Source organism: Vicugna pacos, chromosome 9 (assembly GCF_048564905.1).
Source record: "Vicugna pacos chromosome 9, VicPac4, whole genome shotgun sequence".
Classification (NCBI taxonomy): domain Eukaryota; kingdom Metazoa; phylum Chordata; class Mammalia; order Artiodactyla; family Camelidae; genus Vicugna; species Vicugna pacos.
In genome coordinates, this window is record NC_132995.1 from 45,725,817 (window position 1) to 46,014,174 (window position 288,358).

Genomic DNA, 288,358 nt, shown 5'->3' on the forward strand with positions numbered 1-288,358 from the left:
ATCAGTCTTCAAGACAAATCTCTCCCTCTACATATATACACGTCCTGCTGGTTCTCTCTCTCTCTCGTCTCTGTTGGTGACTAGCACAGAGGCCCCAGAAAGGGTCACACACCAAGGAAGAGTCAGTGCTGGCATCCATACCCAGGCCAGCTCAGCTCCAAAGTCCTGCTCTTCCCCAACCACCACACCCACCCTTTCAGCTCAGACTCAACATGCTGCCGGGCCCAAGTGTCTAGGGGTCTCTGCTCTACAGCGCCTGTCGTGGGAAGGTTAGCGGGAGGGAAAGGGCACAGCCCTCCTTGGGAGGCTGCACCAAAGCAGCTGCACCTCGGGCCCTCCTGTGCGATAAGGGGCCATGTTGGGTTATCACCTCTCGGGGAGGGAGATTTTATTAGTCTGACTTGGGTTTCTAACTAATCTCCCTGTGAGGGGCTGTGCAACCCAGGAAACCTCAGTTCGTAGGCCACAGTGCCACCTCCTGCTTTATACGACCAAAGAGCATGACTGAATCACTGTGATCTGTGAGGCCACTGCGGCATTAGCCCCATTTCACAGATTGGCAAACAGAGCTTCGTTAAGAACCCGCTCAAGTCCTGTCTCACCCACACAGCGTTACACAACTACCGTTTCTCCTCCAGACTCTTCAATAGTCGGCATCCAGTGGATTCTAGATACAGAGAAGTTCCTGGAAAGCCCTTCAGAGGAACTGATGTGTCCTTCAGCCTTGTTGATTCCAGTTCATTCAGAGGTACGGGTTTAGATTTCCCAGGTGATTCTAAGCACCACCACTGTCTCCGGCACATGACTTAGCACTCACTTGAATAGGTCACTACTTCATGTGTTAAAGACTTGGACGTGAGGTCTGGTTTTATTTTCTGTAACTTGAGAATGTGTTTCTCCAAGGCTCACTGTCCTCATAGGTGAAGCAGGGACACTGTCCTCTGATTTACACAGTTTTGGTGGAGTGTCGTTGTGGTGAGGCAGGTAGGGCACTGCACAGTGCCTGGCACATGAGCCAGTTTTACCATTACCTCACAGGGGCTCAGAAATGGCGCCACTGCAGCCAGCACAGCGCTAAGCCCAGAGCAGGTGTTTTACTGCAACACGACACTGTGATTTGTGGCTGGAAGTTGGTGAAGTGAGAACACTGGCTGCTTCTCTCCCCACAGGTGTGAACGGGAATGCACACACACGGGCTCCCAGCACACGGGGAAACACCACGTGCCACGTTCTTACCGGGAAATCAAGGTAAGGCTGGGTGTCAAGTCCAGTGACAGCGACAGTGACTTCTGGTGGTGGAACGGGGCTTTCTCCCAACAGCCACGCCCCCACTGCGGAGGGAAACGTTTACAAATGCCTGTATCTTCATTTCCTCGGTTCCCAAATTCTCTTTTATACTTTGGTAAAGGCAGGTACAGATGGTTTTATGTACAGTGTTCAGTGCCAGTGATGGCAAATGCATATACCTGGTTACTACAGATGCAGACCATTTCACAAATAGACATGGCAAGAGTAGTTCAAATGTCTGTTTATTTATTCGCAAACTTAGTAACATGAAAAGATTCTCAATTGAAACCTGGCTTGATAGAAATACACTGCACAATGTTAATACCGCATTCACGGAGGGCAGAGATGCTCGGTCACCCTGTGTGCCTATTGTCACCAGGGCTCGGGAGAAAGAACCATTTACTAAAGTGCCTCAAACATCCTCTGAACCACAGGCTGATGCTACACAGGGACAGAAAATGCTGAGTTGAACTGCACATTTACAAATGCAAAGAATGAGTGGTAGCACTTTACAATAATTACACTGGCATTTTCACACATCCCAAGAGTAAACCAGAGAGTAAAGTGATAACCGTGCTGCTAGAAGACCCTTCACTGAAACAAGGTGCAGAGCTTTCTACCCGACACTCCCTAGTTCTGAGGAAGGAGAAGCTATGTGGGTTGGATGGGTCTCCTCAGACAAAATGAAGGTACTTTTGTTTTCATGCTTCCCATCTCCAGCCACCATGTGGCATTCTGGAATGTAAGGCACTAGAACCTGGCTTGGGGGAAAGAGGTGCTCCGAGCTCCAGTTCTTGGTGTGTGAAGCAAATCCTGGCACAGATCTTTTGAAACAGGTGCTAAATGTATCCTCCCCATGTCTTGCAATTCTTGTCCTTAAAGAGTGAAAAATGAGAAGGCAGAAGGTTTGCAAAGCATAAAATTGATGCACCTAATGTTGTGAAAATCATGGCCCATGAAGAAATATGTAATTCTCTAAGGGTTGCAGATACTATGCTCAGAGAAGTCAAGAACCATACAAGAAATAACTCTGGTCTTTAACAGAAAAGGAGAAGCCAAGACAACAAAAACAATCCTCTTGAAAAACACTGCATCGGTGCTTATGAGAGCCTACAAAGTACAAGACTCAATATTGACAATGAAGGGAGCCCCAGGGCTTAGCATTTAAAGCAGAGGCTTAAAAAGGGCATGGGTGAGGGGAGCTTGGAGAAATCTATACAGCTTGTTCACTGCTTACTGCATGAAACCAGAATGTACTGAAACAGGTTAAACAGCACTTTATATTTCAGCCACCATTTCCTATAGACAACTTGGTTTCTGCCAAATTCACATGCCGGGCAATGGCATCAGCAGGATGGCTCATCACAAAAACTTGTGGTTTTTCTCCCCCAGTTGCCACAGTTAGGTATCAGGAAAGGCTCACCCGAGAATATGCCCCAGCTGTGTTAGCCTGTGCCCTCTTCTTTTTTAGGCAGCTGGTGACCCTAAGCTTTAAGCCAAGAGCTAAAATATTAAAGTATGTATCTAGCATGGAGGCCCAGAATGCCCTGAACTTCCATGCATCAGAGTAGCAAACGGCAGTATTGGTTCTCAGGAAACCAGACCTCCTATGGGCTATCTTGTGTGAGTTAACTGGCAAGTGAGGGTGTACAAAGTATGCAGGTTGTGGGCTGGCCCAGTCACACAGGGGTCCCTGGAATTATATGATCACTCCTTCATGGCAGAAGCCCTTTCTTTCCTGCGCACTGCTGAGTCCCATCACCTAGCACGGTGCCCGGCCACAAGAGGCCCTCCATCAAACAACATTGGCTTGTGTGGTGAGATGGGTTTGAATCCAATGGATGGAATTGGCCAGTGTGGTCCAACAAGCAGGGGAGGCTGTACTATTAGTTCGCTCTCCATTCAGAGGATATTTACTGGACGTTGTGCCAAGCACTGTTCTAAATGCTGAGAACATACCCCTGTATGTGATTTAGGTACTGTGGTCAGAGGGCAGAGCTTGCAACCAGTGGGAAAGGCTGTCAACAAGCACTCATCTACTGCAGTGACAAGTTCTCTAAAGGAAAGAACACAGGGCGATGTGATAGTAGGTGAGGTGGGGGAGTGGATGGGCAACTTCTCAGAGGTTGGAGTGAATGATTCCTTCTCCTCTGGTCCAGACAAGCAGGCAAGGTGCAAAGAGTAAGATCCCGCCCACAGCTCAGGTCCTCTAATCCTGCCTCTGAAGTCGGGACAGGCCAGCCGGCCGGATTTCCGATCCTCTCTGCTAGAGATTCGCCCAAGAAGACCCGAGCGATTCCAAAGAAGAAAGTGGCTGTCGGTCGAGAAGTCATTTTTACCCCCTGGACTAGAGTGTCTTTGGGAGGCGGACCCACGTAGGTCCGGATGTGGCAAGACGCCTCGAGGGAAGAGGGAACCTTCTCCCCCGCCGCCAACGCTCCCCACACTCCAGCGGGGCTGCCGCCATCTCCGCCGTCCCGGCTCCTCCTGCAGAAATCGACAGGATCCGAGACAGGGGCTGCAAAGTAGCCCTGAAAGACCAGGCCTCCAGCTGGCCTCCATCTTGGTGGAGTGGAGAGCCCCAGGGGAGTGGCCTCGCGAGACCCAAACAAGCCCACGTGCCAGGGGGCGGGGCCCTAACGTGACGTCACGGCGCGCGCGGGCGCGCTTTATATCACGCGCCGGCGTCCCCTTGCTAGGGACCGTAAAGCGCGGAAGGTCGCGGGCTCAGTTTTCCCCGGAACTTTTTTCCTCCCGCCGCCTCGTTCCCTCCCCATTCCTTGTGCCCCCTTTCCGGCCTCCGCGATCCCCCGCGACTGCTGTGGCGGCTGCTGCTATGCGTCAGCCCGGGTGTTGCTGAGCGCGGAGCCCGTGGGGGCACGTGAGGTAAGGAGAAGCCGCGGGGCCGCTGTGGCCTCCCCGTCCGCGCGGGCCTTAGCCTCCCCGGGACCCCCAGGGCCCCCTCTTTCCGCTGTGGTCTCGCTCAGGAGGGTCCCGGCCGTCCCTCGCTTCCCGGCGGATCTGCCCGGTCCTCCGGAAGGCGGACAGTGGGTCGGCTGAACTCCCTCAGCCTCTGCGGCTGTGGCGTCTCGGGGACCCTTGTCCAGCTGCCCCGGGGTCCGCGCACCGGCTCTGCCAGGCGCCCGCAGCTCAGCCTGGATGCCCACGCTCTTGTAGGCCCGCCTCGGGCAGGCACCCCTTCCCCCACTCCCACCCCGCAGCGCGGCTCAGGCTTGTTCAGCTGGGACAACTCTGCAGGTGGAGTTGTTTTCCCGCGTGGAAACGCGCGGTCCGCTTGTGCTTAAGTAACTGGTAAAACTTGCGGCCGAGTCTGGCAGTGAGGTTACTTGGAAACGTCCAGGCCAGGGCAGTGAGCCCTCTTCTTAAAGACTGACCCTCTCGGGACTGACTTGTATGACACTGATTTGATTCAGACATCTTCAAGTCTGTTTCGCCTCGCATGTCAGCATGTTGTAGGGGGATGCTGGGCGGGGAGGTGGCAGGAACTTTTCCACGGATAGGGGTTCGTATTAATTTCTTAAAGTTGCCGGATCGCCTGGTGTCCCAGGTGGCTCCAATGCTGAGGCAGGTGTGGGAAATGTGTTACTCTTAACTGTTCTCACCCAGTCTTCCTTGTGACCAGCTGCGGGTTTGCACACGATGCTGTGAGCATTCAGAGGAACAGTTGAGAGAGAGTTGGAGCTGTCCTCTTGCTCTTGTTGACGTGTAGGCAGATCTGAGCATAACCAGGCCCAGTATTGAGGGGTTTCTTAGCAGAAATTGTTTTTCTTAGAGAATGTTATACAGTCATTTTCTTTTTAAGAACTATGATTTATTTTCAGTCATGTACATGATTTACTTCTTTGGTTTTTTCCTACTCCTTTGCACTCTTGCTTTGCTTTAGTTCTTCTGCCAAACCTTCTTGAATACTCTGATGCCTTCCTTTCTTCATTGTTTGCGTCCACTGTGAATCCTTTTTATTTATTTATTTATTTTTTGCCCTCACCATGTCACTAACTCTTTTGAAGGTCATGAGCACAAGGTCAAAAATTATTTTTTTGGTTATCACCCTGGCCTTTTAGCATTGTTTATTCAGTGGCTTGAAACTCATCTGTTACTATGTTTCTAACGCCACCTTTGCAGTTCCCTTTATCTGCTAGGGAAAGTGCCGCCTTGTGGTTTTGTTCTCACAGCGATCCTTTTTTACCTCATCTCGTCTTAGTTTAAAGATACTCATCTAATCTTAATTTAAAGGTTGCATGGAGTAATGATTCAATGGCAGACTCTAGGCCAGACTGCTTAGCTTTGAATTCGTGCTCTGCCACTCACCAGTGTTACAGGACCTTGGGTGCCACAGAGAAGTGTCACATCACTTCTGTGTGCCACTGTTTCTTCTGGGGTAGAATAGAAATTATAGTATCTGCCTTACAGAGTTGTGAGGATTAAATTAGTTGTATCTATAAAACAGTGTCTGGCATATTGTAACTGCTTACAAGAATTTTGCCTTTTTAAACTTCTTTCAGGTTATTTAGGTAGTCCCTCAAATCTGGGGGCCTAGCCGTGAGATCTGAGTCATCATTAAGTTTTTTCCCCATCTCGTTTGTTCTCTGTTCTCATCACTCGTCGGCTTGTATTTCCTAGGTGCCCACGCTGAATGCTAGGAAAACCCTGATGCAGTTGTAATCATTCCCTGCTCTCAGAGAACTCCCTCATAACAGTAAGTAAACTACCACTTAGTGAGTGCTGCTTCGGCGCCACTTGCCCTGTTCTTCCTGCACTGTCTGCTTTAGTCTTGGAGCCGCCGGGTGTAGTAGGTGTTCTAGCCCATGTTACAGATAAGGAGCCCAGAGACTGAGGGACTTGCTCCAAGTCATACACCTGAGGTGGGGGACATTTTCAAACCCAGATCTGTCTGCTTCTGAAGTCTGAATTCTCAGCTTGATTGCCGTTTTGCTTCCCTGGCTGGCAAACAGACCATTATGTGGTGTGACTGGCTCTGTGCTGGAGGAAGTAGTGCAGGGTGTTTGGGGGCCAGGGAAGAGTCACCTGACCAAGTGTCAGGGGAGAGAGGGGACAAATGAGATGTCAAACAGGCTGAGAGCTGAGGGGATTATCTTTATTTCGCGGGGAGGGTTGGCAGGAACCACACCAGTTAGCAGGAACGTTCCGCACAGACCTGGAGGTGAATGAAAAACTAAACGTCTGCCGTGTTTGAGGAGTTTCAAGTGATGCAGTCTGACTTGGTTAGAATGTGAAAGGAGAGGAAAGAAATGAGCAGATAGTGAAGGGTCTTACCCTTTGGATCAAGGAATTGGACTTTTTCTGAGGGCATCAGACAGTCGTTGACAGGTTTTAAGCTGGGGCATGAAATAGGATTTTCATTTTAGAAGACTGGCCCAGACCTGTGTGTGAGAGCTGGGGGTGGGGTGAGAATGATGTGCAGCGTAGAGGCTGGAAGCCCCATAGGGGAGCTTCTGCCTAAACTAGGTGAGAGGGGATGGCAGTCTGTGCTCAGGTAAGGGCAGTGGAGATGGAGAGAAGTCCGTCTCTCAGAGGGAAACGTACAGTGTGGAATTGTTAGGCGCTAATGATTGACTGGAGAGCAGAAGTGCACCCAGGAGTGGGATTGCTGGATCATCTGGTAAGTCTGTTTTTAGTTTCTTGGGGAAATCTCCATACTGTTTTCCGTAACGGCTGCATGAAACTACATTCCCACCAACAGTGGAGGAGGGTTCCGTTTTCTCCACACCCTCTCCAGCATTTATCCTTTGTGGACTTTTGCATGATGGCCATTCTGACTGGTGTGAGGTGATAGCTCATTGTAGTTTTGATTTGCATTTCTTTGATAGTTAGCGATGTTGAGCATTTTCCCCTGTGCCTATTGGCCATTTGTATGTCTTCACTGGAGAATTGCTTGCTCAGGTCTTCTGCCCATTTTTGAATTGGGATGTTTGTTTTTTCTTTTTAAGTTGTGTGAGCTGTTTATATGTTCTGGAGATTAAGCCCTTGTCAGTCTCATCTTTTGCAAATATTTTCTCCCATTCCGTAGGTTGTGTTTTTGCTTTCCTGTGGTTTCCTTTGCTGTGCAAAAGCTTATAAGTTTAATGAGGTCCCGTTTGTTTACTTTTGCTTTTATTTCTGTTGCCTGGGTAGACTGCCCCGGGAGAACATTGCTGACATTTATGTCAGGTAATGTTTTGCCTATGTTTTCTCCTAGGAGGTTTATAGCGTCTTGTCTTATGTTAAATTTTGAGTTTATGTTTGTGTCTGGTGTGAGGGCCAGTTCTAACTTCACTGATTTACATGTAGCTGTCCAGTTTTCCCAACACCATTTGCTGAAGAGACTGTGTTTACCTCCATTGTATGTTCTTGCCTCCTGTGTCAAAGATTAACTGACCAAAAGTTAGTGGATTTATTTGTGGGCTCTCTGTTCTGTTCCATTGCTCCGTATGTTTGTTGTTATACCAATACCATGCTGTTTTGATTGCTGTAGCTGTGTAGTATTGTCTGAAGTCTGGGAGGTTTATTCCTCCCTCTTCACTGTTTTTCTTCAGTATTGCTTTTGCAATTCTGGGTCTGTTGTGATTCCATATGTATTTGAGGACTATTTGTTCTAGATCTGTGAAAAATGTCCTGGGTCACTTAATAGGGATGGCATTAAATCTGTAGATTGCTTTGGGTGGTATGGCCATTTTAACGACATTAATTCTTGCAATCCAAGAACATGGGCTATCTTTCCATTTCTTTAAGTCATCTTTAATTTCCTTAGTCAGTGTTTTGTAGTTCTGCTTGTGTAAGTCTTTCACTTCCTGGGTCATATTTATCCCTAACTGTTTTATTTTTTTTAATGGAATTTAAGCAGGACTGTCTCTTTACTTTCCTTTTCTGACATTTCAGTATTAGTGTAAAGAAATGCCACTGATTTCTGTGTTAATCTTGTATCCTGCTACCTTTCCATATTCTTTTTACAGCTCTAGTATTTTTTGTGTGGAGCCTTAAGAATTTTCTATATATGGTATCATGTCATCCACGTGTAATGACAATTTTACCTCTTCTCTTCCAATTTGGATCTTTTTTATTTCTTCTTCTTTTTTTTTCCCCCCGAATTGCTGTGCCTAGGAGTTCCAGTACTATATTTAATGGAAGTGGTGAGAGTGGGCATCCTTGTCTTGGTCCAGATGTTAATGGGAAGGCTTTCAGATTTTCACTGTTGCATAGTATGCTGGCTCTAGGTGGATTTTCATTATAGAAGAGTGGCCCAGAGCCCTGTGTGGGGGCTGGGGGGTGAGAATGGTGTGCAGAGTAGAGGCTGTAGAGGCTGGAAGCCCCGTAGGGGAGCTTCTGCCTAAATTGAGTGAGGGGATGGCAGCTTGTGCTCAGGAAAGGGAAGGGAGATGGAGAGAAGTCCGTCCGTCAGAGGGAAACGTACAGTGTGGAATTGTTAGGTCCTGATGATTGACTGGAGAGCGGAGGGGAGAGAAAGGGAGAATGCAGGCTGACACCCAGGGTTGTAGTATGTGGTGTCCCTGGGGGACACAGGAAGTGGACAGAGTTGGAGACTGAGGAAGGCGGCTTCACCTTCTGTGCTCAGTTTGACCTGTGGGGGTCCAAGTGGCTGTGGCGGTTCTTCAACTAGACGTGCTGGCCTGAGGCTCAGGGTAGCTGTCAGGGGTTAGGCCGTGAGTCATAGGAGAGGGAGTCGCCTGGATGATAATGGACGGGGGAGAGGAGCTGGTCAGGGAGCCCTTTAGGGTCGTCAGCACATAGAGAAGGCAGAGGAGAGAGGCCGGCGAGTCGTGATCCGGGCAGTGGGTGTCACACAAAACAAGGAAAGAGTGTGTGAGCAGGAAGGAGGCGTCCATGGGCGAGTGAGCTGGTGCCAGAAAATGCCCCTGGACTAATAGCAGCATTAGTGTTCCTCTGAGAGTGGTGTCGGTGGCCTGTGGGGTGGGCAGAAGGCCGCCTGCTTTTGGTTCAGGAGAAAGTAGGATGGGGGTAAAGTGGGGGCGGGGGAGTAGAAGTAGGTCTTTCCGTGTATTGTTTATTGAGTGAAAAAGATAGGTTGTGAAGCACATGTTAAGAAATTTTTGCTTAAAAATTCCACTGGCAGACCGTGCCATCACCAAGGTAAAGAAAAGCGGGACTCACGACAAAGGTGGTGGCAAACAAGTGGACATCAGGGCAGTTCACTGCTGCAGAAATAATCTGGGAAGTTATCATGAACACTGGTGTTGGTGAGCTTTGCGTCTTGGGAAATCTTAATTGCCTCGGGTGGAGGTGTTTGAGTTTTTGCAAAGACCATCATTTTATAATTTATAATTTGTAGAATTAAAAATTGCTGACTGAAGAAGGTTATGGAGCTTTGTTTTATTTCTTAAATCTGCTGGGTGGGGGGGTGGGGTACTTGAGCGTACCTAAATGGCAGAGGAGGAGGAGGGAAACCAGAAGGTGTCTGACAGAGGAGGACAGTTGATGGAGCTTGGTTCTTGGGAAGGAAGCAGAAGCGGGATCCAGGCGCCTGTGAGAGAACTAGGTTTTGACCCTGTGCAGGACGGCAGAGGTGGCTGCAGATGATGCAAGGAGGTTTACAGGTGGAGTTTCAGGGGTCAAGATGAGACAGGTTATCTGCTTAGATGAAGGAAGACAGGAGGGTGGGGTCCAAGGTCGGGAGAGGAGCAGCGTTATGGGTTCAGAACCCGGATGTAGACAAGAGGTGTGCCTGGGGCTTTACAGGAGGTAGCCTGGAGCTAGGAACGAGGTGCCTGCCAGCACAGCCACAGTGGAACGGGGTCTTTTTTAAGCATGACCAGGTGGTAATGGTGCAGAAGGATGAGGATGCCGACCCTGACCCTACCTCTCGATGGTGAGGTCAGGGGAACAGGGCTGGCCATGTGCCAGAGGAGACTTGCATTTCTGTTGAGGCACAGGTGGAGAGGACATCAGTGAAGGGATGGGCATATAACTTTGGAAAGGATGTTCTGAGGGGCACAGTGGAGAAGTCTGAAGGAGAGGAAAGCAGAGAGGGATTGGATCTGGAGAGAGAAATTGTTTACGTGGAGATGAGCTTACAGCAAGACTAGCTGTGTGGAGAAGCTTGTGTCTTGAGACAGAGTTTGGCAGGGACACGAGGCATGATGGCACCCCCAGAGTGGCCCAAATAGTTAGTCCCTCGTTGGTTGGGATTTCTCTCGGAATACAATCTGTACCCGCGTTGGTCACGGTTGTGAGAGTCCTGTCTGATGGATGGGCGTGGATACTTTGGCCTTAGATGACTGGGGCTGATGGTGGAGCCCACTGGGTCCCGGGGCTGGTAGTGGAGGTGCCGGTGATACTAGCGGTGTGCTGCCCTGATGTCTGCTGTTGCCACCCCTCTGATCTGAAGTCCTCATCTTCCTGTACTTCAGTGACTGCACAGTCAGCCAGCAGGTCTTTCTTCAGTTTCTTGAAACTTGAACAGTCCTCTCTTTTGCTGTTAGATAAGTTTTTCTAAAACTCTGCCTTTCTCATTTTCAATTTGTGGTACTGGGCCACGTCAGACCAAATATCCACCGTCTTCCCCGGTCTGGCTCCATCTGACTTCAGTTTCTGCTCCCAGGACTCAGAGACACTGAGGCCTCCGAGCCAGATCCCTTCCTGTCCTCCACCAGCCCGCAGGGTCAGACTTGTTCTGCAGCTTGACTGTGTGTGCTTTCTGTCTCTCTTTGTCCCAGTTTTATCCTCCCAGGCTCAGCTTAGGTCTTATTCTCTATATGATCCCTTTCCCGATAGGCATGGCCTGCGTTCTTTTTCTTCTCTAAGCTACGACATTTACTGTCTGGTAGAGACGTTGCAGCCGGTGGCTCGTGTGTGAGTGGTGAGCCTGAGGAGACGAGTCATCCCTCCTTTCTGGAGCAGACATCCAGTACCTTCAACTCTACCGCATTGCCGTGGAAGCGCGAGGCACGCCTCCTTTGCTATGGCTTTGCATCCCGTCTCTCTGTCTTTCTCTGGGACCGCATCCTTTCTTATTCCCTCTCCTTCCTCACCCACCTCTTTCCCTTTTCCTGGCTCATCCTGGCAGCGGTGAAACATTCTTAATAGTCCCCGGTTAAAAAACAGACCTTGCTGTACTCCATGTTTTCCCTTCCCCTTCCGAGCTCAGTGTCACAGTCGCCTGCGCCCCCCCCCCCCCCGCTCACTTACTCTTCAGTTTGCTCTGGCGTGTATTCCATTCCTCCATCCCCTGAAAATGTTCTTTTTTAGGACACCTGGGCCTCTGTGTTGTGAAATTCTGGTGGACACGCGGCCGCCTTGCTCCTTCCTCGGCACCCTCCGTAGTGACTGCTTCTTCACACACGTCCCTCCCTGGGCTTCGGTGACACCTCTGCCTGGTGTTCTTCCGCCTCCCTAGCCACTCCTTCTTCATCTCTTCAGCCGCTTCTCTTTCTCTGGATGCTCTGTGAGTCTGCCCCAGCATTCAGTCCTGCCTCTAGTCCTTCTCTTCCTCGTGTGTATGTGCGGGGAGCCTCAGAAGTCTTGGTGTTCGAAATGCTGGGGCTTCAGGAATTGTATACATGCTGATGACCTCCGAATCACACTCCAAGTTTCAGGCTCGCATGTCTGGGTGCTGCTCGATGTTTCCACATGGATGCCTGACGGGTCCCTCGCACTTGACATCAGGGAGTGGAATATTTCATTGTACACACACGTGCACACCGTCACAGCCTCCTTCCTGCTCGCTATCCTTCCCTGCCTCCCTCCCTATTATTTCTGATCCTTCTCATAGAGTAAGTGGCCCCAGTTGCTTAGCCCAGAAACTTAGCCATCATCCTTATTTCTCCCTTTTCCCCATTTTAACATCTGGCTTGTTGGCACATAAGTACTGTCATTTCTGCTTCCCCAACGATCCAGTCACTTCTCTGAGTCTGCTGCCATCATCCTTTCTGAGCCCCCACGGCACCCTCTTGGACACCTACAGTAGTAGCACCTGACTCACCTCTGTGTTCCCCTCCTCCAATCCACTCTGCACCGTGGAGCCAGCCTGACCTTAGGAAAACACACCCCATCATTTCATTCCCCTGCTGCAGTATTTTCCTTCGCACTTAGAATCAGTCCTGCTGCTCGTGGTGGTGTCTGAGAGCCATGTACGGTTGCTCTCCGCCGCCTCTCCAGCCTTGTCTCAGGTCGTCTCCCCTCGCTCACATGCTGTGGACACGCCGGCCTCCTTTCTGTGCTTGGACTCATCCAGGTCTGTCTCACTTCATGGCCTATGCACGTGCTCGTTCTTCTGTCTGGCACACTTGTAGCTCGTTCTTTTCCATCCATCAGGTCTTCTCAAATGTCACCTTCTTTCTGACATACATACATACATACATACATACATACATACATACATTTATTTATTTATTTATTTATTTATTTATTTATTTGAATTATAGTCAGTTTACAGTGTTGTGTCAATTTCCGGTGTACAGCACAATTTTTCAGTCATACATGAACATACACATATTTATTTTCATGTTCTTTTTCACCGTGAGCTACTACAAGATCTTGAATATATTTCCCTGTGCTATACAGTATAAAGTTGTTTATCTATTCTGCGTATACCTGTCAGTATCTACAAATCTCGAACTCCCAGTCTGTCCCTTCCAACCCCCCTCTCCCCTCCTCCCTGGCAACCACAAGTTTGTATTCTATGTCTGTGAGTCTGTTTCTGTTTTATATTTAAGTTCATTTGTCGTCGTCTTTTTTTTTTTTTTTAGATTCCACATATGAGTGATATCATATGGTATTTTTCTTTCTCTTTCTGGCTTACTTCACTTAGAATGACATTCTCCAGGGACAACCGTGTTGCTGCAAATGGCATTATGTTGTCCTTTTTATAGCTGAATAGTATTCCATTGTATAAATATACCACAACTTCTTTATCCAGTCATCTGTCGATGGACATTTATGTTGTTTCCATGTCTTGGCTATTGTACATAGTGCTGCTGTGAACATCGGGGTGCAGGTGTCTTTTTGAAGCAGGGTTCCTTCTGGATATATGCCCAGGAGTGGGATTGCTGGCTCATCTGGTAAGTCTATTTTTAGTTTCTTGAGGAATCTCCATACTGTTTTCCACAGTGGCTGCGCCATACTGCATTCCCACCAACAGTGTAGGAGGGTTCCCTTTTCTCCACAGCCTCTCCAGCATTTGTCCTTTGTGGACTTTTGCATGATGGCCATTCTGACTGGTGTGAGGTGGTACTTCATTGTAGTTTTGATTTGCATTTCTCTGATAATTAGTGATATTGAGCATTTTTTCATGTGCCTATTCTGACTATCGTATTTTGACTGTGCCCCTAATGACTCCATCATGCTAGCTTTGTTACTTGTTTCATTTGTGTATTGGCTTCTTGTCTCTCTCAAGAACGTAAGTTGTGTAAAGGCAGGGGCCTCGTCTTCCGTGTTCACTGCTGTATCTACAGCTAGCAGTGTGTCTGGAACTCAGTAAGTTCTCAGACTTTTGCTGAATGAACAATTACTACTCTCTGTTTCAGCCCTTTCTTATTAATTCTATGCACTGAATACAGTGGTATGAAATATGTTTGGTTTTTCTCTGTCTAGTTGGAATTCTGGGGATCTCCTTCTTAGCTGAGTGAGAGCACATCTCCCAGTTGCTGGCAGACGTGATGTTTCACCGGTTGCTATCAGTGGTCCGAAGACAAAGAAACGGCCGAGGATGGCAGAAGTGGTCCTCAGTCAGAAGCGGTGCATTCGTCGCCGAAGCGCATTCCGTTGCCCTGCCTGCCGAGGCACACGTGGTCATCTGTGGGGGTGGAATCATGGGCACATCTGTGGCCTATCATCTCTCTAAGATGGGATGGAAGGATATTGTCCTTTTGGAGCAGGGCAGGTAAGGATCAAACTGGACCTGGCTTGGCTTGTGGCTCCCCTTCACTGATTGGATGGGCTTCCCTCATCCCTTTTGGTAACACTGACCCACCGATAGCTAATCTAAGTATTGCGAAGTGGCATTAAGAAGAATCACAGAAAAATGAAATCTCCAGTACATTGTTTTGTGATGCCCAATACTCATGTTTTTTGGTTTTCAGAGAAGTGGCAGGCTCCAGCATAACAAGTAGCTAAGGGATGTATTTCTGTCAGGCTCGCAGCACATCTTACCATCCTGCTCTCTCTGTTGTAGTAAAACAGCAGTGAATCCTGTGACTCGGGTGCTTCGTCTTTGAGCTGCTTTCTGCCTTATTCCTGTTCCTCTTCATTTAATTAACTTATTTTGGAACAGTTTTAGATTTACAGAACAATTGTGAAGCTAGTTCAGAGTCCCCATGTACCTCCCATCCAGTTTCACCTGCTACTAACATCTTACGTTAAGATTCGTGTTTCAGTGAATGAGCCAATATTGAGATATTATTATTAACTGAAGTTTCTATTCACTAAAGAATTTATTCACTTTTTCCCTAGTGTCCTTTTTCTGTTCCAGGCTTTTCATGTTCTATTGCCTATCACAAATTGGACAACTTTTAAGACATTTAAAGTGTGTGTATTTTTGAATAGGCAACACATTCACAGAGTTTGAAATTGAAATTGCATAAAAGAGCATACAGGGAAAAGTCTCCTTCTCCCTGACCTTCAGCTACAGGTTTCCCTCACTGGAAGTGAGCTAAGTTCCTTGCATATCATTTCTAGATACTCTTTTACATGTATAATCAAATATGTATTGGTAGGTATGTATATGGCTATCTGGATATTCATTTTTTACCCCCATCTCATGCAAGTGGTAGCATGACTTAAACTGTGTTCTTCCCCTGGCTTTTTTCTTTAGGGTTGTTCCATTAAGATTGGTGCATAAAAGTATTCTCATTCTTTTTATTTTTAATTTTTTTGGCGGGGGGTGGGTAATTAGGTTTATTTATTTATTTATTTTGATGGAAGTACTGGGGATTGAACCCAGGACCTTGTGCGTGCTAATGAAGCATGTGCCCTACCATTGAGCCCGTACCCTCCCCTCTCATTCATTTTGTATGTAAAGTACTCTGTTGAATAGGTGAACTCCAAAATTTTAAATCATTCTCATGTTGATGGGCATTTTGTTTGTTTCCATCTTTTAGTGTTAGAAACAGTGCTATAATAAGGAACCTTGAATATGTTGTATTCACGGATGTGTGAGTCTACCTAATAGCATTTGCATCCATCCTACAGGCTGGCTGCTGGCTCTACGAGGTTCTGTGCTGGCATCCTAAGCACCGCCAGACACTTGACCATTGAGCAGAAGATGGCAGACTATTCAAACAAACTCTACCATCAATTAGAGCAAGAAACAGGGATCCAAACAGGTAAGCAAGTAATCTAGACTCTTTTACTCAGTACTGTTTTTGGTCTCACACCGAGTCTGCCCAGTGATTTGGTAATTTGGACTTGAGTTCTAGTCCAGGCTCAGCACTAGTCAGGGTGTGACAGGTGGCACAGGGCAAGTCAGGTAGCTTGTCGAGCTGTCTTCAGTTTCCTTCTCTATACGTTGAGGGTCTTCAATCAGTATCCTAGACCCGTTTCAGATTCTGCAATTCTTAGGGAACAAACGTCTTCCTGGGCCATTTCATACATATTTCACTCACTGAAGTATAGTAAGTGGCTCCTAAATGAAGAGGAGGAGAAAGAACTCAGGTTTAGGTGCTCGATAGTTAAATCATTGTTTGATCCCCTGCACTGCAACAGTTGCTGTTAAGGATATTTCTGACTAGAAAGCATAAACATGGATTTCCCACTACCAGTGTAATTGGGGGAGTAAGGACATGGGATTGCAAGCTAAAAAGTACTGGAGTGAGTAGAAATTGTCCCAAGAACAGGAAGATGGATCTGTACTGTGTCCCATATAATAACAAGTTGAAAGAATGTCTAGCAGTTTGTTGTGAGGTGATGGGTCAGCTAGAAGCCTAGAGTCGAGCCTAGTCTCATGGCTGATGAAACTGGTGACCACTCTTATTATCATGAGAGGGTAGTGAGACCCAGTGGTGAAATTCAGGACAGTACACATGTGAGGGATGCTCTTCTGAAGACCTTGCATAATTCAGATGACACATAATTCAAGACTAATAGTGACAAAGGAGGAGGGTAGCTTCTCTTTTTGCCAACTGAAGTGTAACCTTATTTGTAAATTGTAACTGAAGACTGATTTTCTGGTAACTTGGCTATGATAGACATGGAACCTAACTGTATTTCGGATACTTCTGGTTGGATTTAATTTAATGACAACAAGGTACTTGAATCAGATATTAACTAGGGGTTGAGTCAGAAGAGGGTCCACAGAATGGGCTCACAGCTAGAACTGCTGACTCCCAGTCCCTTGGTTCAGTTACTAGTGCTTTGCTGAGCCTTACATCGCTCAGGTGGTCCAATTCCAGAGAAACCAGGGCGACAGACTTCTTCTCTGTAAGGTAAGTTAGCCTAGCTTTTGGTCTCGTTCCCTTTCTGGACCGCCTTATTGATGCCTGTGGGGTAGTGAGGAAGCCAGGCAAGGGAGAGTAAGGGCATCCCCCTCAATCTGTCACCCCCCTTGTAGTTCACCAGTGATGCTGTGAAAGATGCTGTAGGGGCTTCCCTGATGGAGAATTCTGTTACCCAGCAGAGTGTTACACGTGTATACTCCCATAATCACTGTCACCCAGCGGGCTGCTCTGAGACATTAAGACAAATGATGCATGTACAACCTAGATGTAATGATAAGAAATCGTGTGCCAGTTCTCTGAAAATAGTTCATTCTCGGGAGGTGTGCGTTAACAACTTTCTACTCGGAGTTAGTGGATCACTTCAGCAGTCCTCATTATGCAGATACTAGTTTCTGCAGTGCTTCCTTTGCATGAAGTATAATTTTTGTCGAGTGAATGAACATGCTAATCTAAAAGTTTTAATAACTTTTTGAAAGTATTCCGTATATCATTTGATCTTACAAGGAGGAAGGTTCATTCTTTTACAGATAAGAAACCTAGATGCAGGTAGATTAAGCCATTTATCAAATCCATGTCAAATCAATTGAAAAAAAAATGTTTAGTGAGTTATAAGGAACTTTAAAAAAATTTTAAACATATGTAACAAGTTATATACTCATTATAATGAATATGAGCTATATAGGAATATAAAAATAAAAAGTGAAAATCTTTCCTCCCCACTCAGTAACCCCTGAAAGTTACCACTCTGGTTAGTTTGTACCCTTGGACTCCCTTTTATGGTATATGTATACAGGTATAGTTTTTTTTTGTTTTTTTTTTTTAACCAAACTCGGATTGTATTCAGCATATTATTACGTACCTTTTTTTTTTTAAAGACTGTACCTTGTTTTTTGCCCTTAAGAATGTTTTGTACAAAAATATAAGCCCACAAGATTAATTATTGTAATACTATCTAATTGCAAATGTAAGACTGCAAATTTAAATATTATACATAGGACGTTGGTAAAATGAAGTGGAACAACCACATGAAGGACTGCTAGGTGGATGAGAAAAGGAAGAGGATGTCAGTGAACTGCTGTGGAGTGGGTTCTGGGATACACTGTCATATAAGAAAAACAGAGCATTAAAGATGACATAAAATAGGCTACTTTTGTGTAAGAAATAAAATATGCAAGTGCATACTTATTTTGCGAACAAGGAAATAGAGGAAGGATAAACCAGGAAGTACTGAGGTTGGTTACCTTCCCAGGGTAAGACAGAAACAGGGTGGAGGGTGGGGGCGTGGGGGGTAGTGACATTTCTTGATTTTGTGTAGTTTCGACTTTTAGAGTGATGTGAACATTTTGCATACTCAAATATAAAAGAAAACCATCAGGATGGGGGTGAGGGGGGACCTACGATGGAACACTACCAGAAATAACCTAACTACATTTCCAGTGAGTAACAACTTTTCTATAGGGGGAAAGAAGAACTACTAGGAACCTCTGACCACAGTATTTTGACTCTACCTTCAGTCGAAGACAAACAGAAATGTAAACAAACATTGACCAGTAATTAGCGATTTTATTTTTCACAGTGGTAGTGGTATGGACAGGTCTGCTTTCTGTGTACTCTAGGATTGAGCAAAGGAATAAATTTATTGAAGATACGAGTCCTTTCAAAACCAGGCTCTGACACTTCAGTTCCCCAAACTTGGCAACCTTGTCATGTCAGTGAAGGGCATATTTAGCTGATGATTTCAAGAGGAGTAAGAAAATACTTAAATTTACTTTTTAAAATATACCTGATTGATTCGATGTTTTTCTTCGTAAGAATTAAGAGTCACTGCATTCTGGGAAGATTGTCATCGACTCAAGTGTAGTAGCGGTTGTAGCAGGTACTTTGATGGTAAACAACAGGAATTGACCCTGGGTAACTTGGGCAAAAAAGAGTTTAGTTGGAAGGCCACTAAGGGCCTGTAGGGCTGGCTGGAGGCAGGGTGGAGGCCAGGTTGTGGGGACCCCACAGCAGTCAGTCCCTCAGCTGGAACAAGAATAGCCTGGCCAGGACGCTGCTGCTTCTGAGATGAGGCACCTCCTTGATCAAGACTGAGTATTCCAGGAGGGTCAGATGGCTTGCACTTAGGTCACAGGCCTGCTGGCTGTACTGGGGAACAGCGGAGGGGAGGCTGATGTGGTGAGTGGCCTTCACCAAGGGTTACACTCCCACCTAGAATAGGAGGCCAAAGGGTGTAATTACCTAAAGGGGTGAGAATATAGATCGGTCAGAGTTACATCTCCCCCCAAGAAAAGTCTGTGTAGCAATTCACTTCTATTGTAAGAGTGATTTGATGTACATTAGAATCTTCATTTGATCCTCACAAGACTGAGCTGAGACTGGTTGGTTGGTGGGCAGCCCGGACTCATCACAGGTCTGCTGTTGACAGTCTAGTGGGCTTGCCACTCTGCCCCTTCCCCCAAGCCGCACTCTGCCTGGTCTGTCTCAGTTTGGGCTGTTTTCTCTTCCAGGTTACATAAGGACGGGCTCGATCTTCCTGGCACAAACTCAGGACCGGCTGATCTCCCTGAAGCGTGTTAACTCAAGGCTGAAGTACGTATGAGGCTAGAAGCCTGTCCTGACTTTACTGTCACCTGACCTCTGCGGGAGGGCCAGTGAATGTCATTGTCCCCCTGTGTTCTGTGGCAGTGTCATAGGCATCCCTTCCGAGATCATCTCCCCCAGGAAAGTGGCCGAACTTCACCCTCTCCTCAATGTGCACGACCTGGTGGGGGCCATGCATGTTCCCGAGGATGCGGTGGTGTCCTCCGCTGATGTGGCCCTTGCCCTGGCAAGTGCTGCCTCCCAAAATGGTAAGCTGGCTTTGGGTTAGGAAGGAAGAGGTCGTCTAAGAAAGCACCTCACGATAGGCAGGGGCACCAAGCCGCTTCCATGTGGGAACACTGGCTCTTAGGTCTTCGCAGGACTTTTGTGTTTCTATAATAACCTGTTAATAAATATTTTCCCTCAGGGCCACAGTTTTCTTATTAAAGTTCCAAGGAACTGCTTTTAGTTACTGCTTAAAGCACTTCAGATTTAAGGGCATTCCCCCCCGCACCCCGCCACGGGACTTGAGAAGCTCCAAGGTTGAAACACACCTTGGGGATTTAATCCACAGACAGCTTGGATCACATCCTGGTGTTGGAGTGAATAAGGGGGAGAACTAGTCAGTGCCCAGGGTGTTACACACTTTGGATAAACTGATTCGTGATGTAGGTAGATGAGGATTTAAGATGCCCTACTGAACTTTTTCTCCCCTGCCCCGTTATGATTACTGGGATTTGGTTATTTACTAAAGTTGGCTTTTCACTTAGCCTGGCCTTTTCAGTCTTGGGAAAGGCCCATTTCCACAGTCTCAGGATGAGGTTCCAGGAGTTTTTTGGTTTTTAAAATGAAAGCATCGACCTGGCCTTTTCAGTGATCCTTGAGTTGAGAATTTGCTGCAAGTGCCGAGTTCTGACACGGTAGGTGATGACGCAACCAACCCTTTGTTCTGCTTTTCCACAGGTGTTCAGATCTATGACCGGACGAGTATTCTTCATGTTATGGTCAGAAAAGGTCAAGTCACTGGTGTGGAGACAGATAAAGGACAGATCCAGTGCCAGTATTTTGTCAACTGCGCTGGTCAGGTAGGTTAGCAGCAATACTGGGTCACTGATTTTCTTATTTACCTCTTGTCTCCAGGATTTTTTGGCGTAGAGACGGAAGGTTAGTATTGTGACGGAATAAACAGACGCCAGGGACCACACTGTTTCTTGTGTGGATGGGAAAACTCAGAATTCTCGCACTCCAAATCGGAACCCTGTACTTACTCCTCATATAGAAGCACTGGTGACCTTTCCTTCCTCCACCCTGGTGACTGGTGCTGTCCTGGTCCGGAAGGCCAGGAAACAATTGATCTTGACATAAATCAGCCCTTGGCGTTTGGTCTTTCTTTGGTGATTCATTTCATCCTATCACCCAGCAAATAAGTAGTAGGCGGTTTTATTGTGCCAGGAGCATGCATTCAGTTTCCAGAACACTACGCCGCTGTTGGTCTGGGGGCAGACTGGCCCCTTGCCTCCCCCTCCACAGTCTTAAGGGGACCTAGGAATACTCTCTGACCTGTGAAGTTCTTTTGTGATTGGTATCTGGGGTTTGCAGTTGAGGCCAGGCATTCTGTTAAAAGGGCCTTGCTTGCTCCCCACGAGTTCCTTTTACAGCTGGTAAATCGGTCCTCCTTTGAGCTAAGAGTAAATTTTGTGCTTTAAAGGGTATAGTGTTGCTCCCCATCCGATAACTGAACTACAGCAGGCGGGAGCTTGGCTTCCCACAGCTGACATGGTAGCGAGAGTGCCCATTAGCTGCTTGAAATTAAACTCTTCTCAAGCGGCTGAACTTGCTCATTTGTCTCTCTGTTCCTCTTCCACCCACAAATCAATCTGTCCGTTTGTAGTGGGCATACGAGCTGGGTCTGTCCAACGAGGAGCCGGTCAGTATCCCGTTACATGCCTGCGAGCACTTCTACCTTCTGACTCGCCCCCTGGAGACCCCCCTGCAGAGCAACGCACCAAGTGAGGACTCGCACTTTGTTTTTAATCTTGTTTCCTTGCCACCGTTCTGTCCTCTGCAGAGGAAGGCTTTCTGCTAAGGACAGACTGTGCCCAAAGAGTCTTGTCTTTTCTGGAGCATGTTACAGGGAGGGGGACCCAATTCTAACTTTCCTGTAATAACTGACTCCTTATGAAAATGCCCACTCTGGCCATCCCACTTCAGCAATTTTGTTTGTTTTTTGGCAAGTTAACTGTAATTCCAAATTGAGAATGTTTGGAATGTAACCTAAGAGTTTTTGTCTCAATGCTGTACATAGTGGAGATGTCACAGGTGAGCTATTCAGTGACTCCCGGTGCCGTGGGAGGGTTTGATGTCACTTTGAGGTCTTCGTCCCTAGAGTGGGCTCTGCAGCCCCCTTTCTGTTAGGCTTTCACGTGGCACAGTGGCAGTTACGTAGTTTGGTTGGTTGTGAGGACTAGTTAAAGCTTCTAGGTAACTGATCTGGTTAGGCATAGTCTGAGAAAGTCTCCACTGTAAACCTGAGAGGGAGGATCCTCCCCCATGAGCGGGAAAGGTATTTTCAAGCTGATGAGAGCCTGTGTTCACTGGATGCTGTGTGGCTAATAAAGCCTATAATTGGTGTTTTTGTTGTGCTTCTCTTTCTGTCCATCTGGAATGCTGGCTGGGCCCTAAACCCTGTTTCTTCTCTCCTACTCCCCACCCCCTTGTCATTTCTCTTCCTCAGCTATTGTGGACGCTGACGGAAGAATTTATATTCGGAACTGGCAGGGTGGCATCTTGTCTGGGGGCTTTGAGAAGAACCCGAAACCAATTTTCACTGAGGGCAAGAACCAGCTGGAGATTCAGAATCTACAGGAAGACTGGGATCACTTTGGTATGTGAACTAGGTTGTAACACGAATGCCTTACATTTTAAAGCATTTTCAGGAATGCAGGCATACCTCGTTTTATTGTTCTTCGCAGATACTGCGTCTTGAATAAATTGAAGGTTTGTGGCAACTCTGTGTTGAGCAAGCTTGTTGGTGCCATTTTCCATTTACTCCCTTTGTGTCTCTCACATTTTGGTAATTGTGGCTTTTTTATTATTATTATTATATTTGTTATAATCTATGATCGGTGATCTTTGTTGTTACTATTGCAAAAAAAAAAGATTTGCTGAAGGCTCAGATCATGGTTAGCATATTTTAGCAATTTTTTTTTTTTACGTTTTTTTTTAGAAGTTTTAATAATGCACTGAAGTCTGAATGAGTTGACTTTTTAAAAAGTTTTTCTGAGATCTAGTTAAGGTACAATATTGTATAAGTTTCAGGTGTACAACATAATGACTCATAATTTTTAAGTTATAGTCCATTTTCAGTTATTATAAAATATTCTCTGTCCTGTACAATGTAGGTCTGTAGCTTGTTTATCTTGTACATGGTAGTTGTTCCTCTTGATCTCCTGCCTCTCTCCTGCCCCCTCTTCCTTCCCTCTCCCCACTGGTAAGTGCTGGTTCATCCTCTGATTCTGTGAGTCTGCTTCTTTCTTTCTCTCTCTTTTATTTAATTCACTAGTTCATTTTCTTTTTTAGATTCCACATATAAGTGATAACATACAGTATTTGTCTTTCTCTGACTCATTTCACTAAGCAAGCATAATACCGTCCAAGTCCATCCATGTTGCAAATGGCAAAATTTCATTTTTTTCTTACAGCTGAGTCTTCCATTATATATATATATATATATGTACGTATGTATGTGTGTGTGTGTGTGTGTGTGTGTGTATATATATATATATATATATATATATATATATATATATATATATATATATGTAACCACGTTTATTTTACCCATCTGTCTATGGACATTTAGTTGCTTGCACATCTTGGCTATTGTAATAATGCATCTATGAACATTGGGGCATTGGGGTGCATGAATCTTTTCAAATTAGTGTAGCAGTAAAGTATTTAATTTTATTTTAAATTTGTTTTTAAGGTATGTGCATTGCTTTTTTAGGCATAATGCTGTCACACACACATTAAAAAATACACTACAGTAGAGTGTAAACATACTATTTACATATTATAGCCAGTGGGAAACCAGAAAATTCAGTGACTCGCTATATTGCAACATTCGCTTTACTGAGGTGGTCTAGAACTGAACCGAGGTATGCCTCCGTAGTTCCTTATTTGATTTTTGTAACAACACCATTCGGTGGTTACAGAGGGCAGTCTACAGAGTTTGTCTGGTCTGAGGATACAGTTACTGGTGAACAGACTCAGGGAACTAAAAATCTTGGATCTCGGTTAAATGATTTTTGGCTTCTCTTACTTACCTAACATCACTGCTGAAATTTTAGGCTAGGAGGAAACCTTCTTTTGATAGGACTTCGTATAAAATTGAAGAGAATTTTAAAAAGCAGAATTGTTTTGTTAATACGTTCTTCTACTCAATTTTAAAATAATTTTAATTTATTGAATAGGTCATATAGTCACATGGTCCCAAATTCAAAAGCTATGAAAGGGACTAGAATGAAGAGTGTCCCTCCTTCCCTTTAGAACTTAATTTTGGGGACATTTCAGACTTTTAAAAGTGGGGAGAACAGTATAAACCCCAATGTACCCACCAGCCTGCTTCAGCCTGGTGTGTCATCTGTTACCACTGTCCCACTGGCTTATTCCCTGACTGTGGACTTACCTTAAAACAGGCCGAGGCTCTGTCGTTTGCTGCTGTTCCAACTTAGGTGACATTGTCTTTAATTGCAGATCTCCTTGGGGGCCATTTAAGGGCTTTCCCTCGAGTTCTGATCCCTTTGAGATTGTCCTCTGTAGGCACGGGTGGTATCTGCTCTCCCTCAGCCCCTTTCCTCTCTAGAGAGTATCTTTCTTTCCTCTCCATCTGTATTTATGTCGATCACTTTGTAGGTACGCCCCACGATTCCACCACGGTTTCTGCTTCTGATAAATGGCCAAGCTGGCTCTTCTTAGGAAAGCTCTCCAAGAGAATTTTCTAAAAGGAGGGAGGTAGAGAAGCGTAAGGGGTAGAATGTTTGGGGCTTCCCTAAAGCTGGGAACTCTGTTTTGGTTTGCTGTTGTTGCTCAGAGCCCCTGCTGAGTTCCCTCCTGCGTCGGATGCCAGAACTGGAGGCTCTGGAGATCGTGAAGTTGGTGAACTGCCCTGAGACCTTCACCCCGGACATGAGGTGCCTCATGGGAGAGTCTCCTTCAGTGCAGGGCTACTTTGTCCTGGCGGGAATGAACTCTGCTGGCCTTTCGTTTGGCGGGGGAGCCGGAAAGTAAGTCCTTCTCACTCAGACTCAGCTTGCTGGGCTTCTTCCTTTCTGGAGCTACTCCTTGTCAGTACGGCCTGTAATGTACTTAATCCAGTATGCACATGCAATTGACAGTCGTATCCCCTTCAAAGTTCTCACCCTGGGAGGCCCAGAAACGTCACTGTACTAAACGCTGGTGGAAGTCCTCTTTTGGAGTTAGCCTTGGAGCCTGTGGGATGTTCTTCTGTACTACTTCAGTCGTAACAAATGTTGGTCCTTTGTATATCTGATTTTGGAAACAACCAGTTGTGATGAATGAGATAGAAGATGATGCTGATTACAGATGGTTTTATTTTAAAATTTGGCAGTAATAAAAATTAAGACAGTGTTGAAAGGACAAATACTGTGTAACATCCCCTTATATGAATCCTTAGAATAGTCCAATTCATAGAGACTGATGTAGAATGGTTATTGCCAGGGGCTAGGCCAGGGAGGATGGGAGTGACTGCTTAATGAATACAGAATTTTGGTTTTGGAAGGTGAAAAGAATTTTGAAGATGGTTTGTGTTGATGGTTATAGACAATGTGAAAGTACTTTATACCACTGAACTATACATTTGAAAATAATAAAGATGGTAAATTTTTATGCTGCGTATATTTTACCACAATTTTAAAATTTTTGAAATTATAACGAACAAGTATTTTTTTGTAGAATGGTTCTGAAAACAGTTACAGAATAGATGTTACCAAAAACGTCTGGAGCAAAGGAGATACGGCCACATAACTGTGTAACCTCCTGAGGTGACTATAGAAAAAAAGCTCATTGGTTGTGTAAATTAGAGTACTTTTGTATGTACATTTTAGTCTTGTTTCTGCAGAGTTGTGGCTTATCTATTAAATACTTTCTAGGGAATCTTATCATTAGAGCTAAAGTCTCCACGGTGGTCTTGCAAGAGCAATAAATGAGTCCAATTTGTTTCTCCCAGAAGTTGAGGAAATTACCCAGAATTGCTCACCTAGTCTGTGACAAGATCTGGTCTTTCGGTTCTGTTGGTGCTTGATTCCTAGCACAGCACTGAGTGAGTCACAGTGCTGAGAGGCCCAGCAACTCCCCCCATCCACACAGGTACCTCGCTGAATGGATGGTGCATGGCTATCCCTCAGAAAACGTCTGGGAACTGGACTTGAAGCGTTTTGGAGCCCTCCAGAGCAGCCGCACCTTTCTGCGCCACCGGGTCATGGAAGTCATGCGTAAGTGAAGCTTTGTCCCTGCCGCACCTCACTGCAGGCCTATTCTGTCATCCACAGGACCAAATGCTGCCTCGGTTCTTTAGTAATTGCTTTAAGTTGGGCTTCTGATGTTTAGTGGTTTCAGGCCAGTGTTGTGGGCATTATGCCCACATGGTTGATATGGAACATTTCTTTAGTGTATTGTACCTTATTTACCTTGTGGACCAGGAAAGAGGAGCTGGACATACAGGTGGCAGTTACTGCCATGTCCTTGCTGCAGCTTGTATATGCCCACCTTTGCCTCCCATCTGCTGTGCTGTGTCAGAGTGAATGCTCTCACTCCCTACTTGGTGTTTGGGATCATGTTCCTTTCCAAGGAGAACTGGAATTTGCCAAGTTAGTCTCAAAGCTTCAGGATTCTTCAAGTGACTTCCGTCATTGACCCGTCATATGCTAGCAAGATAGGAAACTGCTTCGCATGTAAATACAAATCATCCCTACTCTCTTTCTCCTTGTTTTTGCTTCCCTCTGACTTTGAAGGACTGGATTCCTTTAACTTCTTAGTCTATCTTGTCTTGGCTTTATTTTCTAATGAGCCCTCAAGAATTGAACCAAATGAGATTTTGATTTCATTTTCCTGTACTGAAGAACTATTCTCAGACTTGCCAAAACATATCTAAATATTTTGGGCATATTTATGCTCAGGACAAGTTTCTACATTGGCGGTGACCACCATTCTTGTTTAAGGATGGACTTGGTTTAGTAGCTGGAAGTTCCATTCGCAGTGAGGACTCTGGATGACCTTTCACACCTGTGTGCTCACTTTTGGCCTCTAGCAGAGAATTCACATTCATGGCAGTTAAAGGACCTGGTAGCAATATGTGTAATTGCTATGGTTCCTTATTTTTAGCAAATATTTTGGTTACAGTGTTGAACTATTACAAGTCTAGGTTTCTCCATCTGTAGTTACTTTGGAACCTGTGCAAATAGCAACTGAGCTTGAGCTTCTTCTTGATGATGTGGCACTTTTGGTGGCCTCCTCAGATTCTCAAAATATGGAAGTTGCAGGCATGGTAGAAAATGAGGAAGGGGAGAATAGAACCTGAAGCCTCAGAGTGGGGTGTGACAGTACAAGGACTCCAACATGCCTGCCTTCGTCTCCCGGCCTCGCCCCACACAAACATGCCTCTTGTTTGGCATGGTGTGAAGTCAGGTCTTCTCTCTGGAAAGGACTAGAGATCATAGTCTTTCTGGATATTTTCACTTATTGCTATTGCAGATTGGACAGTAGGAGAAAGGAATTCTGACCCTAGCTTTATGTGAATAATGTCACTGGGACAGTACTGCATAACCTGTCAGATTTCAGAGCCACCACGTCAAGGTAGGCTGTGTGCCCTTTCACTTCAGAAATGGTTAATTAGGAAACATGTGTAACAGGTCTGAGGCTCCAACCACACAGGCACTGGAAGGAATCAAGTGCCATTTTTTCACATTTTGTAACAACCTGTGTCCCACGTAGATATATAACCTTCATCTCTGCTGGGAGCTCAGCAAGGTTTAGAACCATGACATTTCTCCCACTGTTTCTGCCTACTAATTTGGAGCAGTAATTATGAACCAAGACCTAGGGTCGTTAATGACTCACAGCTGTATAACTCTGTGGAGGAGCAATGCCAGCTCTTGCAGTGTGATCCTTTCTTCTAGAACATGCCTACTTTACTTGGTACTGTTTGGCAAATTAGGCCACAGCAGCCTGGAAAGCATGCTGTTTTGAATAGGAGCAGAGTCTTGTGGATATTGGTTGCTCAGCTCTGTGCTTTCAGACTGCTCTTATCTTCTAGCTCTGCTGTATGACCTGAAGGTTCCCCGTTGGGACTTCCAGACCGGGAGGCAGCTACGCACGTCTCCTCTCTATGACCGGCTGGATGCACAAGGAGCCAGGTGGATGGAGAAACATGGATTTGAGAGGCCAAAGTACTTTGTGCCACCAGACAAGGGTAAGAAGGCACATTCTCATTTTTGTTTTGTTTTGGTCCTGAGAATAATAAAACTTGTTCTTAAATGTATATAGGTAGACTGTGTTCCTGGGAGAATAAATAATAAAAACCTACTATATTGTACTATTCAAGGATACACCCCAGTATAAATCCCCTCCTTTTCTGTCTTCGTTTTTTCTGTCCTGCAGACCTCCTGGCGTTGGAGCAGAGCAAGACTTTCTATAAGCCAGACTGGTTTGACATTGTGGAATCTGAAGTCAAGTGTTGTAAGGAGGCCGTGTGTGTCATTGACATGTCCTCTTTCACAAAATTTGAAATAACAGTAAGTATTTGGTTATACTGTATAGCACAGGGAAGATCTTGTGGTAGCTCACAGTGAAAAAAAATGTGACAATGAATATATGTATGTTCATGTATAACTGAAAAATTGTGCTCTACACTGGAATTTGACACAATATTGTAAAATGATGATAACTCAATTAAAAAAAAAGTTAAAAAAAAAGTATTTGGGAACCAAGACAACAGATTTGGAAATTGCGTATTTATTGAATGCCTCTCGTTTTTCATCCATCTCTTCAAAACTGATTCTGTAAGAACTCTTGTATATTTTAGTGTTTCACCTTCATTATAACATTTTTCCAAATTTTTAGCTTTGTTTCTGGGGTTTTTATCTGCTTGCAGAGGCCCATTTATCATTAGAATAGCTAGCTTTCTCTAGAGCTTCTTGAAGCAGAGTAAATCTGCAAATATTATTGTACCAGCTAATCGCATTTTCTCAGCAAATGGCCTTACGCAGTGGTCAGGCTGAGTTACGGAGCCAGAGGTTCTTATATTCGTTCTCCCTGCTTCATTTCCTAACCCTGCAGTCCACTGGGGATCAGGCACTGGAAGTCCTACAGTACCTCTTCTCCAATGACCTGGACGTGCCCGTGGGCCATATCGTGCATACGGGCATGCTCAACCAGGGCGGCGGGTACGAGAACGACTGCAGCATAGCTCGACTGAGCAAGCGCAGGTGAGCCGCACGCGCTGCTCCCTCTACGCAGTGCTCCCTCCGCACTCCACCCTCACAGCTGGGGCAGCGCCAGCACTCTGCGAGTTTCCAGGAAACTAATTACACTGAAGGGAAAAAAAAATGCCATTAACTCATGGCCAGTTCATCAGTAGCCCAGCATACTCAAAATCACGAGAAGAAAAAAAAGAAACCCACCAGATTATGTAAAACTCAGTGTGGAAAAACTAGTTACCCTCCTGGGGGAAGATGCCTTATCTCACATAGATCTGTAGAATTTCTTGGGACTAACAGGAAGCTAGAATCTTCTGTTTTATTATTATGTGATACATCCTCAAAGTATATGCTGTTGACCTTCCCTAAAAGCTAAGAGATCCTTTGCCAGGATTCTACTCATTGCCCTGAAACTAGCTGAGAACTTAGTGCTTCCTGATCATTTTTCTGCTGCCTGGTTTTGATTACTTTTGGGTCTCACTTTCAGTTTCTTCATGATTTCTCCAACTGACCAGCAGGTCCACTGTTGGGCCTGGCTTAAGAAATACATGCCGGAAGACAGCAACCTGATTCTGGAGGACGTCACCTGGAAATATACCGGTAAGGCGGCCCTCTGGGGTCAGCTAGCGAGAAAAGGCCAGCTGGTCCAAGTTGACCCAGATTTATCTTCTCCATTTGCCTTCTTTATATCTGACATTCAAAAATGAGTGTTAGAAGCCTGGGAGAGGCTTCTGGTGATAGAATTGATCTCTGATGCTTCCCCACGTTTTTATAAGTGAGGTGTGGAATGAGTTAGTGCTTCAGTTTGTGGTTTATTCACTGCTGTCCCCTACAGCATGTAGGAGTGCAGATACTTGTTGAATGAATAACTCACTTTTAAAGTATTTTTATATTACCTGCATATTATTTTCTTCAAAATTTCCCCTTAGTTTTTTCTTTAATGAGTAAATAATTTTTAAGGATAACTTTAATTTCCTCATTCTCTCTTCCTAAGCAGTCCTAGCAGGGAGCAGCCCCTCCTCTTCTGCCATCCCATTCCAGGTTTAACCCTCCCTCCTCCCACTAATCAGACTCCTTCCCCTCACCTCCACCAGGCCCTCAGCCTAATTCATCATGGTAGCAAATATAATTACCTTCTTGCTACCAGATTGGAAGACTATAGACACTTATTGAAACAAGGCTTGTTTTTTAGTTCATTTGAGAGTGGTTGATGTGTAATTGGCCCAGCTGCTCTCCCAGATGTGACAATCCAGGCTGGGTAGGCAGCTCTCAGGGCTCTCCTGGTACTGGTTTGGGTTTGGGGCTTTTTCCATCATACAGGCACACTGGGAAGGGAGGGGAACGGGCTTTGTGCAGGAGGTTTACGGCCAGCTCTGGCCTCATGATCCCAACGTAGCTGCATAGGAGGCTGTGGAGTTTTGTCTTCCTGTGTCCCCAGGAAGAGGAAACACACTAGCTAGGCTCTTATGCCAGCAGTCAGTAGCTACATGTAGCCTGTCTGAAGTGTATTTCCCAGAATCAGGGTCCATCCTAGGACTGCCTAAGCAAAGGGACACTTTCATGGTCTTGCCACCCAGACCTGGCCATAGGTGAGCAAGTCCAGAGCAGACCTTTCCCACTGGTTCAGCTGTTCACTTAGAGCAGTCAGACATCTCTTGTTCTTTTCTATTTAGCCCTCAATCTGATTGGTCCGCGAGCTGTGGATGTGCTATCCGAGTTGTCCTATGCACCTATGACTCCAGACCACTTCCCAAGTCTGTTTTGCAAGGTGGGTACTCGTAAAGTTCTAGTGTTTAAATGGGCAGGGAATATTTCTTTTACAGAGATGGCAATTACATGTTCTGACTATAGCATTAACACCCACAAAGCGTGTTCTGACTTTTATTAAGCAAACAAAATGACTGAATAAATCCATTTCTTTATTTTTCAATCTTTATGGTCTCCTTACTTAACAAACATTAAGATATCTTAATGGGAGAGGGTATAGCTCAGTGGTAGAGAGTATGCTTAGAGTACATGAGTTCAAGGGTTCAATCCCCAGTACCTCCATTAAAAATAAATAAACCTGATTACCTCCCCCCAGCAAAAAAAACCTTTTTTTAAAAAAGGTATCTTTGAAGTGGACTTAACTTCTCTGAATATCAATTCTATATTTATTGCTTTCTATAGCAGTGGTTTAAATTTTTAAGTTACAGTATTAGGACACTGATGCCAAAAAATGCCAGTCAAGGTCCAGTCCCTTCTCTCCATGCAGTGTCTCTTCTTTTCCACACAGAGTAACTTCTGAGTATGTGGCATCTTGAGTTTAGAAATGGTTTGGTTGAATCCCTAAACAGTTTACATATTTTTCTTTCTTGTACTTGGCAAGTAAATCTCAGTGAAACAAATTGAAAAGAAGAAATGATAACTGAATACTCTCAAGGAAGTGGCTGATTAGAGAGGTCCAAGCAGACAGATGTTTTGGCAACCTGTAACAAGCAGCTTCGGGATGGTAACCAATGGGAGGCTCTTTGAAGTTCAAGCCGAAGTTGGGATCCACCTCCTAAGCGACTTTACAGCTTTCCTTTTTCTCCATGGCACAGTGAAGGCAACAGAAAACTCTTAGAGCTGACAGCAGACCCTGTCACAGCACTTTCTTTGCTGCTTGAAGAAGTGACCCACACACGTGCCTAGAACAATACCACGCTGTGTCGGCTCCCCATGGAAATAGTTTGCTTAAGGGCCTTCTGGGACTTACCACTTCCCATTATAGGAGCAGTGATTGAGTCAGAGGCCCCTGTTCAATAACTGAGCTGCTGGAAACAAGTTTGAACATTAGAAGCCCAGTCTCTGCCCCTAGGTTAGCAGGTGAACTGTGTTGCGTGACATCAGGCATCATCTTCTGTGGGGCAGGCACCCAGTGACTTGTCTGCCAAGTCCACCAGAGAAGATATTTGCCTGGTCTTCACTGCTTCCAGTGCCCCTGACTAAAAGAAATCTTTAGCAGGACTTTGTAAAAAGAACTATTTTGTGCTTGTGACAGACTTTGCCTCCACTTCCCACCAGCAGCTTGGCTGGCACTCCTGAACTGGGGCTGTTCATAAGAAGAGAAGAGACATTGGAAGGGCTGTGCTCCATTTCTGATGACCCCAACACCCAACATTTCTGATGAAACAGACTGACTTGAAGTTCTTTCATTCACATCTATTTCCTTTAGGGTGAAACAGAGTGCAGAGCTAATGAGAGGGGTTTACCTCAGGCATTCATTCCTCTAACATATGTGGAGGGGCCCACCTCCCCTGAGGAGTTTCCACAATGACCTTCTCCCTTTGTTTCCACAGGAGATGAGCGTGGGCTATGCAAATGGGATCCGGGTGATGAGCATGACTCACACAGGAGAGCCAGGATTTATGCTTTATATCCCCATAGAGGTGAGAACCACGGGAGGAAGGGTCCTGGCAGGGGTACAGCGCCATGTCTGGCTGGGCCTTGGTCATTGAGGTAGGGTGCATTAAAGAGATTGTAACATTTTTAGCTAAGCTTTTGTATAGGTAATACATTTACAAGGTTTAAAAATAAAAATCTATAAGCAAGTATTCAGTGCCACCTGACCAGTTCCCACCAACCACCACCAGTGGTATAATTGTTAGTTTATGTCATGTCAGAGATTTTTGTGCATATGGAAGCAAGTTCATACTCTTAACCCCCTTTTTAGAAACACAAATGGAAGCCTACTGCTGTTCTTCATCTTGACTTTTTTTACTCAGCAGTTTATCTTAGAGATCTTTCCCTGCCCATACCTAAAAAGAAAGAGCTTCCTTTTTCTTTTTTTCTGTATTTTTTAATGAACGTGATATATAGCATTCCATTATATAGTTGAATCATATTTTACCAGTGCAGTACTGGCAGATATGTATGGTGTTTCTAGTTCTTTGCTATTATAAAAAATTCTGCAGGGTACAAGAATGTCTTTCCTTATTGCTGTACAAACTACATAGAGTTGTCAAACTTTGGGCTGATGGGTGCAAAATAGTTGGGCAGTGCAATTTTAATTTCCCTGATGAGTGAGATCAGCTACTCTTCAAAAGTCATCTCACTCCCAGTAAAAGCCCGTCTGCAGGGCCCACACATGTCTGCCCACACCTCACCGTCTTGACAAGATGTTATTTCAAGTTACAGTTCCCCCTTCCCTGTTTTTTCTCCATGGTGCATGTCTCATAAAATACATGTTTTCTTTATTTTGTTTATCAAGATTACCCGTTTAAGTGTAGGTTCCCTGAAGGCAGGGACTTTTGTCTGTTTTAACTTCTGTATCCCCAGTACTTAGAGAAGTACTTGGAACTTAGTAAATGCGTACTAAATGTTGCATGAATGTTCTGGCCATATCCTTTGTCCATTTTTGTACTGAAGTATTGGTATTTTTCCCAATTTCTAGGCATTCTCTAAATCAAAGTCCTTGCTTGTTCTAATTTTTTTCCCCAGTATATCGTTTGTCATGATTTGGTGTGTTTTTTTGCCATGCAAAAGGGTTTTTAAATTTTTACTTTTTATTATGGAAAATGTTTGCAGATTTTATTTTTCAATGTAGGTGAATTGATTAATCTTTTTTTTCTGTGGCTTCTAGAGTTTGATACATAGAAAGGGCTTCCCCACTCCAGGGTTATAAAGTCTTTCCACTTTTCTTCTGATGCTTTTTATAGTTCATGGTATTGCTATTTGTGGGCTTAGTATTTAGTAATGCTTATCTTCCCTTATAGCTTGGAAAACTCCGAAGAACAATTTCTGTTTCCTTATTTTCCCTTGTAAACTTGTATAATCATCTAGTTAAAACAAAAACACCCTAAATTTTTTGGATTGTTACTTTTGTAAATTGGGGAGAATTGACATTCTTACATGTGTTCAATCTTAGCACCAGTCTGCCTTTTTTTATTTGGAGTTTTTTTGGTGACCTTCATGAAGTTTTCTTCATGTAGATGCTACACATTCTTAAATTTATATGAATAATATTTTGGTAGTGCTGCTATTGTGAATGGGAAGGGTATCTTTATTCTGGTATCTTCTAAGTTGATTATGACTTTAAAAAGCTATTTCTTTCTATCTATTAGTGCTTTAATGTATTTCCTTCCTAAACTATCTTTTTGTTTATACTTGTTTTTTGATTCTCTGGAATTTCCAGGGTTCATTCTTATAATATACAAATAGTGATAGTTTGTCATCTTAACAATTCTTAAGGTGATTTTTAGATATATATCTTTTACTTTAATATATATTTATATATAGACAGATCTACCAATTGTAAACTATGGTTTATTTTAAAGGAGAGGTATAAATGGGATGAAATAAATCTTTATACTATACTTAACATTCATGAAGCAGAACATTTTAAAATACTTTTCTTCTTAACAATTTTTATTCCTAGTTTTCTTTCTCTTGTTCAGTTGTGACAAGCAGCAGTGATGTTCAGAATCCTCATCCTGTCCTTAACATTAGTCATATTACTTGTGGTTTTAGGTTCCCTTCTGATTATTCAGTGAAGCATGGGTTTATCATTATCAGCCCATGAAATTTTATCTGCTTTTCCACACTCAAGAGATATTATAGCAGTGTTAAGTTGAAGGAATCATTATTTGAAAAGAGTTAATACACATGTAGCTGATATGTTTTGCCTGTACAGACAAGGGATGGATTGTTTAGTGCCATATGGTCATTCAGGTGTTACCACCCAGTACCGGGGTCATTAATCAGCCAAACCTATGGTGATGGAGAAGCTGTGTTTTCTACCTGGTTTTCCTGGGCTGATCTCATTCTTGTTTTCCATGAGTCCAAGAGGTAATGTGTGTACCTGAGTTCTTTTTAAGCTGGCTTTTGTCCTCAGGAACCTTGTACTTGTTTCTGTGAGATGTCTTCCAAAACATGGCTGACGGCAGATTGTTTTGCTAACTCCCTGGCGTTTAGTAACAAAATGAGTAAATGGTGGGGACCCACTTTTCCCTTTGCTGTTTTTATCTAGCCCAAGACTAGTCAGTCACTGCTTTAAATCTTTCCTCTTTTTTGCTTGTTTTGTTTTTGGAGGGGGAGGTAATTAGGTCTATATTTACTAAGTTATCTTCTGATTTCTTTTTAATGGAGGTACTGGGGATTGAACCCAGGACCTCATGCTTGCTTGGTACACACTACCACTGAACTGTACCCTCCCCCCAAAATCTTTCCTCTTCTGTCTCCCTCTTAACTCAAGAACGGAGTATTCAGCTTGAGACATGGAACCCACCCGAGCTGCTGGTGCTTTCTTACTCTCTTCCCTGTCAGTCTCCATTGGTCTCCACCCACCTTTGCAATTTCCAGTCTTTCCCTCACACACATGCCACAGGCTGTGTCTTATACCCAGCAGCATGGATTCCCTTCTCCACATCTAAAGTCATCTTGACCACCGTGGTCTGGCAAGTTGATGCCTGTTCTGCTGCAGTTTATGGAGCAAAATACATTACCAGGATAAAGAACCGAAACACCAGTGAAGCTGATTTTTGGTTTTGTTTTTTCCCCCCAGTTTTACTGAGATGCAATTTACATACGCCATTGTATATAAGATTAAGGAACAGCATAATGGACTGAAGTACATAGACTGTGAAATGATTACCACAGTAAGTTTAGTTAGCATCCATCATCTCATATACAATAATTTCAGTAGCTTTATTCTTCACCTCTATTTGGGTATTCTTTGTATTTTCCAACTCTCTGCTAAAAACTTTGCTCTGTCCATCTCTGCTCCTCCAGTTCTCTGAATGTCTTTGCCATCATTATTTTAAACTCCTTCTCAGATAAATTGCCTATCTCCTCATCACTTATTTCTTCTTGGGTTGTATCTTGTGCCTTGGCCTGAAAGATACTCCTTTGCTGCCTCCTATTGTCTGTCTATTTGTATTTTTAGGTAGGTTACATAATGTTTCTTGACCTTGAAGCAGTGGCCCTCTGTGGGAGATGTCCTATGCGTCCCAGCAGTGCACGCCTCTCTTGTCACCCAAAGGCCAGCGTCCAGCTGGTCCCAGAGTAGAGTCTGGCCTGTGTTTGTGGATTCCTTCCACAGGCTTTGGGATTGTTGTTTTCTTATTTCTAGTATTTGCCCCTGGTGGATGGGGCTGGACTAGAGGCTTATGCAGGTTTCCTGGCAGGAGGAGCTGGTGCCTGCCCACTGCTGGGTGAAGCTTAGTCTTGGACCTCTGGTGGGTAGGGCTAGGTCTAGAGGCATTTGTGGCTCAGGAAGTCTGCTGATGGGTGGGGCTGTGTTCCCACCCAGTATGTTGTTTGACCTGAGGCTTTCCAGCCCTTAAGCCTACAGGCTGTTGGATGGGGCTAGGTCTTGGTGATAATGATCCAATCCAGATGTCAGTATTCAGGAAAGCTCATGTAGATTAACACTCCTGGAATGTCTGCCATCAGCTTTTATGCCCCCTGGGTGAACCGCAGCAGTCCCCTATGTCCCCAAGAAACCTTCCAAAACGAGCAAGCAGACCTGCCCAGGTTTGTATGAAATCACTGTCTGTGCCCCTGGACCCAGCCCATGTGAGATCCCATGCATGCTTCCCAAGAGAATGAAGCCTTTGTCTCCCCCAGTCCCGTGGGGCTCCTGGAGTTAGCCCCACATGCCTTCAAAACCAGATGTCCTGGGGTCTCCTCCTCCTCCCAATGCCAGAACCTGGGGCTGGGGAGCCTGACTTGGGGCTCAGAACTCTCACTCCTGTGGGAGGGCCTCTGACCCAATTATTCTTCAGCTTGTGGGTCGCCCACCTGGGGGGTATAGGGCCCGATTATATCGCGAACACGCCCCTCCTACCTTCCCGCTGTGGTTCCCAACTTCTGTTTTCGGTTGAAGATGATCTTTTTTACTAGGTTCCAGTCTTTTTTCTTGATGGCTGTTCAGTAGTTGGTTGTCGTTTTTGTCACGAGAGGCGAGCTTGTGAACCTACTACTCTGCCATCTTCTCATATAGATATAATAAAAAGAAAAGAACTCTCAGAACTTTTTTGTATGTATCACACAGCATTGTCAACTGTCGTCGTCATGTTGAATATCACATCCCTAGTACTTACCTTGTAACTGGAAGTTTGACCACCACCTTCCAACCCTCACCCCTTTACCTACTGGTAACCACAAATCTCATCTCTTTCTATGAGTTTGGTTGCTATTTTGGGTTTGTTTGTTTTTTTAAGTGAGATGATATAGTCTGTCTCATTTCTCTGTCTTGTTTTCTTTGTTTTAATTTTTAAAGTAAACAGTGCAGTTTGTTGTTGGGCGTTAGACTATCAGTATGTTTAGAGAGACTGAATATTTGCTTTCAGTTTGGAAAACTTTTTGTTCCTTTAAGTATCTGACACACATTTCAGGAACGAAGAGGCTGGATGTTGTGGGACACGGGCTTGGGCTCTGCTGTGACTTGTTCTAGGTCTCTAGGATATGCCCTAATCCACGTGGAAAGGCAGAGTTGTGGGTGCACATCTTGAGTTCTGGGTAACACAGGTTTCACAGCTGGGGCCAGCGCTAAGGGAAGGACCAGGGTTGGGGAGCTGCGGCAAGAGAACAAAGCCAGTGCAGGGGCTGGTGGGGAGATGGTTATGCGATAGGTAGGTGACTGACTGACTGGTGAGAGAGCTGCTGCGAGTTGCTATTTAGTAACGGCTGTGTCATTAGACCCTAGACATGTTAGAGAAGTGAGAAGATAAGGGTGCTGCTTTCGTGGAGCCTAAGACTGGGCTATAGCACTTTGGTTCCTGAGGAGCATGGACAGCCACTTCCCTTGTCCAGGGGACAGTGTCAGCCATCAGGCCCTGCCAGACACCTGCCATGTTGAGTTCTGAGGGTCTGCTGCTACTGACCTTGTGTCTCTTCCTCTAGTACGCCCTGCACGTGTACAACGAAGTGATGAGTGTTGGGCAGAAATACGGAATCCGGAATGCTGGGTATTACGCTCTTCGTAGTCTCCGAATTGAGAAGTTTTTTGCTTTCTGGGGTCAGGATTTAAACACCCTCACCACACCCCTGGAATGTGGACGAGAGTCTCGGGTGAAGTTAGATAAGGTACGTACCTATGCTCACTCCACTCTGTCCCTCAGCTTTGCAAGCAGGGAGCCCGCGTGAGGACCGGGAGGGCTGGCGTCAAAGGAAGTGTCCAAGTGTTGAGAGCTCAGCGATGATCAGGGTGTCCTTACAGTAAGAAATGTGTCTGTGGGAGTAAAACACTTAATATGGACACATAATAGACAACACTTGTTTGGTGCACTTTGCTTGCTTTTAGACTGAGTGCTTTCTGGGCAGTTTTTCTGAGTTGATTATGGTGATTCATTAAACATGCCAGGAATATATGTACAAATGAGTCACCTTACATTCAACTGCCTAATTTTTTTGTTTCTCTTCAGAGTAACACATGAAAATGATTTTTTTTTTTTAAATATCAGTTTACCGGGAAGTTCAGTGAAAAGCCTGTTTTCCTACCTCTGAACCTACCCAACCCCACTGCCAGTCTGTCCTTGTACAGGCTCCCATGTAGGTAGGGCCAACAGATGGTGTGTCATTTCCCTCACCACTTCCTTAACCTAGATGGGCAAGTACTACACGCTTGGTATACTGCACCTTGCTGTCTTCATTTAACAGAGTATCTTAGCAATCATGTAACTTTTACATCAGAAAAAGTTAAAAAATGCTCAATTTGGGAAACAGGAGAAAATACAAAGAAGAAAATTAATTACTGTTTACTTTATCGTGCTCTTTTTTGTACACGGGCATAAATACATGCATTGAATACAGATATATATGTGAGGACTTTCTGCTCAGATTATATAAAAACATTGTTTCTAGAACAATTTTGGCAAATATTTGAGTATTGACTTTTCTTCCTAAATATTTTCTGTGTGGTCTTGTGATTGAAATGTGTTTATAAAATAGAAGAGAGAATGACATGTACCTGTATTGAGAAAAGTTCTCTGAAGGTGCCCTCCATGTAGTGAATGCAGTTTTCTGCATGGCAGGAACCACTTTCCCAGAGCTTGCAGGGGTATGTGTGGGGGTGTAGTCCCTTGCAGTGACACCGCGTGTAGATGCCATCTCAGCACCACCTCTCTCTCCTAGGGGATGGATTTCATTGGGCGAGACGCCCTGCTGCAACAGAAGCAGAACGGGGTGTATAAACGTCTCACTATGTTCATCCTGGATGACCACGACACAGACCTGGACCTCTGGCCTTGGTGGGGGGAGCCCATTTACCGGAATGGGCAGTACGTGGGCAAGACCACAAGCAGCGCCTACGGCTACACTCTGGAGCGCCATGTGTGCCTGGGCTTTGTGCACAATTTTTCCGAGGACACCGGGGAAGAGCAGGTGGTGACGGCAGATTTCATCAACCGGGGAGAATATGAGATTGACATCGCTGGACATCGGTTCCAGGCCAAAGCTAAACTGTACCCCGTCCCATCCCTCTTCACCCATAAACGCCGGAAGGATGACGTGGAGCTAAGTGACTTGCAGGGGAAGTAATGCAAGGCAGTTTCGTCACCTCCCCATCATCTTAGGCACTTTTCTCCCCCCGATTCCCTCCCTCTTCTTGATTTAACCTTTGCCTCCTTCCTCTTATCTTGATATAATTTTAAGCTTTTAAACTTTTCCTTTGCAACCTCTCCTGTCCTCGCATCTTCTCCTCCTCCCTTTTCCAGTTTTCCCCCGACACTTACTCTGGGGCTGGTTGTCCAGTCCCTCCACCCCAGAGGTTCCTGTGATGACAGGGAGCATGTTTGACAGCAGGACAGGAGCAGACTCCACTCGTGGCTGTGGGTTATGGTGAGTGTGACTTCAGATGCTGTGTCCTGAAGCCAGAAAGGCTGATAGTATGCAGGCCTCAGGGTAAGTCTATCTCCGTGGGGCTAAGCTTTTCCAGAGTGAGCAGTTAATTTGGGGGGAGGGGGGTTTACTGTGTCTGACACAGCCCTGTGGCTCTTTGTCTCATCCCATCGTGCTTGGGTTGGCACCCTGATACCTCCAGCAAGAGGAGGACCATCTACCTCACTGATTAGAGGCATCACGGGGGTGTTTTCTGGGGTTAACCCTCCCAGGCCTCCCTCCCGACCCAGTTATCAAGACTGTTGGGCCAGGGCCACCTACCTATAATTTTCTTCATCTCTGGCTAATCTCTATACTGAGGGGTGTTTTGATTTGGTTAGCTGAGTAAACAAGTAAGACAGTGTTTGAAAGGGAAAGACCATGTTGCCTTTTTCATTACTTTTCATAGCTGAAAGGGTCTGACCTCAAAGTACAGCACTGGGGATGCTAAGTTTCCTATTAAAACAGTGCTGCTTTTCTGTCAGCTACTCAAACGTTCAGTCATCCCATCTTGATCCTTTTCAGTCATCCCATCTTGATCCTTTTTTCCAAGTGCACGTGACGATCAATTCAGCCTCCCGTCCCTTCCACAGGAGGCCCACTGGCTCAGTACATTCTCTTTCCCTTTAGAACAGGGAGGGGGAGGTAGGACAAGCATCCTGGTTGAATAACTAAGCCTTGTGCCCATGCTGAGTTGAAGAGAACTACCGGGACCCCAAGTTTTGCTGCCCCTGACAGATAGATGCACACGAGATGACCCACGCAGGTCCATGGAGTTCCGAGTGCGGACAGTATACATTACCTAAGCCCGAAGTCTGCATTCCATCTTTTCTTTCCAGCCACCTCTTTGGAATAGAAAGTGACTTGGGGTACCAAGAAGCCCTGCAAACTTTAAAGCAGTGTCTGTTTTCTGAGAGTGAAACTTGGATCTCACAGATGGGTATCCATCCCCATACTTAATTTCCCCTTGCAAACTGCTGCTAGAGATTTTAACTAATGTATCTTGGATGCATTACTTCTAATAAGTCAGTAAGTACATTACAGAAGATCCTTTTGTTAGAGCAGCTTAAAATTCTCAGGTGTCTGCCTGCTCTGGCACTTCTCTGGGATTCCTGTTTACCTACTTGATCACTGAGTTTAGTGTCCACCTTCTTAGTAAGTCTTAACTGATTTAACAAAGTAGTGTGTGATTAGAAAGCTGTTGGGGGACTTCACTATTTCGGTGCAAATGTGTGTATAACTAGCTGAAAGATGCTGCTTCTGGGCAAAGAGGAGAGAGGAGAGGTGCTGCCCAGCTGGAGAGCAGAGCAGTGCATGGCAGGCAGGAAACGGGCACCCAGCCAATGCAGGTGTTACCAGCAGGGCGCTGACTGACCCAAGAAGGTGGAGAAATAAAAGTATCATACCCTGCACCACTCCAAAGTCATCTTTGGAAATGAAAATTTGGGATTAAATCCAAAAGAAATTGTAAGTTATATGCATAAATTATATCTTGTCTATAAATAGGGGTCACACTCCTAAGACTATGGCAAGATGTTAATCTTCTGGGGTACCAGTTGTTTATTGAGTGCCCTGAAATATATTTACCTTCTAGTACTTTACCTTGGTCCTAAATTATAGGGGCTAGTTCTTTCCTGCCTCAAGCACAGCTGAGAATCAAAACATCCTCATTTCTGTGTCATTTCCAGCTCCTGGACAGTGGGACTGCACGTGTTTGCCTTCTGTGGCAACTCCCCTCTCCTCAGAGATGCGAGGGATTGTTCAAAGGGTGGCTGGATTTTGATTTTAGGTGGTTGATACTTTCTTCTCTCTGAAATGATCTGTCATCAATGCTTGTGCTGTCTTGTCTTCTATCATTTTGAACCTATAAACACAAAGGGCCTCAAACAGATGGAAGACCCAAGGTTACAAGTCTCCTGTGGGCCTTCTCCTCCCTTGAAATAAGCCCCTGGTTACTCAGGTCTATGTAAATCCCATGGTCATGTGATTGACACTGAAGATTTCCCATCTGTGATGAAAGCGCTAATTCAGAAAGTTTTCAAAGTAAAAAGGGACAACACCTACCTGCTTGGATAGCCCATTTGATGTCCTTTAATTTGTGTTTCTGTCACATAGCACTGCACAGGCAGGACCTGCTCCAGGAGACAGAAGTGAGCAATTCCCGCACTAATCCTAGTGCTCCTCTCAGGAGTCCCTCTACCCCTAAATGCGAGAGATGCCATTTAGCCCCATGATTAAACCCAGTCTCATTTTGGCCCCAAAGTTCCCATTCTTGCAGGAGTAGAGCCCAGTCACTTCCATTTGATTCTCATCAGGAGGTGTGGCTGGATTCTACCTCCTCATACAGACCAAGAGTTTTACCTGTGTCCCTTCTTTACAGGGCTGTTAGTTCCAAGAAAGTAACTAAAACATGTGGAAAATAACTTAAGTTTTCTCCTTTACCCTGCCTATGGATGCACTTGAGATGCTAACCCCTCCCTACTGCCACACTGGCAGGATCGAACCACTAAAAAGTGGTTTTGCTTCACTGAAAAGATGACTCACCACCTTGCTTTCTGGCTCTTTATCCTCTGGCTTTTGGACACATTTGCTGGCATTTCAGTGAGTCTTCATAACATCCCTTGAGAAGCTGGGACATATAAAGAAGGAATCTTCTATGACCTATAGTCCTGATTCTGACCCAAACCTGTGTCCTGGGAGAACAGTTACATTGGTTTGTTTTCAGGCGTTAGTCACAAGGTTCCTTTTCATACCTCGTCGTTGCTTCTGGGCCAGAGTAGCCAGCAAGGATGTCTTTAGTATCTAAGATAGAGGTCTCGTCTACAGTGCTTTAATACTGAAGAATAAACTACCGTTTCGATTTTCTTTCTGCACATCCCATCCCAACACTGCCACATTACTCACAAACTTATAAGCAGCACTGTCAACATGATGTAAAGTTTCTCTCAAGTAACGAGTTTTCATCTTGCACAGGTCATTTACAGGCACACGGACTCAGGAGAAGCACAGCTGAGTGGAAGAAACAGTAGATGAAATAGGGATTAACCACATCCTGCACTGAGTCTTCAGTGAGCTAGGGATCCATGTCCCCACCACTCTGCCCTCCACGTAAAGGTGCTGAGTTGTAAGGCTCCTTCACTGTCATTACGGGGCTGGCACCTGCTGTCCCTTGACACTACAAATACACTATTTTTCAAGAAGACTCAGTATTTTTGTATGTTTTTGTCTTCTATTTGTCCATTAAACACCAGAGTTGTTCCTTGTATAAGATTCTCGACTTCTAAGCAGAACCCTTGGAGAATTAGACATTTCTTCATGGGCCATTATTCTCATGATACTTAGATACACCTATTTTTATCCTTTGCAAAACTTTCTTCTTGCCTTCTCATTTTTCTGTCTGACAAGGACAGAAATTACAAGAAGTGGGGAAGATACTTTTAGCATCCTTTTCAATAGATCTATGCCAGAATTTCCTTTGCACACCAAGAACTGGAGCTTGGAGCACCTCTTTTCTCCAAGCCAGATTCTAGTGCCTTACACTCCAGGACGCCACATGGTGGGTGGAGATGGGAAGGATGAGAGCAAAAGTCCCTTCAACAGCTGGGTGCGGGGGAGAAAGCTCTGCAGCTTGTTTCAGTAAAGGCTTTTCTAGCAGCACAGTTAGTAACACTTCACTCTCTGGTCAACTCTTGGGATGTGTGAAAACACTTGTGATTAGTGTAAAGTGCTACAACCCATTTTTGCATTTGTAAATGTGCAGTTTAACTCAGCCTTGTTCCATCCCTGTATAGTGTCAGCATGTGGTCTTGAGGACACTCGATACACTTTGGTAAAAATGAGATCTTTCCGATGTGCCCTGGTGACAATAGGCACAGAAGGTGACTGAGTGTCTCTGCCCTCTGTGAATATGGTATTAACATTGTGCAGTGTTTCTATCAAGCCAAGTGTCAATTCAGATTTTCTTCTCATATTACTAAGTTTGTAAATGAATAAACAGACATTTTAACTACTCCTGCCATATCTATTTGTGAAATGTTCTACATCTGTAGTAACCAGGTTCATGTATTTACCACCACTGAGACAAAACACTATACATAAAACCATTTGTACCTCTTACCAGAGTGTAAAAGAGAATTTGGAAAAAGGAGGAAAGATATAGCACTTAAAACTGTTACTCTCCAGTCAGGGGGGACGTGGCTGTGAGAAGAAATCCCCTGTTCCTCCTTCTGAAGTTACTATCGCTGGACTTGACATCCTGTCTTACAACTTACAAGAAGCTAGCACTGGACTTAGCGCCCACGTCTGTGTGGAAAGTGAACCATGTGCGCACAACTGCTCACAGTGGTAAAAAAATATAAACAGTCAGTGACTTTTTAGTAACCCGAGTTTCCATCCAGAAATTTAGTCACTGGACTTGACTACCTATTTTCTGAACAACTACATCTGGGAATCCATAGAAAATGGGTCTAAGAATCTCATCAACTTACCTTCTAAACTTAACTTTTTATTTCGTTTCATGAATAACCAACTTTGTTACGACTGAAATAGTACAGAAGAACATCCCACAGGCTCCAAGGCTAACTCCAAAAGAGGACTTCCACCAGCGTTTAGTACAGTGACGTTTCTGGGCCTCCCAGGGTGAGAACTTTGAAGGGGATACGACTGTCAATTGCATGTGCATACTGGATTAAGTACATTACAGGCCGTACTGACAAGGAGTAGCTCCAGAAAGGAAGAAGCCCAGCAAGCTGAGTCTGAGTGAGAAGGACTTACTTTCCGGCTCCCCCGCCAAACGAAAGGCCAGCAGAGTTCATTCCCGCCAGGACAAAGTAGCCCTGCACTGAAGGAGACTCTCCCATGAGGCACCTCATGTCCGGGGTGAAGGTCTCAGGGCAGTTCACCAACTTCACGATCTCCAGAGCCTCCAGTTCTGGCATCCGACGCAGGAGGGAACTCAGCAGGGGCTCTGAGCAACAACAGCAAACCAAAACAGAGTTCCCAGCTTTAGGGAAGCCCCAAACATTCTACCCCTTACGCTTCTCTACCTCCCTCCTTTTAGAAAATTCTCTTGGAGAGCTTTCCTAAGAAGAGCCAGCTTGGCCATTTATCAGAAGCAGAAACCGTGGTGGAATCGTGGGGCGTACCTACAAAGTGATCGACATAAATACAGATGGAGAGGAAAGAAAGATACTCTCTAGAGAGGAAAGGGGCTGAGGGAGAGCAGATACCACCCGTGCCTACAGAGGACAATCTCAAAGGGATCAGAACTCGAGGGAAAGCCCTTAAATGGCCCCCAAGGAGATCTGCAATTAAAGACAATGTCACCTAAGTTGGAACAGCAGCAAACGACAGAGCCTCGGCCTGTTTTAAGGTAAGTCCACAGTCAGGGAATAAGCCAGTGGGACAGTGGTAACAGATGACACACCAGGCTGAAGCAGGCTGGTGGGTACATTGGGGTTTATACTGTTCTCCCCACTTTTAAAAGTCTGAAATGTCCCCAAAATTAAGTTCTAAAGGGAAGGAGGGACACTCTTCATTCTAGTCCCTTTCATAGCTTTTGAATTTGGGACCATGTGACTATATGACCTATTCAATAAATTAAAATTATTTTAAAATTGAGTAGAAGAACGTATTAACAAAACAATTCTGCTTTTTAAAATTCTCTTCAATTTTATACGAAGTCCTATCAAAAGAAGGTTTCCTCCTAGCCTAAAATTTCAGCAGTGATGTTAGGTAAGTAAGAGAAGCCAAAAATCATTTAACCGAGATCCAAGATTTTTAGTTCCCTGAGTCTGTTCACCAGTAACTGTATCCTCAGACCAGACAAACTCTGTAGACTGCCCTCTGTAACCACCGAATGGTGTTGTTACAAAAATCAAATAAGGAACTACGGAGGCATACCTCGGTTCAGTTCTAGACCACCTCAGTAAAGCGAATGTTGCAATATAGCGAGTCACTGAATTTTCTGGTTTCCCACTGGCTATAATATGTAAATAGTATGTTTACACTCTACTGTAGTGTATTTTTTAATGTGTGTGTGACAGCATTATGCCTAAAAAAGCAATGCACATACCTTAAAAACAAATTTAAAATAAAATTAAATACTTTACTGCTACACTAATTTGAAAAGATTCATGCACCCCAATGCCCCAATGTTCATAGATGCATTATTACAATAGCCAAGATGTGCAAGCAACTAAATGTCCATAGACAGATGGGTAAAATAAACGTGGTTACATATATATATATATATATATATATATATATATATATATATATATATATATATATATATACACACACACACACACACACACACACACATACATACGTACATATATATATATATATATAATGGAAGACTCAGCTGTAAGAAAAAAATGAAATTTTGCCATTTGCAACATGGATGGACTTGGACGGTATTATGCTTGCTTAGTGAAATGAGTCAGAGAAAGACAAATACTGTATGTTATCACTTATATGTGGAATCTAAAAAAGAAAATGAACTAGTGAATTAAATAAAAGAGAGAGAAAGAAAGAAGCAGACTCACAGAATCAGAGGATGAACCAGCACTTACCAGTGGGGAGAGGGAAGGAAGAGGGGGCAGGAGAGAGGCAGGAGATCAAGAGGAACAACTACCATGTACAAGATAAACAAGCTACAGACCTACATTGTACAGGACAGAGAATATTTTATAATAACTGAAAATGGACTATAACTTAAAAATTATGAGTCATTATGTTGTACACCTGAAACTTATACAATATTGTACCTTAACTAGATCTCAGAAAAACTTTTTAAAAAGTCAACTCATTCAGACTTCAGTGCATTATTAAAACTTCTAAAAAAAAACGTAAAAAAAAAAAATTGCTAAAATATGCTAACCATGATCTGAGCCTTCAGCAAATCTTTTTTTTTTGCAATAGTAACAACAAAGATCACCGATCATAGATTATAACAAATATAATAATAATAATAAAAAAGCCACAATTACCAAAATGTGAGAGACACAAAGGGAGTAAATGGAAAATGGCACCAACAAGCTTGCTCAACACAGAGTTGCCACAAACCTTCAATTTATTCAAGACGCAGTATCTGCGAAGAACAATAAAACGAGGTATGCCTGCATTCCTGAAAATGCTTTAAAATGTAAGGCATTCGTGTTACAACCTAGTTCACATACCAAAGTGATCCCAGTCTTCCTGTAGATTCTGAATCTCCAGCTGGTTCTTGCCCTCAGTGAAAATTGGTTTCGGGTTCTTCTCAAAGCCCCCAGACAAGATGCCACCCTGCCAGTTCCGAATATAAATTCTTCCGTCAGCGTCCACAATAGCTGAGGAAGAGAAATGACAAGGGGGTGGGGAGTAGGAGAGAAGAAACAGGGTTTAGGGCCCAGCCAGCATTCCAGATGGACAGAAAGAGAAGCACAACAAAAACACCAATTATAGGCTTTATTAGCCACACAGCATCCAGTGAACACAGGCTCTCATCAGCTTGAAAATACCTTTCCCGCTCATGGGGGAGGATCCTCCCTCTCAGGTTTACAGTGGAGACTTTCTCAGACTATGCCTAACCAGATCAGTTACCTAGAAGCTTTAACTAGTCCTCACAACCAACCAAACTACGTAACTGCCACTGTGCCACGTGAAAGCCTAACAGAAAGGGGGCTGCAGAGCCCACTCTAGGGACGAAGACCTCAAAGTGACATCAAACCCTCCCACGGCACCGGGAGTCACTGAATAGCTCACCTGTGACATCTCCACTATGTACAGCATTGAGACAAAAACTCTTAGGTTACATTCCAAACATTCTCAATTTGGAATTACAGTTAACTTGCCAAAAAACAAACAAAATTGCTGAAGTGGGATGGCCAGAGTGGGCATTTTCATAAGGAGTCAGTTATTACAGGAAAGTTAGAATTGGGTCCCCCTCCCTGTAACATGCTCCAGAAAAGACAAGACTCTTTGGGCACAGTCTGTCCTTAGCAGAAAGCCTTCCTCTGCAGAGGACAGAACGGTGGCAAGGAAACAAGATTAAAAACAAAGTGCGAGTCCTCACTTGGTGCGTTGCTCTGCAGGGGGGTCTCCAGGGGGCGAGTCAGAAGGTAGAAGTGCTCGCAGGCATGTAACGGGATACTGACCGGCTCCTCGTTGGACAGACCCAGCTCGTATGCCCACTACAAACGGACAGATTGATTTGTGGGTGGAAGAGGAACAGAGAGACAAATGAGCAAGTTCAGCCGCTTGAGAAGAGTTTAATTTCAAGCAGCTAATGGGCACTCTCGCTACCATGTCAGCTGTGGGAAGCCAAGCTCCCGCCTGCTGTAGTTCAGTTATCGGATGGGGAGCAACACTATACCCTTTAAAGCACAAAATTTACTCTTAGCTCAAAGGAGGACCGATTTACCAGCTGTAAAAGGAACTCGTGGGGAGCAAGCAAGGCCCTTTTAACAGAATGCCTGGCCTCAACTGCAAACCCCAGATACCAATCACAAAAGAACTTCACAGGTCAGAGAGTATTCCTAGGTCCCCTTAAGACTGTGGAGGGGGAGGCAAGGGGCCAGTCTGCCCCCAGACCAACAGCGGCGTAGTGTTCTGGAAACTGAATGCATGCTCCTGGCACAATAAAACCGCCTACTACTTATTTGCTGGGTGATAGGATGAAATGAATCACCAAAGAAAGACCAAACGCCAAGGGCTGATTTATGTCAAGATCAATTGTTTCCTGGCCTTCCGGACCAGGACAGCACCAGTCACCAGGGTGGAGGAAGGAAAGGTCACCAGTGCTTCTATATGAGGAGTAAGTACAGGGTTCCGATTTGGAGTGCGAGAATTCTGAGTTTTCCCATCCACACAAGAAACAGTGTGGTCCCTGGCGTCTGTTTATTCCGTCACAATACTAACCTTCCGTCTCTACGCCAAAAAATCCTGGAGACAAGAGGTAAATAAGAAAATCAGTGACCCAGTATTGCTGCTAACCTACCTGACCAGCGCAGTTGACAAAATACTGGCACTGGATCTGTCCTTTATCTGTCTCCACACCAGTGACTTGACCTTTTCTGACCATAACATGAAGAATACTCGTCCGGTCATAGATCTGAACACCTGTGGAAAAGCAGAACAAAGGGTTGGTTGCGTCATCACCTACCGTGTCAGAACTCGGCACTTGCAGCAAATTCTCAACTCAAGGATCACTGAAAAGGCCAGGTCGATGCTTTCATTTTAAAAACCAAAAAACTCCTGGAACCTCATCCTGAGACTGTGGAAATGGGCCTTTCCCAAGACTGAAAAGGCCAGGCTAAGTGAAAAGCCAACTTTAGTAAATAACCAAATCCCAGTAATCATAACGGGGCAGGGGAGAAAAAGTTCAGTAGGGCATCTTAAATCCTCATCTACCTACATCACGAATCAGTTTATCCAAAGTGTGTAACACCCTGGGCACTGACTAGTTCTCCCCCTTATTCACTCCAACACCAGGATGTGATCCAAGCTGTCTGTGGATTAAATCCCCAAGGTGTGTTTCAACCTTGGAGCTTCTCAAGTCCCGTGGCGGGGTGCGGGGGGGAATGCCCTTAAATCTGAAGTGCTTTAAGCAGTAACTAAAAGCAGTTCCTTGGAACTTTAATAAGAAAACTGTGGCCCTGAGGGAAAATATTTATTAACAGGTTATTATAGAAACACAAAAGTCCTGCGAAGACCTAAGAGCCAGTGTTCCCACATGGAAGCGGCTTGGTGCCCCTGCCTATCGTGAGGTGCTTTCTTAGACGACCTCTTCCTTCCTAACCCAAAGCCAGCTTACCATTTTGGGAGGCAGCACTTGCCAGGGCAAGGGCCACATCAGCGGAGGACACCACCGCATCCTCGGGAACATGCATGGCCCCCACCAGGTCGTGCACATTGAGGAGAGGGTGAAGTTCGGCCACTTTCCTGGGGGAGATGATCTCGGAAGGGATGCCTATGACACTGCCACAGAACACAGGGGGACAATGACATTCACTGGCCCTCCCGCAGAGGTCAGGTGACAGTAAAGTCAGGACAGGCTTCTAGCCTCATACGTACTTCAGCCTTGAGTTAACACGCTTCAGGGAGATCAGCCGGTCCTGAGTTTGTGCCAGGAAGATCGAGCCCGTCCTTATGTAACCTGGAAGAGAAAACAGCCCAAACTGAGACAGACCAGGCAGAGTGCGGCTTGGGGGAAGGGGCAGAGTGGCAAGCCCACTAGACTGTCAACAGCAGACCTGTGATGAGTCCGGGCTGCCCACCAACCAACCAGTCTCAGCTCAGTCTTGTGAGGATCAAATGAAGATTCTAATGTACATCAAATCACTCTTACAATAGAAGTGAATTGCTACACAGACTTTTCTTGGGGGGAGATGTAACTCTGACCGATCTATATTCTCACCCCTTTAGGTAATTACACCCTTTGGCCTCCTATTCTAGGTGGGAGTGTAACCCTTGGTGAAGGCCACTCACCACATCAGCCTCCCCTCCGCTGTTCCCCAGTACAGCCAGCAGGCCTGTGACCTAAGTGCAAGCCATCTGACCCTCCTGGAATACTCAGTCTTGATCAAGGAGGTGCCTCATCTCAGAAGCAGCAGCGTCCTGGCCAGGCTATTCTTGTTCCAGCTGAGGGACTGACTGCTGTGGGGTCCCCACAACCTGGCCTCCACCCTGCCTCCAGCCAGCCCTACAGGCCCTTAGTGGCCTTCCAACTAAACTCTTTTTTGCCCAAGTTACCCAGGGTCAATTCCTGTTGTTTACCATCAAAGTACCTGCTACAACCGCTACTACACTTGAGTCGATGACAATCTTCCCAGAATGCAGTGACTCTTAATTCTTACGAAGAAAAACATCGAATCAATCAGGTATATTTTAAAAAGTAAATTTAAGTATTTTCTTACTCCTCTTGAAATCATCAGCTAAATATGCCCTTCACTGACATGACAAGGTTGCCAAGTTTGGGGAACTGAAGTGTCAGAGCCTGGTTTTGAAAGGACTCGTATCTTCAATAAATTTATTCCTTTGCTCAATCCTAGAGTACACAGAAAGCAGACCTGTCCATACCACTACCACTGTGAAAAATAAAATCGCTAATTACTGGTCAATGTTTGTTTACATTTCTGTTTGTCTTCGACTGAAGGTAGAGTCAAAATACTGTGGTCAGAGGTTCCTAGTAGTTCTTCTTTCCCCCTATAGAAAAGTTGTTACTCACTGGAAATGTAGTTAGGTTATTTCTGGTAGTGTTCCATCGTAGGTCCCCCCTCACCCCCATCCTGATGGTTTTCTTTTATATTTGAGTATGCAAAATGTTCACATCACTCTAAAAGTCGAAACTACACAAAATCAAGAAATGTCACTACCCCCCACGCCCCCACCCTCCACCCTGTTTCTGTCTTACCCTGGGAAGGTAACCAACCTCAGTACTTCCTGGTTTATCCTTCCTCTATTTCCTTGTTCGCAAAATAAGTATGCACTTGCATATTTTATTTCTTACACAAAAGTAGCCTATTTTATGTCATCTTTAATGCTCTGTTTTTCTTATATGACAGTGTATCCCAGAACCCACTCCACAGCAGTTCACTGACATCCTCTTCCTTTTCTCATCCACCTAGCAGTCCTTCATGTGGTTGTTCCACTTCATTTTACCAACGTCCTATGTATAATATTTAAATTTGCAGTCTTACATTTGCAATTAGATAGTATTACAATAATTAATCTTGTGGGCTTATATTTTTGTACAAAACATTCTTAAGGGCAAAAAACAAGGTACAGTCTTTAAAAAAAAAAAGGTACGTAATAATATGCTGAATACAATCCGAGTTTGGTTAAAAAAAAAAAACAAAAAAAAACTATACCTGTATACATATACCATAAAAGGGAGTCCAAGGGTACAAACTAACCAGAGTGGTAACTTTCAGGGGTTACTGAGTGGGGAGGAAAGATTTTCACTTTTTATTTTTATATTCCTATATAGCTCATATTCATTATAATGAGTATATAACTTGTTACATATGTTTAAAATTTTTTTAAAGTTCCTTATAACTCACTAAACATTTTTTTTTCAATTGATTTGACATGGATTTGATAAATGGCTTAATCTACCTGCATCTAGGTTTCTTATCTGTAAAAGAATGAACCTTCCTCCTTGTAAGATCAAATGATATACGGAATACTTTCAAAAAGTTATTAAAACTTTTAGATTAGCATGTTCATTCACTCGACAAAAATTATACTTCATGCAAAGGAAGCACTGCAGAAACTAGTATCTGCATAATGAGGACTGCTGAAGTGATCCACTAACTCCGAGTAGAAAGTTGTTAACGCACACCTCCCGAGAATGAACTATTTTCAGAGAACTGGCACACGATTTCTTATCATTACATCTAGGTTGTACATGCGTCATTTGTCTTAATGTCTCAGAGCAGCCCGCTGGGTGACAGTGATTATGGGAGTATACACGTGTAACACTCTGCTGGGTAACAGAATTCTCCATCAGGGAAGCCCCTACAGCATCTTTCACAGCATCACTGGTGAACTACAAGGGGGGTGACAGATTGAGGGGGATGCCCTTACTCTCCCTTGCCTGGCTTCCTCACTGCCCCACAGGCATCAATAAGGCGGTCCAGAAAGGGAACGAGACCAAAAGCTAGGCTAACTTACCTTACAGAGAAGAAGTCTGTCGCCCTGGTTTCTCTGGAATTGGACCACCTGAGCGATGTAAGGCTCAGCAAAGCACTAGTAACTGAACCAAGGGACTGGGAGTCAGCAGTTCTAGCTGTGAGCCCATTCTGTGGACCCTCTTCTGACTCAACCCCTAGTTAATATCTGATTCAAGTACCTTGTTGTCATTAAATTAAATCCAACCAGAAGTATCCGAAATACAGTTAGGTTCCATGTCTATCATAGCCAAGTTACCAGAAAATCAGTCTTCAGTTACAATTTACAAATAAGGTTACACTTCAGTTGGCAAAAAGAGAAGCTACCCTCCTCCTTTGTCACTATTAGTCTTGAATTATGTGTCATCTGAATTATGCAAGGTCTTCAGAAGAGCATCCCTCACATGTGTACTGTCCTGAATTTCACCACTGGGTCTCACTACCCTCTCATGATAATAAGAGTGGTCACCAGTTTCATCAGCCATGAGACTAGGCTCGACTCTAGGCTTCTAGCTGACCCATCACCTCACAACAAACTGCTAGACATTCTTTCAACTTGTTATTATATGGGACACAGTACAGATCCATCTTCCTGTTCTTGGGACAATTTCTACTCACTCCAGTACTTTTTAGCTTGCAATCCCATGTCCTTACTCCCCCAATTACACTGGTAGTGGGAAATCCATGTTTATGCTTTCTAGTCAGAAATATCCTTAACAGCAACTGTTGCAGTGCAGGGGATCAAACAATGATTTAACTATCGAGCACCTAAACCTGAGTTCTTTCTCCTCCTCTTCATTTAGGAGCCACTTACTATACTTCAGTGAGTGAAATATGTATGAAATGGCCCAGGAAGACGTTTGTTCCCTAAGAATTGCAGAATCTGAAACGGGTCTAGGATACTGATTGAAGACCCTCAACGTATAGAGAAGGAAACTGAAGACAGCTCGACAAGCTACCTGACTTGCCCTGTGCCACCTGTCACACCCTGACTAGTGCTGAGCCTGGACTAGAACTCAAGTCCAAATTACCAAATCACTGGGCAGACTCGGTGTGAGACCAAAAACAGTACTGAGTGAAAGAGTCTAGATTACTTGCTTACCTGTTTGGATCCCTGTTTCTTGCTCTAATTGATGGTAGAGTTTGTTTGAATAGTCTGCCATCTTCTGCTCAATGGTCAAGTGTCTGGCGGTGCTTAGGATGCCAGCACAGAACCTCGTAGAGCCAGCAGCCAGCCTGTAGGATGGATGCAAATGCTATTAGGTAGACTCACACATCCGTGAATACAACATATTCAAGGTTCCTTATTATAGCACTGTTTCTAACACTAAAAGATGGAAACAAACAAAATGCCCATCAACATGAGAATGATTTAAAATTTTGGAGTTCACCTATTCAACAGAGTACTTTACATACAAAATGAATGAGAGGGGAGGGTACGGGCTCAATGGTAGGGCACATGCTTCATTAGCACGCACAAGGTCCTGGGTTCAATCCCCAGTACTTCCATCAAAATAAATAAATAAATAAACCTAATTACCCACCCCCCGCCAAAAAAATTAAAAATAAAAAGAATGAGAATACTTTTATGCACCAATCTTAATGGAACAACCCTAAAGAAAAAAGCCAGGGGAAGAACACAGTTTAAGTCATGCTACCACTTGCATGAGATGGGGGTAAAAAATGAATATCCAGATAGCCATATACATACCTACCAATACATATTTGATTATACATGTAAAAGAGTATCTAGAAATGATATGCAAGGAACTTAGCTCACTTCCAGTGAGGGAAACCTGTAGCTGAAGGTCAGGGAGAAGGAGACTTTTCCCTGTATGCTCTTTTATGCAATTTCAATTTCAAACTCTGTGAATGTGTTGCCTATTCAAAAATACACACACTTTAAATGTCTTAAAAGTTGTCCAATTTGTGATAGGCAATAGAACATGAAAAGCCTGGAACAGAAAAAGGACACTAGGGAAAAAGTGAATAAATTCTTTAGTGAATAGAAACTTCAGTTAATAATAATATCTCAATATTGGCTCATTCACTGAAACACGAATCTTAACGTAAGATGTTAGTAGCAGGTGAAACTGGATGGGAGGTACATGGGGACTCTGAACTAGCTTCACAATTGTTCTGTAAATCTAAAACTGTTCCAAAATAAGTTAATTAAATGAAGAGGAACAGGAATAAGGCAGAAAGCAGCTCAAAGACGAAGCACCCGAGTCACAGGATTCACTGCTGTTTTACTACAACAGAGAGAGCAGGATGGTAAGATGTGCTGCGAGCCTGACAGAAATACATCCCTTAGCTACTTGTTATGCTGGAGCCTGCCACTTCTCTGAAAACCAAAAAACATGAGTATTGGGCATCACAAAACAATGTACTGGAGATTTCATTTTTCTGTGATTCTTCTTAATGCCACTTCGCAATACTTAGATTAGCTATCGGTGGGTCAGTGTTACCAAAAGGGATGAGGGAAGCCCATCCAATCAGTGAAGGGGAGCCACAAGCCAAGCCAGGTCCAGTTTGATCCTTACCTGCCCTGCTCCAAAAGGACAATATCCTTCCATCCCATCTTAGAGAGATGATAGGCCACAGATGTGCCCATGATTCCACCCCCACAGATGACCACGTGTGCCTCGGCAGGCAGGGCAACGGAATGCGCTTCGGCGACGAATGCACCGCTTCTGACTGAGGACCACTTCTGCCATCCTCGGCCGTTTCTTTGTCTTCGGACCACTGATAGCAACCGGTGAAACATCACGTCTGCCAGCAACTGGGAGATGTGCTCTCACTCAGCTAAGAAGGAGATCCCCAGAATTCCAACTAGACAGAGAAAAACCAAACATATTTCATACCACTGTATTCAGTGCATAGAATTAATAAGAAAGGGCTGAAACAGAGAGTAGTAATTGTTCATTCAGCAAAAGTCTGAGAACTTACTGAGTTCCAGACACACTGCTAGCTGTAGATACAGCAGTGAACACGGAAGACGAGGCCCCTGCCTTTACACAACTTACGTTCTTGAGAGAGACAAGAAGCCAATACACAAATGAAACAAGTAACAAAGCTAGCATGATGGAGTCATTAGGGGCACAGTCAAAATACGATAGTCAGAATAGGCACATGAAAAAATGCTCAATATCACTAATTATCAGAGAAATGCAAATCAAAACTACAATGAAGTACCACCTCACACCAGTCAGAATGGCCATCATGCAAAAGTCCACAAAGGACAAATGCTGGAGAGGCTGTGGAGAAAAGGGAACCCTCCTACACTGTTGGTGGGAATGCAGTATGGCGCAGCCACTGTGGAAAACAGTATGGAGATTCCTCAAGAAACTAAAAATAGACTTACCAGATGAGCCAGCAATCCCACTCCTGGGCATATATCCAGAAGGAACCCTGCTTCAAAAAGACACCTGCACCCCGATGTTCACAGCAGCACTATGTACAATAGCCAAGACATGGAAACAACATAAATGTCCATCGACAGATGACTGGATAAAGAAGTTGTGGTATATTTATACAATGGAATACTATTCAGCTATAAAAAGGACAACATAATGCCATTTGCAGCAACACGGTTGTCCCTGGAGAATGTCATTCTAAGTGAAGTAAGCCAGAAAGAGAAAGAAAAATACCATATGATATCACTCATATGTGGAATCTAAAAAAAAAAAAAAAGACGACGACAAATGAACTTAAATATAAAACAGAAACAGACTCACAGACATAGAATACAAACTTGTGGTTGCCAGGGAGGAGGGGAGAGGGGGGTTGGAAGGGACAGACTGGGAGTTCGAGATTTGTAGATACTGACAGGTATACGCAGAATAGATAAACAACTTTATACTGTATAGCACAGGGAAATATATTCAAGATCTTGTAGTAGCTCACGGTGAAAAAGAACATGAAAATAAATATGTGTATGTTCATGTATGACTGAAAAATTGTGCTGTACACCGGAAATTGACACAACACTGTAAACTGACTATAATTCAAATAAATAAATAAATAAATAAATAAATAAATAAATGTATGTATGTATGTATGTATGTATGTATGTATGTATGTCAGAAAGAAGGTGACATTTGAGAAGACCTGATGGATGGAAAAGAACGAGCTACAAGTGTGCCAGACAGAAGAACGAGCACGTGCATAGGCCATGAAGTGAGACAGACCTGGATGAGTCCAAGCACAGAAAGGAGGCCGGCGTGTCCACAGCATGTGAGCGAGGGGAGACGACCTGAGACAAGGCTGGAGAGGCGGCGGAGAGCAACCGTACATGGCTCTCAGACACCACCACGAGCAGCAGGACTGATTCTAAGTGCGAAGGAAAATACTGCAGCAGGGGAATGAAATGATGGGGTGTGTTTTCCTAAGGTCAGGCTGGCTCCACGGTGCAGAGTGGATTGGAGGAGGGGAACACAGAGGTGAGTCAGGTGCTACTACTGTAGGTGTCCAAGAGGGTGCCGTGGGGGCTCAGAAAGGATGATGGCAGCAGACTCAGAGAAGTGACTGGATCGTTGGGGAAGCAGAAATGACAGTACTTATGTGCCAACAAGCCAGATGTTAAAATGGGGAAAAGGGAGAAATAAGGATGATGGCTAAGTTTCTGGGCTAAGCAACTGGGGCCACTTACTCTATGAGAAGGATCAGAAATAATAGGGAGGGAGGCAGGGAAGGATAGCGAGCAGGAAGGAGGCTGTGACGGTGTGCACGTGTGTGTACAATGAAATATTCCACTCCCTGATGTCAAGTGCGAGGGACCCGTCAGGCATCCATGTGGAAACATCGAGCAGCACCCAGACATGCGAGCCTGAAACTTGGAGTGTGATTCGGAGGTCATCAGCATGTATACAATTCCTGAAGCCCCAGCATTTCGAACACCAAGACTTCTGAGGCTCCCCGCACATACACACGAGGAAGAGAAGGACTAGAGGCAGGACTGAATGCTGGGGCAGACTCACAGAGCATCCAGAGAAAGAGAAGCGGCTGAAGAGATGAAGAAGGAGTGGCTAGGGAGGCGGAAGAACACCAGGCAGAGGTGTCACCGAAGCCCAGGGAGGGACGTGTGTGAAGAAGCAGTCACTACGGAGGGTGCCGAGGAAGGAGCAAGGCGGCCGCGTGTCCACCAGAATTTCACAACACAGAGGCCCAGGTGTCCTAAAAAAGAACATTTTCAGGGGATGGAGGAATGGAATACACGCCAGAGCAAACTGAAGAGTAAGTGAGCGGGGGGGGGGGGGCGCAGGCGACTGTGACACTGAGCTCGGAAGGGGAAGGGAAAACATGGAGTACAGCAAGGTCTGTTTTTTAACCGGGGACTATTAAGAATGTTTCACCGCTGCCAGGATGAGCCAGGAAAAGGGAAAGAGGTGGGTGAGGAAGGAGAGGGAATAAGAAAGGATGCGGTCCCAGAGAAAGACAGAGAGACGGGATGCAAAGCCATAGCAAAGGAGGCGTGCCTCGCGCTTCCACGGCAATGCGGTAGAGTTGAAGGTACTGGATGTCTGCTCCAGAAAGGAGGGATGACTCGTCTCCTCAGGCTCACCACTCACACACGAGCCACCGGCTGCAACGTCTCTACCAGACAGTAAATGTCGTAGCTTAGAGAAGAAAAAGAACGCAGGCCATGCCTATCGGGAAAGGGATCATATAGAGAATAAGACCTAAGCTGAGCCTGGGAGGATAAAACTGGGACAAAGAGAGACAGAAAGCACACACAGTCAAGCTGCAGAACAAGTCTGACCCTGCGGGCTGGTGGAGGACAGGAAGGGATCTGGCTCGGAGGCCTCAGTGTCTCTGAGTCCTGGGAGCAGAAACTGAAGTCAGATGGAGCCAGACCGGGGAAGACGGTGGATATTTGGTCTGACGTGGCCCAGTACCACAAATTGAAAATGAGAAAGGCAGAGTTTTAGAAAAACTTATCTAACAGCAAAAGAGAGGACTGTTCAAGTTTCAAGAAACTGAAGAAAGACCTGCTGGCTGACTGTGCAGTCACTGAAGTACAGGAAGATGAGGACTTCAGATCAGAGGGGTGGCAACAGCAGACATCAGGGCAGCACACCGCTAGTATCACCGGCACCTCCACTACCAGCCCCGGGACCCAGTGGGCTCCACCATCAGCCCCAGTCATCTAAGGCCAAAGTATCCACGCCCATCCATCAGACAGGACTCTCACAACCGTGACCAACGCGGGTACAGATTGTATTCCGAGAGAAATCCCAACCAACGAGGGACTAACTATTTGGGCCACTCTGGGGGTGCCATCATGCCTCGTGTCCCTGCCAAACTCTGTCTCAAGACACAAGCTTCTCCACACAGCTAGTCTTGCTGTAAGCTCATCTCCACGTAAACAATTTCTCTCTCCAGATCCAATCCCTCTCTGCTTTCCTCTCCTTCAGACTTCTCCACTGTGCCCCTCAGAACATCCTTTCCAAAGTTATATGCCCATCCCTTCACTGATGTCCTCTCCACCTGTGCCTCAACAGAAATGCAAGTCTCCTCTGGCACATGGCCAGCCCTGTTCCCCTGACCTCACCATCGAGAGGTAGGGTCAGGGTCGGCATCCTCATCCTTCTGCACCATTACCACCTGGTCATGCTTAAAAAAGACCCCGTTCCACTGTGGCTGTGCTGGCAGGCACCCCGTTCCTAGCTCCAGGCTACCTCCTGTAAAGCCCCAGGCACACCTCTTGTCTACATCCGGGTTCTGAACCCATAACGCTGCTCCTCTCCCGACCTTGGACCCCACCCTCCTGTCTTCCTTCATCTAAGCAGATAACCTGTCTCATCTTGACCCCTGAAACTCCACCTGTAAACCTCCTTGCATCATCTGCAGCCACCTCTGCCGTCCTGCACAGGGTCAAAACCTAGTTCTCTCACAGGCGCCTGGATCCCGCTTCTGCTTCCTTCCCAAGAACCAAGCTCCATCAACTGTCCTCCTCTGTCAGACACCTTCTGGTTTCCCTCCTCCTCCTCTGCCATTTAGGTACGCTCAAGTACCCCACCCCCCCACCCAGCAGATTTAAGAAATAAAACAAAGCTCCATAACCTTCTTCAGTCAGCAATTTTTAATTCTACAAATTATAAATTATAAAATGATGGTCTTTGCAAAAACTCAAACACCTCCACCCGAGGCAATTAAGATTTCCCAAGACGCAAAGCTCACCAACACCAGTGTTCATGATAACTTCCCAGATTATTTCTGCAGCAGTGAACTGCCCTGATGTCCACTTGTTTGCCACCACCTTTGTCGTGAGTCCCGCTTTTCTTTACCTTGGTGATGGCACGGTCTGCCAGTGGAATTTTTAAGCAAAAATTTCTTAACATGTGCTTCACAACCTATCTTTTTCACTCAATAAACAATACACGGAAAGACCTACTTCTACTCCCCCGCCCCCACTTTACCCCCATCCTACTTTCTCCTGAACCAAAAGCAGGCGGCCTTCTGCCCACCCCACAGGCCACCGACACCACTCTCAGAGGAACACTAATGCTGCTATTAGTCCAGGGGCATTTTCTGGCACCAGCTCACTCGCCCATGGACGCCTCCTTCCTGCTCACACACTCTTTCCTTGTTTTGTGTGACACCCACTGCCCGGATCACGACTCGCCGGCCTCTCTCCTCTGCCTTCTCTATGTGCTGACGACCCTAAAGGGCTCCCTGACCAGCTCCTCTCCCCCGTCCATTATCATCCAGGCGACTCCCTCTCCTATGACTCACGGCCTAACCCCTGACAGCTACCCTGAGCCTCAGGCCAGCACGTCTAGTTGAAGAACCGCCACAGCCACTTGGACCCCCACAGGTCAAACTGAGCACAGAAGGTGAAGCCGCCTTCCTCAGTCTCCAACTCTGTCCACTTCCTGTGTCCCCCAGGGACACCACATACTACAACCCTGGGTGTCAGCCTGCATTCTCCCTTTCTCTCCCCTCCGCTCTCCAGTCAATCATCAGGACCTAACAATTCCACACTGTACGTTTCCCTCTGACGGACGGACTTCTCTCCATCTCCCTTCCCTTTCCTGAGCACAAGCTGCCATCCCCTCACTCAATTTAGGCAGAAGCTCCCCTACGGGGCTTCCAGCCTCTACAGCCTCTACTCTGCACACCATTCTCACCCCCCAGCCCCCACACAGGGCTCTGGGCCACTCTTCTATAATGAAAATCCACCTAGAGCCAGCATACTATGCAACAGTGAAAATCTGAAAGCCTTCCCATTAACATCTGGACCAAGACAAGGATGCCCACTCTCACCACTTCCATTAAATATAGTACTGGAACTCCTAGGCACAGCAATTCGGGGGGAAAAAAAAAGAAGAAGAAATAAAAAAGATCCAAATTGGAAGAGAAGAGGTAAAATTGTCATTACACGTGGATGACATGATACCATATATAGAAAATTCTTAAGGCTCCACACAAAAAATACTAGAGCTGTAAAAAGAATATGGAAAGGTAGCAGGATACAAGATTAACACAGAAATCAGTGGCATTTCTTTACACTAATACTGAAATGTCAGAAAAGGAAAGTAAAGAGACAGTCCTGCTTAAATTCCATTAAAAAAAATAAAACAGTTAGGGATAAATATGACCCAGGAAGTGAAAGACTTACACAAGCAGAACTACAAAACACTGACTAAGGAAATTAAAGATGACTTAAAGAAATGGAAAGATAGCCCATGTTCTTGGATTGCAAGAATTAATGTCGTTAAAATGGCCATACCACCCAAAGCAATCTACAGATTTAATGCCATCCCTATTAAGTGACCCAGGACATTTTTCACAGATCTAGAACAAATAGTCCTCAAATACATATGGAATCACAACAGACCCAGAATTGCAAAAGCAATACTGAAGAAAAACAGTGAAGAGGGAGGAATAAACCTCCCAGACTTCAGACAATACTACACAGCTACAGCAATCAAAACAGCATGGTATTGGTATAACAACAAACATACGGAGCAATGGAACAGAACAGAGAGCCCACAAATAAATCCACTAACTTTTGGTCAGTTAATCTTTGACACAGGAGGCAAGAACATACAATGGAGGTAAACACAGTCTCTTCAGCAAATGGTGTTGGGAAAACTGGACAGCTACATGTAAATCAGTGAAGTTAGAACTGGCCCTCACACCAGACACAAACATAAACTCAAAATTTAACATAAGACAAGACGCTATAAACCTCCTAGGAGAAAACATAGGCAAAACATTACCTGACATAAATGTCAGCAATGTTCTCCCGGGGCAGTCTACCCAGGCAACAGAAATAAAAGCAAAAGTAAACAAACGGGACCTCATTAAACTTATAAGCTTTTGCACAGCAAAGGAAACCACAGGAAAGCAAAAACACAACCTACGGAATGGGAGAAAATATTTGCAAAAGATGAGACTGACAAGGGCTTAATCTCCAGAACATATAAACAGCTCACACAACTTAAAAAGAAAAAACAAACATCCCAATTCAAAAATGGGCAGAAGACCTGAGCAAGCAATTCTCCAGTGAAGACATACAAATGGCCAATAGGCACAGGGGAAAATGCTCAACATCGCTAACTATCAAAGAAATGCAAATCAAAACTACAATGAGCTATCACCTCACACCAGTCAGAATGGCCATCATGCAAAAGTCCACAAAGGATAAATGCTGGAGAGGGTGTGGAGAAAACGGAACCCTCCTCCACTGTTGGTGGGAATGTAGTTTCATGCAGCCGTTACGGAAAACAGTATGGAGATTTCCCCAAGAAACTAAAAACAGACTTACCAGATGATCCAGCAATCCCACTCCTGGGTGCACTTCTGCTCTCCAGTCAATCATTAGCGCCTAACAATTCCACACTGTACGTTTCCCTCTGAGAGACGGACTTCTCTCCATCTCCACTGCCCTTACCTGAGCACAGACTGCCATCCCCTCTCACCTAGTTTAGGCAGAAGCTCCCCTATGGGGCTTCCAGCCTCTACGCTGCACATCATTCTCACCCCACCCCCAGCTCTCACACACAGGTCTGGGCCAGTCTTCTAAAATGAAAATCCTATTTCATGCCCCAGCTTAAAACCTGTCAACGACTGTCTGATGCCCTCAGAAAAAGTCCAATTCCTTGATCCAAAGGGTAAGACCCTTCACTATCTGCTCATTTCTTTCCTCTCCTTTCACATTCTAACCAAGTCAGACTGCATCACTTGAAACTCCTCAAACACGGCAGACGTTTAGTTTTTCATTCACCTCCAGGTCTGTGCGGAACGTTCCTGCTAACTGGTGTGGTTCCTGCCAACCCTCCCCGCGAAATAAAGATAATCCCCTCAGCTCTCAGCCTGTTTGACATCTCATTTGTCCCCTCTCTCCCCTGACACTTGGTCAGGTGACTCTTCCCTGGCCCCCAAACACCCTGCACTACTTCCTCCAGCACAGAGCCAGTCACACCACATAATGGTCTGTTTGCCAGCCAGGGAAGCAAAACGGCAATCAAGCTGAGAATTCAGACTTCAGAAGCAGACAGATCTGGGTTTGAAAATGTCCCCCACCTCAGGTGTATGACTTGGAGCAAGTCCCTCAGTCTCTGGGCTCCTTATCTGTAACATGGGCTAGAACACCTACTACACCCGGCGGCTCCAAGACTAAAGCAGACAGTGCAGGAAGAACAGGGCAAGTGGCGCCGAAGCAGCACTCACTAAGTGGTAGTTTACTTACTGTTATGAGGGAGTTCTCTGAGAGCAGGGAATGATTACAACTGCATCAGGGTTTTCCTAGCATTCAGCGTGGGCACCTAGGAAATACAAGCCGACGAGTGATGAGAACAGAGAACAAACGAGATGGGGAAAAAACTTAATGATGACTCAGATCTCACGGCTAGGCCCCCAGATTTGAGGGACTACCTAAATAACCTGAAAGAAGTTTAAAAAGGCAAAATTCTTGTAAGCAGTTACAATATGCCAGACACTGTTTTATAGATACAACTAATTTAATCCTCACAACTCTGTAAGGCAGATACTATAATTTCTATTCTACCCCAGAAGAAACAGTGGCACACAGAAGTGATGTGACACTTCTCTGTGGCACCCAAGGTCCTGTAACACTGGTGAGTGGCAGAGCACGAATTCAAAGCTAAGCAGTCTGGCCTAGAGTCTGCCATTGAATCATTACTCCATGCAACCTTTAAATTAAGATTAGATGAGTATCTTTAAACTAAGACGAGATGAGGTAAAAAAGGATCGCTGTGAGAACAAAACCACAAGGCGGCACTTTCCCTAGCAGATAAAGGGAACTGCAAAGGTGGCGTTAGAAACATAGTAACAGATGAGTTTCAAGCCACTGAATAAACAATGCTAAAAGGCCAGGGTGATAACCAAAAAAATAATTTTTGACCTTGTGCTCATGACCTTCAAAAGAGTTAGTGACATGGTGAGGGCAAAAAATAAATAAATAAATAAAAAGGATTCACAGTGGACGCAAACAATGAAGAAAGGAAGGCATCAGAGTATTCAAGAAGGTTTGGCAGAAGAACTAAAGCAAAGCAAGAGTGCAAAGGAGTAGGAAAAAACCAAAGAAGTAAATCATGTACATGACTGAAAATAAATCATAGTTCTTAAAAAGAAAATGACTGTATAACATTCTCTAAGAAAAACAATTTCTGCTAAGAAACCCCTCAATACTGGGCCTGGTTATGCTCAGATCTGCCTACACGTCAACAAGAGCAAGAGGACAGCTCCAACTCTCTCTCAACTGTTCCTCTGAATGCTCACAGCATCGTGTGCAAACCCGCAGCTGGTCACAAGGAAGACTGGGTGAGAACAGTTAAGAGTAACACATTTCCCACACCTGCCTCAGCATTGGAGCCACCTGGGACACCAGGCGATCCGGCAACTTTAAGAAATTAATACGAACCCCTATCCGTGGAAAAGTTCCTGCCACCTCCCCGCCCAGCATCCCCCTACAACATGCTGGCATGCGAGGCGAAACAGACTTGAAGATGTCTGAATCAAATCAGTGTCATACAAGTCAGTCCCGAGAGGGTCAGTCTTTAAGAAGAGGGCTCACTGCCCTGGCCTGGACGTTTCCAAGTAACCTCACTGCCAGACTCGGCCGCAAGTTTTACCAGTTACTTAAGCACAAGCGGACCGCGCGTTTCCACGCGGGAAAACAACTCCACCTGCAGAGTTGTCCCAGCTGAACAAGCCTGAGCCGCGCTGCGGGGTGGGAGTGGGGGAAGGGGTGCCTGCCCGAGGCGGGCCTACAAGAGCGTGGGCATCCAGGCTGAGCTGCGGGCGCCTGGCAGAGCCGGTGCGCGGACCCCGGGGCAGCTGGACAAGGGTCCCCGAGACGCCACAGCCGCAGAGGCTGAGGGAGTTCAGCCGACCCACTGTCCGCCTTCCGGAGGACCGGGCAGATCCGCCGGGAAGCGAGGGACGGCCGGGACCCTCCTGAGCGAGACCACAGCGGAAAGAGGGGGCCCTGGGGGTCCCGGGGAGGCTAAGGCCCGCGCGGACGGGGAGGCCACAGCGGCCCCGCGGCTTCTCCTTACCTCACGTGCCCCCACGGGCTCCGCGCTCAGCAACACCCGGGCTGACGCATAGCAGCAGCCGCCACAGCAGTCGCGGGGGATCGCGGAGGCCGGAAAGGGGGCACAAGGAATGGGGAGGGAACGAGGCGGCGGGAGGAAAAAAGTTCCGGGGAAAACTGAGCCCGCGACCTTCCGCGCTTTACGGTCCCTAGCAAGGGGACGCCGGCGCGTGATATAAAGCGCGCCCGCGCGCGCCGTGACGTCACGTTAGGGCCCCGCCCCCTGGCACGTGGGCTTGTTTGGGTCTCGCGAGGCCACTCCCCTGGGGCTCTCCACTCCACCAAGATGGAGGCCAGCTGGAGGCCTGGTCTTTCAGGGCTACTTTGCAGCCCCTGTCTCGGATCCTGTCGATTTCTGCAGGAGGAGCCGGGACGGCGGAGATGGCGGCAGCCCCGCTGGAGTGTGGGGAGCGTTGGCGGCGGGGGAGAAGGTTCCCTCTTCCCTCGAGGCGTCTTGCCACATCCGGACCTACGTGGGTCCGCCTCCCAAAGACACTCTAGTCCAGGGGGTAAAAATGACTTCTCGACCGACAGCCACTTTCTTCTTTGGAATCGCTCGGGTCTTCTTGGGCGAATCTCTAGCAGAGAGGATCGGAAATCCGGCCGGCTGGCCTGTCCCGACTTCAGAGGCAGGATTAGAGGACCTGAGCTGTGGGCGGGATCTTACTCTTTGCACCTTGCCTGCTTGTCTGGACCAGAGGAGAAGGAATCATTCACTCCAACCTCTGAGAAGTTGCCCATCCACTCCCCCACCTCACCTACTATCACATCGCCCTGTGTTCTTTCCTTTAGAGAACTTGTCACTGCAGTAGATGAGTGCTTGTTGACAGCCTTTCCCACTGGTTGCAAGCTCTGCCCTCTGACCACAGTACCTAAATCACATACAGGGGTATGTTCTCAGCATTTAGAACAGTGCTTGGCACAACGTCCAGTAAATATCCTCTGAATGGAGAGCGAACTAATAGTACAGCCTCCCCTGCTTGTTGGACCACACTGGCCAATTCCATCCATTGGATTCAAACCCATCTCACCACACAAGCCAATGTTGTTTGATGGAGGGCCTCTTGTGGCCGGGCACCGTGCTAGGTGATGGGACTCAGCAGTGCGCAGGAAAGAAAGGGCTTCTGCCATGAAGGAGTGATCATATAATTCCAGGGACCCCTGTGTGACTGGGCCAGCCCACAACCTGCATACTTTGTACACCCTCACTTGCCAGTTAACTCACACAAGATAGCCCATAGGAGGTCTGGTTTCCTGAGAACCAATACTGCCGTTTGCTACTCTGATGCATGGAAGTTCAGGGCATTCTGGGCCTCCATGCTAGATACATACTTTAATATTTTAGCTCTTGGCTTAAAGCTTAGGGTCACCAGCTGCCTAAAAAAGAAGAGGGCACAGGCTAACACAGCTGGGGCATATTCTCGGGTGAGCCTTTCCTGATACCTAACTGTGGCAACTGGGGGAGAAAAACCACAAGTTTTTGTGATGAGCCATCCTGCTGATGCCATTGCCCGGCATGTGAATTTGGCAGAAACCAAGTTGTCTATAGGAAATGGTGGCTGAAATATAAAGTGCTGTTTAACCTGTTTCAGTACATTCTGGTTTCATGCAGTAAGCAGTGAACAAGCTGTATAGATTTCTCCAAGCTCCCCTCACCCATGCCCTTTTTAAGCCTCTGCTTTAAATGCTAAGCCCTGGGGCTCCCTTCATTGTCAATATTGAGTCTTGTACTTTGTAGGCTCTCATAAGCACCGATGCAGTGTTTTTCAAGAGGATTGTTTTTGTTGTCTTGGCTTCTCCTTTTCTGTTAAAGACCAGAGTTATTTCTTGTATGGTTCTTGACTTCTCTGAGCATAGTATCTGCAACCCTTAGAGAATTACATATTTCTTCATGGGCCATGATTTTCACAACATTAGGTGCATCAATTTTATGCTTTGCAAACCTTCTGCCTTCTCATTTTTCACTCTTTAAGGACAAGAATTGCAAGACATGGGGAGGATACATTTAGCACCTGTTTCAAAAGATCTGTGCCAGGATTTGCTTCACACACCAAGAACTGGAGCTCGGAGCACCTCTTTCCCCCAAGCCAGGTTCTAGTGCCTTACATTCCAGAATGCCACATGGTGGCTGGAGATGGGAAGCATGAAAACAAAAGTACCTTCATTTTGTCTGAGGAGACCCATCCAACCCACATAGCTTCTCCTTCCTCAGAACTAGGGAGTGTCGGGTAGAAAGCTCTGCACCTTGTTTCAGTGAAGGGTCTTCTAGCAGCACGGTTATCACTTTACTCTCTGGTTTACTCTTGGGATGTGTGAAAATGCCAGTGTAATTATTGTAAAGTGCTACCACTCATTCTTTGCATTTGTAAATGTGCAGTTCAACTCAGCATTTTCTGTCCCTGTGTAGCATCAGCCTGTGGTTCAGAGGATGTTTGAGGCACTTTAGTAAATGGTTCTTTCTCCCGAGCCCTGGTGACAATAGGCACACAGGGTGACCGAGCATCTCTGCCCTCCGTGAATGCGGTATTAACATTGTGCAGTGTATTTCTATCAAGCCAGGTTTCAATTGAGAATCTTTTCATGTTACTAAGTTTGCGAATAAATAAACAGACATTTGAACTACTCTTGCCATGTCTATTTGTGAAATGGTCTGCATCTGTAGTAACCAGGTATATGCATTTGCCATCACTGGCACTGAACACTGTACATAAAACCATCTGTACCTGCCTTTACCAAAGTATAAAAGAGAATTTGGGAACCGAGGAAATGAAGATACAGGCATTTGTAAACGTTTCCCTCCGCAGTGGGGGCGTGGCTGTTGGGAGAAAGCCCCGTTCCACCACCAGAAGTCACTGTCGCTGTCACTGGACTTGACACCCAGCCTTACCTTGATTTCCCGGTAAGAACGTGGCACGTGGTGTTTCCCCGTGTGCTGGGAGCCCGTGTGTGTGCATTCCCGTTCACACCTGTGGGGAGAGAAGCAGCCAGTGTTCTCACTTCACCAACTTCCAGCCACAAATCACAGTGTCGTGTTGCAGTAAAACACCTGCTCTGGGCTTAGCGCTGTGCTGGCTGCAGTGGCGCCATTTCTGAGCCCCTGTGAGGTAATGGTAAAACTGGCTCATGTGCCAGGCACTGTGCAGTGCCCTACCTGCCTCACCACAACGACACTCCACCAAAACTGTGTAAATCAGAGGACAGTGTCCCTGCTTCACCTATGAGGACAGTGAGCCTTGGAGAAACACATTCTCAAGTTACAGAAAATAAAACCAGACCTCACGTCCAAGTCTTTAACACATGAAGTAGTGACCTATTCAAGTGAGTGCTAAGTCATGTGCCGGAGACAGTGGTGGTGCTTAGAATCACCTGGGAAATCTAAACCCGTACCTCTGAATGAACTGGAATCAACAAGGCTGAAGGACACATCAGTTCCTCTGAAGGGCTTTCCAGGAACTTCTCTGTATCTAGAATCCACTGGATGCCGACTATTGAAGAGTCTGGAGGAGAAACGGTAGTTGTGTAACGCTGTGTGGGTGAGACAGGACTTGAGCGGGTTCTTAACGAAGCTCTGTTTGCCAATCTGTGAAATGGGGCTAATGCCGCAGTGGCCTCACAGATCACAGTGATTCAGTCATGCTCTTTGGTCGTATAAAGCAGGAGGTGGCACTGTGGCCTACGAACTGAGGTTTCCTGGGTTGCACAGCCCCTCACAGGGAGATTAGTTAGAAACCCAAGTCAGACTAATAAAATCTCCCTCCCCGAGAGGTGATAACCCAACATGGCCCCTTATCGCACAGGAGGGCCCGAGGTGCAGCTGCTTTGGTGCAGCCTCCCAAGGAGGGCTGTGCCCTTTCCCTCCCGCTAACCTTCCCACGACAGGCGCTGTAGAGCAGAGACCCCTAGACACTTGGGCCCGGCAGCATGTTGAGTCTGAGCTGAAAGGGTGGGTGTGGTGGTTGGGGAAGAGCAGGACTTTGGAGCTGAGCTGGCCTGGGTATGGATGCCAGCACTGACTCTTCCTTGGTGTGTGACCCTTTCTGGGGCCTCTGTGCTAGTCACCAACAGAGACGAGAGAGAGAGAGAACCAGCAGGACGTGTATATATGTAGAGGGAGAGATTTGTCTTGAAGACTGATTCACAGGACTATGGGCTGCAGGCCTGAAGTGCGCGAGGCAGGCCGGCAGGCTGGAGACCCAGGGCAGAGCTGATGTGGGGTCTCCAGTTCCCAGGCGGTAGGCGGTCCCACCCATTCCTCCTCCCTCCGCGGGGCCTCTGTCTTCTCTCTTAAGACCTTCAGCTGAATGGATGAGGTCCACTCACATCATGGAGGGTGATCTGCTTTCCTCAAAGTCTACTGATTTAAATGGTATTCGTAGCTAGAAAATACCTCTGCATCAATATCTAGACTCTTGCTTGACAGGTTGGCACATACAATTAATCATCACAACCTCCATTTATTTGCTTGTAACGTGGGCAATGATACTTTTCCTCCCTTTGTTTTTGTTTTTGCAAGACTCAAATAAGGAACATAGAACACTTGGTCCACTGCAAAATTTTTCAGGGCACAACAGCTACTCTTGTTATGATTGTTGCAAAGTGAGCTGCACGGCCGGGCACTGAGGCTCTGGGCTGTGGGATACGGGGAGTTGAGCCAGAATGAATGATGGCGGAGGCTGGAGACACGCAGCTGAGGCGCAGAGCCTGTGCCCAGGCTGTTACCCTGCAGCTTGTGGTGGGAGCTGGGTGGGAGTCCCCAGGTGCCACTGAGGCGGATACTTTGACCTCACTGTGACTTCAGTAAGAACTACCTGGGCTTGGTGGAGGTGCACTCAGGAGGCACCTGGGAATCCTGGGCGCTTGTCTGAGCTCAGGGAGCTCTTTCCAGGCCCAGGGCTGCTGTGTGTGGATGACCTATGAGCAGTGCTATCCCCGGGCCTCAGGTGATTTTGGCTGACTTGCCGTCCGCATTTTCCAGTGCGACAAACATGGTGGGTTTTACGATTGTGATTTTAGTTGTCTGAGGCTGCAGGCTGCTTGCTCCACATTTTGACCTCTCTCCCAAAACGGCCTGCTTTTGTTCAGCCTACAGAAGTTTCAGGTTATTGTTTTCTGTATTTTGTCCAAAGTGTGTAATTGTTGTTTGTGGGAAGATGAACCCCATCCCCCAAACAGTTTAGCTTTTATATCATTAACTAGAGGTCAAGATTTATTTATACTTTCTTGCTGTGATTGTAGACTTTAGTTACAACGAAAAACACAGGTGTACCATTTCCTTTTTCATACAATTTTTTGGGACACAGTGGTGTGTTTGCTTTTTTAATTGATGGAATATTTACTTAAAAATATACTACTTTGAAAAATGGAAACTCTAGCTTTATTCCTCTTACCCCGTGGGGTTTGGGGTTAAGCTCTCTAATGGGAGCCTAGACCAGGCTGTTTCCGGCTTTATCTGCAGATGGATCAGTTGAGAACAGCTCTATTTTGCTGTGGACTTCCCTTCTTACTTGACATTGGTCACTTCCCAGAATCTTCTTTTCCCTTCAAATTGGAACTGAACCTGTTTCACGGCTGCCCCTGCGAACACTTTAGGACATTCGCCCAGTTATGTTGATGGTATAACTGAGCAAAATCTGTTTTGCCTCTGCTTTGAAGATACCTGCCCTGACTTCTTCCTGCTGGCCAATTTCTGCTTAGTGATTTTTTCTGTTAGGCGACTTGATGTGTGTTTTCTTTCCTCTAAGTTGCAACTGGAGCTGAGTAAAACAAACTGAATAAAACAAAGGACTAAATATTCTCTAGGAAGGAGCTGATGAGAGAGGTCCAAATGTTTCTAACACCTTGGTTGTACAATGAGGAGACAGTTACTGATGGAGGCTCTTTGTTGTTCAAATCAACATTGGGATCCACCTTCAAGCTGTTTTTAGTTTTCCTTTCGCTCCACAGCAGAGTGAGAGTAACAGAAAATTCTCCCATTAGGCATCAGCAGCTCCCCTCCCCGCGATCACTTTGCCGATTGGAAGGGACACCTCGAGGATCCCTTCACGTCAGACTTCTTCTGGATGTGGTTTGTTTTGGTGCTGCTGGGATTTACCACTTTCCTTTACAGGGCCAGCGACTGAGGCAGTGGTAACTGAGCTAAGTATGTTCTGAAAATTAGGTGCCAAAAGCTTGTTCATGAATATCCATGGCAGCATTATTCAGAAGAGACAAAAAGTGGAAACAATCGACGCCCATCAACTGATGAGGGGATAAGTAAGGTAAGAGTATGTCTGCACAATGGAGTATCATTCAACAATGAAAAGGAAGGAAGTGTGGGAACAGCTATAACACGGATGAACCCAGAAAACATTAAGCTAAGTGAAAGAAGCCAGAGGTAAAGGCCACATATTTTATGATTCTATTTATAGAAAATGGCCAGAATAGGCAAATCTATAAAGACACAAAGATTAGTGGCTGCAAGAGGTTGGGGAGAAATGCGTGACTGCTGATGGCCATGGGGTTTCTTTTTGGGGGGATGAAATGTTCTAAACTTGATTGTGGTGATGGTTACATGACTCTGTGAATTTACTAAACACCATTGAATTGTATACCTTAAATGGGAGTTATGGGAGTTACGATATGGGAGTTAATTCTCAATGAAGCTGTTTTTAAAAAGTTAGCCGCCAGTCTCTGCCCCCAGGGTAGCAGGTGAATTGTGTTCTGTGGGCATTAGGCGTCATCTTTGGAGGGTCAGGTGCCCAAGATATGTCTGCAGAGACTCCCCACCATGGGACTCTGTGAAAGCTGGAGGACTTTGTGATGGGATAACCTTAGGTTCCCTGATTTTTTTGACATAAATTCAGGGCTCTGACCCTCAATCCATCTACTCTTGAGCAGGGACATTTTTAAGTGCTAGAAAACAATGATTCTGTTTTGTTTGTTGTTTGTCCTCTGACTCCCTGCTGTTAAAAGAAAAAGAATTTAGTTCACTTATTTTTAGTGTAATTACTAATATATTTGGGTTTATATCTACTATATTACTTGTTTCTTCTTTTTTCTCTTATTTCTTTTCTTCTGGATTGTTTAAAAAATATTAGTCCCTCCTCTAATAATTTGTTAATTATATTCTTTTATTATTCTTTCAGTGGTTGTTCCTACAGACTAAACATGGATTTGATTTAACAGTTTAACACAACATTGCTTTGATCACTTATCCAGTAAGGCTACAACTTTAAAGCACTTCAACTTCACCTGCTTCCTCCCAATTTTTGTATTTTTCTTGTAGGACATTTTAAGTCAATATACATTTTAAAGACATTTCTATTGCTTTGTACAAACAATATTTATATATGTTTATAAATGGGCAGAAGCCTTAAACAAGCAATTCTCCAAGGAAGAAATACAAATGATCAATAGGCACATAAAAAAATGCTCAATATCACTAATTATCAGAGAAATGCAAATCAAAACTACGATGAGGTATCACCTCACACCAGCCAGAATGGCCATAATTCAAAAGTCCACAAATGACAAATGCTGGAGAGGCTGTGGAGAAAAGGGAACCCTCCTACACTGCTGGTGGGAATGCAGTTTGGTGCAGCCACTGTGGAAAACAGTATGGAGATTCCTCAAAAGACTAGGAACAGACTTACCATATGACCCAGGAATTCCGCTCATGGGCATATATCCAAAAGGAACCTTACTTCAAAAAGACACCTGTATCCCGACGTTCATAGCAGCACTATTTACAATAGCCAAGACATGGAAACAGCCTCAGTGTCCATCAACAGATGACTGGATAAAGAAGATGTGGTGTATTTATACATTGGGATACTACTCAGAGTTCAAAATTTGTAGATACTGACAGGCACATGCAGAATAGATAAAGAAGATTATACTGTATAGCACAGGGAAATATATACAAGATTTTGTGGTAGCTCACAGCAAAAAAAAATGTGACAATGAATATATGTATGTTCATGTATAACTGAAAAATTGTGTTCTACACTGGAATTTGACACAACATTGTAAAATGACTGTAACTCAATAAAAATATTAAAAAATTAAAATCTATTATTTAATTTTATATTTATTTAAAATCAGTATACACTTTTATTTATTAAAATTTTAACTTAACCACGTATTTACCTTTTCTAGTACTCTTCATTCTTTCATGCATTTCCGTATTTCCATTTAGGATCATTTTTCTTCTGCCTGAAGACTTTCCTTTAGGATTCCTTTTGTGGAAGTCTGATAGTAACAAACTCTCAGCTTTTCTTTATCTGAGAACATCTTTATTTTAAAGGCTATTTTCATTAGGTAAAAAAATTTCATGTTGGCAGTTTTTGTCACTCCTGAACTTTAAATACATCTTTTCACTGTCTTCTGACTTCCATCGTTTTTTCTACATCTGTCTTGGTGTAACAATACAATGGTCAAAAATTTTTTTCTTCACGTTCAAGTCTTCTTTACTGGTTGCCTCAAATTATTACAAAGTAAGAACTGCTAAAGGACCCCTGTTTCTCAGTAGTGGAGAGGCAGACTTAAAAACCTAGAGACCTAGTTCTCCAAAAAGGTTACCTCAGAAAATGTGCTGGGAGTAGGGTAACAAAAAATTTTTTTTTCTGGTCCAGGATCACAGACTCCATTTAGTTATTATGTCTCTTCAGTCTCGCTTAATCTGAAACAGTTCCTTAGTCTTTATCTTTCATGACTGAGTGCAGTACTTTTGTAGAATGTCCCTTGCTTTGGGTTTGTCTGATGTCTCTTTGTGATTGAATCCAGGCTCTGCACCTTTGACAGGAATACCACAGAAGGGATGTTGTGTCCTTGGTGTGTTATATCAGGAGGTACATTTTGTCTTTTTGTCCCACTCCTGTTGATGTTAACATGCATCACGTGGTTTTCTCCACTGTAAATTACTATTTTTATTTCTCTGCAGTTAACAAGTAACTTGAGAAGACACTGCTGTGCTGTGGGTTGTTTTGGGCAAGGGAGGTGGGAACCTAGGACCAAGGTCAGTAGCTCCCAAGGGACGCCTGTAGGGGTCTGTAGACTCTGGGGTCAGGTCAGTGGCCTCCACCCAGAGCTAGATGGGGGCTGGGGTTTTAGTTTGGTCACACAGGTCCCAAAGCCAATCTGGCTAGTCAGAGGAAAAGCATATGGCAGGGGCTGACATGCTCGTTTTGCTGCGAATTAGCTGTGTGTGAAAACAAGTCCCTCTCTCTCTTTGCACTTCACTTTTCCATCCAAGTGGGAGTTAGATGGTCTAAGGTTCTTCACTTTTTGGCTAAAACTTTTGTTCTTAGCCCCTTCTGATAACAGAAGCCAGAAGCCTCTGAGGATTAAAGCTGGCCAAGGATCTTTCACCAGAAAAGTCACACACAAAATATGGGAGTGGGGCAATCCATTCAGACTGCTAAGGTGTCAGCTGGGCAGCATGTAACCCATCACTGTGCAGTATGTAACCCATCACTGTGCAGTGTCCCCTTGGGGGACCAAGGGCAGCTGGGTTAGGGGAGCCACTTCTCCCTTGTAGGGATACAGGCAACGAGAAGCCTGAAGCCACAGCTCATGCCCACACAAAAGCAGGGTGGCCTCTCCAGGACACTCATTCAGGGCTGATGGCTGCTCACAGTCCCCTAGATAGAGAATACTTCTAGTTGGGATTCAAAATGTACCCCAACCCCTCCCTCCTTTCTTCTTCTCCTCCTCCTTCTCCTGGCCTCCACTCTATACCCTGGCCCACCAGCTCTTAAGTGACAGCTGCTGAAAATGGATTTGAAGAATTTTGAAAAGAAACCCTGGGTTCCAGGGTTACCCTTCCTTTCTCACTGAACATCCCATTTCATTCGAATACTGGCATGACCATTACTACTTCAAGAAATCCTTGCTACTGTGCAAATTACTTAAGCTGTTACTTTTTAATGCCCAGATACAAATTAGCTTTGCTGAAAGTAGAGGTGGTAGAAAAAAGATGAGGGAAGGGTGTCACTGACTTCAGGATCGGGCTGTTGGAATGGGGAGGCAAGCACTGACTAAAAGGGGACATGGCAGTGCCCAGAAAATAAATGTGGCCTAATTCTGGGCCTGAATGGGAAGGCGGCCACCAGAGACCAGATGCCATCCATATGTCACATCTATAAAGAGAAGTTCCAGGTATGTGGTTCCCCCAGGAAGGAGCCACATGACAGGGCATAAACACATCAGTAGAATGAATATTTCTCGACATATCAGCCTGAGAGTCAGAAAACCCCAGATCTGACTTCCAGCTCTTCTCTGAAAGACCTATGGTCCTACTCTGCTTGACCTAATTAGCCAAGAACACCACCATTCTAACAGTAAGTTTTGTGAGCATCAGTGGCAAGTTCACAGTTGGTGCTCACAGCTCTGGAGACTTCCACCAGCAGAGCAGGCAGTTGGAGAGTCCTCCCAGTCACCATAGAGAAGATTTAACAAGTAAAAACCTGCAAACTCTTTATTAAATTCTCCCATTTCATCTGTACAGAAAAAAAACGCACATTATGTTCAGAATCTCAGTAACATCTCAAAATTACACAGCATGAACATGTAAAAACAAGGAACTGCCGGGATTTTATACATAGAAAGGAAAACCATTTACAAAAGAGGCTTGTTAATTTTACTTTTCCTTCTTTCTTAAAAAAAAAAAACAGTTAAAGGCCTAAGATCTCACACAGTATCTGTTGTACAGTCTGTTTTCCTGCTTGAATTGACCTGGGAACCTTGTGCTGGGAGAAGTGGCTCAGGAAGCCAGCTCTCCTATGGTCCCTCCATCCAGTGCACTGCAGTCTGACCGGGGGACCTGTTCAAACCATCCTCACATGCATGGTATAGGGCTTGCTGGGCTCTGGGGTCCAGGTGTCAACTCTATGTTGGGGGGAAGGCAAAACAGAATATAGAGGCACTATCTGAATCTTCTCCTTGCTCAGGGACATTCCTCCAATGCATGCTTCCCAATATCCCTACCTGTGAGTCCTGGAGGATCTCGGGAAGGAGGAAGCTGAGGAAACCACTGTCAGGATCCTGTCACCACCAGCCAGAGGAGACCGTCCCACCTTTGTGCTCCAGATGGTCTCCACAGTGATGTCACTATTTGGCTCGGAGAGCCTGTCACTTTGAATAGTCAGTCTGGGTTTGCTGAGGACTTATCTGTTGTCTGAGGTCTGAGCAGGAAGGGGGATTTGGCTTCAAACTCAATTGCCCTGACACGTGACCCTGATCCTAGTGGAGAGGAGGACTAAGAGAAGAGTAGTTGGAGAGATGACCAGCCAAAGACAAGTGAGAGAGAGAGAGGCCAGAACATCAGTTCTGGCTCCAGGCCTTTTGGGAATCAAAGACTAGTGGGGAAGAGGTGATTCAGGAGTGGAGTGTCCCTAAGGACCAGGTTAAACTCAGGGCACTGGAACGCTGCATTTTATAAAACTACTTAAGTGCTGCCCAAATGGTGAGAATAAATAAAAGGAATCTTTGAGGTTTTTCAAATTCTGAAGAATGTGAAATACAAGTAAACATACCAAAATGCACATGATTCAAAAAGCCATATTCTTTTTGTTCTGTGGCCAAAATTTAGTTAGAATGTGTCAGGTTATGTTGGCTGGCTTATAAGGGTCTTTATTCCTGCTTCCTACTCTATATTTGCTTGCTTAAAATAAATTATATACGGAGAAAATTTATTTTTTGGTGAGGGAGGGGAAGAAATGGGAAGCGGAGGCTTTTCTCAGAGGAACTTGAGACCAGCTAAAGAGGCCCAACAAAGCAATTTCCTCCTCCCCAAGTGACTCACGCTAGTAGGGATCTTTGAGAAAGAAGCGGCGCCAATAGCTCAGAGGTGGAGCAGAAGTCACACTCATATACAAGGGTGAATCTTCCCTTGGGAAGGCAGAGGGAAGTCAGCACTCTGATGTACATGGATGCTACAACCTCTTTACCACTGCATTCTCCTATTATGTGACCTCAGAAAATGGGGAGAAACGAAATCTGATGGCAATTTTCTCTCGCATCTTCTAGGAAAGTAGAATCTCTCTCCCTCCCCAGTGACCCAGAGAAGAGTAAGTGCAGGATATGAGGTAGCCACAGGCCTACAATGGATTCAAGTCAACACCTGCTCACTAAATGCGAGAATTCCCCTGGCTTCTAAACATGCATTGGCTCAGAACAAGCTGACAGGAGCCACAGAACTGGGCCTGGTAGTGGTACCAATTTTAGGGAACGCTGAGGAGGGCTTTCCTGCTGGAGTGAACCCATGCCTGTGCTATGGCTCCATCTCGGTGCATCTTGCCAGCAGTCTTCTCTTGGGACAGCAGCGATAGCAGAGGAAGGCCAGGGATGCAGCCGCGTCAAGGTCTCATGCCCAGGGCCACCCTTGTGTGCAAGAAGCTCCGTTTGAGGGAGCAGTCACCCTTGTTCTTGACATTCTACCCAGACTTTGGATTCCTTGCACTGCAGGGCCTCCTGCCCGAAGACTGACCTCCTGGTGCCTCTGGAGTGTCGTAGAGCACACTGAGTATGAGTCCCTGAGACACTGGAATGAGCTGACAAAGCCGGATGGGTTCCCTAGCTACTGTAATCTTTAGCAAGTGCTTGGAGCCTTGGCCTTGGCCAAAAACCCTACCTGCTGCTTATGTTACTGAACGTGGGCTAGACGTCAGGAGAACAGGTAAAGGACGAAGTTCGTCATCAGCTCCTCCACTAGGGCCATGGTTTCTTCTTCCTGACTAGTTCTTGACTAGCTGATTTACCCAAGAGGTACCTATGAAGACAGTAGCCAGAGGTGCCCCAGCACCTGTTTTGTTACACCAAATGAGGTACAGAATGGATAGAGCGTGGCCACTGGTTCAGGTGCTGCTTGGCCCCTTGGATGTCAGAAACTGCTCAAGATACGACCTGGGACTCTCAAGAATCAGTCATATGAAAGCAATCTAAGCAGGAAGGTGATATGCTTTCTAGCAATGAGCAATCCAAGATATGGGCAGACTTATCCTTTATGTCTATTTGGATCATTTCTAAAGGTGACAAATGTTTTGAGAATCAAACTCCTTTTCAAACTTCCAGATCTGCTGCAGAAACTGAGATCATCTCCCAGTTCAGAAAGAACAAAAGTATCAAAACACATTAAACTACAGAGATGTTTTACATATATTGGGAGGGAGACTGCAGAGATGGAGAATAGTACCTTTACACTCTTCAGATGGGGAACATTTATTCTATTCTGTAAACCACATGAGACATGTCAGTGGAGGCCTCTGTTTAGATGACATCCCCAGTTCTCAATCCCAAGCCCCTACCATCCAGGTAGGAACCCCTAGAGGTGGACTATCTAGACTAGCTCAACTCAGTCCAACAGGGGTGGTAGTAGGGGGTTGGTGCTTAAACCCCAAGAATTTCAAGTTTTATGAGACTGAAGAATCCCAGGACAGCTGCTGAGAATCAGGAAGACACTAAGAGCATGACTGAAGGGACCAAGCAGCTTAGAAGCCCCTCTGGTGACCTGCTGTACTCTAGGCAGGGGATATGCAGCTGGCTTCTGGAACCCACTGCCTCCAGGAAGGGCAGCAAAAAGGAAAAAGAAAGAAAAAGGAGAAAAACCACAGTATTCAAATATACGTCAGTCAGATGAGACAAGGAGTTATTTGGATCAACTGACCCACAAACTGACCTACTTTGTACTGAACACATTTCAGGGAAGACAAATGTTGAGTAGGTCCCATAGCACATGTGACAGTGGCAAAGAGGGGCAGGGCAAGGAAGGGCGCATGGTCTATGTGGACAGTTTTAGGCACATGATTTATAATACTCTGTGGACGTCTAACAGGTTAATAAAATATATATTATATAAATATATCTCCTACTGTACACGTTGCCCTCTTGTGCAGCCACTGGACTCCATGCCCCACACTCAAGCCAAGCTGTGCCAGGTTGAACCATGATGCCTGCACTGCTGTCTTTTTATCCTCCAAACCTGTCATCTCTACATTGGAGGGATGAGGGAGGTTGGCCAGGAATACTACTTTCATAAAGCTCAGATTCGGGAAAGACTGATGAATCATCAAAGTACATTTACCCAACGTCTACTACAGTGGGTGCACGCAGCAAATGGATAGAAAGGGAAAAAACGGAGAAAGGCCTCCATCTTTTAATGTAATAACTTTCCATGCCCTCTCCACATAGAGGCATAAAGGAACCTGTCTGGGAAGGTGGCCTTGAGCCTGCAGAAAGCTCAGGTTGGATTGCCAGTCACACCCTGAGACCACGCTAACTCCTTATAAGCCATTGTCTCTGACCTGCCTTGGTGCCTGAAAAATAAAGCAAAGTCAATCAATACCTTGCTCCTCCTTCCTGCCCTGAGCTCCCTCCCACTGTAGTCACGGCCTCCTGGTGAAGCAGAGCACTTCTGGAGGAACTGCCACCCTAGCAGGGTCAATCCGAACTTGACAAGAGTCCTGCACTGGCCTGGAGAAGGAAAGATCACTGTGTTCCTACTGCCTTGGGCCTCAGGGTTCAGGCTCTCAGTGCAGATCAGTGGACTTACCATCTTCACACATTTTTGATCCCCTCCCCAACCCACCTGCCCTTGGCCTAGGGAGCTCATGCTCTACTTCACTGAGGTGAGGAGATGACAGAAATATCCATGGCCTTGGGGTCTTGACCAGCAGTGGCTCTACTAGGGTGGGAACTGGAAAGCATCACTGTTTCAGCAGAAGAAAACAAGACCCCAAAGTGGGCTGGTTAGTGGTTTCCCACTAGGTGGTGAAGTCCATGGCCCTGAAATGGGCCAAAGGTGCTTCTGAGAAATAAGCAAGACATCCCAGTTATAGCATATTGGGTGGTGTGTTTCCCCGCTAACGTCCTGCCTTCATTTTACACCATCACACAGAATAACCCCATTGCTCAAATCAAGCCTGGAGGAGATGTGTTACTATATACATTTTTTTTTAAAAAATTTCTTTTTTTCTTTTTTGGTGTTTTTTTTTTTAAAAAAAAAAATTTGAGTTGCAGGTCAGGTGAGTTGGTTCTGGAAGTACTGGTAGTTCCATCGGTATGAGACTTGTCTATGGGCAGGTAAACCCAAGTTTGCCAACAAAGGCAATACCCAAAGCGGCCAGCTGCTGCAAAAATGGTCGAGGAGGAGGATACCATGGACATGGGCGAGGTCTGAGGTGGGACAATGCAGTGGATACCTGCTGCTGCTCTAACATGGGTGTTGGTGTCACCTCGCAGAAGGACGAGGTGTGTGGGTACACTATACAGGAGGGCTGTACAAACTGGGCACTGGACAGGTCGTTCCTCTGGTTGTCAAGGTGGCTCTACCTGTCCTTGAGCTCTCGTGTCACTCGCTTAGTGATACGTCCACACATCAGGCCAATCAGGAACAGTATGCAGATGCTCCCACTGATCACAGAGAGAATGTAGTTCTTTGACGGGGATGTCATCACTTGCATGGCGAGGTCAGAGAAGCCATCCGCTGGGGCCACCTGTAAAATACACAGCAACATCATCCTCAGAGAGACATGGGCTGGGATGCTGCTCACTCTAACTTGCCCCTCCACTCCTACTTTAACTTGTGTCGTTTCTTTTGGGAAGAGAGGAGGATAAGACACAAGAAAACCAAACACAGAGCTACAACTGTTTTTCCTGATCATAATGCTGTATGTATCTACCACACAAGAGTTGAAAATGCAGACAAATACAAAAAGGTGGAGTCGCATACAATTCATCACAGCGATCGCCACCGCCTGTGTAATACCAGCCCTCATATTGAGGACTTGACATGTTGGGCCCTGGCAAAGGGCTCAACGCATTTCTATCATTCAGTCTTCACACTAAACCTGGTAAGTAGATTCCATTACTCCCAGATTACAGATGAAGACCCATAGGCCCGAGGGGTGGAAGTGGTCAAGTGACTTGTACAAGGGCATAGGTTCTCATGTATTTTGATTTATTTCCTTCGTATGTTGCTGCCTTTTTAAAAACAAAGAGAGAAGTTGAGACACTGTCAGATGCTAATTCTATATTGACTTGTTCTCATTCACTATCAAATCATCAGCACTCCCCCCACCAAAAGCAACACGCAAACATGACCTATGCTGACCAAATACACTTAACCACTCCCTCAGTCGTGGGCACTCTAGTCTAAACAGTTTTCATCCTCAGTTTTCCTCACCGCTTTCTTCACTGGACCTGTGTGGTGGCCTGCCATGGCAGAATCAGGACTGGAAGGTTCCCCAGGTATACACCAACCTGTTCTTTTTAGTTTCAACTTAGTCTGGGTGCCAGAGAAGGGTCCAGCTCAGAGAGGCTGCTTCTATGCCCATCCATGTACTCAGAACACAGCAAGGGGGGGGGGGCTTCAGATTAACGTGATTTGAGCATCAACATTTGCCAACACAAAATAAGCAGTGGAGTCACCCTGAAGCAATGTTTAGCGGCTCAAAAGCAGAAACTGATGCGGTAAGAGACTAATTAGTGTCTCTGTTGCCCCATCTGGAGAAAGTGGCTCCAGGCAATTAGAGCCCAGGAGTCCTACAGGTGCACTGACAGGTTTTTCAAATACACTTACTGCCAGTCTCACAAGGACAAGGAGAAGTGAAGTATCTTGAAGAGACTGGGAAACTGAGAGGGGACGGTCACTTCAGGGAATCCTCGTCATTACCTTCGCTGCGTAACTCCACATTTCAATCCGGTCATTGAGGCGTTTTTTGCACTCAGGTTGTAACCTCACCCGCTTATCCTCCAGAGCCTCCATAAGGCAAGACATTTCTGTGCAAGAAAAGGGATAAGAAGAGTCTGAAACTGTACTGAACAGAAATTTCTGTAAGGTTGGGGAGAAGGATACCTAACCACCAGAGAATTCAGATCTGTAGGCTACACAAAGTTAAATCCAACCTAGAACATGTGACTCAAGATCTAACATGGAGAAGGATATTCAACTTCTAAGGTTGGCTGTCCAAAGGTTGGCTGTCCAGAGTCTCTTAAAACCTCTCTCATTTTCATTGGACACACACGGCTCAGAAACAACTTTACACCTGTCCAGGTTCCACCTCACACAAAACCTGTCTGCTGAGCCCAATGTACTGCTGGGGAAGTTGCTGAAGCTGCTCGAGGTTGGACAAGTCGGGGAAGAGGGCCATGAAGATGGCTAACTTCTGCTTCCCTAATAACTCAACTTCCTCTTTTCTTCAAATCTTTGCCTCTGTCATGGCTAGAGCAATTCAGACCTACAGGATTATTCCTAAATTCATTTTGCCACAAAGGTCTAGTCCCAGCATCAACCAGGTCCCAAGAGGCTGCTGTCTATGCTACAGAACAACTGATGTCTCGAAAGTCTTTGCTCCTTCCAAGACAGTTCAGACAGGGTCAGAGGGAACACAGTGACTTACGACGCCCTCGGCCAGGGGTGATGGCTGCACAGTGGTGTTTAATGTCCAGGGCACAAGCTGTATGAAGAACTGGGTCCACAAAGATGTCTGCTTTGCTTTCCTTCAGCATGTTTAACACTTCCTGAGAAGAACAGATCATTAGAGAGTTTTTATAGAGGAAATATATCAGCTCTGTAGTCTGTAAATACTTTATATATAAACAAAAAGTAAAGGAGGGAAGGCTGGGCAACATGGTGATGATGCAAAGAATGCAGTCTTTTAGCATCCAATTTAACTCAATAAATACAGCTTGGGGACTGAGTGTATGCAAAGCTGTTTGCTAAGCAAAGCTGTTTGCTAAGCAAAGCAGGGAAACCGTAAGATTGGAATTGAATTTGGCATTTTGGTAAACCATATTATTGAATAGTAAGTGTTAGCATTTATATTGATTTAATGCAGTTATTCTGTTACTCTAGGAAGTCTGAAAATGTGAAAACTGAAAAATCAGAGTAATATGCTATATTAAAACTCTCAAAGGGTGTGTGTATTTGCGAAATGTTTCCCTTTACCTCCATCATCCTCAAAAGAAGAAAAAAGAATTGATAGAGCATAACTTCTACTGCAGAAATAATTTTTATTTGAGTTTAAAGATGTTCTGAACAACAGGAATATACACGTGATAGAACTGAAAATCAGCACTGCACTCTGTTTATACATGATGGAATCATAAGAGGTAAAGCCTGAAATGCTTTCTTAAATAAAAATTAGTTTGCTCTCAATAGAAAGACTGTATCACAATAATAAAAACAAATTAAAAAAATTGAAATATTGTTCAAAAAGTCTTCCTTAAAGTTAAATGTGATCATTTGATGAAAAAGTAGTCAAAGGAAAATACCTGGATTTAGCTTTCAGTCAACTCCTACCACTCCTCAGACCATGTGGAATTAGAAACATTTTTAGCAGATGAAAATATTTGCACACAATATTCACATTAACTTTAAGTCATGATTGAAACACTTTTCCAAAAAAAGATAAAGGTTTTTAAAAAAGATCACATATAATATTTCACTTCCAATTTTGTAAGCTAATGTATGCTTAGCCGTTGTATTTTGATAAATTTGTTTTTATGTGAAGTTTCTGAAATGAACTAAATTTTTAGTTTCACTGGTTTTTATGAATGCAGCATACTTACTGATTGATATATTGGAAGTGACATTTTGCTTTGGCACAATACTTAAGCAATGCCCTTAAACAAGGGTCTGGTCATAGGGATGAGACATATTCACAAATAACTTGTACGTGTGAAAAGAATATTTAAGTTACAGGCTATTAATGATCAAAAGCCAAATTAGTTTGGTGGGAGGGAACAGATAGAACTCTAGGAAGGAAAATTCAGATTTTGTCACTAAGTTGTACAGACTACAGCTTTAAAAGAAAGAAGAGAGAAAAGCAAGTGCGGGAAGATGTTGATTGATGGTAGTTACCTTTTTACACACTTCTGTTTTGATTTTGAGCAGGTTGACTTTGAGACACTCCTCTACTTGACCTGTCTGCTCCTGGGCTGCTGCTTCTTCGGCACACAGGCTGGCAATCTGTTCAGGAGACACAAACAACTGTGGGACGTGTTGATGTGGTGATCCTCCCAGGGCTCTTCTCAACGGATTCCTGGTAGATCTCACTCCCCTCCCTCCCATATGGGACGCCAGCCTCCATTCTCCTTCACAGGGACTGGCCCAGAGCGGAAAACCAGTCAATGCACGTATCTTCACGCTGTCAACTCTAAGGCCTGAGTCAGACTGTCCCAGGACTGGTCACAGAGAAGGCTACTTCCCTGTTTCCTCAGGAGGAAGGTCGTGTAGCAAAGTTAAATACTCAAAGCAAATGCTTGATATTTACAGAGGTTCAGGGTCAACCCAGCCTCACAACTTGGAAACATGCACACACACACACACACATACACACACACACACACAAGCACAGAAAAAAGGGTCCTGACACATAGCCTGCAGCACAAATTAAAAATTTAATCTTCTTTGGACAGTTTTACGAGTAAGCTTTTTTGAAATATCTTCAGCTATGATCCCATAAAATTGACATATGTTGAATAAAGTTCTCCATATGGCCTTTTCTAGCTATAAGGTTATAATTTCTAAGGATGGGCACTTCTTTAGAGGTATTATAGGAGCACTTCTATCTTTCTGGCAAGTCTTGAGGGTGTGCTGGGTTGACCATCAGAATAAGGAGAGAGAAGAACAAATTACCCAGAGAGAGGTATAATAAAACTCTTGTTCAATAGAGAAATATGGAATCAAAAGTAAATAGTGACAGGACTCACGCCAACCCAAATTCAGCGTTAACAGAGAACCAGGAACTCAGACAATGGAGAGCCTAGAAGATGGGCCTTCAGTGAACCCTGGATTCAGGGCTGAAGGGAAAGAGAGTAAAGAATTTTTCCCCAATAAAAACTTCTTTGTCCAGCTCTGTTCATAACCAGCTTTGTAACCAAATCCTACCTCATCTGAGCAGTGCAGCTGGAGCTGAGGGTCGAGTCGGTAATCGAGAGCAGACTCCTGGATGATAATCCGGATCTGGTCTTCACAGTCTGAAGAAAGGCGCTGCACGTGACAAAGGAGAGTATGTCGGCCAATTAGAATACGTCAGCTTTTCATTTGGTGTGAAAAAGGTCTTAGGAAAGTAGGAGCAAGCTAACGAATTTCTTTTTTCCAAAGGAAGAACTGCCAGGACTAGCAGAGGCTCCGTAAACACACCTCTGTGCACAGCCCAGGCCGGTTTACCTGATCAGCGTATCTCAGCTTGAGGCAAGAGATGACTTGACCTTCTAGCTCTGCATCATCCTTGGCCTTGGATAGGATACCATGACAGAATTTAGGAATGTCAGCTTTACAGGCTTTCCTTAGCACAGGGTTTAAGCGGTAATCTAGAGCAGAAAGTGATTAAGTACAAGATAAAATATTCCACCTGGATTCACAAATGTTTTGAGATCCATCTACCCAAAGGGGGCATATTACGTCCATAACCATGAATCAACCATTGATTTGTTTAGTCAATAAATGTTTACTGAGCCCTCATTACAGTGTTTAAAATCACCAGTATAATGTGGTGAAAGAGTGGACGTGGAAACCCCCACGCATCCTACTCTGCAGCAGCTCTGCAGGGTCTATTGAGACCAATGTTCTAAGCAGTCCTCACAAAAATCAAGCAGATACCAGCAACCTTCCCCATAATATGTATGTTTTGGAAACTCTGAAAACAGAATATCCCACTCACCTTGCTGCAGAGATAGATAAATTTCTGTTCTAAAACAGATTACCCATACATTCTCCTGCCATATGCATGAAGTTTTATTAAATCTCTAGACTTTTCAAGGAAGTCTAGCCCTAATTCCCTTTGTACACTCTCCAAAGGCAGTTTTCCATGTTTTCAGCCTTTTCTTTCCCACGATTTTCATTTCATTCTTCTGGGTGCTTGTCAAAGAATGAGTTAAGTCATTGTGCTTATTACATCCAGATTCTTTCCTTCACATTCACAAACAACAAAGCACCCACGGTTTAATCAGGCAAGTAGGTCACTCAGTTTCTTTCAAGCTATACCCAGTGGGATCTGGAAAGCCACGCAAGATGTTACCTGTGTTCTGGGTGATCTGGCGCTTGGTTATCATCTGTTTGCATTTGGGATCCATCAATTCACTGTTTTTATTCTGCTTCAAGCATTGCAACATAGTTTTGGAATCTGCTTCTGGACAGAATCTCTGCAAAGAAACAAAGTTTTATAAAAGCAGTTATCCAAATATGGCAATTAACATCAACTTATTAATCACACTCTTAACATCTTTTGGGGGAGCTTATGACAGAAGCAACCTAAAGGTATCAGTTGAGACAAGAGAAACAGGAAGCCTGAGTAAGTACCCAGCCTTAAGTTCCCCTTTCATATCTATATTTCTCACATTTCTTTCTACTACCTGTTGCCTGTTTTGCATAGTTACACGGCTATGCTACATGATGTCTCATGAGCTTACATATTGTTTAAGCATGAACATAACACTGTACCAGGTGATCATGTAGCCCCCAAGACGTATCCATCCAATCTCAATGGGAAATGTAGGAATTATCCACCAACTAATGTGAAAAGGGATGTGGGGAAAGGGCCTGTCTAGTTCATTTTTTAAATACAGGGGCTATAATCCTACTAGATCCTGTGGGGCCAGCCCCTGTACACTTGTTAAGTGTCCTTGAAGCCAGAGATTCATTCTGGACTTGTAAAGAAGCTCCATTTCTATCTGCTAATCCACAGTCTATCTGTTAATTATAGCCTACAGATATCTTAATATGGGGATGTGGATTGCTGACTGATTTTTATAGACATCATCAAAATCTTACAAAGCTCCCTCATATCATAGCCTGACATTTTCAGTTTTACAGAGGACTCAATTCTTCTGTGAAAGTGACTTCTAACTTCCAGTGAAAGTGACTTCTAACTTCCACAATTCTCTTTGAAATTTATTTGATAGGGTGAAAAGTATCATTCCTTTTTAAAGGGAAGCTGAAATAAGGGCTCAGCACTTTAAGTTTAACCTCTTTGTACATGTGGACAGATCCAGGGACTGATATCTGGGATCCCCAGTCAGCCCTGCTGCAGGGAATGTTCACTGGAGAAGTAAAGGAAGCAAAAGAACTTGTAAAATAAAAAAGCCTCTGATGGTGGTAGATGGATGATCAGGACACTCAGTGGTGGCTTTGTGAGTATACCTACCACCAAATGACCTCGAAACCAATCACAAATTTAATGGACCTCTATTTACTTGACTTAGGTCAAAGTGAGATCAGTTATTTTAGCTTAGTGTTCTCAAACTTGAGCTGCATTCGAACCCCTGGGGGCTTGTGAAAACTGAAAGTAACTCTCCCAGAGCTTATGCCTCAGAGATTGGGGTGGGGCCCGAGGCTGTAAGTTCCCTGGTGGTACAAATCGTGCTGGTCTAGGGACCAGACTATGAGAACTCCAGCCTCAGCTGTATAAAACAGGTTGACATTGACAGATTACATGATTTCGCTCTGAAATTTAAAGAAGTCCATGTTGTCATTACTTTGACTTACCCTGTGCTCAGCCCTTTATTTTGGATCCCTTACCTTTATCATCTGCTTGCAGACTCTCATAAGTGTATAGTCTAGCTCTGGGTCCATCATCTCTGTCTCCTGCAGCTTAAAAACTTTCTGGTGGCAACGGGCAGTCAGCTGTTTTTTGTTTTCTTTCAGACATTCAATAATCTAAGGCATAAGAGTTATGGTCAAGTTAAGAGGTGGGTCAGGGATTGATAATCCATGCATTCTGAATAAAGCATTCAGTTCTTAGTGCATCTCTTATTTTTCTATCCAGGTGCTTTCCATTTTTAATACCTAGGTAATAAGAAATCAGGATTTCCTCACAAAGGAGAATTTTATTTGGAGAATTCTATTAATAGATTTACCACCTCAGGGATAATAGCAAATCAAATGTATAAAAATTATGGAAGAAGAACAGAGTGCACTGGAGTCTAAAGGGAAAGAAACCCTCTGAGGATTCCAGGTTTCTTCTGTCTTCTAGGGCTGTTCCTTGTTAAGGTTCATTTTGGAGCATATGTCAGGTTCTCTGCCTTTCCCTAGAGCAATAACCCTGACTAGACAGTAGGCACAAGCCAGGAAGTTCAGTTCAACTCGCCATCTAGCACATAAGAATAGAGCATTAGATGCCAGGTATCAGACCTAATCCTTACCCCTGAAGACTACAGAAGTCTCACAGCACAAAGTTATTGTTTAAACAAATAACTACAATAAAAAAGATAAGTGAGTTAACATGAAAGCATAAAGTACCACAGGAGAGATTTTAAGATAGTGAATTAAGTATATCCTAAAATCTCCCCTTCCCTACAATTAACTTTTGGATACTATAAAAAAAAAAAAGGAAAGCGGATGGGAGGCGGCAGTAGCAGGGGCTGTAGCATGAAGTCAGAGATGTCTATGAAAACCTCAAGGCACAACCAAGAATCACCAAATACAGGTGACCTTTGAACAGCAAGGGTCTGAACTGCATGGATCCACTTAAACAAGAATTTTTTTCAACAGTAAATACTGAAGTATTACACGATCTGTGTTGGTTGAATGGGCAGATGTGGAACTTCAGATAGAGCCTGCGTACATGGAGGATTGACTATAAGTTATACGCAGGGATCTGACTATGTAAAGATTCCGCACTCCTAAGCCCTGCATTGTTTAAGAGCCAACTGTAGTTGAGGAACACTAATACCATAAGAAAGATGATAAATAAAATAAATCAGGGCCTCAGAACTGAGGGGAAAAGGCAACAGAGCAATCAAAAGTATGTTTAATACCCTCAGAGCCATACAGAAGGAAATAGTAAACAAGAATCAATAACAGGTAGTTATGAAAAGAAACAATTAGAGATGCTGGAAATGAAAAATAAAACCCAACTGGTGGTCTCTCTAAAGAGCAGAATAGAAAGAGCTAAAGAATAAATTATGAAACTGGGATACAGAACTGAGGAATTACCTCAAAGTAGTAGAAAGAGATAAAGAAATGAAAGGCATGAAAGAAAAAGTTCAGAGACATGGAGTACCAATTCAGATGCTCTAAATGTTTAACAAGGAGTTCCAGGAGGAAGGCAATACTTCAAAGAACAATATTTGAGAACTTCCTAGGACTGAAGTAAGATATGAATTGAGACTGAAAGAGCCAACCAGGATAAAGAAAACAAAAGCCGTATCTAATTATATTGTAGTGAAATTACAGATCATTAAAGATAAATAGAAAACTCAGAGGTAGATTAATTACACAGAAATGAGAATCAGATTGACATCAGACTCTGCAACACCAACAGCAGATACAAGAAGACAGTGCAACCATTATCTCAGAAGTTAAAGCACCATAGCGATACCCTGAACTAGAGAGGTAGATGAGTCAAAAGGAGAAGACTGAAAAAAAAAATCATTTGACTGCACGTCATTCCTGACGATTCTGGGTAGGGCCCTGTTCCGTGAATTAAAAAAAAAAAAATCCCCAAGGTGGTTCTCCTGTGACCTCTAGTTTAGAATGTCTGTGGAATGGGAACATATGAGGTAGTAATTAATTTTGGAGGTGCAGCTTGGGAAAGCTAGAGAGAGGAGGCATCTGAAAGGTCATTAAGCAGACAAGGTAAGGGAGGACAAGGTAACCTAAAAGGGCAAAGAGACTGAATAGGTGATGAAGAGGAATGAAGGTGAGAGAAAGTAGTCTGTATGAAAAACCACACAACATTGTAAACTGACTATACCTCAATTAAAAAAAAAAAAAAGAAAGAAAGAAAAATCATAGTCTCAAGTAGCTTAAAAGGGGATGGTCAGGCTGGACAGCACGTGATGGGGCTTTTCCCACTAGTGGAGAATTAATTATTAAAAAATTACCTTCACGTTACCTTTACAATTAAAAAATAAAAATAAAAAGTTACCTGAGCATTGCCGTATTGCACGGTGGAACAGTGGTTCTTGATGTCACTCTTGCAGGCTTCATACAGATCTGGTTCCAGACGGATGTCCTCTGTCTGCATGAGAGAGAACCAGCATGAAAAAGTCAGTTTACTCTAAGCTGGAGATGTCAAATCAAATGTTCTACGTAATTATTTGTTGATTGGCTCTTATCTGGTGACCGTAACTTCTACACAGCTAATTGGCAGCAGTGTGCCCACTGCAGTAAAAAGATAAGCAGGATTGAGTTTCAGTTCTGCCACTAACTAGCTACTTGGCCTTAGACGTACTCTGCAAAATGAAACACCACCCTCTACCCTGACCCCTTCATAGGACTACTGTGAGATGAAATAAAATGATATGATGTGGAAACCACTTTCAAAGTTAAAACCATTACTTTCATTATTATTATTATTTTACTGAAAGAGCCAGATTAAAATCTAGGGACTCAAAGTTTCTATTATAAAAGGACGTTTAGGCCAGCTCCACGTAAATGTAATTCTCACTGAATCACTACCACTATATGTGAAAATCTGGTAATGCAACTTATGTCATATTAATGGTTGTGGTGTCCATTACTAGTTCTTGCTTAGACTGAGGTGAAATAAGTGTGATTCATATTTTTAGCTGTCTTAACATGGTCTGGGCTTAACCTCAAAAGTAGAGTGAGATGTGTCCTCTTACAATGCACACTGTGGTTGGCTTCCCAACATCTACCACACCTGGATTATGAGTAAGCTCATCAATAAGTGCATCCCCTGGAGACTGCTGGTCGGGGCGGGATGGCACAGATCTCAAACTGACACAGTCAAATTGAAGGGCAGGATCTTTAGTTTGTGCTGGAGATGAATACTGGAGCAGGTGGCCCAGCTGTTGCAGGCAGCCATTGTGTAGCTATGAGGGAAACCAGCCTTAATGACTGGTGGTACCAAGGACAGCAGAGTGGAGAGGGAGAGACCCTCGATCCTTGATTCCATTATCAAGGCAATGATCACATCACATTCTCACAGCTTGTCTTATATAACTGGACTTCCAAGTATGTGTGGTAAAAAATACTTTATCATTAAAAAGAAAAGTAAAACAGGAAGCGGTTCTATGGTAAAATTTTAGCATGCAGCTCCAAGTCTTAACCATCACGCTTGTGGCTAAAATCTTCCAATTTCCAATTTGCCCTCATTCTTCACCCAACTCTCTAAGCCCTGCTCTGCGGTTTCTGGGACCAGAGGCTGTGCTCAGAGGCATTACCATCTCCAGCTCCTCCACCCGCAGCTGCTTGCGGCACTTCAGGGACACCCTGTGTTCCTTGACTTCCTGGAGAGTGTCATTGCGCACGGTGGTGCTCAGGCAGATCACCACGTCCACCCTGCCAAGGGAAGGAGAGGTCTGAGACGGGCTGGAGCCACCAAGGGCAGATGGCCAAGGGCTGGGCTGGAGCAGGGGCCACACCATCCCCCCAGAACCCATGACACCTCTATCAAGTTTTTCAATGCCTTTCATTAAAGTCTCACTGTGTTTTCAGAGAGCTAAAAGCAGCTATCTAACTGTATACATCATAAAAGTTGGGCCACAGCCCAAATGCTGACAACATTTCTGACTGGTGGGGAGGCCATGGAGGGGATGTGTGCAAGACAGTTCAGCACTTGTTTTGTTAAAAACATGTAACCAGGGAGTAATGCTACTTTTAACTCTATACTATGGCTTTGATATACTGTGAAAATCATTCCTGAAAGGTACAGAAACCTATGCAAAATAGGAATTTAGTTTGTATAAGGGGAAACGTGTTCTAGAAATGTGACTTTGCAAAGAGCGGCATGGAAGAATTTGGGCAGCCATGCTGTAAAAGCTCATCACTCTCCTCATTAAGACCTAATTCTTTATTGAATAAAGTTTTTGTTTCTTTACTACATCTCTAACTCAGTGAAAGGCTCTTTTGCTTCCCTGAGGAGATGACATAATGGAATGATGTCACAAGGAAGTCAGTTCTTATTCACACTGTAACTTGCTCCTCTAAGTACAAAATCTGTATCTGTTTCATCAAGTAGATAGCCTAACCTGGAAAAATTAAAAATGCTCCCTTAGCCCACAGTCTCTCCACATCAGAACTACTACCACCAGGTGTGGCTCTAGACTACTTACAAAGAGGATCTGTCTAGACAATCCAAGTGTTTGGCCAACTACCAGAGGAATGCAGGGGGCCTCCAGAGCTAACCCTGCCAGACAGCAGCAGGCCACCTGACACTTTGGACACTCACTCAGTAGCTAAGAGGGATTTCAGGGAAGCAAATTTAATTGAACAAATCAATTAAAAGCTACATACTTCTTCTTTATGTTGGGGCAAAGTTTCAACACATCTTCCTTGCAGGCCATCTTAAACTTGTAAGAGAACCGAAAATCCTTCATCTGCACCTAAAAAAGATGATTAAAAAAAAAGTCAGAAGCTCTGTGACAACATCTAATTCACAATGCTGGGTGACACTGTGTTCATATACAGTGCGCAGCAGCCAAGTTCCCAGGCCCCACACAAGTCTGTCTAACACTTCATGACCTGTTGAACTCCCCATGGCTCCCTCTGCTCTATGCACACCAGCTTCCAGCACACACACGCTGCCCCCTTGGCCTAAAGGGCTCTTCCCCCAGATCTCCCATGCTTTGCTCCCTCACTTCCTTGATGCTTGTATTCAAATACCTCCTTCTCAAGTCCCTTTTCCCCATCACCCTTTAGGCCTTATGCTGCTTTATTTTTTCACAGGATCACCTGAGATTATGTATTTATTTGTAAATGTGTACAACATTGTAAAATGACTATAACTCAATAAAAAAATGTTAAAAAAAAAAGAGAGAGAAAAAAAGAAGAATACAAATGAGTCAACGAGGGCAGGATGTGTCTGCTTTCCCTGGTCTGACTGTCTGTGCTCGTGAGGTCCTCAACACCATTTGCTGAAGGCAGTCTGGGAGGCTATGTGCCCCCAAGAAGAGGTCAGTTTTATACAGCTGGCTGGATTTCATCCTCCTGGGAAGGAAGTGTTCACTTTACCAGAAACACTTCCTTTAGACATGTAACTACGAAGAGTATGGTTTAAACTTACTAAAATGCCAGACCTAGGTACAAGTGCCCAGCCCTAGCAGATAAAAACCACGCTTACTAGGAACCAACAGAAATAAGACAGATATTTGGAAAAAATAATTTTTCAGAGAAGAGGTGCTCTGATGTTCTGTAAGAAGAAGGGATTCAGTAACCTTGCAAGGAGCCAAGACAAGAAGGATCTGCCAGGTATTACTGACCAGCTGGAAGTGGGTGACTCCAATGGCGCACTTCTCATTCATATCCTTCTGGTGTTTGTTCTGTATCAGACACTCCATCAGGTCCCCAGAGTCTATCTGGTTATCTGCTACATCCTAGGGAAGGGAGTGCACATTTATACTTCATTTGTAATCAATCATTAATTAACAAATCATGCACCCCAGCCCATGAAAGATGTCAATGAGATTGATTCTATAATATTTATAAACAAGACACATCACAAATTATGTCAAAATAAGCCTGAGAAATCACAAAGGATAAACATTTAGAGGAACAAAATTTACACAGCAAATTGCCCTGCATGAAGCTCCGATAAGAACATGCACTATGCAATGCTTTTAACTCCTTTCCTTATACGATGCTGGCAGCTGGCTTTTGGGATAACATCTAACATCACCTCCTAGTTGTCAGATCCTTGTGCTTCCTGGATGTGTTTTACTCCCACAATTTAGGTAGTTCAGTAAGTGACTGAAGTGATAAAGTAACAGAATTCCCTCAACACCAGGTACAAGAAGACAGCTAGAAGGGGAAGTTACCTTCCTGCTAACAAATTCCAGCTGTTTGTATGGAAACAACTCAGTCCTGCTACTGGGGTTTCTCCCTCCTCTCTTTCCTTACAAAGGGCTTCTCAGTTAAGTGATGCTAACCACTAATCTGATCACCTACAAAGGGTTAAACAAATGAGGTTTCCCAGGATAGTGGCCCCCTCCTGATGCTGTTTACATTTTCAACTTTAACTTATCAAAGTTGGCCATCACTCAGGAGCAATGTATGCTGAAGACAGAGATGAGTCCAACACACGTGGGGGCCAGAGCCCCAGTGAAACTGGTTCTGTTTCTAACCTTTGTTCCTCCAGACATTACTTACGTGGCAGAAGTTCTGAATTATGGGTTCGCAGGCTCTCATCAGCAAGGCTTCTATTTGAATATCCTACAGAAGATTAAATATATTATAATTCTGCTTTAGAAAGAGTCAGGGGTGGAGGAGGAGCAATTTTCTTTCTCTGAATGAGTATCATCTGATGGGAAAATAATCCAATATATACATTTGGAAACTATTCTAGTATTTAAGTGAGACGGCTCCAGCACGGACAGAAGAGCAGCTCCATGCTCCTCCTGGGACACACCTTCAATACACTTTGAAAAGCAAGTTTTCTAGAGGCAAATTCCTCTTGTGCTCGAACAAGAGAAAAGGCAGAATTTGGGGGAGAAGAAAACATTTAAAAATAATATTAGAGTATGTAAAGCGTTTGGAGATTTCCCCAAAAGCTAAGCAGTTCAAAATGAAAATAGGAGTAACTGACATCTATCATCCTGTCTTTAAACCAGATGACAAACTACTGGGGAACACACACTAAACACATTCAAGCAGAGTAACTGCTGAGCGGCACTAGCCGCTGAAATAACATTTCCCTTTAAAGAGTCACACACCCTAGAATGCCCTCCTTAGCCAACAAGGACAATGAGAATGAGCGAGGAGATGACAGAAGATAAAAGAAGGCGATACATGTTTGAAAAATACAAAGGAAAAAAAGACCCTGAGAAATGTAATTTTTTGTATTCCCAATTTTGACAACTTAAATAGTTCTAAAAGGCTTATGATTAAAAAAACAGCAATTCTCTGTTTCTCTAATTTTTGCCCCCACAAGACAATTTTAACTGCCCCTGAAATAATCTCCGTATTTTGAAATAATGTGCCTATGCTTATGAGATCTTTTAATCTTTTCTCCTCCCTGTAGGGTTCAGAATGAAACAGGGCTAATCACACATATTTAATCTTCCTTTTTTTTTTAGTAAAAGCAGACTTATTCGGAGAGATGCATACTCCATAGACCAAGCGAAGGCTGTCTCTGGAGATGAGAGAGCAAGAGGCCTAGGAGATACTCATTCCGTAGACAGAATGCAGGCCTTCTCAAAAGGCAGGAGGAAGGCCTTATCTTCCATGTTTACTGCAAGTCCCAGGCTTTCTTTTATTTCAGTGAACACGCAAACATTACCAAATGACCTAACTGAAAGAGCTAAGGATGACAGAATAGGAATGCTTGGACTAGTCTTGAAAGTGATTAAGAGAGCTGAAGTATAGCTGCTATCTTTTCTTAAAGGAGAAAAAAAATTGGTTTTGTCACTGTCATAATTCTAATTTATGAAGAAAACTGAAGGGCTAAGTGCATAGTGTTTTGCTGGAGGTATCAGGAAAGGGGGTTCAGGAAGCATCACAATATTCTTTATAAAGCAAACAGAGAAGCTAACAAGGTTTCTTTTGTTCTACAAAGAATCTGTACACTCAAGAGTACAGAAACAGCAGAACTAAGAAGAAAAGAAAGGCTGCTGACAGGGCACTCTCCTTCCAAGAGTTACCTCGGACTCTAACTCGGTGAGGTTGCCGACTATGTCTCTGCACTCTACAGCCAAGTCATCAAGATGATCCTGGAGGCACTCAAGCTCCTGCAAATAAAAACGCAATCCCTTAGCATTTGTCAGTTATATAAATGATCAAGGGAAGCTGAGATACCACTGTTTACTTCCTTTTCAGTGGTCCTCCTTTTCTTTCTTTCTAAAATGACTTCATTGAACAGAATGCTAAAACTTTTGACTCCCCAAACTAAGATCGTTGAAAAGATAATTACTTGTTGTAACAGGGTGTTAAGAGGGTCAAGGGTGTACAACAGCCATGCAAATCCCCTAGAAGGCCAAACTGGTAAGTCCAGCAAGAATCAATGTTCAGATGTCCTCAGAGTCTAAAAATCTTATCAGGCCTTTTTTCCATTCCATCAACACCCTGCTCATTTGCTTTTTGATAATGATCATAGGACAAAAAATTCACAGTGAAAGACATGAAATAAATTTTTTAAGACTCTTTATGGGCAAAGTAGGTTGGGATCCAGGGTCTGAAACACAATAGAGACTCAATAGCTCCTGCAAGTCAAATCTGGGATTCTAACCTTAGCCCACATAAAAGGATCTTCTGAGGGTAACTGCAAAACAAGTGAGTAGTACATCAGGGTTTGCGTATCTAAAAGCTGTCTTACCTGGGCTTTGGAAACTAAGTTGGAGTTACCTTGTAATGTCAGTCTATTACTACTCCTTTTAGAGAATTAGAGGTTTTACGTTTTATATTAGCCTTCTTTCCCAAAGCACATCAACAGCTATTTCTAAGCTAAGGGCTCTGTTAACGGATCAAGTTTAACTTACTATTCTGCAAGAATCTCTCTTTTTTGGAATCAGAATGGGAAAGAGGAGAAGGATCATAGGAATTAACACAGGAACAAGAAAGAGGGGAAAAAACCCTAAAGGAAAATGTATAAAACTTTTGGGAGTAGATAAATGGCTAAGGGGAAAATTCTACTCATGGACTCCTTTCCTAAGTTCAGCTGCACAGGGATGGGCTGTATGGTAGTGCAGCTTTCTCACTGTTACTTTACAGCAGGTATGAAAGGAAATGTCTCCTGGTATTCTGCATGAGCACATCCCTTGTTTCATTAGACAGAGGCAACAGAAAGCTAGAACTACAGGCATTTTCTAACAATAAACTCAACAGAACTCTAGTAGACCCAGAAATAGACTGCTGTAAAAGCTATTATCAGGCCCAACAGATCTGAGTAGGCAATAATGCTTTTTAAAAATGTCCAATTCCTGCACATGTGACTTTTTATTAGTTTAACCCTAGAGAGTGCTTTGGAGGGTACAAATGGTACTGGGAAACCTGAGTTCGTGCCTTATTCTAGTATTAAAGGGGCTTTAAACAAATAGCTATCCCCCATTGCTTGGTTACCCTGTCTTAAGATAGAAGACAAACTACCTTCTGACTTAATTTGCTAGAATGAAATAACTTACTTTTTTTTTAAAACTAGGCACAAAATCCTAAGAAACCATTCATAGCATGCATATAATTCTTGGGGCTGCTCCTTCTCTACACTTTCCTGGATGGAGAGGTTATAAATAATATAATGGAACAAATGCCTAGCTAGGAGTAGACCTGAATTCTAGGTAAGAAAGTCAATATACTTCACTTCTCTGAGCCTCAATTATATCAATTATTAAGTGGAAAAAATAATTCCATTCCTATATATCTTGTAGGACAGTTGTAGGGCATACATACATTGATGCATGTCAGTATTACGTATCTGTGCATATATTTATACCCTGCCTTCCCTCCAAAGGACTTCATGTGGCTTATAAAAGTGAAAAGAAAAAAAAAAAAAAAGGCCAGATAAAATAAATTAAAAATGAGTAAAAGGGAAATGTGCTAAGGAAAGCGGGATGAAGTCAGTAGTAAGTACACAAAATGCCTACCACAAGGTCTTATATACTTCCTAGAGGTAGGCCATACTTTTGGCTCCAGGTTTTTTAAGAGGCAACACAAAAAGGAAAAGAATCAATTACGAAACACCGTAACTATAACATAAAAACAAACTAACTGCTTTGGAAAAGTACCATTATAGAGATCGAAGAGAATACCTTCCTCAGGATTTCTTATAGAGGAAACATTGAATAATATAACAAATCATGTTCACGAGGTAAACATTTAATGGAGATGGATTTTAACGGTGTTTATAGTCTACATAAAATGTTACTCATAAACATTATTATTACTATAAGATAAGGAGGTAGCTTTGTTGCCTACCTGTCCAGTCTCTGTTTTCTCGCTGCACCACTTCCCCAGATCAATCAGGCACTTATCTTGGAGGGCAGGATCCAGCTTCACATCCATGGCCCGCTGGTGCAGGATCCTCTGGACCTCAGCTCGACACTCCCGGGAGAGCTACATGAGAAATAACAAGCAAAATACTTCAAAGGTACCAAAACCAAAACAAAAAGACACTAGGATAATGCAAATCTACTGTCAGGAAACTAATAAATAACTTTATAGGGATTTGAATCAAACTTTATACCTCGAATCACTTCCAGAATAAAAGTTAAATATTCTAGGAGGCTTCTAAAAACCTTTTATCTCTAGGTATGAGATTACACATTCAGCATTTTCTAATATAGTATATGAAACAATATCCTCTTCTCAGAGTATCCTGATAAAAAGTGAACTAGGATTGAAGTACCTCTGAAACTAATATAATACTGTAAATCAACTATACTTCAATTTTTAAAAAGTGAACTGGAATTTTTCAGATGAGGTAAAGTTTTTTGTTTAGCAAAATTAATTTGCCACTACTCTATAAACATAGAGTAGAATGCTGGGTCCAAGAATAAACACTTGGCTCAGGAGAACTGAGCTCAAATTTACCTAAACTCAGAACAAGTAGGAAACAGTTACTACACGTCAGAACCAGACTTTTTCAGATGAGTTAGTGAGAATTAGCAGACGGTGAAACAGATGAAAACCAGTATTTTTGGAAGAGTTGTAAGAAAGCTGTCACTGACAGGTACAGTCAGTCTCTCCTAAAAGAACCAACACAACTTGAAGGGGTGCGGGGAAGTGGGACTGAGAGGGTAGAGAGCAACCCCTTAATGGACATGGGGGTTTCCTTTTGGAGACAAGGAAATATATTGGAAGTGGGCAGAGGAGGCAGTTGCACAACTTTGTGAATGTACTAAACGCAACCGAATTTTTCTTTCTAAAATGATTAGAAGAAACATTTTTAAACAGAAACATATTTTTAAAAACACCAGATTCCAACCCTTTCTTTACTTACAAGACAAGGAACCTCCTACTATAGTGACTACCAAGGTGCCAGGATTTAGGAGTTCCTCTGATTAATGACAGGCTCATTTAATGAAGAAAAAGTTATAACAAATTCCCATATTTTCTTACATAGCAATATAAAAACTGGGTTAAGACTGCAGTAACTGAAGTATATGACATTTATTTCTGTTTGAGTCTTTTCATTCTGATTCCTAAACAGTCAGACTTTTGCTTTAAGCTCCAAAGGGGTATTTGTAAACATGCATATCAAATAATACCCCTTCTATTTTCTGTAACAAATGCAGGACTGAAATGCAACAGATTATCTCAGAAGGTTTAAAAAGGCCACCCTGGACAGTAAGTAGTACGTCAGTGAGGCACCAGAAGGCAGCAAATGTTGCTTGAGAGCCTAGCACACAGAAATATCCCAACAAGAGGTGGCAACCAGGGCAGACAAATACCAAGAGACTGAGGTGTGGAGGTTTCAGCTCCACCTAGTGTACTGTTGGAGAGGCCCCAATCAATATAGGCACATGGGTTCTGCTGCCAAGGGCAGAGAAAACCATTTATATCTTGGCTAAGAGTTTCTTAAAGGATCTTAAAAGTTACATAAACTTAGGGCAGTAGAATTTAATTGTCTACTTGTGATTTAGATTTTGGTAATTTAAAGAAAAAGTGGAAATGTACCCTGACTCACTTTGTTAAGTGAATGAATGAAGAAATTTCTAGTAGTGCAGCACCCCCTCCCCACCAGATATACTAGCAAAGTTTTCCGAGGATGACAGAAATTACAATTTATAGCAAACTAAACAAATGACAATAAGAAGAAATGAAGTCAATATTGAGTGCATACCCTCCTGCCCTGTTCCTCAGTGCGGTAGGCGTGTCTGTATAAGCAAGAGAACACAGCTCCCGGTGGCATGAGTTCACTGGTTTCATTCCATCCATGGGTGTGGCAAAGACGAGATGCATCTCCCTGGCATTTGCGGTATAAGACAGGGTCTAGCCTATAAGGGTAAGAGTTAAAAAAAATGACCACTCTTACTACACTTTTCCTTCCAACACACACTAAGGGTTTTTGCAAGGTGCTTGTTTGTACTCTCACAGACAGTCACCTCCAGAGTAATGGAAACAGCAGGTAAGCAAAAGTATATACCTGAATTTGTTCTTCACGAACACACAGTAGTCAATCTGTAGAAGTCTGTTAAACCTTAATACAGAAGACTTAAGTTCTATCTCAAAGATGGTATCTCGGCTAGGTAAGGCACACAACATTACAGTAACAGATTTGGTATTAACATGCCCTGGTTGAAATGAGACAATGAGGGTTGTAGCTATCACCAGGCAAGTTACAACTTTTACTCAATATTTTTTTCTAAGTGAGTAAAATTCAATCCTACCTGATAGACTAAATTCTATAAGATCAAGGACAAAATGAATAGAGGAATCTCCTACTCAAGTTCCTTTCTAGTAAAACTGTTCCTCCTCTTCTTCCCATGCAAGGTAAGGCAGTTATGTTTTTAGTTTACCTAAACATGCTTATCAATTTAACTTTGACTGTGGAGACAGTGGATTAGGTGATGAGCCTGCTGCATCTCCAAATCAGACCAATGGATGCTTAATTATGCCCATATTATAATGTCAACTTTGGGGGAGGGCTATTCAATGGGAGGAAAAAGGCTAAAATTTAATAAGTGGCTTTACAGATTGTGAAGCATTTTTTGATCGTGGATGAAGGAATTATAGAAGAGGAAAAAACATTTTTTTTAATGTAGTAAACCCAGTCAACTCATTTATTATTTTGGTTTAGATAGCCTGAATAAACACAGGGAAATTCCTATTCAGCTTTCTGAAGTCCTTTCCAGACTTAATTTGAGGGAACAGAAATAGAAACACACCAAATCTTCAAGTAATCTCTTTCCAGTAACGTATGTGGATAAACATATATTAGTCACCAGAAAAAGTTAAATGACCAAAGTACAGTGGCTTAAAACAATTGAATCAGGAAGCAGCTGAACTTGGGAGGCAGGAGGTACAGCCTGATCCCGAAGTGGGAAGGGAAAGTGAGACATGGAAAGAGGGAGGGAATGCTGCCAATAAACTATAGCCATTCTGATTGTAACAAAGAGACTTCTATTTCATCTGCCTCCCCCTTTTTCTGGCTAACAGGATGAGAAGAGAATCAACTCGTTACTTATTGATAAGAGCCTCTTAAGATAGAATAAATTCAATAACTCTGAATAGTTAAAGAGATAAAGCAAACTCCCCTTCCCAGTGCAAATCAATAAAATAAAAAATGTACTATTATCTTCTTAGAGACATATTTGAAGATGCTTCTGCTGCCCCACAGGTGCCCAAGTTCTCTCCAGACAGATGTTTGTAGTATCAGAAACATTTTACACTAACTTTAAACGTAGCAGTGAAGGGGTACACTTGGGGTCAGACCTGCAGGAGCTGTCTCTGCTTTTAGGTACTGTTCTGAAAGCAAGAAAGGGGGTTTTCTGGGGATTAGAGTGTCAGCTATCCTGGAATGCAACAAAAACAAATTCCTACTGATTATTTTTTAAAAACACAAGGGATTCTTACTATACAGGAGAATAGGCTAAGGCTTATACTTACTCTGACTTCAAAATACTCACTTCCAATCACGAGAGATGAAATACTGCAGCTCTAAGAGACGGTGTTCACAATCTTCCACCATTTTCTCTGTGTATAAATGTTCCATCAGACATGAGAGGATCCTGGGCATGACACAGGGGTGAAATTGTAACCAGATAAAGAATAGTTCAGAACTCTCACACCAGTATTTCTTTGGTCTGTAGAAAAAGCCATTGAGCTATTTTCTGAGGGCAATCAGGGATTTACTTCCCTAAGAATCACTCAAATTAACTCAACTTAACAGTGATCACGTCTTCTTTCAACTTCACAGCACTTCGGCTTGCATAAGATCGCTGTGCAGCTGCTTTATATTTAACTGTTTATTATGAAAATTTCCAATACATCCAAAAGTAGAGAATCATATAATATCCACCTTTCCTTCCAATAGCCTTATCAACTTATGGCCAAATTTGTTTCAATCCTATATGCCCTTGCTGATATTGTGAAGCAAATCCCAGATATCCTAACAGTTCATCTGTGAATACTTCAGCATGTTTCTCTGTAATATGAAAACATTATACTATTATCCACCAAAGAAATTAATTTAAAAATCCTTAACATCATGAAATAACCTGTCAGCTTTCATTTCACCCCCAATTATCTCATGCCTTTTACATGTTTGTTCAAATCAGGACCCAGAAAAGGCCCACACCCTGCATTGTATTTATAGAATCTTAAATCTATTTAACCTGTAGCAGCTCCTTTCCCCTGTCCTCTTTATGGTTGACGCAGTTTCATATTGGCGAATATTCTTAATCAATCTTAAGAGTGTGTCTACCTCTTCCAATCACACAAAGAGCTTTAATGAAGAACACCTTTTTAAAATCTCCTACCACAGCACAAACAGCTGGAGAGTATGCACAGTAGAATGATGAGAAGCATGGACTGCATTTGTTTTATTCAGTTGGGTACTGCTAGATGCAGGCTATAGAGACTTCTGCAGAATGGGAATGTGTCCTTATTCACAACCTAGTTTTAAGAGCTGTTTGCACATCATATGGAATAAAACCAATGCATGAGACTCAAATGCTTTACTATAGCATTTTATAGCTTTCCTTGATAGTGGATGCAACTTCAGAGTTCATTTTGTCCATGACTACCTCCTCCAACCACCACATCTTGTGTTTTATTTCAATTGTAATTAGTTACTTTCTAATAATCAAATAGCCAATATATATGCATCAATATACAAACAGGATGAAAAGCATAGAACCAAAGCTTGTGTAACTGTATCCTGAGCATTTCTTTCTCATTTTTATTTGACTGTTAAGTGGAATTATTCAGTGACCTAATGTCTAGGCCTGTTTATGCTCAGTCACTGTCAACAATGCTGGGTCTAGGTTCTCTACATCACAGAGACGCAGAGATGAAGTCTCAACCCCAATACTAGCTTTAACAAAAGCTAGGAAAAGTGTTCCTATTTAACAAAATTTCAGTTCAGTTGTTAAACCATCTGAAAGTCATTTGAGGAAATGCTCCCTGTGCTGCACTGCCAATACAGTACAATTTGGATAAATACCACAAATAAGATAACCTACATTGGGTCTCCGGATCTTATGTGTTTGCAGGCTGTCTGTATTACAGATTCACAAGCTTCATTCAAAGCTCTATCAATGCGGTAATCTGCACCAGGGTCAGTCTCCTGAATCAGTGTTTGAAGCTGGATTAAAAAAAATTTAAGAAGGAAGAAAGAAAGTCACTTACACATATAGAAAGAGCAAGGTCATCTTTTCAATCAGTTCTCAGTCTGATATATTATAACATACTCTTAACAAGGTACTACAATTATCACTGGCCAAGCTCAACAGCTCTGTCAAACACTTTCCAACTGGTTTCTCTACTTGGATTGCAAGTTTTTCTATTTAAGTCATTGTAGGGATTGCCTGCCTACCTGTCTAAACCATCCCTGGACATTTGCAAAACAAAAGGACTTTAAAATATAAAAGGGGTCTCTTCCCTTACATTTGTTAATCAAATTACTAAATCTGACACCCAGAGCCAAGCCAGAATTGAATGCAGAAGAGTAAACGGAAGACACATTTCCAGTTAGAGGTCTAATTTGGTCTTTAGAATCTAGAATTTAAATTTTGCTGCAAAGACACTGGTATAAAACAAGTGTACTCTGCTTTATTAAAAACAGATGTGAGTTTTCAGTTGCAAAGAAAACATAAATTAGCAAAAACAAGAATATAATACTACTTATAATTTCCTATTTTTCCTCAGCTATCTTTCATATAAACAAGAGATAAACCAGAACTTGTTCACTAAACTATACAGAAAAATACTTGCTATTATGCAGCTGAACATGAAAATATATTCTTTAACGTTTTCTTTTGCTTGGTCCATGGAATAAAGTGAGAGCACCAAAGCCATGCCTCAGATTCTTCCTGTCTTTGAGGAGAAAGCAGTTGGAGCATAGAAGAAAAAGCTCTAAATTAAGGATCAGAAAACCTGAGTTCTATTAAGAGTTCTGGCTCTGCCAGATATTAGCTTTGAGAACATGGGCAAGTTGATTAACCTCTAAGCTCGTTTCTTTAACTGCAGAGGATTAGAAGGAAGAATAATATATAGAAGGTTGTGTAAACTGCAAAGCATTTTACAGATGTGAAAGATCATTATTACTACAGATGGGTAGCAGATGGTGTTTTGGGGTGAGAATCTTAAATAACAGAAAGCAAGTTTGAAAACTATAGTCCTTCTGGTTTGGGTTCCTTTTTTTCCAAGTTAGAGAAGTGGAGCCATTTTGTGCCATGGATTTAGCCTCTGCAAGAGCCTTCTCTGATCCTCATACATTTGACTTACAATCCTACAGGGGCTCATATGAAAGCACTGACCCCAACACATACTTGATCCAAGAACAAAGATCAAAAGGAAATGAAGAAAGAAAACCCCAATTCTGTCTATCCTAAAAGAAGCAAACAATTAAGAGAGGTATGAAAGACTTCCAATATTCTGGGATGAAAGTTACTTACACCAGTTCTTGGTGGCAATTTGGAGAAGCCACAAAATGCTGTGGTTAGTTAGTAGGAAGATTACTACTACTCTCAAACGACTACCATTTTTAGTTATGACGTTTGCTGACAGAGATCAAAGTATTTACATCTTTTTCTGAGGGACTGTAAGCATCATGGGAATCTGAAAGTTTCTGCAATAACTGTATCAGTTAAATATCCACGACTGACAGGCAAACTCTGAGAATTCTCCATGCATGTCAGACTGCAGGTTCTAAAAGAAGATAATGAATGCCTTACAGACTCTTGAGGCTAACGGCTCAAGGGATCACTGCCATTCTGGAATCCAATGACAGCAGTGTGGGAAGTAAACACTAAACATGAACTGCTACATGATCACACATCTTATTCCTGCCCCTGATTGCTTAGGAAAACCTGAGAAGATGCTTGAAATATCAAGAAATGATTGGTCTAGAAAACAGACTGGGCAGTCTCTTTGGTGAAGGAAAGACTGGGCCCAGACTTGTTCAGCCATAAATGAGGGGAACTTAAGATCATGATCAGAGTGTATTTGGAAGAGTATATACTAATTAAGATAATAATTATTCTTGTGCTTCACAGTTTACTGTTAGTTGAGAGATAACTAAATCAAAGCATCACCAAGCAGAGAATAAGGAAAACTAATGGTCAACCACAGACAAGTATAGAAGTCTACTGAATTAAGGAAGAAAACTTTGAAAAATAAATTATTTCAAAACATTCCTCCATTTGACTGGAGAGGGATAATGAAGCAGAAGACTAAGGAAAACTTTCTCCCTTTGGATCATTTATTCCTTCAATTTTTGTAAGCAAAGGCTAAAGACCACAGATTCACAAAAACCCAAAATGAAGTGCTTTTTGCCCACTTGGCTAAACTTACTGTGGGCAAAGCCACATATTTCACTTTTTGAGACTAACCGCTGGGTGTGGAAAGCACTTTTCTTGTGGGCACAAAAGATGAGGTGGGCGGTACTTATTTCTCTCCCTAGTTGAGTCACTAGCTCTTTTAATAAGCTAAATTTCAAAAAGCCCAGGAGGTAAACTAGATGACTTGAAGTAAAGTCAAACCAATTTATTTTCTTTTTTCTGTACACCTTAGAATAACGTGAAGCCTCAGTAAAAATGTAAGTTTATCCCTGACCACTGCTGTCCCCTTTCTATGTTGCATTAAGGATGAACTGTCTTGATTTATTCTTGGTCTGGGGCCCAGGCACACACACTGTCATGGAGGTTGCCCAGGACGATCACCAGCAAGGACCACTCCTGAGGAACTATGTCCAGAAGCCCTCCTTCTAGCTAGTCTTGGTATTCTGGAGAGGAGGATACATTTGTCTATCTTTCCCACTATGGATGTATATGTTACTGTCCCCTCCAGGTCAGGGTGAGTAATAGAAGCTAAGATGAAATTTTATTCCACATTAAAATTCTATGGAAATTTTGTGTTTCAGACTGTAAAATTCTGATTTTACAAAATTAGCAGTAAAATAAAATTCAATATTCAGTTTTTAATAAAAATGCCAACAACAAAAGTAAAAGACTAATGATTTGTGGTTTTCTAAAGTTTCACTTGGGAGAGAGCCTCAACCTTTTAATTTAGGATATAAGGCTAAACTTTATCTTTTGCACTTCCTAAAGGAAAGTATAGGAAACTACAGAATTCATTGCACAGGGTGCTACCACTGTTACATTTGGTACTGTAAATTGTTCAAAGACTCTTGCTTGGTAAAAAGTAATAAACATGGACAATGGTAATGAAACAGATGCAATGTGTCTGTAATATTTTGTTTAATTTATATTATGTACCTGATCTATAGTTAGTTAACTGTTTGTGAACCCTAGATCAAGAATAACTTGATCTTCTACAGCGAAGCATGCTATTTTTTTCCAACTATCTTTGTAGAACTGACTGTAGAGTTTGCGGGTAGAGAAAGAAAGACCTTTTCCATGCATAGGTGTCCTAGTCGAACAAGGAAAGATGGTGGGATTTTGAAAATGACATGCTTTCTTGATTGTTCAGGCCAGGAATTCATGCCATGTTGCACATCAGTAATAAAAAAAGAGACTCAGAAAATTTCAGCTCATTTCAGCTCTCTTTCAGGTTCAACTCAATCAAATCAGGTGAGACAGGCAAATTCTCATTTGATGAAAGACCTTTTGTGATTGACCAGAACCTGGTGTGCCTTGATTCTGAGTTTAGTAAATCCAATCTAGCCAGTTACCTTTTCCTTAAAAACTCCAGCAAACAATGCATTTTATCTATTTCTTTAAGTACACTGTCTAGCTCTTTTTATTGATTATGAGCTCAAATTTCTGCTCTGCAGCAAATACCACATTCTTACTATAATATGCTTGAAGATACACTATTCCATGTCTAGTTCTTAGTACCTAAGATTCACTGTGATGTCACAAATTTTCCAGAAAAATAAGCTGGGACAGTGTTAGGAAAAGGCTCCTCAGATGATAAAATATAACATTAAAAATGGCAGGAGAAAAATCTTTCCTTACCGCTTGCTGGCAGTTCATTCCAAGGTTCCCTTTCTCCCCCCGAACTACTTTCATCAGACAATGAAGGGTTCGGCCTTTTCGATGTAATCCAGAACAATGGTGTTCAATCTCCCCCCGACAGCTCAGGATGATCTCAGGGCTCAAAGAAAAGTCTTCCATCAACATGCGTCGGTAATCTAACATCTCTCCCTGGCACTCACTGCTCACTTGTCGCCCTAAGTCAGGATTTAAGTCATAGCATAATGGATGGTGAGCATCAGGATCAGACAGCATCACATATTAGAAGTACACATTTTTCCTTAGAATATAACATACTACTCACACTATTATCTAGACTGAAAAGCTTAGAATTTAGCAAACGTTTTATCAGCATAAAATGAGTTTAAGACTCCAAAGACCAGGGCTTATCTTGTCAGTGTTCTGCCTTATACAGATTTTATACTACTGAACTAATAACACAAATGTTTCACCAATGGAAGTCTAATCAATAAGATAACTACTGGGGTAGAAATGAAAGCCAGAAAAGTCCCTACTGGTCTGCACACTTTAGTTTGTGGAAAAGACCTCACTTCAAATATTCACTATAGCTTCTTCACTCTTCCTTAAGCTGTAAATGCCAACTGGGAAAACTTATGAAATTTTAAAAACAGCTTTACTAAGGAATAATTGACATATAATAAATTACACTTTTAAAACATACCATTGGATGAGTCTGACAAAATGTACGCATCAGTGAAACCATCACCACAAGTTCAAGATACTGAACAATCCATCAATCCCAAAAGGTTCCTCATGCTCCTTTAGAATCCCTCCCTTCTTTTAGACTCTATCCTACCCACCCACCCCTAGTGAAACACTGATCTGCTTTCTGTGACTACAGATTGGTTTACTAGTTTGCATTTTTCAGAAGTTTAAATAAATGGAATCATATGGTATGAACTCTTTTTCTGACTTCTCTCAGCGTAACTATTTTGAGATTCATTCATGCATCACACAGCACATTCCTTTTCATTGCTAAATAATATTATTTCATCACATGGCTATACTACAATTTGTTTATCCCTTCAACCACTGATGGACATATGGGTTATTTCCAGTTTTGGGCCACTACAAATAAAGCTGTTATGAGCATTCATGCACAAGAGTTTATATGGACATATATTTTCACATATCTTAAATAAAATAAAAATACCTAGGAGTTACATGTCTGGGTCATAAGGTAGATTTATGCTTAACTTTTTAAGAATCTGACAAACTATTTTCCAAAGTGGCTGTATCATTTTAAATTCCCATCAGCAGTATAGTTCCAGTTATTCCACATCCTTGCCAACCTTCAGTATGGTTAAGTCTTTTTAGTTAGCAATCTGTATAACTTTCCTGAACTATCTGTTCATATACTTTGGCCATTTATTTACAAAGTCTTTTTGTGTTTATTAATTTATAGTTTAAGGAGATTAACTCTCTATTTTTAAATATCAAAATTAGATATTACGCATACTGTTTCATAATATGCTTTTACTAGTCAACAATCTCTACCTTTCCACTTCAGGAAAATTTCATGAAACACCCAGGCCATAATCAAAATTCTCCAACTGCCTCTAAAGTGTCTTTTGTTTGGTATTCAACCCAAGACCATGCACTGTCTCTGGTTGCTATTCCACTGCTTTCAGGCTTAGGAGTCTTTCACTATCCAAACATGAAAAAAAAAATTCACCAAAAAGTTCTGAGTTTTAACAACTGATTTTTTCCACTTAATTTTTTAATCACTGGCCAATTGCCCCAGCACTATTTATTCAACAGCTAGGAATTTCATTTTTACAGCCTACAGCGAATATTGAGAAAGACAGCCCTGACCTTCTATACGTCCTTCTCGGTTCCTTTGTCAGAGACTGACTGTTGAACTGAACAGACTATAAGTCTGACCTTATGAAGTAATCCTTTCTTCTTCTACTGTTTAATTTCTTGATATCACCACTGTTAGAATAATAATAGTATCTATCATTTATTGTATGCTAAGTGCCATGTCAAATAACCTCATTCAATCCTCGTAAGAACTCAACATAGGTAATATATTTTTGTCTTATAAATAAGGAAAATGAGGTTTGGAGAGATTAAGAAACATCAACAATGGTCACCCAGCCAGTTAGTCTAGTGACAGAGCCAAAGCTTTGACCCAAAGCTAATGTGCCAAATCATTATGCTGCCCTGACTCTCCTTAACATTTCTGTGCAATGTGCATTTTAAAAATTAAAATTTGGACTTGAGAAATATACTTAAAAAAAAAAAAGCTGAGATGTAAAGAAAAACAAAACTGAGGACTACTGAGCTAAGAGGAAGGGCCTTCAACAAAGCTTAGGGATACCAAGCCTTCATTCTAAAGTTCTGTTTCCAAGGAAAGGCTCCTGAGTCACAAGGTACAGATGTACTCAAAAAAGCCAACAAAGGAGGAAACTATCCAAAAAAAGAATGAAAAGGATAAAAAGAAATTAATTCTTACCTCTATGCACAGCTGACTCCAGACACATCAGAAGGTAGGAGAGTCTGGCTTCCCGAGACCGGGGAAGGTTTTCCACATTGCACCGGTATTTCTTCAAGTCACTCTTACAGGATTTGGCCAATGAATAACTGACTTTATAATCCTGGGCTATCAGTTTTTGGCGGGTTGTTAGTGCTTCTCGACACTGAGGAAAGAGTGCAGAAAGAGAGCTGTAAGACTGCTCAGGTGGCTCAGCCGTTCACAGGTACCTATAAGACAAGCAGAGGCTCATGGCCAAGTACGGTCCAACTGCAGTTGTTACCAAAATGTCTGTCTTTAAGTTTGGTTAAAATTGAGCACAAGTGTGCTAAACTAGTGTGACAGGAAGCACGGGCAAATGGGTGGGAAACTCTGGAATTTTATGGTGAATTGCTAATTGTTACAGCAATAGCAACTCTCCAAAACACATACATATTTGGAAGATCCTAATACATTAACTTGACAAAGTATTCTTTTCCTCTTCAACAATATCCTCAAAGTAAATTTCACCAGAATGAAGGTGGAAACTGACATTTTATACCTTTTAAATATAATTATTGAAAGAAGCTCCATTCTATCTATACTTTTAAAATATAATTATTTAATAGTAAATGATACAAGAAACTAAAATGAAAAATATTTCTTCAACTGCACAGGAAAGTAAAAAACAGGATAGCAAAGCCAAAAATAATTACTTTCAAAAGTCATAAAAGATTCTTGCATTCATCCAGGGATAGAGGACAAACAGTAATAAGAATGCTTACTGTAACAGCTGCTGAAAAATTAAATCACTACCTATGTAGCACATTGGTTTGGTTAGCCTAAACTTTCTGAATGTATAGGGATAGTTTCAGTGTAATTCTGATATAAAACTTTCCAATTTTACTCCCCCAAATGATTCTCAACTGGCTACCCAATGTCCAGATATCATGAAAAGCTGCCCCCTCCCTTTTTTTTGCTTAAGTGAAATATGATTTAGTTTTCTACTAAAAGCCAAGTATCTTATCTCTGAAAAGGATAAGCTTTTTCAGTATTTTATATTTTGGTTTATAAAAATACTGTTTGAGAGGATTTGAGAAAGCTTTTAAGAAAATGAATAAAATCTTGGCTTGTTTCAAAGTAATACTTACTTTTTCACTCATGGATTCTTCAAATTTATGGTTAAAGAGGCACTTATATACTCTACCTTCACCAGCTTGTGTCTGTAAGACAGAACATCATCATCACAAGCTAAGTAGTCATGCTGGGCTTTATCTTATATAGAACTTTCTGTTAAGTTATTAAAATGGTGACTACCTTTGAACAGGTGGCTCAGCCGTTTAGAAAATTTAGTAGCCTTTGAAAGAAAATAGCGACCACAGTAAAGATGAAAATAAATTTCCCATGATGTCTGGCTACTGTCATATGTTCCCAGATAAGCTGTTAATCAGTAAACCAACAGAAGTGTCAGTGAGTCTCCTCTTACAATTTATGCGAGAGTCAATAAAACCTTAGCATTGGCTCTGATCAATGGCTCTGATGGTTAAAGCTGTTAATTCAAAACAGCAGGCAGAGTGGGAGTGTGTGTATACAAGGCCCTCTCAGTCCTTTGTGGTAAAGTTGGAGACTGTTTCTGTCTAAACTGTTAGAAAGTTGTTTTATAGGGTCTGCAGGTAGTAATCAAGGATTTGGTTTTAAAAGCTAGAAACGTACTGTTTCCTTTGTCTTAGCCAAAACTACATAAATATATTTTTATTTTTTTAAATTTAATTTTTATTAGTTTTTTGGGGGGATAATTAGGTTTATTTGTTTGTTTGTTTATTTATAGAGGCAGTGCTGGTGATTGAACCCAGGACCTTGTGCATACTAAGCATGCGCTCTACCACTTGAGCTATACCCTCCCCCTTCAAAACTACATAAATATAAATATGTAATATGGCCAAGTTTTAGCCATGGAATAGATGTGCATGAGATTCCTGGGTAAACTAGGATTCCTATAGATAAAATAGACTTCCAAGAATTGAAATTGGGAAGTGAGATAAAATAGAAAAAACAATGTATGGAGATTGTCTGAAGCCAAGTGTTAACTAAATATTACAACAAAGTTGAGCAGCCAGCATCGTTTTCTGTTATCCTGGGACCAACGCCACCTTTCATTTCAGTGGCTTTTCTAACTGTGAAGGGGTTGTGTTGTTTTCATTTTGGAATCAACTATAAAAAAAAATTTAAGAAGAAAAGGAAGCAAAGAAGAACAGTTTCTGAGCTGACTCACATTTTCACAAAAACGCTCCCGATCATCTCGGCAGGCAAAATATAAATGTCGGTCTAAGTGAAAGTCATCTGAGGACAGTTCAGCCACCCGGAGAATGGCTTTCTTGCAGAGTTCAGAGACTTGAATCTTGGGATCTTTTTCTTCTGCTTCCTTCACCAGGCCTTTCTCCAAGCATGATACCACCTCACCCTGTGAATGTGCGTCCTAAAATAGCAAGGATACTAACATTTTAAAACTCTCACCACAGTAAACTTCAAATGAATATCATTTAGTTAAAAAAAGAAAAGTTAATTCAACATATAATAGCTTATGGATATTCTGTTGAGAAATAGGGTGGGAACCAACCACATTGTAGAAGTTATAGAAAACTCCCTTAATAATCTTCACTTAGAATATAACACTTTCATACTACAAATGGAAATACAGACCCTGGGGAAATTAAGTATAGTTCAGTTTGCACTAGAAACAGGAACTTGACTTTTTAAAGCTTAAAATGCTAGAAAAATTTAAAGAAATTACATCAGCCCAATGCACTGATAATAGTTCATGTCAATACTGAAATAACGCTGCAGAAATCTCTGTGCATTACCTCCAAGGCTAGGTATAGCCCCAATAATAGTGCTTTTAGTCAAGTTAAAAAAACAAATCACAAAATCCACTGAGAAAAGATGTTATAGAGACCCTCTTTCTCTTTCTTTCTACTTTATACGGTCCACAAAGATCCCAATATGTACAATCTGTAGTGTAATATTCACTTTGATGCTCTGGATTTATCTTAATGTGATTTTAAAAGATTACCATCATTTAGACAAACTGCTTCTGAGAGCTTTCTAAAAACCAACTAATTATCTTTACTTGTACATCGCATCAACTCCATAGCAAGAATAAGCATTCATTCAAAATACAAAAAAAAGTTTCCTCTAAATATTTTCTATTCAAGAGTCCTAATCATTTATACTCAGAAGACATGCTTCAATAACTTATAACCATTAATACAGTAAACCAAAGCAGCAGAAAATACAGTGCTATCATTTACTGACACATACATATGCATACAAAATCTTGTTATAGTAAAATACTATGCTTATGCAATCATCTGTATATAATAAAAAAAGATTCCTAACACCAGGTAGGGAAACATCTACTTTAAACAAAATTTCAATTCAACAAAAAAATGCACTTTTTTTTTCCATTTTGTTGTTAAGAGGGTTTGATCCATGGCACATTAACTTCCAAGCATTTCCATGAAAATGTTCATGTTCTCTCCTAATATACCTATGACAACGGGATAAGAGCTGTGATACATTGTACAGATGAGTAAACAGAAGCCTAGAAGAATTTATCAACTCATCCAAGTTGCAGAACCTAAGGCATCTAGCTAACAGTCCACTGTTTATTGTTACAGATCGTGGGGTTCTATGAAACTCCCACAATTTGTATGTGGGTTTTGTATGTTTTTCCTGAGGAGAGTTCAAAGCTTTCATTAAATTTTCAAAAGGCTTGCTGATCCCAAAAGACCAGGAAGCACACTATTCCAGCAGATTCTTGTGCCTTCCTGTCCCCAATCTGTACCTTAACCTTCTCACTAGCTGTATGATTCTAACTAATGCTTAGAGACCTATATGATCAAAAAGGTCTTTTGGAGAGTAATTCAGAACAGATAAAACTCCGAAGGACAAGTGACAAAAAGATAAGGACAAAGAGAAAAGTAGACACAAACCCTAGAAATCCAGAATAAGACTTATATTTCCTTCCTAATTTATCAGTGACACTCAAGCTTGCCTAACTTTAGCACACTTAGGAGAGCCCTACCCATTTCCACTTCCCAAAGGAAAAATAAACTTATGATAACACAGATTTGGACAGAAGTATATAAGTTATTTACTATTTATAGTATATAAGAGGTTATTATAAATATGATTTATAAAATAATGTCCTATATCAAAATTTAGTAGCCCATAACTTACTGAGATGCTCACTAGCATTAGGTCTGAATCATAAAAAAGAGTTTGAAAATAATAGCATGATACTCAACTTTGAAGATTTGGAGATCTGTTCTTTCATTTTAACAATATTTATTTAGAAAAGCCTAAAGGTTTTATTAATATATAGTCTTTGTTCTAAAATTTACATATATTAACATTAAAAAAATCATTATAGTTTTGAAATCATGACATTTATATGTTCATACAGAGGCAGGGTACAAACAGATTAACCATGACCCCTCACCTCTGACCCTTGGAAGTCAGTTCAAAGTCAGTTACAAAGGAGTTTGCAAGCTTCCGGGCAACAAATTTGAGGCTGATGAGCCTGTTCTCTTCTGTGGTCAGAAGCTGATTCATTAATTTCCAGGATTATTTTCTTCTCTAAATAACTGGCTTCAGAGAAGTAAACTATAGTGAGCAAAGGCAAGGAAGGGCTGAGAACAGGCCAGGCTAATTTTTAAACTTAGCTGTGGCACCAGAGTGGATTATATAGAAAGAAACTTGCTTTTTTCAGAAGTGCAGGCATGAGTCCATCTAGGGTGCTAGGGTGGGGGCCTGGTATAAAAAGAAATTTATCTAACTGGCAGGTACAGCAAAAGATAAAAAGGACCAAAATTTGCATTTGAATGGCCTATAAAAACATTTTTGGTTATTTTAACAAAGCTAAAAATACAATTTTTACTGTCAAGTCTCTGGGATTTGGCACTACTATTTTCTGCCATCATTTAATGTATTTAATGCCATCAATCAATGTAGACTTAGTAACTCATACATGTAGCTACAAGCAGAGTTAGTTTTGTTTTGTTTTGTAAGCAGGTTTTATATTGACAATTCAGATTGTTACTGGGAAGGGAATCAAATTCCGTCTTGGTGGGCAATAGGGAAGAACAACTACAAAGAGAGGTGAATTGTAATGGTCTATAGCATGGACCACTGATCACAAATATGAAAAAGTGTCATCACTGATTGCTGAAAAGTAGGTCTAGAACACTTACGTGAAGATTTTAAAGAGATTGAGGTTTAGAATTGGATATAATCTCCAATACCCTAAGTAAAGTCAGAAGAGCTTCCTGAATTATCAGTGTGACTTAAATGCTTTTGTCCCATTTTTCGAGTGTGCTGGGGAAAAAAAGAATCTGCCTTCTTTATTAAAACTGGCCTTTCATTAGCTGCCTGAAAGTTGTATGCCAAGTTCACAAAGCTCTCAAGACTGACTCAGAGGTGCCCTATGAAAGGGCCAGGGCCCTGTGCTGGTATGAAGCAAAGGGCATTTGGTGACAGCCAGACAATAACCAGCACTCAAACCTTCATTTGAACTGGTACGTGCAGTTCCAGCATTCCAACCCCACGTATCCCTGGTCAGTGATGGAAGCCTGCAAACCACTGTGCTCTGATAAAATAGAGGGCAAAGAGACAAATGGATTTTGTTTTCTGTCGTATTTCCTAAAGAGCAGATTAATGAGCAGTGGCAATTAAAAGCCGATGGCATACACAGGTCTCAGACTACCTCTCCCACTGGCATCTGCTTCTTTTCAGCAGTTCTTTCATTTCTGCTGAGCAAACAAATGCGGCATAAACCTGGCTGAACCTCCATTATGACCTTCTGGACAACGGACTAATCAGGACAAAAATAAGATCAGATATAATTAAGGAAGAAGAAACTACGTAGTTATTTTCTTTCCTGTCTTTACTAAAATTAGTTCTCCTGAGATAAAGATAACAATATTATGTAGTACCTTTATTTATGTAGTACATTTATGTAGTAACTTTCTTCTGACAAGCTATAAGTACCTTCATGTATCTTTAAATTTTCTAATATTTAAATACATACCTTCTTTTGTACTGATGTGCTTAAGTAATTTTTTTCTTTAGGGAAACAGTGAGGTATATGCAAAAAAAGGTCAGAGAACTCAAGTCTATTCTAATTCAACTACTCTTTCCACAAGACTACATAATGCTTTTCCAGAGGAACATTATAAATACCCAGCAACTGGTTTTGTATTTTTAAGATAACATTAATCTTAACTGATATTAATTCTTCTACTTCCCTATACACTACTGAAACATTTTCTTAAAAACAGATGAACTGCATTCACAGGTCGACCAGCCTTAGGTCTTAGGGCTGTCTGGACCTCAACTTTAAGTTCACCTCCAGTCCTATATTTTTCTTATGCTGGTTATACAAAAAAGCTTTTCTTTCATGAAGTTCTTAAGACCCCTTTGGTGAAACCAGTGTAGTAGATACCTTTTCTCCAAGCCGAATGCTGCCACATTTCAGAATGTTGATATCATTTTTACAGTCATCCATGAAGCCACAGATTAGACGGTAATCACTGAAAATGATGGCTGTCATCTTGGTGATATACTGGTGACACTGGTACTCAGTGATGTTGCCTCGGTGATCCACCAAGCAGGAAACCAAGTAACCTTTTCCAACTGGTTCATCAGCACACTCTTTGATCTGCTCAAAACAAAGTGGCTGTTTTACACAAGTATTCTATTCTCTTACCAAACAACCTTTAGGGAAGAGAGAATGCCTAATGTTTTCTTGTTGATTTTCCAATTCTACACTTGGAGGGGAAAAAAGGAAAACACTTAGAAATGCTTTGTTTTGCATAAATACAAAACAGAAATAGACTCATAGATATAGAATACAAACTTGTGTTTGCCAAGGGGGCAGAGGGTGGGAAGGGATAGATGGGATTTCAAAATTGTAGAATAGATAAACAAGATTATACTGTAAAGCACAGGGAAATATACACAAGATCTTATGGTAGCTCACATAGAAAACAATGTGACAATGAATATATATATGTTCATGTATAACTGAAAAATTGTGCTCTACACTGGAATTTGACACAACATTGTAAAATGACTATAAATCAATAAAAAATGTTTTAAAAAAAACAAATGCTTTGTTTTGAAGAAAATAGTGTGTCATGCCTGCTCAGATTGTGGTACTTTCTAGGAAATATCTGATTAATGCGTTTTGCAAGAGTATACATGCATATACAAATGCTTAGGTAGAACTCATGTTTAAGTGGAGTATAAAGAGCTTTTTAAAAATTTTAGCTTTAATACAAACTACTATATAAAAAAAACAGATAAACAACAAGGTCCTATGGTATAACACAGGGAACTATACTCAATACCTTGCAATAACCTATAATGAGAAAGAATATGTGTGTGTATATATATGGCTGAATCACTATGCTGTACACCAGAAACTAACACATTATAAATCAACTACTCTTCAATAAAAAAATCTCAGCTTTATTGAGAAAAACTATTAAAATGTATTTATTAAAAAGAGCTTTTAACATCTACAGCTTTAGAATGATTCTACTAAGAAGCCCCTTTATCCATGCAAAGAATGCAATGGATAGTGAGGAGATTAATCTAGGGGAAAAGTCTGGAAAACAGGTGCAGAACTGAAGTCTAGTTGCTTATCCCAAGTCAAGCGACACAGCAAACTATTGTTTGGTAAATCTAATGGCCAAGGGGAGGGAGGAAGGAATGCTTACTATTACTTCTTGACATGATATTAATGTGTTCTGAATTAACTATGGATTTAGACATGTGTTTTTGAACTTAGTAGAATTCCAGCTTCACCTCTGTGGTCTGGAACAGAAACATGTTTAAAATGATGTTCACTGTATTCTGGCAAGAAGTTTGGGAAGGGAAAGGCCCAAATCTGATTTGGATGGTTTAGACATATAATCTAGTGGATCAAGCACAGAGTGACTCCACATGGGTAGTGTTCCTGCAAAGTGCATCCAAAACCACAAGTGCTAATGAAGTTAAGCTAGCCAAAAAAATGCTGAAATTCAGGCATAAAAAAGTGAAATCCACTTATAGGGTTATAAGCTTGAATTACACAACAGAGAACGTTGTTTGGAAAAGCCTACTGCATTTGGAGAAATAAAAAACAAACAAAAATGGCAGTTTTGACAAGAGAAATGAGCCAAATGTAAATGTCTATTTCTAATACAAACAAGAAGGGAACGATTTATTGGTTTTTAAAACCAACAGAGACCATTCTTCACTATCACACCACCTATGGTAAATATGTACACAAGGCAAAACAAATATAATCTTCTTTTCCAAAAGGTGCTGGGTGAAGGACATACCACACAGTAATTGTCCTATATGCCACTGAGTCTCTTCATGTCTAACCCCAGTATCAAATCCAGAGCAAGTCAAAGACAGTTCAAGAGAGAAATCTGTGTTTACTTTTGAAGAAGCAAACTTGGGAAATTAAGTAAATAGTCTCAAACTGGCTTCAAGAGGCAACAGAGATCTTCAACAGTCAATAAACTGAATGCAACTCTTTCAGCTTAACCTTGAGCTTTTTTTTTTTTTTTTTGGTGACGCCTAAAAAGAGGGCTATGAATGCTTTCCAGGAAAAGTTTTTTTTCTTTTCTTTTTTTTAAAGCAAAACAGCATTAAATTTCAAAAGTGAAATAGCTGCTTGAAAAATCTCAGCATTTGTAATTCAACCATTGAAAAAAATCCTGCATTTAAAAAAACAAAAAAGACTAGTGGCAGGCACCTGGTTTTTAAAACTAAATGAAGTAGAAGTATTCATACAGGTGCTAATACTGGGCAATCAACAGTTTAAAAATGTGAGAAAAGACAGAGGGGAGAGTACAGCTCAGTGGTAGGGCACCCGCTTAGCATGTGAAAGGTTCTGGGTTCAATCCCCAGTACCTCCACTTAAAATAAAAAGTGAGGAAAGACAAAGAACACATTTTGAACTGGAGCCTCAACAAGAAATTAAATGTATATTTAGCTTCAATCACCTGAGATTTTACTGAAACACAGAGATGTAGTACCTATTTGTGTTTCAGTTCACCACCAATTACAATTGGATGTAGCATTTGAATTAAAAATTTATGCTTTTCTTCAATCACACTATTGGAGAAAAGTTTAATACAACAAAGAATATCTCTAAGATTAACAGCAAAAAACAGCATTAAATCAACATACTTATGAATGGGAGTAAACTCTGAATGGCTGGAGAGCAGATTCTTAAGGTGCCATTAGAAAAATGCTAAAGCCACTCTATTTTTGACACAAGACAGGAGGAAAGCAGGCAATATTTGACTCAATCATAGAAATTAAAATAAAAGGATTGGTTTGCCATATTTTTATGATGTTGTTTTCCTCCATAGAAGTAGGATTCCAAAATCAAGAAAGAAGGTAAGAGGGAAGATGTAGAATAAAATGCTTTGTTGGCAATTATGTTCTTCTGGATATTTAATTTTCCCGACTCCAGTATAATCTCCCTCTAGGTAGGGAGAAGTGCCCCTGTTGCTTGAATCTTTCATAAAATCATAATACCCCAAAAGGTTATAGAGAGTTATCATTACATATACATTATGAGCAAGTCAGTTTTATTTTAGATATAGATAGATGGACAGACAGACCGACCGACAGACAAAGCCAGCAAAGGGTGAACTTATCCTGATGAATATACATATTCTCTGAGCTAAATTTCCACAGCGGGTATGTATAGCTAGTCACATAGCTAGCTAAGGGAATTTGAGGTACAGAATACTGAAGCTAGAAGCTGAAGATCAATGTTTTAAAATAAGCTCTTCTGTTCTGAAACCCCAACATATATGAAGAAGGGTCACTGCTTTAAAAGAATAAAGCATATCTGATCCAGTAGTAGAAGGTTAGAGGAAGAAAACAGGTTCTACAAGATCCCATAATGATGCTGTGAGGAACATAAGCTGAGGGCTTATCTAGTTGGAATAGGGTCTTCCTCAGGAGCTCAGGAGAAAATGGTCCTGACTTAAGTCATCAATAGGGTAGTATGAGGAAAGATCTATAGGATACAAGATCTGTGATTATTAACATTGAGTTACAGAAATAACAACTATTGTCTTTGTGATTCGTTCAGCATGGAGAAATCTCTGGCTTTGTGGAATTTCTATTACTAATTCTAAAAAACAAATTAAAATAAGAATTTAAAAAAATTCAATGTAACAATTTTCACTAGTATTATTTGATATTTACATTGAGACAAGAGAAATAATTGAAAAATACCCCCAATTAGCACCCACACAATGTTATACATTTTCATTATTTTTGTCAATGTCCATTTATAACAATATATACAATCTTTTTACAAATCTTTTTAATGCTAACTCCTATTATTTGAAGCATATGCTTCTGTGCCTCAAATGGTCCAAATGCATAGACAAAACGCTTAGGAATGTTTATGAGTCTCATGGGGAAACCATTTTGATATGCCTCAGTCATATGCAGATTGTACAATGTGTGAGAGCACTGATTTATGACAGAAGCAATTGTATTCTCTGTTTCGGGACAAAAATAGCCTGATTCCAACTTGTGCGAATCAATAGCATCCTACCGTAAGTGTAGGTGAACGTTAAGAATAAGAAGTCTTATTACACCCCCTTTAGCCTATCTCTCAACCAATACATATGTGAATTCCAAGAAAAATAAAGTAACAATCAGCCATTCCTCCCTTAATGACTGGTCTGGTCAACAGATGTGATTTTCTCCTCTAAGCCATTAAATATCCATAAAATTCTTTCACAACCTACCTCTGATATGGTAGATTTGCAAACCTCTCTGGCCACAGATTCAAATTTGGGATCTGTAGTTAGATTCAGCTTATAATTCCACAACAACTAGGTATAACAGAAAAAAACTCCAGTTAGGACAGTATGAAATGTATCATCAATGGTTACTATAAATGATAAAATTCCATTATACAGAGTCAGATAAAGCATATTTACACTTCAGTTAATGAATAAAAAGTAAGGTCACTATATTTACAGATATAAGGGAAAAATGTGTAGACAAATAAGACACTACCACTCAGGCATACTTTTTTATATTTTTACTTAAGGACAAATTTTTTTAAGTCAAGAAAAAAATTAAAATGAAAACCCCTGATAAGTGTTTAAGAGAAAGTATGAATAGATTGTATAAGTGAAATTCTTCTTAAATCAAAAACTTTAATACAGAAGTTCAGATTTGGTGGGTTTAGTCACAGATTTCACAATCAACAGGGCTTTTCATTGATCAATTTCTTGAAGGAGAGTTGTCGAGACTCTAGTTTCCAGGCATATCTACCTTTATTCCTCTAAAATCCTCAACTTGATACATATACAATATGGCCTATTTTACACAACTATTTTACCATGTCTTAAAGTATGAAATCTCTAAAGCCATTACTACTCACAGGTGAGGTTGAATATTACTTTATCTTTGCAGCTGCAGTTAAAATTTTTTAATACATGATTCAATTTCTGAAAAGTAACAAGAATGAGTCCTTAAACTCTGCTCAGACAGAGAAACAGAGCAGGGGCTTTGTATGATGTAGAAGAGGAAAAGATTTGTGGGGTGGAGGGCAGTTCACAAGACTTTCTCTCAGACTGCTACACTCCAAGACTAAAGAATACAATCATTCACTGATTCATTCAAACATCTGCTTAGCACTTCTTATGATGTACCACACACAGTCTAATCTCAAGGGCTTTACAGGCTACTACAGGAAACAGAAGCGAATGTTAGGAACTGGGGGATAAAACAGGAGGAGAAAGACAAAGACTGCCCAGTGGTGGCTATGGTCAATGGCAGGTAATGTGACTAAGAATTCAGTTAATGGCTCACAAGGCCCCACAGCAAGGAGGAGTACCCCAGACTGCAGCGGGGGGGTTGGTCAGAGAAGGTGCACCAAAGTGCTATCTAAGATGGAATCTAGAAGACTGGCAGTAGTTAGCCATATTAAAAGCAGTGGGGAAAACTGTTTTAAGTAAATAGAACAGTATGTATGGAAGCTCATCAGAATGGGAAGCAAGAAGTGTTTGAGGAACTCAAAGTCAAATGAAAGACTGACTCTGAGGAGGCAGGCCAGGGCCAGATCATAAAGCCTTTGTAAGCCATGTTTGAACTTTAACCCAAGAATAACAGAGAATCATTGAAAGGGGAATAAGGGAGTGACAGGACCAGATCTGCTTTTTAGAAGTAGAACAGAGGCTAATATAAAGTATATTAGGAACAAGTTAGTTCTGCATAGGAGTGCTAAGTAAGATTTTTGTGAAGAAATAAAATATAAAGAATGAGCAGGATTTCTTCTTCTGCCTCAAAAACAAACAAATGCAGTAAAAAGCTCTAATCTTCCAACTATTATCAATAAGTGAGTTTTCAGAAAAAGGAGTAAGAATCTGGCTACCATCTATAACAAAAGCTCTAAGACGATGGGATTTTGCCTTGTTCATCATCATATGCCCAGTGCCTAAAGGAGTACATGGAGCACAGAGACATTGATAGTCATTGAACAGATCAACAAAAGAACAAATCTATACCATGGTAAGTTCAACCAGTAGAACACATGAGGCCAAACAGAATGAATACAGGAGAAGCTTAGTTCTAACTGAAGCAATCTTAGGCCTCCTAGCTCCTCAGAAGTAGAGATGAATCCCATGATTCAAAAGCCAAGGTTAGTCACTGTAAATCACCTACACTTCAATTTAAAAAAAATTTTTTTAATTTAAAAATAAATGATGATGAATGCAAAAAAAAGACAGTTAGAATCTGACCATACTTTTTATTATCTATCAATCTATCTACTATTACTAAGTCAGTACATAGAAATTAATTTTTATATTTTAAGTTAAAGCAACACATTCTAATTCTGTATATATATCAATCAAAGATAGATTTAAAATGTCCTCCTATTGAGTGACTTGCAGCTGACCCAATGCCATATCTCTCATGTAAAAAAAAAAAAAAAAAAGAAAAAAGGAAGGAAGGAAGAGAAAAAGGAAGAAAGACAAAAGCTGTCTGGTACCTAGAAGATTTGGAGTGAACAGCAATAACTGTCAAAAAAATAAATACAAACCACAGAATATTTCCTTATTTTATCCAATGCAAACTCAGATGTCCTATAACTGGGCTAGAAACAAATGTTCTGTCAAAAACCATTCAGATAATCATTTAGATGTTTTGAATGTCTTTACTTTTAATTTGGAACTATATTTGTTCTGACAATAGGTATAAATTTCCTTATGTACAGGACTTCTCCCAGATAACTATGATACCACTGTCTAAGGCCAGTACCACAGAGTCTTGATAGCTGAAGCTTTGTACCAAAGATTTGAAATCAGGAAGTGTGAATCCTCCAACTTTGTTCTTTTTTTCAAAACAGTTTGGCTATTCTGGATCCCCTGCATTTCCATATGAATTTTAGGATCAGAAAATCAATTTCTTTTTTTTTCCTGGGGGGCAGGTAATTAGGCTTATTTATTTTTTAGAAGAGGTACTGGGGATTGAACCCAGGACCTCATGCATGCTAAGCATGCACTTTACCATTTGAGCTACCCACCCCTCTACCAGAATGTCAATTTCTGCAAAGTTGGCAGCAGAAATTTTGACAAGGATTACACTGAATCTCAATCAATTAGGGGAGTACTGCCATTTTATTTTATTTTACTTTATTTTATTTTATTTATTTTTAGTACTGCCATTTTAATGGTATTAGCCTTCTAACCCATGAAAACAGGATGCTTTTCCTTTATTTACACTAAGTCTTTTTCAGTTTTGTTCAAGGATGTTTCTATAGAGTTCAGTGTATAGTCTTACATTTCTTTTGTTAAGTTTATTCGTAAGTATTTTATTCTTTTTGGTGCTACTGTAAATGAAATTGTTTTCTTCATTTCATTTTCAGATTATTCATTTCTGGTCAACAAGAATACAACTGATTTGTGTATAGTAATCTCATATCCTGCAATAATCAGTCTAATAACAATGTTAGAACATTTCACATAATAAAAGCTTTAAAAAAAAATAAGCACAATTTAATCAAAAATTTTTTTAGTGTCTATTGAAAAGATGACAAAATTTTTCTCCTTCATTGTGATTAGTTTCTCAAATGTTAAATTCACCTTACAAGCAAGTATGGAATAAAATCAATTAAGTCTTGATATATTTCTGTTCTTATATTTTGGCTGCACTGAGTTTGCTACCTTTTTTTTTTTTAGTTTGCTACTAATTTGCTTAAGCATTTTTTCATCTATGGTTCACGAGTAACACTGGCCTATATATTTCTTTCCTTGTTATATCTTGTCAACTGATATCAATGTTATATTAGTCTGATAATATTAAAGGGGAAAATGTTTCCACCTTTTTTATTCTCTGAAAGACTAATGTTATTTCTTCCTTAAGTGTCTGTAAAATTTAACCAATAAATCCATCTGGTCCTGGAGTTTTCTTTATGGAAGATTTTTATTTACAGATTCAAATTTTTAAAAATAGGTTATTCCGATTTTCCACTTCTTGTGTTAGTTTTGGTAAGTTTGTTTTTCTAGGAATTTGTCCATTGCATCAACATTTTCAAATTCATTAGCCTAAAAATTGTTCATAACTATCTAATCTCTTGCTTAACAACAGTAATTCCTGGATTCCCTACTAGGTGGAAAGCTACTCAAATTAAAAATTTTGTTCCATTAACTTTAATGGGAAAAATTATAGTGCATTCCACCCCAACCTAAGCGTATTAGTTTAACAGGGCAGCCATAACAAAATACCACAGGCTGGGTGGCTTAAGCAACAAAAATGTACTTGCTCACAAATCTGGAGGGTAGAAGTCTGACATCAAGGTGTTAGCAGTACCAGTTTCTTCTGAAGGCTCTCTTCTTGACTTGTAGATGTCCATCCCTTCTTCTGTGCCTGTATCCTAATCTTCTCTTTTTATAAGAACATCAGTTCTTCCAATTATCCTTCCTATTCTCCAGCCCTTTGCAGATCAGCTTCTTCCTGGACTTCTTTGTCAGATTCAGTCTATTAATAGATTTTGAGGACTTTTTCCTAATCTTTTGCTTAATAAATAAGATGCTATAACAAATACCCTTTTATAGACATATGCATTTTAAGTTGACTGCTTATAAATAAGTTTTTCTTATTTATATTTCTATCCATAGGCTAGAGCAGAGTTTAGCAAATTTTTTCAGAAAGGGCCAGAAAGTAAATATTTTAGGCATTGAGGAACCTATAGTCACTGTTGCAACTACTCAACCTTGTCATTATAACATGGAAAGCAGCTACACACAATATATAATTGAATGGGTATGGCTGTGTTCCAATAAAATTTGATGTATAAAAACAGGCAGCATCCAAGGCTAACCACAAAAGGTCAAAGAGTGGGCGGTGGCCCAATTCCTGGGAATCCCAGTCCCTTTACCAGGGTAGCTGTAATGGTCCTCCCACTGTTGGCATAAGAAGCTACTGAGCCCAAAAGAAAACTAGCAACACCATGCCTCCTGGTCGCATCTCTTGTTCCCTCGTCTTTGGAGATGGTCCGTACTGCCTATGGAGTGTGTCTCTACTTTTACTTTATCCTGAGCACTCAACCCCTACACCTCGTGGCCTTTCTCTTGCCTTCTCAAACAGCCTATGTATCTCTCTAAATAAATCTACCTTTACTAAAAAAACAAACAAGCAAACAAAACAGGCAGCAGTCTAGATTTGGCCAATGGGTAGCAGTTTGCTGACTGGTGGGTTAGGGAATGCTTAAATCCTCATATTCTTATCAATATTGTGTATTTATCACATTTTTAATATTTGCTAATGAGATGGATAAAAACTATATTCATTTTTCTTTTAATTTTCACGCTTTTATTTATGAGAGAATCAACTTTTTTGTTTACTGGACATCTTTTTCTTTTCCTGTGAATAGTTACATCCGTTGCCTGTTTACTAACAGCACTTATTATTAAAGAACGTAGTCCTTTCCATCCATGTTGCAAATTACTTTTTTATAACTTACACAACTCTTCAAAGACAAAAAACCTTCAAATCTCTCTTTTGAGTTTTTTAATGCAATCAGATTTATAAATCTTTTTCTCTTTAAATATTTTTTGAAGTTGTATCACATTTAAAAACCGTTCCCTCCGTTTATGTTTTCTTCTACTACTCCTTTGGTTTTACTTTTATTTTAAATCTGTGACCTACCTTGGTCTTCTTTAGAATAAGTAAGTAGTCAACTTAAGCAGCCAACCTGCTTCTCCGTTCTTGCAGTCTCCCATCCAAACTATCAAACAATGTAGTGACAGAGTAATTTACTCTACCACTGTCAGATACATAGCTACTGCTCTTTTAAGACACAACTCAAGTATCATCTCCACTACTGAGTCTTTCCTGACATCAATCCACCTCGGCAAAATTCATTTTTGTGTCCTGACTGTATTCTTACAGACTTCTGCAGAAACATCCAGTACTTTTTGCACAGATTTGACTTCACGTCAATCTCCTTTTAATGTTATACCTTATATAATATATTTAATATATTGATTATAATTATTTCTAGAGTTCTTTTCTGCTAACTTTAATATATGTCTCTATCTTCGAGGTGTTTACTTACGTGTCTCTAGTTTCTACGATACTGTTTGGCACATAGTAGATGACTGCATGATGACTAAACGAAACAACTTTAAAATATGGAACTCAAATTATAAATTGGATAAACAAACAAAAAAACACAATTATTTTCATAGGAGCTGTAACTGAAGAAAAATTTAAACTTAAATATATAAATGTTATTTGGCAGAGCCTCCTGGTTTCTACAACAGAGGAATATCTGTAGATTTTCCATGGCCCTTAAACAAGGTTAATAATCCTCTTGTTAAGATTAAGTGAATCTAAGAAAACATTATGCTTCCCAGAACAACAGGAAGAGCAACCCGGTATCTATCATCATATATATAAAGCACATATGGTGAAATTATGGAAAAATCCATACTTACATGATTGCAATCTGAAGAAATTTCATTTTCAGGCTAAAAGGAAAAAAAAAAGATGATGTTAAAAAAAATCTCTCAAGTTTTCAGACATCACCAAAATAAACTCAAAACAAGAAATCTAAATATCCAACTGAATATATTTCTTCAATATAAGGAGTAAAATGGGGCTTATGTATCTTTCAGATTGCTGAGGAGAAATATATCAGAAAAGCAGATGAGACATAATGCCTTCCCAATCAATGGTACAATCTGGAAACTGGGTAAACCGAGAAGAATCTACTAAAGAGATAAAACAATAGTGACATTCCGCCTCGGCAGCCATTGGAGAGAAGCAGCTATGGCTCTGAGCTACCCCATGGCCGTGGGCCTCAACAAAGGCCACAAGGTGACCAAGAACGTGAGCAAGCCGAGGCACAGCCGCCGCTGCGGGCGCCTCACCAAGCACACCATATTCGCGCGGGACATGATCCGGGAGGCTTCGCCCCTTATAAGCAGTGGGCCGTGGAGCTTCCCAAGGTCTCCAAGGACAAGTGGGCCCTCAAGTTCATCAAGAAACGGGTGGGGACACACATCCACGCCAAGAGGAAGAGAGGAGCTGAGCAATGTCCTGGCTGCCATGAGGAAAGAGGCCACCAAGAAGGACTAAGCCCCTCCTGTCTGCGCCTAATAAAACCTTTTCAGGGGAAAAAAAAAGTGACATTAAGAATCCTTACACGACACTTCATAATTCTGAAAGCTAAAATGGATCAAGCACAATACTTTCTTTAAAGAAAGTTAGATATCTGAAAAAACAGGCTTATTAAAGAGAGCAAAAAAGGTCCGACAATGATTTAAAAATTAGTCTTATGTCACCATTAGGTGAAGTGAGATGATGGGTACACAGGATCTCTATGCACTATGTTTGTAACTTCCAATGAGTCTATAATCTTACAAGTCTATAATTAAAAGTACAAGGTCAAAAAAACCAAATTATTTATATATTCCCATGAATATACTGCTTGTAAAGTCAGGTACACATACCAGAGATAAAATGAACTTTCAATTCCATGACAAAAAAGGTAGACTGGGTTATGCCTAATACTGCATAGCTTTGCAATACACATTTCCTTTAGTTTCCTTGTTCACATCATTAAAGGAGATACAACTGTCATAAAACACATCACAATAAAGCACCATTTCTTTTGAGTTTCCAGAGCATTTCAACCTGTTCAAACAAAGTGAATTCTGCATCCCTTATATGAAATATTACCCACGTAGGTTGTAAAAGATGTCATTTTCAAAATAAAAAATTCTTCCTATTCAAGGATAGAAATAAGGCAATAAAAGAAAATAGCAAATATTAACAAACTAAAAGCAGTCTTACCACTTCACGAAGGAAAAGATTTCAAGGGAGCTATTCATTCCACTGCAGTATATAGCAGGCATTAATACTAATGTACAAATTCATTTTTGTACTTACTTACAAAATATTACATTAAAACTGATTTTAATTAGACTGCTAGGTAATCATGAGATTGTAACACGCCACCTCTGAACTTTCTCCTTCCTTGTCTAAGTAAGAATAGAAATTTTAATGCTTTACTGAAGTGTCTTTCTAAGTCTCAGAAATCAACCTCCCTATCATTAGTTAATTGCGCTTAACTCTGTTCCTTTCACTTCAATTCGAAGTGCCTAACTTACAACCTTTAACAGTTTCTTAGCAAGAATGCTTTATTTTGTTTAGGTATTTTTACCTTATCTTTTTTAAATCTATCCCTTCATTTTTTCCCCCTAGTCAGTCAGCAATTTTAGCTCTTTCTCAAAGCACAGAAGGCAATTAATCACTATCATATCTACCTGTGTTCATGTCTATTAAATGATAACTCTGGATTAAAGGGGCATTCTTGAAAGAAACTCAGAGCACTGGAGAATTTTTGAAATAACGAAGTCAAATAAGATTTAAATTACCCATGGAAAAAAAGTGTTGCCATGTTTACAGTCCATGGAACTTATATTAGCAAGCTAATGATTGTTTTAATGGCTTGCTTCCCTACAGTGGTAGACTGGATTATTTCCCCCAGTTTTCCACGCCTCTTTAATAGGATTTGACATTCAGGTCCTTTGCCCTTTAATTCTGCACAGCCTCCTGCTGTGGACTGCGTATATACCCTGGTCCACTGATGTTGGGGTAGGCTGCTGACTTGCTTTGGCCAATGGGATTTGAGCAGGCATAATACAAGCATAGGCTTTAAATGTGCTTGGGTGGTTTGGCTTGTACTCTCATACTCCTGCCATTCTCCATGAGAGGAACATGTACAGGTAGCTGCTAGTACAAGGATAAGGAGAGACATGTGGAACAGACCTAAACCTAACCTGCAGCCCAGAGCAGAGCCACCCCAACTGACCTGCACAGCCACGAGCAAGAAAAATAAGTATTTGTCATTATAATCCCTTGAGATTTTGAGGGTGTTTGTAATGATGGAAAAAAATGACTAATATGCCTATCAAGCAAATAAAATAATAAAAATCCCAAAACCTTTAAGTTGTAATTGGTAACTGTTATGATCTAATTTAGTGAATTATATTATTAAGTGCAAAGTACTGCACCTTTCATGAAAGAATGACACAATCCACAGAGACACAAATGAACTGTAAATCTGGAGACCAGTGTTTGATTTTCACCTCTTTCGCTGTCTTGATTTGCAACTGACAATAAACTGGTCTTTTTTCTTCTTTCTTTCTAAATTTAGTTTCTCTAAAGGGAGGATGACAATATAGAAACGCCATCAGAACAAGGCTATGATATCAAGTCACTAAGATTCACAGAACTGAACAGCTATAAAGGATTTTCCAGTGTAATTACAAATAATTATTCTCAGAGATTTAAAAGGGCCTTTAGAATCAAAGGGCATAGTAGTGGCTCAGAGGGACAGAACAGAGATATGCAAAATACAAAATATAAAGGAGTATATCCAAACAGTGGGAACATGAATAATGCCAGCACAAAGTAACTCTGACAAAGTATTTTTTTTAAATGCTATAGGTTAGCACTCAGCTATTTGATAAGAAACTAAAAGAAATCTCAAGGAACAAAAACAGATGTGGGTGATGACACAGGTCTGGTTCTGAGCCTGCACCATTCCCGTGAAGTCCCAATCAAGTCACTTCATCAGACATAGTATATTTCTGCAAAACTATAAACGCAGATATAGGCCTGATGATCTTTCATCTTAGAAGGTAAATAATATGGAGACTACCGTCAGAACTACTCAGGTAAACTAAGGCTGAGAATTTCTTCCTTTTGTTAACAATCATTGAAATAATACCCTGAAATGATCCCAAGGAACTAATCAACAAATAAACATTGAATAATTATGTGGTACTCAAAATTGTGTGAGGCACTGTTGTGGGACAAGGGAAGACAGATAAGACATTATCTCTAACCTCAGGTAGTTTACAATCCAGTTTTAGAAATAAAACTGTGAAATAAATTAAGCAATTAAGAAAGACCAGGGACTTGAGCTGGGCCTGAAAGATTACATTAAAAAAGTGATTTCCAACAAGGATGCAAGTTAGATGCCCCCCGGGGTTCAGGAAGAAAATAATAGAACCTCTCTTTTTTTCAAAAAGGTCATCATTTAACACATATTTTTAATGTTTTTATAATACATCTGTTAGAACAATTCATATTTTATGACCACCTATATATCTACAAGGGTGTGCTTAATAATTTTTTCAAATAGAGGATTAAGATTGAAACCTTTCTTCTAATCAGGAGTCCTACCCTAACCCTCACCCCTTCAAATCAGAGGGAAAGTGCTGGCTCCTAGCTTGCGGAAGCATCAAATTAGAAGCTGAGCTTTGCCACATTATTAGCTGCTCTCTATTACTCCGGAGACGGAAATCTGGACTTCAAAAAGAAAAGTCTCTTCATCAAGTGTTTCCTCACTGGAAATAAAATAACTGTACTCTTAACAATGGAAAGATAGGAGGAGAAAAATTTATAAAAAGCCTCATAAATAGCTTTCTGTTAAATTAATAATCAAACTTTGGAGAAGGAACTGAAGTTACATATATTAGTATAATAAATTATTATGAATAGAGGAAAGAGAAAAAGAAGAAAAGTGACACACACTCCCCCCTCAATCTTAACACAGCAGTGACTGAAACAGAGAAGGAACTCAACACTGAAGAATGATGCGGCAGTAATACTGTAAGAGACAAGCACCGAGTACTTGGAGACACCTGCCTGACTCCAATAAAGAATGTGATGAGTGTAGCAGAAAAATAGTACAAGTTGTCACTTATCTGAGCTAGGTGCTACATTTATTTCTTATAACATGATGGACTGCAAGAAAAATAGTACTGTATCCAACTTACCTATAAAGATACTGAAGTACAGAGAAACTGAGTGATGTGATCAAAGACACATTGCTAGCAGACAGCAAATCTGGAATTACTGCAATAATAATAAATGGTAACTAATGTTTATTGTGATGCTTTCACCTTGACACTCTCCCCAAAAGGGTTGGTAGGTCAGGCTGAACACAACGATGAGGGGCCTTTGGGAGGTGCAAGAAAAAGAAAGTAAATAGGATGAATAAACAGAACTAGTGCTCAAGAGTGGTCTGTTTGACAGCTACTGATGAATTTAGATGCTGGCAGTCAGGGTAAGAAACTAGATCAACTAGAGATCTGAATTATAGCCCTTTGAATAACCATAACAAGTTATAAAAAAACTTTGCTTAGTTCATTTGGCTTTTCTATATCAATGATGTAAATGTTTTGGATATTATTGTACTTTAATCTCCTAACTGAGTAAGCCAAAGGACATAGTTCATTTTAAGGCTTAATACCCCTAGCCCTTCCGTTAAGTTCTATAAATTCAGAATGGGCTTTAGGGGATAGAATCATGGGGAAAACAATAACAGACTAACAGAAGTGTTTTGCTTTAGGAGCTCTGTGATTCTAGGTGTGTTGCTTTACTTCTCTAGGCCCCTGAAGACAGGCTTCAGACTAGAACAGGGATTTCTCCACCAAGGATCCATGACAGACTTTAGAAGTGAGACTGTCTTGAAACTGAATGTAAACTTTTGTGTGCAAGTATATTTTCCTGAGAAGAGAATACACAGCTGTTACCATAGTCTCAAATAAGACAAGAAAAAATGAAGAAACACTGGTCTAAAATACTTGATATTCTTTCCAGCTATCTGAGTCTATATAACTTGAGATAGGAATTTTCAATTACAAGTATTTGTTGTATTCCACATCTTTTAACGCAGATAATTTGCACATTATGATTATGATTTCCTACTACTTCATTTTAATCATTCTCTACTGGCTGAAGTCACAACAAATAGGTTTCAGGACACATTACTGAAAAGCCTGAGTCTGAATGGTCTCAATTAAATCAACCATCACATTCACTTAAAAGGATGATTTTTACAGAAAGTCTTAAGTCTGGAACTCTGATTTCCCCAAGGCAAACAGACTGAGTTAATGAGTCTGGCAGGGGAAATTAAAGGAGTCACAAAACTAACTTGGATGTTGTCCAAGTTTCTGAAACAGAAATGCATGGGAGTAAGATTGCATCGAAAATATGGAACATTCTATAGTTACACTGACTGAAATTGAACTACCCACCAGATCACACCTGGTACTAAATTAAGTGGCAACAGATTCTGTTTATTAATTATCTTGGAGAAAACAAACAAAAAAATGTCAACAGTATCGGTGCTTTGATGGCCTTGCAAAAATCTGAAGGCTAGGCAACAACTTAATGCTTCCTTCTGATTAGAAACATTTTGCTGTAGTAGTACATAAATTCTTCTTCTGGGAGTTTATTCAGTAAGAATCCAGTAAACTCCCAATTATGTAAGCAATTCATTTATTAACTTGGCCCAAACCATCACCCTGCTGCCCATCATAAACAAGCAAACTGAATATAACACAGTTGGTAATTACATAAACTCAGTCTTTCAGTCTCGGCAAACTTTCTGTGAGCAGGTATAAACTAGATCTTAACTCTCAGTCAGATTCATAACTAAATTCCTCTTAGTGCCTTAGTCTGGCTCAATCAGAATTAATTTTACTTGTATCCAGGGAGAGCTGCTAAGTATTGTTTTTCCAAAAGGACAGTGATCAACATAGGTTTGTGCCCTCCGACAATGCTCTGATTTACTGAAGATTTTTTTCTTGTATGATTCTTTGACATTTGCCCATCTTTTCATAAAGGATTTACTGTACAGGTCCAGTGGGAGATAAGAGAAGGTATGAGACAGAGTTACAGATGCTGGCTCTCAAGTAAATCTGTGTGGTAGAGGAGGTAAAACGTGAGGCCATACCTATACATATCATACAAAGTTGAATGTGGAGTTGAGGGGACCAATATTTTAAAGAACTAAAAAAGTACCACGACCCCTCATGAATTAGGATGACAGAAATCAGAGAGAGTCTAATGGAGGAGGGAACATTTAAGTTCAGCCTTAACAGAGCATAATGTGGTGATATGATACTGTGTGTAGGCTGCAGAAGATGAGGTGGAGGCTGTGCAGGGCAGAACACTAAGAAAGGCATAGGAGGAGTCGGAAAGGTATGTTCTGTGCAGATGGCTGAGACCTGAGGAACGCTATGGTGGTCTTTAGGCTTACATATTTGGTATCTCCTAATATGTGGCGGGATAACTACAAATTTTGAATAAAATCCCAACATTGGTTCAGTAACAGTTTGTCATAGTCCAAATTAATATGTTATGTTAAACACAACAGAGAGTGGTGATTTAATTTACTGTTATTTACCTGTGTGTTTCCCCAGTGGGTGGTGGGGCAGCAACTGGTAAATACTGTATAGTTATTCCTTTTTAAAAAATTTTTAAGCATTTTATTAACTTTGAAGATGGAGTAAGAAGAGCTACTTTAGAAACTGGAGACATTCAAGCAGTGATCTATTCATAGAGTTTCTACATAGCTCAAGAAGTTTACATCAAATGGAAGAAAAATAAGACCTATCTACCATATACAGAATGATTCAGAAAAATCCATCTCCAGAAAGCAGGTTGAATGGATTCATAGACCTCACTGAATATAAGAGAATCAATGGGAAGCAACGTAAAGCCTTCTGCTGTGGCATAAAGGTAGGAATCAGTCCATGTAGTCTTTTTCCCTCCTGACCTAAATGTTTACCTCCAGTCTGGGTTCAGAGAAAGGTCCTGATCATTTGAACTGGTTGTCAGTCAAGGTCCCCTTCATGTTGGCTTTCTTGGCTCCTGTTCAGCCAGCTCCCGCAACCGCCTGTTGCTCAGGCCTTTGTGTTCTGGCTGTTTTTCAATCACTTTGGCATTCTGTGCACACATGTCAGCAACTTCCCTAGCTTCAATCTCCTGTTCCTATTCCTCTTCAACAACAGAAGACACAGAGACACAGTAGAACTTGCCTATGTCTTTAGTCTATTTGGTCATCATCACCTTCTTAGGAGGCTCTTGTTTCTGACTATACATACTTGTTTTCCCAAAATCCTGGCCAAACTTGACTACTGCTCCATCCAGAATGAAGCTCATAGGAGCATTCTTCAGCTAGGGGTGGCAGAAGAGTGGCAGTCCACACTTTGCACATTTCTTCCTGAACTGTCTTCAGTCCTCCAAAAGATACACTGTGTCCTCATCTTCTGTTACAAAACTTGTGGGCGTGTTTGGCAGCATCAGTCACACAGACCAATCCTGGGCCCTCATGGGTAATTTCTCTGAGAGTCCGGCACCAAGATCATCTGGCCACACAAGTAGTAGCAGATGTCAAGGGGCTTCTCACTGTTATCATATTCTGCCTGGTTGGAGGTGTTGGAGCAGACTACTGATCTAAACACTACTTTATTTAGGCACAGTTCAGTGAAACAGCCCAAAACTCAATGCCAAGAATAACATATAGTTACTTCTATAGGAACACGATACACTTTAAAGGGATAAAAAATAGACAAGACCTTCACAGTCAAATTAGTGCCCATTTATCCTTGATGCATCGACAGTCTCATATAATCACAGAGCAGTCAGAGAACTATAATGAGGTCAAGACTTACTTGCCTTGCATCTTTAAAATGAAAAATAGTCTCAATGTCCTTTAATTCTAATTATATATGTGTATTATAGTGAGAATTAGCAAATGGTTCTGTTCTAGTTCATAATCATAAATACTGGCAAGACTTTCAGCTTTCTCAAGTACTAATTCATTCATCTTCAACGAGGTTATATCCCTATTTTGTAAATATGAAAACACAATAATCTGGCTAATGACTGGACTTAATAGCTGACCAAAAAAAAAAAAAAAAAAAAGGACTAAGCAACTCTTCACTCACTGACAGAATGATCCATATCCATGAAGATGCTACTCTCCAAAATCTACTTTAAGTCAAATTACATCTTATTTTTGCCTAAGAAAACTCTACAACTAGTTAAAATGACCAAATGGAAATACTCAAAATTAATATAATTTATCATATTCTGTGCCCAGAGCAGGGAATGACAAATAAGGATATAGTAATCTAATTATTGAACAAAAAGCATCACTACATTATGTCAAAAAGGATACATGGTGGATTATGATTTCACAAGTCTTAAAGTTTATTTTAAAATGTAAATTATAAAAACATGTAATTTTCCCTACTGTAAGAAATATTGTGAACTCTTTCCCAAACCCCACTCTCATTTTACTATTATGAATTAGAAACAAAAATACCTATAAACTGTAGGAGACAGTCATCCTCAAAAGAATGTTTAGAGATATTTCTTTTCACATACAGAGCTCATTCAAACTTTTAATCAACTTTCCATTTGAGACTGCCCAATACTGATGAAATGTAGGGACTGTTTGTAATGACAAGCATTTTAAAATCCAATTATGGCCTTGCAAGGGCTCTGTCTCACTTCACCATTGTGAATGAATGAGTTTTTTGGGGGATTAAATCTTCCTCATGAGAGCCATCAGCAAAGAAGGAAAAGTTATCACCTACTAATTCATGTTTTCTCCCTAGGAGACAACTGAGAAATCTAGAATTAATTTTCGTGCTGGGGAGGAGCATTTTTTGCCTAATTTATGCGGGAAGGATATAGAGGCAGGCATTCTATCAAATGCTTGGCCAGATTCCCTTTTAAGCCTCAAGGGAAAGAATCTTGGACAGGTCTATCAACTTGGCTCCCAGACAGAAAGGCACACAGCTGTAAAGGGATAACTGACCTTGTTTTTCATTGCTCAGTTGCCTGGAAAACGTCTGTTTCGGTGCCCATTTCATAAGAGAAGGCACCTAGAGCGTTATCATTGAACCTAAAGTGGTTAACATATATAAACTGTTTCGTAGACAATTCATCAAAAAGGCCACACTTCCTCTGAACTGTGAGGCTGTAACTACTGCTAGTACTATTGTACCACTACTACAAAAATATAGCACCAAAACTCTTCTAAAATTATTTTTCATACCTCATTAAAAATAGTCACAGTATAGTAGATCCCCTCACGTCATCATGTTTGAGAGGCAACCTGGTAGGAAGAATTCTGGACTAGGAGACAAAAGACTTGAGTTCTGATTCCTTGCATATTCACTGCACAAGCCTTGATCAAGTCAAGGCTCCAAATTTCATGTCTACAAAACAGATAAATCCTGTTTTACATACTTCACAGGGCTTTTATGAGTTTCGAGCTACGTAAAAGGTCTTTGAAAATTATAGACAGCCTTGCAAACAGAATACTGGCCTTTCATTCTCTGTATATAATCTAATCATATAAACATTAAAAGAAACATTACTGCTTTCTAGTAGTCCCTCATTCATGCAAGCAAGGAACAGAATTCAAAATACATGACATATATTTTTGACTGTATGTGTATATATCAACTCTAAAAGGACATAAAATATTTATTTTCACTATATGCCCTTTTGCATTTTTGAATGAAATTTGCGATTTTGAATGAATTTTGTACCACATGCAAAAAGAAAAAAGAAAAATCAAAGATAATGTTTAAAACATAAACATAGACAACTTTAAAAATATTTGGGACACATCTTCATGGGGCACCAAAGGAGTTTAATGATGTACTCTTTCCAGTCCATATTTTCCCCTTTTTTTCTCTTCCACTGTCTATTTCAAATCAGGCAGTTGTGGGGAGGAAAAATGGGATACCTACATCCTCTGGGACATGGCAGGAGGAAATCTGGCCCTCTTAAGAGCTCTACATTGGTATTTCTACTCTAAGAAAAGCAAATTAATAATTTTATGTTCCAGTTTTCCCAATGTGATCAACTTTTAAAATGAGATGGGAGTGGGATTTCTAAAATGAGATGTAAAAACAAAATTCTCTGAAGAGGATTATATGAATCAGGAACAGAATGTCACCCCTGTACACTGTTGGTAAAATTGTAAATTAGTGCAATCACTATTGAAAATAGTATGGAGATTCTTCAAAAAATTTAAAATAATCTACAATGTGATTCAGCAATTCCACTTCTGGGTATTTACCCAAAGAAGAAAAAAACACTAATTTGAAAAGATATATACACTCCTATGTTCACTGCAGCATTACTTACAATAGCCAAGATATGGAAGCAACCTAAGTGCCCATCAATAGATGAATGGATAAAGAAGATGTGGCATGCATATATAGGTATATACACACATATGCACACACAATGGAATATTACTCAGCCATAAAAAAGAATGAAATTTTGTCATTTACAACAACATGGATAGACCTACAGGGTATTATGCTAAGTAAAATAAGTCAGACAGAGAAAGATTAACACTATACATCACTTACTTATATGTGGACTCTAAAGACAAAACAAAACAAAACAGAGTTACAGATACAGAGAAAAACAGATGCTTGCCAGAGGAAAGGAGAGTAGGGGGAAGTAAGAAATAAGTGAGGGAGATTAAGAGGTACAAACTTCCAGTTGCAAAATAAATGAGTCATGGGTATGAAATATGCAGTGTGAGGGATATAGTCAGTAACTATGTAGTATCTTTGTATGGTAACTTATGGTGATCATTTGGAATGTGGAGAAACACTGAGTCACCATTATACAGTGTAACAGGAACTAACAGTGTTGTAGGTCAATTATATTTCAAGACCAAATAAACAAACTCATAGAAAAAGAGATGAGATTTGTGGTTACCAGAGAAGGAGTGTGGGGAGAGGAGGAGGGTAGGAGGAACTGGATGAAAGTAGCCAAAAGGTACAAACTTCCAGTTATAAGAAAAATAAGTACTAGGGATGTAAATGTACAACATGAGAAATCTAATTTATAATGATGTGTGTTATATATGAAAGTTATTAAGAGAATATATCCTAAGAGTTTTCATCACAATAAAAATTTGTTTTCCTATCTGTTTGTACCTATATGAGATGATGGATATTCACTAAACTTCTGTGATAATCACTTCATGATGTATGTAAATCAAATTATTATGCTGTATACCTTAAACTTTTTCAGTGCTGTATGCCAATTATATTGCAATAAAACTGAAAGAAAAAAAGGAACAGAATGTCAATTTTAATATGGACCCTTTATTTGCCATCTCAGATGATTTGTAACAGCTGAATATAGGTACAAATCTGTCAAAACAGTGGCTACAAAAGCCAAATGAGAAGTGGGAAATGAGACTAAAATAGAAAATTTCCAGACATCTGACAATACTATTAATGTTCATACCTAGTAAATCTGGAATGATTATGTCAGTGTAGCTCATTACCTCCAATCTAAGAATGTAACATTACTTCTATAATTTTGAAAAAATAAAACAAACAAAAAAATGGATATAAGATTACAGGATACAAAAAAGGTCCTGAAACTAAATGAAGAGAAGTTTTCTTTTTAAACTCCAACTTCAGGAGTAAGTTTGTAGATAAACAGATTCTTAGCCACAGGAAGACAACATCAGTTTAAGTAGTTCAATTACATGAGGATAAACTAGAGTAAAGGAATAAATTAATTTAGGCCACTATGGTAGAAAAATCTTATGCTAATGGAAAGAACAATTCACCAAGTTTGGTGGCAAAAATAACTGAGTGTGGAATTTATCCACCCCTCATCCTAATCTCTCAATCTAATATCCAGATACAAATCCAGATTAGATATAGATTTTGAACTTCATTCAGGTTTTTTGTTTCTAAGTAAACATCAGACATTAAATAGTTTTGATTTTGTTCACTCAAATGTTTAAAGGCTCCAAACAACTTTTGTGTTTAAGTCCAATTGTTCAGATGCAGATATCTTTAAATATGCAAACATACAAGGATATCAGTCATCTAAAATCACTTTTCTTGGGGCGGGAAGGGATAAACTGGGAGTTTGAGATTTGCAGATACTGACTGGTATATACAAAACAGATAAACAAGTTTATATTGTATAGCACAGGGAAATATATTCAGTATCTTGTAGTAGCTCACAGTGAAAAAGAATACGAAAATGAAAATATGTATATTCATATATGACTGAACAACTGTGCTGTACACCAGAAATTGACACAATATTGTAAACTGACTACACCTCAATAAAAAAAAATTAAAAATAAAATAAAATAAAAATCACTTTTCTAAATTTTACTTGGGAAATGTTTCTAGCCCACTGCTGGCAGTCAATGTACTTCTCTCATCACATGAAACTCAGATTGATTCATTTTGTGAAAGTGTTGCTTGTCACCAACTGGTCAACTTTAATAAGCAAGATCAATGATTTTGATACTTCAGTTTAAGTGTCGAGCATCTGCCTGGGTTTGTTACTTTTAATCACTTAACAGCTACCTCTGAACAAGGACTACGAAGCAGTACAAAAGTGGTTCAGGGTTATATCACAGTAATTCTTTCAAATATACACTCAGACCTTACAAGAGTGCCTTTAAAATTCTGATCATCACAATTATTATTCTTCATCAGAGTACTGGAAAATCGAATGTCTAAAATACAAGGCTGTGATTTAGGGTCTCTGAATCTTTATTCTACACCAGAAATACAGAAGATAAGGATCTAAGACTGCAAAAAAGCTCACTATTTCAAAGATAACACTTTAAATTCTGACATGTGACACAAATGAAATGTCTTTTGGACCAAAGAAAGAGGAAAGACCAAGTAACATAAGTGAGCCACAGAAACCATGCAAACATTTTTGCAATTGAAATCTTACTAAATAATCCACATCACAGAACGTGACTGGGGGAAAGGCTCTCTGCATTAAGTAGAGCTTAACCATATTTATTCAGAAGTAAGAGTTGATACCTAATAACCCACAACTCTTTTTTTCTTTTGAAACTGAAACAAAAATTTAAGACTCGGGGGTGGGGTGGGGAGAATAGTAAGAAAGTCAATTTTGGATTGCTCTCTAAAAATCTTGCTTTTGGTGCCAAGGAATTTTTTTAACCTACCTAGACTCTATGATCCTTATTTTCACCTCAGTATGCAAAAAGAAAAGCTTCAAGCATTTCCATGAGACTTCTCTCTGTGATACGTACTAAATGAAATCCACAAAATGCAACATTCTGACTTATTTAAAATAAATACTTCAGTTGTAAGCACTACACACGTTTATGTCCACTCTGAGTCATTTATCTGGTTAAGAATCTTACAACATTATGAATGGTGGTGGCTAGTTAGGCAATTAACATAAAAAATTCAGAAGCATATACATAAGCCAATATATGTAATTCATGACAGCTTTTAAAATAAAAGTTTAAGATACAGTGCACACTAAGAGAGCTTAGAATATTTCATATAATTAAGTAACTTACCTAAAACCTTTGGTCAGAATTTTAATTTTTAAACTTTATCTCAAAATTACCAAATACACATTTTAAAACATAAAATAACATGGGATAGTTTTGGCCTAACAGCAAGTTAATGAAGTTTGAAAAGAGAGATTAGCAAATGCATTAATACTTCCTTTCCCAAACAATGATCTGAACAAATGATCTCAATATTCATGACTTATCAAGTAATTTATTAGACTGGTTACTAAGTTGCCCCTGCTTCCAGAACAAAGATACAGTGCATAAGAATAGGAAATTCATTTCCCTGGTTTAAAACAGTCTTTTATAAGTTCATTTTGGGGCTACTAAAAATTCCTAGGTTTTTCTGGTTTTATTTTATTCCCTTACCCTCTTGGAGGTGGTAGTATCTCAATTAAAAACAAAACAATTCCTAAAAATTTAAGTTACTTCCTCCACCTCTTCCCTGCTTTACCAAAGGCTTATTTAATGTAATTATACATCCTCTCTATAAATCTCAGGGGGAAAAAAACCCAGAAAAAATGAATAGCAGATTCTTACTCCAAAGATGACTAATCACCTTCGCCTTAGAATTTAAGATTAAAGAGATCTAGCTTACATAATTAATTACAACCAAAATAGATGAGACACAACAAATGTGTCTTATATCTGTGTATTGGCTTAAGGCTACAGTTTCCATTTATGACAAAATTAAAAAAATTTTTTTTTCATATTTAGCTTTCTTTCTGTATGATAAGGAAAGTAACTGACTGGGTAAGACTATGAAATTGTTCATTCCTATTCCTATTCTACCAGTTAACTTCTGCTATGATTTGGGAGAAGCCAATCATAATCCCACCCTCCACAATTAGAAAGCTTTACATTTTAACTATGGTGAAAAGAGAAAAACACATTTTTTCAAATCTTTCTCCCATAAAAATTAGAGCCATACCTATCTAAAGCCCTCTGACAAGTCTGACAGTATAATCACCAAGTCACAACAGTTTACATCTGTGAAAAATATCCATTTCCTACTAATTAGAGGGATTATCTAAATTGTCTCTGATACCAAAAGTTATATTCTTATGAAATATATAAAACACTGATTTAACCCACTATTGACAGCTTAAACTTGCATTTCAGAACAGAAAAATAATTTAGAATGAAAATTTCCAAGTTTTAAAGTCAATATTCAGTATCAGTTTCTGAATGAGAACCTGAGCCTTTCAGCAGCTCCTCCATTCTAAAAATATCTGTCGCAGGGTATCTTTATTCAATCTGAAACTGAATAAGAATTTCAAATCTATATTCTAACTCTTACTTGATGCAACTATGATGTCAGACAGCAGGCAATGAAACATAATTTTGCTGGCATAAATTTGGCTCCAAGTTATATATGTCTTGAAATTCTTCCTAAAAACACTAGAATACTAATAAATTAATTCTTGGTTGATCACAAATCCCCACAAGTCTCTGGCAGAATTTTTCTTCTTAAGATAATTTACATTTGAGGAAGTTCTTGAAAGGCAGTAATTACATCCTGGGCTATCACAATACTAGAAACACATTAGCATTCTATACACATTTGTTATTTGGTTGACAGAAATTCTATTTGACCTCTAGGCTTCCAAAGGGGAGTCTATCTGTCACTGGGATCACAATGAAATAAATATCTTCTCACAAACTTTTTCCTCTTCGGTCTATTTTTTAGGACTTTCATTTTAACAATAATTCTCTAACGCAGCCCCCAGTTAAGACCAAAACTATGCAATGACTTCAAGCTGGACAGGACAAGAAATTATTCAATAAAGATGCCAGAAAATTACATTCACTATTTTGGTTTCTTGATAGAACAGCACTAGGATGGGTAAGAAAAGGGTTATCAAGAATTATATTTCTGGAGTTCCTCTACACACCTCTAAAGGAATTCATCGCTATTATTTATTTAAATCCAATTCTCTTGGGAGAAGCTGCTTATCCTTCACATGAAGCTTTTAGAAATGACTAGGAAAAAAATTCCATACAAATAAACATCAACGGATTAGATCTGGGGAGGGAGTGAGAAAAGGAGGGGAGGGGGAGAGAGAGAGAGAAGACAACTTCTGAATAAAGTTACAAGCCTAGTTACCACATGAGGGCAACTTCACCTCTTTAAAATTTCCCACTAAATGCATCCTTTAAAGAATTTCTAAAAATTAAGCTGACATAAACTGGTTAGAACTTATGTATAAGGCCACTTTCTCCTTCAAAAATCAACCAATTTCATGTGCAATATTGGTAAACACTGCTTCTTTTCTTTCTGAGAAGCACCTACTTAGGAAAGTTAGAAGACTGAAGTATCCTGGGTGGTGGGGGTGAAGTGTATGGCAATGACCATGGATGAGCATCAGTCAACCTCATATAAGGGGCAGGAAGAATCTACATTTTCTTAGGCCTGTTGGGAGGGAAGAAATGTTAAGAAAGGACCTCAGCAGTTAGAAAAAACAAAACAGAACCAAACAGCAAAAAAATGATTATGTTCCTAAGACAACAAATAGAAAAATAATTCAAAAAGGAAATAATGAGAAAGCCATCTCCTAGATGAAAAGAAAAACACCTATCCTTAGTCTACCAGTTGCTTAGAAGACATTCTTGCTGGCTTCTACGGAAGTCTAACAATTCATTTCTAATTCTGTTCCCTGTTCCACTCTGTTCCTCACGATCTGAATACTCTGAAATTCTAATTCAACAGAGATTCTGCAAAAACTTAAAATGCTCTTTATCCAACTAAAACTTGATGCTAAATAAAAGAATAAAAAGGAACTTTACTCTTTTGTAAAGTTGTAAAACTTTATTCTTTTGTTTACTTACTAAATAGGAAATTGCCTCTACCTAATTGTGTCAAACCACCATAAACAGATATTCAATTTGTTATGTGAGCAGCAATTTTGTTTTGTGAGAAATGAAATTAAATTATTCTCCTGTTCAATACAAAATAAAAATCTTTACTTAAAACAGTATATGGGAGAGGAAAGATAAAAGCCAAAAGAATCTATGGTTTAGTCCTTATTTTAAAAAATTTCTAAGGGGAAATTCGAATTGCTACATCTGTTAAAAACTTTGTAGAATCCATTGATTCTTTAAATTATGCATAACTTTTGTTAAAAAAAAACTTTTAAAAAAGCAGAAAACTAAAATAAAATTATAATAAAATTAAAGCTGATAAAAATAATTCTGAAACTTGTCAAAGATATCTTGTTACTAAAAATTGCTAAAACTGTGCTGTTTATTTTTGTGAATCTCAAACCTTAAAACTACTGGTAGGATGAGAATTTACAGTATTTCCTATTAAGAGCTGATCTTGCTTAGAATCTCTACAGATTCTTGACTTAAACTGCAAGGCATATTTATACCACCTAAATTCAGGCTGACTACATTCAGTGTTTGTGGTATTTAGAAAGTGATTTCAAAGTTGGTAACTTACTGGATATGATACTGAGGGAAAGAAAAATGAAGGATGATGGCTGCCCTACGTTACAGGCTGAGGGACAAAGTGGATGGTGGCACCTTCACTGAGAAGTAAAACCCAAGCTCAGCGGGCTTATAGTAGCAGGTACTGAGATCAGTGCTAGAGCTGTTGGACTGAGGTGTCCGTGGACATTCCCTGCAGGTATGGTTGGCAGTGTGTCTGGAGCTCTGGAAAGAGGTTTAAGGCTGGTGATAGAGATAGGGAAATCTTCACATTTAGGTGGAAATGAAATTACCTAGGCTGACTGAGAACAGAACCAGGACATTCAAGCCCATAACAAAAGAGGTGACTGAACAACAGTCAGACAGGGAAGCCACGGAGAAATCTTTTAAGGACATTTATATAAAATGTCCCAAACTGCAAATTTAAAGACATAAAGTAGATTTTTTTCCTTTTTATTCATATTATTTTTATTTTTTACTTTTTTATTGAGTAATAGTTATTTTACAATGTTGTGTCAAATTCTAGTGTAGAGCACAATTTTTCAGTCTTACATGAACATATATATATATTCATTGTCACATTTTTTTCGCTATGAGCTACCACAAGATCTTGTATATATTGCCCTGTGCTATACAGTATAATCTTGTTTATCTATTCTGCATTTTAAAATCCCAGACTGTCCCTTCCCACCCTCCACCCTCTTGGTAACCACAAGTTTCTATTCTATGTCTATGAGTCTGTTTCTGTTTTGTATTTATGTTTTGTTTTGTTTTGTTTAGATTCCTCATATAAGCGATCTCATATGGTATTTTTCTTTCTCTTTCTGGCTTACTTCACTTTGAATGACATTCTCCAGGAACATCCATGTTGCTGCAAATGGCATTATGTTGTTGATTTTTATGACTGAATTGTATTCCATTATATAAATATACCACATCTTCTGTCTTCAGTCATCTATTGATGGACATTTAGGCTGCTTCCATGTTTTGGCTATTGTAAATAGTGCTGCTATGAACATTGGGGTGCAGGTATCATTTTGAAGTTGGGTTCCTTCTGGATATATACCCAGGAGAAGGATTCTTGGGTCATATGGTAAGACTATTCCTAGTCTTTAGATGAGTCTCCATACTGTTTTCCACAGTGGTTTTCCTTGCTTTCTTCTCCCACTCTTAATGAGTTAGATGTCTTCTTTTACAATTTCGTGTTTATTCTTTTTGTAATTCATGGTAGTTATCTCCTTTCAAATTATGAATTTCTCATTTTTGTAGCATCCTGCTTCTTTCTTATTTAGAGTAGACCTGTCAAAATTTCTTTTAGCATGGGTTTAGTGTTGCTAAACTCTTCTAGTTTTCACTTGTCTGTGAAGCTCTTTCTCTCTCCTTCTATTCTAAAGGATAGCCTTGCTGGATAGAGTACCCTAGGCTGCATCCTTTTTTCATTCAGGACTTTGAATATATCTTGCCACTCCCTTCTGGCTGAAGTGTTTGTGAGAGCCTTATGAGGGCCAGCTTGTAACTCACTCTTTGTTTTTCTCTTGCTGCGTTTAGGATCATTTCTTTATCCTTGACTCTGGCCATCTTGATTATATATCTTGGTGTGGGTCTGTTTGGGTTCTTCCTGTTTGGGATCCTCTGAGCCGCCTGTACTTGGATATCTGATTCCTTCTTTAGGTTTGGGAAGTTTTCAGTCATGATTTCTGCAAATACCTTTTCAATCCCCTTTGTTCTTTCTTCCCCTTCTGGAACCCCTATTATGCGTAGATTAGCATGCTTTATATTATCCCATAGGTCCCTTATATTGTTTCCATTGTTTTTTATTTATTTTTCTCTCAGCTTTGTGTTGTCCTGTCTTCTAAGTCACTTATTTGTTCCTCTGCATTATTTAGCCTGCTTTGTACAGCCTTTAGATCAGCTCTCATCTCAGCAAATGAGTTTACTAATTCTACTTGGTTCTTCTTTATTAGCTTCTATTTCATTTTTGACATGTTTTATATCTCTAAACACTATTTCTTTTAGTTCCTTCAGTACTTTGATCACTCCTTTTTTGAAATCTTGATCTAGTAGGCCACCGATGTCTATTTCCTTGATCATGCTTTCAAGGGATTTCTCTTGCTCTTTTAATTGGGAGTGGTTCCTCTGCTTCTTCATATTGCTTATATCTCTCTGGCTCTGTGGCTTAAGGAGCATCAGTTATCTAGTTATCCTGGAGACGGTGTGCTCTTAATGATCTTATCGAGAGGTCTTTGTGTCTTCGCCCTGTTTTGCAAACTCAGCTTGCTGTTTCCAGAGGCCTTCTGTTGGCACCCTTGTCTGTGCTGCTCCCAGTGGCTGTCGGCTAGCAGATCGCGCCCCCTCCCAACACTGGGTCAGGAGCTGAGCTCTCACCAGGTAGGTGAGGGGGTCACTCCCCCTCCCAATGCCGCAATCAGATGCTGCGCTCAGGCGAGGCAGGTGGGAGGATCACGCCCCGTCCCAGCACTGTGGTCAGGTGCTGCGTTCCTGCCAGGACGGTGGGTGGCTGCCCACCCTCTCCCGAGCCAGTCGCCCTGCTTGCTCTGTGCAGCTGCCCGCTCCACCTCAGGTCAGCGCTCCGAAGGCGGGCTCAGAAGACTGCGGAATGGCCCCGCCCCTGCTCCCTGCCAAATCTCAGCTCCCTGTTTGTCTTGGCGGCACAAGTTCTCTGAGGTGGAAAGATCCTATCTGCCTCCGGCTATAAACAAGTCTCAGTGCTGCCTAGGAGGTTGCATAGGGAGCCACCGGGTGCGGATTCAGGGCTCGGCCCCGCCCCCGCCCAGGCACTGCACGCAGGAGATGGCGGCTGTGGCTGCGCCCTACCTCTCTTCTCTCGAGAAGCACCAGTAATGGCAGCACAGGTCTGAGGAGACAAAGGCTATGGCGTCCCTCCCCCCAGGGCACACCAGGAATGTTGCCTTGCTTTTTTCACAATTTAACATAAAGTAGATTAGTGCAGTCTAGGTATGGGAACAAATGGGCATTAACTATAAATGGGCATGAGACAGCTTTCTGGAGTAATAAAAATGTTCTAAAACTGACTTATGGTGATGATCACACTATTTGGTAAAGTTACTAAAAATCACTATAAATTTGAAATGAGTGGATTCTACGAAATGTAAAATCATACTTCAATAAAATTGCAAAAAAAAAAGATCAGATTGAGTACTGCATCTTCCACATTGTGATATGGATACTATCTCTGGTGTAAGAAAATGTTTGGTGAGCTTCATAGTAAACAAAATTACTGGTTCCTGCACCAAGCAAGCTCAAAACTCCTCCCATAGATAACTAAGCATGTATTCTAATTTTTTAAAAAAGGGAAAGATGTTTTATTTATTAAAGTTCAGGGCAACCCTCAAAGTTCAGAAAGTATAATTTACTACACATGTACAGAGAGCAAAAGTATTCTTTAGTAAGTATTCTGTAGTAAGAAGATGGTCAATTTCCAACCAGGTACATTTGGAAATGTAAAGGGATATTTTTCTTTATCACATCGACTTGGGAGTGGCGGGCAATACTGGCATTTAGTGGGCAATGTCTGAACTACAATTTACTGCTTTTAAAAATAGTATATCAGAAATACATACTGGTCTTCCCTTATACTTAATAAAAAGCTGCCTCAATGTTATTCAAACAGTTGTCAAACAAGTTGCAAGCAAGCATTCAACTTTTTATATGATACAGAAAATATAAAAAGAGGTTGAGTGTGCTAACTGTTCTTCAATGCAAAGGAGAGCACTGCACAAAGAGGAATGGTCCTTCCAAATGCCAAAAGCATTCCTCCTGAAAACACTGATATAAACCATGTTCCTATCTATTAGCACCTCAAAAGGTAAAGTACCTGTAGATTTTTATTCTAGAATGTTTATTATAAGGCATCTTCATTATTAACAAAATATTTCACCATATTCAAATTAAAAATATAATTTCCAAAATTTTAACTTTGTTTGACAAATCATACATGACCATTAGATATTCAAATTTTAGAAATATAACATAAAGAGATATTCAATTTTTCAGTTGTCACTTACCTTGAACCAGCTTTATAAATGTCTCTCTGAGCTTTAAGTATTTTTTTCCACAGACCAGGCAATAACACTTATAAGCACTTCTTTGTAATGCCAAAGTTTAATATTTTCCTTTGAGTCTTTAGAAATTGTAATTTCAGGAGCTGCCTCAAGATACAACCATAGTATATAGTACATCTTTCTAGTAAAGCATTATACAAGGATTATAACCTGCTTATATGTTCTTGGAGGGTGAAATTTTGTCTAGTCCATCCTTTTATACACAGTACCTAAATCAATTAGCATAGTAAATGCTCAATATTTGTTTCAAGAATAAATAAGGTTATTGAAAACTACAAACATAATCTAGGTGAGGAATGAAACTTAGCTGTGTGCCTTTATTTTCAGAAGAATTAGCTAATTTTATACTGGAAAGCCTTAACGGTAAATTTATAAGGTTGAGAAATGTTTGGATGAAGGTTATAGTGAACTAAGTGGCTGCTATAGCATAAAACAGACAAAGGGCAGAGGGTAGTTCTTTGGAAAACACAATACACCTATTCATCAAAGGACAAAATATACAGAAGTGTGTGTAACAGTAATTATTTCCTTCTTTTTGTCATATTCTAAACTCTTTCCATCACAAAGAATTTCAGCCCATCTTCCGACACTTATACCAACACCTAAGATCAATATTTGCAAACTCTTTTCCTTCTGAATATTTGGTCAGGGGAGGGGAGAGAGTAAGAGAAGAAGAAATTATCAGAGAGGAGACAGTTGTGGAGGGGAACTAGAACTCAAAGGGACACCTTTGATGATTTTTTTTTTTACTGAAGTACAGTTGATTTACAGTGTTGTGTTAGTTTCTAGTATACAGCATAGTGATTCAGTTATACATTTATGTATATTTTCTTTCATGCATTTCATTATAGGTTATTACAAGATATTGAATGTAGTTCCCTGTGCTATACATTAGGGACCTTGTTGTTTATTTTATATATAGTAATTTGTATTTGCTAATCCCATAGTCCTAATTTATTTCTTCCCTCTCCCTTTCCCTTCTGGTAAGTTTGTTTTCTATGTCTGTGAGTCTCTTCCTATTTTGTAAATAAGTTCATTTGTACCAGTTTTTAAAGATTCCACATATAGCTGATGTCATATGATATTTGTCTTTCTCTGTCTGACTTCACTTAGTATGATAATCTCTAGGTCCATCCATGTCACCATAAAAGGCATTATTTCATTCTTTTTATTGGCTGAGTAGTACCTTGATTGTAATTTAGTCACCTTTCTTCCAATAATCATTCAAAAGCTTCTTTCTGAGATTCAGTAGAGATTCCATAAAGTTTTGAGTATGTGTCTTCATAAGGTAGCCGAATGTTAAAGCCAAATGTTAAAGGAAAAAGTTCCGTAAGACTGATAGGATGTCCTGGAATCTTAATATATCTTGGTCAATACTTTGGCTTAAAAAGATAAGCATATGGGGAGCCCTGCTTCATGCCAGGCAATGTCTCCACAGGGTGTGGGTTTCCTAGTGTAACAGCAGTCATACCATATGGTGCTGCTTTTATTGGCCTGGGCAGGACAGAAGCTGCCAAAAACTGAATGTGCTATTTTGGATCACGAAATGTGATAAATCCCAAATTTAAAACATAAGAATTTTTTTTAAATTAAAAAAAGATCTTTAATTTTAAGATTTCAAAAATATTGGACTTTTATAATTCAAGACTCAAGTGGGTAACAGCTCTCAGTCTTTGAAATAAGACAAAGACTCAAACAAAAGACAAGAGATGGGGAATAAGTTTGGCAGTGATTCTTTGAAAAAAAATTTTTAAAGATTTAAACAAAACCTCTCTATAGTTATACTATTAACATAAAGACACAATGTATAGAAACAGCTTTTGGAATACTATGTCTTGACAGCATCAAACAAGGGCAGTAGATGTGAGAAGTTGAAAGATGGTTCATCCACGGGATGGAGTCTATATTTCTCTCTAGTCACTTCTCCAAGTTTTTGCACAGTAACACTCTTCCAAGTGCTCAAATAAGCTGATCTAATGTTTGAAGTTAGAGTAAGCTTGGTAATATTCATGCTGAATCCAACAGACAAACTATTTAACCCTTACAAATTCAGTCCTAGATCTTAGTAACTAGGTCCAAGATTCTAAAAACAATTTTTTTTCTTTTTTTTCCTTTTTCAGTTTTATTAGGTAGAATTACTGCAGTTTGACTGCACATATAAAAACAATTTCAAATGCTATATTGAGGCTAGTAACATTAATTTCAGAAAAGCAATTTTTGAGCTCCCATACTTGTTTCTATGCTAGTCATTCTCCCAAGCCTGCTCTTTTTCCTGAATTAGGTTAATTATAGGTAATAAAAATAGCTTTCAGTTTGCCCTAAGCTGACAAAATGGGTTTTATGAACTGCTTTATATAAGGCAAGGAAATTTTCAGGTAAGGACTAGGTTGAATCTAGAATTACAAGCAAGAATTCCACTTTCCTGCCCACCCAATTCCTTGAACAATAAATACAAATTATCTAGATTAAGGTGCTCTGTAAACTCAAATAATATTCACCTAAAGAGGGCTTGGTCTGGGCAACCCAAATATGTAGAAACATTCCTGCAGACTACTATAGTTCTCAAAGTGCATCAATACCAGTATCTGCAAACTCCTAGACCTACTGGATCTGTGCTCCTACCAGGTTTCCACGTGATCTGATGCATGCTCAAGTTTAAGAACCACTGAAGTGGCATTACTTGGGCTTTTGATATAAGAAAGACAAAATATTCCAAATATAGGTCACTATTGCTGAAAAACAATTTAGCAATTTTGGTTTGTGCTGTCATACCTGCTGTTGTAATTTCTTGAGAATACTAATGCCTAGGAGTCATAATTAATTAGAGGACTGTGACAGGAGGAACTAAAAAAATGTTTTGGAGATTTTTATGGAATTGTATCTTCTCATCCCTTCAAATTCTATATAGATAGATATTTAATAACAAAAAACACACCTTTAAAGTGCCAGCTGATTGATTTGTGTGTGTGTGTGTGTGTGTGTGTGTGTTGGGGGTGTGTAGGAGGCTTGCCTTTAGGTGTAATGCCATTGGTTATAATGTTATATAGCTAATTTCAAATGTATGAAGTAAATTATATACCAGGAGAATTACTGGGGAGGGAAAGGAGAAGGAAGAAGGGGAAGGAATCTTTTTTGAAATATTTTATTCACCTGCAGGTTCCTAAAAATCTCACCTAGTGGTCCAAGCAGACACAACAGAAGCTAGTCCAGAACAGGATGTTAATTGCAACTAAAAGAAAATGGCAAATATCTTCCCAGTTTTTCTTTTCTTACTAGTCCTATAGCTATCCTTCTGAAGAGTTAAGTTCTGAAGTGCATATAGTTTAAGCCACTGCTATAAACTAGTTTGGGGGAGTGGAAAATAGGCTATATAAAACATTTCCTGAGCAATCAAAAGCATATCCAACATTTACTAGAGCCTCAATATTGTCTTTTATGGGATAGATTACTATTTTCTTTCAAGTGTCTTGACTTGGAAGATATGAATTCTGTTAAGTTATAGGTCCTTTTGCTTAAGCTAGTGTTCAACCTATGCTTTGGTTCAAAGTCTTTCAAAAAGCCCAGGTTACTCTGGGGTAGGTGCTAGAGACAGAGAACTGAATGAGACAGGCAAGGGCACTTTCTTATGGAGCTTATATTTGAGAGTGAGAGATAAACACTGAACAAATAGGCAGACAACTAAAATAATGGCAAATTAGGGAATAAAAAGTAACAGTGGAAAATTGCCCTTGAACATGTCTGAGTAACCAATGATTTTATGGGAACAAAGGAATGCAGGAACAGAGGAAAAGCAGTCAAGAAACAACAGTTCAGCAATAAAAGAGTCCTAGTTCTTCCTCAAGGGATATAAATAAAAATCTGATACTATCTTTGAGATGTTCCACAAGAAGTAAGGCTCCACCCAGGTGGAGAATGGTACCTACATGCTAAGAACCCCAGACTGGTCAGAACCTAAGGAATGATGATACTGACCTTTTATAACACTCCTGATTTCAATCAACTAAAGTTTAGACTCTGTCAACCTCTGCCTCAATTCTATGCTGAGTTCTCCTCTATTCAAGCCCCTTCACGAATGTACCCTTAGCTTAAAACTTCCCCAATTTTGCTGTTCAGCGAGACAATGCTTTGGGAAAGATTCCCACTGTTCTCCTTACCTGCTGCAAGTAATAAATCTTTCCTTCTCCCAGTCTTTAGCTTAGTTGTGTCTTTTGGCTCAACGTCCACCAAGAGGTGAATCCAGTTTTCAGGTAACAATCAGACAGATGTATACACGGACCTATTTATCAACTTTCTATTCTGAACCAATGATCTTAGATGGATAAGACAGTATTTTAGGTTTGGGGGTCGTAAATAGTCTCTGTTATACTCAGTTTGCTAATGGTAGATCAAAAGCAGCATTAGGGAATACTTAAACCAATAGGTTTAGCCTTGTTCCAATCAACTTTACTTACAAAACACATAGCCACTGTGTGGATCCCAGATTTATAAGTTTATCTTTCTGACAATATCATACTGTCTTGATTACTTCATAGCAAGTCTTTATAAGTGCTGAAATACAAGTAATGCAAATCATCTAGCTTTATTTTTCTTTTTCAGCTGTTTTAGCTATTCTAATTCACCTGCATTTCCATATAAATTTAAGGCTTAGCTTGTCAGTTTCTATCCCCAACCTCCCAATAAAAGCTTGCTGGGATCTTGATTGGGACTGCACTGAATTGATCTGGAGGTCTTCCAAATCCAGGAATAATATTACTTCTTTCTGCTTAGTTAGATCTTTACTTTTATGGATAAATAATGTCACCTGCCATTCCAGTAAACAAAGAATGCTGCCTAACATTCTAGTAAACAACAAATGTGGCCACCACCAAGCCATCATCCACTACAGCCCCCTTCCCCAGCAGTGTGCCTTAAGAGGAATTCAGGATGGAGAAAGAATAGGGTACCAGCCCTAGATAGTTAAGATGCATATCTAAGGAATAATTTCAGTGAACCCAGACTTTTGCATCTTCCTATACACAGAAAAGCACTAAAATCATTAACTTGAAATGTCTGTTTTTTGTGATTAGACTTTTGATGTTCAACTACATATTTCTTTTTCAGCAAAAACTCATATATATCCTGGTTCCTCCCTTGCCTCTTTGGAGCAGATCCTCAGAGCTATCTGAGAGGCTGTCTCCTGGACTATAGTTCTCAGCAAGGTCCTTGAATAAAACAATTGCAATTTTTAAGTGTGCATTTTTCTTCAGTAGACACTTTGAGCAAATTTATTCTTATGTATTGTTTTTTAATGCAAATTTTAATATCTACTCAATACATAGAAACAAAACTTACTATTTGTGACATCAACTCTCAGATTCACCTACACTAACTGCGTGTCAGTCAATTTAGCTCTGACACTGTGAAATAAAATTCATATTTTATGGCAAGACAAGAAAAATTTAAACATAAAAAATTTTCTCTGCCTTTTGGCCTCCTCTCTTCCCCTACTGTGCATTGTGAACCTGCATTCTGCACCAACCAAACTTCCCTCATCAGCAGAAATACTTGCTTAACCATACAGAGCAACATTCCCCTAGCATCAGTAAGACAACTCCTTAAAAGACAGCATTCCTTCTTGATCTTGTAAGGGGCCACACTTAGATCTGAATTGTGTAAACTGTCAATAATACGTCATTTAATGTACAGCCCTCTGTCTAAAAAACTTATATATAACTGTGTTTGACTTCTAATGGGTATAACAGTTACTGGAGCTTTCTGAGATGCTCTTGCCAGGTTATGATCCTCAAGTTTGGCTTGAATAAAATATTCCATGTCTTTCATAGACTGACTACTAATTAATTTTAGTCGACACACTACCTGAAATTAGCACAGACCCACAAGTTGAGGGCTCAGTTTCACAAGATTCCCTTACTTCAGATGTCAGTTGTGAATTCTGGGTCCCAAGGATACTTCTAATTCTTCTGTCTGACTTGGCTACAAATTTGAGGGTTCCCATAACCCCCTCAAGTTTGATAATTCTCTAGACAAAATAACAGAACTCAGGAAAACACTTTAGTTACATTTACCAGTTTATTACAAAAGCTACAACTCAGTAAGTCAGAGGAATGGGTATGTAGGACAAAGTAGGGGAAGGAGCCATGGAGCTTCCATGCCCCCTCAGGGCATGTCACCCTCCTAGCATCTTGATATGTTCACCAACACAACTGCTCCCCAGGTCTTCCAGTTTGAGTTTCTATAAAACTCAGCCTCCAACCAGCCACCCTACCCCATCCTTGGAGGCTGGCAGGTGGGACTGAAAGTTCCAACTTTTGAATCATTCCTTCTGATGACCAGCTCATCCTGAGGCTACCTAAGGGCCCCATCTTAAGTCACATCATTAGCATAAACTCAAGTGCAATGAAAGGGGCTTGTTATGAAGTAACAAAAGAATTCCTTATGATAAAAACTCTCGCCAAAGTGGGTATAGAGGGAACATATCTCAACATAATAAAAGCTATATATGACAAACCTACAGCCAGCATAGTACTCAACAGTGAAAAACTCAAAAGCTTCCCACTAAAATCTGGGACAAGACAAGGATGCCCACTATCACCACCCCTTTCAACATAGTCCTGGAAGTCCTAGCCACAGCAATCAGGCAAGAGAAAGAAATAAAAGGGGTCCAAATTGGAAAAGAAGAGGTAAAAGTATCACTATATGCTGACGACATGTTACTATATATAGAAAACCCTAAAAGGTCCACACAAAAGCTACTAGAGCTGATTGAAGAACTCAGCAAGGTAGCAGGTTACAAAATTAATGTTCAAAAATCAGTTGCATTTCTTTACACTAACGATAAATCAACAGAAAAAGAAAGTAAAGAAACAATCCCCTTTAAAATAGCACCCAAAGTAATAAAATATCTGGGAATAAATCTAACCAAGGAGATGAAAGAATTATACACAAACTATAAACCACTGATGAAGGAAATTAAAGAAGACTTTAAAAAATGGAAAGATATTCCATGCTCTTGGATTGGAAGAATCAATATTGTTAAAATGGTCACACTGCCCAAGGCAATCTACAAATTCAATGCAATCCCTATCAAATTACCCAGGACATATTTCACAGAACTAGAACAAATCATAATAAAATTTATATGGAACCATTAAAGACCTAGAATTGCCAAAGCATTACTGAAGAAAAAGAAAAAGACTGGCGGAATAACTCTCCCAGACTTCAGACAATACTACAGAGCTACAGTTATCAAGACAGCATGGTATTGGTACAAAAACAGACATATAGACCAATGGAACAGAATAGAGAGCCCAGAAATGAACCCACAAACTTTTGGTCAACAAATCTTTGACAAAGGAGGCAAGAATATACAATGGAATAAAGACAGTCTCTTCAGCAAATGGTGTTGGGAAAACTGGAAAGCAGCATGTAAAACAATGAAGCTAGAACACTCCCTTACACCATATACAAAAATCAACTCAAAATGGATCAAAGACTTAAACATAAGACAAGATACAATAAACCTCCTAGAGGAAAACATAGGCAAAACATTATCTGACATACATTTCAAAAATTTTCTCCTAGAAGAAATAAAAGCAAGAATAAACAAATGGGACCTAATGAAACTTACAAGCTTCTGCACAGCAAAGGAAACCAGAAGTAAAACAAGAAGACAACCTACGGAATGGGAGAAAATTTTTGCAAAAGAAACCGACAAAGGCTTGGTCTCCAGAATATATAAGCAGCTCATAAGACTCAATAAGAAAAAAATAAACAACCCAATCCAAATAAGAAAAAAATAAACAACCCAATCCAAAAATGGGCAGAAGACCTAAACAAGCAATTCTCCAAGGAAGACATAAAAATGATCAAAAGGCACATGAAAAAATGCTCAATATCACTAATTATCAGAGAAATGCAAATCAAAACTACAATGAGGTATCACCTCACACCAGTCAGAATGGCCGTCATTCAAAAATCCACAAATGACAAATGCTGGAGAGGCTGCGGAGAAAGGGGAACCCTCCTACATTGCTGGTGGGAATGCAGATTGGTGCAGCCACTATGGAAAACAGTGTGGAGATTCCTCAAAAGACTAGGAACAGACTTACCATATGACCCAGGAATCCCACTCCTGGGCTTGTATCCAGAAGGAACCCTACTTCAGGATGACACCTGCACCCCAATGTTCAAAGCAGCACTATTTACAATAGCCAAAACATGGAAACAGCCTAAATGTCCATCAATAGGTGACTGGATAAAGAAGATGTGGTATATTTATACAATGGAATACTACTCAGCCATAAAAACCAACAACATAATGCCATTTGCAGCAACATGGATGCTCCTGCAGAATGTCATTCTAAGTGAAGTAAGCCAGAAAGAGAAAGAAAAATACCATATGAGATCGCTCATATGTGGAATCTAAAAAACAAAAACAAAACAAACAAACAAACAAAAACAAAGCATAAATACAAGACAGAAACAGACTCATAGAGAATACAGACTTGTGGTTGCCAGAGGGGTGGAGGGTGGGAAGGGATAGACTGGGATTTCAAAATTGTAGAATAGATAAACAAGATTACACTGTATATAGCACAGGGAAATATACACAAAATGTTATGATAACTCACAGAGAAAAAAATGTGACAATGAGTGTGTATATGTCCATGAATGACTGAAAAATTGTGCTGAACACTGGAATTTGACACACATTGTAAAATGATTATAAATCAATAAAAAAAGTTAAAAAAAAAAAGAATTCCTATCACTCAGGAAATTCCAAGTGTTTTGGGAGCTCTGTGCCAGGAACTGAGGACAAAGACCAAATATATTTTTTTATTATAACACACTCTTTAAAGCTGAGGAGGGAAACTTGGTTCCTTATAAATATACCACTAATTCACCAGTGTGGAAGTGTGGTGGTAGTGTGTATGAGGTGGATCACTCACTCTACAATTGCTTTTTTAAAAAAATCAAAATTAGCTTGGGTCCCTTCAGACACAAAAGGAACCCAGAAGAATGTGAGTGGTTTCATTTGTGATTTGCCTTTACAGTGTCTCCAGCACCACACCTCAGACACACCCTCAGTAAAGTTAGTGTGAGCTGTGATTCAGGGAGAATTCTTCATTCTTCCAGATAACTCACTAAATCCAGCTTTTACTTCCTTTTCTATAAGAGAGAAATTTTCCCTCTTAATTTGTATTTAAGTTCATGGTTGAATCAAGGGACCTTGTTTTACCTTTGTTTAAAATTTGACTGTTCTGACAGATTCTAGCTTAACAGTATTAAACAAATGGCAATTCTCTGGAACACTCTTTAAAATACAGATTCCATAGCAGTTTCCATTCCAGTTCTTACATTTTTACCATTATTTTGGTCCAAATTCCATAATTTGGTAATTAACAGGTCTTTTATACAAGTAGCTATCTGATAATAGCAGGACTCACATATACAAAGATACATTATTAAGAATCCTCAACCAAAGCGTATGTATCCAACATTCTCAACCACAGCAACACACTTTACAGCATGGTAAATCTCAGTGACAGAAGTCTTTAAGAACCAGATACAACATAAAATAGTCATTACAGGAGGTACTTGGGAACTACTATTCACACAAAATCAGTCTTGGGGGGAAAAACCCAATTTATACAACTCCTCAAGTACTACTTATTTAAACCCTACTTTATTCCAAAATTATGTAGGACAGGATTTCTTCAATAAATAGGTTGATTCCTACATTTTTCTCTATAGTACAGTTAAATATCAGTTAGTCACTTAAAGGCAGATAGTACATCATTAAATCATGGTGAAAATGAACAGTCAGGAAAAGAACTATGTTACAGCCGGGAACTTCGGTAAAGTGCATGAATAAAATTATCTTTTGGTTGATGTATCTTATTAATATTCATTTCCTCAACTTGCAAATTAAATGACATCACTGCTTGTCACTTTAACTAGTTCTTTGCTTAACAGTGGACCTGCTGATACCTCAATAATGATGAGATGCTACTACAAAAATATGTAATTTCCTTCGGTTTATCTTATAGGACTTTGTGGTGAAGTGGGAAAAAAATTAATTAAAAAACACTTACAGCTGTGCTCAGAGATACTAACTAAATGGACTACTCTCACATGCTGATCAAATGATCACTGTGATGTTTTTAAAGTTCAGAAATTACAGTTTTTCCTTCTTTGAAAATTGAATCAGGTTACCAAACTCCACAAATCATAAGCTTATCTTGTTCAGCTGCTCTGTTTTGAACCGACAAAACAAAATAGGCCAATTATTCATGTTCTGAAAGGACCCGATATACAGAACACTTAACACAAGTTTCCTTTAAATCAACTCTATCAGTACATTTAAAGTGCGATTCTATTCTCCAGAGAATGATTTGCAATTATTTTTACATTTCTGTATAAAATAACCAAACATAACATCAAAATAACTGTTACCATGTGTTAACCAGTTTCTCTAATATAGTGCAGCAGTAGCAGAATTTTCACATACTCAGAAAAGAAAGTCTCTTCCTAGCTCCTCTTTCTATGGCAAGAACTGGAATCATCCCTCTACTTTCTATCACTTACTTATGCTAAGGAATTTGGTTTGGAATATATAAACTCCTGTTTGTATTTTGCTTTGGAACATCATATGGTTTTATTTAGCAACAGATTAACTTCATTAATTATGTTCTTATTGAGTTAATTATTAAAATATGCTCCCATTCTGAATACAGGTTGAGCAATGGCTCAGAAACAATTAGCCCAGGATTTAAATGACTTCTGTGGAAAAAACAGTCATTAATTCATACATGGACAGTTATAAGCTGGTGATAATTCATTACTTTATATCACAGTGAGAGTTAATTCCAATTCTTAAATCACACATAAAAACATCCCTTTTGCTTTCACTACAAGAAAGAGAAAGTCCTATAGGAGAAAAGCAAGATGATGGAAACAGGCAATAATAAAGCCTATCGATTATTTTCATCATATTATAAACAGCTTTCTGCTGTTCTCAGTGTTTAAAAAAAGAACTCTTTCCTCCTTAACCCTTTATCTTCTTTAACCCTCCATCCTCTCTTAGTTTTGGACACTGACATAAGATTATATGTCAAATGACTGGACCAACAGGTACCCAGATATTTGGTCAAACATTATCCTATTCAGGATTTAGTCATTTTGTCTCAGCCTCTGTGTTTCTAATGATCTTACAGTTATGAGGAAGCCTGATCAGGTATTTTGTAGAATGTCCCTCAGTTTGGGTTTGTGTGATATTTTCCTCATAGGTTTTAGGGAGGAAGTACAATTCTCAACACATCCTATCAAGGGCATACATACATGCTGATGATGCCAACTTCGATGACCTGGCCAAGAGAGTGTCTGTCAGGTTTCTTCACTGTAAAATGACTCCCCACCACCTTTCCATGGTCTACTCTTTTGAATTCACAGAGCTCAGCCCATACTCAAGAGAGGGATGGAGAGTTAAGCTCTATCTCCTGGAAGAGGAAATATCTACATAAATTATTTGTAATTCTTCTGTACAGGAGATGTCTCTTTCTTCTTATTACTTATTTAACAGAATTAATTTCTGTCCCCAAGTCATTTCTCCTTTTAACCCATGACATCATCATTCCCCTAGTAAGCAACCCCCACATACCCAATGGAACTTTGGGTTTACTTTTGATTCCGTTTTCTCTTGCAAGGCACTTGTCCTAGTCCTTTAACAAGCTCTTCATAGTCATCTTTTTTCAGTATTGCTTAGATTTGGTCAATCTCCTTTCCTTCTGTAATTGCTTTAATCCAGGCTGTCCTCATTTCTAGATGACTTAAATAACCTCTGAGAGGTCTTTCTTTTTTTTTTTCCATGCTTTCCTCTGCTCTGTCTGCCTTTCCTGTATCATACAGTCATACTGTGTGAGACAGAAATTTTGATAGAGACAGAAAGAATATCCCTGACTTATATCTAGAATATAGAAAATGCATAATAAATAACTGTTGGGAAACAGAAGATGCAATAAAATTTTTCTTTACCATAGTCTGGTCTCCATGCTAGGAAAATAAAAACAGCCTGCAGAAAATTAAAAAAATGACAGAAATATTTCAAAGTTAATTATTTTAAACAACACATATTGCTAAGGTATAAATGAAAGTATATATAATACAGGAAGAATGTAAATGTCAGAGGAGAAAGTGTTTAAGATGCAGCAAAACTATAACTAAGAAGCTAAGAAAAGGACAGTGTCTTTGCCCAGAAAAAGAATCCAAGAAAATCTTTCAGACTCCTCAATGGTCTCCCCAAATCTATAGTTTTGAACTTTCTATAGAACATCTTGACTAAAATTACACATCCTATACCACAGGGATCCGATCTTGTCTCTTGACCTATAAGCAGGAGATACTGTGGTACAGCTTTTCCAACTATTTAACATATGAAATAAAAGATGGTAACAGTGGCAAAAGGGGGGTGCTAAAGGGACACCTCTTATTTTTGTTGAGGAAATAAAGTGTGAGTTACCCAAATGTCACTTACTTTTCTTTGTTTTTTTTGGAATGCTAAGATTTCTGACTAGAAAAGTTTTAAAATTATTTTTAACATAGTGAAGTATGATTGCATAGAGGTTGACAAGTGTTTAAATCAGCAAAATGTCAAAACTTTATTATAAGGTTCTCAAGGTTATTGCTGAGGACTAACTGCTGGGATCTACAATTTGGGTTATGGAACCTTAGCACTGAGCTCTTGGACTTGCCTTTCATTAAGAGAGAAAGGGAGAATACTGTTGGTGGGAAGGCAAATTGATGTAGCCATTATGGAAAACAGTATGGAGATTAAAAAACTAAAAATAGATTTACCATATGATCCAGGAATCCAACTCCTGGGTGTGTATCTGAAAGAAACTCTAATTCAAAGGGAACTCTAATTTGAAAAGGGAACTCTAATACATGCCCCTCAGTGTTGACAGCAGCACTATTTACAATAGCCAAGACATGGAAACAACCCAAATGTCTATCAACAGATGACTGGATAAAGAAATTGTGGAACACAATGGAATACTACTGAGCCATAAAAAAGAATAAAACCATGCCATTTGCAGCAACATGGATGGACCTGGAGATCATCATTTTAAGTGAAGTAAGCCAGAAAGAGAAAGAAAAATACCATATATCACTTATATGTGAAATCTAAAAATTAAGAAATTGAAGAAAAAAAAAGAAGACACATGGTTATGGGGATGGAAGGAGGGTGTGGGAAGGGATAAATTGGGAGTTTAAGATATACAGATAGTAACTACCATATATAAAATAGATAACCAACAAGTTTATACTGTATAGCACAGGGAACTATATTCAGTATCTTGTAGTAACCTATAATGAAAAAGAATATAGCAACCTATAATGAAAAGAATATACATTAGAGCATGTATATGTATGACTAAAACATTATGCTGTACTCCAGAAACTGACACAACATTGTAAACTGACAATACTTCAACTAAAATAAATAAGAGAAACAGAGAGACAGAGAGCACACTCACTCAAGGGCACACGCTATTTGTCTAATTTGTTTTGTGTTTGGTGGAAGGAATGCAGTAAGTTCAATTACCTGTGTTAGGAACATTTTCCTCAGCTCTAGCCTGGCTTGCGGTGGTTTCAGTGAAGTTTACCGTGTCAGCTCTTTAGAATGAGAAATGAACAAACTGACAAATAATCTCTTTATTCTAATGAAAGAAATGAATTTAAAACATTAGTTTCCTAGGACATAGGACTGTTCTTGATTTTGGCCACTTAAAAGTAAAATTCCCCAAAATAAAAATCACTGCTTTCTATACAGAAACCTTAATATATACGGAGAACTTTTGTTTGTCTTGCCCACTCTTTGTCCTATTCGTAGTTCAAAGGCTTCATGTGGGACTTCATTCCTGAGATGGAATAGAAAAAATGACTCCAATCTAAGACTACACATATAACACTTTTAAGTGGTTCAGGGAGTTAGACGATTTCAAACAATAAAATATTTGTAAACAGTGCTGGCACAGATGGAAGCACTGGGGAGAAGAGCTACTTTGGCCACCATGCCACCATGTAGAGGCTGTGAAGGAAACCAGCCCAGAAGCAGAAGGCAAGAGATGAATCAGTTCAGCTAAGAGGTTGAGCCCAGGATCTAACCTTATCTTTACAGTTATATGAAGTAAATTCATTTTTTAGCTTAAGCTGGTTTAGAAAGGACTTCCTGTTACTACAAAAGAATCATAACTCCTAATATAGTGAGGAACATGTAATTTGTACTTAAGCCTCACTCTGATAAAATAAAGGTGAAAGAAACAATAGAATAATTTTACTACTCCTTAATCTAGCCTATGTTTATTTAACATTGTAATGAAACACAGTAAAGGTCTCTTTTCTTTTGAAGAAATCCAGCAGAATTATGTACACTATATGTTAAACACAATGAAGCCACCCAGTCAAATTTAAGGAGATACGGGAAAAGGAACATACTAATTTTAAGACATTAAAGTTAATTATTCTATACTCTTGCAAATGGGCCTATTTACTTCCAAAGCATCTTTTTTTAAATTTTTATTGAAGTATAGTCAGTTTACAATGTTGTGTCAATTTCTGGTGTAGAGTATAATAGTTCAGTCATACATACACATACATATATTCATTTTCATATTCTTTTTCATTATAGGTTACTACAAGATATTGAATATAGTTCCCTATGTACTTCCAAAGCATATTAACAGCAACTTCTGTGTAGTATCTTCCAAAAGTAATATGACACTTTCATATCCTGTATCTGTCTAATCTCAGTGTGATCTGTCAGCCTTTAAAATCACGTTTTTCAAGAAGGCCTTAGAAGAGTTACTGAATTTTCACCTGCTTATTTGAACTCTCATCTGTTTTTTAATGGGCAGATGGCAAACTACTAAGTTTACATCTCAGTACTAAATATATCCTATTAACAGACCCCTGGCTGCAGCTATAGTATACTGAAATCCTCAAGGAGATTTCAGTGATAGTGCCACAGCAAAGCAAATCAAATGGGAGTTTTGTGGAATTACTAAAAATAAAATGCCCCCCTCTCTGGAAGGCCTGGAAGTTGGTGACATGCAATCAGCACTGGAAAGATGTTTTCATGTTTATTTTCACAGAGATAGGTTTGTGAAACAAAATCAACCAAAACATAGAGTTCTGCTGCTGTTGGTGTGTAGTAATTGCTGCTACAACTACTTCAGGAACACAAGAATCTTGAGAGAGAGAGAGAGAGAAAAAAAAAATGTATTAAACAAAAAGACAAGTGTAGGAAGAAAACTTGCTTATGTTTTCATAACAATTGTGCTAGTCTGCTGATGTAAAAATGTAAATCTTATAACCTGGTAAATATTAACATGTGCACTTTTGCAATTCAAAGCATTCTAAATTATTCAATGGAGTAACTCCAGTTTGACTTTATACGGACTTTCTCAGCTGACAATGAGCCTAGACATAATGCACTGTGTAAAACGTAAACATTAGTGTTGACCTTAATGCATAATAAACCAAAGTACTATATGTATGAGCATGTTACAAGGCATGAAGTTGTCAAATCATTAGGGGGCAAAAATTTTATTCCTTACAGCACAATTACATTTATTAATTTATTTCTTCTTTTGCCTTTGCCAACTACAAGATACAATACGAGTGGACACAAAAGTACCAGCTGTTAAGCAGCCATTCACCATCACACCAATTTGATTCCCCTTCTGCCATGTCTCTGACACACTGCTCTAAAACATTCGTTTTGCTGTTTAAGAAAAGACACGCCTAATTTGAGACCACTAAACTCAAGACCCAAGTATCACAGCAACAACCTACTGGAAATTACCAAAATATCTCATCTTCCTATAATACTTAAATGCCTTGATTCCTAGCTTCTGTAGTCCAGAGCAACATTATAAACCATATTCTTGGGGGGGTGGGTATAGGTCTAGTGGTAGAGTGCACGCTTAGTTAGCATGCATGAGGTCATGGGTTCAATCCCCAGTATCTCCTCTAAAAATAAATAAATAAGTAAAACTAATTACCTTCCCCTCAACAACAAAAAAATTTTTTAAAAGAAATATAAACCATATTCTTAAAGAGGAGTGGCAAGCAAAGCCACTTGTTAAATGTTAAGAAAAAACTGTCATTTCCCCAGCTACACAGAATGCAAAAGTAATAGAAAATAACTAAGGGAGAAAATTTTGTTTTTTAGTAGAAGGAAAAAAAATCTCTAGAAAACAAAGTAATTAGATGAAATTCTTTTACATCACACCTATAGATATAGGCCAGAGAATGTCAAATTACAATTGCTTTGTTGCATATATAAGGTAGTTTAGAAAAATGGCTCATTGTAAAAACAACAATAACAACAAAACTGAATCCTAAAATAAATATAAATTACGGGATTAAGCTACCTTCAAAATAAGGCCACTGTAAAAGTTTCAACCTTACATATCCACTAGGCATGTCACAACTCACAAGTATAGAGTGGGTGACTGCCTACTATCCAGGCACAACAACAAATAGGAACAACAAGGTCCTACTACACAGCACAGAGAACTATATTCAAAATCTTGTAATAGCCTATAATGAAAAAAAAAGTGAAAAGGAATATATATATATATATGTATGTATAACTGAATCACTATGCTGTACACCAGAAATTAACACAACACACCTCAATTAAAAAAAAAGTTCTATTGGTAAAAGCACAGATATATAGATAAATGAATATTAAAACTCACAGACTACAAACAAAAAAAAGTAAATTTTACTGCATGAAAATTATACCTTAATTTTTTTAAAAAGGAAAAAAAATCAATAAATTATGGTGATCTAAGGCTGAAGAGTTAAGCAGCTGGGTATAACTGAAGAGAAAATCAGTATCCTGGAAGGTTAAGTCAAAAGAAATTATCCAGAATGTAGCATGAAGAATAAAAGTTAATAAACACAAAGTCTCTGACATAGCAGTCATTAAAGAACAAAGCCATGGCTCTGCACTACCCCCTGGCCATGGGCCTCAACAAAGGCCCCAGGTAATCAAGAACACGAGCAACCTGAGGCACAGCCACTGCTGTGGATGCCTTACCAAGCACACCAAGTTCCTGTGGGACAAGATTCAAGAAGTAAGAGGCTTTTGCCTCAAACAAGCAGTGTCAGAGCTGCTCAAGGTCTCCAAGGACAAACAGGCCCTCATCAAGAAAAGAGCAGAGACACACACATCATGCCAAGAAGAAGCTAGAAGAGCTGAGTGATGTCCTGGCTGCCAAGAGGAGAGCAGCTGCCAAGGACTAGGCCCCCTCCCCACTCTGTGCATAATAAAACCTTTACAGGAAAAAATAAACAAACATGGAAAAACAGCAAGAAATCTATTTAAGTGAAGTTCAGGAAGAAAAGAAAGAGTGGGGCAGAGGCAGATAATGGCTGAGACTTCTCCAGAAAGAATGAAAAACGAATCAAAAGAAAACCCCATAAAGCCCAAGTTGGACAAATAAAAAGAAATTCACACCAAGACAAATTAAAGTGAACAAGAGAACACAAAGACAGAAAATCTGAAAAGAAGCCATTGGAACTAATTGCTCAACATTAACAGTGAAGCCAAAAGACAATGAAAGAAAATGGGCTGAAAGAAAAAATATTTCAACCTAAAATTCTATACTCTGATTGGTTTTTTAAGGCCAAAATCTCTCCCATTTCTTAATGCACACTGCTTTGAAAGTGATATTATCCCTGTTCCCATTAAGAGATGAAGTCTAATTTCTCCACCCTTTGGAATGTGGGCTTGGCCATCTGACTTGCTCTGGTCGATGAGACATTAGCAAATCTGACAACAGAAACTTGAGAAGTATCTGTGCACTGGAGCTTGCCATTTCTTTTTTTTTTTTTTTCCACTATAGTTACTCTTATTTTATTTCTTTTAAAAAAATTTTTTTATTAAAGTGCAGTTGATTTACAATGTTAGTTTCAGGTGTACAGCAAAGTGATTCAGTTATACATATACATACATACATACATATTTTCCTTTCAGATTCTTTTCCACTATGTTATTACAAGAAAATGAATACAATTTCCTATATAGTAGGTCCTTGTTTATCTATATTGCTTTTTGAACCCAGTCACAACATGAGGGTATTTAGCCTAGCCAGCTGAGATCTCTCTTAAGAGATATGTTGCCCAGTTCCTCTCTCACCTTAGCAAACCACCAGACATATAAGTGAGGCCATCTAGGACTGTCCAGCCCCCAGCTGACCTGACAAGTGAGTACAGATAAACAAGTCAAGCCGACACTATGTGGACCAAAGACAAGTCATCCCACTGAGTCCTGACCAAATTGCTGACCTGCAGAGTCATGGGGAAATAGTTGCTTTTGAGTCATTAAGTTGGATATGGTTTGTTACCCAGAAATATATAACTGATAGCTAGCCCCAGCAAAAATATCTCTTAGAATAAGGTAGAATAAAGACACTTCCAGACAAGTATCTGGAACAAAACAAAACCTAACAGCTGGCCACCAGGAAACCCTCATTAAAAGAGATTCTAAAAAATGCATTGTAGGCAGAAAGAAAGTGGTCCCAGATGGAAGATAAAAGATGCAAGAAGGTATGAAGAGCAAAGAAAGTGCTAAGTATATGGGTAAGTCTATAAAAACATTGCTTTTGTAATACAATAATAATAACACCTAAAAGAATTTCTAAGATTCAGTACCAGCAGCCACGTCCAGACATTCTGAGTTGATTTATCTGAGACCTCTGGGTAGTGATACTTTAAAAATCACCCTCCATGCAACTAGAGTTTAGAACCACTGACTTGAATAAAAAGCTTATGCCTATATATTTAATGTTGGCATTAACTGCCACCTGTCTAACCCTTTTATTTGGCTTGCTTTTTCTGAAGTTACTGACTTGTGATTCTCCATGAAAATATGCTTTAAAAAAGCATTGTCTCTGTATTACAAAGTGGCTGACTTTGGGAGATACTAAAGCTCTAAAAAACAATTACTATATCATTTCTAATTATTTCCCATCAACAGGCATTATTATTATAAATTCACAGAGTGTTCCCAGTTGCAAACACCCAAGATAATTTCAGCTAAGGCTAAAGCTGAAGTGATTTTCTAGTTAATGTTTTTTTACACTAGATTTAGTAAAATAGTAACTAATATAAAAGACCAGGCTGCAGGCCATCTGTTAACTAACAGTAACAGATCAGGATATTGTGCTACTCAAAACACTCTATGTTAACTGTTCATTTTCCTAAACTGTTCTGTTGCCTAGATGGATGATGGTGCTTACGATCCAACTCAAATAACAAATCTCAGAATTAAACCCCAAAGCAAATCCTTAAATGATGAAAGATTTCCAAAATAATGAATTTCGACTGGAAATACCAAAATAAGTAAGAAGAGGTAGAATCAATAAAAGGAATAAGAAAGCAATGCACCTAACAGGTAATATAAATGAATAGAATATGTGAACCATATCTTACTGATTTTAACATGCACCATTATGTTATGTACCATTGGGGGGAAAATCTCTGCCAATTATAATTATGTCATAAAATGTAAGATATATCCTAATTTCAAAAATGTTAAGGTAAAAAATAAAGTCAGTTTTAGAATCAATAAAATATGATGAATGACAGCATTATAATCAGGCTTTTTTTCCCCAACTATTACTAAAACTCTCAGCCAAACCAATCATACCACCCAATTTAACATCAAAATACAGGCTCAAAGAAATAACCACTCTCTTACGCAGTAGGCAAAGGTATCAATGAGAAAACTTTGTGCCTATGGAGAAATGGTAATATTCAAATTCACTACCATTCCTAAAGCAGTATCACAAAAATGTACATATCCAGAGCAAGCAGAAGAGAAAACACAAGCACACGTGTATGTGCACATATATACACACTCACTCTCAAAACCCAAGCTAATTTAATTAAAGTCTGCAGTGTCATGCATACAAATTTGGTCCTGGTTAATAAAAAGTTCATACCAACTATAAAAACTGACAAAATCAGTGAATTGCCATAAAAATGAAGGATATATAGTGAGATTATAAAAAGACAATTCTCCTAACTGAAGGTGATGCTAATTCAGATTGATTGTAAACCAGTTAAAAAGAGATGCATGTCAAAACTAACACAACCCTGTAAATCAACTGTACCTCAATAAAAAATAAAAATAAAAGTAAATAGGAGAAACTGGTTGAGGGGGTATATGGAAATAGAATTCTATAAAAAAAAAGAGCTGTATGTACATTATATTTTACAGTCTAAGGTAAATTTGTTCTGTAAAGGGACATACAGTTAATTATTTAAGGCTTTGCAGTCTACAAAACAATCTCTATAACCTTGTAGCGTCTTTTTTTAAATATAGCTTTATTAAAGTATAGTCAGTTTACAATGCATCAATTTCTGGTGTACTGCACAATACTTCAGTCTTATAGGAACATACATATATTCATTTTCATTTTCTGTTTAACCATAAGTTACAAGATATTGAATATAGTTCCCTGTGCTATACAGTATAAACTTGTGGTGGTGGTGTCTTCTTTTAACCTTTTAAAACTATAAAAACAATTTTTACACTCTGGAGACATAAAAAACAGGCTGTGGGCTTGATGTGGTCCATAGGCTGCAGTTTGCCAATCTCTAGTCTAAGATATAAATGGGCATAAATGGGTGGTTCATTAAACAAGGCTGCTTAAGAAATTAGAGAACAAATCTAGTCTAGATTTAATTCACTAGCTATTTAGTAATGCTTTAACAAGAACTGCTAAGCCAAAAAAGCAATGAAGCTTACTGAAGTAAAACTTCTTTATTCTTTTCACTTAAAATATAACCTTTGACAAGGTTCTGTTTACTCATGATCCTGAATGAGTACCTGAAGAAATATTTTATTTTTACTCCTTGAAAAAAAATCATGTACCAATTCTAATTTAGAAAAATAGACAATGAGATCTTATTGAGGCCAAATCATTTTTTCTAATGACTCCTATCACACCTTATACATGGGGCTCCACCCTCTCTACAAACCTGCACTTCAACATAAATACACAAAAAAATAACTTTCAGAGAATCATCCTATTCACTTTTGCTAATAGCAAAGCCTACCCAGGCTCTGATAAACATGAAGAAAGAGAAGTAAGTCTCTAGAACCAACAAAAACCCAAGGTTAATGCAACAGTTTTTGTATTCACACTGCCTAGTACGTACTTGTTTATAAAAGGGAAAATACATTTATTTGTGAGTTTTATATAAATGGCGTTTTGAGCAGTTATCAAGAGAAACTTAAAAACTGAATACCAATTCAGGAGAATCTCTGTCAAATTACCCAGACATACTCCCTTAGCTGCTCCTATGTAGAGTAAGACTTCTCCAAATTTAAAAACGAGATTCACACAAGTTCTAAGTAAATCTATTCTAATACTGTTTGAATCACAAAGCAAATCATCATCAAAAGATAGACTCTAGAAATGATTTCTAACAAAAGAACTCTGCAGAGTTAATATGGGCTATGACTGTGGGTCATATGCAAAAGACACAGAGCTAAAAGTCTATAACACATAACAAGAATCACAAATATATTAATGAAAATTATAAAACATGAAGCGGGGGAATCAACACTTTGCTCTAAGTATTTTGACTTCACACTAAAACATTCTTACAGCAATGACTTAAGACTTGATCCCTGTTCTTGGTTAAAACTAAAAAAATGAGTAAGACAACTTTGTAGGTTTTTTCATTTGTTTGCTTTTGTTTTTTTAACTGATCAGACCTAAGCAGCAATGAATTTGATCTTTTTCCAAAAACTGTTTAGTAAATGTTGATGACTCATGATTGATGGATAAGAATGAGACTGAGAAAAGAAGGAAATGGAACAAAACTGATCTCATTAAAGTAGGAAAAAGCTTTCTGTACAACTCGCCCAATTAATGCCATATCCTAAAGCTACTGACCTGTAAGAATTCTGTCTGTGATGCAGCATAGTCTATTTAATCTTTCAGCTTTGTAGGATTTCTTGCTCTACGAAGTTCAATTTTAGAGTAAATATTGTTAAATGTGTTTTATGAGTACTAAATGTAAATCATTTGTAAGAAATCAATAGATACTGTCTAACAAAAGAGAACATAAGTATTCTACTTAATAAATACTACTCCATAAATTCATAAATAAATAATAAATAAAAATAAAGAAATTCATAAATAAATAAATTCTACTTCAATAAATACAAGAATAAAGAGCGAAAAGAGTTGAAAGTAGGGAGAGCTTAAAATAGGGTAGTACAGTTTCCCATTATAAACCTGGTTGCACTCTGACTTAAAATTATGCACTGAAACATGAAAAAAAAAAAGGAGGGGAAGAAACAAAATCCACATGTTTGCCAGGACATATGGTATCTACGTGAGTATGGGAGCATTTCTTAAGATGTACTCCTATTCTATTCTGCTGTGCTTCAGTACACAAAAAAAGTTATCTGGTCTAGAGATAACTGATTTAAGTCCTCCAAAATGCCATTTGCATAAATCATCCGGTTCAAACAAGATTTAAGAAAGGACCTTTGAAACAATGTTTTTCCAAGATAACATGGCCTTACAAGGCATTTCAGTAATCTTTAACTAGCTGAAAACAGGTAAACGTGTCCTGAAAGTTCTGCATTTTTTAAGAGCCAGCTCTTAACAATCCACGTAAGTGGGCTGGATGCTGAATCACAGGATTCAAAGGCTGCCCCAGCAATGCTGAACAGCAATATTGTACCAGGATTGGAGAAATTACATGAACAAACCATTTTAAAAACTCAAGAGATCTTCATTTAAAGATACTGGCAAAACTTTTCCAGAATAGTTGAATCTCATGCTGCACCACTGTTTAAAGCACAAATCTAAATCCTAAAGGCTGTCACATAGTAAAGATGCTAAATCAAAGAACTAAATTGAAAATGTTCCTCCTAATGGGGTTAAGGACAAATTCCAGTGAGGCTTTTCTGGACCTATCAGAAAAATGGGAGATTGAAGGTTTGGGTAAAGGAAAAGTAAAAGTTCATCATAGGAAGTCCTTGAGAATCAAAACCACACTAACAATAAATGCAATGAAGTTTCTATTTGTTTTTTAATCAGGCATCAATTTTTAGAACTTTTAAGTACTGATAATATACATTCCACTTTTTTTTCCAAACAAGTGACAGACTTGTACTTCACAGTATTTGCAGAGGTGTACATGACAAAATCTTTTCCTAAAAATTCCAACCAAGAATTACCAATTAAGAAAAATAATTATGAAATGTTTACAATGTTTTATAACTTAAAAGTGAGCAGTTAACTAACTTGAGGTAAAGAGATGTTTCCTGTTTCACTTTAACATATTTATTTTTTATTTTAATTTTTTTTTTGGAGGGGAGGCAATTAAGTTTACTTATTTATTTTTAGAGGAGTTACTGGGGATTGAACCCAGATTGTGTATGCTAAGCATGTGCTCTACCACTTGAGCAACATATTTATTTTTAGAGCAATTCAGTTAGGTGGGATTTTTCTGAGCTCTAGTTAGTAGGTCTGCTTTCTCATAATGACATAGTTTAGTAATCTGAAACTATTTTAAGAGTATTACAAGGTCAGGGTTCAGCAATTAAATAGTAATTTGTGGATAGCAGGAACCAAGTTCTTCACTATTAGAGAAGGGAATTACAAATATAGAATCATAAATTACGTATAATTATAAATTATAAATGCGGAAAGGGAGAAAACGAAAATGAATCCTATGGTATTGAAGGCATCAGTATGAATAAAAATCAGCTTTCATTACGTTTATCTATATATATATACACATATAGATATGAATAGAATAGATGTCTATGTGCACACACACCCATATTGCATGTGTATATATACATGTGTACATATGTGTGTGTGCATACATCTATATGAATGCATGTTTGTAAATACACACACAATACATTTTCTGGCTCTGTTTGCCGAAGCAATGACACCTGAGTAGCAATGAACACATCTAGCACCAATGCCTTGGCTTCTATATACCACTCTTCACTAAAAGGAAGTAGAGCTCGTTAGAGAAGTGGTTGATTCCAGGGCTGGTATTGGAAAAGTACAAGAGGAGCCTGGGAGACTTCTGATTTCTGGTCCGGCATGGAAATCATCACTCCCATCCTCACAATGAGAAAAAAGCTAAACAAACTGAAAACTACCAACTCTTCTGAGATCCGTCAGAGACCTGAAGTCATGGGGCAAACCCCTTCCCTAAAATTGGAGAGATGGGTGTATATAGAGAATCACAGTTTATTGGAAGCTAAAGCCCAGGAGCAGAAGTCCGCTGCTGGAGCCAGTACCCAGTAAGGGACACTTAAACTACTATTGATAATTACTCCAATGTGGACAAGCTTAAGAGTTAAAAACTCTAGCGGAACGAACAATCTGAAAAGGAAATTAAGTAAATAATTTATTTATAATAGCATCAAAAAGAAAAAACACACAGAAATAAACTTAAAGGATGAGAAAGACTCATACACCGAAAACTACAAAACACTTGAAAGAAATTAAAGGAGACGAAAATAAATGCAAAGACATCCTATGTTCATGAATTGGAAGACTTAATATTGGCAATACTATCCAAAGAGATCTGTAGATTGAATGTAATCCCTATCAAAGACCCAATAGTATTTTTTGTGTTTTTTTTTCCTGCAGAAATAGAAAAATGTAAAATTCATATAGAATCTCAAGGGACCCTGGACAGTCAAAACAATCTTGAACAAAGTTTGAGATTTTACACTTAGTGATTTCAAAACTTATTACAAAGCTGCAGTAATCAAAACTGTAGTACTGTCATAAAGACAGACATACAGACCAACAGAACAGAACAAAGAGCCCAGAATAAACTTTATGGTCAAATGGTTTTCAACAAGGGTACCAAGACCATTCAATGAGGGGAAGGACAGTCTTTTCAACAAATGGTGTCAGAAAAATTGAACACCCTCATGCAAAAAACTGAATCAGATGGATCCTTACCCTACAGCATGTACAAAATTAACTCAAAATGAATCAAAGATCTAAATGTAAGAGCTAAAACTATAAAACTCTTAAAAGAAAGCATAGAGGGAAAAACTTGGAATTTGGCAATGTGTTCTTGGATATGACATAAAAGCACAAACAACAAAAGAAAAAATTGATAAACTGGACTACCTCAAAATTAAAAACTTCTGTGAATCAAAGGACAAAATCAACAGAGTGAAAAGGCAACCGATAGGACAGGAGAAAATACTTGCAAATCATTTATCTGGTAAGAGGTTAATGTCCAGAATACATAAAGAATTCCTATAACTCAACAACAACAAGTAACCCAATTAAAAAATGAGCAAAGGACTTGAATAGACACTTCTCAAAGGCATCCAAATGGCCAATAAGCACATGAAGATGCCCAAATAACTAATAATTAGGGAAATGTAAATTTTTAAAAAATCACTTCATATCCATCAGATTATTTAGAAAAATAAAAAAAATAAGTGGTGGAGAAGATGTGGAGAAATAGGAACTTTGTGCACTGTGGGTGGGAATGTAAAATGATGCAGCCACTGTGGAAAACAGTATGGTCATACCTCAAAAAATTAAAAATAGAATTACTATATGATCCAGCAATTCTACTTCTGAGTATTTGTATACCCAAAAGAACTGAAAACAGGGTCTTAGATATTTGTATACATGTGTTTATAGTAGCATTATTCACAATAACCAAAAAGTGAAAGCAACCCAAGTTGCTTGATGGCTGAATGGATTAATAAAATGCAGTCTATACATATAATAAAATATTATTCAGCCTTGGAAAGGAAGGAAATTCTGACACACACTACAACATGGATGAAATCTGAAGACACTAAGCAAATAAGCCAGACACAAAAGGACAAACAGTCTGTGATTCCACTTATATGAAGTACCAGAGTAGTCAAATTCAGAGACAGAAAACAGAATGGTGGTCACCAGGGGCTGGGGAGAGGGAAAATAGGTAGTTATTATTTAATGGGTATAGAGTTTCAGTTGGAATGATAAAAAGCTCTGGACATGGATTGTGGTGATGGTTTCATAGCAATGTGAATATACTTAATTCATTTTGAACTGTATACCTAAAAAAATTGGTTTAAATGGTAAATTCTGTTATGTATATTTTACCACTAAAAAAAAAAAGGGAAAAAAATTAATGGCACAGTTTTGGGTTGTTTTTTTAACTTGTATGCTTCTGGTATAATCGTAAAACAGTTGGATAGATGCCAAGTTTGAAAACAAACTATACAAAAGTAGGTAATTCTTGTTTGCATTACTGGCAGAGAAACTTAAAATAATTAAGTTTCTAATTACTCACACCCAATAAAAAGTTACTTTTTTCATTAAAGATTTATTGAGTATCTAAGAGGCACTAGGCTAGCAACTGGGAATACAACACTTGTGTTGCTATGAGCATGCATATACACCTAGAGCCCGAGGCCAAGTGCTATTACACAGACACAAAATCAGGTGACACCATGATAAAATTTAGTCATTATACGATGTATTAAAAAAAAAACTTCTGGCTGGATAGAGAATGTTCACTTTTTGTGATCCTGACATTTTGCATTTCTAAAGCTGGAATTCTTTACAGCAACTATTTATGGTGCTTTTCCTAACTGTTCTGCATCTACTTCAGAATGGCGTTTAATCCATTTTTTATGTACTTTCCTAGAGGCAACCCAGGCTTACTACATATTATTTGTAGGGCACAAAGCCCCAAGTGTTTGGCTCCATCCCAAAACTACCTTGCAACACTAATCAACATGGTGACAATTTTGAAAGTGACTACATAATTATTGTGGACAACAGGGATTAAAAAACTCTACATCCCCTGAAACTTAATTTAAGAATGAAATGGTTCTGAAGAAGGAAAAAAAGAAGAAAAGCAGAATAATCTTTATTCTATGGATTGTAAATTAAACCTAAGACAGCAACTCTCTTGGGAAGTGGTAAGGTTTGTGCAATTCAAAAGGGCTATAGCCTTTACTGATTTGAATCTCCTCCTTCCTTCTTCCTTTATGAGCATTTATATTCCCATTCCTCACCAGTATCTCCAGTCTTTCACCTTCTACTGGTTCCTTTCTCTTTGCCTTTAAACTAAAATGAATTTCCTTACTCTTGAAAAATCTTTATTTAACTGTGATATCCTCCCTTCCATATATTCTCACCTCTTGTCATTCTCAAACTTCTGAAAGACTAAAATAGTTTTAAATAGTCCAAATTTGGTTTCTACAGAATCTGTTCTATCTTTATTTACCAAAAACCATGCTCTTTTCTCAGACATTAATCTTAACTTTGTTACTCTTTTACCCTAGTGGTTACTACTACCTCCTTTCAAATTTTCCTTTCCTTTGCTCCCACAACTAAAATTTCCCTCTTTGGCCTCCACAATTAACAACTCTTCTAAATCTTCTTTTAACTCTCAACCATTCCTTCTGTTCCCTATAATTCCCTCAACAAGCCTCTTTACAACCCTCAATTGTGAGCATTCCCCCAGGGCTCAGTCCTTGGAATCATACTCCTCTATTTAGACACTCTTTAAGAGGGCTCAACCACTTTCATACCTCCAACTATAGCCTTTTAAGCTGAATGACTAAAATTTTGATTCAGTTTAAGATTTAGTTCCCAATTTACATCCTCTTACTGGAAATTGTCTGAAATGTCTGGCTGTCATTTCAAATTCAACACCAGCTAAGAATTATATATTTTTGGAAAGAGCCTAACAGTTAAACTTTAACCTCTCTTCACTTGATTAAATTCTACTGTTCCTTCAGCTCAATCATCATTTTCTTAGGAAAATATTTCCTGATTCTCTGATTAGCCAAATGTCCACATACGTCTCTTTCATAGCATTTATCATATCTATAATTTTCCATTCATTAGGTGATCCTTCAATAGCTATATCCTTCACTAGACAGTGAGCCCCTTGAGAACAGGGATCATGTTTTTTAGGAGTGAGAGATGAGGGGTATGAATCCCCACACTCCCAGCACCTAGCATTAAGTTCAGACATGTAGTAAATAATATTTACTCAAAATATGTCAAGCAAATGAAGAAAACCGCTTTAAATTTTTCCTAGGTAATGAGTCATCAATCCCACTTCCGTCTCTACTGCTACTAGTCCACTATAGTCCAGGTCTTTACGTTACAGTTTAATTAATTACAAATGCAGCTTACTCAATGAGCTCCTTCAGATCTTTCTTACTTCAACCCACCTTGCCACAAGAATAATTTCCTTAACTGTTCTACCAGGCCATTCTCCTACCCAATAATCTTCAGTGATTTCCTATTTCACTCAAAAACACATCTAAGCTAATGCAGACATTTCACTAAAGAACTCAATGTCCCAAGAACACTATTGTCAGCTGCTCAGGGCAGCCCCTCCCATTGGCCATGGCTTTAAAAAACACTGATTCTTCTCTTTGACTCTCCTATAAAGGAGACTTAGAATAATCTATGTTCCTGCAGACCACCATCAGTAATATTACTTTGGAAATGTTACTATTAATTGTATCACAAACATATAACATTAGTTAAATAAGTTTGGTGGGCAATAAATTCACAAATCATCTATTATGGTGTGTGTCTTACAAGGTATGATTAATATTATTTATAACATTCTTATCAATTAGTTTCAGAGTTTCATTTTGTAAATTTGTCCTTATATTCTTTTTTGTTTCCCTTTGTCTTTTTTAAAATTGAAATATAGTTGATTTACATGTTCTTAAATTCTAATGCTCACAGATTCAAAAGTTCTAAGTAAAATTATGGCAAATTAATTTAGCTGCCTAAAATAACAGATGCATACTGATTCAACACCAGAAAAGTCTATTAAAATAATACACCTCATTAAGAAACCACAAGTTTCTTTTTCAAGGGATTGTTTCTGTACAAAATAAAATTTACAAAACATATACCTAAAAATAAGAAAAAAATTCAACCATGTGTTATTATGCTAAAATCTTTATGAAATATAATAGTATGTAATACAACCGAGTGGCTTAGTTTCTCTTCTTATTTAAGTCCAATCACTGAAACTGGGTTTTCTAATGTATAATGCTTTTTTCCCTAAGATGGATTATTCACATCATTTATAGTAAGAGCCATAGAGAAAGAAATATTAACAAACTTTCAAAGTATTCTTTATGTTCAAAACACAACAATTCTAAGTGATTTAATCCCATGCCTGCATAGTTTTATGCACGTTTCAATACAAAGAACTTCCTGAACTGAAAAACTGCATTATTAAAGCCAGAGTACATTTGGATTAGAAAAAGACTAGATAGGTGGACTAACAGGTAGCAGACAAGACAGGTACCTCACCACCAGAAAACCACTAGTAAATATGACCCAAGACTACTGGAGGAAGGGGAAGACTATCAGATAGTCTTGCTAAATATAGTGCTTATAGAGAATGAAATGGACTTCAGCACCTGATTAAAAACAATTAAAAAACAAAACCCTTAGCAGTTACACTCCCTGAACTTTATAAAATCCTGGCCTCACATCATATTTAAACTCAAGAAAAAACAATGGGAATTTTACCATGACTTTCTAAAAAGGATTCCAAAATCCTTTTTGCTTTTTCAAAAGGAACTAAAACAAGGACTCCAACTGTTCTGTGTTTTAGCTCCAGTGTTATATTAAATCCAGAGATATTAAGCAATTTGCCCAATTGAACTAAGGAAAAAGGGTGTAAAAATGACAGTGGCATAAACAAAGAATCTGTTTTTAAATGGTACTGAATAATTACCCTGGATAAAAGCTTAAAGCAAATACACAGGTCAAGATCCTCAAGCTAAGACAAATGGTGAAGGCACATATAACAGCAAGAGGTCCCTACCATTAAGTTTATCATCAACATAGAAAGCAACCTATGAAGTCTAATCCAAAGTATTAAATCAAATCACAGTTTACACACAAATATCAAAGCAGCTAATCATACATTAATGGGAATACTTTTAAGTTATCTAAAAACTATATTTAAAGACTTGTTCATAAACTGTCCCAAACCTTCAAAGAGCCATGATTCTTCTATGTAACACTAAATTGACATCAGATAATCTGCCAATTCTCACAGAACATCCTGATCAGTATCCGAGTTCTTCATATCTCACAGAATGCTTTCAGATCTATTACACCTCACTTAATCTTCACTCCTTACAACTGCTCATTTTTACAGTTAAGGAAACTGAAGCTCACCAAATTGACTTACATAAAATAATTCAGCATCTATGGTCTTCTGGTCCAAAGATTTTCTTTAATTAGTTTTAAAATTTAAAATATTATATATGATGCTCACCTTTGATTAAAATAAATAATTCCCTTTACTTCGTCAATAAAGTGTCACTAGCAGAAAAATAGCATATCAGCTTGAACAAGCACTAACTTTCTAAACTTTCAGAACTGGATATTAAGAGTCCATATCAATGAGTAACTTTAAGTGTTTGTTCAGTAATTATTCAGTTTGCTGGGGAAAAAAAATAAAACACACAAATACAAATAAACACTAAATAATGTAGGGTATCACCACTCTGAATATGGCAAAATGACCAAATTTTGTTGTAAAAACTATACATACAACTATTTCTTTGAATAATCTGTTTCTGTGCTGAGAGTAAAAATTCAACTTTGTTGAATGTGCTTTCTTTTTCTCTGCTAAAAATCTGATGAATTCTAAAGAAATTAATCATGTGAAGGAAACTATTACATACATGTTATATAAATATATAAAAAGTTTGTCTGCCTTAACAAGTAGCATCACTTTACAAGTATTCTAGTTTGTAACCTAACCACATAATAAAGAAAAAATAAACCAAGACCCAATGTTTTAAATACCCTCCTGGCAAAATGCAGTCATTACCAATACCAACAGCATTTTAACATATATCCAATCACATTAAATTCATACTTAGAAACCTCCAGGTGACAGTCATCTTCTGAATCCAAGAAATACAGGCACTGCACAGCAAGAATAAACCTATGTCTGCACTTCAGCATGACAATGGAATTGATTTATCATCACAATAGACTGATCTCCCAATCATCAAATGGAGAAACAAAATGGAATTTTAAAAAAAGCAACCTAAACAGACATTTCAAAAGGTTGACAGCATCCTATACAGGCTATTATTAATATAACTAAATTATCAAACAACTATTTTGGATGATGGAGGATACTGGCTCAGAGGAACAATTATTCTGCACTTTTGCTATATTCTACTTGCTATGTTCTAATTAATTTAAATAATGAATCTATTATTATCGCAATGCAATCTATAAATCACCATTACACAGCATTGTTAAACCCTCATAAAAAAATCACAGAAGTTGCAACACTTATCAATTTGAATTGCATGCCATGTTGCAATGTCTGCCATCCAGGAGAAAGCTCAATTTCCCAATCTTGGTATATCTTGAATCATCTGGAATTCCTTACAGGTTACATAAACTGAAACTTATAATAATAGAAAGGCCAGATCTAGAAACAGTTGACTATGAACACAGTATCTTCAGAAACTAAGGAAAGAAAACAAGTCCAAGGATCTTGGCTCATCAGAGCAGAATGAGTAGACCCGCTTCAGAAAAGACTGGTTTTCCCAACCACTTTGAGGAGGAAAAAAAAAAAACTTAAAAAATAAATACAATTGTTTTAAGATACAAGTTTGGGGGGCGTTTTTTTTAAAAAGATGAAAGTTTTGGGGGTTTTTTTTTTCAAGTTCTGGCAATAGGAGAGTGTTCTGTTTTTATTTAGCACAAGAAGAGCTATGAATTAAAATTGACCTGGAATACAATTTTTTCATATAGCTTACAAACTAACGTCATTATGTGATAAAGCAAGTACAGTAAAATGTTAATGGTAAAATTTTAATGGTTGGGTATACATGGGTGTACAATGTACAATTTTTTTAAACTTCTCTGTATGTTTGAAATTTTTTCATAATAAAATGAGGGCTGAAACTAAATCTACCTCTTAAAGTAACAGCGGTGATTAAACAAGATAATGGACACAAGCGCATAACAACTGCCCAATAAATGGTAATCTATTTCCCTGTTCCTTACGAACAATGTCAGTTATCCAAAGAATGAGCTGTCTTAAAAGTCAAGAAACTAGGTTCTAGCAATATATACATTCTTCAGCAAAGAACAGAACTTAAAAAGCCTTCAACAATAAACACTAAGAAGTATAAACGAAGTTATTTTAAAGGCATAAACTAAAGAGAATGGAGAATCCCTTAAGTGCCAGGAAAAGTAGGGAGGGAGGAATAAAAACCACGGCACCAGGACAGGAAGGAAGAAGGGAGACGGTTTCATTAACCTAGGGCTTAAGGCTCAATGATCAGGGACAGGAAACAAGGTCTTGACCCTCAGCAAGCATAAAACGAACTGAGATCGCTACACAAGGCTGAAACTGCTTCCATACTTTAAATTAAAGAGATTATAATACTGAAAACTGATTACAATAAAGTATTTCCATACGTTCAGAGCAGAAAAAAGAAAAATCTGATTGTTTATCAACAACTTTCACATTCCTAGAGAAAATGGGAAGGAACATAACTGCTTGATATATGACAAATCAAAGGCTGGCCACATGAACCTGACCTGGCTTGCCCAGATAACTATGTTAGAACTTGCTAGCTGTCTCCTAGCATTCTGTGCTCCCCTTTTCACCAAGGGGAGCTGTCACTGGGAGTGCGTTACCTAGTCCCCTGCATGTATGTGGAGAGTTCTCACCAGTGGAATGTGAACAAAAGAGCTGGGACCACCTCGGGATCAGGGCTTTTAAGAACAGGTGGTTGAAAGGGTGAATTTTATGGCATTGTGAACTATATGGGAGGAAAGGTGACAAGGACTTTAAAAAAAAAAAAAAGCAGCAGGCAGTGCTTCTTTCTTGCCTGCTGAAAGCATAGAGCCCTAGAAAATGGAACCAGAAGATAGGAGAAACTAGGGTATCTGCATCACCAAATGGCTGACAATTTTCCACAACTTCTCTTGTGTTAAACCACTGATATTTTTAGGTTCGGTATGGCAGTTCATTCCATGCTAAGTAATACTTAAGGAAATCTTTTATCTTCAAAGTTGGTAAAAGGCTTGGCTCAACCCAGTTACAAGCTGACCCTCTTGACACAAAACAAAATCATACCTGTGGGACTCTCATGCTAAAGTAGTTTTGTCACTCTCATGCTAAAGTAGTTTTGTCAACATGGAGCAATGAAAAATAGATCTTCATCTTAATTTTTAAAAAAGTTAAATAGGGAACATATACATATAGCTCAAATATTTTTAATTACTTTTTTCATTTTTTAAAATTGAAGTATAGTTGATTTACAATGTTTCAGGTGTCAATTATTTTTTAAAAAATAAACAATATGAAGAATATAGTAGAAAGTTCCCACTCATTTTTAATCCTCCATTAGCCTAGTTTCTTCTGTATCCTTCCAGAGCATTCCAATGCAAATACAAGCAAACACTAATAAATATTTTTATTCTTCTTATTCTTCCTCTTTGATTACAAAAAAAAGGTAGTATAACAAGCGGTAACTTTACTTTTTTAATTTAATAACAGATCTTGGAGATCTTTCCATACTTGACATAAAGAACTGCTTTTCCACAGCAATACAACAGTTCATTGTATAGAAGCACAATAATTGATTTGATCACTCCCCTGAAGGATGTTAGGTTGCTTCCAATTGTTTCCTATTACCAAAAAAAAAAGAAGAAGAAGAAGAAGAAAAGCTTCAATTAAATACCGCCTACACACTGATCATACTGTTATGTATAAATTTTCAGAAGGAGGATTGTTAGGTCAAAAGATATGCATATTTGCAACTGTAATCAATAATTCTCAATCTCCTTTTCTAACAAATCCTCCTATTCGTTTCCATTTGCTATGTCAGAAGTTAAAATTCAAGGGATGGTGATTTCTACTTCTGCTCATGAAGGACTAGTAACTACAGGAATTGCCCCCATAGTAATTAACAACTGGACAAAATATATGAAATAATTTTCAGTCACTGGCCAGCAGGCAGCTTAAGCCTACAATCCCTGAGAGAAGCGAAAGCCTGATTGTTACCCTAGCTTACTGCCAGGAAGTGTTTTCTAGGCTGCAGCACAGGGAGGGAGAACTCAGACAGAATCTGGTGTTCTTGCTGAGTACAGGAGAGAAATCAAAGTTCAGGGGATTCAAGGTGGCCAGATTTGCAAGACAGAGAGAGTACTGGAAAGGAGAGCTGTACAAAGAGCCCAGGAGATCTTTGGAGGGGTCCTCCTGAGTCAAGTCCTATCCTTTGTGTGTGTAGTGGGAAACAAAACACTGAAAAACAAATAGGCCAAATAATTCTTAAGCTCACACAAGGCAAGGAGTAGTTCATTCCCACCACCCAGAAAGGAGAGACCTCATATAACTCGGGACACTGGATGGAATCCCAGAAGAGTCAAATCTCAGCAGTAGAATTAAATTACGCATAGACTAAAGGCTGCTCTGGACTTGCCTTAACAAAGTTTAAAAGCAAGCCTCAAAAGGACCAAACTGACCTGCATGTAACCTGTGTGCCAGACCCAACACTCATGAAAGTAGTTCAACAAAATTCAGCACTCAAAAAGATGTAAAATTCACAATGGCCAACACCCAACAAAAAAAATCACCACACATGCAAAGAAATAGGAATGTGACAACCAGAAGAAAAATTAATCAGTAGGAAAAAACCAAAGAAATTACAGCTGATGGAATTAGCAGATGAGGACCTTAAAGGTATCTGAATGGAGCGTGGGAAAATGGAGCTGCCCCAGTGCTCCTGGAACCAGCCAATGAGGTGGACTACATACCCTCATTAATGGCTCAGATTATACTGGAAAAGTTTCTACAGGAGCAAGAGGAAACTCCATGAACAGAAAGAGATAAGTTCACGGGGCCTCTGAAATATCTGAAGCTCTGGATACCACAGCTGTATATGATAATCTAATATGAATGTTCTTTATTAGCCCCGGCATAGGTGCTTATCTTATAGATGTTTTGGGTTTGTATTCATTTTTGTTGGCAACTACTAAAAATTTTTTCTGCTAAAGTCAGCAAAAAATGTAATTGAATGGCTCTTTTAATTTACACTTAAAACAGCTATTACAAACACATTCAAGGTTGTAAAGGAAAATATGAACATAATGAAGGGAGAAATGGAATATACAGATGAAAAATAGAATATCTAACATAAAAAATACACTGGATGGATGGCATTAATAGCAGACTGAAAAGCACAAAAGATCAATGAACCTAAAGATACATCAACAGAAATGATCCAAAACGAAACAGAGAGGAAAAAAACCCAAACACCACTGCTGGTGGGGAGAGGAGGGTAAAGAACAGAGCCTCATGACTGTGAGACAACAGCAAGCAGTTTAACCTATAGTAAGATCAAAGTCCAGGAGAGGAGGAAACAGAAAAACTATCTGAAGAAGTAAGGGGCACACAGTATGTGTTCAAATATTTGCCGACACATTTAAATAAAAATGGGAAAGGGCTATAAAAATATAAAAACAATAATATGAAAATGTACCATTTACATCAATGTGAAAGTTATCAGAAAACCAATGTGGTAACATGGGAAAACAGAGGCTTTACATTTTAAAACACTAGAGCTGAAGTCTAAACTCCGTTTCTTAGTATTTACATAACTTGGGCAAATCATAGTCCATCTGATTCTTGCGGTTTTTCTGTCTGTAAAATAACGCTGCTATTTGTCCTACCTACTGCATACCACCATCAAGAACTGCAAATGAGATTAAAACGGTTCCATAAACTAAATGCTAGGTAGCAACTTAGAGTAATTAAATATTTAGGCAGAAGGTCGTTAGGTCAATACTTAGTTTTTAAAAAGCAAGTATATTTGGTGAGTTCTTCTCTGACATTTACATCTGGTTCCACATTTCCCCTATTGTAAGAGAGGTAAGAAAAGTTTTTCATAACACAGTACTTTTTATGAAACAAAACTCTCAAGTCACCTATTTTTATGCCAAATAATCATCCTCCTTATTAATTAACCCACACTATGAGTGCTCTGTAAATATTTCACAAATGAGTAAGAGTATACAACAGTCCACACTGGTTCCCTTCTCTTAGTCCTGGGGGCAGATAAACCAAAGACAAGCTGGGGAAAAAATTTCAGGAAGATTCCCAAGGTGAGATTCCTACACTGAAATGACCAAATTTCTCCTATCTCCTTGTTCTTAACCGTAGGTTTCAAGATAATACAAAAGGAAACAATGAAATTGCAGCGGAAGCAGATATTATTTACTCAAAATCTGAACAAGATGAACAATTAGTTTGAACCATATGAAACTGCTGCTTTTATATGATCAAAACATGATAAAAAATGTTAGTAATTCTTAAGGTTTAATCTACTAGTAAAAGCAAGCCAGAAAACAATGCTTAAAGGAGAACTGATGGGGGAGGGGCAGTGGGCTGTGCAAAGGGAAAAGTAATGAACAATATTCTGGGGCAGTAAAGTCTTGAATCACTGAATATAAAATCTTCAGCGACAAACAATATCTACATAAAAACCCTGTAAATTCAATAGCTATAACTCTGGAAGCCTTCACCAGTAAACTACTTCTGATGGAGCATGGTCACCAAACAGCTGGATGTTGTGCAGGGAGCTAGTGGCAAGCAAAGCTAAAGAATGGAGAAGCAGCCTGAGATCATCAGCTAAAGAATGTAAATTTGTTTCCATAAGAGGAAGGGAACCACACCGATCATACCGATCTCTTCTGACTTTTGCTTTCACTGCTCTTATTTCTCCAGTTTCAGGTGACACTTTCAAGTCGAAAATCAATATACAATAGTACACATTCTTGAATCTTCTTATAATGATTTTTTTAAAAACAGCAATCCTACACTAAAAGTTTTTTATCTATACACATATCAGTCAGGTCCTAATCTAGCAAATCAGAGTTTTAATGCGAGATTGTGGAATTTTAACTATTTTAAAACTATTCAAAACTAACTCTACTACGTAATTACCTTGGAAAGAAGGCTCACATACTGAAAACATTTTGTGCTGTCCTTAATGTGTGATTAATTTATGTATTTATACTTTTAATATAGATTATTTCACAGGCGAGAAAATGTTCCCACCTTAGCAATATTTAAGTCTTTACATATTACTTTCCCTCTGAAAAGTTGCCAACTTTCAGGAAAATTTCAGTGATATTTATATTTACCTGGTTTTACAAAGAGCAAAAAAGATAACAATAAATGCCTTCTGTTTCTCAGCTACTTAGTCATTCCATTCTACAGACAGAGGATCTGTTTTAAGCAACACAGTCTACAGAATATAAGAGCTAATTTTTTTCCTCTTATGTGATAGAGTTTTCCTTTGTTTGACAGGCAGTATATTCCAAATTTAGGCATCATTTAGGCCAAGAGAACTAAAGAACATTTGGTAGAACTGAATTCCTCTACCCAGAGAATTCATTCCTTGCCCTCCACAATCTCAAAATGTACGCATTTTAAATACCCAGCAAAGATGCTATGAATGTTCTTGACCTTACTCTTCAACAGAGTTCAACCAGTTTTCTTAAAGAAGCCTTGGAAGGATTATATAAAAGGTGTGGCACATTACAGTTCACTTCACATTTCTCTTAAGATCGTGAACATAAAACCTTATCTTGAAAGCTGTCATCAAAGGCTACTGATGGACAAGTGCAATTTGATGGGTGGTCTATATATTTAAAATTTTTTCATCCTCACCATAACCTTGTGGGCGTAGGTTTCATACTTCAATTTTATAGATAAGAAGTGAAGGCTGAAGAGATAAACTTGTCCAAGGTCACAGTAAGTGAGCTAGGATTTGAATCCAGGACTATAGTCCAGAGCCCACTTTATTTTGCCATTCACCACACTGCTTCTCCTGTCATGAACTCCACATGACCACAAGACCTTTCTCTACTGATTATCTCAACTGCAATGGTCAGTAAATGGCACCAATTAACAGATGATCGATTATGTGAGCGATTAAAACTCTCCATTACATCCCCTTCTACCTCCTTGAAATTTTTGTTCTCTTCATGTTGTTTATCACATTACAGAGCTGATTTGGCCTGTGTAGGAACACCTTCCTAGATATAAGAACATTTTCTTTAAACATGATTTCTCTTTCTTTCTTTTTCTTCTTTCTGTTATTCTACTTTCAAATTGGTTTATAACATAGCACATTCTCCTGGTTAATTTCTCTCATATATCATTTCACTTCCCTATTTATCTTGCTTATGAATTTAAGTATACATTATACATATTTTTTTAAGGAACAAAGAAATGTTTTAACAGTTTGTTCTATTTTACAAGTGTACAGATCCAGGAATTTGAATAAGTACCCATTTTCATTATGACCCCCCCCATAGAGTTATACATGTTATTCAAGCCTTCAGTAGAATGTGTAGATACTGTAAATACTATGCAGTCAATCTAACAATTTTCTAATTTCAGTAAAATTACTAAAACTGAATGAAAACAGATGCCTGGTTCTTTTAATTCATTGTTTTTAGATTCCAGTCCACACTTCTTGTTCCTCCACACTCTATTTTAATGCAGATACAAGGGTGATACAAGGGTTAGAATTGGCACAGCTCTGAGGGCCATCACTTGAGATTCTTTCTTAAGTTTCGACTACATCTAATTCAACCAAATAAAGATGAGTCACTTACTGACTTCTAGTTTCATGAGTAGAGCTCTTCTGAATATGAAGGAGCTATTGTACCCCTTACAACTCATAAATTCAGCATGCGAAAGATAAGATCCATCCATTAATCAGATCAGCGGACATTTTAAGGTAGCTAAATTAAGAATTTCACGATGTGAACAACCAATTTAAGAGTGAAAAGTACTGAAGAGCTTTCTTCTGATTTTTTCAACCATTTCCTCCACCATATGTCCACAGCATTTAATTTAGCCTTCACTTACGGCACTTAACAACTTTATAACTTGTATTATGGTGTTTAATAAAGATATCTTTTTCTTTTTCCAGATCAGTGCTGTCCAATAGAAATATACAGAAGTCACATATATCATTTTATGTCTTCTAGTAGTCACATTAAAAAATAAAAAGTAAAATTGGCTTTAATAATGTATTTAACCCAATATATCCAAAATATTGTCATTTAAACATGTACTCAACATAAAAACTGAGATAGTTCACCTTTTCGTGTGTGCTAAGTTTTCAAAATCAAGCATGCATCTTACACTTACAGCACACCTCAATTCAAACTACTCACGTTTCAATAGCTCAGTAGCTACATACAGCTGTTGACTACCACCCCGGACTACCACAGGGATGGGGCGAGGGTGGAGATGAGATATTTCACAGCTGGACAGACTTGCTTTCAAACCTTAATTCCACTACTTACTGGCTCTGAGGCAGTTCCCTGATTTAAAAAATAATAATACTCTATTTCATTATAGGTTACCACAAAATACTGAATATAGCTCCCTATGCTATACAGTAGAAACTTTGTTTATTTTACATATATTAGTATAGTATTATAGTAACTATAATGAAAAAGAGCATGAAAAGGAATGTATGTATGTACATGTATGACTGAAACATTATGCTGTACACCAGAAATTGACACAACATTGTAAAGTGACTATACTTCAATTAAAAAAAATTAAAATAATACTAGTAATATATTTCTCATAGGATTAAATGAGATAAAATGCCTAGAAAACATTCAGTCCCTTAGGGCGGGGCACATAAAAAGCCCTCAGTAAAAGCTAACTATTATCATATATTTGTAAGCTTTAACATTAAGCACAGTGTTTTGCACATAGGAGGTATTCAATAAATGTTTGGTGAAGAATGAAAAATTTGCATGACATCCTATAAACCATTTTAACTGCTTCTTTTTAAAATATATACATTTCTTACATAAACAGGAAAAGTTTTTTTGACTGTTACTAACTAAATTTGTTTTCAACACATTAGGAGAAGTGTACAAATGAGAAATGTATCATTTCATCTCTTGGAGTGTTCAAGTATTTCATTTTCTTCCAAAGAACAATGAATTATTAAGCAACTCTATACTGTAAAGCACTCTTATCAAGAGACTTCCTAAAAGTGCTTTCCACAGATGACAGTGCTATTTTACAGGTAACTCAATCATCTGCAGGAATATTTTTATCTCGGATTCAGATAAAAACACATCCCATTTCTGGTCTTTACTTGGAGAACGAGCCAGTGTGGCAGTTAAGGCCCTTAGTAACCTGAACTCTGAAAGATTCTCAAATTCTCTACTTCAGTCAGTACCAGCCCCCTTAATTTCTTTTCACCTGTGCTTATGATTCCCTTGCATATGTTTTTATTCCTACAGATTACAGAATCACAAAGTACCAGAGCTGGAAGGATCTTAAGAGATAATCCAGTCTTAGCATCTTCCAAAGCATGCACCATAGGTGGTAAGCAAGATGATTTCAGGCAATATGTGTTAGTATTGTATACTTTAATGGTCATATATTTTAAGTGTATCAGAAAAATATAACTAATACATCAAACTCAAGAACTCATGTCTATCTTCACTTACAAGCATAAAGTAAAGTGTCCGTACTTAAGGGAAAAAAAAGTGATTTGACTTTTAAGCTAAGAGTAGCAGAGCTGGGTTCCATCCAAGTCTGAACCCTAATTTTGTGCTCTTTTCATTGCCCTAAAGAATTTACTGTCTGTGTGACACCAAGTGATGAACACTCTCTTACATAACTGTTTCTTGATCATAATCTCGTTTATCAAACCAACTGTAAGCAATGGTGGTGTCTTTAAGTACTAGTGTTCTTCCACAACAGTAAGTGTATAATAGAGATCAATAATGCCTTGATTATGTGGTTAGAGTGCTTCCAACCACTGAGAGGTAGCATAGTAGGAAATTCCACACTGGCTCAAACAAAACAACCATAATATACCCTAAAGCTGAACAATGTTTAGATTAATTGCTGTTTGCGTTATTCATATCACAACTTCTCCCCATGAATGAATAAGATATCAGGAGATGGTATACATATAAATCCTAGAAACTATAAAATACATCATACAGGGAATATGTACAGGAAACAACTTATATAGGCTAAATAACAGGGATCTTAGAAACCGTAATATTACCCAAACCTCTCATTTAATACATGAGGAAACTGAGACTCACAGTGGTGAAATGACTTGCCCAGAGTTATACAATTAGTTAATGGCAGTGCCTGCCAGCTTTAGTCCTCTTTGTGCTGTTCCACAGATTCAATACAAATAGGAGAATGTATCTAAATTCTACCATTATACTAATACAAATTACACTTAAGGTGAGATGGGACTTGAAAATCTTTTCATTAAGCAAAAATGCTGCTCATGATGGACTCAGACTAGTAACTAAATTAGCTTTGTCTAATAATGGAGGTCTGTCCACCTGAAAAATCTACAATACTACAATGCAAAGAAGCTGTTGCTACCCAATTGTTCCTGGTAGTGAAGAAAAGAGGATTCTAATTCCAGGCAATTCTTCTCATTCAGTGTTCATTTACAAACCCCTGGCATTCTCAACAGCCACATACTAATTTCCCTAGCTGCAACCATCCATGGTAGATTAGAAAGAGTATGGTCTTTGAAGTCAAAGAGAACTTGCTGAATACCAGCCCTAATACTTAGGACAGGACAAATTAGATTGGATAAATAACTTTATCTCTCTGAGCCTATTTCTCAACTAAGATAATAAGACAACACTATCGGCCTCACAGGACTACTAAGAATATTAAATGAGATAATATAGATAGTGTAGTACACCATCTTAGGATACAACTAAGTAAAAGGCTAAGAATAGAGAAAGAAAAACATTCACCTGTGAGTTTGAAAATGGGTATACTGTGTTGTAAATGTTGAAATGTTAATTCCTGCTCAATATATAAAACAATCCATCTTAAATAAATATATACAAAACATTCACTATGTGCATAACTTAGAGATAGTGGTCACAAATTTATAATCTAAAACTGATATATCAAGAGAAGGTACCAAGAAATTCAGGAGAAATATTTCATGATGCTTTTAAATAGTAAAACTAACACTTAGGTTCTTGTTTTATTTTTTTAAGATCTTATCAGAGACACATATTGAAGTATTTTTAAGTTAAGTGACATAGTGTCTGGGATTTGCTTTAAAATATGCCATTTTCCTAACCTCTGTGACAGAACAAAAAAAAAGTGGGGATAGTTGAAGCTAGGTGATGTATACCTAGCAAGTAATCATACTATTCTAATTCTGTTTATGTTTGAAATTGTCCATATTAGAAAGATTTTTTTGTTTTTTTTTAAATCTAACAACAACGACAAAAAAAAAAAAAACCCTAATAAAAACTCTGCACATCACTAATAAACTTCTTCTAAGGAACCAGTGTCTCCATCTGAATCTTCTAAACACAAGACATTATTGGTCATTTTAGTCAAAAACATATAAAGTATTTTAAAATTATTCTCAATATAAAGCATGTCTTATCTCTTTATCCAATACTAAACTAGACAGCTGTAACTTCTCCTTCTTTGGTATTACTACTCTAGCTGGCAGAACAGCCCAGGGTATATTTTTCCCTTTTCCCTTTATACTTTCTAATTATGTATTTTTATAACTAGAACCACTACTAGTTGTAAATATATACATATAACCAGGACTCCAGTCCCACCATTACTGCTATTATACTCACTATGTAACAGCTTGCCCACTGGGAATACTTGACCTTTTAAAAAGTATGACTCATCTGAGAGCATTAAAAAACTGTAACACATACCTTCAAAACAAAGGACAAAATGAGACTATATGCAGTTTTACTACAGTTTACACATAAAATTTTAATTTGTTGGCATATGATGCATTAGACAAACTCAAAGCATCCATAAATACCTTCAAACAGATTCTGTAAGTGAATTAGTACATAACTTTGAAAACTACACTAAAGTGAACCTTAAAATATTTGAACTTAAGACTTAACCTAACACTATATACCCATAATGTTTCAAAATAAAAATGTGGTTTACTACACTGCCATTTAAACAGTCACATGTTTTGCCTTTTCTTAATTCTAATAGCAAGAACAGAGAACAATCTTCCCAAATATGTATCCAAAGGGATAAAGAAGCACAAATGTCTACTTCCCTATCAAACTGTCCTACTTACCAAAAAGCACATACAAAACATATTCCATACTTTCATCCAAATGTGCCTAGCTAGTTTACTTTTTTAATTGTTTCAAACACATACATTAGACTTAACTAATTGTCAAACTAATTGGAATAAAATTTCCTTTCAGTCTTTAAAGGAAAAAAAAGTAGCTTAAAAATAGCTCTATCCTCTTGAAGAATATACACAGTTGTTCACGGTACTCTTTTTTCAATTTTTATGTCTATAAAATTGGAAGAAAATTAGAAATTTGGACAGCCCTGCTCCCCCAAAACTCCCACTTCCAATCTAGATGACACCTTTTCTTCCTCTCTCTGGAGCATAAAAAGGACTCCATTAGTTTACTCATCCTCAATCAGTCAACATTATTTACTGAGTGTCAGCACTGAACTAGGTACTCTGGAAAGTTAACAAAGAAAATACAGGATCTAGTAACTACCTTCAAAGAGTTTATATAACATCCCCATAAAGGAAGAAAAATGTAGTTACCAAAACAATATACTTGCTGGGAATCTTACAGTCAAAGGTGGAGCAGAGACTACATTTTTAGGCCAGGTTCTTGGCACTAAGCAATGCAAGAAAGATAGCACCTACCAAATTAAACAGACTCCAAAAGAGGTCAAATCTAAGATATTTATGGATTTTACATGCTGCTACCCACTTTTACATGCATGTCAAAGGAAGATGCTCGTGTAGGTGAAGGTTTCCAAAAGTCCCTATCTGATACACATAAAGAAAGAGATACGTACCCCATGAATAGGCCACTTTTTGACACTTTTTCTAATAACATCCTGTTTCTGCCAGAAACCACTAACCAAATGTTTGGTCTCCAATATTAAGATCCTAATTTGAGGGAATAACATCTATTATATATCATCAAAGGTCAAACAGAAAATTTCAAAAAGGTTGACAGAGTTAAGAATCTTAGCTGTATCTACTAGAGGAGTAGTTGAAGAATAAATAACAAGGGATTATCTTTCTAGTTTTCAAATTGTAGATGAGAAGTCATCTAAGGCCCCACATCACTGACGGCTCTGGAAACATCCTTTTGGTCTCCTGAGTAGGTATCTTTTCCTATTGTGAATTACTTACTCTGTATGGAATATCAGAGCAAATATGACAGTGGGATGAAGGGAGAATAATTGCCAAGACTAGCAATTTTTCACAAACCAGTGGTCTTCCCATGACCAGGAACACCTTACACAATTCTGATAACAATTTCCCAAACAAAGCTATACCAAGGAGCAGCTTCACTCTACTTGTCAATCTTTGGGCCTGATTCCATATATCCAAACCTTTAGAAAGAAGTATCCCTACCAGATTTGCTTCCAAACGTTGGGAATGGTCAAATATGCACTTACATCTGCAGCATTAAATCTAAAGAAGAAATTCTCTATGTTACATCAAAACATCAAACAACATCAAACCTAGACTGCATTAAGACGTACTGTTAAAATCATATTCAGTCATCAGAAAGGCAGACCCCACAACCCAATCAATACAGCCTCAAATGCTGCCCCAACTTTTCAAGCTTTGAGACTCTAAATCACTTGGCGTAATAGCTTACACTTGAGATTCACTACAAACTGATGAAAAGAAGTGAAGAAGAAAAAGCACACAGTTTCAGTAGCTGGTAGATAACAAGAATTTTCGAATTACAAAAGAACAAGGGAAAGACAGTCAATACGGCTGCAGAACACAATACACATCAGAATACAACCCGAGATATCTAAACAAACGTTATCTACCGCCAATAAACAGAGCATTCTTTAACAGCTTAAGTACGCCAACCATTTTTCATGTTTATAAGGGTTGCTACAAATTATCCAAGTCTAAACGGACGGCAAAATCCTAAACAGGTCTTGGGCGAGGAGCCACAGTGCTTAGGGCATCACACAAAAGACCGGAGCAAACATCAACACCGTCAGGGCCTTAGCCGTTTGCGGCCGGAGCCCGGGTCGGCGTCCCAGACCCCCAGAGGGAATGAGGCGTGGGGGTGGGGTCCTCGTCTTGGAATGCGCCGAGGAACGAGGGGCAGATAGGGAAGGAGTGAGCGCAACAGAGGAAGCGAGAGAAGCAACAGACCGGCGTCAGCGGCTTCCAAGGCCGGCGACACCCTCGGGCCCTCACCAGGCCTGAACCTCCCGTCCCCGTCCCGTCTCCTCACCTCCCTCACGTCCTGCAGGCACTCGAGCACCGCCAGGTTGTTGCTCCAGGTGTGCTTGGGACACACACGGGTCACGTCCTCCCTGCAGGACTCTTCCTCCGCCAGCTTCCAGCCTCCTCCCGCTCCGCCAGGCCCTGCTCCGCCCCGCCGGGCCGAAGGCCCACCCGCCGGGAAAGGCGGCTGCTGCTGCTGAGGCGGTTGTTGCTGCTGCTGCTGCTGCTGCTGTTGCTGCTGCTGCTGCTGTTGTTGCTGTTGCTGCTGCTGCTGCTGGAACTGAGATGACTGAGGCAGCTGAAGCAGCGGCTGACCCGCCGGCCCGCCGCCTCCAGGCTGCCCTACGAGGGGCAGAAAGTTGGCCCCGGGGCCCTGGCCCTGGATGTGGCCGCCCTGACCCGGGAGTTTGTCGGCCCCGGCAGCCGCGAGCAGCAGCAGCTGCAGCGCCGCCGACAAGCGGAACATCCTTCGTACACGTCCACACGCCGCCATCTTGGGTCCGCGGCGAGCTCGACGCACCCGCCGGCGCCGCGTATTTAAATGAGGGGGCGGGAAGAGGGGCGGGGCCCAGCGAGGTCCACCCGAGCCCTTTCCCGGCAGGCGCGGACCCCGCTAGCTGGGAGTACAGCTCAGAGCCCGCCCTAGTAGTGACCCACGCCCTGGACCTACGCAGGCAGGAAATCGGCGCTCTTTGCCAGGGGAGTTCTTGGTGCTCCTTAAGAAACCTGGGTGGGGCGGCTTTGCCTGATTTCCTTGGTTGTCATCACAGAAAAATAAAGAAGAATTGGGGTTGCCACAACCAAGATGGCCGGTAGAGTATGCCATCCGTTCAGTGACTTGAAAAAAAAAACTTTATGTGTAGAGGTGAACTTTACAGCATCAGGTGTATTCCAGCATCTAAGAGCCTCTCGCATCACTCCTTGGTTCCTTCCACAGCCTCAAAAGCCTTTCTTACCCGGAAAAGAAAGCAGCATTAAATCAGGGTTAGGAGCACAGGTTCCAGAATAAGAAAAGAGCCCATAATAATCCTTGCTCTTCAGCAGACTAGGCAAATCCCTTAACTTCTTTGACCTCATTCTTATCTGAGAAAGAAGAGGAGGAGCTCTAATGTTAAGTATAATCGTGAAGATTAGAAATGATAGTAAAAAAGTGCCTGGCCCACAATATGGAATTCAAAAAAGTTATAGCCAGTATTAGAAATAAACTGTGAAACCCTTTATGTGAGTCCTGATTGTAAGCCAGAATTTAAACTCATGTTTCAAGGAGGGGAAGAAAATAACAAAACACGTCTTTGAGGCTTCAGGTTAAGTCTGTGCCTGGGTAACTGTCTTTCAGGAATAGTTATTTCACTTCTCATCAGTGTCCCTTCCTTCTTCATAGGAGAGCTGCTATCTTCCCAAAGCATCTTCACAGCCATTATGTCATTTAAGTCATGCATCAGGCCTGGGTTGAGTTCTACTTCAGCTGAGGAATGGCACAGATGGTAATAGTTCTACACAGCAGGGTTAAATGTCCTGCCCAGGACGAACTTTGCCAGCTTGGGACCAGAATCCCTGGCCTCCCACTAGCACGGTGTGCTTTTACCCTGTCCTGCCAATATAGCATGTTGGGAAATGAGGGCAGCTGGTGCATGTGATCCCAATAGGTCATCCATGTTAAAAAAAAATGCAGCTTCTGCTGTCCTAACCCACAAATGGACAGTGAAGACCAGGTCAGACATAACTAGAACCTGAGAAGTTGGGTGGGGGCTCATGGACCCCATAAGGAACACCTGAGACTGAGAATATTCTAGGGGTACAAACTGCCCACTGGGGCTGACCACAGGCCTCTGTCTCTAGGAATGAGGGCATGTTAGCATCTCTACCAAAACTCACCCCTGCTACCGCTATAATGTGGTCCTAAGACTACTGCCAATCTTGAGCATTGACTAAGACAGCCCAGGGTAGGCAAGATAAATGTACATGTTCCTTAACAGATACATAATAAATAGTAAATCTCAGGACAGCTAGAGAAGTGAAGTTCTTGAAAAGTCACTAAGGGTAATTAATTTTCAATGATGAGTCTGCATGTGCTCCGACAACAAGTGAGAGTTTATTTGAAGCCAGTTTAAGGCTAGAAATGGACAATCCACCAAGAGAAGCCAGCAGTTGCCAGCTCACAGCCTGCACTGAGGAAACCCTACACCCGGCCACAGATTGCCTGTAGAGATAGGGACGAGTGTATGTGCCTATCTTGAAATCACAGTGACCAATAAGCAAGAAATTGAGAGAAATCTGGGAAACCCGCCAGCTCAAGCTGTATCAGGCAAGTCTAGGCACAAACCCACAAGCCAATGGGGAGAGGGTTGACCTGAACTGGGTCTCCTGGCCTCACTGACTTTTCAATAAAAAATAGACTGTCTCTATCACAAACTGGGACTTCATTTTACCCTTTACTGTACCCTTTGTTTCTTGATCCACATTTCCCTAACTCACTCTAGATATGTTAAGCATTTTTAAAAATATGCCAGACATTTCTCAAGAACTGGCTTATATGAAAGATAAATAAGACAGTGAACAAGGAGCAAGATAATTTCACATAGTGTAAGTGCTATGAAGAAAATAAAAGATAATATGGGGTGACTGGGATGCATAGGAGCTTCTACATAACAACAGCTAGTGATCATTGAGCTAAGAGCCAATTGGCATAAATCAGTAAAAAAAGGGGGGGGGGGCAGTGATCTGAAGATATCTTAGTCTGTCAGGCTGATATAACAAAACAGCACACACTGGGTGACTTACAAACAGAACTTATTTCCCACAGTTCTACAGGTTGGAAGTCCGAGATCAGGGTGGTAGTATGGTCAGGTTTTGGTGAAGGCCCTCTACTTGGCTGCAGACTGCCAACTTCTTGCTATGTCCTCACAGGGTGGAAGGGGCGAGGGAGATTACTGTTATAAGAACAGTAATCTCATTCATGAGGACTCTCATGACCTAAGCATGTCCAAAGGCCCCAACTCCTAATACCATCACAGTGGCATTAGGATTTCAACATATGAATTTAAGGAGGGGACACAAACATTTAGTCCATAGCAAAAGAGTTCTAAAAGCAGAGATTAACAGGTTCAATCCCTTGACATGGGAATAAGCATTCAAAATGAAGGCCTGTGTGGCTGCAGTGAAATGAGGAAAAGGGAAAAGAAGTCAGAGACCCATCAAGGGTCAGATGACATAAGGCTCTACAGGCCCTATATATATGTAATTGGGGAGGATTCTGATTCCAACCATGACTACGAGTTTGTATTTCCACTGAAATAAAACTATGAAAACTAGATAAAATATATAACATATCTATGGAGGGATTAGAAAGTAACTAATGCAGTCCAGAAATGAGGGGCTACAATCTTTGAGAAAAGGTAAATACATAGGGGAGCTCCAGCCCAGATTTTTTTGAGTGGACTTTCCAAATTGTGGCTTAGAATGGAGTCCATGCAGAAAGCAGTAATCTTATTGAGCTGAAAATATACAGATAGGTAGGAGTTCAGAATCCCCCAAGTGGCTGGGACTTAAGGGTCAAAAAACTAGAGAAAAGGAAACCACAGAGAAAGAACCAAAAATCTATGAACAAATTTCTCTCAAGTGGCTGGCTGACTCCTAAGTTGTGCATGCATGGGGTCAGACTCCAACAAATCCAGAAGAAAACAATACCTGAGAGAGTAATAAATTAAGAGATTTCAGCAGTGCTGCAGAAAGAGAAGTTAGAGCTTGGACCCTGCTGAGGTATAGAGAGGCCTTGATAAACACCTCAGGCTTTTAACTCATGCCTCAGGAGGGTTACACCCTAGGAACAAAGGCCACACCCAGGGAAAAGGACAACATTCCAGGAGTAAGGACCTTTTCCCTGGAAGAAAAGGCAAAACTATAGTAGGCCAACACTAATAAAGCTTAAAACATGCCTCAGTGGGGTCACGGCAACCCTCTAGTACTCTGTAAGAAGAAAAATTAACCTTTTTGGAAAAAGATTAACATCATCCAGAGCTTCTACAATTTTTAATTTGCATGGTCTAGCATTGGATCAAAAATTATTAGGCATGCTAAAAATAAAACAAAGCTAAACTAAACAACAAAAAACAGAAAGAAAAAAAGTCAACAAAAACTCCTTATGATTCAGACATTTGGACTTATCTGAAGGAGACTTTAACTGTGACTAGTATGTCATGTATGAAAAGTAGAGAATTTCAACAGAACATTGGATTCTATACAAATAATCAAATGGACATTCATTTTTGTAGCTTATTTATTGTACACATGATAGTTTGTATGTATCTTTTTTCAGAATGTTGATTTCTTCTTTTTGTCACCTATGAAGTTTTAAAATTTATGTATTTATTTTCCAATATCATATTTTTTAAATTGAAGTATAGTTGATGTATGATGTTATAGGTATACAATACAGTGACTCACAATTTTTAAAGGTTATACTCCACTTACAGTTATTATAAAATACTGGCTATATTACCCATGTTGTTCAGTGCATCCTTGGAGCTTATCTTATACCTGATAGTTTGTATCTCTTAATCCTCTACTTCCAACTTGCCTCTCCCCCTTCCCTCTCCCTAATGGTAACCACTAGTTCATTCTTTGCATCTGTGAGTCTGTTTCTTTTCTGTTATATCCACTAGTGTGTTGTATTTTTTAGATTCCACAGGTAAGTGATATCTTACAGTATTTGTCTTTCTCTGTCTGACTTATTTCGCTTAGCATAATGCCCTCCAAGTCCATCCATGCTGTACACCAGAAACTAATACATTTTAAATCAACTGTACTTCAAATTTAAAAGCAAGCAAGCAAGCAAACAACCCCCTTAAAATATGAGCAGAAGAACTGAACAGATATTTTCTCAAAAGAGGAAATGCAGATGGCCAACAGGAACATGAAAAGCTGCTCAACATCACTGTCAGGGAAATGCAAATCAAAATCACAGAGACATCATCTCACACCTGTCAGAATGGTCATTAACAAAAAGAACACAAATAACAAATGTTGGCAAGGATGTGGAGAAAAGGGAACCCCTGAACACTGTTGGTGGGAATGTAAATTGGTGCAACCACCATGGAAAACAATATGGAGGTTTCTCAAAAACCCAAAGATAGGTATTTATTTTTAATCAAGGTACTGGGGATTGAACCCAGGATCTTGTGCATGCTAAGCAGGCACTGTACCACTGAACTATACCCCCTACCCATGATTATTAGATATATTCATTTATCCAGCAATTCCTGATAACCACCAATGTATTTTCTGCCTTGAGGATAGCACTGTGGTTGGGAGAACCAGCCTAGACAGAGTTTCATTATCTACTATTTGCCTACTAGTGGGCTATTCTGGGTTCTAGACAAGCTCCAGACAAGACTAGCTGTGGAACAGACTTATTAGGATAAAAGCCTCCCTGAAATGGGCCTACATTTAGCATCCCTGCCATGCTCAGTCATTGGCTGGAAGAACCCTTGGGGAGTGTGACGAGTGAACCCAGACTATGTACAAACATCTCTATGTACAAGCAGAACCCCATTATGTACAGGCAGTCCTACTTCCTCCTGTTGATCAGGGTTAGTTACCACTGCCAGTATGGTGATTCCTCTTCTCACTTACTGGTCCCTGGGCACAAGGTCCCCAAGTGCTCTGGTAGCGGCCATAATTTGTAGCTGTAGGACCCATGTTGTGTCCTCTGGCAAAGTGCATCCCTGTAGGAACCCAGGACCTTCAACCATATGGAGCCCAGAGTTGCTGGAATGGGAAGTACAAAATCACCCAGGTCCCTTGGAGTGACAGTAAGCAGAGTCACTCCTGTTTTCCCATGTTGGATCCTGGACCCATGTATTCTTCCTATCGGAGAGACAGTACCATATACAGATCTCCTATTTAACACTGCATTCTGAAGAATGGCACTCTATTCTGAGTGTTGCTTCTCAACTATTGCTTCAGTTGTGTCTTTAGAAGGTCATTACCTGTATTCTATTAGCTGGCTGAAATAGTTTCATTTAATCAAATCCAGATATTGTTAAGTTTGGGCCCATGTTCCAGTCTCTAGGTGAGCTCTTCTGCTTGGTATATCCATAACTGGATAAATCTATTGTTACTCCTTGGGGTAAGTGAGAGTTCATAGCACTTCTCATATCACATGTCAACAGCAAGCTCCTTATATTCTGCTAGCCTTGCACCCTGCTCTTTAGAGCAAGACAGCCAGCAGCTTCACCACCACCTTCTTTCACTCTTCAGTTGACCTCTGTGATGAGCACTCTACGGGGTGGTTCTAGCCCACATCATGGACTCTTCCACTGGACAGTGGTGTTCCCAGCCTTAGGACTCAGAAACCCAAGACAAATGAGGGCATTTGGAAGAGTGTAAATTGTCACAACAATATGCATAACTGTCAGCTTTATTTTAATTTTAAACACAAAGTATAGAATATAAAGACCAGGATATATTAAAATTTAATTAAATGCCACCTAAATGTCTTTCCTCTTTAACTGGATTTTTAACCTGTTTCTTCCCCTGTAAATTGGAATAACAATATTTATTCCACACCACCACTTAAAAATTAATATATTAGGATGAGGCTTTATAAACTATAAAGGGGTAAATAAACAGAAGAGATTGTTACCAACAAACACAAATTGATTAAAGGACAAGGACCCACAAATGTTTATTTTCAGAATTTCACTTGGAGCCAATCACCGAGATGGGAAACAAAAGGTAGAGTACTATGGAAGAGAAAACAGTGGTGTTAGGTGTCTTAGTCTAACTAAACTAACTAAACCCCTAACTAACTTGGGGTTTACTTCTTTACCCAGGACCTCTTGACCCCTTTTCTGTTGGAACACCAGGCTCCATGACAATATAAAACTTATTTATACCTATAGATTTAGTCCTCCTGCTATCTAGTATACTCCATTTGCTGTTCAGCTGGAAAATATTTTCAATCTTTCCAGTCTAATCCCAGAACACCATGATTTATGGCAACAGAAATTTCTGAACTAAACAGAACAAAGAAACTGAGGCAAGTGGCCAGAACTGTGCTGAGCAGAAACCCAAGAGCCCACACTTGCCCAGTGCTGCTCCACTGTGATGTGCTGCCAAAGACTAAGAGAAGGGTAAGTCCTCTCCTCCTCCCATACTATAGTCTTCTGGATTCAAAGAAACTAATAGGAAACCAACGGGCAAAGAGTGTCTGGGAAATGTAGTTTGCAGGATTTAGACCCTCGGATCTGAGAAAAGACAGACAAATGACCAGTGTAGGGGAGTTCTTAACAGGCAAACACAGAACTTCCCACTAGCAACAGTAAAATAGAATTGCCAGCTACAGCCTTAACTACCTCATCAATTTAAGTAAGATGTTTACCTCAGATCCAAGGACCATCCTGCGTAATTCAAACCTACTACTACACGAAATGAAGAAATCTACCAGGCTGGGATTACAATACTCTCCCAAAAGGCAGACAGGTTTCTGCCTCTAGCAGTCAGACAAAAGATACCAGAAACTGGTATACATGGTAAATTCTTTATTTTCATATTAACATTAAAATGTAAAACACAAACATTAAAACAAACAGCACTAACAGAGACCCCATTGTCTGGTTTTCAAAGCTGGTTCCAGGATACATACAATAAGAAAGTATTTTGAGTCTGCTTAATTCCAAATCTTCAAATGGGAAAACAACCTCAGAGACAGGGGTGAGGGAACATGGGTCTACGGATACAATCTCCTGCCAGGTGGAGGGGAGGTGGAGCATGGGTGAAGCTTTTTTTCCTTTGGAGAAATCAGTCACAATAATTTGTTTCTAAAACATCTAAATTTACTAGAGGAATGAAAGGATTGGTAAGACATGAGATTCACCCAACTTCCCTAGTAGTACTACTAGTCCCTTGGTTCCTATGTTTGGGGGAATTAATCAGTATCAGCTGAGTGTCAAATCCTAGCCCTACCCTGGGTTCTGCCTCTGCAAAAGACAAAGGCAACCAGGACCTGACCACTGCATCCTCTCTGTAATCATCAGCTAAAACCAGGAAAGTTCTGCTTTTTAATACAAATCCCATTCTGCCACTGAAGCTCTAGGTCTGGGCAGTCATTCTTAATCATCAATGTATCAAAAGGAATACCTCTTCTAAGAAAAGAAGGCTCTTTCCCAGGCCCTGGAAAATGGCTTTTTAAAAGATGTCCTTAAATAGAAGGAGGCCATTCTTTAAAAAGCACAACTAGAACATGAAACTCTGAGAAATCTACTGCAATAAGCCCTTGCCGATGAGAATTGCTGGAAAGAGCTCAGGAGTTGACAGGTCAGAACTGTTTAAAAAAAAAATAACGTTTCTACAATGATTATTTAAGAAAATCACACTGTTAGCCATCCTGCTTCCAAGAACAGGGAGCACATCTTGAGGCATACACTGTTGTGAACAGTAGTATAGCAGAGCAGCCTTTGGCAAAGTAAACAGATATAAACTGAACCCTATACTGGAGCAAAGTACAGCTCCCAGTGTTAGACAACCCAGGGCTGGAACGAAAGCTGGTGGTTGTCTCCCTACAATCCACACAGGTTTCCAACCATCACTGTCTTCCTGAGAATAACTATTTTACTAACAATACTTTAAGAAAAAGTTAGGTAGGGAGGCAAATCAGAGGACCTTGGAATCAAACATCAGTTTCACATAGGGGAAGCTTTAATGCAGGAATTCTAAACATGCTCAAGAATGGCCCCTCCCTCCAAGGGGTAGGCTTTATTCAGAGAAACTCTTTCAAAATGGAAGAGATAAGCCCTTTTGCTTTCAGCAGCAGTCTAAGCAGTTTTGTAAGCCTCTCTTGGTTAGCCCTTGCTCCTGATTTCTTGATGCTAGGATAGACTTGAGTAAGAGCTTGACATATAGCTCATCTTTTCCTAGTGAGAGGGAAAGAGTGGTCTTCAAAGCACTGGCTTACATAAAACCAATCCTGAGATCCTAAGCTGCCTAGAGAAAAAAATGAGTCTTCCCCACTGCTCGAACAATTGGTCTCTTTTCTTGACTCACAATGTGATAAACTCAAAGCACTTGGCATCAGGAAAGGGTCTATAGCTGATCACCTGCTTCCATTATTGGGTTTGCCAATATCCCAGCACTGCACACCTGGAACACAACTGTTCCTACCATAAAGGAGACCACATGTGTTCTACCACACAATTCTGTGGGGATGAGACCAAGTTACTAGAAGGTTATCAGCCCACAAGGTCAGAAATAGATCAAATCCTTTGCAAGGTTTTACAGTACCCTCTTGTGTTCAGTTGAAGACTTCTGCATCCAAGCTGCATCTAAGCAGCAAAAAGATGGTTAGTCCCCTCAGGGTCATAAACATTCCCAAGTCATACAGCTCAAGTGACAAGAGCACTCTGGTGGGGTGTCACCTCCTCTGGAAATGCTTGGTGCACGGTCATATCCTAAATGACCGCTGGGAGGATCCTCTCCGAGGTCCAGGAGAAAGTCTGATCAAAAATACAGACTCAACAAAGATTCATAAAGGCTTTTAAACTCAAGAAATGGATAGTTTTGATGGAGTACTAGTCACTTACTCTTTTGATGGACACTGTAAATACACAATCTGTAGTGTTTTGGTGACCTGAAGTCCTAGAATCATACTAACCCAAAGGAATCATGATCCCAAAAATTCTAGGCCACAGACAATAAGCACAGATCTTGCTCAGGGCTGCTAGGTGCTAGCAAACAACATTTAACATTAGCCAGCAGCATGCCTGGCAAGTTTCATGACCATGGTCACTCCCACCTATAGATGTGGACCATCTTCTCTGTTAAAGTAGCCAGGTAGCTGTTATGGTTCACCCCAAATGAGCAGATGTCCAAGACAGGCTGATCTGCCTGCAGATCCTGCAGCAATGAGCCACTGCCAGCATCCCACAGCTAAAAAAGACAAGCAGAGATAAAGATCAGGAGTCATTCATTTCAGCTGGGGGATTGGCATTCTTTATCATCACACAACTTTGAAAGACCTGCAAAGACAGTATTGCCTGGGGAGAAATGGGACAGGCTGTTCCTAACCTTCATGAGGTTGCACAAAGCCAGTACACCTGACATAGGTCAGATATAGCCTCACCTACTGTAATCAGCGATTAGTCTACCTTTAAGTGGATCTGAAAATCAAGCTTAGTATTTATCCCTTCAATCTATGTGCCAAGCACTCGTCTAGGAACAGAGGGGCCAACAAGACAAAACAACAACACAGAAAGTTTAATTGTTGCTTTCTTTTCCTTTAAAAAAATTTTTTTAATGCAAAAGAATTTAAATAACAAAAAGTAGAATAGTACAATGAGCCATCCATCACCCAGACTATTAAGCTTTTACCATATCTGCTTTATTGATTTTATTTGTTCCTTTGCTGACATCATGTCATTTCCCCCTTATATACTTGAAGTAAACATCTCTAAAAAGACTTTTATACCTCAATGTTGCCATGCCTAACAAAACGAACAATAATTTCATAGTATTATATAACACCTAATACATAATAAAAATTTTCCAATAGTCTCTTTTTATGTTTGGTTTGTCTGAAACAGAATCAAAGTAAGGTCTACATTATACATGGTAGTCATAAATGTTAATAAGCCTCTTTTACTCTAGAGCAGATCCAACCTCCCTTCTTTTTTCCTTCTTCTACTGACTTGCAGAAGCAGGGTCAGTTGTCCCTACAGAACATCCACAACCTAGATTTCTGTTTGCTTTTTGTGCTATTACTTAACATGTTCCTCTACCCAATGCAATTCCAGTAAATGAAAGTACTGGATTCTAGAGTAGTGCTATCCAATATGGTGGTCACTAGCCACATAAAGCTCCTTATATTTAAATTAAAATTAAATAAAAACTTAAAAATTCAGTTCTTCACTTGCACTAACCACATTTCAAGTGCTCACATGGAATGTGTGGCTTTATTGGACTTTATATGGGTTCAAGGACACCACATAGGAGGCACTGTGTGCTTCATTTTGCCTTATACCAGGAGGCAAATTACATCTGGTTAATCCACTTACAGTAATCCTAAGGTTGATCAATGTGTTCAGGTGGTGACAGAATGACCCTTCCACTGTAAAATTCCTCAGCTACAGAGCAGTATATAAAGTGTGACTCATTTAAAACATAAACCAAGCAACCACACATATGTACATATGAAAATATGTTCAGTTATGGAGCACAAATTTGACCTTTTGCTTTACATACTTCTGTGTAAAAAATGACAGACTCACTCACCAGGGCAGAATTTGATGCTTCATCCCCAGTACACACCAAGATGCTGCCATCATTCTCTGGGTTCTGGAAAATGGCACTTTTAGTCAGTAGTTTGCAAGTAGGTCCCCCAAGAAATGTTTGTACAGGATGGCAGGAGCAGACTGGCTCTCCAGCGTCATCCAGCTTATAGGACATTTCCATCAGCACACTTCGTAAGGTGGTGTGATTTTTATCTATGAGAAGAGAAATCAGTGTTGATCCATGGGGATGATCCAAAGAAATTAGCCAAGTACCTGAACGTCAGACGCTTACAACTTATTCAAGTGGAGAAGCCACAACTTATCACACTATCATGAACAGCTACAAAGTAAACTTAACAAGAACAAAATAATACAGCACAAATGAAATTCAGAACCCTGGTTAAAATAAAGCAACTTATCTACAATAGGTTTTTCTCTATGAGGGAAACAATTCTGAGAATGAGTCAGCCTTTATAGGAAAATCACTTTACCTTCCCAGACCTGCTTGACATTTTATCTTTCCTAAGAGTTCTGACTACAAGATTTTCTCCTTCCCCCAGTGAGGATCCCATTAACCCCTGGAACTGTACATTTCTAAAATGAAAGCATACTAAAACAGAAGGGGAAACATATACCTGTGGTTCTGCTGGGAGACAATAAAAACTAGAGAACAAAATGGGACCCCCAAGCTTTCAAGTCACAGCAAATCTTTGGAGATAGAGGACCTAGGAGGTGACTTAGAACCAAAAGGGGCAGAAGAGTCTGCTGAGGCAGCTTCTTAGCTCAAACAAAACTTAAAATGATTAGTTCTACCCACAACTAGCAGAAGTATGGGCACTTTAATGACTATCTGACAGAACATCTGCCTGACCATCAGCAGAGTTCATCAGGAATCTAGAGTCATATCTGTCAGCTAGGAAAAAAAACTGCAAATTTAAGCGTAATTGGTCATCAAAGGTTGCAGTCCAGTTCTGGAGGCAGTGAGAAGTTCAGCTGGCTAGGCCACCATGGATATCCATCTACTCTTTTTGTTGGTCCCAAATAAGGAGCAGTAGATACCACCCTAGTCTGGGCCCAATCTATATATGGCTGCCTTTATCTGGGCCTTCCTTTTAAGTGAAATGAGAGACAAGGAAAAGATGGAAACTGATCTAAGAGTAGCTCAATGGCCTGAAGAGCAGGTCTCCTCATTCCACTATTGTCTTAAGTCATAGGGGCTCCTAGGATGGCTAATTCACTTCAAAGTATGCCTCAGTTCACACAAGAGAGGAGCAGAGAGGTAGGCTCCATGGAAGAATTTGGGGCCACCATCCTCACTATAGGAGCAGGAGCTGTAGTCTGTGAGGGCCTACCAGGACCACCTGAAGGCTAGAGCAAGCTCTCCTTTCCTCCCCTCTACCAATCTACTCCCAAAAAACCACAGGACGTTGTCCCATGAGGACATCCCAATATTCACCAGGCCTGTAGGTCACAAGACAGTGCCGGGTGCTGCTCTCTGTCTGAAAGTCTATGCAGCCTCCAGGCTCCATGGGCAGCACATGAGGCCAATGAGTAAAGCCCATTTTCAGCTCCCAGAAAGAAGCGTTCTCCAAGGTTCCAGCCAACACTCCACCATATGGAAACGTTGCTGAGGCAGCTCTGGGTATGTACGACAGGGACACCAGTGGGCATCTGAAAGGAAAGAAAGGAAAGCATGCCTCACCCTCCAATACTTGGACTGCTCCAGACCCCACTACCAAGAGCCCTAGAGCACATTCCTACCTCTACAGAAGAGGTTAAAAACCTTCTGTGCATCACTATTTGCTGACATCTGATAAAAACTACCAACCCACTCTGTAGAAACAGAAGGGCATACATATATATAAAATTCTACAGCCAGTTTCAGAGGCACCACATGCTCTAAAAGCAACAAGGAAAAAAAAATGGGCTAGGAGATTTAATAGTACAAGATCACAATCACAAGGAAGACTGACTGGTGTGAAGCTTCTGGAAATGGGGTTAAACACATACACAAGATGAGTCGGTATGGAAACACAGCTTACACATCTAATACAATAAATTTTCCAAGCTGTAGTTGACAGATCCCCTTCAATTAAAATACAGTCTAAAACAACTACATTTTAATTCAGAAACAGGATTTTTTCTTTAGAGATTTTCTAAGTATCTTTTTGTAAGCATATGACCTGGACTGCATGCCAAGAACTCTCTCAGAAATATTAGCCTACAGACTATGTTCCTATGAGCTTATTTCTGCTCAGAATGCCAAAGCTATCACTTTGCTTTCTTTATTTCATTTCCCTGTCACAATGAAGCTAATCTAAGCAAACTAAAACAAAAATGAATACATAAAAAATTCTTTCCTTGCTATTTGCTGTATTTTATTGTTTACTTTCTGTGGATCCATCTACATCAGTGGCAATTAGCTTGTTTGCCTGGAGTTCATATTTGTATAAATTTACATCACTCACCTTCAGGACCATGGACCATACCACTGAAGCATCATTCCACTCCACCCGATATGAAAAGAAAACCCCACAGTGCTGAGCCTAGGTTTCAGTAAATAATTATTACTATAGTAATATTTTATGTTTAGATTCCTCTGCTCCATTTTTAATATGTATTTAAATTGGAAATGGAAATTCTCACTCAAAATACTTCTCATTTTGGCCTAAGTCACAGACTCCACTCTTTAGGAAAACTTTATGTCTCCAAAAGAGTATTATCCCCAAATGGCATTCAATACATTGTGAAAAGCCTAAGCGGTGATGGTGGCTACCCACCCTTAGAACTTGGGCCAACTTCACAAACCTCCCAACTCTGTAACTGGATTTTAAGTGAAAAACCACAGTAATATGGTGTCCTTAGACCAAGTTGGTCTAAGATATGGATTGGGGAAGTTTCAAATCACTTTTTACTGGGCTACTCTTTACTTGATCTCCTCCTGTGTATCAGACATATGGGTATTAAAGCAAGTCTACACTAACCACATTTTACAGATGAAGCTCACAACAGGCCAAGAAACATGACCAAGGTTACACAGCTTGTAATAGTTGAGCTGGGTTCTGAACACAGATCTGACTTCATTTTGCTATGTTGGGTGATGAGTGACTCTATGAATCTGGTTATACTTGGTACCAGAACTTTCTATCATATCATCAACACAAACTCAAAGAATCTTACTGATTCTGAAATGAGAATACATCAGTGGACTCAAAGAACTGCCCTCTGTGAGGAATTCTGACAGCCTGTAAAACACTTTCAAAAGAGAGGATGAATAGTAACAGTCCAGTAGAAAGTTCCTACCTACAGGAAAAGAGTGAGTGGCTCCCTACCTAGCTTTCTGAGGTACTAACTCCTGGATATGACAGCTAGTGTTTCGAAGGTCGTACACCATTATTGAACCGTTGACCAGTCCAGCATAGATGTAATTGTTTTCGTCAAGACACCAGCAGCAGCTCCAGACAGGACGCCCAGCATTGTAAGTCTGGACCACAGTATTTGTCTCCAGGCTGTGGAGTTACAAAAGACTTTTACAACTATGCATTGAGAAAATCAAATAAAGAGCAAAGATACAAAGATTATCATTTCAAAGATGATCCTTCAAGTACATGCCCACACAGCCAAAGTATCTGGATTCTCAATTTCCCCTAGGACTGCCCAGAAAACTCCTTTGAAATCCAAAATATTTGTTTTAGGGATACAGGTTTTCCTCTTGAGCTGTAAGGAAGTAAAAGAGTAAGCTAAAGGGACACATAAACAGTACATTCCCTTCCCTACCCGTTACCTTCTCCATAGCTACCGATTACACAGGCAATCAATCTTTAATGTTGAAAAATTAGAAAACATGTATAAGAAAAATAAAAAATAAATTACAACCCACCACCCAGAAGTAGTTATTAATAATACTTTGGTATTTAACCTTACTTTTCTCCCCTTATTTTTCAACACTGCTAGGATAAATCATAGCATATAGATACATATAAAATGTAATTTTGGGGGGAGGATATAGCTCAAGTGGTAGAGTGCATGCTTAGCATGCATGAGGTCCTGGGTTCAATCCCCAGTATCTCCTCTAAGAATAAATCAACGAATATACCTAAATACCCCCCCCACCAAAAAAAAAAAAAAAAAAAAGGAAAACAAAACAAAACAAAAACATAATTTTACCCCAAAACTCAATGTACCATTAAGCTAAAGCATTCTTGAAAAGTCAAAGGGTACATCAGGCCTGATAGAGCTATTATGATGTGCCTCAAATTTAGCTGCAGAAATTAAACAGGAAGCCAACTAAAAGACATCTGATCAGATCTACTTTCTAAAAGACAGAGGCATGAAGCATACTCAGATCTGGTTCATGGCACTTGCAGAGCATATGAAAGATAAAACGCAGTAACTGAGGGTTACTGATGAGAGAAGTCATCATGTCACCCAGGGGAATGAGTTCCTGGTGAGCATTTTTGTTAGGAAGAATGATCCATGGAACAGAGCAGGAAAAGCAGTCCCAGGTCAAAATGGTGATTCCATGGTGTCAGGTACCAGGGTGCCTTTCATACTGTCATTTCACCAACTCTAGGGGTTAGTCTCATCTGCATTTCATAACTTAATTTTAAAGAAATAGAACAGCACACATTGTTTTGTAACCAGCGGTGTCCACTTTTAAAAGCAATACATTTTAAATTCAATGAACTTGGATCTCAGAAGACAATGCCTTGGACGCCTCCCACCCCATTCCCCAAAAGCCAAGGTCATCATACCACAAATACTAATTTCCACGGTATTCAACACTAGGCAACCAAGGACCTATCTTCCTCACAAAGCACTCACCTGGTCAATTTAACAGTGTTATCTAGGGAAGCAGAGAGAAGTAAGCCTTTGGATCGACGGCTGAAAGCCAGTCCACGTATCTGTTTGCCATGCATGGGAATGTACTGACTGCTTTTCATGTTGGCGGTACTCAACATCTTAACACCAAAGCCTGCCAAAGATAAAAGAGTGAAACATCACTGAAAGTCAATTTAGGCCAAAGCAAACCACCGTTTCAAGTAGCTCCTTTGTTCACCTTACTTGCCATGTAAGTCTCTGGGAGGAAACTAGTCAAATTAAGAAAATAAAAATTCCCTGGGGTTATAATTTATTTTAAAAAGTATATCCCATCCCAAATGTCCATCAACAGATGAATGATAAACCAGTGTATAAACATATAAGGGAATACTAACCAGCAGTTAAAAAAAATGAACTACTGATACACACAATATGGATAATCTTTAAAAACTTACGTTGAAAAAAGCCAGATAAAAAGCAGCACATTGTATGATTCCACTTATGTAGAATTCTAGAAAATATGAACTAATCTACAGTGACAGAAACTGGATCAGTGGCTGCCTGGGGATGAGGAGAGGAGGGAAGAACAGGTGGATGATGCATTACAAAAGGGCATGAGCAAACCTTCAGGGTTAATAGGTATGTTCATTATCTTGACTTTGGTGATGGGTTGCAGGAGTGTATGCATATATCAAAATTCATCAAGTGGTACACCACCTTAAGTCTGTGTAGTTTATTGTACATCAATTATACTTCAATAATGTTGTTACAAGAGGGATTCAAACAGATACACACACCCCCATGTTCACAGTAGCACTATTTGCAATAGCCAAGACATGGAAACAACCTAAACATCCATCGACCCATGATTGGATAAAGAAGTTGTGGTATACTTATACAGTGGAATACTACTCAGCCATAAAAAAGAATAAAATGCTATTTGCAGCAATATGGATGGATGTGGGGATCATCATTCTAAGTGACATAAGCCAGAAAGAGAAAGAAAAATATATGATATTACTTATATGTGGAATCTAAAAAAAAAGACAAATGAACTTACTTATAAAACAGAAAGACTCACAGACACAGAAAACAAACTTATGGTTACCAGAGTGGGAGAGGGTGGAAAGGGATAAACTGGGAGTTTGAGATTTGCAGATACTAAAATAGATAAATAATATAAATATATATAGTATTTATAATATAAATATAAAAATAAATATAAAATAGATAAACAACAAGTTTATACTGTATAGTACAGGGAACTATATTCAATACCTTGTAGTAACCTATAATGAAAAAGAAAATGAAAAGGAATACATGTATGTATATGTATGACTAATTATACTGTACACCAGAAATTGACACAACATTGTAAACTGACTATACTTCAAAAAAGAAAGCGAGAGAGAGAGACTATTCCATGTGAACCACAGACACTCACGATGTATAAGAGATAATGAACAATAAAGAATGGAGATAAGTAATTTCTGTATCAGGTGGTCAAGATATGCTACAGTTGTCTAAAATATAATGAAAATAGGTGACATCAAGTATCCTAATCAATGTATATCATTTCAACAGTGGAAAAGAAAACCAAAAACTTGTCCTTTTAAATTTATTTGTTACTCTTATCACAGTATGATAATACATTTATTTTTACCAAGTATCTATTTTATCTGAGTTATACAGTAACAGAATTTGTCAAATCCTAGATTCAAGACAGCTTTGAATCACACCTCTGTTTTGCTGGGGAACCAAATGGGAGAAAGTTTATTGTGTTTTCCCCTGAAACAGAATTAGAAGAGCCAGAGAAACAAACACAGAAACTATAGGCTTTAAATCAACAAGGGAACATGAGTATTTGCATAGTAAATCATTAAAGGAAACATGTAGAAATTAGCACCATCAGTCTATCAGGAAGACCTAGTAGCTTTGCAGAGAAGAATACATGTATTAAGAGAAAAAGAACAGATCACCTCCAATCTGGGAAATAACTGGAAGAAATAAGTATTTTCCTATTTTATGGAGGTTTTATTTGATGATAAATCTTTTTATAAAAAATCTGAATGGGATATAGGAACACTATAAACAATTCTTTTACTTTCCCCTCAATTGGAATCTCCGGATAGCCTCTCGACTCATAGCTAAAATTAGTGAACAGAGAAATTTATATAATCTAGGGATTTCACTCCCAATCTGGTATACACCCAAGTGTGGGGGACATAGTTTTGAAGGATCTGAATGGAACTGCTAAGTGGGGAGACAGGAAATCAGGCTAAAGCAAAGGGACCTGACAGTTGGCAGAAATCATACGCTGAAGACAGTAAGAAAAAACATCTACAACACTGGGCATGTGAGGAAATTTGGTTTTCAGCATTAAGAAAACCTAAAATTAAGCTTAAAAAGCACACAAAAAAGAGTAGATTAGCATAGTATTAATAAAACAATTAATGTGTTCTCAAATTCTTTTATTTGGAATTTGTCAATTTGAACCCTACTGAAAATAAGCATTAAATCTTGCTTTAACTTAAACTACTTGGGGTAGTGTTTTTTCAAATATTTCTAGCCCAAAATGAATCTGTGTTTGAGCAGGTCATACAGGGAATGATGTCCTTAACCTTGGCCTATACCAGTAATCCACACTTCTAAGTACCTTATCTTCTCTCACTTTATCATGGTTCGGTATTTCTGTCCTTCTGGTGAACAAATTTACAGAATGAAGACAGTAAAGACAACTTTGCAACTCTCTAAAGTATCTTATTAACAGGAAACCAACTAGGAAAAGGTGATTTTGTTTGTGGACAGTGCTAGGCTCTGGACGGTGTTCATCTACTAGTGAGTCCTGGATTCTCCAGAAAGGGAGGAGAGAAATAAATAAAGTCCAATAATGAACATGAAAGCTGAGGCTCTGGACTGTTCACCTGGAAGGAAGGAGGCCTGAGGAGAAGGCTGTGATACCACCAGGCTGCTCAGGGCATCACAGAATGTCATGATTCGGCAGTTTCCTGTTTGAGACACTGTGAAGGTCTTCTGGAAATGGTACTTGTGCTGGCTCTGGCTGGAGGGCAGGCAGCTTAGAAAACGTGCTTGGGAACCCCTGGGTTGCTGTGAAATCTGATCCCGATGCTGCACAACAAGTTTTTGCAAGTCCTAAAATGAAAAAGAGCTTGTAAATATGAAGCTTTTTCATTTGGCATTTCCTTCATACACAATTCCTTAATCTAATACAAAGATATTTCTTATCCTTTATATATGAACATGATTCCTAAAGAACTGCTGTAGTTTTCACAATATTTCAACAAGCAATTGAAATAGGGAGAGCACAGAATCACAAGAGTATTAGGGTTGAAAGTCCTTAATGGTTATTTTGTCTAAAACTCTCATTTTATAGATTCAAGGAAGTAAAAGGACTTAAACAAGTTCTGAATTATCAGGTAGCTGTTCAATTTTTTAAAAATTCAGAATGGAGTAGAATTCATCATAAAGCAAACATGTAAACCCTAATCAGAAAGAGTTGATTATGTTTACTTCCGGAAAAACTTGGTAAATCCTGTTCATATCTGAGATGAACCTAAGTAACATTTAGATGTCTTCCCAATCCTTATTCCAAAAGTTCTTTGGATTAGAAAAGGCAAACTTACCTGGACACGACTATGAAGCTTAGTGCATTCATCAGTGAGTACTTGAAGTCGGAGCCGACACTGTGCTGATTCTAACTCAGCTTGCTTCCTTAGCATCTGCTCCTTCTGTAAGGAACTAGAGGGGGAAAGCCAGTAGCAGGTGGGGATCAGAAAGGCAAGAGAAGACTTCTCATCAAGATGGCACAGTAAATTCATGCTGTGATACTATGCTGCAAATATGTCATGACAGTGAATGAAATATAACAAGAGAAAAATCTCTCAAGTCCATAAACACTACAGAAAAGTAGCAGGCAGGCCTGAACTCATGAGCCTATTGGGGTGGGTCTCAGTGTTGAAGTAGGCAGTGATGGCCAGGAATTTGTCTCTAACTTGGGAATGGGGACTAAAAATGCAAAAAATGCAAAATGAGAGATCAGAGCCAAGCTCACTGCTTGAGGTAGAGCCAAATTATAAAAGAGTAAAATGACTTGTTAAAAGACTTAAGTTACCTATTGGATTAAAGGAAAATAAGGTATTGGTTGTTCATCAGTTTTTCAAATTAAATAGCTAAAGTTAAAAAGATATAAAGTATAAACCAGGCAAATGTTAAAAAAAGACCAATTAGAATTAAAAAGGATGAATACACATAAAGAGAACAATATATAATGAAAGGACACATTTACCAGGAATAAAAATCATAAATCTGTATGCTCTGAAATATGAAATACAAAAAAAGAGATTTCTATTCCAATGAGAGAGAACAGAAAAAAAGATGAAAATTGGAAAGGAAGGGATAAAGCTGCTCTTATTAATATTCATGGAAAATTCAATGGAACCCACAAACTAATATATCAGAGTTCAACAAGGGTGCTGGAATCAAGATCAAAAAAGTTACATCAATGGCGTTCCATATACACCAGTTAACTGATCAGTAAATGTAACAGAAAAAAATTCATTCATAACAGCCATTCTAACAATAGCAACCTAAAAATAGAGTTAAATGGTATGTAAGACCTTTATGAAGCAAAGTACACTTGTAAAAGACACAAGAAAACAGTGAATAAGTGAAAGGATATTATATAATGTTCATGGCTGGAAAGGCTGAAAATCCCAAAGATGGCACGTCTCAAGTTACTCTGAAAGTTTAATGCAATTTCAGTCAAGATCTCAGAGGTTTTCACGGAACTTAGCAAACTAATTTTAAAATTAGTATGAAAGAGCAAAGTGCCAAGAATAGCAAAGTCAATTTTGAAAAACAAGAATGTACTTTAAAGCCATAATAAATTATAAACTGAAGTACTGGAACAAGAAGTAACAAACACACCATGGAACAAAAGAGTAGTCCATTTACAATATAGAAACTTAATTTAGGATAGAGGTAGCAATAGAAATTTATTCAGAAATACACCTTTTAGTAATTAATACAATTGATAATCCATAAAACTAAAATTTAGGTAGATTAAAAACTTGTATAAAAACCAAAAATTTTAAAGGCTTTTAAAAGAAGATATTACGTCTCTATGATCATGAAGTAGTAGAGACAAAAAAACACAAAATGAGAGATTAAGAAATGACTACATTAAAATTAAAAACTTGTGTTCAACAAAAGATATCACAAACAAGTTAAGAAGACAAGTCATAGACTGGGAGATGACATGTGCAATGTATAGAACCAACAGTCAGTATAAGGAAAACAAAGAATGATAACTCAATAAGAAACAACAAAATATTTTGCTCAATATAAATGAGCAAAAGATGTGAACACAAATTATAGAAGAGTACGTTCAACCTCATTAGCAATTGAGGAAATGTAAATTAAATACTACTTCACTCCATGAAAACTAGCAAAAATTAAGTCTGATAATATCAAGTGCGTGAGGGTATAAAAAAATGAGAAATCTCTTACATTGCTGCTGATGAAAATATAAATTAGAATAGCCTCTTGGAAGAGCAGTTTGACAACATCTAGTAAAGCTGAAATTACATGTACTCTATGATAAAGCAATTCCATTTCTAGACCTAAAGAAACTCTCACCTATCTCTTTGAAGCATGGTTTATATTAACAGAAACTGAAAACCACCTAACTGTCCACTAATATGAAATACATACAGGTATATTCTAATTAGAAAACTAGAATACGCTATAGAAATTGAAATGAATCAACTAGAGCTACATGTACCAACCAGGATATGTGCCCTAAAAAGAGTATTAAACAAAAACTCAAGTTACAGAAGAAAAATTATAATCCAGTAATATTTGCCTAAACTGTAAAATTTTTAAATCACACTGTATGTGATTTATAGACATAGATCCTCTGGGGAAACAGATGGAGTTGAGAACTTAGTGCACAAGGAAGCATCTATTCTGTCTATAAGAATATATTTCTTTTTTAAAAGGCTCGAAACAAATATGGCAAATGTGAAGATTTGATAAAGTTTGAGTGCCTGGGTCTTCATTCTATCAGTCTGTATTTATTGGCATTTTGAAATTTCTCTCCAGAGGCTAGGGAGCACACTGATTGATTGTAGAAGTCAGCACATTTTTACATACAATCACTCAATAACCATGCCGTTTCAACAAAATTTCCCCCTCCATGTAGCTGACATTCTAACAGCTACAAATAAGTATCTGTTAAGGAATAAAACTAAAACCACCTGTAATTCCACTCCTCAGTGACTAACCTGGAGTATTTTCTTTGTCTAGTTTGCAAAAATATAATCATACTAACAATGTGCTTTCACATGACAGCATATCATGAGCCCTTTAACATCAGTTTTAGTAAATGTACAGTATTCCATCACACGAATATGCCAGAGTTAGTCAACCAATTAATCCTCTCAGCTTGGATTATTAACTAAATGAAAAGTCTAATTAAGTAAATCTTTGAACACATCTAGGTCGCTTCTTTAGAATAAATGCCTGAAGCAGAATTACTTTTAAGGCTTCTGAAGCATATTGCCAAAGGCTTCTCTAAATGTTTGTGCTTGTACCTTTTTTTTTTACCAGTAATGCACAAGAGAACCCACATCCCTGCACTCTCCCAATTAATCTTTAATGTTCTTAAAGCATATTTTACAAGTATTGTTATTAGCAACTGTTCATGGGCTTCCAAAATCCCGATAATTTCTTGCATTATACTCCATGTGCAAAGTTTCAGTTATGAATCTTCTGTGTAGAGAACTGCTACAGGAGGGCTTAGCGACACAAGAAACAAAAATCCTCATTAAAAAAAAAGTATCTTTAAGCTTACTCTAGTGACAAGGAGACTGAGATTTGGAGAATGTTCTAGATGGCCATGAATTGGCTACAAAGAGTAAGACGGGATTCAGTGTTCACAATATTTAGTAGCAGAGGCAGGCAGGAAACATAAAACCCCTAGGGAAGAATCTGGACAGGTTACAAAAAATCCAGGCTATCCTTCTGGTTGGGTCTGCTGCCCCGGCCGAGGTGTGAGGTCTGTATGGCTATAAAGCTTCTCTATGACTTTTGAATTCAGGAGGGCTTAACACACCAGGGTCTTGGCCTCCCTAGGTCATACTACCTTTAGTCTTAAAGCTGATCTCAAGTTCACACACCTAAGTCCTCCTGCAGAGCTACCTCTTCCAATCAGCACACAACACTCAGGCCCTAAAAGCAGAGGTTTATGAGAAGTGCCAAGCACACAGAGGAACAAGTGGCACAGTCTACCACCTGCTGCTCTTCTTCCATCTCCCTCTCTTTCAGGAAAGGAGACCTTCATCCTCCACTTCTCCGTTCTGTTTTACTGCGCATTGACTTCTTTCTCTGGGATTCTATTCTTTCTCAGGGGTTAGAGCAAAAGTCCTGGAGCCTACATTCATTGAGCAAGCTAAAGTCACAATTATTTGTTACTCCAGACCATCATTTTTAATGCTATATGCAGCAAACCATGAAGATACCCTTCAAATGATCAGATAGGTATCATAAATCACACTATGAGACAGATTGTCAGTGATCCCCAGATCTGGGGATCACTTAGCCCAAGGAAAGCCTCAGAACCACACTAAAACTGACTCATACCTCCTTTTTCAGATGTGCCTACAAGGAACCAAAAGGAAATATTCCAGTTAGGCAGACTCTTGCCACCTACCTTTTCATGAGCTCCTGTTCACTAGTATCCAAAGCTCTCAGGGTTCGGGCATAAAGGACAACGATGTCACTGTGCTTGGCTTTCTTGTTGCACTAAGGAGCCCAACAGGACACAATTAGTGTGGTTCTAGGAATCCTCCTGACTTAACATGTTGACTGTACACATGGACAGTTCTTAACTATAGTCTTTACCTGGGGACATTTTCGTGTCTGTCCTTTGAGCCATTTAGAAATGCACTTATACCCAAAGAGGTGCCCACAGCGCAATGCTGAGAGCCGGTGATCTCCAGCATTGGTCCACTGTTCCAAACATATTGTGCAAGTGTCCCCTTCTTCCTCCTCCGTAGAAGAAGGTAGAAGAGAGTTAAACTTCTTGGGAGACTGCTGGATGGAAACCAAAATACATTCAAGTTAGAGAAAATGCAAAATCAGTCTTGAAGGAAACTGGTTAAATGTAATACATTTACATTTCTGTATTACATAAAGACATGAAATATTACTACCCTTTGATCTTATGAAATTCTTGGTATTTTTCATTCAAATGAAGAAATGGAGCCATCTTTATGAAGATACAAACACAAAACAAACCTAGAAGTGACCCAACCACAGATAATCAACAAAAGGGAATATTAGGTTTGTTATACATTCAAAATTAGGTTCACAATCAACTCAAGTAGCTATAAAATACCTGGCTCATGTGAATAAAGAAAAAAATACACGGAAAACAAAAAAGAATATAAACAGTCAGCTTATATAAAAATACAAATGGTAAGTGTTCGCTTATAATTAAAGAAATAAAAATTAAAGTAGGAGACCACTTTTTTCCTCTATTAGATGGCATAAATTGATGTCTGATGATACCAAGCACTATTGAGGGTAAGGGAGAAATTAGCATGCTTATGTACTGCTGCTGCAAGTGGAAACTGGCACAAACTTTCCAGAGGGCAATTTGGCATTATCTATCAACACTAAAATATATATTATTCCTTTGATACAGCAATCTCTCTGCTAGAAATATATCCCATGAACATAACCACAAATATTTGTCAAGACAATAGTACAAGGATGCTTAGTGCAGCATGACCTTAACAGGAAACAACAACAAAGAAAGAAAAAAAGAAAAAGGAATAACCATAGTGTAAATGGCAAGGGAAGAGTTAACTAAAAATGTATTCATATGATAAAACACTATGCAGCTATTACTACTACTAAGAATGAGATTCAATTTTACGTACTGATAACAAAAAGCTCTCCAACATGCAGTAAGTCAGGGGGAAAAGGAAATAGGATCAGAAAAAGATATAATACAATTCCTTTTGTATACCTTTCAAAATAAAACATTTAAATGAATTCAGAGAAGTTAAAGGATACAAAATTAATCTACAGTGATCTACACAGTAATAATGAACTATCAGAATGAGAAATGAAGAAAATAATCCCATTTATGAACTGCATCAAAAAGAACATAGTATCTAGAAATAAATCTACCAAAGAGGTAAAAGACCCATACTCTGAAAACTGTAAGGCATTGATAAAAGAAACTAAAGATTACACAAATGGAAAGATATACCTTGCTCATTAACTGGAAGAATATTGTTAAAATAATCATACCCCCCAAGGCAATCTACAGACTCAATACAATCCCTGTCAAAATATGAATGGCATTTTTCCTAGAACAAATAATTCTAAAATTTGTATGAATACCAAAAAGACTCCAAATAGCCAAAGCAATCTTGAGGAAGAAGAACAAAGCTAGAAATATCATGCTCCCTGATTTCAAACTATACTACAAAGCTACAGTAATTAAAACAACATGAGACTGTCACAAAAATAGACACACAGATTAACGGGACAGACAGAGAGCCCAGAAATGAATCAAATGAATCCAAACTCATGGGCAATTAATTTATGACAAAAGAGGCAAGAATACACAATGAGGTAAAGACAACCTCAATAAATGGTGTTGTGTAAACTGGACAGCTGCATGCAAAAGAATCAAACTGGACTATTTTCTCACATCATATACAAAAATAAACTCAAAATGCATTAAAGACTTAACTGTAAGACCTGAAAATCCATAAAACTTCTAGAAGAAAACATAGGCAGCATGCTCTTTGACATCAGTATTAGCAATATTTTTCTGAATATCTCCTCAGGCAAGGGAAACAAGCAAAAATAAACAGGACATTGAACTAAAAGTCTTTTGCACAGCAAAGGAAACAATCAACAAAACAAAAAGGTAGCCTACTGAATATAAGAAGATATTTGCAAACAACGTATCTGGTAAGGGGTTAATATCTAAAATATTTAAAGAACTCATACAACTCAATGTCAAAAAAAAAACCTGACTAAAAAATGGGCAGAAGACCTGAATAGACATTTTTACAAAGGAAACACTGAGACTGTTGACAGACACATGAAAAGAAAAGATGTTGAACATCACTAATCATCAGGGAAATGCACACTAAAACCACAACATGCTATCTATCACCTTATACCTATCAGAATGGCTATCATCAAAAAGACAAGTAAGTGTTGGTGAGGAAGTGGAGAGAAGGGAACACTTGAGCTGTTTTGGTGGGAATGTAATTGGTGCAGCCACTTTGGAAACCAGTATGGAAGTTCCTCCAAAAATTAAAAATGATCCTGCCATATGATCCAGTAATTTCACTTCTGAGTATTTACAGGAAGAAAATAAAAATACTAATTCAAAAAGGATACACCCATTGATTTCACAGCAGCATTATTTTTCAATAGCCAAGATATGGAAGTAACTCAATTGTCCTTCAATAGATAAAGGGACAAAGATGTGGTGTACGTACACACACACACACACACACACACACACACACACACACACACACACACACACACACACAGGAATATTACTAAGCCATGAAAATTTTGAAATCTTGCCATCTGTGACAACATGGATGGATCAAGAGGGTACTATGTTAAGTGAACTAAGTCAGAGAATGACAGATACCATATGACCTCACATATATGGAATCTAAAAACAAAACAAAAATGAGAGCAAATGGTTGGTTGCCAGGGAAAGGGGGAGTAGGGATATGGCAAAATAGGTAAAGGGGATTAAGAGGAACAAACCTCCAGTTATAAAATAAGTAAGACATGGGGACGTACTATACAGCATGAGGAATATGGTCAATAGTATTCTAGTAACTTTGTATGGAGACAGACAGCTACTAGACTTATTATGGTGATCACTTCATAATGTATGCAAATGTCAAATTACTATGTCGTATACCGGAAACTATAATATTGTACATCAACTGTATTTCAATAAATGAAGAACATTTATACACATAAATAAATTTACATGAACAAAAATTTTTTCTCGAGAGAAAAAATAAAAACAGAGGCCATATAGAAACACGCAAAAAAGTAGGTCAATGTTTTAGAACTCGCACAGTACACAGCTGATATTAAGGATAATGGAGTTATTTTTAAAAATAAAAATTGTTTATCACATAGCAATCATTCTGCCAAATAGTTTACAAACTGTATTCACATCTACTATTTTAACTGATACTTAACCTTGTTAAGTAGGCAGGACAAGTTCTCCTCACACCTCCTCCAACCCCAGGGTTTTAAACCTAAGGGGAAGAAGTCTTACAAATAGTGAGTAACTTGTATGGGATCCATACCTGGACCTCCTGCCTACAAAATCTGTGAGCTTTCCATTTTAGTCTGTAGCCTCTTCTTTAAACGAAAACATAAACCTTTCATTCTTTCATTCATTCATTCATTTATTGTTGGGGGGAGGTAATTAGGCTTATTTATTTATTCTTAGAGGAGGTACTGGGGATTGAAGCCAGGACCTCATGTATGCTAAACATGAGCTCTATCATTTGAGCTATACCTCCCCTCCTCTTAAATCTTTCATTTAAGATAAACAAGTTTATACTGTATAGCACAGGGAAATATATACAAGACCTTATAGTAGCTCATGGTGAAAAAGAATATGAAAATGAATGTATATTCATGTATGACTGAAAAATTGTGTACACCAGAAATTGACACAACATTGTAAACTGACTGTAACTCAATTAAAAAAAAATCTTTCATTTAAAAGGATGTTCATATTACCTGTTTGGGGAGAGTCTCTCCTCCATTGTTACATGTAACTTCTTGCTCTGCTGAGGTATCTCCTAATTGCTCTGCCAAGTGGTTTCCAGAAAGGAGGAGATAGGTAATATACAAAAGAAGACGTAAGTCAGGTATAAGGCTAGTAGGAAAGCCTGACTCAACACAGCTTTCCATTTCTAACTGGGAATGTTGTTGTAAAAGGGATGACAGCTCCTCAAGCAGCATCAATGAATTTTTAAAATGTAGAATAGTACAGTTAACCTACAAGTACTCTCATCCAATTTCAAAAATAATCAATATTTTGCTAATTTTGTTACACCTAAGCCCCCATTCCCATTATTTTCTTTTGGAATACTTAGTAAAAACCCTAAAATGGGATTTCACTTTTGTAACACTTGCTGATAAGGATTTTTCTTTACAAAAACACTATCTCTATTACACCTAACAAAATTAACAATAATCCTTCAGATCATTCCAGACACACAGTTTGTACTCAAAATTACCGAAATGTTATAAAGTTATTCTTTACAATAGATTTATTCCAATCAGGATCCAGACAAGGTCTCCAAATTGCTGTCTCTTAAGTCTTTTTCATTTATAACAATTCTCCTTCACTTATTTCTATGCTCTCCTTGTGACTGACTTGTTGGGGCAGATTTGGTCATTTGTCTTATATCTTCAATTTGGCCGATTGCTTCCTTGTGGTGTTACTTACTTATTGCTCCATTGACTACCTTTCCTATAAACTCGCAGTTAGACCTAGATGCCTCAGTAGATTCAATTCTGTTTTTTGGGAAGAGAAGGGGAAGTTAGAATATCTACGATGTGTGCTTCTGATCGCACACATCAGGAGAGACTCTTACTGGGTTCAGGTGAAGTCAGTCAGACACCTAGACTATCTAGTACCTCATCAACATTTCAAAACCTCCACTAATGATCAAGATGGTGATTTTAAAACTTTAGTCATTTTTCTTTTTGAGGCTCAAATTGTCTCATTGCTTTAAAAAATCTTTTACTGAAAGGTAATATACACAAAGAAAAGTGTATCTTAAGAATTCATTTTAGTGACTTTTCACAAACTGAACTATAAACCAGAACATCACCAACAACCCCCAGAGCGTCCCTCATACCTTGAGGACTCCTTACATCTTGGGAGGGGGGAGCCAGGGAGGTGAACTTGTCTCCACCAAAGTTTAGGTTACTTTACTAAAGTTTAACACCATTGACTGATTTTGCCTATTTTTGTATATAAATGGCATCTCTGAGCTATCCACTTGTTACGTCTGCTACATTTGTTCTACACTGTTTACAAGATTCTTCCATACTTATATGGAGTTGTTAATTCATTGTCACTGCTGTACAGTGTTTTACTATGTAAATTTGTAACAATTATTTATCCATTCTGTTCCTGATAAGTATTTGGATAGTTTTCAGTTTTTGCTATTAAAAACAGTGCTATTATATTCTTGTACATGTCTTTCATCAACACGTGTACTCATGGGACATTTTACATAAGTGGAATCATAAAGTATGCTGTCATAAATATTTTCCTAAAATTTTATGTAATTTTCTTACATTGCTTATAGATTTCAAAGTATTCCTTACTCCTGGTTTTTATCACTTACATATTTTTCCAATACTAAATGGTTTCATTTTTCACACTAGATCACTGACCCCTTATATCCTGGTTTACAGCATGAGGAATGAATCTAACTTTGTTTTCGAGTTAGCTATCCAGTTTTAACAATAATACTAATTTAAAAGTCTGATTTGAGATATTCTCTTTACAATACATTAGATGCTCATATACGTATAGGTCTTTTTCCAGATGTTCCATTTGTAGTATGTCTTCTATTTTAGATTTGAATGACTCCATTTATGAGGTATCATTTACCTTCTTCCTCTATTTCCTTCCTGTAAACTGTGCAAAATGGTTATTGTATCTAGAGTCTCAAGTTGATTCAGGGGGTTTTTTGGTGGCTAGTACTTCCTAGGTGGTATGGATATTTTTTATTGCATCAATATGCACATAAAGTGGTGGTTTCACTCTTCAAAATGCTAAGATTAATCAATGAGTTCTAGCACTGTCAGTCTTGTTCCTCCAGTGAAAAGAATGGTTGTAGGATTCGCTGATGGTCTTTGCCTAGATACATCATCTCACTAGGAGCCATAGAGCCCCACCTATCATTCTTGCTACAATTATTAGCTGGAATTTTTCTATTTAAAAAAAATTTCCTAGGGGTGGGTGGGAGGGATGAATAGGCAGAGAACAGAGAACTTCTAGGGCGGTAAAAATACTGCATATGATATTATAATGATGGATGTATGTCATTATACATTTGCCCAAACTTATATAATGTACACCACCAAGAATGAACCCTAAGGTAAACCATAGACTTTAAGTGATTATAGTGTCTAATAAATGCACCATTCTGGTGAATGATGCCAATAATGGGGAGGCAATGCATATGCCAGGGGCAGGGACAAAGGGTATATGGGAAACCTCTATCTTCCTCTCAGTTTTGAAACATAAACTACTCTTAAAAAAAAAAAAAAAAACAAATGAACAAACACACAAAAGACCTTCTTCATCAACGATTTGGTTTTTCCTGATACAGTTCACAAAGGAAAGGTGGGATAAATGTTTAATCCTTGATTTACCAGTTTTCAGAGCAATGAGTCAGGGCTCTAGTAACTTATGATGGTGATAAGGTTTGGGTTTTTTTAAGTACACAATTATGAATTTATAGATTCTCACAGATTTGATATATTTCAATCTATAATCCAAAATAACATTCAGTATTCTTTTTAATGCTCAAATTGTCCCATCTTTGGCCACTAGGGTCTCCTTTAGAGTTGCACCTGAGCCTACTGACATAACTGACATGATAAGACTTAGGTGACTTCCTTGCTTTCTAGCACAATTAAATGCCCTAGGCTCATCTTGTGTATTTCTTTTTCTTATCTTTTCTTTTTGTATATTTCTTATCATAGACCTGGGAAGCCATTTGTCCAAGAAGCCCTGGCTCCCTTTGGTGTGAAAAGACCACAATGTAGGTTATCAGAGGGTTTTTAATGTAAGCTTTAGGGGTCCCTGCCCATCTACTGCTAAATAAAGTTCCACTTGCACAGTATACAACATTACACTAAGACTTAAAAAGTAGCAGACTAGACAGGGTGTTTAATTTACAAAGTTTTTCTTTTGAATAAAGAATCTATTTCATTCTCAGATTTCTAAGAAAATGAAAAGGAATATAAAGTGCCACTATAAAGTAACCAACTCAATTCAATGGGTCACAAATCACACTAAATTGCAAGCCACATCAAATCTTCTCTATACAGTTATGGCCAGTGAAAGCTTTGACCTATAAAGCAGTAATCTATGATATTTGGGGGCAGAAAGGAAAGTACCAAAACACAAGTCTAGAGTTTCTAACCTTCTGGAATCTAACTTTTCTGGATGTTAGCCTTGTGAATCATCCGGATAAAATACTCACCTTCTAAAACAACAGCTCTAGGTTCCTCTGCCTGGACAACCCCCTCTTCATACTCTGTGGAGCTGTCACTGTCAGAATCAGAACTCCCTGATCCCTGCAAGTCTACAGAGACTGGATTCCTAGTCTCCGAATCATAAGAAGTGGTTGGAGAATGAGGCTGCGTCCTGCTCACTTGAAAGTATGCATCCAACGGTGCCCTCAACCTATGTAAGCAGAAAGACAACAGAATTCTAGTAAAATACACCAACATCACAAGAATAATCCATAGTAATTTGGAGGCAAATCCTAGTCTTTTCAACTCCTCGCCAGGCCATTAAATGCTGCCTTTGAACACTGAAGCAGGAATAGCAATTTAGGCAGATGTTGACTGGCCTGATATGCTCTTTTCCACTCAATTATTTCATTTAGCCTACAATGGAGCTTGATCCCTAAATTAAAAGCTAATTCTACTCTATTGGCCTTTCTTTTGTCAGTATCTTTTAAAGACATGACTCATTAATATATTTTACTTAATTAATTAAGAAAGAAAGGAAGACAGACACAACTCAGCAATTGGTCTGCTGTTATTAAGAGGTTGAAAAGAGAGTGGGAAAGAAGAAAAAGGGCCCTGTTGATCATATATGGCCTTACGTGATTCTGCTGCTATTGCTAAGCAGAATGAAGTCTTTGGAATACAGTATGAAGTCTGGCTTCAGTCATCATTGTTTCACCCCTTATTTTAAGCCATTCTTCTTTTCAAGCTAAATAATGTCAAAGGACAAATATTCTTTTGCCTGCTCAAACCTGCTGTTCAATTCTCTTGGTGATTTTTTTTTCCATTTAGTGTATATGTCAACTATAGCATTTCTACTTTGTACATTTTTATAACTTCAATCTCTTTACTGAAATTATCTGTTTAGTGACACACTGTTATAATACTTTGCTTTAGTTCTTTGATTATATTTAAACAGCAGATTTAAAGTTTGTCCAGTAGGTCCAATATCTTGACTTCTTGGTGTACAGTTTCTATTTTTTCTTATTTTCCTGTGTATGTTATATTTTCTTTACACACCTTGTAATTTTTTCTTGAAAACTGGACATTTCAATAGTGCAATGTGGAAACTCTGGAAATCAGATATACCCCCTTCCAGGGTTTGTTGTTGTTGCTATTTCCAATAGTTGTTATTGTTTGTTTAGGGACTTTGCTGAAGTAATTCTGCAAAGTTTGCATTCTTTGCTGTATGTGGCCACTGAAGTTTCTGTTTGGTTAGCTTAGTGGTCAGAGTTCATGACTAGACAGACATTTCCTTAAATACTTGGAACCAGTAAGACCCCTAGTCTTTGCTGAGGGACTTGATGTGTGTTGGGGCACGCTGTCAATAATCAGTCAGGCAGGTGACAGCTCTGCCTTTGCCTTCATTTCTTGCTTACCCAGAGCCTTGAGGTCAGCCAGAGTTGTGAGCTTAGTGCCTTCTTAGGTCTTTGCTGAGCATGAGCACAGCTGCACATGGCCCCAGGCATGTATGTGGCCTTCTAGATTCCAAGCAGTATGCCAGAGCTTTTCAAAACCCCATGTGAAGATTTCTTTCCTCAGCTTTTCCCTTTAAGATTTTTGGTTAGTCTGTTGCTCCAATGGTCATCCACTGCCTCAGGCAGACCCTGGGAAATAGGCTTTAGGTTTTTTGCATTGGGCAAGTCAGAGACAGCCTTTCAAGTGGGATCTTCCAGGGACCACCAAACAGGTCAAAGAAAGAGAATTCTTTGGGAATGAGGCTTTGAAGGAGCTTCAATTCCATTCCACTCTCTTTAGTCACTTCCAGCCTGTGGCTTTTCACTGTGATTGCAGGCAGTTAGTTTTCAAGACTACTATGGAGCCGAAGAAGGGGATGGGAATAGGAGATGCCACAAAACTCACTGGTCTTACTGAGACACAGCTGTTTTTCTTTAATAATCACTCCATGAATTGCTACAAGTATATGTTAATTTCTAAGGCACTGAAAAGGTTGATTTTGATAAATTTTGCCAGTTGTTTCACTGATTCTATGGAGAGAATTTTCTGAGATCCTTACTCTGCCATTTTCACTGATGTCACTCAGGTTTCCTTTTCAGAAAAAAGCTAATCAAGTTTATGAACTTATTTTGGGGAATATGCATGAACAGCAGCTATAGCTATTCACGAGAATAAGCACATTACAGCATTTCCTAAGGACGTTTTAACCAAATGAAATACATAATAAAGGCAGGCTACTACACACATATCAATAGCATTCTGCATAGAAATCAGTTTTTAAAAAAAATCACTCATCAATATTGCTTTTAGTAGTAAAATAGGCATTTCCAAGATCAGGTGGGGACATAGGAAAGGGAAACTATGAAAAGCAATGGGAGGCAGTGTTGGGAGTATAGCCCTGAAACCTAAGAAATCCTCCTCTTTCCCTGCACTTACTACCTCTGAAGTAAATAATAGTATAGTAAATTCTTGACCCTTGCTTACCCTCTGTAGTCCTAAGATTCCATAAGCTCCATGGGAACTGGCACCCTGATCTGTCCTGTTCACCAATGTATCTCCAAGGCAAAAGTTCAGTCTCTCACACAGTGGAGTGTTACAAATATTTGATGAATGAGTGATGACGCTGGCAGCCAGAACCAAGCAGCCTCAAACAAAGAAACACGAGAGGAGTTTGTGACTTTGACTGAGAAGCCTGTTGGGAAAAATATCTCACTACTCAGGTTTCCCCAGTTTTGGCTTCTTGGTGGAGACTTAGGCAAAAGCTGCTTACCTTGGCCCAGGCTCTCAACACCCGGCTTAGGCATAGTCTGGTGAGTAAATGCCAAACACCATAATGAGAAATTTATCTCAAGGAATTCAGAAGGTATAAGCCATCAGACCTGGGAAAGGTCAGACTTTTACATGAATTTGTGTGGAATTCATTTACAACACAATATTTAGAGAAAAAAACTTAATGCCACATTTATCTGGCTCCAGAATCCAAGTTCTCTCCACTGAACTGCAGTTCCTTGCCTTTATTTTACTCTCTTTGTGGAAACAGACATACAACTGTCAGTTAAATAGCTTGACTGACATCCTTTAAAATCTAAATTCTGTAACTCAGTCCCTGAGCACAGATTCTACATACATCAAGCAATTTTCTGATCAGGGTTTGGCTTCTATGTGTAAATATCCCCGGGAGAATCATGCTGACCATGCCAACAAGAAAATTCGGTATCTGTGGTGTTTCTATTTTTCTCCGTAAGTTGGCATCTGGTTTATAAGTGTCACTCTCCTGTGAATTGGTTAACACAAGTGTGCCCAACCAAGAGCAACACCCCTACCCCCCACCCTAGCCAATGAATGTATGAACAACCAAGCCTGAGGACTACAATAAGAGGCCTCTTCACAGTCAGCCAGTTCCCAGGGACCCTACTCTTAAATCTCAGCCCCCTTATTTCAACAGAGTCCCCAGACTCCACTACAGTGTACTTTCACCTGTGACATAAATGTATGAAATCTTACTTTGCTTTCAAAATCTGAGAGAATGACATCTTAAAATAACAGAGTAGCATGCATTTGTAACTCTTGTCAACACTGGTCATCCTAGATGGATCACATCTAGAAGTGACCAGGCACTAGAGACTGGAACCACAGGAATCACAGGCCCTGGTATGGTAATCAGCAGGATCCACATGGAAAAGAATGCTGAATCCAGAATCACAAGTCACAGTCTCAATTCCAAAGTCACCTCAGTCAAATCACAAATCACCTCATCAGCTTTCTCACTTGTCAGACATAGGTAACTGAAGGTCTAACCACCACTTTTTAGTGTCATCTCATTATTTTCATAGTGTTAAAAAACAAATGGATCTGATTGAAGCTTCCTCTGCTTGTGTAGACAACAGTCAGATCCAGGTCCCAGTACCAGCTCTAACCTCCTCTGGGCTGTTCCTTGAGACCCTGAACAAATCACTCTTTCAGGGTCCAAGTTTCTTTCACATTTAAAATGAAGAGGTTAAATTCAATCTCTCTGAACATCATGAAGACATTTAGAAGGCCAAATGTGAAAAAAGGATTTTGAATAAAGTAGGAGGAAGTTAAAAAACAGGCAAGGCATAGACAATTGTTATTTTTCATAATAACCCTATCACAACTTAACAGCTAAGCCCTTCAAGAGGAAAGTTCAATTCAAAACTTATGAAAGAGAATTATTCAATTCTGCAACACATTCTCAGGTGAGGAGGGCTGGAATGTTTCCCACTTAGTCACATTCTATTTTTCGCAAGGCTTCTCTAAATCCAGCCTGTCCGTCTTCCAAAATCTACTGCACTACTAAGGGGAGTACCAATGAATAAAGAATCCTGAGCAAGTGGAGGAACTTTGCAAGTTAAGTACTTTCTTGATGTGCAAGATACAAATGATCTAAATAAAAGCCAGCCTCCACGGCACTGTTGCCAACAAACTACCACCTAGTTTTCAAAGCTTATTGGTGTAACTTATCCCCTCAATTACTTTGTGAAGTAAATTAGGCAGTCACTTTTATTTTCATCTGACTTACGAGGTAAAGGGAGTTCAGAAAGATTACCTGACTTGCCAAGTCACAATGCCAATTCTTGGCAGCACTGAGGCTATCATGAGTACATAAGAGTCATAATTCCCAATCTGGCATGAATCTCACAATTTATATATACATATATATATTTACCTGGCACTGTTTGTCCTCTGAGACCCTCCAGCTCTTGCCCTGCGTGAAGCTGAATTCCTCCTCCTCCTCACTCTCACTGGCCCCACATTGCGGTCTGAAGGTGGTCTCAGGAATTCTAGCATGCCATGAAGTCTCTGCAGCCCACTGATAAAGCTGTTCATTGAATCCAACGAAGATACTCGCACGGTGTGGTTAGCATCAGATCCCTGCCTCTGCTCCTCTGAAGCTCCTGGACTGATATTCTGCACATTCTCTTCTCCTGAGAGTTCCACTTCTCCTGTCAGGTCAATGGACACCTGTGGAGCAGGCTGGAGCAGGGGTGGTCCCCCTTGGCTGCTGACTACCTCATCAGGAGGGGGCTGGGGCAGGGGCGGTCCCCCTTGGCTGCTGACTACTTCATCAGGAGGGGGCTGGAGCAGGGGTGGTCCCTCTTGGCTGCCGACTACTTCATCAGGAGGGGGCTGGAGCAGGGGTGGTCCCCCTTGGCCGCTGACCACTTCAGCAGGAGCAGGCTGCTCTGCAGCATGATCTGACTGCACCTGAAGATCACATTCCATTGCTTCATGAGCCATTACTAGGGAAACAGTATTTGTAAAAAGTATTAGTAAAGCAGATAAAACATGCCATGTAGCTAATATAATCATATCTGTCTTTTAGTATATCTGTTTAAGATCATTTGTGGCAAAACTGAGAAACTTTAAAAATTATTTTATTTTCACTTTTTTCCCCCATAACAAGCACTTATGACCAGTTTTCCTGTGTGCCCTTTGAAGACATGAAGTCATGTGATCATAGCACTATCCTTTAAAATAGATCTATAAAATAAGAGGATTGAACTATTGAAAGTAATCTCCCAGACCTCTTACAGTTCTCCATCGTGGCCTGAATATGCACATTTACTAAAACAAATGCATATAATACTATATTCAATTTTAGTAGGCAACGTTCATCATTCATAGTAACAAGTTGTAAAGAATAAACACAGAAAGGACATTTCTACACTTGCATAATGAACTCAGTTACTAACTAGAAAAAGAAATTTACCTATTTTCTCCAAAAAGGCTGTGCAACCTTTATTTACCCCAACCTTTTCATAATTTTTGTTTCCTATCTCTAATTCCATTCAACAAATATTTATTAAGCACAGGTTATGTCCCTTTCATTATTTGTTTGTCTCTAATCCATTATGTTAGTCTACTCTTCAAGGAATATTTATTAAGCACCTGTCATGTAGTCAGACACTCCATAGAGGTAAACACAGGCAAATGGATAAGACCTTGTGTAACAAAGTTTCAAACAAATAGGAGAATAAACAAATCAACGTGAAAATTATACCTTGTGCTATTTGGTTTTGGGAGTGGGAAGTAAGGAAAGAAGGGTTAGCTAAAAGCCTGGAAAAGTAGTTAATGTCTCGTAGGCAAACAATCAATCAAAAACCTCCTCTCCCTATGCTACAGAAAACTGGAGAACTGAATGAGACATGCTTAAGATCAGCATGGCAGGTAGCACAGCAGTGAAAACATGGAGTTAAGTGAAAGTCTGCCAACTGAACAATGTGAGACACTTCCAACCCTTCTCACCAGTTTCCCTGCCACACAAATCCAGGACACACTATTCTGGTTTATATACATTCTCTGTGCCTCAAGGCAGGAGATTCTAAAGGCCTCTTTTCCAGAGAAAATCAGCTTAAAAGGAAAGATCTATGAATACTGACATTTGTGAATCCCCCAAGAAAATGGCTGTCTATATATCTTAACAGTAAAAGGCCACTGGTTGGTAATGTTCAGCTACTCATACAGAGCTACGATCAGTTTTCTGGGGTTCTCTCCTTAAAAATGAACAAACAGCCAACGATCAACTGACAATTGAGGAAAGCCTCCAATGTGAGATAGAGGCCAAAGCAGACAAAGAGAAGAAACTTGGAGAGAAGAAAGGAAGACAATGCAACAAACAGTAATAAGTAAGTACATAAATAAATAAATCCAAACTTAAAAGAATGCCAAGGGAAAAAAAGAACAAATCAGAAAATAAGAAAGAGACAAGATACAATAAACCTCCTAGAAGAAAATATAGGAAAACATTATCTCACATACATCTCAGCAATGTTCTCCTAGGGCAGTCTACTCAAAAAATAGAAATAAAAGCAAGAATAAACAAATGGGACCTAATTAAACTTACAAGCTTTTGCACAGCAAAGGAAACCATAAGCAAAACAAAAAGACAACCTAAGGAATGGGAGAAAATTTTTGCAAAAGATGAAACTGACAAAGGCTTGATCTCCAGAATATATAAGCAGCTCACACGACTTAATCAGAAAAAAACCCAATTCAAAAATGGGCAGAAGACCTAAACAAGCAATTCTCCAGTGAAGACATACGAATGATCAACAGGCACATGAAAAAATGCTCAATATCACTAATTATCAGAGAAATGCAAATCAAAACTACAATGAGGTATCACCTCACACCAGTCAGAATGGCCATCATTCAAAAGCCCACAAATGATAAATGCTGGAGAGGCTGTTGAGAAAAGGGAACCCTCCTACACTGCTGGTGGGAATGCAGTTTGGCGCAGCCATTGTGGAAAACAGTATGGAGATTCCTCAAAAGACTAGGAATAGACTTACCATATGACCCAGGAATCCCACTCCTGGGCATATATCCAGAAGGAACTCTACTTCAAAAAGACACCAGTGCCCCAATGTTCATAGCAGCACTATTTACAATAGCCAAGTCATGGAAACTGCCTAAATGTCCATCAACAGATTACTGGATAAAGAAGTTGCCTATTTATACAACAGAATAGTATTCAGCCATAAAAAAGACAACATAATGCCATTTGCAGCAACATGGATTGCCCTGGAGAATGTCATTCTAAGTGAAGCCAGAAAGAGAGAGAAAAATACCATATCACTCATATGTGGAATCTAAAAAAAAAAAAAGACAAATGAACTTAAATATAAAACAGAAACAGACTCACAGACATAGAATAAAAACTTGTAGTTGCCAGGGGGAGGGGAGTGGGAAGGGACAGACTGGGAGTTCGAAATTTGTAGATACTGACAGGTATATATAGACTAGATGAAGTTTATACTGTATAGCACAGGGAAATATATACAAGATCTTATGGTAGCTCAGAGTGAAAAAGAACGTGAAAATGAGTAAGTGCATATTCATGTATGACTGAAAAATTGTGCTCTACACCAGAAATTGACACATTGTAAACTGACTATAACTCAATAAAAAAAAAAGAAAATAAGAAAGAGCTCTTAGAAAATTTACAGCCAAAATAAATGCTTTGGGGGGGGAGCATACAGGTCAGTGGTAGAGTGCATGCCTAGCATGCACAAGGTCGTGGGTTCAATCTCCAGTACCTCCATCAAATTAAAAAAAAATTAATTAATAAGTAAATAAACCTAATTACCCCCCAAACAAACAAAAATGCTTTAATAGAAGGATTGGAAGATAAAGACGAGGAACTCTTTCAGAAGGTAAAATAACAGACACCCCCCAAAACAGTAAGATTAAAAGGTCAAGCCAGAATATTCGATTAACTGAAGCACAAGAATGAGAGAACTCAAAATGGAGAAGAAAGTGAAGCAAAACTTCTGGTCAGGATGGAACCATAAGCTCTTCCAACTAAGAAACCAAAACAGTAAGTAAGTTTGGTAAGTTTCCTAAAAAAATTATATCAAATAGAAAAAAGCAGGTTACAGATGAATCCATTATTAATTCCATTTTTAGGATACTTAAAAATACACAAGATCAAGCTATGATATGGGCTTTTATATTAAAAAAAGATGGTACAAAACAAGCCTGGGCGGAAAAAATACCAAATTCAGAAGAGGGAGCGTGCAAGGGTACAGATGAGACTTTGACTACATAATTTTCTTTTTTTAAAAAAAGAAGTTAAAAGGGAAGGAATTCTATCAAAAGGTCAAGATTTATCAGATGTGAGTAGTGAATGCACAGGTCTTTAAAAAATTATTCTCTGTACTTTCCAGTCTGGTTAAATATTAAAAAGTTAAAATATCAAAAATTTCTTCCCGTATATGCCAGTTCTGACTAGACGTGAAAGGCCGAGAGCCGAATCCTAAGTCTGATTCAGCAGTGTATCCCATACAGCAACAAGTATATAGCAGATGCCAAATACCAGGTGAATTACCCACCATACACCCGAAAAAAACAAACAAAAAAATCAAATCACAAAACCAACCAAAAAAACTCCAACAACTAAGAACACATCGGCACCTGATAGCGCGATAGCACAGATATAGAAAGTTCTCTGAACAGCGCGGTCCTGGAGCAAAGCTTCCCAATTCATGTGGAGGAATATAGATCTTTCCAGACGTCGGGCTGACCAGGGATGCCTACAGCAAAAGGCCATCGGCTGGTCCCTCCAAGCCTTGAGTAGCCTTGTCCTAGACCTCTCGTAATCTTACCAAACTTTGTTATTCCGATTTCAATCAATATCCACATCCGGCGGGACGGTGGTTTCCAATTACCAGGCTAAGAGGCGCCGCCAGGGTTCAAATCCCTGCTCTGCCACGTACTACCTGGAGGCCCTCAGGACAGTTTCCTAGCTTCTCTGTTCAACTTGTTCGTCTGTAAAAGTATTTCCCTCACAGTGCTGTGAGGTGAAGTCGGATGGAACAAAAAACCAGGTCCCTGGGTCAACTTGAAAGCAATCCAAGTACGGGGCGCGCCACGGGACAGCACTTATTTGTAAGATGACGACTCTGAGGCTCGGCTCCCCGGAGAGAGGCCCGGAGGCACTTCTCGCTCCCTCCCCGCGGCAAACCTGGCTCCTTCCGGGAGCCGCGAAGTTCTGGCTTTCTCAGCCCCACCCCCAACAACCCCGAAAAAGCGGCGGTTCGGGCGCCTCAGCCCCGACCGTTGAGGCCGCTGGAGCGGCCGAATCTCCTCAGGCCGCGGGGTTCCATGCCCACCCGCACCCCACCTCGTGGGGCGTCCCCAGACCCCACGTCTAGTGACCCAGCCCGAGGAAGTCAACCCAGAGCCAGAGGCAAGTGCCCCCCTCACCTGAGGCCGAAAGGACGCGGAAGAACTCGCAAAGACGCCACAGCAGCGGCCGTTTCCTCAGAAACACCAGCCCGAGGCAGAGGCCAACAGTAACTACCCGAGGAGCTCGAGCTGCCCGCCTGAGGCGCGGGATCGGACGGCTCCTATTGGGCAGCAGTCCCAGCCGACAGCCAATACCCTCTCTTCTTCTTCCTTTGGTAGCCGCTGGCTGAAACAGCGGCGCTCTCATTGGCTGTTCCTTCGTAAACGGAGCAGGCGGGACCACGCGGGAGGAGGCCTCGTACAATTGGTAGAAATCCACGACCGTCAGCTCTTGTCCAGCCCCCAAACAAGAAAGCGGAAAAGGTTTTACCGCACTTTATTTGAACTTTCTGGCGGGAAAAAGTCGTAAGAGAAAGATTTCTTGGTCCATTTTGAAAAGAAGACGAAAATACTAAAACTGTGCCTCACGCTGCTTCTCCCTAACTCTTGGTGAAGGAGATATCTTTATCCAAAGGCTGGCAGCTAATCCAATATTTTCAAAATATTTCCCGCTGAATCCCGGAGCCTGTAAAGAGGAGTAGGACAATCCAGTCCATATGTATCCTCCGTGGAGTTGAAGAGCTCATACAAAAGGTCTTACCAAACACGATCTCTTCATTCCCAAATCATTACAACAAATTGTCTGCTACTAAACAGTCATATCACCGAACAGAAAACATTTTTTAAGCATCTGCCTGAAAGAGGAAATCCACTTTTCGAAGGAAGACCTAAAAATCAAAACCCCAGACTACACGTTGCCAAAACTTGATTTGCTGAACTGCTACTTTTGAGTGGAATTGGTAGCAGTGGAGAGCATAAATAATTTAAATTCATGGATAATCCAAATAATCGACTTTTCAATTTTTTCCTTCTCCAAGCCTGTCACCAAAGCCAATATTAGCATTTGTACTTCCCCCCCCCCTTTTGTTGCCTCTAAGGGGATTTCTACAGAGCTACAGCAAGGTTAATAGGAGAAAGGACTGTTCTTTTGTAAACAAACACATATATTATGGAGAAGAATGAAAAATATTTTGAGTGATTCTCACCTTTATATAAATAATTACATGTTCCATGCAGAAAACTTAGACAATATAGAAGCAAAAAAGAAAATGTCTCTATCCAGAGAAGTCATTAGTAACTTCAATAGTAAAATTTTCATCTGTCTAAACATGTACATTTAGATACAGATGGGATGTTTTAGCCTTAAAATACATCTTGAATTATTTATGTCAATGAATACATAGGTACATCATCAAATACTGAGTGATTCTTTGAAATTTATTAAATTAAAAATAGGTAATAGATGACATGGTAAAAAAAATTGGACAACACAAATGGCTGCTTAGTGAAAAACAAATGTTTCTAAATGATTCTGAAGGTATATTCACTCATGATCCACCTAACGGCCATATTTACTAATTAGGGGAGAGAGAGTAAACACACAAGCCAGAAATTTGTAGTCTTGTTTCCAACTTCCAGAAGTTTTATATAGTTAGAGGGGAAAGGTATTGGCTGTGTTCCATCTTAGGCGTGAAATTCAAATTTCCAATTTTATGAATGATGACTTAAACACCAACGTCCCTATTGGCTCATCTGTAAAAAGACTGGGGAAAAAAGCACTACTTCACAGAAGAGTTGTTTAGATAGATGTCTTTCTTTTTTTTTCTCCACCAAAAGACATAACTAATGTGTTCCTCTAAACTATATGATAGTACAGTATGATAGAGTAACTACTTTTATGTACTTCAATGTATAGTTTAAATGAAAAATCTGAAAGAATTTTCAAGGTTAAACAAAAGATGCCAAATAAAATTTACACTTGTGGTAAGCCACATCCCCAGGCTTTGGGGAAAGCCATTAATTTTCCTCTATCATTAGAGTACTATTATTCACTCTCTTACTAGTTCATTCAGTCAACAAATATTTTATTCGACAACTACTGAAACCCTGGCTCTGGTCTATACAGTATGGAAATAGTATGTAAGACACAGTAGACTCTTGACCTAATGGGACTTCATTCTATTAAGGAGGGTAGATCATAAACCAATAAACAAGATTAAACAAGGTGATTTCATATGGTATCACAAAAACAATAAAACAGAGGGACATGAATGGAAAGTTCTTAGAATTGCCTTCAATTGAAGGGTTCAAAAAAGGACTCTCTGAGGGTGCTGATATAAAAGCTGAGACCTGAAGACCTCAGAGGAAAAGTCTGAGAAATGATGTATAGTCCATAAATGACCATAATAAAACATTAAGTGCTGTGATAAGCATGGTAGTGCCCCAAAGAATAGGACTTTAGGACCCTTGGCTTTTCTCCTCCCCGAACCATCACTAATGTCTTACACAAGGTGTTGCCCATTTTTGGACCTCATTTTTTGCATGGCAAAATGAGGCTGCTGGACCAAAATGAAGAGTTGTCCCTGTTTGATGTGCAGCATATCTAGAAAACCACAAAATGTTACAGAAGTTCAAAGCAGATTGGGGGGAAAGAAAGATCTACTCTGACAAATATTAACAACCAGAACAATATTGGTCTGAAGTCCCTCTGCATCAGCCCTTTGGAATGCTTTAGGCATTGATATGTACCAGGAATTTATTCAATGCTACCACCATTCTCCTAATACAGCAAGAGCCTCCAGGAAGTAGCCTTGCAGGCAGGAGTGAATGCAGGTTTCACGGGGCCTGAAGTTTATACAATGTGGAGGAACTTCTCAAAGACTATGAAAGTAAATATACAAAATTACTTCCAATAAAGGCCAACTATCTCCTGTTAGGCAAATACTTTAACGGACAATAACCAAAAGCCCTGGATGAAATATTTTTTTAAAAACAGCCCTGGAGGCACTGGAAAGCAGCTAAAGGCAGGCAGAAACTAGAGGAGGGGTCTATAATTGGAAGAAAGAAATGGCACTAGGTGAGTCTCCTGGGTTGTTTGTTTGTTTGTTTGTTTGTTTGTTTTATGGCTTTTAGCCTGAGGGTAGGGGCCCATTAGCACCATTTGCAGTAGCTAAAACCTGGAGAGAAACTCTCAGTCTAATTTGGTTGAAAATCAGAGGACAAAGTTTGGAGCAACCATAGTAGTTGGAGAGTAAGAGGGAAAAAGAGAAAGTCAGAGAGGAGAAGTCCCAATTTTGTATATAACTCTACCCAAATCTTTATCTGACCTCTGAATTATGCATATGTGGAGCAGACTTCAAGCAGCCAGTTAAGACCAAAAGACTGAACAGAGATTTCAGATATAACCAAGTAAAGGGGAGACATAGTTTGGAGTTTAAGTCCAGCCAAGTTAATTGCCTGTTAAAAAAAAAAAAGACTCTTTGAAGAAATATAACAGACTCCATACTCTCTACAGCTATCAGTAACAATGTCCAGGAAAAATTCCAAATGACTGGAGATACAAAGAAACATGAAACATAACCCATAATCAAGAGAAAAGGCAATCAGTGGGACCAACCCCAAAATGACCTAAATGTTGGATTTAGCAGACAAGGATTTTAAAGCAACTATTATAACTACTGTCAAGAATGTAAAAGAAAACACACTTGTAATGAAGAAACACAAAAGAAATCTCAGCAGAGAGAAACAATAAAAATAGGACCAAATGGAAATCCTAGAACTTAAAAATACATTATCTCAATTGAAAAATTCACTGGATGAGCTTAATGGAAAGTTGGAGGGAAAGAAGAGTCAATCAACCTGAAGATACAGCAAGAAAAGTTATTTAGTCTGAAGAGCAGAAATGAAAAAATAAAAAGAAAGAACAGACCCTGAGGGATCTGTGTGATAATGTCGAAAGGTCTAACATTTATGTAATTGGAATCAAAGGAGAGGAAAGACAGAGAATAGGGAAGAAAAAATATTTGAAGATATAATAATCCACACCTTGCCCCAAATACAAAAATTAACTCAAAACAGATCACAGACTTAAGTAAAAATTCTAAAATTTCTAGAAGAAAGCAGAAGAAAATCTTTATGGCCTTGGGTTAGGCAAAGATTTATTAGATGCTCCCAAAAGCAGGACTTATTAAAAACAAAAATGGATAAATTGGACTTCAAAATTAAAAACTTATGCTCTTCAAAAGATGCTGTTAAGAAAATTAAAGGCAAACTGCATCCTGGCAGAAAATATTTGCAAATCATTTATCTGATAAAGGACTTATATCCAGACTATATAGAGAACTCCCCAAACTCAGTAATTAAGTAAAACAAAACAATCCAGCTTAAACTATGGGCATTTCACTAAAGAAGGTAGATAGATGGCAAATTAAATGAAAGGATGATCAACATCGTTAGTCTTAGGAAAATGTAAACTAAAGGCTCAAAGAGCTACCACTCATTACATACCCATTAGAACTGCCAAAATTAAAAAGGTGGACCATACCAAATGCTGACAAGGATATAGAGGAACACTCCATACACTGCTAATGGGATGGAAAATAGCACAACCACTCTGGATAACAGTTTGACAGTTTCTTAAAAAGTTAAATGTACACCTACCACATGATCTAGCCTATGTTCATTTCTAGGTATTTACCCAAGAGAAATAGAAGTACATGTTCAAACAAACACTTGTACATGAAAGTTCATAGCAGCCTTATTTGCAATAGCCAAAAATTGTAAACAACTCAAATGTTCATCAACAGATTAATGGATAAATACTGTTACACTCATATATTGTGATAGCTTTTAACTTTAAAAAAGGAACAAATTATCAATACATGTAATTACATGGATGAATCTCTAATTATTCTGAGTGAAAGAAGCCAAATTTATTACACACCATATGAATTCATTTGTATAAAACTTTAAAATGCAAACTAATCTATAGTGACAGAAAGCAGGTTAGTGGTTTCCTAGGGGAAGGGGGGATTGGAAGGGACTGATTATTAAGGAGCATGAGGAAGCTTTGGGAGTTATATTCATTATCTTGATTGTGGTGGTGAATACAAATGTCAAAACATCAAATCACACAGTTCAAATATGTGTAGTTTATTGTGTGACAATTACACCTCCAAAATACTGTTTAAAAGTCAGAATTGTAGGCAAGAGAGAGCAGAGGGATTGATTATATGGGCATAATAGAACTTTCTGGCATGATGGTGATATTCATCATTTGGATGGGGTTTGGATTACTCATGTGTATATATCTGTCAAACTCATTGAATGATATATTTAGGATTTGTGAATTTCACAACATGGAAAGTTTACTTGCCCCTCCCCCTCAAATCCTATAAACAAATATTGAACTGCAGTTAATGATACAAATGTTGAAGTGCTTAGGAATGAAGTGTACTGATGTTTGAAATTTTCTTTTAAATGCATAAAAAATAAGGATGGATCAATGGATAGGAAGAGGAATGGATGGATGGATGACTATGTAATAAAACAGAGACAGTGAATTGTTAATTGTAGAATTTAGGTGGTGGGTATACAGGTGTTCAGAATATAATTCTACTGACTTTTCTGTGTATTTGGAAATTTTTATATTGATAAGTGTTGGGGAAAAATTAGGTATAGGGCTTTGAAAGATATCTTGTGCAAGTGAGGGGCCCTGACGATTAAGCTTTGTTAGTTTCACAGTGAATCCACCTCTGCCTGTGGGTCTGTCAGAATGTGTGTAAGGAATCTACAAGGGAGCATTTTGTTGTAGCTCCTACAGCAAAGAGAACAAAAGATTTTAAAGATGAAAATAGTAGTTCCTGATGATAAACTCTAGAAAGGAATCATTTTAAATGTTCAATTTGTCCATGTTTATACTTTTACACTCTTTTTTTGTACTTAAAAATCTTCTAGGTATAAAAAAAGAAAAGAAATCAAGAATAAATAAAAGATAAAAAGGATAGAAATCAGCCATAATTTTATTCCCCAGTGATGATTACTAGGCTATAAGCTCCAAATGTATTTTGTTTATTGTTGCCTCCTTGGTGATTGGAACAAAGCCCAGCACGTTTACTGCTGAATGATTTGCGATGAGTCTGGGGGGGGGGTGGGAAGCAGTAACACATAGAAGTGTTTGTGTATCCTAGGTAAAGCATACACCAAGAGCAAATGTGTAAAAATTCGGAACAAATGGGCCACATTCAGGAGACACAGGTTTCTTAAAACCTGGGAGTGCCTAGGCTAACATATTATTTGTCCTATATGGCATTAAAATAATTTTTAATTAGATGTTAATCTCGAAAAAGACAGGCAATTTACAGAAAAATATAAATGTCCAGCTTCTTTTGACAACATGGAAAGCTCTGGAAACTTTGGGGTCCCATTTCTACATGATAAAAATAGGCTTGGAGCTGAGTGAAAGCTGCCCTTCTTCGCAAAGCTCATCTGTTCCTCAAAGTCTCTGCCAGGCTCAACTCACTCATTTAGGTTCCCTCCTGGACCCAACAGGCATTAGAGTTTGCAATCTCTGGCAGGAGAAGTCAGGGATCCGATACTGCAAGTCAGGTTGGGGTCAGAGGTACAAGGCCTTGGGTATCTAAATGAGGGGTCTGTACTTAGTTCAATGAGCAAGAGGAAGGATTGAAGAGTGTTTCCTCAGCTACTAACATTGTGTGATCAATCACCCCTGAACTTAGTAGCTGAAAACAACAATAATTTACTTAGCTTATGATTTTGTGAATGGGTAGTTTGGGCTAATTCTTCTGTGTTTTAATTATGTGGTTCTTCTGTCTTGACTGGACTCACTCATGTGACAGCTGCCAGGTTGGCTAGTCTAGTATGACCTCAGATGGGACAGGTTGTCTCTGCTCCATGTGGTCTCTCATCTTCCTGCACCCTTGCCCAGCATGTTCATGGCTGGGTAGGGTTCCAAGAGATAAGAGTGGAAGTTTGTAAGGGCTCCTGAAGCCGAAGCTTGGAACCAGCACATCATCATTTCTACGTTCTATTGGCCAAGGCCAGTTACAATACTAGCCCAGATTCATGTAGTGGGGACCTAGACTGCACTTCTTAATGGGAGGAGCTGCTAAGTCACATTGCCAAGAGGTGCAGATCCAGAGAGATACATTTTTGCAAAACATCAAAGTTACTATCAGAGGTGTGTGTTTGACAATATCACTCAGGGTGGGGTGTGGTCCGTATTACTGGATTTGTTTTCTATCTGTAACAGAGAAGTGTTGCCTCCCTGCACCCATGAATAACTCCGTGCTGAAGGATATGAGAGAGAAAGATGCCCGGCTTGTGCCTATTCCAGCTCCTTGTTCAGGGACTCAGTTTCAGTTTCAGCACACAGTTTAACAAAAGGTAGACAGTCTCTCTAAGATTTCTGTGAAAGAATGAACAAAATATTAGACAAGGGCAGAAACTGACAGCCAAGCCAGAAACACAAAGATATCCTACACTGCATAATAGTGTAGAAACTGCATTCCCCTTTGTCTGGCTGGAGCATAAACCACCATCTGCACTCATGCCTTTGTGATTTGAAATTTCCTCTTACTTGGTCAACTTTAAAATACAACTAGCTTATGGGAGCAGTAAGCTCACATCTTAGCGTGAATCAGTCCCAGATATTAGAGTTCCTAACACCAGGAGGACCCTGGGTTGTAAGGGAGCCTGGGAAGGGGAGGAAGAATACAAGGAGAATGTGAAGGAGAGGAAGACACTATAGAAACACTCTAAAGGCTAATTCTTTGGGAAGCACCATTGATTTTGGCTCTTTGGCTTTGTAGTGGCAAAGAGAAAGTTTCAGATGGAAGCTAGGCCATGGTTTTGATTTTTCACTCCAAAGGGTGGAGATGGAGTTGAAGGAAGCGGAGGGGTGAGGGATGAGACACCCTCTCAGAAGTCTGTTAGAGTGATTCCCGATGAACCATCAATGAGAAGGCCTTGAAGGACAATCCTTGTGCCAGAGACTTTCGTAAATAGTGATGCTGTCCTTGGGAACTATCTCAAAAGCCTGGACACCTGACTCTTTCGTTCCTCTCTCAAGGTATTTCATCTTCAATTATCAATACACTCCACCCCCAGGTCTCTAACTCAAGAGACTCTCACATGTGTGTCCCAGGATATGTGCACAAGAATGTTTAAGGTTCCTAAGGACAAAGTACTAGAACAACTAAAATATCCATCAATAGTGGAATGGGAAAGTATGTGGTGCACTGTTAGCTAGTGGCCTACTACTATACAGCAGTGAAAATGAATATGCTGAAACTATCACATAAGTATGGATGAATTTCAAATTATTTGCTCATAATAATTGACCAAATTAAGCAAGTTATGGTAGAATATAGCATGATACCATTTACAAAAAGTCTTCATACATGAGAAACCAAATAATATAGTGTACCTAAGTTGTAAAACTATACTTTTACCAAAAAAATTTTTTTACCAAAAACTTAGGACAGTGGTTACTCCTGGAAGAAAGGAGAGGAATGTGAAAGTGAGGAATCCATAGGTGGTTTCTGAGTTAGTTGGCAATGTTCTATTCCTTAACCAGGAGTGGGTATGTGATGTTCGTTTCCTTTGATTTTTTTAAATGCAAAAATGTATTTTATACATTGCTGTACTGTGATACAGATCACAAGAAAGAGAAGAAAAACATTATTTTTTATCTTTGAACTCTGCAGCAACTTCAGCGGAAACACTTTCCCAATTCAGGGATACTGTGTGTGAACCATGCTCTTCTTATGTCTGGAACTCTGTGAAAAGTCTGAGAGATTTGGATCTAGAGCAGAAGAGGGAGACATTCCCAGGGAGAGAGATGGTAAAATGAAACTATGGAAGGAGCAGCTGATAACATGGTGAAATAAAAGTCTGAGTAAAGGAAATTATCCCCAGAGTGCTGAAAAAAGAAAGGAAGGAAGGAAAAATGGGAGAAAAAAAGAACTGGAGTAATCTGCCTTCCCAATCCACTTTAGGCTAAACAATGCCCTGAGGGCAGACTTTCTGAACTCCTGTACTATTTATTGATATCCGGGCTGGACAATCTCTGCTGTAAGGGGCTGTCCAGTGCATCATAGGATGTTGAGTAGCTTCTACCCACTAGATGCCAGCAGCATGTCCCATCCCACCCCATCTCCTGAGTTGTGACAGTCAAAAATGTCTTTAAACACTGCCAAATGTCCCCTGAAGGACAAAACTACCCCTCGTTGTGAAACACAAGGGAAATCTTTCACACATATGAAGTAACACAAGTGGATCACACTCTTTAGACCAAAAAGAACCCTACCTTTAACAAAGGGTCTCCTGGAGGGGTCATATGCCCGGCAATCATCAATGATCTCCAGCAACTGAAATGGACAATCTTCACCCAGTGGTTCCTGGTACCGCTTCACAGCCACTAGCTGGTAGATCTTCTTGGAATCACAGCCTGGCATGAAAACAATAGGATGGGAGGCTTAAGAACTGCTCTGGCACTCACCTATCTCTCTAGATGCTCATGGCTAGCTAGCATCACAACTAGGGAACTGTGAGAAGTGAAGATATATGAGCTACCAATGACTCCAATGGAAGTAGAGGCCAGGAAGTGCTCACATTGGAGAACAAAGCAACCAGGACAGAACTGATGGGAACCTCCAGTCTATGGAAGGGGACGCAACCTCAGCACCATCTGAGCCAGCTTTCACACTGGTTACCTTCAAATGGGATCTTCCCAGTGGTGATTTCCCAGAGGACGATTCCAAAGCTAAAAGAGAACCAAGAAGCTGAACAACTGTAACAAGTTTCCCTTTTCCAATGCCCCTCTAGCCATTTCCAGAAAATACAGTGATTTTTCTGATTACCACCCAATTTCACTCAACAGAGTTAGGATGGTCCTCCCTTGTGGAGTTGGACGTGGACCTTCCTGTCCTGTTCATCTGAGTTAGAATCTGCATGAGAACATAAACATACCTGTATATTTCAGCCTTTATGTCATATTTATCATACACATTTTTTAGTCTCTGAGGTGAGACGTATGCGGCGGAACTGACCCTCTCTGCTTCTTTTCCTTTAGTTTGTCGGCTGATGGAAGTCTGTGTTTTGCTCAACTCAAATCCTGCAAGCTAGATAGAGAGGTGATTCAGAGAAAGAAAGAAACAGTAGAGAGGGCAGGGGTTGGTGCTACACATGGCTGTCGGGGATGGTCTTTTTTCTTTGGGATCTATTTCCACTGGTGTCTTCTGCCTGTGTGACTACTGGTTGGCATTCTGCGTTTGATTTATTATGATGCACTGACCAAGAGAAACACAAAAAGGTTTCTTCTTTATAAAGTGGGGCAACGAGGATTATTTGAGATAATGGTTATAAAGCACTGGTATAACTCGGTATGTTGTAGTTGTGCTAGTATTACTATGTTAGATACAAGGCTTTCTCAGGACTCAACTCCACTGAGTGAGGGTGGACAGGGGTGCCTGGAGCCACTGATGGCTCACTTTCTCTCAGAAGCAGGCGAAAAAATGACATGGGGGCATCTCTTCTGTTCTATCTGACCCTACAGGCAGGCTGTTCCTTTGGATTTTACATGACAACCATGAGTTACTGCATTGACTCTGCATGGCCAATGCCATGCTCTTAAGGAAGCCATAGCACAAGTCATGGGAGTGTATGTTCTCCTTGCCCCACACACACTGGTTATCCGCACCATCTATATGCAGAGGGCTGCCAGCTCCTAATGCATCCAGGTACCCAAATCTAGGGGCAAGATCAGGAAAAGAATTAGACACTTAGGTGGCTCCTCCTCCTTTCATTCACATGTTCAGTGAGCACTGACATCCAGGACCATGCTAGTTACCAGGGGTGAAAGGCTGAAAAGCACATGTTACAGTCAGGCAGGATAAGGACTGGGAGAGAGGTGGAGACACAGTGTTTTGGGAGCACATATATCACACCGGTGATGGGGAAAGATGTCTGAAAGGCAGAAAACACCTGTCTTCTATTATTCAACAGCTGTCCCTGACACTCATAAGGTTAGAAGAGAGAAAGCCATCTATGGATGACAAAGAAAATATTCTTTTAGCATTTGGGAATTGCAGACATCACATTAATAAAACCCTTTCCTTTCCCATAGGAGAATGTGACTTTCAGTGAATCTTTTAGCTCTATTCCCCTGGGAATGTGACACAAGCAGACTGTTACCTATGTTCCTAAGAAATTTGCTGCTAATAAAAAAAAGACTGACGATTAGTAAGTTGCAGATGAGAGGTCAGGGGGTAGGAGGACTATAAAGAGCTATAGGGATGCTGGGCTTTGTGGTGACTCTTATAGCTGGCATGCCCCTTGTGGGGACACTTGAAGGCCTGCCTATAGTGTTGTTACAAAAGAACACTGACTCCTGTGTGTCATGAGGCTTCTAAGCCCGATGGCTCTGCAAGCACCTCAGGGGAGCCTCTTTCTCAAGCACCTGGGCTGAGGGCAAGGAAAATATCTCTTGGAGGACTGCAGGGACAGGTGTGAGGATTCCCAATGGAAAGAGGGATTTGATGCTGCCCTGCAGCAAGCTGTGTTTCCTGCATGACACATCTAATTGCCTCCAAGGGCCAAGTGTGGGCTGTGACAGGTCTGTGAGTATGCATGCCTAGTTGGACCTAAGGAGATCCCCTTATGGGTATCGCAGCGACATAGAAGTGGTGTCCTGGCATCTAAGGGGAAATGGCTCTTAGCCCATCCCTGCTGAGTGGGCGGTGAGGGAAGACAGGCATCAGAACAGCAGGCAGGATTGAGTCCATCCTGTGCTAGGCACACGGGAGGCTGTCCAGACAGGGGAAGCATTGTGTTCAGTTCTAAGTTTCAGGCGGAGAAACAAGGAGGCACCACCTTTCTGGGAAACATGCGTCCCTCTCCCCGCACCAAACAGTCAAACTGGTCGAACTCAAAGGGCTCCCTAGAGGGCCACACTCACCTTAACTTTGTAATCTTTAGTCACCAGGAAGCTCGTGCTGCTGATGTTTCTGTGGAGTTCTGCAGGCGTTTCTGAATGGTGCAGCCTGACGTGACCAAAGGCAGGGAGCATTAGTGACCTTGGCACAGACTTTCTTGAAGCGCTCAAAGGGGATAACGAGGCTGGTCAGTACCAAGTCTTCCTCATGGGTAGCCATCCATGGATTGCTGGGAAAACCGGGAGGCAGAGGCAAGATTTGACAAGTGGGTGCTGTATGCCACTGCGGTGCTCTGCGTGGGAAGCACTGAGCAGAGCAATGTGCTCAGAGGTGTGGCTGGATTGCTGGAGCATGTCTAGGACCCTTCTGGTTGGGACATATGTGAAGCTGGGGTCCTTACCAACTTAGTAAGTGGTCAGTTCTTTGAATTAATGGAACCCCTGCCTCTCAGTTTGCGTTGTTATCACAGAGTCTGCTTTAGCTTGGGTTCTCCCAGGTGCAGATCATGAGACACGGATTTGGGTACAAGTGATTGATTAGGAAGGTACTTCCAGGAGAAACTGGTGAGGAAGCAGGACTGAGAAGGAGAAGAAATCAAGCAAGGATATAACTTTGGGTGGAGTCCTAGACTCAGCCTAATTCCATGGGAACCTCTGAAGGATAATTACCCCTCAGGGTTTGTTCTGTATGAAGTAAAGGAACTGGACTTTGTTCAATAGCTCTGGACTGGGCAGAGTGGGTAGGGAAGCACTGAGCTGTTAGCAGCAAAGAATGCTGAGTGGGGCATGAGTGTGCAGTGCTAGTATAAAGGACCAGAGGCCATCTGGACAGGCATGAACAGTGTCCCCCATAGTCCAAAATTACTTCTCATAAAACCCTCTAGAGTAAGGAGAAGAAATGAACCTCATGATTTCCAAGAAATTGCTAAGGCAGGATTTCCAAAAGCATGGGGTAAGTGGTATATGCAAGATGACAAAGTGAAAAAAAAAATTTTCTTTTAATTAACTCCAGTTTTCTGATTACATTAAGGGGAAAGTCTCAGTTTGCTGTTGAGTGTTTTTAACACCTCTCTAAATCTGCTAATATCTCTTCTGCAGAAAGAATTTGGATCTGAATTACAGACCTCTCAGCCAGCAGCATCATCTTGGCAGAATTTAATAACACTGTTTTGGTTTCATCTGTGGTCACCTATTTGTAGTAAATGATTCTGGTTTCCAATTTATGGTAGTAATAGAAAGTGTCCTTTCCTCTTACTTTCTCTTGGTTTTTAAAAAGTGAGCTAATTGAAAGGAAAATATTAGATAAATAATATTGGCATTATTGTGAATATGGTAACAACCATGAAAGTGGTCTGTGAGTGACTGATGTTGGGCTAAAAGAAACATAGGCTGCATGTGAGAATAGCCAGATAAAATACATGACACCCAACTGATTTTGAATTTTGGAAAAATCAATGACTTTTTTAAAAGTATAAATATGTCCCCAAATTACATGGGACATACTTCTACTAAAAAAGTGTTACTGTTTATCTGAAATTCTGTACATCTGAAATTTTAGTAAAAGTGTGTCTCATGTAATATTTGGGACACCTTTATACTAGAAAATTGTTCATTGTTTATCTGAAATTCAAATTTAACTGGGCATCTTATATTTTTATTTTGCTAAATCTGAGAACCTTGAGACTAAGGCCTGTCCAACCCCACAAGAGCAGCCTGGATGTTAGATTTAACCCTCAGTTCTGTGAGCTGGTGTTCGCTGGATTAAGCCTCGTTTTTCCCTCTTCTGTCTAAGGTGTTATCATCAGAGTAACTAGCAAAACAATTCATGGAATGGAAAGCTATCTGGGGCTTCCAGCCTGTTCTCTCCTTATCTCTGGGACTATCGGCAGGGCAGATGGACTCACTCTGTTCTTCTTGGTGCCCCTCCCCCACCTGGTACCTGTACAAGCCTCTGGCTGCCCCCAGGACCAGGATGATGCGCATGGCGAGGGTGAGGTCCTTTTCCTTATCCAGCAGTTCCCTCAAGGTCCCGCGCTCACAGTACTCCATGACAATGGATAACTGAGATGGGGTCACTGATGGAAAGAAGCCAAACGCTATGACCAGTCAGCCCCACTCATAGGTCTGACTCTCTGCAGCCCACCCCGCCCCTCTCTCTACAGACACAGACTTGACTCTGCTGTATTTCTCCACCACCCTCCATCCCCACCTCACACAGTGTGACTCCTTGGATGGGTCATTTACCCACCGAGTCCCCATATCTCCTCTGTGTGGCATCTAGCATGTCCTAATTCTACCTTTCTCTTACTTATTTGAATAAGGTCTCTCCGACTCAATTGTACATCCCAGGAGGGCAGGGTCTGCTTTATTCATACAGTGCTCATTAAGAGCTTAGCGAACACATGTGGCAGGAAGAAATGAGGCCCAGACTGCAGAGGCTGGTGGGAGCAGCTCAGGCAAGAAGTTGAGGCCTCAAGTCTCGGGCCTGAGATGCAAGAACCAACACACACCAAGTTAGTCACCTCAGCCGTCACCCAGGAGAATAAACATCACTGAAAGTTTTCCTTTAAAGGAGAATTTCTGCTCCAAAACCAGGTCTCCTGAGGCTGTGGAGAAACTTTCAGAGGGGACAAGACAGGAGGTACTCTGTCTTCTCTGTAGACAAAGCAGCAAAACATAACCAACAAGTGGGGGGCCATGCTGTGAGAGGAAATGCAGCCAAATTAAAAAGATTAAAATTAAAATGAACCTGATGCATGAGGTTCTTGGTAAAGGGGCAGGTTAATTTAGGTTTTAGATTTGACCTACACTAATGATCAAGATTAGATTTCTTGCTTAGGTCAGTTAGCGTTATAAGGTTTTATTGCAACAAAACACAGCCATCACCAAGACCAGCATCTGAACAAGCATCTCCTTGGTTCCCAGTGAATTGGCAGAAGGAGAGGTGGCTGCATTACTGCAAACCAGCCCTCAGGCTGAACCAACGTCAAGCCTGCTTCTCCTGAAAGAAGATGGGAACCTGCATTTTGGGATGTGAAAAAAATTAGTGTTGATACTAAAAACACCATGTAGATTTCACCCTTTCAGCTGTTCTTTAAAAATGCAATGCATTAAAACACAGAAGATCTACGCAGACCACTGGAGGCACACCCAACCCTAGAAGCACCCCTTACCTGTTTCATCGATGCAGATCCCAAACATACGCAGGATGTTGGGGGAATCAAATTTCTTCATGGTTCTGATTTCATTATTGAAAGTATGCCTCACTATTCTATGAGGATAAAAAGGGGAATTAGGATTTCAGGCCTGGGAGGTACTTCAGAGAACATTTAGTGTTGGGACCACCTGGGTAACTGGGTATCTACGGGGCAAGAGGGATCATTAGACTTCCTGGAGGTGAGAGCTGGTGAGAGGGTAGGCACATACAACCCGTTCTGAAGAGTAACCTGGTAGTACTTAGTCAATTTAATATACACATACCCTATGATCATCAGTTCCTCTTCTGCTAAGACAGCCCAAAGAAATTCCTATACAGGTCCATAAGGGGATACTTATGGCGGCATTATTTTTGTTGGGGGAATGTTAGAAGCAGGTTGTGCTCCATCACTGGAAAAATAGGTAACATGTGGGTCTACACCATGGACTGCAGTCACAAGGAAAGGACTAACAAGCACAGTATGTGTTACATGATGCCAAGTGAGAAAGGTAAGATAAGTAGGCAGCAGACCTATAACTCTACCATTGTGAACATTTAAAATGCATATACATGTAATAACAACATGTATTTTGGAAGAACACATACAAGCAAAAAACTTTACTGTCTGTGGAGAGGATGGGAAACTAAGAAATAAGAATAAAAGGGAATATGTCTTTAAAAACCTCTAAATACATGAATAAACAAGAGAAGTTTCTAGAATTGATGTTGGAAGACATGCCTTTAAGTCTTAATAAGTTCTTAATAGCAGAGAGCAAATCATTTAAACCTTTGGGGCCTGGGTTCCCCATTTAAAAATGGAGAGAATATGCCTCTCTCCTTGGGAGTTGTAGAGAGAACCATACAAAATGACTTACCCAATGTCTCGGGGTTTGAAGACTTTTATGGCCACTGGAGATTTGTGGTATTTCCCTTCATAAAGTGTGCTGAATTCATTTTCCCTTCGCAGGATCCAGTCAGCTTCTGGAAGCTCCTCCTTCTTGATCTCCTTGATTTGATCTTCCAGGATATTCTTGGGTTTCTGTGAGTCTGACCTCATCCCTAGGAGAGAAAGAAATATAAAGAGTCAATATGCTGAGGAGGGTGTGTGTCATAAGGGAAGAAGCATCTTAGTACCACATGGGTGGGAAGCCCTACACCATGAACCACAGCTAGCCCTGCCTGAGCTTCTGACTGACTCATCCTGGAAGAGAGGTCCCAGTGCCTCTGAGTGACCAGTAGGGACACAGCTGGATGGTTAACAGAAGTGTGACATCCACTCCCTTTCTGTCCTCTTCAAATCCTGCCTCTCTCTAGCCTATACCCTCATCTTGACCCATCTTCCTCATTTTGGAGTTCTTTCTACAACTACTGCCAGAGCACCAGATGCATGGGCACCAGAGCATTTAGCATTTTGACTAGTGATTTCAGTCCTAATAGGTGGACACATAGTTCAAGCTCAGTAATCCCACTGCTGTTATGTGTTCACATGTCTCTCTTTCCTCTCCCTTCCTTCAGTCTATGGCTGGGATCTCCAGAAGGCAGGCTCTTTCACTGCATCTTAGTTTTCTCTGCACACAGGTTCTGGCATAAAGCTGATACAGATTTGTAGAATGGATGAGCATTTTAAATTTGATCTGAATCTCTTCTTGGAAATTCAGCATGGATGCTATCAGAGGAAGTTGTCAGCACTTTGAGAGATGACAGAAGATAACTTGCTGATCAAGAAGTTCCCTTCAAAAGCCACTTTGTGGACAGAAGCCTGGGCTGGTGATGAGCACATCCCCAAACCTGGGGGCTGCTTCCAGCCATTCAGCATAGAAAAGGGTAGAGGGACAGGGGAGGCTGGAATTCCTAGCAAACTAATGACTTCTAGTTCAGGGCAGCCAGAAGCAGCAGGGCACGTGACAACTCACAGCTCCTCACGGTTTCAGTGGTTTCCTTCATGGTGTTTTCCAGTTGCCTCAAAGTTTCTATAATTTCATTTCCTGCAAGAAAAAGAGCAGCAACTTCAAAACAGAAATGCCAATTAAAAGCACACTGAGATACCCTTTTTCATCTATCATAGTCACTGCAGTAGGAATTATTATTGCTCATGAATATTCAACTTTCTGCTTCTAAGCACACAGGAAGTGCCTTGAAGCATGGCTGTATGGCTTGCTTTGACCGAAAAATGAAGGGAAAGAGATTTCAGGGAACTTTGTGTCAACATCAAAGTGCCATAATATTGAAACATCCTGGAAGGAGGACATCTAACTTGGGGAGTCTCCTGGACTTTCCCTGAATGAGTAATAAATGGTCATTTCTTTAAGACATTGTTTTTTTTTTTTTGAACCACAGTATAATCTGACCTATATCCTGATTTATATATTTAGAAATATGTTTTAAAATTGACACTACACTATATATGGTGCCCAACCATCCTGGTTCCCTCAGATGAAGGAGTTCTGAGGACATAGGACCTTCAGTGCTAAAACCAGGAAAGTCTCAACAGACAATCTCATACATTGTTGATAGGAGTGATATTTCTAAAACCTCTGTGGAGGGTAGTCGGCTAACCTCTATCAAAATTTAAAATGTCCATATTCTTTGACCCAACAATTAGACCCAGTAACTCCACTTCTGGGAATTTTCCCTAAAGATGTTCTGAAATATATACAAAGATGCTCAATGCAGGACTATTTACAATAGTGACAAGCCAGACACAACTTAAATGCCCATCAATAGGGAGATGCTTAAATATATCTGGTCCATGTACACCAGAGAATACCAGACAACTCTACAGACATTTATATGGAAGAATATTCAACATTATTTAATGAAAAAAGCAAGAAGGAGAACAGTGTGTTTAGTATGCTACTGATTGTACAACAGTAAAATATATATACTTAAATCTCCAGAAGGCTATTCAAGAAACTGGTAAGACAGTGTGGTATATTCATGCTAGGCCCTTTTCATACCTCCTGAATTTTGTACTATGTGAATGTATTACCTAATAAAAATGTTTTTACAAAATTGAAAAGTGAGAGAAGGAAGTAAATCCTTTCCTAAGTTGATGACACCAACGTGCCTCCCTCCACCTGAAAGTGGACCAATGAACACTGAAGATTAGGAAGGCTGGGGGCCAATCCTGCCCTGCAGCTGCATCAGTCTCTACATTGCCTCAACCTCACTCCAACCCTGCTCCTGATTCTCTTTCTCTTTGAACCCATTTTGTCCACAGGTCTCCTCCAGATCTGGCTGGTCCTGTTTAAGTGTCTCCTGCCAACCTGATTGGGGATGGACCGCCCCCCACATCCAGGTGGCAGAACAGTTATTCTTCTGAGTTCCAGTGGCTGGAATGTTCATCCAAACGCTCTTCACCCTCTCTTCAATTCCTCTCTCTCTCCACCCACAATCCTAACAAGAGGGAAGGATTTGGAATTCATATCACCAGGATCTGCAGTAGGGTAAAGAGGTCTCATTTGTTTCCATCCCATCCCCCTCTTCCCTCTCCTGGTGGTCCTTGCTTTCACTGTCATCCCCCTCCAACCTAGCCTATGTCTCATCCCCTTAGAGCCCTGCCCTCTACTAAGTCCAACTCAGGCCACTCTAGTTCAAGCCACCATCAGCTCTTACATAGCCTGTAAAGTGGTCTCCTAATTGGGGTACACTTCCACTCTTGCCCCCCAGGGTATGTTGAGTTATTGGTCCCAATTCTTCCCTACCACACAGTAGTATCACCCAGGCCATAGCCTCTTAGTGGGCACACCACCCTCCCTGTCCCTTCATGTTGGGCTTGGCTCTATGACTTGCTTTGGATGTTAATGGATGCGATACAAATAGAGGCTTGAAATGTGCTGGCACAGTTGAGCTTGCCTTCTTACAATTCTGCTTCGAAAAGGACATTCTCCAGGTACTCATTGCTGCTTCAGTCTTGGCTCCAGAATGAGACACATGGAACAGACTTAAGATGGACCTGGTGCCTAGAGCCCAGCCCAGCCAAGCTCACATGAGTTCAGGTGAACCCCAGCAGATCCACAGATCTGTGAGCAAGAGAATTAAGAATACTGTTTTTTAAGCCTCTGAGTTTTGGTATGGTTTGTTATGCAGCATTAGTGCAGCAGTAACTGACTAATACATATCCATTTGCCACATGGCAGCCTGGGTGATTTTATTTTCATACAAATCAAATCATAACAGGCTCACATATAAGAACCTCCAATCACTGTCTTCCTATGACTCTTAGAATAAAATCTAAAATTCTTATCATGCCTACAAGGCTTTGCATGACCTTGCTCCTGTATCTTCTGGCCTACTTCCCCACTTTAATCTGATACCACTCTCCCTTGCCCACCACACTAAAGCCATCCTGGACATCCCATATTTATTCCCACCTCAGAGCCTCTGCATTCACTGTTTTCTCTGCCTGGAATGCTCGTCTCCCTCATCTTCACATGACTTGTTCCTTCTCATCATTCAAAGTGTCCATTCAAATGTCATGTCACCCAGTTAGAGAGGCTTTCCCTGACCACTCTCTCTGCATCTACTCTCACTTTCCATCTCACTACCATATGTACCACTGCCCTTAGATAAAATAATTTAGTTAGCCCTCTATCTGCAGGCTTCACGTTCCATGAAGGCAAAGATGTCTATTTTGCTCTGTATATCTTGCACTCAGCACAGTGCCTGGCACACAGTAGATACTCAATTCATGTTTGTTTAGTTGATTACTGAATTCTTCTTCCTAGATAACTGGCATAGTCATTGAAGGTCCTGGTAAAACCAGGGCTAGAAGGGATTAGCTTCCAGATTGACATTAAAGAGAATTGAAAGGAAAAGAAGACTCATAAGTATACCCCCGCCCCGCATCCCCGCTTATGATGGCTTGCCCAGATTTCTCCAGCCCCCATCATATCTGGGTCTAGCGATGTCAGGAGTCTGAGTCATACGAATAGATACTTGCTAAAATCTCTTCAGTCTTCCTGGTCCTTTGGAAAACCGAAATAAGATTAAAATGCCCCCACCCACACTCCCTCCACCAAAAAAAAAAAATCTTACCACTTCTCAGTCTTTCGATAGCTTGCCTGTCTTCCTCTGCATCCTGCTGATCCTCCTGTTGCCAGGCTGCTCCTGGGCTGATGCTTGAAGTATGCCTCCATTGATGCACCTGAAGCAGCAGTGAGAGCTCCTCCCAGGCATCTCTCAGACTCTTGTTCACTCCACTAAAGAGTATTCTGTTCTGCCCTGCAGTTAGAAACTTCTGGATATTGGATTTATTGCTGAATTTATCTATTAGTTCCTTAGCTTCCTCTAGGGCAGCCTGAAAATGGCTCAGGGCAATGGTTATCTGGGGGGACAGGTTCCTCTCTCCTTGGGCCTGGAGCATCTGCAGAGGCTGCAGGAGGCCGTGGACACGGTTCCCTAGACGCTGGCACTGTTTCTGGCAGTATTTCATCTCTTCAGTCTGTTTGTAGATAAGCTGGCCTAAGGAGATGATCTGCCCCAACTGATCCATACCTGGAAGAAACTGATGGAAACTGTTTAAGTCCCAGAATCTCCTGCATATTTACTACTGGGTTAGGGGACCATCAAGGGCATCTGTGATTTAAATGGCTGAAGAGAGCCCTTATGGAAAACAGTATGGAGATTCCTTAAAAAAATAAAAATAAACTTACCATATGATCCAGTAATCCCATTTCTGGGCATATATCCAGAGGAAACTCTAACTAGAAAAGATATATGCACCCCAGTGTTCATAGCAGCACTATTTACAATAGCCAAGACATGAAAACAATCCAAATGTCCATCAAAAGATGACTGGATAAAGAAGTTGTGGTATATTATATATATATATACACACACACACACACACACACAATAGAATACTACTCAGACATAAAAAGAATAAAATAATGCCATTTCCAGCAACATGGATGGACCTGGAAGTCATCAGTCATTCTAAGTGAAGTAAGCCAGAAAGAGAGAGAAAAATACCATATGATATTGCTTACACGTGGAATCTAAAAGAATGATACACATGAATTTACTTATAAAACAGAAACAGACTCACAGACACAGAAAACAAACTTATGGTTATAACAAACAAAAGGAGGTGGGAAGCAATAAACTGGGAGTTTGAGATTGCACATACTAACTACTACATATAAAATAGATAAACAACAAGTTTCTTCTACTATATAGCACAAGGAACTATATTAAGTATCTTATAGTAACCTATAATGAAGAAAAATGTGAAAAAGAATATATGTATGTACATATATGACTGAAACATTATGCTGTACACCAAAAATTGACACAACATTACACACTGACTATACTTCAACAACAACAAAAATTTTAAATGGCTGAAGAGGGCTCTACATCATTTCCATGTAAGGTAGAAATGGCTTGCTGTCCACCAAAATATTCCACAGTAACAGAGCTGTAGCTGGGAAGTGTCAGCCCAGCTAGGACTACATCTCCCAGCCTTCCTTGTGGCTTGATGTGGCCATGTGACTAGTTCTTACCAATGAGGTGAGTGGATATCATATGTGCTACTTTTGGCTGAGGCAGGTTTGCCTCCTCCACACAGAGTCAGCTGGATGCATAGGATGATGTGGCCCTAGGTGTGGTGGAGCCCCAAGAAGGAGGAATTCTGGATCCCTGAATCATCACTTGGAGGAGAGCTGCTCTCCTCCAAGAGAACATCTTCCATGGACTGTTAAGTGAACAAAGAGTAAACTTCATTGCATTTGAACCACTATATTTGGAAGGCTATTTGTTACAGCAGTTCAGCTTATTCTAACAAATATATCCTGCCAAAGTATAGGGGTGACTATAGGATGGCCCTGTCTAAAAAAGACAAAGATTACCTAATAAGTCACCAACTGCTGTTCTTCAAGGATAAAGGGCTCAGTGGTGGATGATCACTCAGGTTTTAAAGAGCAGTCAGAAATCTGGATTCTTATGGTAAATCTCTCAATGTAAAATCTTGCAACTCAGTCAAAAAAATGTCTTAAAAACTGTGCAGTCCAATACTGTGTGGGTCAAGTAAAACATACTTGCCAACTGGTTATTGCCCATGAAGCCTCAGTTTACAACCTTGGCCACAGTCAGCTAAAGATATTCAAGATTGTAACAGAAGTTAGCTACTGAGAAGTTGTTAATCTCAAATTTTCCTTTCTGTTTCTTTTCCCAATGCTTGAGTACCCCTGCCTCCCTAGTCCTCAACCCCCGGCCCTCTCTGTTTTGTTTTTGCAAGCTGTTAATTTGTTCTGGCCTCCTTATTGGCCAATGCATCAGTAAGATATCATGTTTTAAGTGCTGCCCTACCTCAGAGGTATTTGTACTAAAGACTCAGATTTTCTAGGCCCAGAGGAATTGTGGTGGACATTTGCATTGCCTATACAACATTCATTTATCTACTTCCTATTGCTGCCAGATTTTCTGTGGCTATCTGCTCTTCCCCCATTCAGCAATGAGTTTGTGGGGAGCTGGCCCCAGCCTTGGTTCCATGGATGAGACTTGATGTGTCTAAGCTGGTGATTCTCAAGTGAAGGTGATTTTGCCCCTCAGAGGATTTTTGGCAATGTCTGGAGACATTTTTGGTTGCCACAACTGGAGGTTGGGTGTTACTGACATCTAGCAGGTGAGGTCAGGGTGCTGACAGTGCTCCCTGCTCCCTGCAGAAAAACTATTCAGCCCAAACGTCAACAGTGTAGGGGTTGAAAAATCTTGCTGTAAGCCATCAGACAATTTCAAATAGCCTATCACAATGCTTGGTTCAAAACTGGGCACCTGAGCTAATTTGAGGGGAATGTTTACTGGGGAGCTTCCTGGCTCTCCTAAGACAGCCCAGAAAGCCAGCTTCTAATTCTCAGTCTCTCTCTCTCCATCTCTCTTTCTCTCTGAATATGAGTGAGAAAGAATGGAGCGCTGATTCTAAAGCCATGGAATGAGGCTAACCTACAGATGGCAGAATGGAAAGAAGACAAGAATCTGAATTTTTGATGACAACATTGAACCACTGGTTTGAACTGACCCTGAAGTCTACCCCTTTTCTCAGCTACAGGTTTCATGAACCAACACTTCCTTATTGTTTAAGCCAGTTGGATGATGTTTGCTCTTGCAACCAAAGGCACCTTGGTTCAGTAACGAATGATGACAAAAACGATGGTCACAAATCTCTCTCTTCACCTACTATGGGCTAAGTGCTTTGGAACCATGAGCTCACTGTGGTTATCTTCATTTTATACATGGAGGTACTGTACTGAGGTTGTAAAAGGTTGCATTTAAATAAGTACAAGGTCATGGAAACAGTTTCCAAAGTACTTTTAAACAAAATTAATCTCAACAATTTAATGAAATAGGTAGGACTCCTATTACCAATTTGAAGAAGGTAATTAGCTTGGAACCCAAATGTGGCTTAAATGCATGAGTAAGAAGAAACTACCATAAGTGAAATCAAATAATCAACTAATTGCTACATTTTTGTTTTTGTTGCTTTAGAGTTAAACTGAGCTGGCAAGGGAAGTAACAGGTGTTAGGGCATGCCTAAAAAGACTCATTGGGTCTAAGGCTACCTAGCTTTTCCCAGTTGCTAAGCAGATAGCTTCAAGGCCATTTCTTGGGACTTGTGAGGGCAATGAACTCTATAATTTTCTCTGGTCCACTGGAGACAGAAGCAGATGTGAAAGTGTTGCTCAAGGAACCTTGAGGATTTCAGCTTCATAGCTCTAAGCTTCAGTTATCTTATTATCAGCCTCATCAAAAAAGCCGTATCTCAGCAACAACTAATCAGAAAAGATAATGGGAAAAATATCCCACTCATCAAAGTGACAATTTAGAACATTTTACAAGAAAAGTGATGGCATGGTATGAAGAAAACCACAAAAATAAAGCTTGAAGAAATGGGGAGAATTGTTGTATTTCTGGCTGGAAATTAAAAATGACAAACCTGGCAATCCTTTACAAAAATAAATCCAATTTAATGCAGTTCCAATAAAACTCTTAAAGGTATATTTTGGTATTGAAACTAAATAATCCTAAAGTTCATTTGAAAGGGGAATTAGTAGGGATAAACAGTATTTTTATAACAAAAAAGGGACTTACCTATAAGATATTAAAATTCTAATAAATAAAACTGCTTAGGGCTTATTAACTATATGATAAAGATATCAAAAGGATGAAAAGGAATACAAATAAATACATACTGTGACTCGACAATGTGAATTTCTAGGAACTGGTGCTGTAGAAAAGCTCATATAAAAAAAAGAAAAGCTCATATGTATATAATTAGTTGGATACTAACATGTTTATTGAGGTGCTATTTATAATACGCAAAACTGTTAACAATCCTGATAATAATATGTTCATACCTTACTTGCAGGAAAACTATGAGGAGGAAAAGTTACTCATTTCGTAAGTGAAAAATCTTAAAATGGTAGCAGCAATATTAAATCCGTAAAGAACTCTAATGCCATTTCCTCTTCTCCAAAAAGATGGCATCAAGCTAATCTTTTCTGATCAGACATTTTACGTCGGGTTACTCTCCTTGTAACTAAAATGGGCCCGGGAAAAGGAAGAGGGCATTCATCAAGCTCTGGAATCATCTCTCTTGGCAATTTTCCCACTGATTGCCTTGAGTTGTCTGTTTAGGGTTGCTCGGACAATTCTTCTGAGCCGGGTTCCCAAGGCCCTTCCACGACCCCCACCCGGATCCCACCTCTATTCCCCGTCTTCTTTTGTAGAAAGCAGAGACCCGCGCGGGCGGCTCCACCCTCAGAGCGCTGGAAAGGAAACCAACTCGGTGCTGAGTTCCAGGAAATGTGACTGTGGGTCACCTCCATCTGCTACCCGGCTCTCCCCTCACTGCTCAGGAATCCGGCTCCTCCCCTCTGTCCTGCCGCCTCTGGGCACCGCGCGCGCGCGCCCCGTGACGATCCCAGACTCACCCTCGTTCCTCTCGAGGGCGTCCAATCTGTCCCGTGCCCAGTTCCAGGAAGACACTTCGACTTCTCCGACGACTACCTTCCTCTGAGGGGATAAATCTGCGAATGGGAGACCCTGGGGAGGTGCCACGTCCCTGCACTTCCTGACCTCTGTGCCCCTACACCCTGCGTTCCCGCTGGCCGCGCGGGTCTAGACCCGATGCCAGCCGCAAAAAGGCGGTGGAATCCTTCTGAAGAGAAGCCGGATTCTGCTCGTGTATCTGAGCTCCGCCCCTACACGGTCCCCCTTCCCTCCAATCAGCTTGTTGGGCAGCTGTTTGGTCCTGAGCCCTCTAAACGGCTGGGACGTGGGCAGGGAAGTCTTGACACGCCTCCTCACACGCCTCCTCGGGGCTTTCACAGGGCTCTTGCAGCCAACGCCCAGGCTCAGGGTGTCCTGGTTCCATAGAACCCTCTTCCAGGTGGTTCAGGGCAAAGGGTCATTCTTTCCTCTTGGTGTTCTCCTCCCACCCTTTCCACACTCGCCTCCGCCTTCCCAGATTCTCTCAGCAATTATTTATCGCGTACTCCCGGTGCCAGGGCCTCTGCTTGGGGCTGGGGATTCAGAAAATAATAAGGTCCCAGGAACCTACTATAACCAGGACACAGGGTGGGAAAGGTTAGATGAGCAAGAAAACTGAGAGCTGGAGAAAAAGTTCTCTGTCTCTCTGCAATTGAAAACATTGTGAGTTTGGGAAGGGAGTGAAGGATAAAACACTTCAGTAGAGAAAAAACCTCAACTTCCTTCTCTAAGGTTATCCCAGAGTTTCTGTTTTGATGTGAGTCATATTTTATTAAAGTTAACTGTGTTCCCAGCTCGAAAGTCTAAGTAACGTCACTCATTTACTTATCAGACTGTTTCTTCTAAAAGGACAGAATTGGATATACAATCCAATACAAAGTAGACTTTGTAGACACGGAAGACCTGAGTAGATGATGTCCAGGATGTTTGTGTCTTCATTTATTTCCCCCTGCTCTTGTTCTCCATTTAATGCATCATCAGTTTTCTTATCATCTTAGGTCAGGTTTCCTAGAAGCAGAGGCTGAGAAAGAGAATCTGGTGCATGTGATTTATTGAAGGAAGGCTCTCAGGACAGAGGGTAGGACATGGTAGGGAGATGGGAGGTGGGGGGCGAAAAGCTAAACAAAGATGTGGTCTCAGTGGAGACTAGCCTCAGCCAGATTCCATGGGCAAGTATGAAGCATGAAATTTTGGAGCAAGAAGCAGCTTCTATTCTGCTCAGGACAGATCACAAGTTAGGTCGCAAAATCTATTAACAAATTTAAGAAGATTGAACTCATATCAAGTATCTTTTCTGACCACAGTGGACTGACACTAGAGATCAATAGCAGAAGGGAAACTGGAAAATTCATAAATGTGTAGAAATTAAACAACTCTTGAACAACCATTCTGTCATGGAAAAAATCGAAAGAAAATTAGAAAATACCTTGAGACAGACGAAAATGAAATACAACATACCAAAACATACCAAACAGCAGGGGATGCAGCAAAATCAGTGCTGAGAGGGATGGTCATAGCAATAAATACCTACATAAAAGAGAAGAAAGATCTCAAATAAACAATCAAACTTTACACTTCAAGGAACTAGAAAAAAAAATTAGCCCAAAGTTAGAAGAAAGGAAGTAACAAATATTAAAGTAGAAAAACAAATTAAATAGAAAATTGAAAAATAATAGAAAAATATCAGTGAAAAGTTTTTTTTAAGAAAAGATAGACAAACTCTATAAATCCTTAGCCTAAGACAAAAGGGGAAAATTCAAATAAATAAAGCCATAAATTAAAGACAATTACTATCGATGTCAAGAAATAAAAAGAATCAGCGGGCGAGCTGATTGAACTGCAGGTGCCCGTGGGCCAGCGGGAGCTGAGCCGCTGCGTGTGCGCCGAGCGCCTCATGTGGGAGATCTTCAAGAAGGCCACGCAGCTCCTCTTCCGCGAGGCGCAGGCCTACATGATCCACGCGTGGGAGCAAGTCTGCCACCGTTAACACGCTGGAGTCCCCGAAGCCTGGCCCCACAGAAGCCCTCGGGCCACGCGTGGGGAGATGCTGACCAAGCCCCCACGGCCAACTGGCCGGGAGCCAAGACCTGGCCAACGAATCTGACCCGGCCAGGGAGCGTCGAGAGCCTGCTTGTTGAGAGCGTGCGAGCCGTGGACCGGAAGGCTACGTGCGGCCAGTGTGAGCGCGCTCGTGCGTGCGCTGCGTGCGCTCTGGCTGCGGCTGCGGGGCGTGGCTTGCACGGTGTGCGCCCTGGTGAACCGCAGTGACCTTCCGAAAAGGTGTTCTGCGCCAGCTGTGCTGTGTTCGAGGCCTGAGGGCCGGGAGTGGACGGCAGCCCTGCCTGGACAACCTTGCCAGTGTCCACGCTGAGGAACTGTTGAAGGGGTAAGGGGGTTGTGCGCTTTCTATTTCGTATTTTGTGCTCCTGACGGCAGAAGCGAATAAACCCTTTATATTTGGGTGAGAGGGGGGGAAAAAAGAAAGAAAAAGGATCAGAAGAGACTATGATGGCTATTATATGTCAACAAACTGATAACCTATAAGAAACAGATAAATTCCTAGAAATATATAGCCTACCAGGAATAAATCATTAAGAAATAGAAAGTCTGAACAGATCCATAATTAGTAAGGGAGATTGAATCAGTTATCAAAAACCTCCCAACAAAGAAAAGCCCAGGGCAGATGGCTTAACTAGTGAATTCTACTAAACATTTTAAAATGAATTAACACCATCCTTATTATACTCTTGCAAAAAAATTGAAGAGGAGAGAACATTTTATAAACTCAGCATTACCCTGATACTAAAGCCAGACAAAGATACCACCAAAAAACTACAAACCAACATCTGTGATGAATATAGATGCCAAAAATTCTTAGCAAAATACTAGCAAACCAAATCTAACAATACTTTGAAAGGATCACACACCATGACCAAGTGGGATTTATTCCCAGGATGCAAGAATAGTTCAATATATGAAAATCAATTTATATAACACACCACATTAACAGAGATCTGCTGTGCAACAATACCTCCAGTCAATGATAATATACTGTACACTTTAAAAATCGTCAACAGGGTAGATCTCATGGTAAGTGTTCTTTGCACAATAATAAAAAAAGAAATAAGACAATACATGAACAATTGTACACCAATCAATTAGATAAGCAAGATGAGATACAAAAATTCCTAGACACACAGAAACAACCTGATTCAAGAAGAAATAGAAAATCTGAACAGACCTATAACAAGTAAAGAGATTGATTCAGTAATTAAAACCTTCTGCCCAAAGGAAAAGTTCAGACCAGATGGTTTCACTGGTGAATTCTACAAAACATTTAAAAATGAATTAACACTAATCTTTCTCAAACTCTTTCAAAAATAGAAAAGGAAATCAAGAAAACAATTCTATTTACCATAGCAGCCAAAAGAATAAAATATTTAGGAAGAAATATAACCAAGTCGATGAAAAGACTTACACAATGAAAAATACAAAACCTTGCTGAAAGAAATTAAAGAGCTACAGGAATAAACACTTGGACCACCAGTCTCTTGCTAGTGCCTGTATTTGCAGAACAACCAACAGCCAATAAACAACACACTGATGCAGTTCACACAGACGAGCCTCGCAGGGTACTGAGTGGGATGGGGAAAGATAGGGAGAGAGAATCTGGATTGCAAATGGCAGATATCTAGCACAGCTCATAGCACCTAAGTCTGGTGTCTTTGTGGATGTATTTGTTGCATGTTTTTTTTATCAGCGTTTACTCATGGTGCCTTCTTTCCTTGTGTGTTTTAATTTATTTATTGTGAGCTTATAGTCCGTGGAATTTTATCTGTGGGAACTTTGTGAGGCCTGGATTGAAGCTGCATTTTTTTCCACCAAAATTTTTAAGTACTTCTTCTTAAAGTCTTGTGGTGCCACCAGCTGGGGATACTTTGACTTAAGGTGTTTTAAACCACCCAGTGTGCATGAATTCAGGCTTAACACCCCCATGAGGGCTACACTTGTAGTTCTATATTCCCAAAAGAGTTTTCTCTACTCAGTGCAGGTAATTTTACTTGCAGTGCCCTGGGAAGGTGGTTTTATTTCTAGTTTGCCCTTCCATTAAGGGTGTAGCCTTTTGGAGTCTGTAGCAGACACTTGTCATACCCCTTTGGCCCACCTCTGGTCTTAACCTCAGTTGTGGTAGAAGGTTCTGTGTGACTTCAGCCACAGTTCTGGTGGATAGTTCCTAGCAAGCTCACTCTCAGCTTGCACTGACTGCATCTCACTTGCACATATGCATCTTTCTGCTTTTGTTTCAGGACCTTTCTCAAAGCCAGTGAATCTGGTTGGCTTGCATGCTGGGACAGCCCAAGAGAGGAGGGAGTTGACATCAATGCTCAACCAAAAGGAGAGGAAGCTGGTGGATAAATGTTTCAGCCTCTTGTCCTATAGGTGGACAATTCTGGCAGGTGTCTGCTTCTCAAGATGCCCCTGCAGAATCTGTACAAGAACCTCAGATACTCATTCTTATAAGGATCCTCCACTTTCAAATCCTTCCCAATCTCTCACTCCTTATTTCTGCAATTGTCTTCCAAATAAATGACTTGCATCCATATTCTTGTTTTAAGGTTTGCTTTTTAGGGAACCTAAATGAAGACAGGCTCCCAAGTTGATCTTTTTGCCAAAGCACTATTCTTGGTTCTTTTTCTTATCACTTTTTCTTTTCCTGTTGAAGGTGATAAGGTGTTTGAAGTGGAGTGAAGATGAGAGTCCTGGCATTTTCCAAACTTCACATTCACCCTTAATAGATAAAAGTAACCCATTGTACTGTTAACTACCTAGCAGTAAAAACAAACAAACAAAACTGTCAATTTTTTTTGCAGCCATTATATCTTTATAGAAAGTTAGATCTGGAAAATTCATGTATATGGCTCCAGCTTCCTCTCAAAGACAGTAGATGAGACAAAACAGTAAGTTAGGAGAACAAGGAACGTGGAAAAAGTGCTGAAATTTTTCAGTCACAGAAATCTGACTCCCAGTCATGCGGTGGCAAAGCCTCATGCTGTCACCAGGGGGCAGCAGAGGCCAGGGAACAGGTAGAGAAGTGACGATGTAACCTGCCAGATTTCTGACAGAGACAAGACTAACATTTATTGGGGCTTGTTAGGAGTTGGGCATTGTGCTGGGTCCCGTTAAAAAAAAAAAAATCGTACAAATTTCAAAGGCAGAGATAGGAGTCCAGAGCCAATGGAGGAGTGGAACGGAGTTAAGAGGGCAGTTCTTCAGGTCAGCCAGGAGACGCCCAAAGACAGCATGTCTGGAGGTACATGCACGCGCCAGAAATAAAGATAAGGGTTATGGGCCTGTCCTCTGCAAGGGCAGCTGGGTCGTTGCTAGACAATCAGCTACATTGCTGGGATCATTGAGAGTCAGTCAACCTGCATATTTACTTTACACTGATCAGAATTTAAAAGGCCCTTTGCCTGAGTAAACATTAAACTTTGTAGATGATTTTTCTGTCTTCTCCCACTATGGAAATAAACATAACGTGCCCTATGTTTCAGGCTTTCCCATCATGCTAGATCTGTGGACATTTTGATAAGATCCCAGGCTGGCTTTAGCATCTTCTCTTTGACTCCTCCTTATACTTGAAGATAAAATTCTCTGACTCCACCAGATGGTCATTTAGTAGGGGCTGCACTGTGAGTGACAACTGGCTTGAGGTTAAGGGCACTTTCTATATTACCCTCTTCTGTAAGGTGGGGCTCATTCTCTTCCAAAGCCTTTGTAGAAATTCTCAGCCTCCTCCAAAGTTATAGCCGGCAGGGCAAGAAGATCTGAGGGTGTCTGTCCAATATTCACTTGAGTGGACCTTTTCATTAATAAGTTGGGTTTTTTTAGCCCTAAATCTCATTATCATGCCACAGGCTCCTGTAGATTTTGGCATTTTCATACTCGTTCTGTTTCAATCATTTTAAAGTTTTTTTTTTCCAATTAATTTTTTGCTTAAGGTTGCTCGTCTTAGACTTGTTTCTGCTGGACTCACTTATTTACCACTAGCTGATCTCTTCCTTTGTTCCTCCTTTTTGTTTCTTCCTTTCCCTTGGGCTACTTGCTCCATGGTTGGATTTCCAGTACCATCTTGGGAATTGGAGGTTGGATTTCTGCTGTTTGGATGGACTCAATTCCAGTGATGGATTTCAGGAGTTTGAGGGATGAATGGCTCAGATAGGTAGCACTTATCTTCAGGCTGGGAGCTGCTAGAGCATGGAGAGGCAGCAGGGGTGGGGGCCCCTCCATATGGCCAGAGCCTTGCCAATATCTACTTGCCTCTGCTTTCATTTAATTGCCTCTGCCTCCTTGGGCAGGAGAATCCAGAGCCCATCTCCTTCTGCTGGACCTACTGAATTAGACTCTGAGTGTGGAGGACTTGGATCTGTAGTAGACAGGTTCCGCAGGTAATTCTGAGGAGGCCAGGGAAGACATCGGTTTCACCCAGACTGAGCTGGCATGACGCTCTAGTTCCTACATCCGGCATTGGTTACTAGAGCCTTAGAAAACTCAACTAGAATCTCAGCTGGGGTCTGATAAATTCCAGAACAAGCACTTCCTCTGTGGTGTACCAAGGCAGTTGGTGGAAGTGACACCCCCCTACTCCCACATCCAGATGCAAACAGTGAAGGGGAGATGCTGTCTGCAGAAAAATTTAAAACAGCAATAAGACTGAGTAAGAGGATAAGGGCTGGTCTGCTTTTTATCATCACTATACCCCAGCAAGTCTACACAACCTGGTCAGTGATCAAATAAATACTCCTTCCTGCTGGAACGATCCCTCCCCCACTTCTGCCCCTCCCCAGCCTCGGTGAAGTCTTGTGCGTCGCCATCAAGAAGTAACTCATCTTTGTTGGTTTTTCCCAGTGTTTCTATTTTTCAAAATATACAATTTATTTACACTTTTATTTCACAACTGTAGTTTGTATATTTATTCCAAAATCTTTAAATAACTCCGCAGTAAACAGTACAAATCACAGGATCGGTCAGACTTCTTCCCTTTAGCCTTTTTATACATGTTGAGTTTTTTAAAAGTTTCAAGTAGTATTGGTTTGTGGGTAAGAAGAGAACCAACATAAGACAAAATTTTTTTACGTAAGCTCGACATGTAAGATTAGAAAGGGGGATCTGAGCAGCTACTTGGTCTGGAGCCCGACTCAGGGTGTTTATATAGTTGATAAATAAGACCCTCTTATGAGCAGTGAGGGTTTTGGTTACGAGGAAGAGAAGGGAAACCTCATCCGTGGAGTGAGAGGCCGGGAGATAAGGCACCGCATGGAGGCTGCTTCTTGAATAAGGAGGCACTGACTGGAAGGGTCCAGAGTGAGGCAGCCAGAGGCCCACCTACGGCAGGTGGGAGTCAAGAATGGCCGGGGACAGGATAGGGATCCCACTCATGCAGAGGACTCTTCAGCCTCCCTTAGGGAAAAGCTTTGTGATTTTGGAGGTCAGGGAGAGTGGCTAGAGCAGCTGGTGGTTCCTAGAGAAATGGGTGTGGGCTCCCTCCAGCTTTGAGGCTGCTGCCAGCTCCCTCAGCCCACCTGCAAAAACAGGTGAGGGCCAGGCGCATGGGTGCTGGATGTGTCACAGGCCAAGGCATCTGGTGGTACAGCTGGTGTTTGTCACTGGTGGGGACAAAGGCGCTGCCCGGGATTGGGGGTGGCCTGTGGGAGGCTTCATGCTGTCTCTTCTGTGAGAGCTCTTCCTCCACCTCCGTGTTCTCCAGTCCTCAGGAGAACATCCAGAGCCACCACCTCCTCCCCAGGGAGGGAAGGTGGGGAAGATGAGGGCCACAGCCCCGCAGGCTCTGCTCTCTGCTGTGAACACTGGCAGCTCCACCATGAGGGGAATCTCAAGGTGCTAAGACACAGGTGGGCCTGGTCCCAGGGGTCAGTTTCCTTCATTCCCCTCAGAAATTCCCCCTTGGCCAGGTCCTGAAGCAGTCCTGTGGGCAAAGGCTCTGGGCAGGGATGCTGGTGGAGAGGCAGGGATGCTCCAGGAAAGAGCTAGTCCCCGAGGGCCATTTGGCCACCAAGCAGACATGACCCTCTTGTGCTGGGTCAAGAGGGCAGTCTCAGGGTCAGTCTCAGTCTTCAAGTTCTCCCTGACACCCTCCACCAAGCCCAAGGGCCAGACAAAGCCCGTCCTGCCTTCTTTGCAGGGTCTGGATGGGAGTGGGCTGGGGCAGCGGCCATGGTGGGGCTGAGGGCAGGATGGCAGGGCTGGGAGTTGTCACTGCATCTTCGGGTGGGATTCTTCCGGTATAAGGGTGTGGAAAAAGTGATCCCAAATTTTAGTGCTGATGCCAAATCCTAGAGAGGGAGACAAATGAGGGGAAGATGAGTGCTGTTGAAGGAGTGGGATCTGCTTGGGAAGGCAGCAGAGGTGGGGCTGGCACGTGGAGAAGATTTCAACATTGGTCCCCCATTGGACTTCCCAACTCTCAGGGCTATCCTGGCAGGAGTCAACAGCAGGGTCCCTGCATTTCTAGACTCCCAAGGATGCCACTGGAATAACCCCAAGTTCCCTATCTGGCCTGACTTCCTGGGAAAACCTGGCTGCTGCCTGCCTCTTCCTTCCCCTCCTTCACACTCCAGCTGCCCCCTTGTCTTTGAAGATGCCAAGTTCTCTCTTGCTTCAAGGCTTCGCACTTGTTGCTCCTGGGATTCTCTTCCTTCAGACATCAGATGCTGGCTTGTCTTAATTTAGGTCTCAGGTCTAATGCAGTGACACCTTCCTGGACCACTTTAGCTGGCATTCTGCTATCCAGCATCATAGCCACTAGCCCACAGGATTCCTGAGCACTGGAAACATGGCTGGAGCTATGGAGGGACCAAATTCCTAATTTCATTTAATTTTAATTAAGTTTCAACTTAAAAACCTCTACTCCATTCAGTTACAGGAAAACTTTTAGGCACGTTTGGAGCAACTCATATACATAAATCTACTTTTTCTATTGTAAATTTTATAAACCATAAACATGGATCAAGTATTTCCAATGAAGATTTGGCGCTTGAATGAAGATGTGCCATAAGCAAGAGATACACACCGGATGTTGAAGACTTAATAGGAGGAGAGAATGTAAAATATCTCAACAATTTTTTGAATCCATCACACTTTGAAATGACAATATTTCAGTTGTTTTGGCTTAATAAACTGTATCATTAAAATTAACTTCCCCTGTTTATTTTCACTTGGCTACTAGAAAATGTAAAACCCCATCTGCGAGTTGCACTGTATTTTCTTAGACAGTGCGGGGTCCCTCCCCCACCTTCTCTAACATCACCTTGTGTTATTTTCTTTGTGGCGCTTATCACTGTGAAATGATCTTTGCTGTTTACTGGTTCCTTTGTTTGTCTGTCTCTGCACAGCTCCCCCACACCAGGGAGGAGGACGGAATCCCAGGCTTGCCTTGCTGACTGTGTCCCCAGAACCGAGCCTGGCCCTTGGTAGAAGCTCAGAGGTAACTGTCAAAGAAATGAACAAACGAGGGAGTGGGGAGGCACTGGCCGATCCTCACCTGACTGCTGATGCGCAAAGTGATGCTTGACGTGGTGGGCCTTCAGGCTGTACAGGTAGGAGCCCCTGTGTGGGGAGCCGAAGTGCAGGTAGTAGTGGATCATGTCGTAGATGACGTAGCCCAGGAGGCCCCCCGCAAACACAGTGCCCCCAACTGCCTCGGGCAGGATGAGCCGTAAGAACACATAGAAGAAGGCGATCACCAGAGAGGCTGGCACAGGTGGGAAGACCAGGCGGGACTCGTCGAAGGGTGCCTGTGGATGGAGAGGCTCCCATGTCAAGAAGAAGCCCGGGGTCCCAGGGCCTGCCTGTGGTCACAGCACACAGCACGCCTGGGGCCAGAGATGCTCCCGCGGAGGACATCCCAGACAGCCCAGGGAGCGAGTGGGCTTGGCACCCTCCGTGGCTGAAAGCGCTGGAGAGACTGTCCTGCCCCCAGTTTCCAAGCCAGGATGGGACTTGGAAAACTGCCTCAGAACACGGGGGTGGATGTGATGTGGGCAGGATGCTCACAGGTCAGAGTCCTGCTTTATGCTCGAGGCCACTCTGGCTCTGGAATTTGCTAGGTGCTAGGGAGGAGCCTCCCCCCACGCAAAAACCGTAAGGGGTACCTACACCGAGGCCTGAGGTTGATGAAGGCACAAGTGGTGGATGACCTTGGAAGTGCTAACAGATGGTCCTCCCCACCCCCAAGTGGCCTTCTTTGTTCCAAAGTGGTGTTGTCCCAGTGAACCAGACAACAAGAGAGCCAGCCTTTGGTTCTGGAGTGTCACAAGCAAGGGCCTGGCACAGAGGTAAAGTTTTAGAGATGGTATGAGTATTCTGAGAAGAGACAGACCCTCTTTGGACTGGGAGAGAAGAGAGAGAAAGCAGGTGATAGAGAAAGAGCAACATGCTGACATGGGCCTCCCTCTGCTCAGACCAGGAGTAAGAGGACCTATGGGCTCCCAGTAAAAGAAGGTAGGAAGGGAGGGATACGCTGGACAGGCTGAGAACAGCACGGTGCAGGGACAGAAACATCAGGGGGACAGCTGCCTCTGGGCAGACCTGGCTTCCAATCCCAGCAACTGGGACCATCGTGTCGCCCACGAAGAGCCCCAGGGTGGTGGGTGGCTGAGAGCACAGACTCTGGAGTCCACAGGGCACAACATCCAGGTGTGGCCCTGGGGGAATTCCTTAGTTCCTTTATTTCCCCAAGCCTCAGTTTATCATTCTGTGGAGTGGGGAGAACTGGAGCACCATCTTCAAAAGGAAGCTCCACCAGGGCAGTGATTTTTGACTGTTTTGATCAGCAGTGTCCAGAACAGTGCCCAGCACAGAGTGAGGGAGTGCTCAGTGAACATTTGTTGAATGAATGAATGAATGAATGAGTGGATGAGGTGTAGTGAGGTGGTATCAATATGATGTCACACAGACTCTCATGCTCCCTCTGCCCGTGCCCATTCAGGTGGGGTCCCAGTCACACGCCCTTGATTTCCCCTCGCTTCCACCCTGACCTCCAACAAGATGAGCAGCTCCCCGGAGTTGGTTACAGCTGCAAGGCCCCGGGAGAGAGCGTGCCCCGCTCACCTTGTGGTGCTGGCCATGCATGACGAAGTGCAGCATGATGAGGTAATAGCTGTCGCTGGGGGGCTTCATGTGGAAAAGGAAGCGGTGGATGAGGTACTCTATCAGGGTCCAGAGGAACAGGCCCAGCAAGAAGAGGCCCGGGAACACAGACTCGGGCATGGCTACCGAGTACTCTGGAGGGTGGCAGGAGAGAGGTGAGGTAAGGGCAGATGGCCGCGGGGAACAGCAGTGCCTGGTCGCTCCGGATGTCTGGTCTCACTGCCCCATCTTCTCAGGAGCTGCTGCCCTTTGTTCAGCAGCTGTGGGGCCAGGCCCACTGTTGGGGCCCTTGATTCAATATGGGAAGGAGGCTGTGAGGATCTGTGTTGGCCTTAGGAGAGGTCCTCTCAGAGCACTATTAACGTGGTATATTACATTGCTCTCACATGTTGATCGGCTCTTGCATTCCTGGAATCAATCCCATTTGGTCATGGTGTATAATCATTTAACATGTGCTAGGATTCAATTTTCTAGTATTTTCTTGAGGATTGTTGCATCTATATTCATCAATGACAAGAGTTTGTAGTTTTCTTTCTTGTGACATCTTTGTCTGGCTTTGATATTGGGTAAGATTTGGCTAGAGATTTGAGATCTTCCTTACAGGAGCTATAAGAGGAACAGCTATGGCCAGTCCTCACCTTTGCCTGGTGCTGTGGTCTGAATGTGTTCCCTCAAATTCCTTTGTTGAAACCTAACCCCAAGGTGATGGGAGATGATGAGGTCATGACGTCAACAGGACTAATGCTCTTATAAAACAGGCTTGAGAGAATTCTCTTCCCCTTTCTGAGGGATGCGAGGATACAATGGGCCAGAAGAGGGACCTCACCTGACCATGCTGGTACTCTGATCTTGGACTTCCAGCCTCTGGAACTGTGAGCAGTAAATTTGTTGTTTATAAGCCACCCAGTTTGTGATTTTTGTTCTACCAGCCCAAACGGATAAGACACCGGAAAAGAGTGACCTTGCCTCCTTGGCATGGAGGAGAGGGAGGGGCCACCCTGAGGAAGCCAGCAGGGCTGAGGGGTTGTTGGTGGAAGATGCTAACCACCAGGGATCAGAGGGAGGGCACAGGAGGGCCAGGAGAATCAAAGGAGAAATATCTCGACAGATAAGACTTAAAATCAGAGCATCCAAGGAAGATGTGAAAAAATTGGATGATTAGACTGAAGAGGTATAATTACCATCAAGTGTGAGACTCCTGCACCTGACCCTCTGAGAACAGGCTGCAGTCCTTCTGGCTCTCATTTCTTTCTCTACTTCATCCATTCTTTGACTCCACAGGAACTTCAGCTCTCATCACTGTTTTTTCATATCCCTCTTAGTTTTACTTTTCTCTAAAAGCCATTGCTTTGGCTATACTTTCTCTCTCTTTTGAAAAGTAGCAGCTTTATTGAAATATAATTCACCTGTCTTACAAGTCACCCATTTAAATGGTGTACAGTTCAATGGTTTTTAGTATACTCAGAGTTGTACAACCATCATCATGATTTTAGAACATTTTTATCACTCCAGAAAGAAATCCCTTACCCATGAGCAGTTGCTCCCCATTTCCTCCAACCCACCGTTTCCCAGAGCAGGGAAACCACTAATATACTTTCTGTCTATTGCATCTGCCTATTCTGGATATTTGATATCAATGGAATCATACAACCTGTGGTCTTTTGTGACTGGCTTCTTTTTCTTATAATGTTTTCAAGGTTCATCCACATTGAAGCATGTACCAGAATTCCATTCCTTTTTAAGGCTAAATAATATTCCCTATTAATATGGATGCACTGCATTTGTTTATCCATTCATCAGTTGATAGACATCTCATTTGTTTCTACTTTTTGGCTATTATGAATAATGCTGCTATGAATATTCATGTGCAAGTTTTTGTGCAGACAGATGTTTTCAGCAGTCTTGGGTAGATGCCTTGAAGTGGAATTGCTGGGTCATATTGCAACTGTGTTTGACCTTTTGCGGAACCACCAAATTGTTTTCCAAAGTTAGCCATTCTCTTTGGACCTCAGCTACTCCCATGAACCCCCAACCTGAGATCAGCACAAGAACCTGTCTGTCTTTCCATCCCACACCCAAGCTGCTGAGCACGGACAGACACTTGGGAAGTCACAGGTCTAGTGCCTTCCACATAGCTAGACCTCAAACACTGCCTGGTGATCCTTTTACGTCTCCAAGTTCAGCTCCCTCCCCACTGCCCTCAAACACCCCTCTTTCCTTCTGCTCAGCCTCCTACTTCCCAGAGAAAAGATGTCTTGGGGTAGAAGAGGGGAAGGGGGAGAACAGCTCCCTTCACAGCCTCCCATCCACCTTCTCCTATACCTGGTTGTGCCCTAACCCTGAAACTTCCTTCTTGCTCCTCAGGGAAGATATGTGCACCCAGGTACCTGGGCACTAGATGGTGGTGATGGTGGTGGTAATAATAATGATAATGATAATGATAATGATAATGATAATGATAATGATGATGATAATAATAATAATAATAATAATAATAATAATAATAATAATAAAAGATGCGTATTGATCAGTCCCTGCATGCCAAGTGCCTTTCAAGTGCTTTACATGGATTGCTTCATATTTCATCTCACTCCAGCCTTATGAGGGAAGCGCTGGCATTGCCCATGTGAGTGAGGACATGGAATTACAGAGAGCTTACGTTGCTTGCCCAGCTCACCCCGCTCAGCAGAGCACAGCTCTCAGTCTGCCTTCCCTACAGCCACTCCATTCCCACCGGCCCCTCTGGGCATTTTCAGCTTCTCCTCCACAGGCTTTCCTGCTCATCTTTAAGACTTTCCCATCACTAATGCAGTCCTATCAGATCCATGCCTACTGAAAATGTCAGCCAGCCTCAAGTCTACTTCAACTCTTCTTATGCACTTGAGCCCCCTAAAGTCTGTCTTCTGCAAAGGCCATTCGTGACGTATTTCTTGCCAGATCTAAGTAGTTTTTTGAATTCATCTCTAACTTGGCTGTAGCATGTGACTTTGGTGCCACTCTCTTTTTGAACCTGCAACTTCATAGGTTCCTAACTTGAGGCTTATGAACATCTAGAGGGTCCTCAGTTGGATTTTGGGGTGAACTTGCTGAAATGATGTCCCAAACAATGCGCCGTGTGTGCATTTTTCTGGGGAGCAAGTTGACAACTTCTTAAAGGATCTGGGACCAATAAGGCTAGAACACACAGTTCCACTCCCTGCATGCTGGGACTCTTGGCTTTCCTCCTCTTCTCCAGATGCCCTTTGTGGTAGAAACTGCCTCTGTCTCCAGGGTCAAACCCTTGACCCTTCAGTCTCACATGCTCTCTGCTCCACCCAGGGTTCAGCCACACCCACATGCTGACAACCTCCAGACTCCTGCCTCCAACCCAGCCCTGGACAGCCGCTTGCTACTGGGCATCCCCACGCTACTGTCCACAGATCCCTGTCCCCAAACCAGGTCAGCAGCTGCCAGATGAGGCCAATCATCTTCCTCTTCCTTCCTGCCCACCCAAGGCTGCTCCTCAGTGAGGGGTATTGATGTCTACACATTACCAAAGGCTTGACTTATCCCTCTCTCCTGTGTCCAACCAGTCACCAAGTTCCATCAGCTCCCTCTCCTGAATATCCCTTGGCAAAGTGAAGAAGGCCAGACACAAGAGACCACATATGATAGGATTCCATGTGTATGGAATGTTCGAAATAGGCATATATAGGCATATATAGAGACAAAGCAAGCGGGCAGTTGCCGGGGACAGGAGGAGCGGGGCACAGAGATCAACTCCTCAGTGGGTACGTGGTTTCCTTTTGGGGTGATGTAAACATTTTGGAACTAGGAGAATCAGTGGTTGCCCAGCATTGTGAATGTACTAAATACTGACTTGTTTACTTTAAAATGGTTAGTTTTATGTTATATGTATCTCACTTCAATTAAAAAAAAATGACCTCTTGGGTCAGTTCACTGCTCTGAACTCCCTTATCACCCCTCATCTAGTGACTGTATCAGCTTCCAACCCTAACCATGCCTCTATATGCTGGGTGCCCTTTGTCCCCACCTGGGCTGGGTTCGAGGCTCTGGGCCGGCCCTCCACATCATCCTTTATCACAGTGAACTGTGGCTGCTGTTTTACTTTGCCCATGAGGTTATGAGCATTTTTGGGGGCCCTTCATTTTATCTCTCCTATGCTTAACACAGCAAGTTCTCCAATACTCATGGGAGGTTAACGGGTGAACACAAGCCTCTCTGGAGGGCTGTACATGGATGGTTTGACCTGTGCTGTTCCAAGGACAGAGTGGAGGCAGCTTCTGGTTCTGTTTAAGGAAGCACTTCTGAAGGGCTGGGCCCAGTGTGAATGACCACAGGGGTACGCTGAGGAAGGAGAGCCCGGGAAAGTGGGGAGAGGGAGGTGACCTTCCAGCCCTTTGGACCAGATTCTGACAAAGGGTTCCAAATGAGTCTCTAACCCATGGGAAGATTTTTCACGCTTCACCTAGAAACTAACAGCTAAGATTCAATCCTCAAAGGGTCTCTCTCAAATCAGGTGTTAAGCTTGTCTGACATCTCTCATTGGTGGGGCCTAATAGCATTGTCTGTGAGTGGCCATCCAGCCTTGGCTGGACTGCTCTGGTTGGTCAGGCTTGACACCCCTGGAGTCCTTCAGGACACTCTGGTGACGTGTAGGGAGTACAGGATTTGGATTTGCAGATCTGGATTCAAATCCTGACTCTGTAACACCTGTGTGTTTTGTCAACAGTAAAATATCCTACTAATTGTGAAGGCTGTTATTAGGATGGAGGGAATATAATATCTGATTATGTGATACATATATATCTTATATATAAGGATAATACATCATACTTATAATACAATCCTCCGCATATACAATAAGTAACTAATTTTTAAATATAATGAGTCAAAATACATCTAAATTTCACTCACAGCCCTACTTGTGCTGCCTTCTCTCAGCTCCCCTTGCAGGGCTCTGGAGGGTCCCAGGTGAAGGGAGAAGAAGTTTCTCAGCCCCCCTGCCCCGCCCCCCACTGCCCAGAGTGCAGGAGCCCTTCCCTGCTGTATAGCTCTCTAGCTGGCAGGGAGAGGACAGGACACACAGGCGTTTTCTCTGGCCACAGACTGTGGTCTTGACCTTTGCTGGGGCTCTCTTCACATAATCTCATTGGAGGCCTGAATCCTCGCTTTGGATGCTGCTCAACTCAGCTCTAAATCTAATGTACTCCCAGGAACTGCACTGGGGGCCAGCCTGAATGTGCAGAACCCCTCTGCTTTCCAATGCATGTTCACATACATGCCTAGGAATTTCAGCCTTGAACTGGTGTCTCCATTCAACTTCAACTGCTCCCTGGTACCGAATCTTCTGTACTTTGTCTAGTGCGCCCTTTGTCTGGCAGCTGCACTGGGACCCTGCTGAGACTCCATGCCTCACTTAGCAGCTCTATTTTCTCTGCCTGTGGCCAATGCCTTGCCTGACAAGCTCGGGGTGAGGGAGGCATGTGCCGCTCTCATGTCACCATCACTGGCATCATAGTCACAGGCCCACTGACCCCTACACTAGATCTTTATTAGACAGCACATTTCAGCTCTCTGCAGAGCCCTGTGGTTCTGACTGAGCTGTCAAATCACCCTTCTTGCCACGCAGAAGAGTCTCCTCCTATAGGTCAAGTCTCTGCCCGCCCCCTCACCCCAGCATCACCCCTGTCGGTCCATCAGGCTGGAGCTGGTACCGAGTGGCATCTCTGGAGGAATCCTGCAGAGGGACCTGGGCCAAAGCTCCAGCATCCCCTTCCCCCTCTTGCCCCAGCCCTGGTGGCCCTGGCACTGTTGGTGATTGTTAAGGGAGCACCCGGCAGACAGTGGGCAATTCAGTGAGCAGGCTGTCTGAGCAACAAGCCCTGTGCTGTGCCTGAGCTATTCAGCGTGGGCAGAAAAGGGTAACCTTGGCTCGCAGGGCATACACATTAACCCTTGGGGACTAGGAGCAGCTCAGGATTCTGGGAGACATCCTGCAGCTGGTTCCTCCCAGCCCTATCCTGGACCAGGTGGGAAAACTAGGGCTCCTGTCACTGCGGCCGTGGCTCCTCTCACCGAAACCATTGAGCTTTCCACTTCTGGGGAAGGCAGGCAGGCGAGAGCATCGGACAGTGGGGAGAAGGAGCATGCATCTGGCAGAGACAGGAGGTCAGAGGCTCACAATCAGGAACATGACAAGTGATCAGGAGAGGAAAGCTGAGCTATTCCCAGCACCCTTTCCCCACCTGTCCCCTCACCTGGCCTCTGTCTGAGCCACCACCATGGGCAGCACTTCCCCAAGGCAGGCTTTGCCAGGATGAACAGACCACCTGGGCAGGTGGCATGCTCCTGGAGGCCCAAGGTAGGTGATGAACTTGGGAGGCAGGCCGGCAGAAGAGAGCACGCCCCAAATCATGGCTGACTTGAGAGACTTAGTCTCACAAGCTCTTTGGAAGTCACCCCAAGCCAGCCTCTCTCTCTGTTTTCTGCCTCCCTGGCATTCACATCCTAGCCACATGACCCTGAATTGCTTACTTGACTTCTCTCAGGCTCCATTTCCTCACCTCTAAAAGGGTTATAATGATAGTACCTTTCTTGTGGGACTGTGGGGAAGGTTAAAAGAGCTGGTCCCTGGAAAGCACAAGGTAGGTAAGTGCTCAGTAGAGGTTAGTGGGGTTGCTACTCCAAGTCAGGGCTTCTGCTGATGGGCCTTTGCCCAGGAGACACTGTAGGACATATTAGGATCTTCCTCTCCCAAATTCTAATCTCTGTTATGTTCATGGACTATTCTGAGTCTAGCTCTCAGCTGTGCTACCTGGTGAAACAACTTCATGTAGTCTCTTGACAAATAATCCCAGGTCATGCATTTTCTAGTCTTAGACTCAGTGAGAAACCCCCTCCTTTATTGCTCCACTACCTGATGAAATGATTTCATTTAGTGTCTGTTAATGTGTGGCTGTTTTTTTTTCTTAATTCATTTTGTGGAGGGTGAGGAGGTCTAACATTTCTTTGGGGAAGAATATTTCTATAGTTAGGCCTCATTTAAAAATGTTTGTGCTGTGCTTTAGGGTTCTATATTCTCAAAAACTCAGGACCAGAGAAAGTACTGAAGTATCCTGCCTCTTGGAGCCATGGGAACATTTCAGGAAGGACTTGACCTTACCTGTGGTGAAGGTTGTGAAGAGTCGGACATTGCCCTGGGCGAGGGTTCGGTAGTAGAACCAACTGAGATATAGCATCAGGGGCACCCAGATGATGGGGACACTGTACCTGCAGGAGGGCCATCAGGGTGAGAGAGATGCATGCACAGAAACTCAAAAGGGTCCAGCTTCCCTAGAGACACACCTCTCAACTAGAGGATGGATGAAATATTACCAAAGCATATGTAGAAAGCATATGGAGACTTGGGGTCAAAGGGACATTGACGGTGAGGAGGGGAGGAGGAGAAAAGAAGACAGAGGCTGTGAGTCCATCTACCTCAGTCTCTGTGATGAGTTACTGGCAGGGAAAACAAAACTTAAAACATGTCCCTGTGGCTACTGACAGCGCAGCTAGGTAGATGCCGACCTCTTGTGGCAGAAGAGCTAATTGCAGGCAAAATTGTCCTCGTGGGCATGGGAGATTGGAAACCTCTCATAGGAGTCTGGAATAGAACAGGAGTGACATTCAAAGTGGTTTTTGACTACACATTGGGTTGTCCCTCAGTGGACAAAACCATCAGTAGGAATAGATTATGCCTATGGCATGTTTCACTATCTGCAAGAGCTAATAATATAGCTCTGAGGTCCAAGGAGGGATCTGATTACCCCTTCCCCTGTATATCTGGCTGGCACCATCAGGAGGAGGGACAGCCCACTATAGGCCAAGAGCAGGACTCACCAGACAGTCTTGCTGAGGGCCTCAATGAGGTCTGAGTGGAAGAGGCGAATGGGCCTGGTCACTGGCTGGTGGACCCACTCATTGTACTTCTCTCCCAAGTGGCCGACTTGCCACAGTAGGGGCTTCCGCCAGTCTACCAGGTCCTGCAAGAGACAAAGTCAAATGGACCTTTGAGACTCCCACCTGTGCACGCTCATTCTCCCATCTCTTGGTTACAGCATCCCAGTCCCCAGTCCCATTTCAGCTCACGTGATCTGTAAAGAGCTACCCACCATCTTCCTTCAGTAATCAGGAACTAACCAAGCTGTGCATCCCAACCTGCAGGCCACAGAAATGGGATCCAGGACAGGCCCATGAACAAGCTGGTGCAATGAGCCATCAGACACCCTCTCCTCTTGCTGGGATTGCTGAGTTGGTAGGGCATGACCCTGGAGTTGCTAGTGGAGCCTACCTGAGGACTAAGTGAACACAGAGCCAAGCCAGAAACTGGAGACATCAAATCTTGGTGATGACACCTGAGCACCCAGATTCAGCAACGCCTGAAGCTTGGGGTCTTAACCAGGTACAGGAGCCAATACTTTCTGTACTAGGAATCAAGTAGGCCCTTTCTACTCTACCAAAGGCTTTCTTCTTAGTGGTCACCTGCACAATCCATTCATTCATCCATTCAAACATTCATTCATTCAACACTTTGCTTGATATATATCTATATTTCTAAACTATGTGCTGGGAAGAATAAACAAGAATGTAAGAGACCATCTTTATTTTGCATAGCTTAGTGCTGAACAGATTTCAGACTCTGGAGTCAGGCCTGGATATAAATCCTGGCTCCATCACTTACTGTGTGACATTGGGGAAATTACTTGACCTTCCTGAGCCTCAGTTTCCCTAGCTATGAAACGGAAGTAATACTTGTAGCAGCATAAAGTACTCCGCCAGGTGAGACATGTCCATCAAGATAATTTAATGTGATGCAGGCAGACTGAGGTCAGAAGGCAGAATAATGGTTCAAATGCCTGGGTCCAGGGTAGGAGAGGAGGGTTTTGCAGGGAACCTGGGGTTTGGGTTGGAGCTCATACAATATGAAAGACTTGGTAAGGGAAAAAGGAGAAAGACTGTGGGGAGGTAGTATGGGCGTAGGTATGGAGTCGAGAATTATTGTGGCCCATTTGGTACCTTGACATTGATCTATAGGGCAGTAGAAAGAAATCTGCTGAGGCTTTAGGTAACAGAACAACCAGTATCAGGCCCAGGGGTTGTCTCTTCATCCTCCAGGCCAGTTGTGTCCAAAGTGGGGATGTAAGTGTACCCCAGGGGTACTCACAGGCTGATCTTCAGAGGTGGGGAGAAAATATTACAGACTCTATTTTGATATATTGATCTCATCTACAAGCTGTATATGAATGTTTTCTAATGTACATAATAGAACAGTACATTAGCACAAGCAAATAATTTGTATATGATTAAAATGGACATATAATGGAGAATGTGCTCAAAATGTTTTACTTATAGGGACTCAAGGTCAAAAAAGTTTGGAGGCTGCAGCTCTAGACAATGGGAAGCCCTTAGAGATTTCTGATGAGGCAGTGTATTGAAGATTAATGGAGACTAAAATCAGTAAAGAACAATGACCTTGGAGTCAGGGGACCACTTTCAAAGCCTGGCTCTGCCATTTATCAGCCATGGGATCCTGGGTGAGCATCTCTACATCTTGCAGCCCCTTGGCTCTCTCGTCTGTAAAGTCAGGTGTGCCTAGACCCATCACCTGGGATAGGAGAGAGGGCACAAGGTGACCAGTGTCTGATGCCTAATGGGTGTCAGTGAACCTTCAATGCAGGGAGTGAGGTAGCCACTACAGGTGAGAAGGGAGGCAGTGTCAGGGAAGGTAAGGAGATGTATGTGGGGTAGGGGAAGAGCACTGAAGTCCCGGAGAAAGAATCTATAGCGATTTAGAAACCCACCTTCCTGCAGCCCCGGCTGGAATCTCATCCTTGCACAGGCCTCCGCACCAAAGCTCGGCCCCAGTAGGGCTCCAACCCTGCTAGAGGTGAAGATAGCCCTGTCATTACAGCCTTGGAGCAGGGGGCTGGGGGTCTCGGGGCAAGCAGAGAAGGTCACTGAGCATTCTCTCTGTGCCTGCAACCAGGGAGAAAGGCCCAAATATGGCTGTGGTTCCTGCCATGTGAACATGAACTTGGCAGGTCCCAGGTGCCGGCTGCCTTTCTGCTTCTCAGGCTGGATGATGACCAAGGTTGGCCCAGAGCCATCCCATCCTGCACCAGTTACACCAGGCAGTCATCCACACCCCACCTGGCTGTTGGCATTCTTCCTGCCCAGGCCCCAGATCTCCTTGACATCATCCCTTAGGTCTAGCAGCAAAGGGACTACTGGATGCATGCTGAGTCATCCCTCCCATTCCTCTGCCTCAGGTCTCTACCACACACACACACACACACACACACACACACATACACACACTCTACCAGGTAAGAGAACTGGAGGAACCAGCTAGGGGCCTGTGTTTACATCTTGTCTTGCTACAGCCTGCAGAGTCCCACCTCAGAAGAATCTCGGCCAGGTTCACAGTGACAGCTTGAGGTTTTGTCCCAATAACAACAACACTAAGAACTAATGGTCACAGGGCATTTGCTATGTGCTAAGTATGGTTCTAAACCCTTTACAGGAATTAAATCCTCACCATACCCCTAATTAGGCAGGTACTTTTATTGTTGTCATTTGCAGATGGGGAAATCGAGGCTGAGTAAGTTGCCCAACACTGCCTCGTTAAGACTTTCTGATGAATTGGCCCCTCTATCATTGGGAAACAGTCCCTGGTAATACTCCTTGTCCTGAAGGCCACTTTGTCTGATGTCAGTAGAGGCTTCCTTATGTTTGGTGTTTGCATGGTCTGTCTTTCTCACCCTTTTAGTTTCACCCTGGGTGTGTCTTTACATTTAAAGTGTGTCTCTCACAGACAGCACAGAGTTGGGTCTTGCTTTTCGATCTAGTCAGACATTCTCAGCCTTTTAACTGGAGCATGCAGTCCATTTACATTTAATGCTGTATTGCTGTTTACTTTCGGTTCGTCTCCTCTGTTCTTCCTTTCTTGTCTTGTTTGCATTGATGAAGTAGTAAAAATATTCTACATTATCTCTTTAATTGGCATTTTAGCTATGCCTTTTTGTATTTTTCTCCCAGTTGTTGCTCTGAGGATGATAATATGCATCCTTAGCTCATCACCATCTATTTCGAGGGAAACCCCTGGTTTTCACATGTTCCACTTTTGCATGTTACACACGACATTTAATTCAGACTTGGCTACCTTAGACAATGAACGTTTCCAGCTAGAGCAGAGGGATGCGACCAGGTGGGCCTCTCCCTCAGCCAAGCAGTGATTTGGTCAAATTTTTCCTGTTCATCTATTTTGCCCTTACTCTGTAAAGTGAACAGAAAACAGCATGGTATTCACAAGCTTAATTCAGTTAAGACCCAGGAAGAAATGTTTAGGTGAATAGTAAACAGGGATTCCAGCCTGAATCTTATACCCTATTGCAAAGGGAAGAGAACAAAGGACAGAGGATGTGTGGAGAGCTGGTGCCAGATTGCTGAAGAGGTGCTTGTTTACAAGTGTGATGGAAACAGAGTCAACCCCCCTCCCAAACACAAGGGTCTCTCCTTTGATGTCCTCTCGCCCACTGGGTGTCTTTGGGCATGACTTTGGCTCCTCCCTGGGTAGACCAGTGGGCACTGGACACTGTAAAATGGCAGGCTTGCTGTCTAGAGTTGTTCTCAAGGGTCCTCAGACCTATGTGCTGGCCTTGAACCTTGATACTGTCTAGTCCACGGTGCATTTCTGCAAGGTAGCCCTCCTTGGTGCCAGGAAGGGCATTCCACCCTGGGGGCTGAAGGGCCACCCTGGAGGAATTCCAAGAAGGCTCACTCTCCTCTCTGCAAACATCCTCCTCATTCCTCAAAAGCTGACACCTGCACTCCTACCACCGGAAATCCTGCCATTTCCAGGGTAGTAAAATGAGCCTTCCACATTAAGCACAGAAATCCAGGTTAGCTGACTTCCTCCCCATTGAGGCCCAGAGGGGTTAAGGGACTCTTGAGATAGGGCTGGTAGGTCCTGTAGTGGGAGCCTCCCTTCCTGCCTCCCCCAGCTTATAGCACCATCCACACAATCTCCCAGGAGCTGGGACATACACCATGGCCTCCATCTTGATTTAGACGGTACATGCACCCACAGGGGTGTCTTTTCTCAATTCTCTTTCAGTCCTGCTCACTGAAGAGAAAGTCTCAGGTGGGTGCTAATACATTTAACACCTCTTGCTTGCCGGTCCTTTCCAACAGGGCAGCTGGCTAGAGACAGGTATGAGAAGGGAGGATGGCAGGAGAGGACAGCTGGGGGTCCGATGAGGTGGGCAGGGACTCAGGACACATTTCAGGTCCTATTCTACCTGGCTGGGACACCTTGGCCCGTTAACCCTCCCCTGTAAGGAGCTCTCTTCTTCCGAAGCTGGTGCCTGGTCCTAGCCCCTTCCCACTCCTTCTTCCAAGGCTCAGAAGACACAGAAGAGGCAGAAGAGGCATCATCAAAGGTCTGCTGGCCTCTGAAGGAGGTGGGATAGGGGAAAAAACAAGAAGCCACTGATCACACCTCCAGTTTCCAGGCACCTGGGGTCTTCTGTTGCTACCCTCACAATAGCAAATCATCCTTTTACAGCTGTGAAGCCTGATACTCAGAAAGGGTGAATGATTCACTCAGGGTCACGCAGCTAAAGCCAGGCTGCATGGATGAGGGAGAGGATGCGCCCAGAATCTGCTCTGGAGTGGGATTGTTGAGGGCCAGGGGGTGGGGTGGGGGTGGGCAGGGGGTTGGGTGAACTCAAAGACCCAGAGCAACAGACCAGTCCCCAGGAAGTACCTGCAAGTCAGGATGAGAGGATGAGTTGAGCCAAAGCACCTCGTATCCCCTCCCCTCTTCCTGCCAGCTGGGTGGGGACGGGACCTGCTCCAATGGGAGGGAGCAGGAGGAGGGAATCTTCCAGGCTATGCCAGGAATGCAGCTGCAGCAGGGCCAGCGCGTGGGGGGGGGGGGCAGCCTGCTGCCCAAAGTGGGTGGAAGGGTGCTGCCAGGGTGGGGAGGGCTTCCTCTCTTTCCCTACCCACCCCTCAGGGGCCCCTCCTTCTGGGCAGCACAGGGGCCAGGTGGCAGAGAACTCTGAAGAGGGGCAGCCCCAGCTCAGGAGTGGGAATCTGCTTGTCCCTAGACAAGGGGCAAGGGGCAAACGTGGGGAGGTGGGACAGCTGGTCCACATGAGCAGCTCCTCCCACCACCACAGCTATGAGCTGAGGCAATTGTTTAAAGAAATGTGCATGCAAACCCCAGAGCTCACAGCTCCAAGGCAGCTTTCTGGGCCAGGGAGACAGGGGGATGGGCTTCCAACCGGCAGGGACAAGTGGGGAGGGGAGGGAGCACAAGAATTCCAGCCACTGCTTCTGCGTCCTTGTCCCAGGTCCCTGGGCTCAGTCTTCCACGTCCATTATTTTTTGGAAGCCGGAATTTTGAGAGCCAGGGCCTTTGATGAGCTCATTTGACGGAAGAGGAGACTGGGGTGGGGTTAGATGCTCAGTTGTACAGGCTGCATCCTCGTGCTCAGCTCTGGAGCCCATGGTCCCAACCACCGGGCCAGGAGGCTTGCTATCAGCTGGCTCGGGACCCCCAAGACCATGAATTCTCTAGCAAGAAGCTGTGAGGGACCCAGCAGGGGTATCTGGTGCAGTGGCCCACGGGGACTCTAGGTGGCTTTCCAAGGGTAGCTGCAGGCCCGTCCTGTGCAGCTAACTGGGAGCTCCCAGCTGGATAAGCTCAAGTCCACAGGGGCAGTTCTGGACCACCTGCCTCCTCTGCCTGTGTCCTATGACCCTCCCCACACCTGGAGGAGGTGGCCTCAGGCTCCCAGCTGGGAGGATCCAGGGAGATGAGAGTGGACAGGGAGGAAGGGGCGAAGGGGCTGAGGCCCAGGGAGAGAGGAAGCAGGCACACCATGCAGAAAGCCTGCTGACTTCAGTCCTACCCCAGGCCCAGCCTAAGGCTGGTAGTCTTTCACTGGCAGCATCTCTTCTGACCCATAAGTCCTGCCAGATCCTCCCCACAACCCCACACAATACGGAACAAGAATAATTTTCCCCATCCCATTGATGGAGAAATGGACTGGAATGGTCACATGTGGTCAACCAGTGGCCAGCATCTCCTGTCCCCGAGCCTGCCCTGCCCACTGCCCTTGCAGGGATGAAGAGGGCATGGCCCAGCCACCTGCCTGGTGTCTCCCAGAGGGTATTTTTTTTTAGCGGGGTATTTTTTTAGCACTGCTGAGCTCTTCAGAAGAGAGGCCAGGAGTTCTGGGCAAGTGGATGAGCAGGAAGGAGACTGAGAAGGCTCCAGGCCAGTGAGGACAGCCTTGGGGAGGCGTCTGTGGATTCCTGTCAGCCAGACCCTCCAGACCCCTCATCCTGGGCAGGCCAAGGGGAAAAGGAGGCCTAAGGGGCCCAATGTGACTGGATGGGAGGGTGGAGTCCTGGGAAGAAAGTCAGTACCCATTGCCCTGGGGACCCTTAGAGTAGTCCATGAAACAACGGGGGTGTGTATGTGTGTGCATGTTGTGTGTGTATGTACATGTGTGTATGTGTGTGTGTGTTTATGCATATATGCATGTGTGTGGATGTGTGCGTGTGGATGTGCATGTGTCTATGTGTGTCTGCATGTATGTGTGTGAGTGTGTGTGTGTGTGTTTGTGTGTAGGGACAAGGAGGTTGGAGAGCTGCATTTTGCTTGTGACACATCTGGCTGTCTGACTCTGTCTCTTAAAGGTGTCGTCCAGGAACTGAAAAAAGTAGTTCTGCCAGAGTCTGGCTTAGCCTGGAGGCTGGTTTAGCCTGAGGCTGGATAGGGAGAGGATGTGGCTTTGAAGCCACCTCCCTGAGTACCTGCTCAGCCTCCTCCCTTCTGCCTTCTACAACCCTGTCTCTGTCACAGGCCTCAGGGTCTTACTCTTTGGCCCCAGCTGTCAGGGTGGAAGGGTTCTAGGACACATGGAGGGGACAGGGCAGGGGAGGGGGACTCAGCAGTGACCCCTAAGCTAACCTTCGGAGTGGCTTGGGCCTTGGGCAGGAGACTGAAGCTCTTCTTTCTTAGTTAAGTCAGGATCATTAAGATTCTTATCACCTTGTGTTGTTGGAAAGATAAAATCAGATTATAGCTAATATCACTGAAGTACTTAGCCTGCAGTGTCTGGTACATGGTAAGAGTTCAATGAAAGAAGAGTTAATTCAGTGCCAACTCTGCTGTCCAAGGGGATCTGGGCAGGGAATTCTGCAAACCCCCAAAATAATACCAGTTCGACTTGGTTCCCAGGAGGCTGGCCCCCCAGGTAGGAAGCCCTGCCAAGGGAGGGCTCTGAAAAGGACATGGTGAAGCAGTGAAAGAGGCAGTGGGACAAATGGGACAGTGGGCAGCTCCGGCCACCCCTAGTGGCACAAGCTCCCTGCTAGCTGAGTTCCAGAACACAGGGAGAGACGTGGTGTAGGGCACAGTGTGGGGTGAGGAGCTACAACCTGGTTTTCTGTCCCACAAGGGAGCCTGGCTCCTGTCCAAAGGGTGATCAGAGGAATGATTTAGAGATGGTTCCAGTAAAATCCCATGCAGAACCCAAAAGTCAGGTGACACTGCACCTCTAATCAGGGTGAGACACCCTAGGGTTGCCTCCTGGCCTTTTCTGCTGTCTTTTCAGAACCTTCCACCCTCAGCCCCAGCACCCGTCCCAGTTCCTCACTCTTTCCAGCACAGCTGACTCCGTCCCCCAGCTAGTAGGGCCAGGGAGCCTGGGTCCTGGGAACCAAGACTCCTTTTCTTAGCAGCACCTAGAGGGGCTCCCCTTGAGTGCAGAACACAGAGGGTTAACTCTGGCAAGTCTACCCCAGGCCTGGGGACCACTCCAGGCCTGGGGACCACCGGCTAAGACAAAGCTGCTGTTCTCTTGGCCTCTCTCCACACTCCTCAAGGTCCAGACCCTGGCCTGGGTCAGAAACAGATGGAGGCTCTCTCAGCCTCTCCTTTCCCTCGAAGGGGCTGGGATTAACCACGTGGTAGATGAAGAAAAAAGAAAAGCAAAAAGCAAGGAAAGCACTGTTCCCTCTCCCTGGGAGGCCCAGCTCCTCCTGCTGAGTCTTCCCAGGGCCTGGGGGAGGCATGAAGCTGACCCTTCCCCCACCAACCATGGCCGCCAGTGGGGTGCCACACCCTTTCTTGGGCCAGTCCTTGCTCCCCTCTCTCAGCCCAGGGACACAAGAAGAGGGAGACTAAGGAGAGAGAAAATGCGTTTGAAAGAGGATGAAAGTCAGGTGGGAGCTGGCTATGCTGGCGGGGAGGGAGTGAGGTGGGCCCTCTTCCCCTTGGATTGGGGCACAGGGAGGGCAGAACAGGCCTGGGAGGGGAACTTGATCCCCCTGCCTCATGCACTAACAGGGCTGGGGTCAGCTTTGAACCTGCAGCCCAGGGTGACCGAGAGGACCCTTACCCAGAGCAGGGCTGGCCATCCTGGATCTGCAGGTCCCCAGCCCCTTAGATGACAGCCTCTCCCTTCCAGCACATTTTTTTCTTGCCACCCACCCCAGCCCTAGTCAGCTCTCTTCAGAGTATTTTCTTTCCAACCTTCAACCCCTCAGCCAAGCCCACAGATATTGGCCCCAAGGACTCCTCTTTATGGTTCCCTCCAGTGCCATCCACTGGCTGCAGAGCCTGGTGGATGCAGGTCACTGCAGCTCACTCTCTCGTCCTGCCCTCACCCCCTCACCCACCTTGTCTCCCATCACAGCTCCTCCTTTTTCAAGCCAAGGTCCTGACTCCACCAGCTTCCAAGGTTCTTGTCCCATTCAAGGCAGGTGTATCCCTCTCCATCCTGCCCACGTGCAGAACATGCCCAAGTCCCCTAAGCTTCTAGAGTAAGTGGTCATTTGCACTAAGATCCTCAACCTCTACCTGGTCTGGGCAATCAGCAACTGTGGACAAGTCCAGCATCAAGGTCAAGACACCAGGCTGGTGGGCCTTTGGGGACATACTGCGTGGCCCAGGCAAGCCTTTCCCCTCAATGGCCTTCAATTTCCCTTTCTGTCACAGGCCTCCCTGAAGGGGATGAGGCAAAGAACAGCTTGTCCTGGCCTCTCTAGTAGAGCACCCAAAGGTGTCTTTGCCCTGGGCTGATGGGCATTCCCAGAGGCAGTGGCGATTTCCACATGACAGATGCCATCTCTGAGTTCCTGGGGTCAGGGCCTCAGGAGTCCTGGCCGAAGGGGCTCAGCAAATAATCCGGGGGCCACCTCTGGCTACTTGTGGTCCTTGGGCATGCTTCTCACATCTCCCCATGTTGCAATAACTGTTTAGGGGAAGGTCTATCCTCCCCACCAGGTTGTAAGCTCCCTGGGAGCAGGGGCCTGTCCTGTTGTTCTCTTGTTCCCAGTGTCCAGCACAGGTAGGGGACATATACGTATGTGCACACTTGTGTCTCTTCCAGGAGGAAATAGCAACAGGACATTAGGACAGTCCCATGACTCAGGCTGGAGGGAAATGACACCCAGGTCTGCTTCGCTCCAGGGCCTCCGGGCAATGCTGCCCCACCCCCTCACCCCCACCCCTGCCAGCTCCACTTCCACCTATGACCACCCAGTTCCTCCAGGACTCCCCTAATTCTAGTGGGATCTGCCTAGTCACAGCAAGACATGGCCTCTGAGCCAGACAGGTTTGTCATCGGGCTCTGCAGACAGCTCCAGCCCTGTCCCAGCCAGCCTCAGCAGGCTCCACCCCGGTGACTCCTGCAAGTGGTCCCTGGTACCTGGGGTGGCTCTGCCTTGTGCACTAGTCAAGTTGGCATGCCTGGACCTCCTGACCCTGTCATTGTAACCTTCTCAGCGTCAAGGGTCCTTGCGGGAGACCTCCCTCTGGGGTGCTTGGAATCTGGCTCTGCACAGGTCTCGTGTGTTATTTTCCTGGACTCTACAAGCCTGGCCCAGGTTTGCTGCCTCAGCTCATGCTGCTGAGCTGTGGGCACCTGCTTCTGGTCCTCATTTTCCCTGGGCAAACATCACAAATAA

General features: G+C 41.0%; 5 protein-coding genes, 3 long non-coding RNA genes and 4 pseudogenes across 23 annotated transcripts in view; 6 read left to right on the plus strand and 6 right to left on the minus strand.

The window, feature by feature from the left end:
- Positions 1 to 3,981: 3,981 nt before the first annotated feature.
- PDPR (pyruvate dehydrogenase phosphatase regulatory subunit) lies at positions 3,982 to 43,634 on the plus strand. 4 transcript variants are annotated; one of them, XM_072967748.1, is made up of 20 exons: positions 3,982 to 4,173; positions 5,929 to 6,004; positions 13,873 to 14,161; positions 15,469 to 15,602; positions 19,220 to 19,301; positions 19,398 to 19,561; positions 20,256 to 20,377; positions 21,184 to 21,301; positions 22,027 to 22,176; positions 24,385 to 24,577; positions 25,680 to 25,804; positions 27,625 to 27,780; positions 27,969 to 28,102; positions 28,647 to 28,795; positions 29,274 to 29,386; positions 30,460 to 30,554; positions 32,107 to 32,196; positions 37,652 to 37,834; positions 38,882 to 38,911; positions 41,361 to 43,634. In XM_072967748.1, the coding sequence occupies exons 3-20, from the start codon at positions 13,938 to 13,940 to the stop codon at positions 41,406 to 41,408; spliced, it is 2,310 nt and encodes a 769-aa protein (XP_072823849.1). In that variant the 5' UTR covers positions 3,982 to 4,173; positions 5,929 to 6,004; positions 13,873 to 13,937; the 3' UTR covers positions 41,409 to 43,634. The 4 variants fall into 4 exon arrangements, with proteins under 4 accessions (XP_072823849.1, XP_072823850.1, XP_072823848.1 ...); XM_072967749.1 differs by having other exon boundaries at positions 38,882 to 38,906; positions 41,359 to 43,634; XM_072967747.1 differs by having other exon boundaries at positions 38,882 to 43,634.
- On the minus strand, positions 35,393 to 38,925 carry LOC116281929 (uncharacterized). 2 transcript variants are annotated; one of them, XR_004191399.2, is made up of 3 exons: positions 38,718 to 38,925; positions 37,843 to 37,979; positions 35,393 to 36,737 (listed from the first exon to the last, which is right to left on the minus strand). It is a non-coding gene; the product is annotated as an uncharacterized lncRNA (long non-coding RNA). The 2 variants fall into 2 exon arrangements; XR_012075776.1 differs by lacking the exon at positions 37,843 to 37,979.
- Positions 41,192 to 65,003, minus strand: LOC102531696 (pyruvate dehydrogenase phosphatase regulatory subunit, mitochondrial). 6 transcript variants are annotated; one of them, XR_012075774.1, is made up of 13 exons: positions 64,812 to 65,003; positions 62,981 to 63,056; positions 54,825 to 55,113; positions 53,384 to 53,517; positions 49,685 to 49,766; positions 49,425 to 49,588; positions 48,609 to 48,730; positions 47,685 to 47,802; positions 46,810 to 46,959; positions 44,399 to 44,591; positions 42,170 to 42,634; positions 41,690 to 41,757; positions 41,192 to 41,489 (listed from the first exon to the last, which is right to left on the minus strand). XR_012075774.1 is itself a non-coding variant. In XM_031680820.2 (11 exons), exons 3-11 carry the CDS (start codon positions 55,046 to 55,048, stop codon positions 42,604 to 42,606), a joined length of 1,218 nt encoding a protein of 405 aa, XP_031536680.1. In that variant the 5' UTR covers positions 55,049 to 55,113; positions 62,981 to 63,056; positions 64,812 to 65,003; the 3' UTR covers positions 41,192 to 42,603. The 6 variants fall into 6 exon arrangements, 2 of the variants coding, with proteins under 2 accessions (XP_031536680.1, XP_031536683.1); XR_012075773.1 differs by having other exon boundaries at positions 41,192 to 41,757; XR_012075772.1 differs by having other exon boundaries at positions 41,690 to 42,634.
- On the plus strand, positions 44,600 to 54,298 carry LOC116281930 (uncharacterized). Its single transcript, XR_004191400.2, has 2 exons — positions 44,600 to 44,996; positions 53,085 to 54,298. It is a non-coding gene; the product is annotated as an uncharacterized lncRNA (long non-coding RNA).
- Positions 65,004 to 75,291: 10,288 nt separating the features above from the next.
- Positions 75,292 to 193,527, minus strand: GLG1 (golgi glycoprotein 1). Of its 2 annotated transcripts, XM_031680825.2 has the most exons (27): positions 193,028 to 193,527; positions 126,338 to 126,370; positions 120,134 to 120,220; positions 115,801 to 116,016; positions 111,571 to 111,774; positions 110,450 to 110,521; positions 109,302 to 109,485; positions 106,805 to 107,019; positions 102,848 to 102,969; positions 101,291 to 101,392; positions 99,505 to 99,658; positions 97,638 to 97,775; positions 95,372 to 95,458; positions 93,882 to 93,944; positions 92,996 to 93,109; positions 92,031 to 92,119; positions 90,959 to 91,076; positions 89,698 to 89,790; positions 87,348 to 87,485; positions 85,849 to 85,972; positions 84,999 to 85,141; positions 84,717 to 84,818; positions 83,688 to 83,795; positions 82,225 to 82,345; positions 81,498 to 81,604; positions 80,156 to 80,319; positions 75,292 to 79,140 (listed from the first exon to the last, which is right to left on the minus strand). In XM_031680825.2, exons 1-27 carry the CDS (start codon positions 193,511 to 193,513, stop codon positions 79,065 to 79,067), a joined length of 3,660 nt encoding a protein of 1,219 aa, XP_031536685.1. In that variant the 5' UTR covers positions 193,514 to 193,527; the 3' UTR covers positions 75,292 to 79,064. The 2 variants fall into 2 exon arrangements, with proteins under 2 accessions (XP_031536685.1, XP_015097396.2); XM_015241910.3 differs by lacking the exon at positions 75,292 to 79,140 and having other exon boundaries at positions 79,761 to 80,319.
- LOC102531389 (large ribosomal subunit protein eL36-like) lies at positions 126,645 to 127,018 on the plus strand (annotated as a pseudogene).
- Positions 133,525 to 134,672, minus strand: LOC102545827 (STING ER exit protein pseudogene; annotated as a pseudogene).
- LOC102546081 (large ribosomal subunit protein eL36-like) lies at positions 164,613 to 164,918 on the plus strand (annotated as a pseudogene).
- Positions 193,528 to 200,546: 7,019 nt separating the features above from the next.
- On the minus strand, positions 200,547 to 234,274 carry RFWD3 (ring finger and WD repeat domain 3). 4 transcript variants are annotated; one of them, XM_015241911.3, is made up of 13 exons: positions 234,162 to 234,274; positions 229,120 to 229,693; positions 224,444 to 224,646; positions 220,947 to 221,017; positions 217,029 to 217,220; positions 216,838 to 216,929; positions 212,750 to 212,864; positions 212,030 to 212,258; positions 209,109 to 209,259; positions 207,617 to 207,793; positions 205,741 to 205,955; positions 204,286 to 204,497; positions 200,547 to 202,944 (listed from the first exon to the last, which is right to left on the minus strand). In XM_015241911.3, the coding sequence occupies exons 2-13, from the start codon at positions 229,689 to 229,691 to the stop codon at positions 202,801 to 202,803; spliced, it is 2,373 nt and encodes a 790-aa protein (XP_015097397.1). In that variant the 5' UTR covers positions 229,692 to 229,693; positions 234,162 to 234,274; the 3' UTR covers positions 200,547 to 202,800. The 4 variants fall into 4 exon arrangements, with proteins under 4 accessions (XP_015097397.1, XP_072823854.1, XP_072823853.1 ...); XM_072967753.1 differs by lacking the exon at positions 234,162 to 234,274 and adding an exon at positions 233,561 to 233,901; XM_072967752.1 differs by lacking the exon at positions 234,162 to 234,274 and adding an exon at positions 233,370 to 233,520 and having other exon boundaries at positions 217,029 to 217,217.
- Positions 234,275 to 234,334: 60 nt separating this feature from the next.
- LOC140698186 (uncharacterized) lies at positions 234,335 to 247,199 on the plus strand. The gene is made up of 3 exons (XR_012075778.1): positions 234,335 to 237,099; positions 246,021 to 246,164; positions 247,075 to 247,199. It is a non-coding gene; the product is annotated as an uncharacterized lncRNA (long non-coding RNA).
- FA2H (fatty acid 2-hydroxylase) overlaps positions 239,154 to 288,358 on the minus strand; it is a 74,275-nt gene continuing 25,070 nt past the window's right edge. The window contains exons 3-15 of one of the 3 annotated variants that reach the window (XM_072967754.1): positions 278,210 to 278,352; positions 277,494 to 277,600; positions 276,407 to 276,483; positions 254,210 to 254,678; positions 251,086 to 251,157; positions 250,048 to 250,231; positions 249,150 to 249,247; positions 247,916 to 248,051; positions 246,001 to 246,085; positions 244,014 to 244,165; positions 243,758 to 243,807; positions 243,352 to 243,492; positions 239,154 to 241,449 (exon numbers count right to left, since the gene is read on the minus strand). In XM_072967754.1, coding sequence (XP_072823855.1) covers positions 241,418 to 241,449; positions 243,352 to 243,492; positions 243,758 to 243,807; positions 244,014 to 244,165; positions 246,001 to 246,085; positions 247,916 to 248,051; positions 249,150 to 249,247; positions 250,048 to 250,231; positions 251,086 to 251,157; positions 254,210 to 254,678; positions 276,407 to 276,483; positions 277,494 to 277,600; positions 278,210 to 278,352 — 1,746 coding nt within the window. In that variant the 3' untranslated portion in view covers positions 239,154 to 241,417. Of the gene's footprint in view, positions 241,450 to 243,351; positions 243,493 to 243,757; positions 243,808 to 244,013; positions 244,166 to 246,000; positions 246,086 to 247,915; positions 248,052 to 249,149; positions 249,248 to 250,047; positions 250,232 to 251,085; positions 251,158 to 254,209; positions 254,679 to 259,104; positions 259,356 to 266,104; positions 267,514 to 268,721; positions 268,975 to 270,289; positions 270,463 to 276,406; positions 276,484 to 277,493; positions 277,601 to 278,209; positions 278,353 to 288,358 lie in introns of those variants that run through there. The other 2 variants (XM_015241914.3, XM_006207484.4) reach the window with 2 other exon arrangements.
- LOC102525293 (apoptosis regulatory protein Siva pseudogene) lies at positions 259,301 to 263,765 on the plus strand (annotated as a pseudogene).

What these genes read in the sequence shown, in the direction of transcription:
- PDPR (XM_072967747.1), top strand. Translation starts at nt 13,938, where the DNA reads ATGTTTCACCGGTTGCTATCAGTGGTCCGAAGACAAAGAAACGGCCGA. An exon ending in AAGTGCTGCCTCCCAAAATG is followed by an intron (nt 19,562 to 20,255) that starts GTAAGCTGGCTT and finishes GCTTTTCCACAG; the next exon opens with GTGTTCAGATCTATGACCGG. An exon ending in GGAAGACTGGGATCACTTTG is followed by an intron (nt 22,177 to 24,384) that starts GTATGTGAACTA and finishes GTTGTTGCTCAG; the next exon opens with AGCCCCTGCTGAGTTCCCTC.
- LOC102531696 (XM_031680820.2), bottom strand. Translation starts at nt 55,048, where the DNA reads ATGTTTCACCGGTTGCTATCAGTGGTCCGAAGACAAAGAAACGGCCGA. An exon ending in CGTGTTAACTCAAGGCTGAA is followed by an intron (nt 49,589 to 49,684) that starts GTACGTATGAGG and finishes GTTCTGTGGCAG; the next exon opens with TGTCATAGGCATCCCTTCCG. An exon ending in AAGTGCTGCCTCCCAAAATG is followed by an intron (nt 48,731 to 49,424) that starts GTAAGCTGGCTT and finishes GCTTTTCCACAG; the next exon opens with GTGTTCAGATCTATGACCGG.
- GLG1 (XM_031680825.2), bottom strand. Translation starts at nt 193,513, where the DNA reads ATGGCGGCGTGTGGACGTGTACGAAGGATGTTCCGCTTGTCGGCGGCG. An exon ending in AAGAATCCATGAGTGAAAAA is followed by an intron (nt 109,486 to 110,449) that starts GTAAGTATTACT and finishes CTCTTTCCTCAG; the next exon opens with TGTCGAGAAGCACTAACAAC. An exon ending in TTCATCTCTCGTGATTGGAA is followed by an intron (nt 99,659 to 101,290) that starts GTGAGTATTTTG and finishes TTACCCTTATAG; the next exon opens with GCTAGACCCTGTCTTATACC.
- RFWD3 (XM_072967751.1), bottom strand. Translation starts at nt 233,505, where the DNA reads ATGGCCTTTTGCTGTAGGCATCCCTGGTCAGCCCGACGTCTGGAAAGA. An exon ending in CAGAGGACAAACAGTGCCAG is followed by an intron (nt 224,647 to 229,119) that starts GTAAATATATAT and finishes CTGCTTACATAG; the next exon opens with GTTGAGGGCACCGTTGGATG. An exon ending in AGCTTCATAGTCGTGTCCAG is followed by an intron (nt 212,259 to 212,749) that starts GTAAGTTTGCCT and finishes TTTTCATTTTAG; the next exon opens with GACTTGCAAAAACTTGTTGT.